This window comes from Delphinapterus leucas, chromosome 1 (assembly GCF_059928025.1).
Source record: "Delphinapterus leucas isolate spDelLeu-1000000601 "Yukka" chromosome 1, BTC_Dleu_Yukka2, whole genome shotgun sequence".
Lineage (NCBI taxonomy): Eukaryota > Metazoa > Chordata > Mammalia > Artiodactyla > Monodontidae > Delphinapterus > Delphinapterus leucas.
Window position 1 is genome coordinate 28,465,469 of NC_143129.1, and position 274,026 is coordinate 28,739,494.

The 274,026-nt window shown below is 41.6% G+C and overlaps 2 protein-coding genes across 7 annotated transcripts; one reads left to right on the forward strand and one right to left on the reverse strand.

Annotated features, from left to right (window-relative positions):
• Nucleotides 1-28,683: 28,683 nt before the first annotated feature.
• On the reverse strand, nt 28,684-191,066 carry ENAH (ENAH actin regulator). Of its 6 annotated transcripts, XM_089907197.1 has the most exons (17): nt 190,982-191,005; nt 120,646-120,789; nt 111,347-111,512; nt 101,701-101,878; nt 81,522-81,578; nt 76,590-76,674; nt 58,928-59,232; nt 56,953-57,735; nt 54,669-54,973; nt 53,582-53,727; nt 53,369-53,426; nt 52,049-52,097; nt 48,444-48,510; nt 45,661-45,723; nt 42,391-42,469; nt 38,937-38,994; nt 28,685-38,369 (listed from the first exon to the last, which is right to left on the reverse strand). In XM_089907197.1, exons 1-17 carry the CDS (start codon nt 190,984-190,986, stop codon nt 38,332-38,334), a joined length of 2,586 nt encoding a protein of 861 aa, XP_089763323.1. In that variant the 5' UTR covers nt 190,987-191,005; the 3' UTR covers nt 28,685-38,331. The 6 variants fall into 6 exon arrangements, with proteins under 6 accessions (XP_089763339.1, XP_089763323.1, XP_089763350.1 ...); XM_089907213.1 differs by lacking the exon at nt 45,661-45,723 and having other exon boundaries at nt 28,684-38,369; nt 190,982-191,014; XM_089907224.1 differs by lacking the exon at nt 120,646-120,789 and having other exon boundaries at nt 190,982-191,066.
• On the forward strand, nt 190,635-200,727 carry LOC149750426 (uncharacterized). The gene is made up of 2 exons (XM_089907233.1): nt 190,635-192,315; nt 192,936-200,727. The coding sequence occupies exon 1, from the start codon at nt 190,831-190,833 to the stop codon at nt 191,878-191,880; it is 1,050 nt and encodes a 349-aa protein (XP_089763359.1). The 5' UTR covers nt 190,635-190,830; the 3' UTR covers nt 191,881-192,315; nt 192,936-200,727.
• Nucleotides 200,728-274,026: the final 73,299 nt, after the last annotated feature.

Genomic DNA, 274,026 nt, shown 5'->3' on the forward strand with positions numbered 1-274,026 from the left:
AAAGGCATCCTGACGGCACAGGCAGTGTGAACCTCACTGGCTCCCAAGGTTTCGGGGACCCATCAAGGGGGAGAGAAAACAGCCTCCCTGCAGCTCTCTGCCACCTGCTACCCCTGGCTCAGCAGGTAAACAAGATTGGAAAAGCAAGACTGGGAGTGGTTCTACCATGCTTATTTGAGGAAATGTCTGAGTGTCAGCTGTCAACATAGTTGACACCTTTAACTAATTTCCAAGCACACCCCCAAGGCAGACTATGATGTTGGCGGTTCCCTGAGAGAAGCCCTTGCAGGCTGGTGCCCCTGGAGGACTGGCAGAGGCTGTGTCACCTGTCCAGACTGCGGTCCCCCAGAGTGAACAGCAGAGTCAGTTTGATCTTAATTAGCATTTGGGATATGAATATAAATACCCAGCTCCCAAGACAAGGAGTCAGCCCAGGAAATCCCCAGGATGTGGAGTTCTCAGGGGATGGGGGCAGGCTGGCCTCCAAAGGCCACACAGAGCTTTGCAGCAAGCCAGGGTCACGGCTCACCTCTGTCCAGCCACGCCGGATGTTTCCGGAAGCCCCCTCCCAGCTTTGGCCCTCCTGGCTCTGTTTGGTTCCTGAGAACAAAGAGAAGAGCTGTGTGTGTGACCGGGCCTGTGACACACATGGGAAAGCCATTGCTGGCTCGGCTGACAGATGTCAACACACACCGGCCCTAAAGCTCCAGGAAGACGGCGCCATTTTGCATGGAGCGGAGGGAATATTTTGATACAGGTGGAGGGGACTATGTCTGCAGAGGCCCTAGTTCCCAGCCTTTGGCGTATGGCCGAAGGGACTTCCTGGGGTGGGGGGATGCTAGGGAGCTGGTGAGCAGGCGGGCTTCTGCCTCAGGGGGCCTCTGCTCTTCCCCTAGGAGCCCCTCTTTGGGTTCCTGTTTGGACAGGACATTGGGTCTGTCACAGCCACAGGCACTGGTTGGGCTGTGCTTCCCTTGGAAGGGCATCCTGCCAAGTTGTTCCTGGAGCGTTTGGGAAAAGGCCCCTTCCCAGGGACAGTATTCATTCTGTAATTAAAAAGTTGCATCTCAAAGACACTTCTAATGATCCAAAATATTGTTGCCAGAAAGAAAACGATATAGTTGGCACCCCTGAGGCACTGCATGGAGGGCCTTCTGCACAGTACCTGGGACCATGAGCCCGCAGTAAAGGGCACACCCCCCTCAGGACGCTGGAGAAGGGGCTTCAGGCATCTTGCAGATTGATAGCGGACAGATGTTCACTCATTCAAGACATCACCTCTGGAGCACCTGCGGTTTGCAAGCATTGTGCTAGGGCCAGGCCACAGCCCAGTGGGAGAGACAATGGGGCCCAGAGGGGGGCGTCCAAGTCAGACCCAGCAAGCGGTGGGTGGGAGGGAGGGCATCCTTGCAAGCAGCCCCCTGAATGGAGGGGGCCGGGACCGAACTTGGAAGGATTCCTACTGCACTTAGTATTTAGAACAGGGAGAGGCCGCTTTCCTCTCTCTGCCTTCTCTCCTTTTCCTTCCTTCCTTGTCACCCCATTTCCACACTACCTCATTGAGTCTGCCTCCAGGGAGACACTAATCCCTGCCCTCCCAGGACCCAGGGTCTCCCCGGGGCTGTGAGGCATCTCCACTGCCCCTCCCTCGTCTGCTGCCCTCTGATCTGGCCTTGACCTCCCTCCCCAGATTAGGGGCTGGTCTGGAATTGAGCACGCACCACGGTGAAATGGTGGGCAGTCACAGCTGGTCAGTCTGTCTTTCTGTCCCTTCTCATCCAAAGATTCAGAACAGTACCCACTATAAAGGGCCTTCGTCCCAGTATTCAAAGCATCACCATGTGGTCTGATTTCGTTTTTCCTCCCAATGGAATTGGACTTGGTTCTGGAAACATGATGCATTTTATTCAGTATTTTATTGACCAAAAGCATCTCTTTGGGATCAAGAGATCTTTGGAAACCCACAATGTTCAAGGAAAACATTCAGTCGTCTTAGACACATCCCTGTCATTTGCCTCTGGACTTTTTATTCCTTTAGCCCAGAATAATATTTATTCTTTGCTTCATCTGACTGAATCACAGTGAATATTTATACCTTGAACCAAGCACACAGCAGAGAATGCGAGGCTTGGGGGATTTTTGCAAAGCTGTCCTGGTTAAGGGTCTTGCAATTCTCCCAGAAGTTTATTGTCCTGGTATAAATCTGACTCGGATTTCTCACAGCTCTCCGTTCTCAAAAGCCTCTCATCCTCTGGCACTTGGACCCAAGCATTCGGCTATTTGACAGCGGGATAAGCACGTGAAGGGCACTGCCCTCCTGCCCCCTAGGGTCTGGCCCCTGTGCCGCCGTGATCAGAGGTTTGCGGCCAGACCTTGGCTTCCCTTCCTTCCCAGCCCCCAGCTTCCATCCTGTCCCTGCCAGAGATTTAAGGAGAAGGAAGTTCAACCCACTTGGTTTTCAGCTTGTCTGTCCACTCTAGGGAGGAAAGGAAGAGTCAGCTTAGCGGGGGAGGCCAGGGTCAGCCCTCGCAGGGTCTGGCATCCGGCCGGCCTCTGGGGTCCAGCCCCTCCGTCTGTCTGGATGTTCCTCATGGTGTCTGAGGCCTTCTGCCTGGGGTGCCCGCTGTTCGTGCAGCCTGAGAACAGACCTGCCCCTCCTCACTCTGTACCCCAGGAGCCTCCCTCAGACTAGGAATTCTAGAAACACGCTTTCTGTAAAGCTGAATGAGTGAAGGAACCCGCAACATGGTGGAGAGCTGAGATTGCAGGGCTGTATCTGAGGAACAACAAACGTGACCTTTCTTGTTCTCAGCCTCTGCCTTTGCCTGGAGCTCTGCTTAATTCAACCTTTTTTTTTTTTTTAATGGGGAGGGGAAACACTCCACTTTCTCAATTCAGTTAAAGAGGCATCTGTATGCCACTGGGCTGGGCTCACCTGTCGAGCTCACAGGATGGGGAAGAATCCACCCTTGTCCCTGCAGAACCTGCCCTCTCGACTGAGGTCCGGAGAAAGGAGGAAATGTGGGGTTCAAGTGCCCGGCCACAGGGGGTGTGTAGCTCAGGGCACAGATACCCTTCTCGCCTAGGCCCACCTCCATGCTGTCCCCAGGCCCCCGTGGAGGACTTTGGGGGAGCGTGAGCCTGCGGGAATCATTCTGCAGCTGCGTCCCACGCTAGAGCACAGGGCTCTGTGAGCGGTGATTTGGACCCCTCTGCCTGCACCCTACCTCTCTCAGGAGTCTCATTGCCTCTCTGGGACCTTGCATCCAGGTCCTTCGAGGTCTGTACTCTCAAGGTAGAGTGTCGTTCCCATTTTACAGATGAGGGCAATCAGATTCAAAGAGGTCAAGCTGCGTGCCCAGGTTCACACAGTTGGAAGGCTGCAGAGCCAGGCCTCAGCCCTCCGGCCTCAAGGCAGCCTGGCCCTCCTGTTACGCAGCGCTGTCCCCACCACAGTGAGAGGGCTCCTGTGCTGGGGACGCGCCAGCAGGGGTGACAGGAGCAGGCGGCGTTCCAGATGGGCCTCGAGGGGTGGGCAGGATTTCAGCAGATGTAGAAAAGGTGGGGGCACAGAGAGAGTGAGTCAGAGAGACAGGAAGTGCAGGCCAGGCCTCAGGGGAGGCTGATGGTCCAGGAGGGGCCCAGGTCATCTGAAGAGGCAGCCCCTGTGTCTGACCCACCAGTCCCCTCTGAGGCAGGACAAGCTCCTGAGGCATAGCTCACCATTAGCCAGTGTAACTCCAGCTTTACCAACTGTCCCAGCCAAAGCCTTCGGCTTTATGTCAGAGGAAGGTCACAGTGGCCCATATAACCTCACTCTGCTACACCGCTGTGGGCAGCAGCCCTCTCTGAACTGCGGTCTATGCAGTAAGGATCTTTGCAGTAATTTGCAAGGAGAAAAAAAAGTGGCTTATGCAAAAAAAAAAAAAAAAAGGAAATTACTTTATTGGTGCCTTTTGGGGAAGGGCAGGGATAGATCTGGTACTTCCAGTAGAGCTTGATCCAGTGGCTTACGTGATGCCATCAGGAGAGAGGCAGCTCTTCGCTCCGCCTCTGCTGAAGGTTGGTTTAATTGTCAGGCCCCAGCAGCTCAAGACTCAGGCCATCCTTCCTGTTGTTAGGTCCAGTAGGGAACGTCTGACCCAAAGATCCTCTGGGAAGGCTCATTTCATGTCATTGCTCTGCCTGGGACATTTACCCCTCCCCAGTGAGAAGCTCGCAAGTCCCACGGCCGCCATGTTGCTAAGCTGGATTTAACCCCCCCACCCCTGGCCCAAAGTTCATGATCTAGGAGTGCTACTCCAGATGGTAATTAGGGTACTCCTTCCAGGGGAAGCGTGCAGAGGAAAGATGGAGAAAAACAGAGGCTCACCCTACACACAATACATCACCAAACCCATTCTACCAAAGTTGGTTCTTGCCTGGTTTGGGGAACCTGGAGGAGAGATAATGACCTTGAAAATGTGCAGCCCTCTCACCATGGCCTGAGGCCAGGCTGGGACACCAGGCCTGCCTGCTAGAGCAGCCAGCTGCTAACCAAGCCAGAGGCTGGGCACAGATCATGCCAAAGGGGAGCCACACTTGAATTTCAGGGTCAGAAGGTGAGAGGTCAAAGCAGGGGGTTAGGACAAGGTGGGATCCGGCCCTCGGCACCCTAAGCACCCGATCAGGTGGGACGCGGTGTAACACATCCACCTAAATCTCAAGTTTCCATCTTTTCTCTACAGTGGCGCCACTTTGAAAGGGGCCGGTGGCAGGATCCCTAATTTGCTTTTTTTTTCCTTTCCTTCTCTAGCATTCAAATGATTCCAGAGCCCCAATTTTGCCTTGTGAAACCCACGTCAATCCAAGTTAAAAAGACTTCCCGGGCTTCCCTGGTGGCGCAGTGGTTAAGAATCCACCTGCCACTGCAGGGGACACGGGTTCAAGCTCTGGGCCGGGAAGATCCCACATACCGCGGAGCTACTAAGCCCATGCGCCACAACTACTGCAGCCCGCGCGCCTAGAGCCCGTGCTCCACAACAAGAGAAGCCACTGCAAGGAGAAGCCCATGCACCGCAACGAAGGGTAGCCCCCGCTCGCCGCAACTAGAGAAAGCCCGCGCGCAGCAACAAAGACCCAACGCAGCCAAAAATAAATAAATTTATTTAAAAAAAAAAAAAAGATTTCCCCAGAGAATGTTTTCTCCTGTAAGACTGGCCACAGAAACTACTCTAACAGGGAAGATATGAGCTCACCACGTCATCCCCTACCTGCATCTTCCCTTCTCTGCCTCAGCTGCTGAATTAGGGGCAGCTGGGGCTGCCTGGTCCTCTGTCTGTCTTGTGCAAATAAGAGAAAAAAAATAAAACAAAACAAGGAACAGTCCTGGGGCAGATGCAGCCCCCCATCAGGGTACAAGGTCTGAAGCAGGGCACACACAGGCTGGATTTCAGCACCCACCGCATCTCACCCAGGAGCCCTTGGACAGGGCACAAACTGAAGAGCTGTCTGTGGCACTTTTGGTAGGTTATAGGAAGGGGAAGTTCCCCGACCCCAGCACACCAGCACCCAGAGAGGAGGCAGAGAGAGGGAGCTGATCCCTCTGGCACCCCCTCCCCAAGGTAAGAGACTCCACTGATGGAGAGAAATATAATTGTCATTAAAACAAATCATCAGGTTTTTTTTATTTGGCAGAAGCATGGCACTCTGTAGCTTTCAGTGAGTGGTCACCCTCAGTTTCTCTTTTGAGCCTCTCAACAAAACCTGTTGGGTAAAGGGGCAGGTATTTCTCACTTCCTTTTTACAAATAAGGGAGCTGGGATCTAAGGGGCTGATTTGCTTATCCTCGTCTCATGGCTAGCAGGAGGCAGAGCCAGAACTATAAGCCAGGCTTGTTGAAATCGAATCCAGGGCTCTTTTATTTGTTTCTATTCTGTGTTAAAATAGAAATATCTGACCTGTCAGGAAATCCTGTTAGCTTTACCTCCAAAATGCTGCGTACCCAGAAACTGACCACTTCTCATACCCTCACTGCCACCATCTCTTGCCTGAATTATTGTAACAGCCTTGTAACTGATCCCTTGTATCTGCCCTTGCCCTGAAGGCTGCTTTCCACACAGCCACCGATTGATGTTCTCTTCTTAAAACTTGAGGACATGTCATGTGTCTGCTTCAAACCTTCCGGTGGCTTCCCTTCTTTCACAGTGGTGCAGAAGGCCACGCCCACACCCTTCACTGGCCTCATCCCCTGACATTCCCCCTCTGCCCACTCAGCTCCAGCCACCCTGGCTTCCTAGCTGTTGGCTTCCACCGCAGGGCCTTTGCACATGCTGCCTTCTCTGCCTGAACATCCTCCAGCACTGCCGGGTGCTCTCTCTCTCTTCCTCAGGCCTTACCCCAATGTTACTTTCCCAGTGAGGTCTTTCTTGACCACTCCGTTGAAAATGACAGCTCCCCACCACCCCATACTTCCTTTCCTTTTCTCCAGAGCCCTTTCCGCCCGTGTCACTCCATTCATCAGTTTTTCCAAGCTAGAATCGTTCCTGCAGGGCAGGGAGTTTGTCTGTTTTCCCAGCCCTAGAACAAGGCATAGCAGGTGCTCCCCAAACGCTAAGGGAGTGAAAGACTGAACACACTGCCCTGGTGCGTGAGGCAGCTTGCTGTCCTTTCTTCACAAGGACAGATGTGGCGGTGGTATAATAAGATGCCCTCTGAATAGCAAGTGTGGAGAAAGAAAAGTCTCCCTTCCGGGAGTGGTGGCCCTTTGCAGCCAGTCCCCTGCCATTCAGTTACTTCCTCACCCAGTGCTGAGTAATGTAACCTGGTGACCTTTTGGAGACCCGCACCTGAGAGACTCTTTTGTTAGGGCAGAACCGTATCTCCTGGAACCTTTTTTGCTCTGCGCGGGGTTTCTCTAGTTGCAGCAAGCGGGGGCTACTCTTTGTTGTGGTGCGCGGGCTTCTCATCGCGGTGGCTTCTCTTGTTGAGGAGCACGGGCTCTAGGGGCGTGGGCTTCAGTAGTTGTGGCTCGTGGGCTTCAGTAGTTGTGGCTTGCGGGCTCTAGAGCGCAGGCTCAGTAGTTGTGGCACACAGGCTTAGTTGCTCCTTGGCATGTGGGATCTTCCCGGACCAGGGCTCAAACCCGAGTCCCCTGCATTGGCAGGTGGATTCTTAACCACTGCGCCCCCAGGGAAGTCCTCCTGGAACATTTATTTTAAAATTTTTTAAAAGTTTCTAGGAACTGTGGCTGTCAGAAATCTTCAAACTCCCATTGCTTTGTCCCAACTTGTCAGACATGCTCTGGGGAGAGGAGAATGGTTGTGGAGATGTTTGCACAGCTCTGTGAATATACTAAAACCCACTGAATATACATTTTAAATGAATGAATTATGTGGTATGTGAACTATATCTCAATAAAGCTGTTATATATTTTTTAAAAAAAAGGATTTTCCAGCTGGACTGGAGTAGAGGGAACATGGAGGGTGAGGGAGTCTATTGCAGCAGTTCAGGGCAGAAATAAGGAAGGTCTGAGTCAAGGCTGTGGTCATGAGGGTGGAGAACAGGGGCCTGAATGTGGAGACGAGGTAGAGCCCACAGGGTTGTGTGTGTGTGTGCATTGCTGTCGCTCTCGTTCTCGTTGGAAGGGAGCTAATAACAGCTCGTATTTATTGAGCGCCTTCTGTATGGCCGTGACCCACGGAACATCTCCTCTGTTCCTCACTGTAACTCTCTAAGAAGGGCTGTTTTTATTCTGGGAAACTGAGGCACAGAGGGATTCAGGAATTTGCCAGGCTAACATAGGATGTGGTGGAACTGGAATTTGCACCAAGTGGTTCGACTCTGAAGCCTCATTCCTCTAACCCCCGGGCTTCTGGGTGGGTTAGCTGGAGGAGGCGACGTCTCTCTCTGAGAGATGAACCGGTTTGCAAGGCAGAAACAGAGACACAAACGTAGAGAACAAACGTTTGGACACCAAGGGGAGAAAGGGGGTTTGGGATGAATTGGGAGATTGGGATTGACATATATACACGAATGTGTTTAAAATAGATAACTAACGAGAACCTGCTGTATAGCACAGGGAACTGTACCTCGCTGTACAGTAGAAACTCACACAACATTGTAAAACAACTGTACCCCAGTAAAGAAAGGGAGGGAGGGAGGGAGGGAGGAGGGAGGGAGGGAGGGAGGAGGGAGGGAGGAGGGAGGGAGGGAGGGAGGGAGGGAGGGAGGGAGGGAGGGAGGAGGGAGGGAGGGAGGGAGGAGGGAGGGAGGGAGAAATACTGTGGGAATCACCAGGCACATATCAGGTGGCAGAGAAAGTTTGAATTACCTATACATTAGGACCAAACTGGGACAAGCTAGAGCATTCCAAACTTGGAACAAGGGGTCCTATATAAAATTAATATTTAAACCAAATTATATATAAACTATATACAGTTTTTTTTTTTTTAAAAAAGAATACTGACGGAGGGGCAAGGATCTGGGGGGAAGGGGACAAGTTTAGCCTGGGACATGATGAATTTGAGATGCCCCTGGGATATCCAGTAGATATTCCACGTAACAACGGGTTAATGGAACAGGAGCTTGAGAGAGGAGGCCAGGAAATGACAGATTTCCACACCATCGAATATATTTGTTCTCCTCGGGAGTGAATGAGAGCACGCGTAAGAGTCTAGTCGGAAGAGGGGAAGAGGAGAGAAACAACGATGGAGACCTGAGGTTCCTGATACTTAGGGTGGGGGGCAGAGGAAGAGCAGCCAGAGAAGGATGTGGTGAACAGTCAGGAAGCAAAGGGAAAGGCTCACCGGGGACTGAGCCCTGGGCACCCAGAAGGGGAGGCTGGAGGTGTCAGCCCTTAGGCGGGGTGAGGACAGGCAGCCACTGGGAGTCAGAGGAGGGACGTTTCAGATCACAGTCCGGGGAGGAGTGAGTGAGGGTGAGGTTAAGAGACGGGGAGCGCAGACCTATGTGAGAACCACTGAAGACAGTCCTTCTACAGGCACCTGGTAGGGAGAACAGGAGAGAGAGTGTCTAATCCTCCAGTCCTGGATGCCTCCAGACACCAGCTGAGCCCCGGTGGGTGTCTGTGATCTGGAGGCTCCCGGGCGGCCCTTCCTGCTGCGAAGAATGCAAATGCTCACGGAAGGATACAGATGACCACGGCCTCTCAACCGAGAGCAAGCAACAGCGAGGGTTTCTGGTTTACTGCTTTGGGAGCATATTCAGGGTTTCAACAATATCGAATAGTTAGCTGAGGTTTGGGGTTTTATTTAACTACAGAGTATGTTTATTGTGATACAAAGTTGGTTGTAATGGGCTTTGACCAAAGTTTGAATTCTGCTCAGAAAGCCAGCCTGTGCCACTACTCTTTCTTGTTTGTCACGCTTGAGGAAAACCTGATCTCACGTAAAAGCAGCAACCACAGCCAAAATGGCTAGCCAGCTGCCACCCATCATCCCCCACCTGCCCTTAACCTCTGCAAGCTCCTCTCCTATGCCGCCACGTCCAAACACTCCACATAGGACGCTACCTATCCTTCAGGACCCTTTCATGTCACCGCCTCTAGATAAACACTTGCTGAATGACTGAATGACCCACCCACCTGGGAGCAGCTCTCCCCACCAGGGCTTTCAGGCGAAAATGGGGGTCACTTCTCACTACTACCCCAATGAGGGTTCCACCTTTGTTGCTTTTTTTAGCCCAAGAAGCAAAACCTGGGACTTACCTGCGGCTAAGACTCCATGCTTCCACTGCAGGGGGCACGGGTTCGATTCCTGGTCAGGGAACTGAGATCCCTGCAGTGAAGGCCGCGCAGTGCAGCCAAAAATAAATAAATAAATATCAATAAATAAAATATGATTAAATAAAAATGAAGAAGCAAAACTTTCCAGGGTTGAGTTGCTCATCAGCATCTACAGGGTAAAAGTGACAGAGCGTGCGGGTCGTCTCCCCAGCGGGGGTCTTTCACGGCCCTGCTGTGAACCATGGCCACTGCAATGGCCCAGCTAGGGAGGTAATTCCACTTTTCCTTTGAGGCACTTCTCTCCCCTCCAGCTGCCCTTGAGTGTTTTGGGGGTGAACAGCGTGTGGGGCTTCCTGCCCCTGCCAGAGCTAACCCAGAGGGATAGATTGCTTTTGAAGGACCTGGAGGACCCACGCCCTTCTCCTTCGCCTTGCATCCACTGTTTGTCCCTCATCCCTTCTCCGTCTGAGCATGTCCGCTAGGGTCTGGAGGGCAGGTGCGGGGCAGGGCAGCAGCTGGCCAAGGCCTAGAGGGGCTGCTTTCAAACACATTCAAACCCAAATGAACCAACGATAGATAAAACAAACCTTTAAAAAAGGAACTCCCTTAGGGCAGCCCTCCGTGGCTCCATAGCCCCTGCTGGCTGCCTCTTTCAAGACCATGTGCTCTGCTCTCTGGAAGCAGATGGCCTGTTGGAGTTTTCTGGCAAACATTCTGCTACTCTGCTGGGACTATGCGGCCCTCCCCAGTCCCTGCCGGCTGTGCCGGTCTGGGTTGCAGCGTCTTGGGCCTGCTGGGCTCCCAGGCCAGGCTAGGAGAGAACACAAAAGCCAGAGCCAGCGGGATGCGTACGCGCCCCTCCTCACCCCAGGACCCCTGCTGCCGGGAGGAAGAGCACAGCTTTGTTCTGTGAAAACCCAGATAAAGAATGACCTGGCCCTAAACCAGCCCGGACTCAGCAGGTTGGTCCCGCCCTCCCTGCTCTCAACCCCTTTGTCAGGAGTGCACTGGGGAAGAGGTAGGAACAGCAGAGGGGCACAGCTGCAGAGATGCAGGGGGGTCCAGCCACCCAAAGCATGACAGGCTTTCAGATGATTCAGGGGACCCTCCTGCTTGCAGAGAGCAAAAGCTCAGGGGCACGGGACGAACTTGAGGGAAGGAGGGTCAAGGCCGAAAAGCCTGGATTACTGACCTGGGGACCACATCGTTCTTCCCTTGGACTCTCCTTCAGCATCTGTACAATGGGCGCGTGACCCCTGCCCTGCCACCTCACGTTCCAGCCTCGGCCTCAGCCTCAGCCTTCTCACCTTTGATCTTGCCTGCACAGCTCTCCTCAGACCGACTACTGCTGCTTCTCCAGGCCCCTGCTTCTCCAGGCCCCAGGGTGGTGGAAAATGCCTCTCCCATAGCTCCCACCCACAGAGAATAGGCCAATTCACCTGAAGAAACACCAGCACCACCTGGTTCCAAATTCCCAGGGAAGAGACTGAATGGCCAGCTGGCTCGTGCTCACCTGGGCGGAGGTGTCCTGCTGAACCACGGGAAGTGACCCAGCACCAAGGGAGGGGAGGGGGTAACATGGCTGGAGGTGGACAGGTGGCTGTGATTAAGGGGGTTATTGTGAACTGGAAGGATGCTCCAAAGCCACGTGCACCTGAGATGCTATGTTACAGAGAGGGATGCGGGAAGAGGGACGATGAGCTGAGGCGTGGACACGCTCAGCTGATGTGACTTTTGGGTGTGGAGTCGGCCGGAGTCCAGAGCCTCGTGCTCCGCAGAGGTCCAGCTGGAGGCGCAGATCTGGGAGCGTCAGTATCCAGGAGGCCATGGGGAGGAGATCCCCCAGGGCGAGAGAGTGGGGAGGGCTGGAGAGGGGCAGCGAGGAACACCAGTGATGAGACGGGCAGAGCTGAAGGAGACAGAGGAGGGGCAGCTGGGGAAGCAGGAGGAAACCGAGAAAACAGGGCAAGATGTAATCCAAAGGAAGACGAGGGAAGGGCTGGTGTTGTCAGAGGTCAGGCTAAATGAAGCCAGAAAGGTGAGCAGCTGGGGGTGGGTGTGCACAGAAAGGCCCTGGGAGGGGTGATGCTGAATCTAGAGGGACAGGTGGGAGATTCTCGGGTGGAGCCCAGGCACCCAGGATGAGGAATCGTCACATGCAAAGACACACGGTGGGGGACTTCCCTGGTGGCGCAGTGGTTAAGAATCCGCCTGCCAAGACTTCAGCATCATTTCCCCTGAACCCTGTGGCCTCCTTTGAGACATCTGTTGACTCAAAGAAAGACACACAGCATGAGAGTTGTGAGTTTAAATTTTATTCAGGGTCCTGCTGAGGACTATAGCCCAGAGACGCCACTCAGCAGCTCAGAGGAAACTGCTGTGAAGAAAGAGGGGAAAAGCCAGTTTATATATGATTTTTGGCTAGGAAATACTTGCAATCAAGCATACATCTTGGTAAAAGATCACTGCTAGTCACAAAGAACAGATATCTCAAGTTAATGATTTTAGTGCTTTCTTATGTATGGGAAGATGCAAAAATATATAGGGTCATGGAAATTCTTCCTGAGATATACATCTAACTATCTAGGGGCCCATTTATCCAAAGCACAGGGTGTCTCATCCTGTTTTTTATCCTGAATTCCTCTCAGGGTGCACTGTTGGTGGGACTGCAGTGGGTTAAGACTTAACCCTTGCAGAACTGGGTGGTGAGCCACACTCTTTGTTCTTCGTTCACACATCTTTGGCTGCAAGTGTGCAGGATGGCTGTGAAATAAACTGTCTGCGCGTGAGGAATGAAACGGGAGGAATGTTCACTTCCTCAATCTGGAAAGACAGACAGGCCTCACGCTCCTCAGCCAGGCTCTCAGAGAAAAGGAGAGATGGGGACAGAAGGCCGACTGACTGTTGTTGCTTCAGGGGCTGCTGAGGCCCAAGAAAATCCACTTGGGTTGCCCAAGGCCTGGCAGGGACAGAGCCTAGGCCTTGGACTCCTCCAGTGGGAAGGTCAGACTGCCCAGGCGACATGGCAGGTGCCCTGCACAAGTCCACAGAGCTCCCTGTGCGTGCCCGTGGCCACCCAGGAAGACCCTGTGGGGGACATCTCGGAGCCTCTGGAGGTGGAGGCAGTGCTCAGGAACAGGAGAGGCAGCGATGGCCACCCAGGACTGTGGCCCAGGCCCCTTCTCGTGCTCCTATTCCCCTGAAATCCTCGGGACTCCTGATGAGCCCATGGAGTTGGGGGGAGGGGTTCTCCAGAAATAAAAAGTGGACGATCCCCCTCAAGGAGATACAAGCCTGAGGTGAGATTAATTTAGTTTAGGAAAATGATGTTTGTTGTTTCTTTTACATTCCAGTGTTAAGGTTCAGTCAGGAGTAACAGAGATCCTAACTTTTACCCAAAAAAGGTGATTCACTGGAAAGAGGATGACAAAGCAGCGGGAACCTAAAGATGGAGGTACAGAACAGTGTCCCGGCACTGGAACGCCAACAAGAATCAGCCATGCCCCTTTGCTGGCCTCTGCTTCTTTTCCCCCAGGGGTGGGGCATACCCAGAGCTGACTCCTGTTGATTGCTTACTATGTGCCAGGCACTTACAGAATGGAGTACTTTACATGCGTTGTTTAATCCTCATGACAACCCCATGAGGTAGGTATTAATAATATTACTCCCATTTAGCCAATGTCTGATTGAGGCACAGAGAAGTTGAGTCACTTGCTGAAGGTCACACAGCCAGGACATGGAGGGACATATTCTCCAGAGAATATGAACTGGATGAGCACCCTAGATGCGTCTCCTACCCCTGGCTAGCCCCCTCCCAATAACTTGAAAAGGCACCAGGGAGGACAGGCAGGAAGAAGGCGGACGGACGGGTTATTGTTATCCACCAGTTTACACGACACTTCACACGTGTTCTCATCTCAGCCTCACCACAACTCCCTGCGGAAAAGGAGACCCAGCAACGAAGTGACGGGCCTGGAGCCACTGCAGCTGCTGAGAGCTGGGCCCCGTCCAGGGTCTTGGGGGTGTTTTTTCCTCACCTCAGCCTTGGCAAGCGCAGGGGGTGCTGCTGGCCCCGTTGGTGCAGCAAGGACAGACTGTGTGCAAGGCTTTCCGACCAAGTGGTGTGTTCAAGCTCTCCAGGTCCTGACGCTACAGGAGAGGAGCGGTGTGGGGCCGCAGTGAGGTCTCCGCGATTAGGGAACTTGGATCCACCTGCAGCGCCTGCCTGCGTGAGCCGCCCTTTCTGTGGCTAGGGCTTTTGAGCTCATTTCCTGTCTCGGTTCTCTCTCTCCAGGTTGGGGGGAGGGAGGCGGGGCGGGGCGGGGCGGGGACGCGCTTCCTTCCACAGAGGATGGGTGTGGCCAGGACGGGGCGGGGCTGCGGAATAGCGGCTCGCCCCGCCCTCCGGCGGCAGGAGGTGATGGGGGGCACTGCGCGGGCAGTTCTGAGCCTTTGGGTTCCTTTCGCCAAGGCGGCTCCTGAATGGAGGTGCGGGCAGAGAGGCCCGTGAGGCTCTCAGGGGCCCTGGGGGCTGGAGGGCCAGGCCTCTCGGGAAGGGTCACAGGCCCGCGATTGACAGACATCCCGCTTGGAGAAGAGAAGGATAAGGAGCTTTCTGGTCACCAGGGAGCGTGTGCCCAGGCACGTAAGAGCCACGCGCTCCCCTTCAGCCCCGTGGATGAGGTCTTTAGAGACCCCTGGGACCGTTCCTTCGCCAGGAGCCGGAGGGGCTTGCACCATGTGATCCCTGAGGGGGCTTCCCACTTCTGACCCCCAGAGCTTCAGTTGAACCCCCTGGACTGTGTGCAGGAAATGCAAGGAGGGGGAGGGAGGGAGACAGACTCCAGGAGGGCTTGTTTGAAAGGGAGCCCTGGGGGCTTCCCTGGTGGCGCAGTGGTTGAGAGTCTGCCTGCCAATGCAGGGGACGCGGGTTCGTACCCCGGTCTGGGAAGATCCCACATGCCGCAGAGCGGCTGGGCCCGTGGGCCGGCGGCTGCTGAGCCTGCGCGCCCGGAGCCTGTGCTCCGCAGCAGGAGAGGCCGCGACGGTGAGAGAACCGCGCAAAAAAAAAAAAAAAAAAGTGAGCCCTGTTCCTGCCTACACCTACTAAATGAGAGGCGGGGCCCAGGATCTGCATTTTCACCATTTCGCACTAAAATCTGAGACATACCACACCGGCCCTTGTGCAGTTCCTCAACCACAGCTTCGCCTGCTCTGCCTCTGCCATTCCCCCAGATCTGCACAGTTCTCCCTCCATGTCATTCAGGTCTCTTCTCGAATGTCCCTCAGAGTTCTTTCCTGACCTCCAGTTTGCAATGTTTGGGAAATACTTGTACTAAAAAAAATTTGTTGTGAACCTAAAACTGAAATTAAACTGGGCATCCTGTATTTTTATTTGCTAAATGCGGCAATCTTGAGGCAGGAGGACTCTGCACCCGCAACCCCCTGAGAGTAGGGCCGTTTGGTAGTTGAAGTTTCCAGGAGCAGCAAACAGGGCTGCAGCTGCCACCCCTGCACAGCCCTGCCCTACAAAGAAGGCAAATCCTCTTCTGGGGCCATCCTGCATATCTGAAGAGGAGTGTGTAGGAACTTCCAGGCTAGGAATTAAACCTAAGTGCTTTCTTCTCCCATATTCTCCTCCTTGGCCCTGCTTCCTGCCCCAAATGCTCAGGTGTTCTGCCTCAGTCCCCAGGTGATCACACACTGCAATGGACTCTCTAGACAGGCCTGGGTATACTGTACTCATTTCCCCCCATCCCCCATGGGTTCTTTTGGTTGCTCTAATAATGAAATTGATACAAGACAGATTAACAGGAGGAAAAACAATTTAATTTGTATGCACAGAGGTCTTATAGAAATGGGACTCCCAAAGTGACCAAATCAGGATGTTTATATATCATTTTTAGACAAAGAAATAATTATTTGTGAAGCTTTAACAAAGGGCCCGCAGTGCTTGGGGCTGCAGACTAATGAAGAAGTAACAAAGTTTGTTTATACAGCTTTCTTAGCCTTGAATTCCCTGACTCTGGTGATAAGGATGCTTTCTATCCTTTCCTTATAGGGAGAATACCTTCACATGGGAGATTTATTTACCACTTTCAGGGGGAAAGAGGGGAGTCAGAGTGTTTTTCTATGTCATTTTTTCCCCCACTGGCTGTCTCTCAAATAACTTTAATTCAGATAATCAGTATGCCACTGCGATACATCTTGGGGCGGCCTGCTCTGAGCCCCGAAGGGACAGGGAGCCCCTGCCATAGGAAACAGACACCACAGGGCAGGCTCAGAAATAGACAATGAGCTCCCTGACCTTCATACCAGTAACCATGACAACTTGTGGTTGGGGTGAGTTAGGAGTTGAATTGTGCCCCACCCCCAGTTGGTATGTTGATGTCCTAACCCCCAATGCCCAAGAATGTGACCTTATTTGGAGATAGGGTCTTTACAGAGGTAATCAAGAGGTAACGAGATTATTATGGTGTCCTTATGAGGTGAAATTTGGACACAGACATGTACGGAAGCAAGACCGTAAGAAGACACAGGGAGAGGACAGCCATGTACAAGCCAAGGAGAGAGACCTGGGACAGATTCTCCCTCCCAGCCCTCAGAAGGAACCCACCCACCTGCTGACTCCTTGATCTTGGACTCCTAAGCCTCCAGAGCTGTGAAATGATACATTTCAGCTGGTTAAGCTCCCCAGTCTGTGGCACTTGGTTATGGCAGCCCTGGCAAACTAATGCAGGGTGCCGGTCTCAGAGTCCAGGGCTGACTCTACCCTCTCTGCCCTGGCACCTCCCATCCCTCTATCCACCCAGGTGGGGGTTTCCACAGGACAAGTTTGTGGTGAAGCCTCAGGTCACCCTGGGCTTCTTGGATCCCTTAACTTTTGTCCGAGCAACAGGCTTGGCTCAGGAAAGCCATTTGGTGTCCCCCAGGTTGGGGTCTCAGCTCTGGTGGCCAACCTCCACGTGGGGAACATGCCTGCTTGTATAAGAGTTTTGCTGGGGAAACTTGGGCAGTGGCTGCAAACAGTTCACTGCGAGCCAAGAATAAGATTGTCAGGTCTTATAGCCGAAGGAAAGAAATTCAGACCAGCCAGAGTTGGAAACGGCTTTTGGGCACATAAATAAAGCAACATGGAGATCGACTTTCCGGTGTCCAGAGCTGGTCTGTGCTCTCAGGACAAACCTCAATGAGGCAACACACTCACCAGTGGCAAGGACTGTGTTTTATTTCTCTTTGTGTTCCCAGCACCCAGCACAGCAGCAAGTACACAGTAGGTGCTCAGTAAGTGTCAACACTTCCTACAATTAAACATCTTACTCCAAGCAGTAGAGAAAGGAAATAATTCAGTAAGCTGGGAAGCAGTCCACTTGGTGGTGGGCAATTTGATCCGCTCCCAGTTCTGGAGCAGATACCCAATGCTGGGTAACCTCAGACAACTCTCACCCCCATGCTCTGGGACTCCGTGTCTCTGTAAAACTGGGAGCCTCAGTACCTGACAGGGCAGCCTCCAGCCCCAAGAATCCTTCCTGGTTTTGGGCTAGGCGGATGGTGCCTGGTACTAATAGGCCTCACCAGAGCTAATGGTGGGGAGGTGCTGGCATCAGGGAGCTGGCAGGGAGGAGGCCAGGCTGTTCTCACCTACCCAGCTGCTCCCCAGGACCTCTCCCATCTCTGCACCTTGCAGCCAGCTGGACACTTTCTAACTGTCTGGGTTGTTCTAAAGTTCTACCTTGAGAGGTCAGAGCTTTCAGAGGCTGGAGTGAAGAATCAGGGAAGACACGCCCACCCCCACCACTAGCAACCCCATCAGGGTTTCAAGGGTGAGGAATCACATGGAGCTGTTGTGGACTGAATGTGTCCCCTCAAAATCCCTGGGTTGAAACCTAACCCCCAATGTGATGATATGAGGAGATGGGGCCTTTGGGAGGGGATTAAGTCATGAGGGTGGAGCCCTCATGAATGGGATTAGTGCCCTTATAAAAGAGGCCCCAAAGAGTTCCATCCCTCCTTCTGCTGAGTGAGGACACAGTGAGAAGATGATCATCTATGAACCAGGAAGCAGTCCCTCACCAAACACTGAATCTGCCAAGCCTTGGTCTTGGACTTCCAGCCTCCAGAACTGTGAAAAATAAATTTCTTTTGAGCCCTCCAGACTGTGGTATTTTGCTACAGCAATCCTTATCGACTAACACAGGAGAATGCTTGGCTTATTCATTGTGTATTAGGGAGATGAATGCCAGTTTTGAGTGACTGTCACCTTGCACCTGCCTGGGGACCCCTGGGCCAGAGGAAAATGGGGATGAGAGCAGAAGGGTGAGAGGGTCTGGAGCTCTGCACCTGGTGGGAGGGGCTGGGCATCCTGAGGGGAGGTCCCAGGGCCCCAAGGCTGTGACTCACCATCATTGCTGGCATAAAAGGAAAGAGTAGACAGACACCAGTGGGGGCAGAGAGACCCTGGAGCCAGCAGGCGACCAGCACACTCGGCCAGGCTGGGGAGAGGACAGGGCTGGAAGTGAGCGAGAAGCTGAGGTCCAACACTGTCTCCCTGAAGAAGGTGGTGGCCTTCCTGTCCGGCCACTTCCACTCCCAACTTTGCCTGAACACACGCTGTGCTTAGGCCCCTATTCAAGCCACCTTTGCAGAGGTGAGTTGTGAGGGATGGGACTGCCTTAAGAAGTCAACCCCAGTCTTTATTGGGGGTCCAGGGAGTCCAGAGAGTTGGAGGACCACCCCTCTTCACTGGATAACTGGGAGGGCCATGCAGTGAACCTCCTGTTCTCCGGGTGGGGCTGACCCATGGAGGAGGCTGGGTCAGTAGCGGTGTGGCCCCTAGGGGGAAGCCCTGGGTTATGGGGCGCCAGACCTGGCTTCAGCCCCCCCCACCAACCCTCCTCACCCCCTCACTACCCTGCACCACTGGCGGGGGTCAGGCGACTCCCAGATGGGCCTCTCAGAAGGAGCGGCAAGGAGGGTGGTGAGCTGATGGCTACCCTGAGGACGGGGTCAGCCTCAGGTTTTGAGTCAAGGTCAAGGTCACCTTTCTCTCGGCCCCTTCAGCCAGTGACTGAGCGAGGTGAGGGCATGTGGGCCTGGCCATTTCCGTCCTCCGCTGGCTCCTCTGATGGGCTCCCAGCATCCACTGGGCTGCGGAGACGAGTGTAGCAGATCCGAGTGGCACTTTGCCAGCTCTTCCTACCCATTTTCTCCGCTGGTGCCGCTCCCCTGTAAATCTTCTGCGCCCCTAATCTGGCTCAGTGCTGGCCTCCTGAAGAACCTCACCCGCGGCACCTCTTCTACACCCTCTGCCTCAGTTTCCACTTCACGGGGCAGTATCTGTGCCTCGGGTTCACCCCTGGCGAGGGGCAGGATGACCTGCCCCCCCGGTCCCCACGCAGCGCCCACGCCCCAGGTGCAGGGAGCTCAGCCTGTCAGAGGCTGGCGAGTAAGACGTGTCCTGCGCCCCGAAGGAGCCAGGCCCTGCGATGCGTCCACCCCCGAAGCCCCCGGACCTCGTGAGCCACCCCCTCACCCCCATAGAGGAGAGCAGATGGCCTCCAGCCTTCCCCAGCGCTGGCCGGGCCTCCTGCCCTTTTGCTAACGCCCACTGCTCTGCATCCCCCAAGAAGCTGTAAGCGCCCTGACGGGCCCCTCACATCTGTCCACATCCCTCCACCCCGGCCGGCAAGGGTCAGTGAGCGGCCGTGTCCACCTCGCTGGGCAGTTCCTTCCTTTGGAGGCAGCCAGGCTGGCAGAAGGCTCTGGACGGCAGAAATCGGCCTGTCCACGGTCCCCACCGTGGAACCCCGGCGTGCGCCGACCCTCCTCCCCACGCAGCCCTTCGGGTGTGTGGAGTCCCCTCGTGTTCCCTAAGTCCCTTCTCCGGACCGAAACCCCCCATTCTTTCCATCTTTCCTCACATGACTGGACTTTGAGTCCTCTCACCATTCTGGCCATTCAACCTGGCCGTGTTGCGGTTTGCCGCTGATGGCTTTCCGCAAGTGGGATACCCAGGGCTCAACACAGCCCCCAGGAGTGGTCAGATTCGCTGGGCCCGGGGGAAGGCTCTGTGCACACATTTTTGTGGACATAACTTGGTCATATTAGCTATCTTGGTCTTAACGCAGATGCTGCATTCAAAATGCCCAGATTCACATCCCTTCTCAGTCAGTCTCACTTTGGATAAATTACTTAATTTCTGTTTCTCACTTTTCTTAACTGTAAAATGGGAATAGTAACAGCACTTCCCAATCCCAAGGCAAAATTCGAGGAAAATAAAATAACGGCTGTTGGCCGGAAGGGGGCGCTACACACCCGCTTTGGGCTGGGGGGGTTGGTGTCTCTGTCGATCGCGATCGCCAGGGGTCGCCCGAGCGCCGCCACCCAGCTCCACGGGCCAGGAAGACCCCGGCAGGCCTGGCGGCTCCATCCCTTGCCTTCCTGCAAGACTCTCAGTAGTTCGCTGCAACGCCTCTCACCCGGATGCGGACCCAAACCGCGGATGCTGTGGCAGGTGAGCAGGTGTGACGGGGCGCGAGGGTCTGATGGGAATTGCGCGGATGGTGTAACGGGGAGTGACGCAAAGCCTTTGAAAGAATGGAAATAACACTCCGCAGAGACGCACAATACCCCACCCCCACCCCCGTGAGCCCCACCACATCCAAGAATATTATAGGGCTGAGTCTAACTCTGCTCTCCAACAGCCTCCTGCCGTCACCTGCGCCTAAGGCCTGCAGTGGCCCCAGGTCGTCACACCCTCCCCCTGACCACCCCCCTTATATCCCTCCACACTGCAAGGGGTGCAATCACTGTGTTTAGGTGTTGTCCCCCTTTCACCAATGCCCCCTGTCCCCCCCAGGAGCCTACAGACTCCCAGGACAGGGTCTCCTTGGTGAAGCATCTCCAGGGGTCACCGGGACAGGCTGGCCCAGGTTGGTAAATTAGAAGGATCTGGGGAATCACAAATGGAATACAGAAGCAGATCTTTGCATTCAACTTCTTCCCATTGGCAATGAAATGGGGGCAAAACCTCTTTCTGGTCACAGGTGGGAAAGGGCATAAAGTTTCCCTCACTCTTAGCATAGGAGGAAGCAGTAGGATCTGGCCTAAGTGGAGAAAAGTCCTGTTTCCAGAGTGTCTGCTAGGTCTTTGGCAGCCAAGGGAAGATCAAGAGGACACATCTACAATGGTTAATTTTATATGTTGGAGTTGACTGGGTTATGGGGTGCCCAGACATGTGGTCAAATGTTATTCTGGGTGTGTCTGTGAGGGTGTTTTTGAATGAGATTAACATTTGAATCAGTAGACTGAGTAAAGCAGATTGCCCTCCCCAGTGTAGGTGGTCCTGACTCAATCAGTTGATGGCCTCAACGGAACGAAAAGGCTGAGGCCTGCAGGGTAAGAGGGGACTCCTGCCTGACTGCTCTCGAGCTGGGACATCAGCTTTTTCCTGTCTTCAGACTTGACCTGAATCATCAGCCCTTCCTGGGTGTGGAGCCTGCCTGCCTTCAGGCCAGAAGGACAGTATCCTGCCTGATCCACTGGAGATTTGTTCCAAGTTGTCCAGTGGATGCCTGAAACTGCAAGTCATACCAACGAACCATGTTTATAACTATGTTTGTTTTTTTTGTTTTTTAAAATTTATTTATTTATTTATTTTTGGCTGTGTTGGGTCTTTGTTTCTGTGCGAGGGCTCTCTCCAGTTGCGGCGAGCGGGGGCCACTCTTCATTGCGGTGCGCAGGCCTCTCACTGCCGTGGCCTCCCCTGTTGTGGAGCACAGGCTCCAGACACGCAGGCTCAGCAGTTGTGGCTCACCGGCCCAGTTGCTTCACAGCATGTGGGATCTTCCTGGACCAGGGCTTGAACCCATGTCCCCTGCATTGGCAGGCACATTCTCAACCACTGCACCACCAGGGAAGCCCCCTATAACTATGTTTTTTCCTTTACATACATACCTATGATAAAGTTTAGTTTATAAATTAGGCACAGTAAGAGATTAACAGCTATAACTAATAATAAAATAGAAAAATTATAGGGAATTCCCTGATGGTCCAGTGGTTAGGACTCCACACTTTCATTGCTGAGGGCGAAGGTTCAATCCCTGATTGGGGAACTAAGATCCCCACAAGCCACTTGGCACAGCCAAAAAAAAAAAAAAAAACAACAACAATTATAAAAATACATTGTAATAATAATTAAGTAAATGTGGACTCTCTCTCAAAATATCTTATTGTACTGTACTCACCCTTCCTGTGATGATGTGAGATGATGAAAAGCCTACCTGATGAGAAGGACTGAGGTGAATGACGTAGGCACTGTGAGGTAGCGTTAGGCGACCACTGACCTTCTGATACCATCTGCTTTGGGTGATCTTGGATCACTGAACCATGATGATGTCAAATGGTTGAGTAACAGGGGCAGACGATGTTGACAGTTGGGCCACCCAAGAGGGACAGAGCAGGAGTTCTCAAGATCTCACCACACTACTCAGAGCGGTGCACAACTTATGAATTGTTTATTACTGGAATTTTCCATTTAATATTTTTGGACCCCACTTGATCATAGGTAACTGAAGTCGTGGAAAGTGAAACCGCAGATAAGGGGGGACTACTGTACAACAGGCATGGGTCTCCAGCCTACTGAATGCAGATTTGGAGACTTGGCAGCTTCTGTAATCACATAAGCAATTCCACATGCATATATAGATATGCTATATGATATTCCTTATGATATGTATGTGAATATACACAGATCCTATTGGCGCTATTTCCCTGGAGAGCTCTAACTAATGCAATATTCTAATCAAAAGAGCAAGACGATATTCTCTCCTCCCACATTGGCAAAGACAAGTCCTTTGAGCATATGGAGGAATACTGTACATGAGCAAATCTGTTGAGTCAACATTTCCTCTCCGGAGTCTGTCCTCGGGAACCAGCTGCGTGTGGGGAGGGTGTCTCGTGCGCATAAGGAGATTCAGGAGGGCATCTCGGTTTCCCCTGCCCAGCACCCTGCTGGTCCCCGAGTGGCAGGTGTCACTTCCCTGCCAGTCACATCCTGCTGCGCGAAGCGTGGGACTCCTCGCGCTACTGGGATCACTAACCACTCCCGCACCCCCGCCGTCCAGCCCCTGCTCCGCTGTTCTCTCTGATCCTGACTGCGACCCCGTGCAGCGTGCGTGGTGTGCAGCGTGCGTGGTGGGCAGCGTCCTCCCCTGAGCAGCGAGTACAGGTGACCCATAACTGATGCCAAACTCCTCTGTCCAGGGGCGGGCGTGGTGTGTTCAGCCGTCCCCGCACCCCTGGGTGGGCATCCCTCCCTCACCAACGAAACTCCTGTTATTTGAGCTGCTTTTAAGGTGACTGTTCTGTTACTTATGGCTGGAAGCATCCTGCCAGGTTAGCCCAGGCATCCCGACAACACCCAGTGACCCCTGGCTCGAATGTCTCCCACTAACTCTCTCATAACACAGATCCAGGAAAGCGCTAGGCCAATGGACTTACTCTTTCCTGTATCACAGGTCACTTTCCCCAATGCCTTGGCAGCATATGCGGGAACCCAAGCAACACCCACATCACCACAGCAATACGTCATCCAGGAGATGAGAGGCATCTTGTTTCCTGAAGGGACCAATACTCTTTACTTTTCCTCTGAACACTTAAAACAATTTAGATAGAAGGCGTTTTCGTTTAGTTTAGTTTTTGATATTTTAAAAATTGAAGTATAGGGACTTCCCTGGCAATGCAGTGGTTAAGAATGCGCCTGCCAATGCAGGGGACATGGGTTCGAGCCCTGGTCCGGGAAGATCCCCCATGCCACGGAGCAGCTGAGCCCGTGCGCCACAACTACTGAGCCTGCACTCTAGAGCCCGTGAGCCACAACTACTGAGCCTGCATGCCACAACTACTGAAGCCTGCACGCCTCGAACCCGTGCTCTGCAGCAGGAGAAGCCACTGCAATAAGAAGCCCACGCGCTGCAACGAAGAGTAGCCCCTGCTCGCCACAACTAGAGAAAGCCTGCGCGCAGCAACGAAGACCCAATGCAGCCAAAAATGAAATATAAATAAATAAATTTATAAAAAAGAATTGAAGTATAGTTGATTTACAATGTTGTGTTAATTTCTGCTGTACAGCAAAGTGTTTCAGTTATACATATACATATATATATACATATATATATATATATATATATATATATATATATACACCCTTTTTTCATATTCTTTTCCATTATGGCTTATCATAGGGTACTGAATACAGTTCTCTGTGCTATACAGTAGTACCTTGTTGTTTATCCATTTTATATATAAAATCTTCCATCAGCTAACCCCAGCCTCCCACTCCATCCCTCCCAAAACCCCTGCCCCTTGGCAACCACCAGTCTGTTCACACAGAAGCCATTTTAAATGGTTATATTTTCCACAGAGGGTCTAAACATGCAGAAGAATGTTAACACAGGTACCACTGTGGGCTCCGCGAACAGGGACTGTGTCACACAGTTTTATATGTTCTGCAAACTTCACACAGTCCTAGAACCTTAAGGCCTTTTTCTTCTTTTTTCAAATCAGAATCAATTTCTCTCTTTCTCTCATGAGGACCTCTGAACCTCTCCAGAAACCACGGAGTCTGGTGTGGCACGTGCTGGGATTTCAAAGGGAAAGTGCCCAATATCTCCAGTTCTTTCCCACCCCTGAGACTCCGCCTCCCACCACGCCCATCTCTCACCTCCAATCCCGCCAGTCTGCAGAGCAGGGCTGCACTCACACCCCCAGCTGATCCGCTCTGCTGGAAACCCTTTCCCCACTGTCGCCTGGCAACACTTGCTCCTTGAAGCCCATCTGGATGTGGGGCAAATGGACTTTCCCATCAACCCCAGGCAGCATGTATTCTTTCTTCATTTGTGTCTGTGTCGTTATATACAACTCGTTACCCATGCATTGTGACTTTGGTTTTGTAAACTAACTTCAGCCCGAGTAGTTCGCAGATCTCCTCCCCCTCCCCCACGCAAGGGTAGGGGCCACTCTTTAGAGGCAAGTAATACACGCTTCTCCCTCTTCCCCACCTTACAGTTCTAGAGAAGAAAGGGTAAAAAGCATCCAGAGTGAGCCACCTCCCGAAATCTGGCCCTGTGACTTATATCATTCCATTCTTATTTGGGTGTCGAGGCTCTTGTGTATTTGTGATGGAGTTTATTGTGAAGAGAGAACTTAAAGCTGAGCCATCTTGGGAAAAATGATCTTTTCAAGCTTATTCCCGTTATTTACAAACTAATTGTACCTGACTCCTGGCTGAATTCCAATTACATCCCCCACCCCCAACCCCTTACAGCTCCCTCTGAGGCCTGAGATGCAGCTTGCTGGAAGGCACTGGCTCCACCAATGACAAGCTGCCTTGTGGAGCCGTCACCGTAGGGTTACCGCACAGTGGGTGGGATTACTTCCTCAAATCAAACAAATTCCCATGCCATAACGAAGCATGTGAACTCCCCCTAGAGGGAGCATTTTTTAGGAAAAAACAAAAACAGAACAAAAGGCAGCTACTTTCTAGGCTGCTGGGCCTCACTTCCTTTGCCCTGAGAGACATTTCTGTAATCTGCAGGTCACAAACAACTGCTCCGTCAGTCTGTGCTTTGTTAGGTGGAAATTTTAAATGAAATAAAATTTAAAAACAATTTCATTGAGTACAAACAACTGAACTGGAGGGGGGAAAAAAAAGCTTATCTTCTGAGCAAATTCCTCACAATAAGTGTAGACATGAATTGTGTTCTTGGTGAGTAAGAGGACGAGGAATTTGTGTGAGAAAGTCCTTAATTCCATGTTTCAGGGACACAGGATCAGACTCCACTTAGGGAATCTCACAGAGGCAGGCTTGGTTCTTCCATTTGACCTTCCCTGTGGACGGTGGGCCGTTCACAGAGGGGGGAGCATGATGGAACGGAGGTGCACTGGCCCTTCCAGTGGACATGCCCGCAAGTGTAACAGTGACTCCGTCACTGTCATGAGTGTCTTGAAAAGTGGATCAGTATCTGCTGAAGTTGGACACAGGCATGGGCTATGACCCAGGTACATGCCCACGAGAGGCATATGCCTATGGTCACCAAAGACAAGTACTGGGATGGACCTTCATGGCACTGCTAGCCCCGGTGGTCCCGAGCTGGGAGCTGTTCTATCACAGTAAGAATGGACAACCAACCACCACACACATTATAAATGAAACTCACGTACAGTATTGAGGCACAGAAAACGCACCAGTCCGTGGGACTCCCCTGATGGTGCAGTGGTTAAGAATCCACCTGCCAATGCAGGGGACATGGGTTCGAGCCTTGGTCTGGGAAGATCCCACATGCTGTGGAGCAACTAAGCCCGTGCACTGCAACTACTGAGCCTGCTCTCTAGAGCCCGCGAGCCACAACTACTGAAGCCCGCGCGCCTAGAGCCCGTGCTCTGCAACAAGAGAAGCCACTGCAATGAGAAGCCCATGCACCACAGTGAAGAGTAGCCCCTGCTCACTGCAACTAGAGAAAGCCCGCGCAGCAACGAAGATCTAACGCAGCCAAAAAAAGAAAAAAAGAAAATAAAAAGGCACTGGTCCTATTTATTTATTTGGTTGGTTGGTTGGTTGTGCTGGATCTTCCTTGTGGCATGCAGGATCTTTAGTTGTAGCGTGAGAACTCTTAGTTGCAGCATGTGGGATCTAGTTCCCTGACCAGGGATCGAACTGGGGCCTCCTGCATTGGGAGCACAGAGTCTTAGCCACTGGACCCCTAGGCAAGTCCCACCAGTATATTTAAATAAAGCACAAAAACAGCCAAAACTAATCTACGGGGTTAGAAGTCAGGAGGGTGTTTCTCCTGGGTGTGGACGGAAGGGAACGCGAGAGGGCTCTGGGGTCACGGCAATGTCATTTCCTGATCTGGGTGCTGGTCCAATGGGTGCATTTACCGCGTCAAGGCAGTGAGTTGTACACGTAAGTGCACTTTTTTGTGTTTTACTTCATTTAAGGAAAAGAAAAAGAGGCAAAATATGGGGGGGGGATGCTAGCTGCGAGGACTCCTGACGGTAGCCCTGGTGTGGGCTTGGGCGGCTCCTGAGAGGTGGCCTCTGCTCTCACCTCGGGGATCAGTCCCCACTGCAGGGACGGGGGTGCCCTTTCCTGGGCTGACACTACCTGTCTGCAGGGTCCCAGAACTCCACTCAGTCTCAGGAGCAGAGACAGGAAAGGCACAACTCCGTACTATGCATCACATTTCCAGCGTCCAGGCTTTCCATACAAATTTTTGTTCTGGGGGTCAGGAGTGATGATATATATAGCCATAATCATCCAAGAATAATAGAAATCACTGTCACATCCCAGGTGACTTTTTTTTTTTACATCTTTATTGGAGTATAATTGCTTTACAATGGTGTGTTAGTTTCTGCTTTACAACAAAATGAATCAGTTATACATATACATACCCAGGTGACTTTTAAATCAAAGAGGTTTGAAGACTAGAGCTGCAATGTCTCCTCCCCATGGGGTAGCTCTACAAATGTTAATTAACATCAGTTCAGCATTACAATACCTCTCAGCCTTTGCTAGGACAGGCCCTGTGAACAGAGAAATGGCAGGATAGTGGCTCTTTACACCTGGTCCATGGAGGAGCCGTGAACTTGACCTACACGACCTCCACCAGTCTGCCACTGCCGGCAAAATCAGGGGGGCAGTCTCCAGTTCTGTGATGCTGAATGTCTCTGTCAGACTGGCCCATCTGCGGTGGGGACCCTCAGCTGCCTGCAGCCGGGTATAAAACCCACAAAGCTTGAGCTGGAATGATGTCGGAAAACCCAGACACTTAACTTTCTGGCTGAGAGGACAGAAGCACCAAACCCCAATGCTTGGACCACCCTGCCAGGGGCTGCCTTCCCCTCTGCACTTCTTGCTGGCATGTAATTGCTAATGCAGCATCTTAGCATGTCACACCTCATGATAATAAGCTCCAAGAGAACATCTTACTTGGATCTGAGGAGCCTGGCAAATCTTTTTATCATCGAGTCTCTTATTAGAGGATAAACTCTTTGCTATAGATAATGGGATTGAGCCTGGGATGAAAACCATCACAGTCTCCAGAAGCGAGGGAAGCCGGACATCACAGTGTACCCTCCCCGACTCCTTTCCTGTGAACCTCGGGGGCTTCTCAGATATTTGAACAGGGAGGAGAGGAAAAGAAATTCAGCTAGAAATGAGGTTAGTGAAAAAGGAAAGCACTCAAGTTGCTTTAGTTCAGGCTACGAAGAGCCTTCTTTTCGCTTTCCTGACTTCAGAGTATGGGGGGCGGTGAATGCAGAAGTTAAAGTGAGGCCATTAAATGGTCACATAGTCTACATGAATGTACCAGCAAGCTCCTTACAAACCACAGGCTCGCAGATATTCTTGGCTGAAAGGTAACCGGCCTCTAGGAAATCCGGTGAGAACGGGATGGTCACAAGACAAGAACGTGCAGCCTCAGGTGCTCTCCATTCTCTAGGACCCCAAAGCACTGCCAGCATCCGCGTGCGGTGATTTTGTGGTAGCACTATTCCTGGGTTACAGACACAACACAGTTGATACTGAAAAGCACAGGGTATTTGTAGCTCAGAGGCAGCCATTCATTTGTCCATCAGGCTGCTCGTTGAGTCTGGGCAGCGGCCTTGGGTGGTGGCTCCAGTGAGGATGGCACTGTTTTCTGTGGACACCATTAGACAGAAGTGAAGAGCAGCGTTCAGGGATGAAGGGAGATTGCTTGATACCCTCCTTAGCGACGGGTTGAAATGCAGGAGGCGGCCCAGAAAAAGCTCTTCAAGTTTGTAGAACTGAGCATATTTTGAGGTCAGAATCACAACCAAGAAAGTGGAACACTCTTTTTCACATCATATATTTTTTGATAAATTAAGAGCACTGGTAAAATAAAAACAAGTCTTCTTTGACTTAAGTATTTCATCTTTTTATTTCAAAACAAGAAAGGATACCAAGAAGCAGAAGAGTGAAACAGTTAAAACCAGCAAAGCTGCAAAGTAGGAAAGAAAGTACAAAGGAAGAAATGGATCGGATTTCAATATGGTTGCTTAATGCAAACACAGGGCTCTGATGCTGCAGACCTAAGAAGTCGCGTTAAGTCCAAGGACTTCAGCAGGCTCGCTGACCCATCAGTGGCAGGGCTACGCCCCTTTTCTGCTGAACTTAACTTTACACATTCTAGACACATCATGCACATACAGGTTACACTTTATGGTTACACGAAATTGCATGCAATTCACACAGAGAATCATTTTGAAGGCACTGTTGTGCAGCCGGAGCTGCTACTTTCTGGCAAGTCCTTCCTAAGTTGTCTTGCAAGTGGTCCTCCTTTTTATTTATTCATATTTGAAACTTTGGTGCAAAACCCTGGTGCCGTCTAATCCCACCTACCCTGCCAACCATTTTGGTTTCGTGTCTCACCCTCTCCTCCACTTCCCTTTCTTAAAGGTAGGCTCCAAACTTGGAAGGTAATGTTTCCTGACAAGGTAATGTTTCCCCCTTTATTTGGATTTACAAACGATTTTTGAGTCAAGCAGCAACTTACAATTTGTTGCATGAAATCAAGTTGCTACCAGTTTCTTTTATTCCTGAAATTCAGCAAGGCCAGTAACTCAGAAATTCCATGAGATAAGATACACGAGGTTCTGTATACACATTAAATAATTTCTAATTCCAATTCAAATATGGCCTTGGATATGTTTAAGTCAACCTTAACTTTTAAAGTGTTATTTCGGTCCATACTGCCTTAAGAGGCTCACTCCCAGATTATAAAGCCCTAGATTCATGGGCTGCATGTACTCACATCCTTAGCAAAGAAAACCGCTCTGCATAATCTTTAAGGACATAAATGCACATTTCTAGTTTTAAAATTTTGTAGCAAAGCAGGATAACATGGAGGAGTAACCCATTTGGACCACGAGAAATTCACCTTTAAATTTTACCAACTGGGCTCTGCTACAGGATGCTGTTGTCCTATCAACTAGGTAGGTCTGAAAAGGAGAATGTATTTAACATTCTAAATCGCATAATGGAAACGGTGTATGTTGCTCTCCAACCAGAAAGGTTCATCCCTGACTCCCCCACTTCTCAAAAGTAAGATAAAAAGCACCAAAAAAGCCTTCCTGTCATTCACTCATATGGTCATCCCAACTCCCCAGAGGTCAGCAGAAAGCACAATGGAACTGATTTTCGTTCAGGCCAAGTAAAAGGTTTCGAAAACTCCTCCCACAGGCGAGGCAACAGAAAGCTCTGAACTGGAACTTACCTGGATCGACCTCTGCCTGAAGTCCCACTCTGCTCAAGCACAGATGGGACTAGCCCTAACTCACCCACTCTCTCTACCCCAGCTACAGACCAGACTTGCAATGCTGCTATAACTACAGACTGCAGGGATGCTTCCTCATTCAGTCTTATCAAGCAAACCAAAAAAAGAATGTCTATGAAAATGTGTAAATACTGTAATTGAGTTTTGAATATTTTGCACCAACTACAGATGTCTCAAGATAGAATCTTCTTTCTAGCTCATTCACTTTTGTTAGAAACACTTCATTTTCCCCCGAAAGAAAAAAATACACATTATGAAAAGCGTGTCTTATTGCTAAAAAAAGTGAATTCCAAAACACACACATGTCCACCAAGAACAGAAGTAAAAGAACATCTGCAAAACAGGACTCATCTTTTCTAATCCCAAACCTTCCCATTCAACCTCTGACTTTGTGCCAATTATCTTCTCCTTAAAATCAAGCAAGAACTAAGAACAACATTCACCCAAATGGTGCGGGAGAGTCACCTCGTTGGCCAAGAAACTGCCGTTAGTCTTTTGGATTAACAACAAGGACCTGGGAAGGAATGACAGCTTGTACACTCGTATATAAGAAGAAGGGCAGAGAGAGGAGGGCATTATTCCTCCCATGGATGACAGTGATAGAAGGAACCACGGTACAGCAGGCTCAGGGGATATGAGAGCTGCTGAAGTGCATTCCTCCCCAAGAAACAGAGAAGGGCTGCTTCACTCCATCCAGCTCTGCAGAGTGTTTACTTAAAAAAAAAGCTACTGGGCCAGAGAAAGAATCAAAAGGGCTTTGTCACTGATCTAATCGTAACCGGAGCACGGTTTCACATCTCACATGATCCCACACGGTATCACTTGGATCTGTGGGAATGGATGGATGCCTGTGCTTCCAGGCTGAGGCCGTGGCCGGGAGAACGCAGACACCTGTAACCCAATCTGTGAAATCTCACGAGTGAGCAGAGGGCCTTGGGGCAGCAGTTAACATAGCACTAACACTGCATGCGGCACGACTGCAAAATCATCACTTCATCGATTTTACCTTACTGTTCACACCTAGGATGCATGTTTTCCAGTGAATAGGGTCTAAGATTTTGAAACAATTAAAAGCGGCACTTAGGATCAGAGAGTAAAACTCGGGCCCTTTTCCCCTTCTCTTGGATCAAAAAGGAAGAAATAAAGCAAACCAGTGGCTGCAGAGCACACACTGGATGATGACACACAGAGCTAAGTGTTAAAAGGAGGGGCAACCTCAGAGACACGGCCTGGAGACCACCACATGGACTAGCCCTGCAGCCTGACAGCTGGTCAAGCCGGCTGGAGCCCAGGCCAATGACCAGTCCACCCCACACACACAAAGGGAGGCGTGAGGCGGCAAAGTGGGAGGAACACGAAGTGTCCAGCCTAAGAAAGGGGCAAAGAAGTGGGTTAAAATAAGAATCTTTTAACGATGTTTACTTTCAGAAACAAGGCTATTTTATGTGAGGACCAAATACTACCCCGTAAAATTCAACTTCAGCAACTGAAAGCTATAATGATGAGGTGTCTACGTTAAGGAAACCAAATTGTAAACTCCTTGGCTCAGGCCTGAAACTCCCATTCCCCTTGGTAATAAGTAGGCAGAAAAGAAAATGAGGCCAGATTTTAATACACCTCTCTTCTGAATATCTAAATCCTCCCAATACTTTTCTCAGGGGGAAATGATTCTCCCTGGACATTTTAGTGACAAAGTCAGTGCCTACCACCAACCCTTCAAGGCACAGAACTAACTTAGGTCTACATGTAAGTTCATCACGCCCAGCTTCCACTTGCCCAACCACCACCGCCGGGCAGCCTGGCAGCACCTGAGGTCACACGGGGCCTGGGTGACAGCGCTTAGTCCACCTCCAAGAACGGACAAACCTCAGACTTGAGGATACGAGCATCTAAGGAAACTCCGGAACATTTAAAACACCCAATGCCACGGCAGGCAGAACAAACCGAGTTTACACCTGAGTTCAACATGGTTAATGACAATAAAAATTCCAAATCGGTATTTCTCACCTAAAATTTAAATGAAGCAAATTGAAAAACGTCTCTAAAAATGCCTTTAAGAAAGGGACTCAGACTAAGGTTCCATGGACATGACTAAGGGCATGAATGAACCATAATCTTGAAAAGTCTTCTGTGGCAATTTCTTTTGTATGATTAAAATAGCTTGTATTTTAAGTGTAAACCAAGAACCTATTTTCTCATTTTCTATAGATTTGAATGGAAACTTTGGGACCTGACGGAGAATTAAATATCCTTCGATGTAAACACCTACCAATATCAATTTCTTCAATTTTCTAAATGCCATTTCCTGTGTAATCCAAAGGACCAACTAACTGCATGCTTTTTAATATATTCTAAGTCTTCTTGGAAGAACCACCATTAACCAAAAACCAAATGCACCCATATGACGTTATTCACTGCCTACATTAGCAATTTCTTTTTTATATATTTTAAAAATTGTTATCTACTGCTAAAGAAATCAGTCTTGGAGCCAAAGGGGAAAAAAGTTAAATCAAATTTAAACATGATAAACTATGAGGCTGTGATTTTTATACAGATTTTTACACTTATGGAGTAAATGCAAACTTAGTCCTCTAATGAAACATACCAGCTTTTCTAATAAGTTCTACTAAAATGAAAGCTGTCTTCTCTCAGAACCGTTGAGAAAAGGTCGTATTTGAGTTTTCAGTTAGTTATATGAAAAAGTGATGTAAAAGAACACTCTTGGGCTTCCCTGGTGGCGCAGTGGTTGAGAGTCCGCCTGCCGATGCAGGGGACGCGGATTCATGCCCCGGTCCGGGAAGATCCCACATGCCGCGGAGCGGCTGGGCCCGTGAGCCATGGCCGCTGAGCCTGCTGCTCCGCAACGGGAAGGGCCACAACAGTGAGAGGCCCGCGTACCGCAAAAAAAACCCAAAAAACCACTCTTTAGATGATGCATATGTCCTTCCTACCCTCAGCTGCCTCCGAGGCCCTGATTTCTTCCCTCTACCTAGGAATCCCACAGCCCTATACCAGAAGCTTCCAGGGGCTCTGCTCTCTGCTCAACTGCTCCAAGTATACAACATGCTTCAGAGAAGTGGGGCACATCTCAGTGACGGGGACATTCAGCTTTATTTATTCTTCATGTTAAATTAATCAGCAAGTATTTGAAGCCTACTACATGCGTTAACTGATACTAAATTTCAGCTTAGAGAGTTTATGTGCAACACATCAATCTATAATAACTGAAAAGTCCTTTTTTTCCTTTCTTGACGTTCAGATATATTGATTTCATCAGATTGAACAAAAATAACCAATAAATGTGGCAGTAATTCTTTCAACATCCTAAGTCATTATGACAATCATTTATTTATCCTCTCACAGGGACAGCTACTTTAAAAAAAAAACTCTTTAGAAAGAGATACATTTACATAGTTCATAACATTAGGAGCTTTCAGTTGTATCTCCTTACTGATTTAATTTGCTTCTCTGTGAATTCACCATTGGTATCAACAAGGGAGATATCCTAGACCTCCATTTAAGTTGACGCTGCATATCCCTAACCCTCCTAAATTTACTCTAGTAATTCTTTTCTAATCAATTTTTGACTTTTTGAAAATTTGAAGGTTTCACTTTTAAAGTATTATGAACAGATATAAAAACCTCCTGAGCCTCAAAAATTATCTAGAGGCAACATAAAGGAAACAAACATAATCCACAGCCTATTTGGAAGTTTGGAACAGAGAAAATCTGCATTCTAGACCCTCAACAGTACTTGGCTCAACAGTCGTTTCTTGAGGGCTTACCAACTTTAGCTTCTTAGGCAAATGTGCTTATTTTGAGAGAAAACTACTCTTAAAAATAAATGTTCTCCACTGTGTCTTTTTGTAGCCAAAGATACCTGGGACAATTCTATTCACCCAGATGGACAAAGATTCTTTATGCATACTTCAGAAACACCTAAGTCTAAATATAAAATGGCTTTTCAGTGAAAAGTCAGAGGTATTAGCATCACTAATTTCATTATACTCTCGGGATCCCTTTCTCATCCCTTAGAGCTTTGAGGAGATGTACAGATACGAATTCATCTATTAAAAACAAAAACGGTACTACCAGGAACACGTGTGGAGTTTTCATGTGAATGCTGGAGTAAATGTCTTCAGGAAAGCAGATTGCAATAGCTTCATAAAGGAATTAAGAGAGCTCCTAGAGAGTTCTTTCACACAGTATGCTTTATATGATGTCATTCTTACGCTTAATCGATAGAACTGAAAGGGTAATAGGGTTATATATAAAGTCAGGATGGCTACAGAAAGGAATCACAGAGATCCTGTAGCATACCTCTGTAAACTGTGCTTCAAAGGATAACACTACTTAGAACTTAAAGGCCAATTCTTCACAAGGGCACTGGAAGTATATACAAATTTAGGAGACAAAGTTGTATCCAGGCAAATTTTAAAGGTTACCACTCGTTACTTCATTCATTTTTGAATGGGAAGTGACTCTTAGTTTGTAGACAAACATTCTGATTTATACATGAAGGGAAGCAAGAACCCGAGACGGGACAGAGGAAAAAAAATCAGTTAATATGTTTACACCTGTGGACTGGGTAATGACTGCAAACGTCAGTGAGTGGCAGGAACATGGGGTCCACGAGAAGCGGGGAGGATGAGGGAGGGATAAGTTGGGGGTCCCGTAGGAGAAAGAAGACAAAGACTGTTGTATTTCTAATGAAGACATTAGAATTTTAAAGCGAACTCAAAATCAGTACTTCGTAAGAGTCAGATAAAACGTACTGCTGCTTATATGTGGGTTTCAAGAACTACATATAAACAAACACTACTGTATAAACAAACACTATAGATACAGATTTCACTATATTTAAAACTCAGTACTTGGTAAGGCCCTTACAATATCCTTTACACTGCAAACTATACAAAGGAAAATTTTAACTGCATAAATGAGTTTAACGTATCTACGCTGTAAAACAAAACTGAGTAATCTTAAAACATTTATCACTCTCTTGACTGTAAGACACTGTACCAAGCTGGGCCAAGAGAAAATAAGAACACACAGGGAACACCCAACAGCTATTTCAAGCAAAAAGTAGGTAGATACATTACCACATATTCCCTTTGTATACCTTACTTAGTATTTATGACTTATGAAATCTTTGTAGTGTTGGTATGTAAACCTTAAGAAGTGAAGTCATGGACTTTAAAGAGTGTTTTCTACATTCAATACAACTTATTTTAGAACCAACAGATTATGTCAGAAGATTATCTGAGTGTCACAAACAAGCAACACGTATATACTGCAATTTTATTTCAATCGCACAAACGAAGTTAGCACGTAGGAAATTTAAATGAAACAGTACGGTAAAAATAGCAGAGAACCAAAAACTCTAATAAGGAAGTACACCTAAAGCAGGAGAATTCAACATTCATTAGTGTTTCATCTTCAGTTTTGATTGACACTTGATGCTTGCAAATTTTGAAACTAACTTTGAGATCATGATGACTATTCTGAAGAGATTTCAGCACCAGCACTAAGATTTGTACATTCAGTTGGTTTGCAATTGACTTGTTAGCCATTTACATAGTGTATAGTACAGATTTGTCACAGGTCAGATCACAGTGTTGAAGGAAAGAAGTACCTTCCTGTAATTAGAAAGGATCCCCTAAACTGCGCTCAGCTTAAGACATCCAATGTACAAGAGCATGAAAACCATCATAATACTGTGGCTCCAAGGAACATAGTTTTGATAAGGAAAATAGCCTAAGCTTCTGTTTCCCGTCTTAATTACTGAAATCTCTAACAATGACAAAACTGTCACATAGGACAGCAAATGTATACAGTAATTCAATCAGACTTCTTGGAAAGAACACATTTAGCAATCTGGGATAATGCAGAACGACAGGAAATAAAACGTGATTCAACACTGGTTCTTTTTGTCATTTTACACAGACATCATGTTAATATTAGACCAAGGCACAAAACGTTTAGTGCATAAACCAGTTTCCTTTTTAAGATCTAGCATTTTTACCGTAGTCTTTTATCTTACTTTGGACCACTGGTACCCAGTACTCTATCCTACTATAGACTGTTTAACTTAATCAACAAAATCAAAAGTGATTTCTGACCAGATTTATGGGGGACATAAACATGTGTATCATCAAAGTGTTTGCATAACCAAAAGTACAATAATAAAGATGAAAATGCCTCCTATTTCTTTTACAAAGTAGTACTTCGTAAGCTTGCTGCATCTGTAATGTCTTCACTATTGGATGACAATGAAGAGTTGATAGAAAAAAAGAACTGTATACTTGAATTATGATAGCTCATCCATCACAGATCTAAAAATGAAGTTTCTACGGAAACAGGAACTATTTTAACAAGGGAAAAACATTCCCTCATTCAAACCTCTTTGAAGTGGTAATGGCTGCAAACTTGCAGCGCTTACAAGACTATGCTATCAACAAGTTCTGTCTTATGAACTTAGATTAAGAAAATCTAGAAAGCAGACGAAAGTGGATTATTTCTTCAAAATTTTAGTAAAACTACTGATAATCAAAGTTTCAAAGCAAATATGGCACATAATAACTCAAGCATAAATCAAGATGGAGAGCCTGGAGAACTGTGATTTCCTAAAATTTCAAAAAATTCTATCATTGCAACATACAGGATTTCTCCCCTATTTTAATCTTAGAAGTTTCAAAGAAAAGGGAGTGGATAACATACACACACGTGAGTGCCCACACAAACACGCACGCACGCACACACATGGTGGTGAGTATCTAGTTCCTTCTTCCCACCACCTAAGTCTCACTTTATTTATTAAAAGAAAATTATGCAGGAACCCCCTCGTTGTTTTCCCTTTATCCAATGATTTCTGTGACCTTAATTTGCTGCCGTCATTGTTACTTTTCTAGGATTTCAACATAACAAGGTTCAAAAGCAGCTTTGTAGTCAGGAATGTGTACCTGAATACCTGTATAACTGCAGGGCGCCTAGGTAATAACTGCCAAATTCAGGGATGGAACTTTTGAGTTCCACACTAAGATGTAATTCATGTGAAGCTCAGAATCATGTTTCAGACCACTGAACTTACTCAAGTGAAAATACAAATAGCTGAAGACACGATGTAAAAGATTAAGTACTTGGTGCTGTTAACATATTTACGAATTAAAGTCACAAAATATTCCTCATTATTATTCATGCAGATAACTGAGAACGAAGATAGCGCAGAAATTAACTTTAAATAAAAAATTATTCCTTCCCTTCCTCCCGCTCCCCTATACTCTACAAAATGTTTTCCCTGGGACTAGGCCTTGAAAAGGCCACTACGTATTAGTCTGACATGCATTACTGTCTGCAATTTAAAAAGCTAATTTTGTGGTGGTTGTAATTACATTATAAAAATGTCCACGTGCATAAATCTAAAAAAGGTTGAAAACCTACAGTGAATCTACAATATACTGTTTTACATTTGACCACTGGTTTGTGTTATGTAGGAGTCACAGATTTGGTAAAGCATTGTAACAATTTAGGAAGGCATCTAAATCTTTAAATTCTGGACAAATTTTATGTTTGAATCTACAAAATTGCATGAAGGCTAAACTCGAGAGACTTCCTATCATTCTAAAATTCCTCACTCCGAACAAATCATTTTTAGGACACTTTCTTATAAATATCACCCTTTGAAAGCACATACAATTCCATTTGTTCCACATTTTATGATCTTAACCTACATAGGGCTGAACTCAATTATTCATGGAATATCAAATATGATAGGAAGACAAACCTGAGAGAAACATTTACAATACAATAGCATAACTTGCTAAATTCCTCATCACCATTCTCTGAAAAAAAATTCTCAAGCCTTTCTCCTCTTTATTTTAGCAATGGATTGTGGAAAACGTGCGATTTTCTCTTGACATGAAAGTATTTCAATGCATGGTGATCTTGCCTGACGGATTCAGTATTTTCTGCATAACTGATACAGGAACTCCTATATGACTCTCCTCCATCCCATTGTAAAGGTCAGAGAAAAGCAGAAAACTGTGAGGGAAACAGCTTATCGCCAGAGTAGTAATGTCTGAAGGCTTTCAAAGTATGTTGGTTTTTCCCTCCTTCCGACTGTTTGTCTCCATTTTCTTCTTACAGCTCACAAGATGTAAGGGTTTTGTTGTTGTTAACACAGCTGTTCTTTGTAGGTTTTTTTTTCTTTTCCTTTCTCCAGATTAAAGTCCTGTCTCTCCTTAGTTTGATACTCTATGCAGTATTTGACTTGCTCAGTTCCTGCCTGATTGCTGGGTAGGAAAAGGAAAAATATTAAAAGTAAATATAATGATAAGGTAAAATAAATGGGTGATTCATTCTTAAGAAATCTTAACGATTGTATTCAAACTCACAGTAATAAAAGACACACTGATCTTGCATCTTTCATTGCAGAAATCTTTGTTTTCTTATTTGTACGAAGACCATACTAATTTCTATATATTTATATATTCTCTCCATTTTGTACACAAAACGAAAACACCGATTTTTGGGGCTTAAAACAAGAGGTCAGTGGGATGGGATGGATGAACAGAAGTAACCTAGAGAAAGACTTCTTCACCTAGTTTTCCATCTAATACTACTCAACACCGGAAACTTAGGAATCTTGCTTACCCCTATTCTCACAAATAATTTCCATTATATGAAGGAGACAGAGCTCCTCCCTGACTCCTAAACCAAGTAAAGGGCAGGATAATATGGAAGAGTAATTGTTTTATGCCCTCAAGTAATAAACTGGGTATTTCTTTATTTGCATTTTCTTTAAAATGGCTATTCTTGAACACTACTCTAAAGGGTAGCATATTTGTTTAGACACTCACCATCAATGAGCTCTTCTTTTAGCTTAGTTAATTCTTTTCTCATTTCATCTAAAATGTCCTAAAATATTAAGAGAAAAACATCAGAAATACAGAAAAAAAACTGTTAAAAAGATTCTTGCTCACATAAAATTTTAAGAATGTATGAAATATTAACATTATGTTTTTCGTTTCCAGAGTCACAATTTATGTCTTAGAAGATTAACCTTGGTAAATTTTGTTTTAATGGTCTTTGCTTCCCAATCTTTGCTTATTCTAGCTTAGCAAAATATGAAGCAGAATGTTTTCTAAAACTAAAATAATTACTTGGTCGTCCAGTGAAAGGTATGATTCAGATAATTTCTAGAAAACATAATGGCTCTGCTTTTAATCTAGTCTTCTGGGAGCTGTCTAAGAGGTAATAATACATAAAGAAGTTTCAAGTAAGAAGACATGTGAACTGGACAACCAGCGCTTGGCAAATCTGTCACCTGGTCTGAAGTACGGGGACTCCTTACTTCAGGAGTCACCAGAGCTGCCAAACTAAGTTTCAAGGAATCTAGGATTCCCCTGGAGGGCCCTCAGGGGCTGCCCTAATAGGTGGGGAAGGAAGAGGATCGGACCCCGCTGGACGTGCACAGTCCAAGAAGCAGGGACCAGCCACATATAGCTACTGAGCACTTGAAACGTGGCTAGTCTGAAGCGAGATGCATTGTAAATGTAAAACAGACACCAGATTTCAAAGATTTAGTATGAGGCAAGTAATGTACAATAACTCATTAGTAATTTAAAAATACTGATTATATATTGAAATATTATTTTGGCTATATTAGGTTAAATAAAATATATTAAAGTGAATACCACCTGTTTCTCTGTATGTAATGTGGCTACTACAAATTTAAAGTACTATGTGGCCCGTGTTATGTTTCTAGTTAATAGTGATGCTCTGGACCCTCCTTCCTATATGAAAACCGATCCATCTTTACATATTTTGCAAAATCTCTATTTATAAAGTTTAATTTGAAATAATGGATACCCCCTAGTTAAAAAATGAAGACTGTGTAATATGAAAGCTAAAAGGGCTAATAAGGTGACACAATTTTTTTTTTTGCGGTACGCGGGCCTCTCACTGCTGTGGCCTCTCCCGTTGCGGAGCACAGTCTCCGGACGCGCAGGCTCAGCGGCCATGGCTCACGGGCCCAGCCGCTCTGCGGCATGTGGGATCTTCCCGGACCGGGGCACGAACCCGTGTTCCCTGCACTGGCAGGCGGACTCCCAACCACTGCGCCACCAGGGAAGCCCAAGGTGACACAATTTTAATGGGTGAAAAATAGCTATCCTTTGGAAGGATTAATTTCAAGTTATTTGACTTTAATACTGCACACACCTCAGGTAACATTAAATTGCTCTGTGTTTAAGGTTCATTTTTAAAAAGAGCTTTTCACGCTTAAATAAGGTTGAAAACTATCAATTAGTTTAATTCCTTCATTTTCCAATGAGGAAACTGAGGCACAGAAGTTATTATATGGACTAACAGATATCCTTTTTCAAATTAACTTATTTAACTTAACTTTAACTGATTTAACTTAAAATCAGTCCTAAAATCAAATCTATCCTCTCTTCTAGTCCCCTACTTCAGACTGCCAAGAACTTACCATATTTTAAATATGTGCAAGTGCTCCATTTTAAAATGTTTTTCAAGAAAAGAAAGCCATGTTTAACACACAGGAAACAAGGGCTTGATTATCAATGACCACATGCTTTTCAAATTACATAACTCAACTGAACTGTTCAAACAGCTTTGCAGTATAAAAATTAGGTTGATCTGAAATTGTTAGTATTTGTCTCTTTAATTCCTATTTAACTTTTACTTTGAACTCATTATTGCAACATTATTGGTCTCTTTTTAAGCCCCACTCAAACTTTGTTGGCATTTAAAAAAATGAGTGATAGAATGGGGAAAGTGAACTCCGAATAAAGACTGGGTTCTTTTTCTTTTTTAAATAATTTAAGTGTGTTAGTTTCTGCTTTATAACAAAGTGAATCAGTTACAGCTATACATATATCCCCATATCTCTTCCCTCTTGCGTCTCCCTCCCTCCCACCCTCCCTATCCCACCCCTCTAGGTGGTCACAAACCACCAAGCTGATCTCCCTGTGCTATGCGGCTGCTTCCCACTAGCTATCTATTTTACATTTGGTAGTGTATATATGTCCATGCCACTCTCTCACTTTGTCCCAGCTTACCCTTCCCCCTGCCCATATCCTCAAGTCCATTTCTCTAGTAGGTCTGAGTCTTTAGACTGGGTTCTGATCCTGACTGTGGGACTGGGTAAATTTAACTTCTCTGAACCTCAGATGTGCACAACTTGAGTACAAACTCTATGTTATCTGACTACTATGAGAATTAGGAGACGATGTCGTGCGAATAACCTAGCAAATGCGTAGCACTGAAGTCCGCCAGACAGTCAATAAAAGCCTGCTACAGTGATCTGTACAACCGTTATTTTCAGAGGCTACCCTGAAGTGCAGGGTAAGGAGACAAAGACTAAATTTTTCACTACAGGCACATCTGTACTCAGGTCTGCAAAACTGATAGTTGTTTTACTAAGATGTCCTGCCTTCCATTTCAAATCTTTTAAACACCACCATTAAAAAAAAAAAAAATTATTTACCTCTTCTAGAAATAAGATAGTTCAAGGTTCCAAAATCACCTATTACTCCTTCCATTTTTTTTTTCTGTGTATATAGGTATTAAATATAATGCATATGTATCCAAAATACGAACAATATCTTTTTCCTTTTTATAAAATCGACATAACTGTTCATACTGTTTGGTTACCTGCCTGTTTCACCTAATGTGGGCAAGTGTTCACAATTCATTGTTCAATGTTCTCAGTTATGGTTCCTTAATAGCTGCAGAGCCCTCCTCCACACTGTATAGTTACATACTTCTATTTTCTTAGCATAAATTCTTCAAAGTGAAATTGCCGGGTTCAAAGGTAAATCATTTATTTTTAAGGCTTTTGGTTTGTCTTCCCAAACCGCTTCCTAGAAAGCAGAAGTATGTGAGGTGAGAGTGCCCATTTTCCTCACACTCTTGCCAAAACCAGACCTGGTGGGTCCATTTCGGCTAATGGTAAGTGAAAAGTGCAAGCCCATTTTTTTTTTAAGCAATTGTACGCCATTCACTTACATTTAAAGTTTATAACACAGCATTAAACCATTGCCCCTACCCTCCACCACTGTTGGCGCTTTATGCAAACTTATGAACCAAAACACGAGGATTTGAAAAAAATAACATAGTACTAATGCCAGTGTTTAACTTGCGTAAAAAAATATCTAACTCTACATTCTTTTTTTTTTTTAACTCTACATTCTTTTCAAACACGTTCGCAACCTGTCAAACATATGCACACGGGATATTTTTTTTAAAAGAACAAGTGCAAATAAAGGGAAGCTGCCACTGGTCGCCCACCTGCTTCAGCCTGTCATAATCCAGTCCCTCCGTCTGGACTCCGTTGGCACTGGGCTGTGACGAGGGTGCAGATTTTGGTCTGTACAGATGAAATTTTCAGGACAGGTAAATAACGCTTAGGATATTTAATGAGTTCATTTGTAATTGCAAACTTACCAACCCAACACCAGATTAAAGTACATTTCTTAAAACATGAGTTAAAAAGTTCATTGTTCTAATAGTTGCAGAACTGATAAGAACATATGAAAGTATTTCTCACTTTTCTCAGTATTATCAGTTATTTGTAAAGAAATCAGAAAAAGGTGATAAGATGAGAAGACTTCTCCAGTAGAGGACGACACTCTTTGGGCATGAGGAGGGTGACTGGGTAACATGTGGCATGGTGATCAGGACAGACGGGAGGCCAGCCGCAACGTCCCAGCCCAAGTAAAACAATCATGTTTTCTCCTTTTGAAACTGTACGTTATCTACTAAATATATGGCAAACCAACGAACAGGAAATTATAAAGACTTGAATATTTCACTCTATATAAATCAATTTACAAATTCTATGCAGGGGGAAAAATACTTAATGAGTATGATTTCTTTGTATGTGTTTTATTCCGTTTTAAGCATCAAAACAAATAAGGATATTGGAAAAATGATTATTAAATTAAAAGTATACTCATGTGGCTATTTCCCAATGAAGTTTTTATGAAGACATCATCTGAATTGTCATCTAACTACTTCCATAAACTTATTTTATTTTTTTAAAAGGAAAAGGGAGGGGAATGCCACATAGAAGCAGATGGTCAATTACTATTGCACTTTCAGAAGTTTAGCTTCTGTTCAAAATTTTACATGAAGAAATAAGTCTTAAGTATTAGGTATATTTTTATCAAGTCAATCAGTCATGGCTCCCTCTCCAGTTCTGGCAATGAGAGAAAATACTAAGTGGAAAATCTAGAATTTTAATTAGATGGTCCTTTATTTTCAGGTTTAGTATATACTAAGTGGCCACTCTTTAAGGGTCACAAATCAATGCAAATGAAAACCATTAGTCAGGTCATATATTTCCAACTTTGCAGAGTACCAATGTTAGAAATTTGAACCAAGATTCAATGGGTATAATAACTTTTTCAAACTTGTAATTGTTATAAGGCATATTTATACTTCAAACCCATAGGCACTGTTTGTGAAGATGAAATATTGAGTTAATCTGCTTTAACATCAAACATATGACAACTTAAAAGATTGTTGTGAAGGAAGACCACCAATTTTATTACATATCTGCTGCTATGTTTATATGAACAAGAAAAATAATAACTTTCAGAAAACCTCATTCAAGAGGCACTGAGCTAGGCCCTGGGTTGGATAAGAAGATTTATATGACATACTTCCTTCCCTCTTGAGACAATACACCTTTTTCACTTTGCTGAGACTACTTAATTCTACAGTCAATTAAGACGTATTGAGACCCACAGTGTGCAAGTCACAGTGCTCTGGAGAGTCTGGTCTATACAGTAAATATTCATAAAGGCTGACATACTGTGCATTTCATTTACCCATAGTGTCCATCCTGCTCTCCAGAAGTAAATTATTATTTATTCTGCTTTTCTTTTACATTTCACATTTAACTGGTACAAACTGGCTAACTGTTTTCTTCTAAACTTATACCGGGCTGGCCAAAGAGTCTGTTCGAGTTTTTCCGTCAGGTTTTTTTGTAAGATGTTACAGACTATCCCCGAAATTCATGTGAATAACTACGGTCTGCTACTTTACCAGGCAGTATGTTGTGAATATATCCATATTTAATAAACAATGCAAAATTACTGTTATATGACAGAAAACTGTGGAAACATGCAATTTTTAAAAACTTTAACTCATGCTAACATGCAATCCACCTCCACCTCCACCTCCACCTCCACCTCCACCTCCACCTCCACCACCACCACCACCACCGTGATAATTTACTAAAGGGGGGAACTTTTCATACTGAAGGAAAGACGTAATCACCACTTCTCAAAAAAGGCTTATCAACATTATCCCAGGGGGCACTACGTATGAAAGCAGCAAGGTAACTGAGAAGATTTACAACAGAAAATCTCGTTGTTAAATGCTACTTTTCTATGTGCTAGCAAATTTTCTAAATAAGTCTTCTGCTCAAAACAATTAAACCATCTCAAAAAAAGCAGGAGAAACTGTTTCACTATTGTATTATGAACGCTTTATGCAGATTTAACTGGCTGACAAAATGAACTTACCAAATATTTTAATCATCTATGGCATGAAAATAATTGTAGCTAATAACAGCCTGGCCACACAGAGTCTGATTACAGAACTCCTTACTCACTGCCATAGACACCCCCTCCATATACTATTTAATTCATGCTCCCAGTAGACCTGATGTGTATTTTAAAAAATAGATGTATATAATAACATGGGTATGTCTCAGTTATTTCTAACATAAGGGTTTTTACCATAATTGATAACAAAAAAGGGGGATTCTCAGAGGTTTTTATTACTTTATAATGAGAGTGTTGCCTCTAGATACCTGCCTATAAAATAACTGTACTACAACTGTTTAAGTCTCTATTCTGCCAAATTAATTCTAAATATGGCTTAAGCACTTGAGGATTTTAAGTAATTGTCAATTTTTTTAATCAAGAAAGAAATACATGGCTCATATCCTAAGTTTTCTTAATTAAAAAATGGTATAATAAGACTCATCCTAGGAAAGGAATAATCTCAAGGATGTTAGGTTGTTAAAGATACTCAGCATACTGCAGAGTATGTAGGAAATAGAGATTTTCCTCAAATAATAAATTATTACAATTGTGGCTATAGTACTGTCCTGTGTTCCAGTGACAAACAGTACAGGATCTTCTATTCAAATTTTTAAAGCCTTGTCTTATACTCATAAAGAGAACGGCCTTCAAAATAAAATGCAAAAGCTACAAACACTCTAGACATATGAGGCCTTAGATTCCCACGCTAGTATTTCTGATAGGTTTATCATTTATATTAGTATTTCTGATATGTTTATCATTTATATTTATCATAATCCAAATATAAACCGATGGCGGGGAAATGAATACTATTAATCTATTAATTTTTCTCATTAAAATCGCTCAGAATTTTTTTAAAAAGTGTTCTAAATACAGCTAAATATGAAAGGCTCGATCTGCCTACATCTCTCCCTGTGGTGATGACCAATCCATGTAGAAAAAGCTCAGCCCTATAACATATTATTTCAAAGTCTCAAATCACAAAGTCACATCAGGATGATACCTGTGTAATGAATCATAGGACCTGTTGTCAAAAACAATCTGATTTTTCCTTGAAGAATCCCGTCTATGAAGGGGAAAAACCATTTAAAGGGGTATACAATAGAACTTTAAAAATTCTCATTATGTTACTGTTTTATAGGTTTTTAGTTATATCAAACAGAAGAAGAACTAAAGGAGTCCATTAACTTTAAAATAATTGTTTTTCCCAATTAAAAAAAAATTATTTGGAGACTGAGTCTAGTTATGTGAGGACACTGTTTACTTGACAATTATAGAGAATTTTTAAAAATCATTATGCAATGGCTACTTTTACAGACTGCAGACATAGTAAAATCTACCTATACAAAGATTCAACAAGTATCAGAACACAACCAAAGACATTTCTATTAGAGTGAATACAAATAAAACTACAGGTTCAAATAAAAAACACAATAAAAATCACTATAGCTTGAAGTATACATAATTAACTCTTCTCAGGAGGCACATAAAGAACTCTTTTTCCATCTTGAATACAAGATCTGTAAGCTCTTAATAAAAACCACAGGAAGAATTCACAAACTTTCCAATGTTATGTTCCAGTCATGATTTAGAGCATTTTTAACTTCAACACTCTTGCTTTTATTCTGTCTGACATCTTCACTTAATAAATATAGCATAATGCAATATCTCATGTATATTATAGGATATTAATCCATCTTATCACTAACATAATTTTGACATGGATATTCAGAAGAGAAATGGGTACTTTCAGTACTGTGCAAGAATAAAGTGTGCTTAAATAAAAACAAAAAATGGCCAATATACTTGCTTTCAGAAGGAACGGGGTACATAATTTAAGGAAGAAAAGCAATACAGTTATTAGTCTTTTAAACATATTTTAAAAATCTTTTATGGTTTAAAACTGCTTGCAGTGAAATTTTAAGACATACATATCAGTGGTTGGATCAAATCTATCAAAAGGGATATGAGTGCTCAGGAAAGAATCGGAACGTCTATTTTGGGAAGAGAGAGGAAAACTATCTACCAGAGCTAGAACATCATTACAATACACTACTAGATATAAGAACTCATATTTGACAAAATATTTTTTAAATGGTGATGTTTAGAGCACTTACTTAAACTTCCTTTAGAAGTCTGAAAAATCTCTGAAATAAAATTCTTTCCTTCATTAAATGAACCCACCCACATCAAGGAACACATACATTCCACCTGGAGAAGCTTTTCCACGTCCCTTCTAAGATAGGACTTTTGCCATGAATTTAAGTTTAGCTTCAGCCAAGCTCACTACAGAATCCCTATCAATGAGGAAGGGATGAAAGTAGTGACAGAGGACAAATGGCACGTCACAGTTCTGTTCTGATATGCACTTGATAAACCAGGCTTCGTAATGTGCTACTGAAGAAAATCTGTAACAACTACTGGAGATGCATTAGAAGGCCACATCAATTAGGTACGCGAGAACATAAATGTGCAATTTTTCTACTCTACTGAAAAAAACATGTTCACCAAAAGCAATTCTGCCATTTTCTCCTAAAATCAAATATATTCATCTTTCAGTCACTTAGAAACTGAAAGCTTCTATACATTCAAAAAAGGCCCAGTTTCTTGAAACTGAAAGCTTCCATACATTCAAAAAAGGCCCAGTTTCTTTGCGGAGCTTAAATAACTATGTCATCACCAAATCTTCCCACCAACAGAAAGAACCACACAAAAAAACAAACCCAAACTTAGATTGAAGCTAACACACAACAGACTTGTGACAATATAAGATCTACTCTTGCATTTTTCTTTATTAGGTTTCTATAATTAGACTCAAGTTTGCTTTTTATGAGGCAAAAATAAGACAAATAGCTCAGAAAGAAAAGGCGAAAACACTTTTTAGTCTCTAGATACATACCTTTCTCTGGAAAAAATAGGAGTCCTTTAAACTGTCTCATAAACCAAGAAAAAGTTTCACCTATGTTTAAAGACCTATGATATAAAGTTAGTTATGATAGTAAAGTATGCCTGGCTAAGAAATACTGAATTTGCTTGACCATGCATACAAAGCCACTTGTAGAAACACGAATTAACCAGTCTTGTTTCTGAGCATTATCTTTTCTAACTCGATTATAATCAGAAGTTTCAACTGAAAAATAAATCTTTCTACTTTATAAATTCAAAATTTTAGGTTTTATTTTACTCTCTCTTAAACACTGTAGCTTTTTCTCTCCAGCTGCCTTTCAGTTTAAAACATAAGTTTCTTTCAAAAGTTCAATGTTGTTTATTGACAGGGATAATGGTATTGAGGTTATACAGGAGAATGTCCTGTTTCTTAATAAAAATGCTAAAGTATTCAGGCTGAAGCAGCACAGATTTGCAAACTGCCTTCCACCTATTCAGAGAGAAGAAAGTGTGGATGTGTAGATATGAGCTCAAGCCAATGCTGGCAAAATGTTAATAACTGGTGAATCTAAGTGATGGGTACACGGACGTTTGCTATACTTATTCTTTCAACTTTTCTGCAGTTCTGAATTTTTTCAAAATAAAAAAATTGGGAGGAATAAAGCTATCTTAAAATTTCAGACAACCTGGGTGACAATAATAAGCATAGGGCAGAGCTTAGACAATTACTAATAAAAATACAGTGGGGCTTAGTGGTCGTCCAACAGCAGTAGGATTATAGATGTTTTATTTGCTCCTTTGTACAATTTCAGATCTACCATTCGAATATTTTTTACAATAAAAATGCAGATTTCTTTTCAGGTACAATTCTAAAATAAAACTTAGGAAAAAAATTGATACCTGGAAATAACAGGTGACTTGCTGCCATTCATTGTACTTGCTCTTTCCCAAGGTTTTCTTGTCGGTTCTTTAAAAATAAAAGAATGTAAGTTATTAAATATCCTACATGCTCCCAGAGTTAGGATTCTAATTTGTGCCATTTCAGACCCCAAAATGAGAAGAAATTAATAAGCAAGTATGACAAGTTTCCCTAAGAAGAACTTAGATTGTTAAATCTAAAATACAATGATTTTAAACACCAGATGGTAAGAAGTTTCTCTAATAAAGATAGGATAATAAGATTAAGGGTAAGACAATTTTAATTAATTAGAATGGAATTGTGAAAATTATTTTAAATTAATAAGGATAGTTTAAATTTATAAGAATGGGACAGTATTAACTATACTTTTAAACTATTTTTAGTGTCAATGGTAAAACGAATAAAAAGAATCTTTAATGTGTTCATGTACTTCAATAGTTAATCTAAATTCAAACAGCCCTCTTGGGAAAAAATTCAAACTCAAAATATATTTCAGAATCATCCGACTGTATTGTACCTCCTTGATTGTCAAACAACCAATCCAATTCTTGGGACTTAGCAGACAACTCCAGTTAAATAAAGTTCCCTCTGAGCTTTTAGTTGATTGTGCCTTGAACTGTTTTTCTAATCTGGGCTGCCTCGCTGATGCCATCACTGGCCTCACTGGATGACTGGGTAAAATCTGGAGTGGAAGCTTGTCATGGAAGGATGAATCTGGGCCGCATGAGAATCAAGTCTACATACAAGTTGCACAGAGTTTTAGCTAAAAAAACTGGTCTGAGTTCCAAGGTAGCCCCTCAACTGGCCTATGCACATTCTTACTGACGTAGCTTGTCCTCTTTTCAAACTGCACATATGCAAAACGAAACTTAAACTCTCAACTCAAACTCTGAAACACTGCTTTTGTTCTGGATTTCTTTGTTGCATTCAGTCACCTAGGTGTGAAACAAAGTAACAAAGTCACCTTTCATCTTGCTTTACTCCCTGTCAATCAATCAATGGTTACTCCTTCATCTGTATTCTAACTGACCACCACAGAGTGAGCCAGGGGACATCAGATAATCAGATGAGGAGGTCCACAACAGACAGAACCAGAAACACATCCAAGAGACATCTGCCAGAGGAGGGGAAAAGAGGGAAATCCTGAAGGACAACTGGACAGGCAGAGAATAGCCATTAGGACACTGTCACTAAAGAAGAGGCAGGCAAAGAGATGAAGAAATAATTCCAACAAGATAAGACGTAGCAATTGCTACCATTTAACAGTTGGCTGACGTCCTTTCTCAATCAGCCAAACCAGAACTATCCTTTCATCTTCAGAGAGCGCATGTGGTTTTGCAGAAGAGCAGTTCAGTGTGGCTCTGCACACAGTGAGGCCGTGTTCTCTCCGAGGGGGCTCCAGGTCGGTTTCAGGAGGAAGGACAGAGGCTGGGTTGCCTTCTTTGGGTCTTTGGAAACACACCAAATCCTTACTGGCACCAGTTTCCCTATCTTGGTCCTCCCTGATTTCTACATCACTCTGCTCACAACTGCAATTTTAACGTTCCTAGAACAGTTTCAGTTGATTGTCAACTCAATTCTTTGCAGGATGAAGTCTAAACTCCTGATCTTTTCATAAAAGGCTTTCAACATTTTACTTCTAACTTGCTTTTCCAAACTTTCTCCCCCAATACGCCTCAAAAAGAACCTTCCATCCTAGTCAGGCAAGTCTACCTGATATTTCCTAGTCTCTTCCAGCTCCAACTCCCATCTTTGCCCGTGACGTACCCACTTCCTGAAACAGCACCCCTTCCTCTACTTTCAGCTAAGGTAAATAAATACTCTTTAAGGCAGGGTAAAATGTCATTTTTTTCCTACAAAGATGACCCAGGTGACTCCAAACTATACAATCTCCTCTCTCTTTGACACATTATCTAATAATTCAACATGTGGTTGCAAAAGATGAACTTTTCACTTGTGTGTATCTCATCATCCCAGCTGAACCATGGATTTCTTGCGCTTAGGGTGACTTTATCTTTCGCTTCTTTTTGGCCTGTCAAGTGTCTGACACGTGGCAATTAGGGGGAAAAAAAATTTTTTTTGACTGAAACAAGTGAAAAAAAAAGAAGCCTCCAGACCTTCTGAATGAACCTTAATTTTATAAACACGGCACACATATGCAAACATACACACAAAAACACATGCAAAATCCATGCTTCAGTTTTCATATTTTAAATAAGGGGATATATATTAGATAAGGAGTTCTTAACTGGAGTCCACAGATAACCCCCAGGGAATTCACGAATATTTTGCAATGGTGACAAATTTTGTATAAAAATATGATTTTTCCCTCCCTGGGAGAGGGTCCATAGCTCTTTTCAAATTCTAAAAGTTTCTGTGACCCCAAATTATAGTTGAATTCTAAAACATCTATGGTTTTAATAACAGCATGCATTTTGATTTTGGCTTTGAATTTTTAATGAAGATAACATAAACTGATTTGAGTCCTATTCAGAGGAAAACTTATTCACAGTCACAATATAAATTATAATACAGCAATCAGACCGCTGAAGAGTCACTATTCAATAATGAGAATGAGTGGTTACAGACAATTTCCTATAATGGATTCTTATGGCTCATTCTAAATATTAATTCATCAAACTCATCAAATTTACTTATGTCACTTCATTCCAAATAAGGTAAGGAGATGAATCGACAGTCTAATGCTTAGCCTTTAGTCAAATATGAAGAAATGACATGTACACTGTAACAAGCTCATATTCTAAATATGGATATAGTCATCATTAAGTACCTCCAGTGAAATGTATTTTGTTAATATTCTAAGTAATATATTCTATGCCCAAGACTTCTCAATGTCAGAAATTTTACTGAATTCAAGAACTTTCCCAAAAGTTTTAAGGAGATTTATTTCTATTATTTTTTTAATTGAAGTATATAGTTGACTTATAATATTGTGTTGGTTTCAGGTGTACAGCAAAGTGACTCGGCTATATACACACATATATTCTTTTCCATTATAGATTATTACAATATAGTTCCCTGTGCTATATAGTAAATCCTTGTTGTTTAAAATTTTTTCAACCTTACAAATTAGAAGCTTTATTTCCTTGATTATCAATATTATGCAAATAAATGGCTAAAATGACGATTCAATGGGAGAATGTTTTGAGATAGACTTCAATGCTAGCTACATGCTCACATAATCCTTACCTTTAAGAATCGATGACTAAAAATATTTCCCTTTCATATGGATAACATAGTTTTCCTTGTTTAAGTGAATAACTTCAAGTCATTAACAATAATATACACAGAATGTGCAAAAATCATGATTTTCAGAGAAAGAGTCATCAGAAAAAAACTTTGGATTTTAATAGATCTCCCAATATCGGAAAGAAATTAACAGCTGCTTCTGGGGTCACAAAAGGCAGAGGAAAAAGTCAGTGCTCTCAAGTGTGAACAAAGAACTTGAACGTTTTAGTGACTAAGCAGTCACTTTACCCAAACATGGGGAAATGTGGAATTTTTAATTGAGGAGTGTTGATACTTACAGAAAGTTCATAAAGATTAAAATATATCTCGAACTTACCAGGTGTACTTGTTGAAGAGGCCTTAGAACTTACAGGCTCTGAATCTTCCTAAATATACAGAAATACATATTAATAATACCACATCTTCTAGAAACCTGTTGTAGACATTTGGTGTTTCATACTTTCTGCCATTTCCCACTTTTCCCTTCATCAATCTTTTCTCCCTTCTACACTAGTTTAGACCTTTTTCTTATCCTAGCACCTCCACCCCTGTTCCCACCCCCTGCAGCTCCCCATGGCTCCTTTCCTCACGCATCCTCATTGAGAGCTGTGCTCACCAATGTGATTAAGCCAGATATGAGAGAGAGATTTGAATGGCATCAAAGAAGGCCAAATGCAGCAGGGAAAACAATTATACTGTTAAACACTAATATATAAAACAAATAAAGCAGAGTCTGCCCTCCTGAACTAGAGAGCGGGGCACAGCTAATAACCACAGGGCTCCTAGGGGAAACATTTGAAAACCGTGATTTAGTCTAATTCCTTCATTTTAAATGCAAGGAAACTGGACTTCCCTGGTGATGTAATGGTTAAGAATCCGCCTGCTAATGCAGGAGACAGAGATTCGAGCCCTGGCTGGGGAAGATCCCACATGCCGCGGAGCAACTAAGCCCGTGTGCCACAACTACTGAGCCTGCGATCTAGAGCCCGCGAGCCACAACTACTGAAGCCCATGCGCCTAGAGCCCATGCTCCGCAACAAGGGAAGCCACAATGAGAAGCCTGCACACCACAACGAAGAGTAGCCCCCGTTCGCCGCAACTAACTAGAGAAAGCCCACGCACAGCAACGAAGACCCAACGCAGCCAAAAATAAATAATAAAATAAATAAATAAATTTATAAATGTAAGGAAACTGAGGCTTTAAGAGATTTAAAACACCTAGTAAAAGGTCATTCACTCCTTCAATGGTAGGCTTGGGTACAGAATTAAACTCTAAAGGTGAGAATTTCAGTGCTTTTCCCCCAGCTCCACACATTCAACCCATTTTACTAAGTAAGAATGCCATTAAAAATTTATAAATAATACCATTTTTAGTATCTGAAGAGTTAAAAAGAAACAACTGTTAGTTGAAATTAATTAAGTTCAAACTAATCTTTGACACAATTTCCTGAATGAGCTATACTTGAATTTCACATTTCCAGGTGTACTAGACTATTTTTATTTTTACTTATTTATTTTTTGCCTGCACCACGCAGCATGTGGGATCTTAGTTCCTTAACCAGGGATCGAACCCACGGCCCTGCAGTAGAAGCGCAAAGTCTTAACCACTAGACCGCCAGAGAAGTCTCCATGTAGTAGACTATTTTTATTAACTTACATTTTTGTCCTCTTTTTGTTCTGTTTCTATTGTTGATCCCTTTTCAGCAATTCTTCTCCTAGAAAGAAGGTAAATCAATTTTTAAAAAAACATCAGGTAACTTAGTGTAAAATTATGCCAAAAGGGAAGAACTGCATCTAGTTAAATTATACTTAGAATAAAAGTAACAAAATCCTCTCAATTCTGGACACATCCATATAATTTCTCACTCACCTCCTGGCCAGCAGGGCACTCATTTCTTCCATTAAACCACTGCCCCCTAATGGAAGGGGTCCATTTCCACGACCCGTATCTGTTTTAGATGAGGCCGAATTCACACCAATGGTATTCCCTCCGCTTGGGAAAGAGGCATCCTCCATCTTAATGAGAATATATATACATAATAAACTCCTATGTGGGACAATCCTATGTTCATTAATATATTATATTCAAAACAGAAGGATGTATCAGCATTCATTTCAATAAAAACACCTAGATATTATTTTTTAAACTTTAAGGACCAATGGAGTAATTTTATGTATCAGTGAAGTTTTTATCAAAGCTAACATCACCAATAATGGGATAAAATGCTATCACATGTCCCCTTGTGTAATACATTGAAAAGGACATATTACGTTGGTAGTAAAAAATGTAAAACCTGCCCCCCAAAATGCATAACTCGAATCAAATCTTAGGAAAATATCAGATAAACCAAAGTGAACGATGATCTACAAAATAATTATACTGTTGTCCTCAAAATTGTCAATATCATGAAAGAGGAGATTGAGGAAATATTACAGATTAAAAGTAAAGAGACATTACAACAAAATATAACAGGTGATCTTGGAGTAGAAAAAGAAGTGCCATAAAAGACACTATTGGACAATAGATGAAACTTGCATAGATTTGTAGATTATAGTATCTTATCAATTGAATTTCCTGATTTTGATAATCATGCTGTGGTCATGTAGGTGAATATCCTTGTTCTTACAAAATACAGAGCTAAGTATTTAGGGAAATGGGGCAAGGTGTCTGATTTATTCTCAATTCAGACAAAAAGAGTGTGTGTGTCTGTTTATACAGAAGGAAACATACACAAAGAATAATAAAGCAAATGTGGTAAAATGTTAAGTGGTGAATGTTACAGAAACTATGATTCTTGCAACTTTAATTAAGTTTAAGTTATTTCACATGTTTTTTAGTCGATGAAGTTAATAACATAGGGTTCATAAAATCAGAATACAATAAATTCGATGTTTTAGATACTGAGACAGAATAAGACATAACATAAAAAATACAATTAATTAGGAGATGCATTTACCCGTGACACTTTTCGAAGTTTTGCTCCAGCAATTGCAGCTGCAAGTCCAGTTAAAGGGCGATTGTCTTCAGACATGGATCCCGAAAAAAATCCAGATGCAGGGAGGGGAGGAGCAGGAGGTGGGGGGGGAGGAGGGGGTACTTGATTAGGAAGAGGTGGCGGAGGAGGCGGAGGCGGGGGCCCTGAGGACGGAAGTGGAGGGGGTGGAGGGGGTCCTGGGGGAGGAGGAAGTCCGGCTGATGCCTGGGCAGGACCTGGCGGGAGTGGAGGAGGGGGTGGAGGTGCAGGTGGTCCCAAGACAATGCCTGAGAGAAAGAAATGTTAAGACCATCAACAACAGAGCTAAGTGACACTATCTTAGGAGGAAAAGCATGCAGAATGACATGCTAAATTAACTTGAACATTTAGTACAAATTAATGAGTTCAATTTATCATAATATTTAAAGTCCAAATCAGTATTAAAAACATACTAACAATTACGGCCAAAGTGTATAACTACTCCCTTTACTGTTAGAGCTTTATTAATAGAACTTTGCAACAGATCATCTAAATTAGTTTTTTTTTTTTTCTTTGCTCATGGGCATTTGGTAAATAAATAAAATAAATGCTTATAAAATGTGGGACAGAGGCAGCATCCCTGAAAAGACAAATGAATGTATAGGATGGCAGTCAGTGCTGCTGTTCAAAATAACAGACCAAAATAATCTGGGTAAACCTTAAGAGTTGAGGCAATAAATTCTACAACAGTGAAAGCATATAGTTACTTGCTTTCCAAAGTGACTGAATCGAGGACATGAAAGAAGGGTGGGTCCCAGGCTTCAATATCTCAAAAATATTCCACATTTAAAAGCAATGTATAAAGAGAATTGAGAATCGTTGAAGTAAAGGAATCTACTAGAACAAAGTAAAACCTCAAAACAACTAACAGAAAGAATTAGGAGACATAGAATTTGAAGTACAGAAGACAGGGGTTAAGAGAGAAATGTCCAGATCTTGTAAAATCACAAAGGAGTGGACAAGAACAGGAACCAGGAGACTGACCCTGTAGGTCCTCCCCCTTCCTTAAGGCTTAAAGGGGTATTTTAGGACAAATAAAATGGTATTTACAAACTGGGTGGTAAGTTTTTTGAAAGTGCTAACTTTGGACAGTTACACAAGCTGGAATCATAAATTGCTGGAAGAATATAGTGATGGGCTGCATGAGGGGTCATCAGAGCTCTGAGGATACAGGAGGTGGGCCTTTGGACTCTGTCAGGCTAACTGTGTCTCTCTTGTTCCAGAATCACTTTCACAATGATACTGAACTGCACCTACTAGAGCTGTGACTCAACCTTTAAGCAAATTCAGTAAGTCAACATGAAAAATACACACACAGCAATAACGAGCCCTTAAGAACTAAGATTTTTTTTAAAATAAATGTTTCAAATCCAGACTAGAACACCGTTCCTTCATAAGTACAAATTTGTTGCCATATTCCTTCCTGTAATCCTCCCTAAATCCTATTTTAAAAGGGAGCGGGTTAAATATCTTCTTACTTACTTATAGAACAAGGTCCTTCTCTGCTTACAAATAATCCATTCTTAGATTACATCCCCCCTCCCCTGTCACTGTGACAGCAAAGTTCAGGCATGGGGAGTGGGGGGATAGCTGTAGAGGATGCTATCCTCTCCCAACTATCCCTTCAGCCTGCTACTTCTTGGAATTTTGGACCATGGAACCCTTTGGGGCACATATCAAGCCTGCCATCCTCTCCACCCTTTGTGCAAAGTTGGGCTGCTCCCCAGGGCTTAGGGTGGCACCCATCCATGGAAGTCTGATATGAGAAGCCCAATACGTACAGGACAGGCCAAAATGAAATAGGGTCCAAGATCAGAACTGTCCCAGAGGAGACTCCTGGATGACAGATCTAACGACTACAGCTGGGCACTAAATATAATCTCTATGTTTCCCAGAAATTAAAGGAAGACAAGTTTGATTATATCAATATATTTATTGCGTGGATTAATGTATCAAGTAATGTTTTCCTAGTGAAAATGAAAAGAAACAGACAGAAGCCCTTAAATACTGAATAACACTTCTGACTATGACACTGCAGAAGGTATCCAAATCTAGTTCAATATGGAAATCCCTCATACTGATCCTCCAAATGCAATTAATCCAACAGAAAAGAACCCACCTTCGCCTTTTTCAAAAACCATCCTCCCCATTCTTCTAGGCAATTAAAGCTGTGGATGTGTAACATTTCCAAGTGATTAGCTGTTAGTCGCAATAACGGAAGCCTTACCCTGCTGGGCTGGAGTCTCGGCCGGCTGAGAGGCTGCCTGCAAGCCTGGCTCAGAAGCAGAGGAGTCTCCCAGCACAGAGGTTAGAGGAGTCTCCACAGAGGCAGGGGCAGCTGCAGAGGGAGAAGGGAGAACACTAGGCTTGGATGAGGGAGTTGAGGCAACAGGGGTGCTTGGAGGAGGAGAGGCTTGAGATCCACAGTGTGAGAGTGGTGCGAGGGAAGGCGGTGGCAGCGCAGCTGGCCCTGAGGTAGGCGGTGGAGACACTGGACACGTGACAGAGTCGAGCAGCCCGCTGGGGGCCGCTGGTGATGGAGGCCTCTGGGGCACAGGAGAAGAAACACAACCGGGGAGGACAGGCCTTGGACCAGTAGCTCTGCCTGGGGGGCTGCTAATCATTACTGGAGGAGACGGAGGGAGGGGCGAGAAACTGGAAGTAGACCAGGCACAGGGCTTTGTAGCTGGAGGTTGAGGAGAGGGTGTGTTCACAGGAGAAGAAGGTCGAGAGTTTTTGTTCAGAGGACGAGGAGCTGTAGCATAATGGGGAAGAACAGGGTGGAAGGCTGAACCTAGAGATGTTGCAAAACGTGTCGCGGAGTGTCGAAGTGGTGGTGTAGGGGGTGTGGAAGTGGGTGGCAAAGCGGTCACTACAGCGTAATCAGGAGTGGCCTCTGACACTGGAGCTGAGATGACTTTAGCATATGATGGAGGAGGTGCTGAAGGAGGCTGGCAACTGGCATACTCAGGAAGTGGAGCATGATACAGGGAGCTGTCGGAGGATGGAGCTGGACAGAGGTGGAAAGCAGCGGCGAAAGACAGGATAAAAAAGGAGAGAGAAAAAGGGAGCTAGTAAAGCCACAAAACCAGCATTCAGACAAAATGTACAAATGTAGACTACAGTTAGTACCAGAGAATAAGCACATGGGCAAATAACTAATTTCACTCCAAAATGTCTTAACTTATAAATACATTCTGAGATCCAAAAGAGGACAAGTTTTCTTTTACTCTAACAAGGTGACTGACAAACTGATTAGCTTATTCTTTACAAGAAAAATATTGTAGTCTTAATTTTCATTATTTCGTCCACTAAAAGGACATTAACATTACATGAATAAGACCACAAAGAAGAGTAAGCTTAGTTGTTTTTTTTTTAAATAATAAAGAGAGAAACTAGCAAAAAGTTTATCATAAAGGGCTAGAAACCCCCAAATTCAATGTTTATTTGTGGAAAAGTTTTGTTTTGTTGGCTATAACTCCAGAAAACAATTAGGCAATCAAAAGCAAATGAATGAACTCGAACAACAAACCAATCAACCAGTATTTAATCGACCCATGTTGAAACTTTAGATATAGGCCATATGGAATAAAATAATAATTCTTAAATCCTATAATAAATGTTAATTTTAATGAATGTCAAAATACCTCAAATTTTCAGTCATATCTTAACCCTTATGTCTTTCAATAAAATTCCATCAGATTTAGTAATTTTTACTAATTTTTCACAATACTCGCATATATTTAAATTACTAGTCAGCTCTAGAGAGGATACTTTTTAACCTACTGTTTTTAATTCCTCCTTCAAAAACTTCAGAATACAATCAAACAAATTTCTGGAATGCTACGGTATTCAAGACAATTGAAGCACTCTCAGAAGGGAAATATATTCCAAATTCATCTAAGATAAAAATTTCCCATAAAAACACACTTACACTTTATAGCCAATTTATAGGGAGTTCGAAGAATTAGAATGCCAGAATAAAAATTTCCTGGAGCTTTCTTTAAGTCTCCAAGCAATAGAAATAAAAAAAGAAAATGTTAAAGCAGCAATAGCCACATATTTGTTCTAATTTCAAATCGTATTGTTTAATCCCAAGCACCTCAAATGTGAAATATTCTTTCTAATACACGAATACACAAAATACCACTGCCATCCAAGCTCAGACATCAGGAACATGGAACAATCGGTCAACTTCTTACCGGCATTTGCCATTCTTCGCTCTCGCTCCCATTCCAGCTGCTCCCTTTCTAGCTGCTCTTGCCGCTCTCGTTCTTGCCTTTCCCGGTCCAGCCTCTCCAGCCTCTCCCGCTCTTGTCTCTCCCGCTCCAGGCGATCCTGACGTTCCCTTTCTTGTCTCTCTCTCTCCAGCTGCTCCTGTTCTAGTCGCTCCCTCTCCAGCCTTTCCCTTTCTAACCTCTCCCGCTCCAATCTCTCCCTTTCCATTCTTTCTCTCTCCAGCCTTTCCCGCTCCAGCTCCTTTTGTCGTTGCTGTTCTTGTAGTTGCCTGAAATTAAGAAATGAAAAATATGCAACTGTGGCTACTCACCATTAAAAACCCATTCTTTTCACAATGAACCTATGAGAACCTTAGTTCTGATTTAAATACAAAGCAGTGTAGACCATGCAATCAACATCTCTCTTTCCACGTGAAGAAAGACTACATTAGATAGAGATGGCTTATGTTTCATACGAATGAAAATAATTTCTCTTATTAGGATCATTTTGGGCTGCTTCAGCACATTACACGTCTCATTTTATTCTGTACTTTTCATGAATAAAGTGCTGCAAATAAATGAATAACTGAACATACCACTGTAATGACCAAGACATTATTTCAATCATTTAATGGAAATATCTCTAAATTGTAACTACCTCCCTAAAACAACATCAAATTTTTACTGCATAAATTATATTTTATCATTTTAGAAAATGCAATGGCTAGTCACAGTACTAGCTCAATAAATGTTTGGTGAATGGAAAAGAAAAACAGACTTAAGAAGAAATAAACTTTAAATCATATTAAGTCTCATATCCAGAGGTCAGTATAATCAACATTTTGGCATTCATACTTCCAGACTTTTCCACATGTAAAAATATGCATATAAACCTTAAAAACCAAATAAATTAGAATATGTCCCTACCACTCTGAAATCTGTTTTCTTCTCTCCCACTTAATATATTGTAAAAGGTATTCTAAGGCACTAAGTACAGTTCTGCACCTTTACTTTTCATGACTGAGTAGTATTCCATTGTTTAGGTGTCCATAGTTGAAGCAGTCTCCTATGGTACTATATAAGTTTGCCTAATACTATTACTGATACTACAATAAACATTTATCTTCATGTATCTTTGAACCGTTTTCTACCTGCTTCTTAAGGATCATCACCAGAGGCAGAGATTTGCTAAATGAAAAGATACAAATATCAAGATTTCTGACACACGGTTCCAAACTGTCTTCAGGAACAGAAGCCCAACAGTATATGAGAATGCCCACTTTCCTTTCCCCTCACTAATACTGAACACCATCATTGCTTTTAACCTTTGCTAATATGACTGATACAACAATTTTCATTTATTTGATTACTTCTGAGGTTAAGTACTTTGCAATCTGTTTACTGATTTTTGTATTAGTATTAAGTGCACATGTTCTTTGACCAGTTTTCTCTTGGGACAGTTAATATTCCATATTCATCTGAAAGAGTTCTTTTCTATATTAAAGATAATAACCCTTTGTCACACGTTAGTCATATGCATTAACTTTTATTACTTTTTTTAATGTCTTTGATTTTTAAAGTTTTGTTTTGTAATATGGCTTTCAATTTTACCTAGAAAATCTAGTAATATTATTCCTTTATGTGATCTGCTTTTGATATCCTTCTTAGGCAGTCCTGTTCCACAGCAAGATTATATAATTATTAACACTTTCTTTTCATACTTTTAGTTTTTACAATAAAATCCTTAGTTCATATGAAACTCATCTTGGGCTTGACATGTGAAGTAGTGACCTACATCACAGCACCTTTTATCGAATGGTTTATAGACCTAATTTAAGATGCCACCTTTACATGTGTTGACTGTTACTGAAGTTCCAGAATGTTTTGGAGCATAGATCTATTTGTCTGGCGTGGCACCAGTATCTTGATGCTTTGATATCTGATGTATACTTTAATATTTAGTAGGGTGCAGCCATCCTTATTACTCTTCTTTTTGAGTTTTTCTAGGTGATTCTCAGATATTTAACTCTTTCTAGGTAAATTTTAGTATCACTTTGTTAAATTTACCCTTTCTGCCAAGACCTATGCTCTCAATTCTATTAATGTTTCATTAAATTTGAAGATCAGCTAGAAAAACATTCATATCTTTTTATCTTCTTATCTAAGAAAGTATAGAATGTCTCAGTATTTACTCAGATTTAAAAATCTTCTTCAACTCTAGGACTTCAAATGATGACTACAAAGATCTCTTTGTGATTATATTACAAACCTGCAGAAGCCTCCTGGATGTGGCTTTTTACCTTTCATATATATACGTTTGCTTTTTACCTTTCATATATAACGTAACAGAGCATGAAAATGTCTCCAAGTATCCACCTGGACTTAAACAATTATCTTGCTATAAAAATTAACTTGTCCTGGGAACTTCCCTGGTGACGCAGTGGTTAAGAATCTGCCTGCCAATGCGGGGGACACAGGTTCGAGCCCTGGTCTGGGAAGATCCCACATGCCACGGAGCAACTAAGCCCGTGTGCCACAACTACTGAGCCTGTACTTTAGAGCCTGCGTGCCACAACTGCTGAGGCGTGCACACCTAGAGCCTGTGCTCCACAACCAGAGAAGCCACTGCAATGAGAGGCCAGCGCACCGCAAAGAAGAGTAGCCCCCGCTCAATGCAACTAGAGAAAGCCCGCACACAGCAACGAAGACCCAATGCAGCCAATAAATAAATTAATTAATTAAAAAAATTAACTCGCCCTAAGATTTAAAATAGTTACACTCATCTTACGCATAAAGTATTTCACAGCATTGTGGGGAAGATTAAATGAGATAATACCGCGACAGCTCTTTACTAAGTACCTGAAGCACAGGAACTCAATAAATGTGAGCTACAGTAATATTTATTTGGAGGTTTCAAACTGAGACTTTCCCTGGACTGGCTAATAAACTGGCTGGATTCTGATTGGAGGCTGAGCTTCATGACAGAATGCACGTGCTGCCCTTTGCTCCTCCCAACACTACCAAAAAGCCAGTAAGACCTTTCCAGAAATCCCTCCCCTTCATGGTTCCTGAACTGACTATAAAACAAAGGAGAAGCCCAATCCCACTCCTGGGACAACACCACAAAGCTTCTCTCTGGTCAGATCATCGTACTTCATCAGTGCAAGAGGAAAACAGAAGACACCTATGGTAGTGCTGATTATGGGCTGGCCACAAAGTTCGCTCGGGTTTTTCTGTAAGATGTTACTGAAAAACCCAAATGAACTTTTTGGCCAACCCAACAGTTGCTTAAAATACTGACAACTAAATAATAAAATCTGATTTTTACGGTACAGTACTGACTGCATTATACCATTTGATAAATTAGGGGTCAAAGTTTCTGAGGGATAACAATATCACTGTAGGGATGAGGGCAAGAAATCAGGTATATTCAGAAGAATGTTTTTAATAATAAACTAGATGAAGTTATTATTATTGAATAACCTGCATCTAATGTATAAACTCAGCTAGGGCTTATATTACATTTGAAATACACAACATGCATCAAAAAATAAGAGCACGTGAAATGTGATAATACTCTAAGCAATCTCTCGGGTCCAGAAGACAAAAGATATACCCATATTATTCTAATTAGAATATATTTGAAAACAGAAGCTAAGGGGAAGTATTTAACTTTTAATGTAGCTGCACCAAGATCTATGATTAAAAAGTCCAATTTATTAGGTCCTGTTACATTCCTGTGCCACCTCTTTCATTTTATTTTATCAAAATAATACAAGCACATAGTTTATAAGTTTGTAAGAAAAATTAGCAGCTCATTGTTCCAACCCTCCCACCCCAGTTTCCAACATATCAGAGATAATTACTATCAATTCTTTTGGCTGTTTCTTTAGATATGTCAATTCTTTTGATTATTTTAACTTTATACATTTCTACTGGCTTTTAAGATATCTCTTATAACTCCCTCACCACACACAGGCTTTTCCCAATATAGTCATGGGAGAATACTGATTTCTGGTTAAATCAATATTCAGAGTTTACATTATTAATATGATAATGTAAACACTGTTCACACCTGAACCACACAGTACTGTAAGTTCTTCGTTTTTTTACCCCCAAGTTAATGGCTGCTCCTCTAGACCATATATTGCTTTCAACACAAAAAGTAAGCTTAAAGCACAAGTAGAAGGCCAGGTACGAGTAAAGTGAATCTGAAAGAATTATTAAATAACAGCATTTACAACTAGGGTGTCCTGACTTAAAAAGATTGTTCCACACGTCATAATATTCTGGGTTTTCAGTCTATAAATAAAAGAGTATCTACTGATGTAGGGAAAGAGCACAGTGCCAGAGAGATCTCCCAAGTTCATTGATAGATGATTGAAGTAGGCAGTTCATACAGCTGTAGGAGAGTCTGATGACTGTGTATTTTCTTGATTTGAAAGTAAGAAAGATGCAAGAAAGGAAACTGTTCAAAGCCTCTATCTAATTTTTAGCCTGTTTACTAAAAAGAAGCACATCTAAACATATTTCCCAAAGTTGTGTGTCAAACAAAATCTCAGGCTTACAAATCTTTAGTGGAATGAATAATTCCACCTAAATTGGATGGTATATATAAATCTTCTGACTTTCCTGTTTTGACTTCTAAAGCAAGACATCTGTATATCTTTTTAGGGGGACAGTTTCGAAATGTATAAATTCTGCTTTTCTTAGAACACCACTGCCAACTCACATACTGGAAATGCACATGACTAGAGTTCTGTCTACAAATGACTGTTTTCATCTGAAGATTTTTTCAAAGTACAAGGGCCCTAATTCTGAATTATGGAAAAATTCTGGAAGACTAATTTTTCTTTTAAGTTAGGATATGCATTTTACAATAATTTGAGACCTTCTGAGAAAACATTTTTTCAGAAAACAATATAGTACAAATGACTAATATCATAGCAACCAAGAGCATTTAAAAAATATCAGGAAAAATTCTTCCCACCACCAAAATACCTATTGAATTTCTCACCCAAAAGAGCTATCCCCCAAATGCAAAGAGATGCACGAAGCACCAGCCAACAATGAGATTAATAGCTTTTTAATATATTTGAACACATATTTAGTTTATCTTAACTCAAAGGCTTACTTTTCTTAAAGCAAGCAAAACCTGTATAACAAAAATTTGAAACACGTTTCATTCAGCCTTATGTATAACAAAAAAATAGTGTTAGGTAAATGAAGAGCGATTTACATCTGACATAACGAAGTAGGAGGGCAGATTAGGAAAAATGTTCCGGGCTGATAACATTTAGTAACACTAATGCTACCGACATCTGTCAGAAAATAAAACTGCATACATAAAATGTGGGCATTTCACTTCTCTATCAGTAAACAAACGAAAAATGGATAAAACTAAACAAGATAATTAAGTTTTAATATTACAAAGCTCCTGAGACAAGAGACAATACTTACAAGAGAAGGCGGTCAACTCTTGGTCCATCCTGCCTCTGAAGGCTAATCGGAGGGCTGTACATTCTCATTGTTCCAACTCCCTGCTTCGGTGCTGGGGTTATTATTCCCCTTTTATAACTTTCAGGCAATAGTGGTGATTTGCAAACTATTTATAGATATTAACTACATTAAGTTCCATGTTGAGACTGACACAGGACTGACTCATGTTTCTTAGAATATGTTTTTCATCACAGTCAGCCAAGGCAGCCAAACTAATATGAGTAAGAACCAAAAACTGATATTAACAAATGCTACACAACATATGAATAGAAAACTAAACTACACTATCATTGTATTACTATAGTAAAAGTATTGGACTAATGAGATTTAACATTTAAAGTAAACATTTGTTTTATCAATTCAATTTTATTCTCATTCAAATTGAAACTTGTAAAATACATACATAGTTTAAAAGGTCAAAGTGTGTTACAAAGCTTATAACAAAACACTAATCCTCTTCTCAGCCCTTACCACTTCTGATTTCTTTCCCCAGAAGCAACTACTTTCAACACTTTGATACTTATCTCACGTTTCTAACTAAATACATCCATCTGTTTAGAACTAATACTTCTTAGTCTTTCAGATTCAGAAGTTATCTACTGACTTCATACTACACAAATCACTTAATTCCTACACCCTCTAACACCCTAAAATCTTTCCTTCTTCATTCTCCCAATAAAATCATGACAGTACTTTGGATACATCAGCATCTATCTAACTTACTCACGGCTGACAATATTTACTTTCCAGAACAATCCCTTTCTTAACCCTGGTGTTACAAATGGCTACCTTTTACATTTGATTCTTTTTCTCTATACCGACCCCTAACTCTCCATCAGAACTGTAAACCCTCTCAATAGGGTCAAGTATATCAGGTGATCTATTTTTTGTTTGCTTATTGTTTTTTCTTTCCCCCCAGAAACTTTTGGTCCATCCTGCCTCTGAAGGTTAACTGTAGGGCTATACACTTTCAACGCTCCAACTCCCCGCTTCAGTGCTGGGATTATTATTCCCCTTGTATAACTTTCAGACCTGCTGGGTCCCTAGGTTTTGCTTTCGCCTTAGTCAAGCCGGGAATTCCCTTATCTCTTTCCTACACTGGATTCCTTGTTTCCTGGCTCCTCCCATGGTATCATCATTCTTGGTTTACATTCTCATTTTAATAGAATACATCTTGCAGTAGCTTCCTAGGAAACTGTGCAGAGGAGGAAATTTTAGATTGGAAGTGACTTCTCAGGAATTTGAAGCTCCCCCCACTTTTAAAATCTTCTAATATTCTAAAATCCCAGTGATATGCCTTGGTGGTAGATCTTTTTATGTTTTCCTACTAACTGGGCTGGACACTTGGTGAATCTTTTCAATCTGGACCAGGGGACCTGGCAAACTACAGTCCATGGCCCAAATCTGGCCACACCCATCATTTCTGCATTGTCTATGGCAAAGCTACAAAGGAAGAGCTGAACAAATGTCACAGAGACCTCATGGCCCACAAAGTCTAAGACCTTTACCATCTGGCCCTTTTCAGAAAAAGTCGGCACCCCTGACCACAATCAAGTCACTGAGTTCCAGGAAATTTTCTTATTTATTTGCAGATTCCATTTCCTCACATTTTTGTTTTGTCACCCTAAAATTCCTCATATTTAGATGTTGGACCTCCTAATCTGATCTTCTTTTATTTTTTTTCTCAGGTACTATCTCTATCTTTTACAGCTATTTTCAGGGCAATTTCTTCAACCTTATTTCTCAAACCTCCTAGTGTTAAAATTAATGCTTTAAAAAAATTCTAAGTACATTTTCTTACACTCTGATTCTTTTTAAATAACTACAAACATTTGCTTTATGAATAAAATATATTCTTAGTTCTCTGAAGCTATTATATCATTTTTTAGGTTTTCTTCTGTTCCCTGTTACTACGTGTTTCCTCCAATTTCAATTTTTTCTGTTTGTTTTGATCTGTCTTCACGTTATAAAAGTTGTCCTTAAAGGTATGATGATCCTTGGCTGTCCATTCATGTTTATAAGTGGTACTAAAGCTGATCAGAAGCCCTTATATAAATGAGCTTCAATGGGAGGGACCTTGGGTGTCAATATCTTTGTCTTTTCTCTTGGCCGAGCCAAGTTTCCAGAGGAGGACTCTTCAAGTTCCTTACCTGAGTTCTACAGGTCTGGCTGCCAATGACTGGGAGCTGAGCAAAGGAAAGAGACCAAGTTGGCTGACTTTCACTCATCTCTCTTCAGTATGGCCTCTCACCCACACCTTCAGAGCTGTGCCTCCTATACCTCAGGCTTTACCAGGAGCCAGCCAACCTGCTGAAAAGGGCCAGAGAGTATCTCTGTCCGTATTCTTTTTTCTTCCTTTTTAAAAAAACAACTCGGCAAAAACGTACAAGCCCTCCTTAGCTCTCAGCTATGCAAAAACAGCCTACAGGGCTGGACTTGGCCAGCGAGCTATAGTTTGCCAACTCCTAGCCTACACTGCGATGCTGTCCAAAACGGTAGCTATTAGCTGTATGTTGCAAATTGAGCACTTCAAATGCTCCTAGTTTGAATTGGGATATGCTTTTAATATAAAAACACATACCAGATTTTGGAACACATACCAGATTTTTCATACCTAGTATGAAAAAAAAAGAGTGTAAAAACACCTCTAAAATTTTGTATCAATTACCTATTGAAATAATATTTTAGATGTATAGGGTTAAATATACTAATAAAATTAATCTCACTGGTTTCTTTAAAACTTTCAAAAATGTGGTCACTAGAAGACTTTAAAATGACATGTAGTTTGCATTACATTTCCATTGAACGGCACTGGTCTAGCGCATCTCTAGAAGATAATAAATCTCTAGTCTCCTGTTTGGGTGTTGTGGGGAAAATCTGGGTAGCTAAACCCTCCTTATAAAGACTTACCTAACCCTCCTACGTGTAGCATGATGAAACGCCTTGCCACTGAGAGGCACCACAGCAACGCAACCCTTCTCTTCTCTGTCCTGGCTTACTTTAGCTTCTGCCGGTCCACTAAGCTAGTCACCACCTGTATTAGTTTTTGTGGTCGCCACAATAAAGCACCATACACTAGGTGGCTTAAAACAACGGAAATTTATTCTCTCAGGATGGGAGGTGACAAATCTGAAATCAAGGTGTTGGCAGTGTTGGTTCCCTCTAAGGGCTCTAAGGAAGAATCTGTTCCATGCCTTGCTCTTCCTTCGCAGGCAGGCTGGTAATTCTTGGAATTCCTTGACTTGTAGAAGCATCACTATAACCTCTGCCTCCATCTTTACATGGTGTTCTCTCTGTGTCTCTGTGTCTTCACACGGCCATCTTGCTTCGGTAACTTTCTCCTCTTCTTATAAGGACATCAGTCGTGTTGGATAAAGGGGTCCATCTCACTCCAGTATGACCTCATCTTAACTAACAACTCTATTTCCAAAAGGTTACATTTTGAGGCAGTGGAGATTAGAATATATCTTTCTTTTCTTTTTTTTTCCTTTGGCTGTGCCATGCGGCATGCGGGACCTTAGTTCTCCGACAAGGGATCAAACCCATGCCCCCTGCATTGGGAGTGTGGAGTCTTAACCAGTGGACCACCAGGGAAGTCCCAGGACTTCTTCAAGTATCTTTCTTGGGAGACACTATTCAATCCGTAACACCACGCATCAATAAAATTTTAGAAACCAGAAAGTAGACGGCCATTTCTTGTCTTTACATTGTACAACTGATGTCCCCAAAGCGCAACTGCTGTTCCTCAAAGTGCAATGGACGGTCCCAAACAAAACCAGATTCTAAATACGTCGTTAAACTTTTCTTTAAGCAATTCATTTCCTTTCTGTAACAGTCAGAAGCCAAGAAAAATAACTTGAAGAATAAGAATTTTTAGCTATTCATTAAAATAATCCATTTATAGTTTATGGTTCTGAGCAAAAACCCTATCAAGTTTGTTATGCACACCACACATACACATGCACACATATACCCAAGGAGCACACTACTCACATCATTTTCCTCCTAACCCATCCATTATTACTAGCTCACCAAATACGAATCATTTACCGATCTTCAAAAATCAATTACTGATACCCACTAACAGCTTACCTAAGAGTAGTAACAGAAATGTAACGTTTATTATAATATGAACTTGATACTGAAAATACAACTACTAAAATTGCAGGTGAATGTTATGATGCAAATTAATATTCTCTTCTACATTTTCCAGTAACGGCGTATAAAGATCCAGTTAAATAGCCAAAGTAACAGGATAAAGTTACTTTTTTCAACTTATGAAATAAAAGTTGTCCCAAGGGTATTTTATCATGCCTCTGAAAATAAAATCAAGCACAAGAAAATTTATTTTTATATAAATAACTACCCAAAATAAATTTTGAAAATATAATTTCTGTTGGGAACCAAACGTCTCACTAGAGTGTGCTGTACATCCCTCTGCCACTGTGTTTTTTAATCTACAAAACAAGATCCAGCCATGCACAGCTGCTGGCTGAGATAAAGTGAAGACCAGCACTGTGTATATAAAATTTAGCAGGTATTTTTAGGTTTTGTAGTACCTTTTCCCAAGTATCTTTCAACCATAAGCAAAAACAGATTGTTTGGCATGTAGGTCAAAAGAAAATGGCATATACTTTTCTTATAACTTGAAAATACTAAAGTTTTACAAAGCAAGATGCCTTCTTATTATATGACAAACAGGGAAAGAATATTAAAAAGCAATGTCTTAGCATGGCATAAAGGCCCTTTACGTATTAATTTAATAGCACCATCAGTCCTGGAGCGGAGGAAGAGGGGTAGTACTCACGTCACACAGGTGGTGTGCACTCCCTTGGCTCTTACACATAGACTCTTTCCGCCTAGAATGCTTTTCCATTCTATGATTGGAAACTCCTAGTTCACTTCCCCTTCAAGGCACAGCTCAAAGAGCATCTCCTCAGGAACGGCTCCCACCGTCTCCCAAACAGCACAGACAGAAAAGCCCAGGCAGCATGAAAAGAGTGCGTATTATCTTATTTAATGGTCCCAACAACCTTATGAAATACTGTCTGCCTGTTATGCCCCAACTCCTACATATAAATGAATTCAGTACCACTGAACTTCTTGGCTTTTTATTCACAACCTTATTCAGGTCCCTACTCTCAAGTAGCCTACAATGTTCACTGTGGAGACAAGACTCATATGTAAAGCAAACAACAAACAATAAAAAAGCATGTGGTTAAGTTACAGGAGTTCAGAAACGAAAACCATTAATATACCTGGAAAACAGTCTACAGAAAAGGACAAGACAGAAAGGACGAGAAGGGCAGGACAGAGAGGTAAATGCTACAGAGAAGCACAGAGGGAGAACCCAAGTATGGTGTACAGACAGTCATAAGGGAGGAAAGAGATCATGGGGTGGGCTCTTAAGTGTCAGGCCAAAGAATTAAACTGGATGCGAGGAGAGCTGGCCACCCGTACTGCGAGCCGGGAAGTGACATGAGCTCCTGGACTCTTCTTACTCAAGTTGGTACATTTGAGCAGTCAAACTGTCTTCCCCCGCTCCAAGATTCTACTGGAATTCCAGAAAAATAAAAATGTGTATAAATAAACCCACTACAAAGTAGACAACTGAGCTGAGTGGTCTTTAGTAGACCAAATGTATCATCAAATTTCTGGAAGACAAAAAGGGTTAGGGAGGAGTTACATGTCTAGAATTCTCTCCCAGTTCCTATGTACTAGTACATCCAACTGCCTAGTAGTCAGCATCTCTACTTGAATATCCAATGAGCATTTCGGCTTAACATCTTCAAAATTCATCTGACCTCTCCCCACAAAACCTGCCACTCACAGTCGTCTCAGTTAATGGTAATTCCATCCTTCCCACAGCTCCCGTTAAAAACCACAACTCCTCTCCTTCTCTCACACCCCACATACAATCCACCAGGAAATGTAAGGATCTGCCTTCGCACCGCTTCCACTGCCTGGGGAAAGCCATCATTATTTCCTGCCTAGTTTACCGCAATAGCCTCTTAACTAGTTTTCTTGCTAGGCTGCCATCACAACCCTGTACCTGCTTTCATTTGTGTTTCTCTGTAGCCTGGTCTCAACAAAGCAGGCAAACTAATTCTGTTAAAATGTTAAGCCAGATTGTTCCTATCAAAATCATCCAATGGGCCCTCATTTCTCTCAGAAAAAAGCTAATTTTTAAAATTTTTTTTTGCGGTACGCGGGCCTCTCACTGTTGTGGCCTCTCCCGTTGTGGAGCACAGGCTCCGGACGCGCAGGCTCAGCGGCCATGGCTCACGGGCCCAGCTGCTCCGCGGCATGTGGGATCCTCCCGGACCGGGGCACGAACCCGTGTCCCCTGCATCGGCAGGCGGACTCTCAACCACTGCGCCACCAGGGAAGCCCAAAAGCTAAATTCTTTATAATTGCCTGCAATGTCCTGCATGACACGACTCCTCCACTACTCTCCTTTTCTGCTCCTGTTCTCTCTGCTCCAGCCTCCATGCCTCCTCGTTCCTCCCTGTACACGAGCACAATCCTGCCTTAAGGCTCTGCACAGACTGCTCCCCCTGCTGTAATGCACTCACCCAGACATCCATTTGGCTAACTCCTTCCTTTCATTTCCATAAGATCTACTCTGACCAACCTATTTAAAGTTGTAACCATTTCCCCTTGGCCCTCTGCAACATATACTCCCTTCACTTGGCTCTGTTTTCCTCCCGTAGCACTTACCATCTTCTGCTACACTGTGTCATGTTCACTCTATTCTCTGATTAGGTTGAGGCTTTCTGTCCGCCACCCACCACCCTGATATACTGTAAGCACTCAGAACAAAGCACTAAGCCTCGAACATAACTGGACTGAAGAGTGGAGGCATCCAAGGTCCCGAACACAGACTCAGAATGGCTGAAGCAGACGCGAGAAGAATCTGGGAAAGACCTAACTTGAGATCAGCAGGTAGAAAGAATGGGAATGGGCAGTACAACCGTAATCAAGCTGATTAATAAACACACACACCGTCTGAAGAAAATGCTCCAGTCAACCCTCTGTTCTCCAACCTCAGCTCAACGGATGGAATGGCATTTATCACAGAAGACTGTCCTCTAAACAAAGTGAAGAAGCTGCCTCAGATGAGCTAGCGTGTCTGGTAGAACTAGAGGTGTCTCAGCTTTGTGGGGCTGAGGCCTGTCGGCTCCCCCCTCTTGTACCCCAAAGGAGAGCCTGTCAGTCTGTCTGCTTGGCCACTTGCACAGACCCCCTTGGCAGCCCTCGGTCAGGGAAGAATGCTGTCCATAGACACCCAAACCTCATAATGGAACAGGAAACCCAAGCCAAGTACTGACGTCATTCAGACTGCTTCTTGTTTTAGAAATAAAGAGACCACTAAAGATTACCAGATATTTGGGTAAAACCAATAAGGCAAACAATACTACTCTATAGGAAGGAGATAATTCAAACAAAGGATGAGAAACAAGAGGGACTTAAGATACAATCATGAATTTAGGACAGGCTGTTTTGAAAAAGGAATAATTGCTCCCCCGCCTCCGCCCCGCAAAAGGCTCTTGGAGAATAAAATTAAATTATAGGAGATCAACTACTGTGCTGTCCAATGAGGTGGTCATGAGCCACATGTGGTTCTCGAGCACTCATACTTTGGGCAGCCTGAACAGAAACGTGCTGTAAGTGTAAGAAATACATACTGGACTTGGAAGACTCAGTACCACAAACAAAATGTAAAATATCTTAATTTCTATACTTATTTCTTTTTGAAATGATAATATTTCCGTTATAATGGGTTAAATATTTTATTTAACAACATATTTTATGTTATTAAAATTAATTTCACCTGTTTCTTTTTACTTTTGCTAGTATGGCTACTAGAAAAATTTTAATTAAATATGTAGCTTATATTTCTACTAGGTAACGCTGGTCTAGAACGTACGGTTAAAAATATCATCAAGAATACAGAACACTGGGGCTTCCCTGGTGGCGCAGTGGTTGAGAGTCCGCCTGCCGATGCAGGGGACACGGGTTCGTGCCCCGGTCCGGGAGAATCCCACATGCCGCGGAGTGGCTGGGCCTGTGAGCCATGGCCGCTGAGCCTGCGTGTCTGGAGCCTGTGCTCCGCAACGGGAGAGGCCACAACAGTGAGAGGCCCGCGTACCGCAAAAAAAAAAAAAAAAAAAAAAGAATACAGAAACAGAGGCAGAAAATGAGAAAAGATAAGCATCATAAGGAAATAACCCAGGAGGCCCAGCATTTGATCAGTAGGAGCTCCCCAAAAAGAGAACAAAACAGAGAAGGAAATGGCTAAAGAAATAAAATTTTAAAAAATCTAGGAGTTGTGGATAAGTCTTCAAATGGAAACAGTCCATTAAGTACTGAGCTTAATAAATCAGGGAGGGACCCCAAAACCAAAAACAAATCACATCTTTGTGAAAACTCAGACTACCATGGTTAGTAAGGAGGTTTAAAAGGATTCTAGGAAGGGGGAAAAAAGATCACCTACTAACATAAAGACAAAGATTTAATGGCAGTAATAGAAAGACTGAAAATGTATAAACCGTGAAAATAAAAAAAACAAAAAAATAAAATTAAAAAAATGACGTGTCTATCAAAACTAGGTGGTAGAATGGAAGAAAGGGGATAGGGAGATGTGCAGAACTACTGCATTCCTCTTACAGAGTGAAGAGTTAAGAGATACTAAGGTTAGAAGAACTAAAAATAATAACTACTCATGATTGGCAGGGGAAGTGAAGAATTCATTTTTTCATAGTGTAGAGTCAATAAGTACTATCCGTAATGTGACTAATCAAGAAACAGAAATATAAACACATTATATATTACTATAGAAGAACTCATCAAAAGTACTAAAAGTAGAAATGGTTAAAAGTGATTAAGTCTCATGATTAATATGAGGGGAGGGCACAAGTGTGCAGCAGATCACCCTCCCCCCCTTTTAGACCCTCCTGCACTGTGCAAAAAAGTTTAAGAAAAAATAATCTAGCAGTAATAAAGTAGGAATAAGTGAAAGGGATGTAGCCTAAAGACAGAAAAACTAGCAAGTCAGAAAATATAGCAGTATACAAGCAAATAAATACTGGAGAAAGCTATTAGTAATGACAATGTCAGGACAGTAAATCCAACAGGCTTTTAGAGAAAGAAATAACAAAATGTACTTGAATAGATATTGTGAATGAAGATAATTATAGACTTTCTAAGCTGAAATTTTGGGAGAAATATTAGAGAGAAGAAGGAATGTACATTAAAAATGAAATCATAAGGGTTTAAACTGAGGCATCAGTAGGATACCCAAATGGATGAGCTCTAAAATAGGAATTCTCATTGAGGATCCACTGTTGGAATTAAGGGGGTCTGTAATCCTCTGGACCATGTAAGGGCACACATGTGTGCACATGTGCAAAATCACATGCACATATCTGAAGGGTTAGGTTGGGTGGGGTGGGGGGACTGGAAGAGGACAGTAGTTCACTACTTCTACCAAATTCTCAAAAGGACCCATGACACTACTCCATTTATCTGGAAATATGGGTCTGGCTCTCCACTGGATAATCAGGAGCTGTAGATTTTGAAGCCATCAGCACAGAAGTTAAAAGAAAACTATAAGATCCAACCAAATCATCAACTTTTCAAAGGTTATACTGTGTGCAGAAATAAAAAAGAGATTGCTAAGTGTAAAGCCTTATATAAGAAAAGGAAGAGGTACAGAAAAGGAGAAGAGTTAGCAAAAAAGATACTCCAAAGCATCAAAAGGAAGAGAGAGAAGTGGAATACGTAGACCAAGAGAAGACATTTAAACTAGAATAAGTCAGTGATGGTAGCAGCACATCCAGTAGATTTGTGAACACAAAGCAGATTTCATGAGACTAAAATGGAAATGGGGTGGGACTTCCCTGGTGGCACAGTGGTTAAGAATCCCCCTGCCAATGCAGGGGACAAGGGTTTGAGCCCTGGCCTGGGAAGATCCCACATGCTGTGAAGCAACTAAGCCCATGTGCCACAACTACTGAGCCTGCGCTCTAGAGACCGCGAGCCACAACTGCTGAGCCTGCGCTCTAGAGACCGTGAGCCACAACTGCTGAGCCTGCATGCCACAACTACTGAAGCCCACGTGCCTAGAGCCCGTGCTCCGCAACAAGAGAAGCCACCACAATGAGAAGCCCGCACACCGCAACGAAGAGGAGCCCCCATTCGACACTACTAGAGAAAGCCCGCACGCAGCAACGAAGACCTAAGGCAGCCAAAAAACCCCCACAAAACAACAACAACAACAAAAGAACATAAAAAAAGGAAATGGGGTGAAAAGTAAAGAAAAGGAATGGAGATGAAATTAATAATGAGAGAGAAGGAAACTGGTTGGTGTCAAATGGAAGAAGAAAGAAGAGTCTGTGCATGACTATGGACAGAAAATAATTTAAAATTCATACCAATTTTTCAGAAATTCGGATTCCACTCTTCAAAATGACTGAGTTAAAGTCTTCAACTAAACAAATAAGTAATATAAACATCTTCAGTTTTCAAACCCTTAAGTATCTACTTACATACAAAGAGAAAAACCTCAAGTCCAGATGAACGCTTTGAAATGAGAAAGAACGTACATGAGGGCATGGCGTTCTCATGACAATTACTAAAAGTTCACTCAATACTCGTTTTCAACTAAAACTGCATGCTGCAAGTTCTTGACAACCCTCTGTGAAGCAGATGACGCACCTGTGACCCTTGACAAGGCAGCAGTACCAGCAGAAGACTTCTGTTTGTACCCTGGTCTCCAGCAACTGTGTCGGGGATTACTTGCTTGCCTACTCTGTATTACCAGAGACGATCTATTACGTTCAGGATTTTCTCCTGGTTCTTCCTCGTTTTCTACAAATGTGTTACTCTCAATAAAACTATGATCATTTTTTATGAATTACTTTTCCGTTTGGTGTGTGAGAGACAGCATACAATTTCTAACTCTTGGAATTATTCTAGTATGTTTAAAATTTTCAATATGGAACTGAAATAAATGAATATATTCCTTAAACTTCCCTTATTTCTATAGAGACTTAATTTTATTTGTATCTGTTACAGCATCACTCTAAAGAGCAGAAAAAGTTTCACCAAATTTGGAGGCTAGTTCCAGAGTGATCTAACTAAATATATAGACTGTGGCAAAAACGAAATTCACTTTAAGAGATCCTGGAGGGCACTCCTCAAGAGCTAAGTAGTTACACAGCAAAGCAACAACACAAAACCACAGCAAGAAATTCCTTTGACTGTCTGTCAGGGAAACATGACACATATATTAAGACAACATAAAGAATATGGAGAACATTTCAAATATGAGGTCCAAATCAAAAGTGACAAGAAAAATTGCTGGCTTGCCATGGAGCAAATGCCTCTCAACTGGAAAATTCCATCTGTAAGATGGTTATCAATTCCCCAGAACAAAACAGGGGTGCCCTACTAGTAACCAAAAGCAGTATCAACATCTCTAAAAAGTTTCAATTTGTTTAAAATGGGGCACCTGGTTTGACTAGCTCAATTTTAGTTACTGAATGTGACTGAATTTTACAAAGCTATTTTGTTATAAAGTAGTCTCTAATTTAGAGACTCTGGGTTAATTCAGAAAAAACTACCCCTAAATGAGGCCGTATTATAATTTCAAATGTATTTCTAAACTGCACTGAGATAATGAAGACGTTATTGATTTCATTCAGTCACAGTTTAATCATAAACAGAATGATTCTGTATTCCATTACTATTCCTGTTCAATATTCAATGCCTTGTACGAAGAGCCAACACTATTTCAACTTTCTAGTCATGTGACAGGCGTAATGATCAGATTAATTTATAACTGCTATAAAAATAAGACTGCTTGAAGTGTAAAGACATTTTATATGCTGTTAAGAGTATTTAAAATATTTTAAATTCATGAGTATGATTTTTACCAAAAAAGCATATATGAAATTTTATAACATCTTTTGTCCAGCCTATTAAGAATCTGCTTGATTATTAACAGTGATTCTAAAACTTAATATAACAATAAAAGTTCAGACTTCCAAATGGCTGATGAGACATAATCTACTTTCAATATCAGATGTTCACAGATTGGTCTTCTGTAGTAGAAAGAAAAGGTGCAAATAACTCGTGAATTTACCTTCTTTGAATTTCCAATTCTTCTTGTGATGGGCCATTCTGAACTTGGGCAGGTAGTTGTGAATTTTGTCTAGGCAATGTCGGCCCTAAAAAGGGAGGGAAACATTATAGATGAACATTATCTTTATACTGCACTGGATAGAGGAGATAAAATCATGAGAATAACATAAAACCATAACATATTTACAAATGTATCTTCTTTTTGTTTAGCAAAATAAAATATAAGCTTCATATAACACACAGCAAATGAAAGACTGCAACATAATACTGTCATTATCTCCAGAAGGCTTACTTGAAACAAATGGAAAACATCAACAATAAAAGAAAAATAAACATTTATATATGAAGAGCTTGAGTAAAACAAGTGTTCAATGAGCATCTGAATAGGCACCTAAGCTTGACGTTTCTAAGACAATGAGACATTCTCTTTGGGGTACTTATTCATGAAGTGGAGAGGGAGAACTTAAATGAAAAATCAGAATTCAAAAACTCACCTAAATAGAACACTGGAAATGAAAAAACAGGAGAGAGAGAGCATGAGAACCTTATTACTAGACTGATGTATGCTAATGCATTTATCAAATCTGCCCACTTTAAGTTGCCATTCTTATTTAATGGCCTGGCATTTCCAGCACTGGTGAAAACAAACATTTGCTAAACTTCCATATATAATTAACCTACTTCTCTGAATTTTTGATGTAACACAGGCAATCATAATAACTTTTCATTTGGGGTAAAAACAAAATAAAACAAAAAAAACCTGCGTTCAAACCAACATGGTTCTGTCATGAGAAACTAATGACCATTCATTCCCACATCATATAAAATGCAGACCCATTTTTAGCATCTCATAAAGAAGGCCACTAAATAATGGGACATTTTAATGTCGCTGGATATAAAAATTATGTGTCATAAGATGAGATAAATAAAATACTGGACCTAATATACAATGCCTATGGTTACAATAGAACAATCTTGAAATCTAATCCAGTAAACAAGAGAATAAAGAAACAGTAGTTATCTTCCACTCTTGGAGAGAAATATATGAGTAATGATATGCTGCACATATCTGTGAATTCTAGTGTGCCAGCAAAGGCCCCTAAAGATAGTTTGAAAGTGTTTTGTAGACCACTAGTATAAAAAACAGTTAATAAATAAATGCTTCTTTCTATGTGCTAAAGCAAACTCTTGTAATCTATGAGTTAAAAGCACAAAGTATCTATTTTATACTAGTGGAGAAGATTTCACAAAGAGAAGGATAAGGTTCACTAGAATATAATACAGTACTTTTATATCCCAAGTGCAGAAAAACAAATAATTTGATCTGAACTTACCTACTAATTTTTCTCCTCATCTCTTTACACGTTTTTACATTAATCATTTAATTTGTCCTCTAAAGACAAATTAGATGACAACTGCAGTGATATTTCATTAGATTTCCTAAAAGAGTCTGCTAGTTTAAGAGCCACATAGAGGAAATATAAAAATATATTAATCCCATGTAATCAGTAACAGCAAAAGAAATAAAATAAAGCTTTTAAAATTAAAAATGCACTTAAATGTTTGCATAAATGAAAATATGTAATGTGTCTAGGAGGCAGACTGGAATTCTCTCCTTCTTTCGGATATTAACATAATGATATAAAAATAGACTGTCCTATTAAGCCATACCCTAATGTTTAGTACTTTACTCGTCTCTTCCGGCAGAGGAGGGGGACATACAAGGTGGGAGGGTAAGTGTGAGAAAATATAAACTATTTGGGGTAGTATTTTCCAAAGTTATATTTATCCAAAAATATTAAATGTGAGCATTCAGCATGGGCAACTCACAAGACCACCACGGTTTAACTAGTTTTAAAAACAATGTTTGTGCATTTAAGTTAAAACTTCATGCTACTCAAATAATTAAGCAGTGAATGTCAGTAGGTAGATTTGTTTGGCATCAGTCTCAAAGAATTCGATCCTACTAATTCACATCTACATCAAGCACTGTAGCTCAACAATAATATTAATAGATTAAATTCACCAATTAAAATCTCGACGTAAGTTTTAACTCAAATACATAAATTCAAGAGAAAGATGTCAAAATTTCAACTCAATCCTTCTGATTTTATTTAAAGGTTTTTTTTTAAAAATTAAACTGTCCAAAGTTTGATACAACTTACAAAAAAATCTGAATGTGAGAAAGGTTTCTTTTAGCAATTTATAAAAACTTTTTTTAATTTAAAAGTTTACTCAGCAAGCTTGTTTTAAAAGGTTTTAAAAATGTGGGCAATATTTTCTGGCTGATATTATTAATTATGAAAATAGTTTACTACAAGGAAGATCCTTTTAAAATGGGAGGAATCCAAGAACAACTGAACAACTCTTAAAATTCTTTTCTACATGGTTCTTGGTGATAGTGGGTTATCTGTCTTCCCAAACACCTTCGTTATTAACTGGGGGGCAGAAGAGAGGACGCCTTCCCCCTGGCATTTTCTCACATCCATATCTAACCTGGTTATTTCGTTGTTTCTTCTGCATCAATATTGTCAACTAACAATAACAAGCACATTGAAATTCATGTGCATTTAAGAAATAATATAAATATACTGTGAGCATTAAATAAAAGAGTCTTAGGTAAATTATGAACTTCAGGTACTCAATTATATTCTTCATTCTTGTCAAACATTTTACTGGGTTATACAATTGTTAAATTATACCAAAGGCACCACACACAACATGAAGCAGCAATTAAGATTAGGCAAGGCTGTCAGCTGCCACTGTATTTTCTGGAATATAACTATTAGTTACTTCACATAGGTCATATGCCTACATGAGTATTTGTGTTCTCATAGAATGCAAAAAAGGTACTTTCCTAACCAGGGGGTAAATAACAATATTTTATGAGCATCACAGGGTGGTTAACGGCTCTTTTGGGGGAAAAAAGGAGAAGTGACAAGTGAACCTGCTTTGTTCCTACTATTGTATCATAAAGAACAGTAGCTACATGAGGGCTAGTTTTCTCTGTTCTATTACCACAGCCAAAGACAATGGTTGGTCTTAATTTGTCCTGGCTAGAATTCATATAGCAAAGTATGTAAATCACATGTTTCTAATAAAGAAAATGTGTCCATGTCACTGATATGGTATCTTATAAATGATGGAAATCAGAATAGAATGTCTCTCTAAACCAGGAATGAATGGCATTTCAGTCTTGACTTCAATACTGAGTTTTGGGTAAAGCATATTTCACTTATTGTCACATTTTAATTTTCACAGACCTAGTTTCACACTTAGCCACAGACTATTTAAAACACAGGACTAAAAGACAAATAGGTGTTATTATACACAATACAATCAAGTTTAAACTTAGCAATGTGGTAATTATATTGTTTGTACACAGTTAAATCAATTAAACGTACTACTGGGGGAAACTGCTTTTTAACACATTATTTTACAACTTAAAAAATTCACCTTTATGAAGGCCAAATCAATCTTTTCTCTGCAGTTGGGTAAACTCTATTATTCTGCATGTGAACTACACATATTAAGTAGCGAAGTATAGAACATCAAGTAGGTTTTCAAAAAGAGCTAAAAAGAGTCCTAATAACACAAACACAAACAATCACTCATGGCTAGTTCAAAAGACCGCCTGGAAGAACCCCCAGGAGGAGGCAGAAAAATCAGAACTAAAAGTTACTAATTAATCACTTAATCTGTAATGATTAATTAAGGAACCTGAGAAGGAGTGGAGAGTTTATAAGGAGCCGCACAACAGGCTCACTGCTGTAACTGTCACCTGGAGAGATCGTAAAATAAAACCTCAGGTGATTAAGAAATGCATTAGAATTTTCATTTTTGGAAATTTATAACACATGCTTATTTGCCTAAACCAGCAAGTATATCAATCTTAAAGCAATTCTCTTTATAGGTCAAGAAACAGTATTAGTAATACTGAAGGATCATATCAAAAACTCTGATTCACATGGATAAAGTACATATACACAGCTGAATTGTTTATATAAAATTTTAGTAGTATATATCATTTTATCTCTCATAAAATAATCTGGCCAGCCAAGGTATACAGTAGTCAAAAACGTATATACGAGTTAAAAAAAAAAAAAAAAAAAAAAAGGCTCTAAGATTTAGAAGTCACTTTTTGAACTTGGGTTTTCAAATCAGAAAGTTTTAGGATCAAATGAGAATAAAAAGAATTCAGACGTGTGTGTGTGTGTCGTGTATATGTGTACATATATAGATACATCCTAGTGTAAGGAGAAGGATATGCATATAATGCATACACCTGATGAACTGTAATGTGGAATGGTTAAGTGACATAACCGGTTTGTCCATGCAAACAACACATATATGTGCACACGTGTGTATATGAGCGTGAGAGTGAAAGAAAACACTCTGTAAGCCTAAATTCACTCCTAAGCCACAGATATCTAACCTACTGAATAAAGGAGGCTGTCGATCAGAAACCAACCTATTAATAAGAGCTCACATCTGCCTTACAACATGTACACCTGAAAATTAATTCAAGTTAAGCAAAAGCTCCCTTCCAATAAATCACATTTATATTCCCCAAATCATATTAAGATGAATATAACTTTTCCCCTTAAATTCTAATTTAAAAGACTGCTCTCAAAGAAAATAGTTAAAAACAAAAACGAACAAACAAAAACCCCTCTCATTCGTGTTGGAAGAAGTGAACAAGAAATTAGTTCTGAGATCCTAATTCTAACTAAATCCTTTCTAAGAAGCCAACTCAAAAGCTGACCAAACCACCTACATGAGCCACAACAAATATCACAACATAAAACAGTAGCTTGCTGTGTATCCCAAATACCACAAACCAGACCATGGCCTAAGGAAACAAAAGTTATGGAAATGCGCAAGGAGTATGTACCACAGCTTGAAAAAGTAATGTAAACATAATGTTGCTTACCACAGAAAATACATCGCAAATTAGTGCTGTCCTGGGTAGCAGTAACTTTGCTCTGGGCTGCAACAGACACCTTGGTGTTAGAAGCTTCAAAGGACAACGGGGCCATCTGAAGAACTTCACATAAACTAAAAGGTGCTTTGAAAGGTTCAAAAGTATTACACATACGTCCTAGCTAGATCCTCATTCTGGAAGCTCTGTAATTTAATAAAAACGTATCCTCTTTATAACATAAACTTGTTAAAATTTTTTATGTGTAATCTTATTTGTGGAAAAAACCCTATAATAAGCCACAGACCAAATGATGCACTTATAGCTTAATTATTTCCTGAGTTATACAATCAGAGAATGCAATCGATTTGCATTTTACAATTATCTTAAAAAGTAAGTGGACCTGAGATACAGGAAGTCAGATCTATGGCCATTAGTTAATTCCATGATAGCTACCCTCTTTTAGTATTGCTCATTTAAAAGAATTTGCAGCTGAAAAAAATTTAAGGGAAATGCTTAAGATTAGCTTAACATGAGATGAACTCATCTCTACTAGTTGAAGACCAAAGCCATTTTACACAGCCTCCAGCAATTAAAGTGATATATATTCATTGATGTCAAATAAGAATATCTTCATTTTTCATCTTTGAAAAACAGCAAAACTATTCATTGTTTTATCAAGCCACATTTTATTTTCCTTTTTTCTTCAATATGTATATATGCATACGAATTTGACAAAATCTTGTTAAAAAATGCGTGGCCACCTCAAAAAGCCACTTAATATTTAGGTTGCCTATACTAAAATTTACCTTAAGTGTTAATGAGGTAAATTCTCTTTAAGTGAAAAACTTCAATGAGAAGGAGATGATAATCTATGAAAAGGGGGAAAGGCTTTTACAAAAGCAAGGTGACACTCAAAACTGGGGTGGGAAAAACAAAAATTTCTTTTAGTTTTACATTAGTGACGTTCAAAACTTTACATCAATACTTTTCTATAAATAAAATACTACAGAAATTCTTTTCAGCATAGGAAAGATTTTCTCTTTCCATTAGTATTTATCAAGAAACAATAAACAAGTTAAAAATATATTGACTTAAGACTACATAAAGGCAAACAAGACAGTAATTTAGATTTCCCTTAAAACTGTATTATTTAAATAATACAATTTATGCTAACTAAAAGTTTGCATAGAATCAAAACCAAACCAATTTATATTTAAAGAATGCACACCTGAAAATGGTAATAAATCTTAAATAAGAGAATTTTTTATTGTTTTTTAGAAATTAGATTTAATATAATCCAATTACGTTTAAGTCTTTTTTTAAAGATATTAAATACAGCAGATATTTTCAAACACAAAATAAGATTGTTGAATGTCACCTTTCCTAAGTACTTCCACCCACTTAATCAATTATTATTAAAGTCGCATGCACAATATTTACAGTAATGACATAAAAAAGACCACAGGCATACATATAAAATGTCTACTAGCCTAATCAGATCATGCCAAAGACGATAAACCATTTAGAAGATGTTCAATAATTATATTTTGTTTAAACTTTTTAAAAAATCGGTCTTATCGATGTTTGTAAATGACTACTTCTATAAAGCCCCTATTAAATAAACATGCCTAGTCTTCAGCTTTTACCCTTCAGTTCCTTTCATTCATATTTAAAGGAGGAAAAAAAATAAGGAAAATATTAAAAACTTACAGGAAAAACCTGAGAAATTATCTCATCTCTGACAGCAAAGAAACTGCCACATTCCATTACCGATCACTTTGGTAAAAAGTCATCTGACCATCGTCAGAATTGAGGTAAAACATTACTACCACGTTAAGACCCCAAATCCCCAATTTTGCCAGTTTAAACTATTATGCAACATTCTTGCACTTGGTATCTTTAAACATATTCTTTCTACTGATTTTTACTTCATACCATCCCTAAAATACTTATCTAAATTCTGATAAGGTTGCTCGAGTTCTACTGCAGTTTGCATTTCCCGAAGATACTAAATTATTCATTCCAACATATGCATAAGGCTAACAGCACTTCCTGCTTAATACTGATGCTGTTAACTCTTTCTTCACTCAGTTGAGGGAGGAGGGTGGAATATGGGAAAAGAATGTTCAGTGTACAGATTGAGTAAATTCAGTTAAAAAAAAAAAGACACTTCTCTTTAAATCAGTGTATTACAATAGGCTTACGGCTGACAGAAATAAGGATGCACCCTAAAGGAAAACATGACCTAAAGAGGTTAACTAAAGCAGTTAAGATGCATCAAAAAAGCAAAACTTAACATCTATATTAGACTTCTAGAAAAGAAAAAAGACCATCTCTATGAGCTACTCTGACCTTGAAATAGTCTTGTCATAGTTGTTCATTTATTTCTAATATAGTCTGTGAAACAGCTGTCCCTCAGGCTTTTCCCTATCTTTTAACATCCTTTACCATTAGGTATTTTGTACAAGCAGGGAAATACACAAACCTTGGGTGAGATATTAGCAGGAGAAAATGACAGGCTGTCATTTGATCAGTATTACTGCATTTTATTGCAATATATAATTACTATAGTAGACCCTTAGCATTCACATTTTTAACATTAGAGGTCTCCACGATCAGGAGTTAATCCCAAAGAAATGTGTAATGAGGAAACTACCCAGCTCAGCATTTTTTCTGAGGATTAAATGAGATAATGTTTGCTTACAGCTGGTTTTAATTTGATTTGTACTCTCTGGAAAGCTGGTCTGTTGAGTAAGCACAGCATAGCATGCAAATTAGCAGTGATCATACTTCTGACCATCATTAAGGCCCCACATATTATCCTCATGATTGCAAAGTTCTACTATAACCATTTTTGAGAGGGCATGAAAGCAAATGTGTTTGTTCTAAGGTATACAGAATAGAATGGAAGAAGACACTGCAGTGGTATGGTTGCCTGTGTTCAAAAACAGGTACCATGGGGTATAAACTGGTACAGCCACTATGGAAAACAGTACAGAGACTCCTCAAAAAATTAAAAACAGAACTAACATATGATCTATCAATCCCACTTCTGGGTATATACCCAAAGAAATTGACAACAGGATATTGAAGAAATATCTGCATTCCCACGTTCAGGGCAGCATTATTCACAATAGTCAAGATATGAAACAACCTAAGTGTCCACTAACAGATAAAGAAGATGCAGTATATATACACACACACACACACACACACACACACACACACACACACACACACACACTGCAATATTATTCAGTCATAGGAAAAAGGAAATACTGTTAGCAGCAATATGGATGGACCTTGAGGGCATTATGCTAAATGAAATAAGCCAGACAGAGAAAAAACAAAGACTGCACGGAATCACCTGGATGTGGAACCTAAAAAAGCTAAAGTCACAGAAAAGTGGTTGCCAGGGGCTGGGGGGTGAGGGAAATAGAGAGAGGCTGGTAAAAGGGTACACATTTTCAGTTACAAAATGAATAAAGACTGAAGACCTAATGTAAAACACAGTGGATAACACAGTTGATAACACTGTACTATATAACTGAAATATGCTAAAAGAATAGAGCATAAATGTTCTCACCAAAACAAAACAACCAATCAACCAAACAAAAAAGATAAATATGTGATAGATGTGTTAATTAACCAGATGGAAGAAATCCTGTCACAATTTATATGTGTATCAAATCATCATCGTGTACACTTTAAACATCTTACCATTTTATTTGTCAATTATACCTCAATAAAACTGAGAGGGGAGCTTCCCTGGTGGCACAGTGGTTGAGAGTCTGCCTGCCGATGCAAGGGACACGGGTTCGTGCCCCGGTCCGGGAAGATCCCACATGCCGCGGAGCGGCTGGGCCCGTGAGCCATGGCCGCTGAGCCTGCGTGTCCGGAGCCTGTGCTCCGCAACGGGAGAGACCCGCGTAACACACACACACACACACACACACACAAAACTGGGAGGAAAACGGTACCATATTTGCAGGGCACTGTGCTAAAAGACATGAGAATTACAAATAGTAAATTTTATTCAAAGTGAGGATAATTTTAAAGTGGCATTTAAAAACATTTTCAAAAGAATTTCAAATTTTGTTTTAAAATATATGCAGTTTTTAATAAAGGAAAATCGTTATATATCTCAAAAAATGAGGTATCATGCATCTACAGCCACATGTGAAAAAAATACCACCATATAGAGCTGCTCTCTTTTTTTTTCATTACTGAATCTTAAGCAAAACTATTTATATGAGTGGTTTCCCCGCCCCTCTTCATTTCTTTAGTTCTCCCCCAACTCAGGGTCTCAAATGCACTTTATTCCCTTCTAAGCAAGAATGAAAATGGCTGCTAACAGTTGATAAATTGCTGATAATTGATTAGGCTTGACTGGCAAAAGCATCAGTCCAACATCTGTTTTGTAAGCCATTTATTTTTAGATGTGGAATGAGTGACTGTCTCCAGCTAGAGAAATTGAAGTTGAGGGGTTTATAATTTACCAATCCTGCCATATCCTAACACTTCTAAAGGTAAGAGTAATCCGTGTCCCACATTCATTTCTCTGCTTCTTCCTCATGGACATAGATCAAATTCCCTCACCATCCCCAACCCCCTTCTATTTCGTTACTAAGGCACTATTAAGTACATATATGCTCAGAGAAAACACCACATTCAGGTAGAATGCACTTTAACAAAGATGATTAGCTTATTGCTAGAGTATCTGTTAACTCTCTAACCAGCGCTGTTATCTATTCAGTTATGCAAACCAGATATCTAGGGCCCTTCCACTACTACTATTTAACCTACTTCCAAGTCCTGTTAATGCAATCTCCTCATTGTTCTCCAAACTACCTCCACTGTCACTCTTCATGTTCCACGATCTCTTGGTTTTCAAAGTGGGATTCATATATCCCAGAATGCTAAACATACCCTAGGGTAGGTAGGAAAGAACACAGCAGTGCTTCCATTTCTGTTAATTTTTTTCTCATCCTTTTTACAGTTCTATTTTTTCATGTTTTACAATGCATGCAATATGTCAACGCCAAACATATACATAAGCTATAAATACACGTGCATTAGGAGATAAGCTCAAAAATTAAGGGACCACCAGCCTAGACTATTAAATAAACTGTCCATTCTGATGCTATACCTCTCCCGTTCCCCACAGCAGCCAGTGATACTTTAATAACTAAACCAGATCAAATCATCTCCCTTAGTAAAATCTCTTCAATATCTTCCCACTGATCTTAAGATAAATACCAAACTCCAGTGCTTTCTCCCCATGATGTGGCTGTGGCCTAACTCATCCCATTCATACGTTGTTTCTCTCTACATTCCAGGTACATTGCTCTTCCAAATTTTCAAATGAGCTATATGCTCCTCCCGCTGCAGGGCTTTTTTTTTTACACATGCCACATGCCTTCTGCCTGTGATATTCTTTTCTTGGTCACCTAGTATGCTTCCTTTTTGTACTAATTAGAACTTTCTGGCAGTCAACACTGAACTGGAGCTACTATTAGCCCCCAGACAACTAATATAATTATTTCTCCCTCCTTCACTCAGAATTCTTATTTCCTATTTCTAGTTTCATAATTATATGTTTTTTCCCAGTTATCCACTTCAAAAAATTTGAAAGGAGATAATAAGTATAAAATTGGGTAATACCAAATTTTCTAAGAAATATGAAGAATCTGTCTAAAGACTTAGAAGAAAAGTTTTCATACATTAAAATTAGGCAAAGTGGTACAAACTTATATTCAGACAAGAAGGAAAGTGGAAGACAGATAAAATAGATGTGTGACATGCTACAAAATTAAAGTTTGGGGTGGGGGGGATGATAAAGGCACCCAATTCCATGGGCCAGGCTCATTTGGGGGTGGTGGGCAATCCAATGAGATGAGACCATCTCAGGTCATTTTTAAGGAAACACATGCAATTTTGCTTCCTCATCCACATGTAAAGAGCTGAAATTCTTTTAACCAAGAAAAAAGTGTTTTCATTCTAAAAGTATAATACAAAAATTTTCAAAGACCATGTCTGTTCTTTCCTCCTTTTGTAAGAGAAAAAGAATTAAGAGAACCAAAAAAGTACGCAGTTCTAAGGTAATGCTCTTGGATGTGGGAAAAAAGTGACGGAAGGACAATGCTGGGCAAGAAAACTGAGCCTGGGGACCAAGAGAATAAACTTCAGAGATTTCACAAATGGCCAAGCATTCATCTCTATTTACATTCAATTTGGCAAAGAAAACTACTACACAATTCTACTTTCACAATTTACCAAGTTTTTAAATGTTGAGTTTTTTAAACTAAAGAATATGAGGAAGCCTTTCTGATTTGGTTGTAACCTCCTTATTAAAAAAAAATATTAAGTATTAGTCATTACTTTCACTGTATACCATACTCCTACAACTTTAACACACAAACATCAATTGTGAAAATAAGAAGGTCAATTGTTAAAACTTAGAGAGTATGCCTAGATACATGAATACATGCTTTCTTATAATGACTTACTTTTCAAACTGCCATACATGATACCTGCTACAAAATACATGAAGCTCGAAAAAATTAGCTAAGAAGCCAGTCATCAAAGATCACATATTGTATGATTCCATTTATATGAAATGTACAGAACAGGCAAATACATCGAGACAGAAAGCAGATTAGTGGCTGCCAGGAGCTGGGAGGTATGAAGGAATGGGAGTAGGGTAAGAGTAGGGGTGGTGATAGTGACTTGGGGCACAGGGTTTCTTTCCCATGTGACGAAGATGTTCTTAAAACTGCTTATGGGGATAGCTACCCAATTCTATGAATATACTAAGAACCACTGAATTGTATACTTTAAATGGGTAAACTGTATGGTACAGTAAAGCTATTAAGGAAAAGAAAAAGTGCCATGTCATGCTTGTATTCTTCATCTTGGAATTGTTTATAACATAAAGTTGAAAAATATCCCAGTGCCTATTACTTTTCTATTATGGAAAATATTAAAGGTGATTACTTCTGGATGGTGGGATTTTCTTTAAAAAAATTTAAAAACATACATTTATTTATTTATTTATGGCCATGTTGGGTCTTTGTTGCTGCGCACGGGCTTTCTCTAGTTGTGGCGAGTGGGGGCTACTCTTCCTTGTGGTGTGCAGACTTCTCATTGCGGTGGTTTCTCTTGCTGCAGATCACGGGCTCTAGGCATGCGGGCTTCAGTAGTTGTGGCACGCAGGCTCAGTAGTTGTGGCACACAGGCTTAGTCGCTCCACAGCATGTGGGATCTTCCGGGACCAGGGCTTGAACCCATGTCCCCTGCAGCAGGTGGATTCCTAACCATTGCGTGGATGGTGGGACTTTAGGTATTTTTACTTTCTTCATTATGATTTTCTGTACTGCTTAAACTTTTATAATAAGCACACAACTTTTTAATCAGAAAAAATTTTTTCGCTAGAAAAACAAAATGCTGTGCTGGAAATCCGAGTTCTACTGCCCAGAGCCGTTCTTGTCGGGTGGAGCTCCAACTGGCTCTAGGTTCTGACGAGAGAACTGGATGTACACAGTGAAAGAAGTGACTCGATTAATAGTACCAACATGACCCCAAGTGTCTGGAAGGACTGCAGAGCCAGCACCTGGGTGTCCCTTCCAAACACTAGAGCTGGTCTGGGAAGGTTCCTCTGCCATGGTGTTATTTTTCAGGAGGAATCAAAAATCAAAGCCATTTCTTAGGTCATGACTCTGAATACATATCCATTCGGGATGGTTCATTGAAAACCAGGCCTGTCCTAGTTAAACCAGGACAGCTGTCTACTTCTCCCTGGGAACCCTACTGCCCTTGCCCTTCTCATTTTCTCTGGACAATAATTCGTGATACTTCATTGACGAAACCAAGAAGCAACTTCTATCTAAAACAACCCCAGACAACCCTAACACTTAAATGACAAAGATGTCCACATTTACTTTTGGAAACTCAAAAATAAGTAAAATTTTATTAAAAGAATAGTTTTGATGAATATATAATAAACTAGATAAACTGGGTTTGTTTACCTCACATGGGGTTTATGAAATAGAATTAAATATAAATAAAGTTATTGGTGTGGGCTGTCAGCAAGTACATAAAAATAAACTTGTTCTACAAACTAAACATCATTAACTTCAGTCTGAAATGTAATTATATCCATAGCAATATGTATCTTTATTTCACTACTCTTTAAAATATATGACTCATAATTAGTAGGTCTAAATTTGATATGACAATTCAAACGTGAGGGTGTGTTATTTAGAGGAAACATCAAATATTCAGACAAACAAAGAAAATGAAAAAAGTCATCAGCTATGTGGTCAAACTTATAAAAATTAAGGAAACTTTAAATTAGGAATGCCATATTCCCACTCTTAAGAATCCATGGACGTTACCCAATAAAGAACACTTCTTCTGGAAAACTGTGCACAAAATACTTATTATCGTATTTTAAATGATATTCTTAGTAATATTTTAGTTCAACCTGTATCCTATGTCACTTTACTTTCTTCATTAGACATTTTCCACATTAAATCTTAGTCTTTTACTACTCATTCTCTAAAAATGAACTACAAAAGCAGCAGTGATACATTGTTATTTAAAAACAAAACAGGGGGAGGGGAAAAAGAAAACTTCAATAGCAGCTAGAGCTCAGAAAGAAACACACTGTAAAATACCAAAACTGGTTGAGCCTAAGATCCTTCCAATTTATTGTGAGTTACTACTTTATATTGTGTTAGAATCAGCTGTCTGCCTCACTAGACTTCAAGATACTCAAAGGTACTTATCTGTGCCATACTCAGCTTCCCATTACCAGCAACCAGTATGGTACTTGGCACATTGCAGGTGACTGATTATTTAACTAAATAGGAGTTTTACAGAATCAATGTAACTTTTTTTAAAATAAATTTATTTATTTATCTACTTATTCTTATTCTTATTTATTTATTTTTGGCTGTGTTGGGTCTTCGTTGCTGTGCGCGGGCTCCCTCTAGTTGCGGCGAGCGGGGGCCGCTCTTCGCTGCGGCGCGGGCTTCTCACCGCAGTGGCCTCTCCTGCTGCGGAGCACGGGCTTCAGCAGGTGTGGCATGAGGTTCTCGGTAGTTGTGGCTCGCGGGCCCCAGAGCACAGGCTCAGCAGTTGCGGCACACGGGCTTAGTTGCTCCGCGGCATGCGGCATCCTCCCGGACCAGGGCTCGAACCCGTGTCCCCTGCATTGGCAGGCAGGCTCCCAACCACTGCGCCACCAGGGAAGCCCGAATCAATGTAACTTAATCAGAACTCGCTAAAGGTCTACTATGTGTTATAAGTACCTTTACATATAGCAATCCATCTAAATAACGCAAATAGGAGAGAATAAATATGAGAATGAATGAATCTGTATATAATTTTATAATAAAGAAGCAGGAGATATATACAAGACCAGAAATATTTAAACAAAAGTCAGGGAAATAAAACCGTCTTCAACTACAAAACCACCTTTATGTGGATGCGTAAGTGGGGGTTCCTATAAAGCCTTGTTCAGCATAATATAAAGAAATCCCAGAACACACAGGAAATCTATATCTGAAGTTTTTAATGGACTATAAGGTTGGGATCCCACAAGCTTCCAGGAAAAAAAAAAAAACAATCAACTCTTTAAAAAGCAAAGAAGGGACTTCTCTGGTGACACAGTCGTTAAGAATCCACCTGCCAATACAGAGGACACAGGTTCGAGCCCTGGTCCGGGAAGATCCCACATGCCGCGGAGCAACTAAGCCCCTGCGCCACAACTACTGAGCCTGCGAGCCACAACTACTGAGCCCACACGCTGCAACTACTGAAACCCGCGCTCCTAGAGCCCATGCTCCACAATGAAGAGCAGCCCCCCTCGCCACAACTAGAGAAAGATAGCGTGCAGCAACGAAGACCCAACGCAGCCAAAAAACAAATTTAAAAAAAAAGCAAGGAAAAAGCCTGGTCTGTAGCCAATTCCCAGTGTGAAGAAATTCAGGTGAAGGGAAGTTATTTCCCCAAGCCTCATGACCAAAAAGCATCAGAAGTCAGGGCACAAGAGAACTGTTAAAGGGAGGGGTGACTCTAGAAAACAGGGAGGTGTCTTTAGAAAGGCAGTCTGATTGTGTCTCTTCTGGCAACGACCTTATGCTGAATTTGTTTTTAAGCAAGTCAAGACTCCACAGGCCGGCTGCAGGGACCATAGCATCACTATTCACAGGAAGATAAAATGCACAAGAAATACGTATGGGAAGTTTTAAATGACACTTGTTCAAATTCATACTTTAATGAATAAAAGGGTAAATAAATATCGGCAGAGAAATAAATAACTGCTGGACTAATCGACAATGTGGAAATATCAGAGAGTCCTGAAAACCTAGCTCTTATCTGGGTTATGATACTTGAAAATAAAACCGTACTACCCAAGCTGAGGCCAAAGTACCTACTTAAGAGGGAAAAGATATAATTCAAGCTGATCTCCCCAAAGAACAGTTATCCCTTTGGAGCAGAAAAACAGTTACAGCTTCCTAAGAACAAAACTCTAGAGACTCAAACATCTATTCATGTAAATAATACTATAAATTACTACTGCTGTATTAACTGTACTTGAGAGCTGTTTATATATCTTAATCCAGATTAATAAGATTGTAGGGTACATTTTAAAATGTACGTATGCATATATCTTTTGGCCTTTGGCAGAAGGAGACACTTTGAATAATTTGATCTTTATGTGCAAATAAAATTGCTAGTAAATGTCACTGTATTAGGATTGTCACTAACTTTGGTTCTGCCAAATTTATTTATACAGTCCAGAAATTAACATTTTAAAGTGTTTTTGAAAACAGTAAGTCTCATTGTGGTGAAAGAAGGAACAGAAAGTGCAAGGACCTGAAGCAGGGGAGAGTGCGTTTAGTTAATGCAGAGTCAAGAGGGGCCAGCTCATGAAGGAACCCAGAGTCCTGTTAAGAAGCCTGTACTCTATTCTAAGAGCTATGGAAAGCCACTGAAAGATGATTTGGTACACACAACAGAGGTATGCAAAAATCCACCCTACCTCCCATGAACATAAGGTCATTCTCTAGTATTATCTGCGGAAGACACTAGAGACCTGTTTCCCGGGAATTAACATCACCCATTCAGTCAATATCTTCAAATTGGGGAGGTATGATTCTAAGACTTAAAGAAAATGTGAAATCCATGGAGACCAGTGACTTTAAATCTGAATTAAGAAAAAAGTAATTCTTTGTTTTTAGTATACTGAATAGTATTATCACAGTAAAGATCAGGACAATATTTGCATAGGAAACTCCTCAATAAAAATACATTTCTTCCTACATGAATGGCATTTTCATAGCCAAATATCACGGAAAATTTCCAAAAAACAGCAGTCATTTGTTTCCTCACCTGAATCATCTCAGAAATTGCAAAAGCCTACAGAAATAGCAGGTCTACCTTAAAGGAGTTATTCCTGGTATCCTTACGTGAGTAGCATGCTATGTTTGCCTATACCACTTCCTAATTACCGCTCTGTACCATGCATGGTACTGACGCTGCCTTGCAGATATTTCCGACCGTGGTGTATCTTCTCTACACAACCGCTCCTTAAGGTCAGCAATGTCGAATCACTCATTTTTGTTTCCCTAGTATCATGTAACACAGTACTTTTATTAGGAGTACAAGTAATTCAGTTTACTGTGGCTTTTCCTCTTTTAGACGAGATCATCTACCTCTTAGCAATTTTTAATGGGTTAATAAAACAATCTCACAATATTCTTTATATATAAAAGCTGATGTCAAAATACCACAATTTAATACCATCTTCAAAAGATTAATCAGAATTTTTCTATCTTGCCTAGATCATAAAAACAGGAATGCCCAATGTTAGTTCAGAGGCACTGAACCAATGTGCATCTGCTCTCTGCTGAATACAAACATGGACAACCCAACGGTACACACTATCACTTACAGACTGAGGAAAGCATGTCCAAAATTAGGCTGTGATCCTAAAACTAATAATAATATTGTAATATACTATACTTCAATTGGAAAAAAGTTAAGCTGTAAAAATTGGGCCACAGATTCGGCTGCCACTGTGTGTTGTGATTGGTCTCATGAGAGTAGAAGTGGTTCCTGCAATTCATGTCTTGTCATCAATGGAAAAGTCAGATTCTATTCTATCAAAGCTTCTCCCTGCACCCCCGTGTAAAGATGAAAAAGTCCGACAAAAAGGTATCAGAATTTTCGACTGTTTAACAGCCAGCAAATGCTTCTCCAATTTATGGGCAACAAATATGATTAAAATTCAGGAATACGAGTAAAGTAACTGTATACAAATTACTAATCTCACACAGGAAAACACGTAAATAATCACGGATGACATCCTCAGTTCACTGCAGCACCATTAATTAAATTTCAAGCTTACTGTAAAATAAGCCTGAAGAACTGAAGTCACCAGCTAGACCTGTAACAGACAATACATTAATAAGATCCCCAACTACCAGAGAAGCAGAGAAACAAGAATGAGAGACAGAATAGTGTCTGTCTGACAACAAACTTCAGGCTAAAATAACTTTCTATATGATTATGAAATACAGATTTATCAAAAAAATCTTGTCTCTTTTAGTTATTTAATCAATCCCACTTTGGAGCAGGACAATATCCTAAGTCCCACAACCTAAGTCTAAAGCTGTGCTTATGAAAAATGCAATATCAGACTTGAGTTATGGTCAAGCCAAAGCAGCTTTCCCAAACAGTTAGTGACTAGAAGCTTAAAAGTCATGAAGTAAATACTTTAAAACTCTTTTATTATAAATAAAAATTCACATATGAATATATATAATAATTCATATGTTAGAACAGTCACCCAAATCACTTTGCATGAGCACTTAGCTCTCTTACGTTATGCTGGCTGAGAAAAGCTGGGAGAGAGGTTATAAGATATGATGGGTAGGGCACAGGAACCAGAAGCCTAACTCAGTAGTTCCCAAGCTTTTCAACAACTAGAAACCCATTTATTATTTTAACTAACCCTCTTGGACTCCACGTTTAGGGTGAGCTTGTCCAAAGGAACTGTATTTATCATTAATCTTTGTTCTTCCATAAGTAAGCAAAGATACATAAATGGTTGTGTTCAATTCAGGCACTGGGACTACTGCAACTCTTGTTACCAGTATCCTGGCACAATCACAAGATCTTCAAAGTGTCAACAGTAGTTAATTAGAACTTACTGGTTTTAGATAAATAAGCACCTCCACAGAGCTGGCAAATTTAGTCTCAAACAAAGAAGCTTATATCTGAGGAGGTACAACCCTGTCACTGGAATGTATGATGTACATCGTTTATTTAGCTTTCCAAAACACTGAAAATTATCTCAGAACTCTATCAGTTGTTCTGTAGTAGCTTTGTGGGTAGTAAGTTGAAAATCATTGTTCTAACCCAAACAGAATTATTTCCCAAGGAAAAGGACATTCATATATAACGTGCATGCTAACTCTGTTAATAAATTACTCAACTGTGGGCTTAACATATTTGTTCTCTAAAAGCTATTTACAGACAAAAACTGTGCCCATGTACCATTCTTTCTAAAACCTGGACTCAGGTTCACAGGAAAAATTCAAACTTATGCTGAACTACATTTTCATTTTTCACCTCTTTCTCCCAAACTACTGATTTTCTTCACATAGCAGAAATAATTTTAGGTCCCACATTATCTGCAAACGGATATGATACTCTCCCAGAGATCTCTATTGTTGTCATGTGAAAATGGGCAGCGTGAATTCTTTTTTAAAGAAAAATTTACCTAAGGGGATGAAGCAGTCATACAATAGTGATTTCCTGTTTAAACGCACCTGCTTCTATCACTGTAATCCCTCTCCTATTTGAATTTTCTTCTCTATTTTTACTATTTCTGCCTCCACTCAGCAACTTAAGGCTTGTCTCACGGCCTCCAGCAGCTCCCTTTTCAAACCACTGCTGGCCTTCTGAAGTACAGCTTTGTTCACGTCATTCCACTTGCTCAAAAACATACACTAAATCTCTATCACCCACAGCTCTCAAAGGACCTTCTTGATCAGACCTACCTTTCTGACTTTAATCCCCACCAGGCCAATCAAACAACTCCAGGTCTACAAACAAGCTCATTCTTTCCACTTTTGTACTCATACACTATTTCCTAGGCTGGATATGCCTTTCCCCCCAACTCATGTCCCTATGCCTACATTTTATCCATCTTTCAAAATCAGCTCAAAAAGCCATCTCATCATTAACACTTTTCCCCAATTGTTCCAGTGAAAAGAAATCTCATTCCTCTTCTCATACTCACACAGGATTTTATCTGTACCTCAGATATGACTTCCTCTTTTGGATTATGACTGTGTCTTATCTCCTCTACAAGAGTAGAAGAATCCTTGAGGGCAAGATTTGAGTCTTATTTCCCCTTGCATGTATCCAAGGATGGATAAATTAATTAATTTTCTACAGGGGAGGAGGAACATAACATGGTATATCTGTACCAGGCAGTAAAGACAAAGAAGAGGTTGGAGAAAACTTCTCTCTACCATTTTTATTCCTCTAAGTAAATTAATCCACATGGTAGAATTTTCTGTGTATTTTTAAATGTTAGCACTAAAAAATAACATTCTATTGTATAGTTTAAAAGTACTAATGTCTTTATCTCATTTAATTCCCATGATATCCTAACACAGGTATTCTCATGACCCTTTTATATAGTATAAGGCAACAGCTTCAGAGAAGGCAACCTGCCACCAGAGGGAGAGTCAACTCTGGAGTCTTTTACCTCCAGTTTTAAGTTCTTTCCACCAAATCAAAATGAAAGACCACAAAATTTTACTAAAAACCATAAAACAAAAAGTAAATGAAAGTTCTTCTCTTTCCTGTTTTCTCACCTGAAACTGACTTCCCTCAAAAGCCTTTTAAAATATGCTTTGAAGATCTTGAATTGAAAAGCAGAGGAATGCAATAAAAAGAAATGGCCTGGAGGTCGGGAAAACCCAGTCCCAGTTGTGCCTCCCTTTCTAGGTATATGTGACCTCAGGGAAGTCCCACCTCTCCATATCAGTCTTCCTAATTGGAAACTGGGGGTGACAGATTAACCTCACATTATTGTGGAGACTGAATTTATAAATGGGGAAGGGTGTGAAGAGGTAAGTTAGAGAAGGAAGCAGTACACGGCAGCACCCACCAAAAAACTGTCCCACCCGCCCAACCCCCAAACCTGTTACTCATTTAATCCTGATGAGCAGGTAACGCTTTATCTGTTTCAGGGTTACTTCTCCAATAAGATTGATTAAGGAAAGCTAGAAGTGAAAACTATTATCCAAGACCACCTTTAGAATCCATCTTCACCAGCTGCTCAAACTGACACATCTGGTGTCTTAGAACACCATCCTCCCCTCCCTGACCAGTCCGCGTTACATCTCACGGATATAGTGGAAAGAGGCTGAATGCTAAAATTAAATCAGGGTACAAACGCCACTTACGCCACTGTCTAGCTGTGGGCCCTTGGGCCAGGCCAGTGACCTTCTGAAAGCTCCAGCATCACCTCTAAAGCAAGGATAATGCCACCAACTTTGCAGTGTTGTTATAAAGTTTATCAGTAATAAACGTGTCCAATTAGGACCTGCCACACAGCTGGTGCCTAATAGACAGATTATTATTCTTGCCTCAGAACTGCTTTAACGACTAAATGAGGACATAAGTAGAAGGCCCAGAACAATGTCTTCACAGGCACGGTAGGCACTGAATAAAGTCTGTCACCTCCTCTTCACTCTGCTCCTTTCCTCTTTATACTGTGTCATTTCAGGCCTCATCGTTCTCACTGATACTATCACAGCGGCGTCTGAAACCCATCTCCATGCCTGCAACCACACGCTCACCAATCTATCACTTTTGTCCTGAAGCACAAACCTGATCACATCAAACATTTATTCAGCACCCTTCGAAGACCGTACGGCAGACGACATCATGAGTTGCACACCCCTCAGCAAGAATACAAGGTCCTTCCCCGTCTTATCTCTTGTGACTTCCCTCCCCCAATAGAAACTCTCGCGCCCAAGCCACATCACCTGCTTGTTTCCCAACTGCTCCGGGTTCTCATGCCTCCAAGCCAATCCAGAATGTTCTTCTATCACCTACTCATTCTTTAAAACATAGCTCAAGCATCACCTTCTCTTCAAAACTTTCTTTTACCCTAGAATTTTCTTCTGCATACTTCATTCACAGCATTTTACAAACCGAATTCTAATTTTGCTGTGAAATCCTGGAAGGCAAGGGATAGGCCTTATCATGTTATCTTTATTCCCAGTGCCTAGCACAGGACCTACGCTCAAAACCTGTTTGATGGTTTCTGTGATATAACCTTAATATTGCTCCCATGAATACTGGCACTCTGGAGGAATGAAAAATAACTGTCACTATAAAACATATAAAGTATTTCTAGAAACTTTTTGAGATATTTTAAATCCATTTAATTCCAAAACATATCTCAAAAAGATTAAAAAATGCTAAGATAAAACTCATACAAATGCACAGTGAAAGGTTTATCAGACCAAATTAACAGTTAAAAAATGAATGGAATCTCAGTCTTTATAAATATTTAATTACCAAGTCTAAAGAAAATTTCCAACAGGGGGATATCTTGCTTTCAATAGATATAAAACAAAATCCAGCAAAAGCAGTCTTAGTTAATGGTAAAATATTTTAAGGCTTTCCTCTTATAAAGGTATGCTTAATCTTGGTTCAGTAGAACAATAGTAGAATAATCTTACTGAACTCTAATACGATTTTCCTTTTAAAAAAATGGAATTTAAAAATTATTTCCTTTTCAAATGACTTAAATCTTTTTCAAAATGAAACAGATTGTGCAAGTTCACATCCACTAATCATGAAAAGGACGGACTTTACATTTTACATAATCCATAACTATTATCTACAAAACTGCTATAAATGTACTTAATAATACAGAAATCAAAAATATCAGGTGGGATAACGCATTTTGAATGTACTTATTTGAGTCCATTTCCATTAGACAAAGGAAACGGATAAACTGCAGCTTTTGGTATAAAAGAAAGCACTAATTCAACTCTTCTTCAAAAATGTTAGAACATGTGACTTGCGTTTTTTAAATTCCAAATATAACTCACTGTATTTAGCACCTCCTGTACCTTCCAGTATATCAGATACTTGCACATCAAGTTAAAAACAAAATAAAGGAAAACATTCCTGCCACCCACCCTTTTCATGAAAGAAATGGAAATATTAAACATGTACACAAAGCACCTTTTAAAGGTCAGTATGACTAGCTACAGAAAAAGCTGTTTTTTCTTAATTTAAAAATTTTGCTTGAGGATTTAGAGAAGTGGGGGTCAAGGGAAAGAGGAAGGGAGAATTGTGCGATTTTTGATTTTGGCAGAGAAGATGGGTTAGTAATTTCCAAATCCTGCTCTAGGGTACATAGGTGCCCCAGTGGTTATGGTCTTCCAACTCCTACATTAATCAGAGAAGCTCTGGAGGTTTGTTTTTGTTTTGTGGGGAGGGGTCTGTATATGAACTGAGCATCTGAAAAAGATTTTGTTTGAACAAGGGTGTCCATAACTTAAAAATGCCTGAACACCACTAAGAAGGACTAACCAATATTCAACGAATAATACATTAACACCCAGTAAACAAAAAAGCCAGAAGCATTCAATATGGAAAACTGGTTTTAAAAAGTGATAAAACACTAAGTAAAAAAGACTAATAGCTGTAGTTACTTTACCTTTATGAATAAGTTTGTTTCTTTCACTTCTGATCAGAGATTTACGGGGTACACTGTTTGCTTAAGGAGGGACATGCAAGAGTTAAGCTTTCCCAACTTGGTTTTGGCAAGAAGAGAATAGATGGTTTTAGCAAGGAATTGGCTATGAACCCAAAGCAAACAGCTGTGGATGGGGAAAAGATGTTCAAGATGAGAGGTGACATTATTCGGTATGTTTGTTTAGGTGGATAGGAGGGGCCCACTGAATAACTCTGGGGTGGGGTACATACCTATCCTACTTCAGAGATCTACAGAAAAGTTTATATCCTTTCCCGAGGACACTTCTGATTCATATCATCTAAATCCTCCTATGCCTCCACTGCCAAGCCAATCAATGCTATCAAAAATCAGAGACAGTGTTTAACTACAGTAATTTACAAAAACAGTCATTTTCTAAATAAATCAGATTATAAAGAACATCAGCCATTTTATATGCTTTCTTTGTCTTCTCTGATGAAAAAGCTACAGAACCAAAAGTTCCTTTGCCAGTGACTGGGGCCATGATGCAAGGAGATGGCTAGGATGGACCAACTTCTTCCACCATTCTCTCTTTCCTCAGCCCATGATAAGTTGAGACTGTGACAGAGAAGAGAATAAAGCTTCAAAATTATCTGAGAAGAATCTATTCAATTTTTCTGCCTTACCAAAATGCTTGTGTAGCTAATGAGATGATGGGCGATCTTCCCATTTACTAAACTTTCTATAATGTGGAAATTTTACAATAGAGAATGTAATTGAGTCTCTCCATGTTAAGACTCATTAATTTCAAAAGATCAAGATCAGAAGGAAAAAACATTAGTTAGCATTTGCATTTTGAAAACAAATTATATGACTATACACCAATAAAAACAATCTTTTCCAATTGGTTAAAAAAATTGATGACAAGATGAACAATAATAATTTTAACCACTTTAAATTAGTAACATTTAATTCCCAATATCCATGGATACTCTTTTGAAGGTTCAGAAATAAAAGTAATGTTACATTGTTCCAAACACGGAGAAGCCAAACATTATTGTCATACATATGCTCTTAGATCTAAAGTTTGGTCCTTTAATTATTTATTATGTAGTTGATCTATTTAATTAAGATATTAAGAACCACAATTAGAGTTGCTTCCTTATGGTAAAACTATGGCAACAGAAAAGCAATTCTATACCTACAGGAGAATGTTGATAAAATACTGATGACTGAAAGAAAAGTACAATGACTTAGATGATCTACATACAAGACTGTACATACGAGCAGACTTTTCTATGCTATTTTCTGGACTTACTGACGAACCAAAAGAAGTTCCAGTGATTTATCTTCTCAAAATAGATAAGATATGAGTTATGTACAAATTATTTATAGAGATACTAATTTCCTCAAAAGAAAATCTAATATAAACTACCTATAGGCATAATGTAGTTTTAGCAAGATTCCAAAGGGTCTTCTTACTCTGAAATTCATATGTGAAATAGATTAACACATGGGCTAGATGTTTCAATCCTTTTTAGAATAGGGCAAGGTATCTATAACAGGTTAAAGTATCTATAACAGGTTTTGAAATTCTATACCTTCAACAAAATACCAAATTTTAATATAACTATATAAGTCCTTCCTCTTAAAATATATAAATTTTATTTATGGCATGCTTATATCAATAAGATTGCTACTAAATACACAAAGACAAGAGTAATCATATGTGTTGTTTTATTATAACCTTAATTTTCTGATTATAAAAATCTCCCCAAAGAGAGAACCACAAATTGGTATATTTTTTCCTATTTTTTTAAGCCAAAATAAAAACAGAGCTCCCCTCTGATACATACACAGTTTTAAATCCTGTGTTTTTTTAAAATAATGTGAATTATTTCTACACATCTTTCTGACCACGATGCAGTGTCAGAGGACATGCAATTCATGGCTTGTACCACCTGAGGGCACTCCAAAAAATCTTTAAACAACTTATAGAATTTTATCTACTAGGAAGTAGATAGTCCTACTTGAAGTTCAGTAGTGGCTTAAAAAAGATGTTTGAGATAACACGTGTTTTTTCATAAAAAATAAGATGATGACAAATATGCATATTCAATCCACTGCATATTCTCTGGGTCTCATGTCCTTGCAATGAAAGTTGAGGTTCTAGATCGGTATAAACAAACTAAATAACTTCAAATGAGAAGGTTAAAACATTACTAACAGTCTCATAAGATTATCCTTTTATAGTACACGTTTATCATCAACAACCAAAAGTTCACATTTTTGTAGAAAACAAGAGAAATTCAAGAATCACTTCAAATACATACATGATTTAAAAGTTGGTCAGAGAAGATTTGGTTTAATATATACATGACACTTCAGTTCAAGAAAACAAGTAACCAGAGGACACCCTACCTGTTTCCTGTGAATTCAACACTTCTAAGGCATGCATCATGGCACTTGCGAAGACATTGGCATCTTCTTTGCTGCCAAAGTTAAGACCATACACCTGTCTAGCATCCCGCCATTGGTGGAAGGTCTGTGTAGCTTGATTGTACTTCAACCCTTTAGGAATGGCACAATTTATCACGACCTAAAAGACAGTAATTCTTTTTATAGTCAAGCTAATAATTGGCAAAATCAACAACGTCAACAAAGCCTGATTGGACATATTCATTCAAACCTGCTCCTGACACACCTTGGCAAAAAAGGGTTAAAACAATTATCTAAAGTAAAATTAGTCTGCAGAAGTAACAGTCTGATGGACGTTAGGCTGTCTGATAGTTACAAAGGTCTGGCCTTAAAAGAGTAAATCAGCAAAACGAAAGAAAATCTATATCCCTCATTAAATATATTTGAACATGTTTACTGAGGTATTATAAATTCAGAAAGTGTATAAAACATAAGCATGTATCTCAGTGATTGCTCCCATGTAGCCAAAACCCTAACCAAGAAATAGGATATTAACATCAAAAACCTCCTCCTCAACTCCTCCCGCCTCCCAAAAGGTATTAGTCCTACCTCTAACATCAAAGGTCAGTTTTGTAGGTTTGGGGATTTTATATAAATGGACTTACACAATACATACTGTAATTTATCTGCCATCTTTCCCTCAAAATTATTTATGAGAGGTATCTATTTGTTGCATGTACTTGTGGTTTATTCTTTTTCACTGCTCTATGGTATCCCATTGTACAAATCATGTTTATTCACCCATTTTCCCATTAATGAACATCTGGATTATTTCCAGCTTGGTGTTACTAAAAATAACAATGTTATAAACATCCTACCAAATGTCCACCAAATGAGCACACATTTCTGTTGGGCGCATACCTAGGAGTGGAACTGTTACAAGCCATACATATATGTTCAACTTTAGTAGAAAACTCAAAGTAGCTTTCCAAATCGGTCCTATCAATTTTCACTCCCCCAGCAGTATACAAGAGCTTGCACACCTGCACATACAGTACAACATTGTAACTGGTATAGTCAGTCTTTACTTCAGCAATTCTGCTGGGTATGAATACTACATCGTTGTGGTTCTAGTTAGCATTTCCCCGATTAATATTGAGATTTAGCACCTTTTCATGTTTTAATGGCTATCTAGAGATCTTCTTTTATGAATACCTGCTTAAATTAAATCTCTTGCCCATTTTCCTACTGAGTTGTCCGCCTTTTTCTTTATTGATTTGTAAGAGTCCTTTACATATTCTAGATGATCTCACTGTTGGGATCATCAGTTATGTGTTACAAATACTTCTTCCATTTTGTGACTTGCCCTTTCACTCTCTGAATGGTGTCTTTTGATGAACAGGAGTTCTTAACTTTTATTCAGTCCAAATTCACAATCTTTTTCTTTATAGTTAATGCTTTTTTGTAACCTGTTTAAGAAATGTTTCTCAATCCCAAGTCATGAAAAGATTATCCCCATATTATTTTATAGAAGCTTTATTGTATTAACTTCCATATTCACATCTCCTATACAACTGGAATTGATTTATGCCTATAGTATGATATAAGGTTCAAGTTTCCTTTTTGTTTCAATATGGCTGTCCAGTTGATGCAGCACTATCTATTAATTTGCTGCAAGTTTACCTTTTTCATAAATGAAGTGACTAAATGGCTCTATTTTGTTCTACTAGCCAATATGCCTATCTTAGAGCCAACATCAGTGCCTTAATTATTGTAGTTTTATAGTAAGCCTTGATAGCCACTAGAGTATGTCCTCCTACTTTGTTGTTCTCCTCAATGTTGCTTTGGCTGTTCTCAGTCCCTTGTGTGCAGCTATAATTTTATACTATCAATTTTGTGTTACTTACCCAATCTGCCAGTCTCTGCTTTTAATTGTAGTGTTCAGTCCATTTACATTTAATGTAAATTATATATAAATTTGGGTCTAAATCTATCATACTTTCTTTTAGAGTTATTATTGTCCCCTCTATTAGCTTGCTAGTTATACATGTTTTCACTGCTGTTTTAGTGGTTGCCCTAGAGATTACAACAGGTACCTTAAACTTATCAAAGACAAATAAAAACTAGTATTTTTATCTTTAGCTCAACAATACAAGGACTTACAATACTTCATCTCCAATAACATTCCCTTTCTTCCAATGCCCATCCTAGGAGTCCTACACTAGTTTTATCAGGTGTTTTAATTCCATTGATATTTTAAACCCCATAAAACATTATTAGTAGTCTTATACAGTTGATGATCATTTAAGATTTACCCAATAGTTACATTTTCTATTGCTTTTTATTCCTTCTGCCCTCTCCAAGCTTCTGTTCGGACCATTTCTGATCTTGAAGAACACCCTTTAGAATTTCATTCAAAGCAGATTTCCTGGTGATGAATTATCTCCATTTTGGCTTGTAAGAAAATACCTTTGTTTCACCTTGGTTTTTTTTTTTTTTCCCTCGGTACGCAGGCCTCTCACTGTTGTGGCCTCTCCCGTTGCAGAGCACAGGCTCTGGACGCGCAGGCTCAGCGTCCATGGCTCACGGGCCCAGCCCCTCCGCAGCATGTGGGATCTTCCTGGACCGGGGCACGAACCCGTGTCCCCTGCATCGGCAGGCGGACTCTCAACCACTGCGCCACCAGGGAAGCCCTCACCTTGATTTTTGAAGACTATCTGTATCCGGTTTGGAACTTTAAGTTGCCACGTATTTTCTTTTAGTTCTTTGCAATCTGTCTCTTCTTAAGTTTTTGTTGTTTCTACCGAGAAGTGAGCTGACAGTTTATTGTTGCTTTAAAGTTGTCCTTTTTTCACTGACTGCTCTAAAGAGTTTCACCTTGAATTTAGTTTACAGTGATTTTAATATGATGGGTTTATATGTGGTTTTCTTTGTATTTATCCCATTTAAGATTTACAGCATTTCTAAGTTGATGTCCTTTCATCACTTCTGAAAATTCTTGTTCACTATTATGTCTTCAATTACTGCTCCTGCCCCATTCTCTCCTCTCCTCTGGGACTCCAATAACATATGTGTATACCTTATATTTTTTACTGTGTTTCCTACGTCTCTTAAGCTTTTTCACATGTCCATATTTTTCTCTCTCAGAACATCACAGCTTCAGACTGAATATTTCCTTCTGACTTATATTCCAGTTTACTAATTCTTTTTAGTGGCTTCTAATTTGTTGTAGAACCCATCACTGAGTTGTTAATAGCAGTTATTTTTCAATTCCAACATTTCCATTTGGCTCTTTTTTCAAAAAAGTTTCCGGTTCTCTACTGAAATTCTCAATCTTATCTTTTATTTCCTTGAATATATTAAGCACAGTTATTTTATTTTATATTTTTTTTGCGGTACGCGGGCCTCTCACTGTTGCGGCCTCTCCCGTTGCGGAGCACAGGCTCCAGAGGCGCAGGCCCAGCCGCTCTGCGGCATGTGGGATCCTCCCGGACCGGGGCATGAACCCATGTCCCCTGCATCGGCAGGCGGACTCTCAACCACTGCACCACCAGGGAAGCCCTAAGCACAGTTATTTTAAAGTCAATTTCTGGTAATCCCATTAACTGGATTCCCAGTGGGTCTGTTCTATTACTGTTCCTCTTGTCTCGTCGCATTCTGGTTATTTTGACTGAATGCCAGACATTGTCTATGGACAACTATATGGAAATTTTGAGGCCTACAATGATGTTCTATTTTTCCAGGGAAGATTTACATTTGTTTCTGACAAGCAGCTAGGGAAACTAACAATCTCAAATTACCTTAATCCAAAAGTGATTAAAATGTCATTAGAGGCTGAGTATCAGTTCCTGTAAATGCCAGTCTACTTATGAGTCAAACTTCTTCCCCAGGGTATGGGGCTTCTGGGTCCCAAATCATGGCCTGAGGGATTACCAAGACAACCCTCCCCTCATTAGCAGGCCCTAACTTATAATTTTTGTTCTACTAGTCCCAGGGATCTTCCAAAAGCTCTGTTCAGCTACTCAGTCCCCTCTTTCAAAACTGATATGTGCTTCCAGGTAAACATACGTCCCAAGCTGGGCTCACTTGTCTGGTTCTTTCTGCTTTTAGGTCATGGACCCATAATTCTTCATTGCCATGTAAGCTCTCCAAATAGACTTTTTTCTTTTAAATATTCTGTCCAACTGTTTTGGTTCACAGAGAGAGGCTCTATCTAAATTACCTCATCCACCAATACCCAAACTTGACAATAATTTTTAAAATATAATCATTTAAATATGTTATGCTAAGTGAAATAAGCCAGATATAAAAGGTCAAATAGTGTATGATTCCAATTATTTCAAATGCCTAGAATAGTAAAATTCATAAAAATAGAATGGAGAATGGAGGTTGCCAGGGGTTATGGGTAGAGGGAAATGGAAAATTATTGTTTAAAGGGTTCAGAGTTTCAGTTTGGGAGGATGAAAAAGTTCTGGAGATGAATAGCAGTGATGGGTACAGCACAACAATATGAATGTATTTAATGTCACTGAACTGTGCATTAAAAATGGTAAATTTTGTTATTTTTACTACAATTAAAAAGATAGGATCGCCTCTTACCATATGATTTCTATACATATTGGGCTGGGGGGGTGGGGAGGTCACAAATCCTTAGCTACTAGAAACCCAAAGCTAGAATTTAACATTACCAGAAAATTATAAACCAAATTTTAAGGCAAATCTATATATATCCCTGCTTGGCAAATAGATTAAAAGGGCAGGCAAAAAAAAGATAGTTATGTTCACTTTTTCAACTTGTTCAGTGACGAAATATTAGAAAAAGTTGAGGAAAATATTACTGGAATCAAAAGAGAATTATCTAAATCATTAGTTCACTTTTTCCAATATAGAAATTTTAAAATGTGAACAAATTATTTCACTCGATTCTAACTTTCAAGGATTGACAAAGCTGTATAATCTCGGGGCTTCCCTGGTGGTGCAGTGGTTGGGAGTCCGCCTGCCAATGCAGGGGACAGGGGTTCGTGCCCCGGTCCGGAAAGATCCCACATGCTGCGGAGTGGCTAGACCCGTGAGCCATGGCCGCTGAGCCTGCGCGTCCGGAGCCTGTGCTCCGCAACGGGAGAGGCCACAACGGTAAGAGGCCTGATACCGCAAAAAAAAAAAAAAAAAAAGCTGTATAATCTCAAAAAGCTTTCAAAGTCAAGGGGGATGCATATACCTTCATTTAATAATAACTGTTTATTGGATGTCCACTAAGGATGTTATCAGGTTTGGACTTCTTCATAATCCTAATACTTCAAACCCAATGAGCTTGCATCTAGATTAGTGATTTCCATCCTATGCACACCATCCATTTTTAGCCTGATCATAACAGATTAAACCGTGCATGTAAACATCTATACTTCCTTCTGACGTGGCTCAATAGCTTATCTTGTCTATGAAGTCATCCACAACCCTCTTCCCCATCTTCTCAACAAAGTGATCATTCTTTTATGCCCTCACTGTACAATGATTTGTCATAAATGAAACAACTAACTGTGCTGTTTTCCTTATATGCATAATATCCCATTTCTTTACTTCATTGTTCTTCAAGGTCAGGAATTATTATCTATACAAAACCTAACTACAATGCCTAGAACATAATAAGCACTCAAGTATTAAGGAGAAAAATGGTAGCTTTTCATATACATGTATATAATTTGTACATGCTCAATTTTACAAATAAATGGTGGGTCATTGTTTTTAATGGCTCTTAGTACAGAAAGTTTAGATGTTGTTTAATGAATTATACTAATATGTTTCTACTAAGAACAGACTGATAATCATTAAGAAATGAAAAAAGGTACTCTGGAATGAAAAGAAACCAATTATTTATTAGATTTATTCTTAGGTACTTTATCATTTTTGTTACTTTAAGCAGTATCTGTATAAAATTATATTTTCAATTTGCTTATTGTTAGTTCTAGAAAAATGCTACTGATTTTTTTTATTATTAACTTATTTATTTTTATTATTTATTTTTGGCTGTGTTGGGTCTTCGTTTCTGTGCGAGGGCTTTCTCTAGTTGCGGCAAGCGGGGGCCACTCTTCATCGCGGTGCGCGGGCCTCTCACTATCGTGGCCTCTCTTGTTGCAGAGCACAGGCTCCAGACGCGCAGGCTCAGTAGTTGTGGCTCACGGGCCCAGTCGCTCGGCGGCATGTGGGATCTTCCCATACCAGGGCTCGAACCCGTGTCCCCTGCATTGGCAGGCAGACTCTCAACCACTGCGCCACCAGGGAAGCTCAAATGCTACTGATTTTTATATACTGATGTTATATCCAGCAACCTTGCTGAACAATCTTATTAGTTCTAATATTTTATCTGCAGATACTCTTGGGAATTTTTTACGTAGACAATTATATCATCAGCGAATAAGGTCAGTTCTGTTTCTTCCTTTTCAATCCTTATTGCTTCTATTTCTTCATCTTCATATTACTAGATTACCTCTTCTGCAATACTAAATGAAGATGATTAAAGCTGAAATCCTCAAACTTATTCCTGAGTTTAATGGAAATCCTTCCAACACTGAACTATCTTGTAAGATGTTGGCTATATGATTATATAATTCATCCTTATCAGCTTAAGAAAACTCATTTTTATGCCAAACATGCTGAGAATTATTATGTATGGATTTTAATTTTATCAATGCTTTTTCTGAGACTCTTGTTTCTTACAGGTTTTCTCCTAGCAAATTAATAGGTTATCTAATGTTAAGCTATCCTTACATTACTGAGATAAAGAGATAAATCCTATTTGGTCAAGTTGGTGGTCTTTTTTTTCCCCCATAAACATTGTTGCATTTGGTCAGCTAATATCTTATTGAGGACTTTTATATCTATATCAATGTTCTTAAGTGAAACATGCTTATACGTTTCCTCTCTCAAATGGCTCTTCTATGTCTCAGATATCAAAATTATACTAGCCTCATAAAACACTCTTCTTTAGAACCCTTTGCATAAAACAGGTAATAGCTTGAAGGTTTTTAGATTTTGTTTATAAATGCTCTGGATGCCCTCCTTTTTTTTTTAATTTTGGGGGTAGATTATTAACTACTGATACATTTGATGATTGAGGTCTATTATGTTGCTATACTTTTCTGCCAGGTGTGGTAAATTATATTTTTCTACAAAATGGCCCATTTATTAGTATAAAGCTGTTCATAATATTATAATTTATTTCCTTACTGTAACTATAGTGACATCTCTTTCCAACCCTAATATTGTTTATTTATAACTTAATTTTTTTGTTTGATTCTGCCAATTTATTCAGGGAAGCAGTTTTTGTGTTAATAATTTCTATTTATTAGTTACTTTTTCTTTTATTTTTAGTATTTCCTTCTGCTTTTTTGGGTTTGCTTATTATATGCCATTAAGATTTGTCCATCTACCTAGAGGGTACCATGCTGAAAAAGTCAGACAAAGAAAGACAAATACGCTATGATTTCACTTACATGAGGCATCTAAAAAACAAAACAAACAAACATGACAAAACAGAAACAGATTCGCAGATATGAGAATAAACGGGGGGACAGGGGGTGGGTGGTCCATCTACGGACAACTTAGACATCCCACAGGTTTCTATATGTAATATCTTGTCACTCAGATCCAGGTTGGTTTTTCTTAATTTTTAAACATTTTCTAACCTTCATAATGATTCCATCTTAGTGTCACAAATTATTTAGAAGTGCGTTTTTAAACTGCCAGTATTTTAAGAAACTCTCCATTTGTCAAAACTGGAAGTCATAGGATAGTTTACTTCCCTTATGAATAAAAATTTCAGTATTTCATATGGAAATTTCCTGACTTACACAGATTTTTTTTTTCAGTTGAGGTATAACTGACATATAACATTATATTCATTTCAAGTTTACAAATAATGATTTGATCCAATTATTTTTAAATATTCATTTTATTTTTTTGCCAATATTTAGATACTTTTAGGTTTGGTCATCAGTGTTATCAAATGACCAATTCACTGAATTTACCAAAAATTTATTTTACAGCTACTAGTTTGGAATGTTATGTTTAAAATGTTCGATAATTTCTACAAAGTTCTAGTCGTCCAGTTTCCAGTTTTTCTCTATAGTAGCATCTTAGGAAGTATTCAATTTGTCTCTGGCCTAACTCACCGCTGGGACACTTTGCTGGAGGAAAGACAAAGGGGAGAGAAAGTACTCAGAACGACCTGGATACCCCCCAGGGAGAGAGGGTTCTTGGTACAGAGACTGGAGACCAGAGAAGGGCTGAGCAACAGGCACAGAGAGCAAAAGGAGGGAGGCTAGGGAGAAGAAAGAACAGGGTAGGGGGCGAGGGCACAGGAAAGAGAAGGGAGCCTGAGAGGACAGAGGGCAGGCTGGGACAGTTAGTACTAATAGTTACACTTGCTAAATTCAGTGACCTGCCTTTCGGCAAACTGATTCAGGTCTTTAGAAGTTCCTCTCCAGGGGAGCAATGCATTTGTTTTTGCCAGGTGCCCTAGGAGTTTCACTGGCATGCAACCAGTATTGGTTAATTTCTTGACTGGAGCTGTGTAAGTGAAGTTGGAGGTTCCCATTTTTCGGAGGAGCTCCTAAACCAGCTCAGACAGAAACAAACTCCTTTGCCTACCAGTGCTGATTCGGAGGATTTTTCTAAGTCCTCTTTTTATGGTGTGCAGCCCCTTGAAGAGGCTCAGCTTTATGCAGAGATACTGGTTTCAAAGCCCAGCCTCTCACAGGCCACAAAATCTAAGTCCCTGGATACTACCAGTTCATAATCTCCATCCCAAAACACAGGGCTGCTGCAGCATCTGGCCACCCCACACTACACCACCCTGTCTCCTAGTGGAAATGCAGGGACCTACCTTGTACGAACTCAGCTGGAAATGTGTTACATTTTCCCTGCATATGTTTAAGTTGGTTGATTTTACCATCTTACCAGAGCCAAAAAAAAGTATTCTGTAAATCTGTTCTTTATAAAAGTCCTCACTGCTATTAGCATGTACTTAATGCTAGCAAGACCCTATTTGTATTTTCCTCTATCTACTGCTCCTGATCTGTTAAGGCTCAAGAACTCGAGTAATCAGATAATCCAGTCACCTTTCTAAGAAATCCAGAGCAGGGAATCAGTAAAAGCTTAGTTGTCACGGTAGACATGAATTACAAAAGCCTAACTATTCCGGTAACCTTAATACCTACAATTTTTCTATAGTATATGAATTTAACAATATTTTATGAAACTACTTACATTTTGAACTCTTTCTTATAATCCCAAACCCCATACCTTTGGTGGGAAATGAATTCCTTAAACACACTCTGCTACTTAAGTGTATTTCACATTTTAGTTTGTCTTAAATTTACTTTGGATTCCAAAACCTAGCTACTTTGAAGGCCAAAGCATCTAAAGAATATTCATAACTGAAAAACTCAGATTTATATTCTTGAACAATTAGTTCTAAATCCTCATCTAAATTCAGGCTTTATAAAAGGTGGAGAGGGTGGGAAGGCAAACCTATATCCTTTGTCCCATAGAAACTCTTTTGTCTATAATTTTAAAGTACTTCTTTATTTTACTGAATGTATCAAGTCCTTGTGTAATACTAGATAACGTTAAGAATTTAACAGACCCTTACCTGATGGTCCTGAATCTTCCTGCCCACCACTCTGAATGTGTTGTTGCCTGTATGATGATATATATGAACTCTGCTGAACCCGGTTGAACCACCAGCTGGCACCCACTTTTTATTGGCATCATCGTAAACCATCACAGCAGCTCTTGCCTGACAGATACTCTGTTCACTGGGGTGGGGGGGAAGAAAAGCAAACTTTTAAGAGACTTAAAATATGCTAAGCTTCCCACATAGCCATATAAACCAGTTAGCTAACCGAGCAGTTGGTCAACAATTAGTGCTTTACTGGGTGCTAGAAACAGAAACAATGAACAAGACAGAGGCTTCCTGCTCTTATGGGTAGAGTCTGATGGGGAAGATAGACCAAAAAATGAACTGTAATGAGGGACCAGAAAGAGATCAGGATCCACAAAGAGCACTTAGATAGAAGAAACATTTTCTTCTAAATCTGAGGATCTAATACACTCATTAAACTGAATATAACTACAAATATAAATTAATCATTATTTAACTGTATACATATGTTTATAATATTGGTGAACTGTTTGTGATTACCTCTCTTTACTGGCAAAATTACTTTTATCATCAGGCTTGCTTCAAGGTCTATATAACAAATTCTGCTAGGCTCTTCTGCCCCTTGAGATATGGAGTGGTCACTAGCAATCAATGGACAGCCCGGTGGCTGAGACAGTCAGTCCCTGACTCTCCACTCAGGCAAGATAACATCTTATGTTTCAAATTTCTTCACTTAAAAATGAAGAAGTAAAATAAGATGATTTCTAAGGATTCTTCTAGATGTTAAATTCTAAGCTTCACAAATAAATATTGAAGAAAAGAAGACCAATTCCATGATAGAATCTTTAAATCTCAGCTTCATCTCAATTATTTGTTACCAAGTGAAACTGAGATACATGAATAAATAAAATGTAGAGATGATCTTAATTCTATATTAAGCAATAGTTTCATCTTTCAAATATATTCCAAAATAATACTGGGCAAAAAAGACTGATTGGAATTTTACTTTATTTTATACCATATGTTATTTTTTAAAAATGAAAATACCAAAAGTGAACTACAGAACAGGTATATTAACTCCATGCTGACTATTAACCGAATTAAAATGACTCAGTCTTCATATAGAAGACTTATCTTGATGCTTGCTTAAGCAGTTGTTAATGGAGATGCTAAGTAGCTCATCCAACCCCATCTTTTAACGAAAGCACTGCTCATTCCACCAATTTTAGCCTTCAAGATTTTAAACAGTAAATCATGTGGGTCCTTCCCCAACACCCTGGGAAACAGTCGCTTTCATGCCCTCCCTGCTTACCCACACTTCTGGCCCATCTCTCAACAGTATATGTATGTGCTTTACTAGACTTGTGTGACTTGATGACACCTAAAGAGGTCACAGCACCGGGCAATAAACCCACCCAGAACAGTGCGGTTATAAATGCTTGTAATTTTCCATTAGCTAAATCTTACAAAAACTTGTAACAATACCTGTGCAGCACAAACACTGAAATAAACCCAGTGGTACCGTCTAAATTTTTATGCTGCACCGAATTTTTTTTAGTAAATTAGTTCTGGGAGTAAAAACGAGGCAATGACTAAAGCTTGAATTATTTTTAAAAGCTTGATTAAAGAGCCTTTGTCAGCACAGCAGTTGAAATCTCTTCAACGCTCACAACAAAAATACTTGTTAAGGGACAAAATTTACATAACCCTATAGAAAGAAACAAGCTAAGGCAAAGTGCCTCTTACAGCATACAATCCAAGAAACAAATTTACTAACTAACTGTAAATAACAACTCAATAAACAAATCTGTAAATTAATACAGAACAGTATTTTCCAGTTCAAAATTAATGTTTTTGGACATACACGATGTTTCCCCAAGGTTCAAGAAATAATGTCTCTTCAAGAAGTTCCACTGGGATCATAGAAGCTAAAGCAATAGTTGAACCCCTATTTTGTAAATCAGGTTATTCCATGCCTCAAAAAAAAAAAAAAGATACACAGGAAATCTAAAACCAGGAGAGTTAAATAAAATGTCCCAACTTTCTCCTCCACCTTTTTCTTCCTCATTGCTCTACAGTGGGATGCCGGAGACATTCCAAATTACTGAAGCACCGAGTTAACTGAATAGCTCTGACTAATGCTTAATTATTCAAGATATATATAAGCCACTTAGTCAGCAGGCAAATGTCTAGTCACTTCAATTTCCCTATAACCACAGAAACAAAGACACCTCTAAATGAACGTATCAAAGTAGCCAAGAAAGGCCAAAAATACAAAAACTGGTTGATTAGTTTTCTAATGAAGATGAAAAGAAATCTTCAAACTGAGATGTTAAGGATACAAATCTAACTCTAAACAAAACCAAGAAGCACCAAGAGAAGTCAAGGTTAAAGGGAAGAAAAAAATAAGATGTGGGTAAGAGCTGAAGTGTTACTGGAGGTATAGTCAGAGCCACGCGGGTTATGCAGCAAGCTGTGAAGATACAAGCTAAGACCCAAACAACCCTGTAGTTCTACAAGGCATCCGGCACTCAGAGAAGCCAAATCAAGGCCCAGCCAGGAAGGAATGGCACTGTCCAGTGGGCTCTTAGCGACCAAGCCAAGTCTTTCCATTCCTTTCCACACACCTGAGGACCTCTCCTCAACTAGAGACACACATCCTATGGTATAACAAAATATATTTGGTCTTTGTCAGGTTCCTGGAACAGAGCTCCTAAAACCCGTGGCATCTCCTGAGCAGTAAGAGTGTCTTTGGTATGCTAATGAGATTACTCTAGGCTTCCATACAAAGCCAAGATCAGAGGGTAGAAATGTTCAGTCTCACCCCTTCCCCACCTCTGGGGAGGAGAGAAGGGCCGGAGACTGGTCTCACTGGCAATGGCCAATGATTTAATCAATCATTCCTACATGATGAAATCTCCGTAAAAACACCCAATCGAGCTCACATCCAGGTGCTGGTTGGGTGGCATGCCTAGAGAGGGCCCAGAAGCTCTCTATTCCTTGCCCTATACATCTCTTCCACCTGGCTGTTTCTGAGTTGTATCCTTTATGATAAACCAGTAATGGTAAGTAAAACACCTTCCTGAGCTCTGGGAATCATTTTAACAAATTATTGAGCCTGAAGGGGAGTCTTGGGAACCCCCGAATTTGTAGTCACCCGGGCCTAAGTGTGGGTAACCTAAGTACCCCACTGGCAGTGCCAACTAAAAACTGTCACTTCCCATCTGGTTCTCACTAAGCCACTGGAGTCGCTGACCTTCAACACCCGGTGAAAGGAGTTCGGGGCGGAGATCAGGAATGAGGCGCTCTGTGCTCTGGGGAAAACTGGCAGAACAGGCCTTCAGACAGTTAGAGATTTTCAGAAGACTTTATGAGCCCAATTTCTTGCATCTTCTCACATCTAGAAAAGCACTAAAATCATTAACAGAGACATCTGCTCCTCGTGACTAGCAGCAACCTTCTGCCAAAATGTGTGCTTGATTGATCCTCCTTCGCCAAAATCACACAGATACTGACCTCCCCCTTATCTTTTCGGAACAGTTCCCCAGAGCTTTCTGAGAAGCTGTCTCCCAGGCTATAGTTCCCATTTGGCCCCAGATAAAACTTACTCACTACTTAACTCACTACTGTCACGTTGTAATTTTTTTTTTTCAGTTGACAGCAGCAGCCAGGTCTAAGTGGGAGCAATCTTGTGGGACTGAGCCCTCAACCTATGGCATCTTGTACTAATTCCAGAAAGTCAGTGTTTGAATTCAGTTGAATTGTTGGACACCCAGTTTGTATCAAAAAAATAAGAGAACAGGGCTTCCCTGGTGGTGCAGTGGTTGAGAGTCCGCCTGCCGATGCAGGGGACACGGGTTCGTGCCCCGGTCCGGGAAGATCCCACATGCCGCGGAGCGGCTTGGGCCCGTGAGCCATGGCCGCTGAGCCTGCGCATCTGGAGCCTGTGCTCCACAACGGGAGAGGCCACAACAGTGAGAGGCCCACGTACCGCAAAAAAATAAAAAAAAAAAAGAGAACAGACTGTTGATTTGAGAAGAAAACTCCCACTCAATATACCAACTCCAAATTACAGGTATGCACAAAATAAGCTAGTGGTACCCAGTTTTGGATTTCACAAACCCATAAACTTCAAAAACCGACTGGATGAATCAGTACAGAACAGGGTTGACAGTATTTTGGCCTACTTGCCAGGTAGGAGATTTCGGGGTAAGGTAGGGGACCACCATAACTTACTAAAATGAAGATATTTTGGAACTTAAAAATCTCAAAATAAATACAATGTAATATACTATAATAATTAGCTTTCCATACAATTCCCTACATTGCCCACTTTTTTTTTTCTTCCATTTCTCCCTGGCCCAGTGAAATACTTATAAGCCTGCCTGCTTTATATGTATGACTATATGACTGGCCTGAGTCACAACAGAACTGCCTGTACGTTGGTGTCTATACAAGCACCAGAGCAGTGACAGGTCAGCTAGAGGTTCTTCTGGTAAGAATTTCCAACTTTATCTAGGAGGATTTTTAGATGAGAAAGTCAATGAGTGAATTTCTGAAATGACGAAATTTCAGAAATTCACATATGTGCGGTTTTTCAGGGAAAAGTAACATGGAAGGAAGGCAAGATTTAAGAACCACAGCTACTGAAGAGTCAAAAAGGGGAAAAAATTAAAGAAAATAAAGATCTAAACAAGCACAGCAAAAAAGACAAAAATTTTATAATCTTTATATTATCATTCTATCTGAATTATAACAAGGCTCAAAATGAATACCTAGTAAGCCTTCAACATTCTGAGTCAGTAAAGGAAGCACATAAAAGATTAAATTAGTAAATCACTGAGCTGTACTTTTGTGAAGATCAGGCAGTAAATTAGTTATAAACAAAAATTTCATTTTATGACCAAATGCAAATGGTATATGTAATTGATTATACCTCATTTTCCTGATGTTAATTTTGGTTTTTTAAAAAATGAAATATGGCATTAGAAGGCTAAAGACAGCTGATTTTTTAAAAAAGTATAAAAACCATGACACTACAATCCAATTTTGTGGCTTTGTAAAAATTCATTTCTGAATATAGTCAAATTTCCTGAACAGGTATATATGATGGTAGAAAATGCTGGCCCAATTTCATTTTTATAGGTTACCTGTGAATGAAATGGCTCCTGGTATTTAAGCAGAGTAAGGATCCCTTGGCTATTCTTGTCTATGCTGTTTACTGAGATTGCAATAAAGCCAAGTCTTTGAAAATAGCAACTTCCTTTCAAAGTAACCATTACTTGTCAAAGAAAGCATGAATATGCAGTGCCTAGGCACAGAGTAGGCATTGTTTACATTCTCGTTCAGTACATAATTTCATTTAACAAAATCCTACTCAAGAACTGGATCATCAAGATCTGGATCAAATACCATTCCTTCTGTTAAGTCTTTGTGGAGTCCCCAAAGCCAGAATTAATTGCTCCCTCCTCCCATAGCATTCATTAATTTTTCCACCAGGAGGACTCTCTGCGGAGGTAATATCTGAGCCACAGGGAGGAGTTAGGATTTTACTCCAAGTGCATTGGGAAGCCACTAGAGGGCTTTAAGCAGAACATGACTTACACTTTTAAAAGAGGACTCCGGCTACTATAAAGAGAAGGGATTCAGGAAGGTGGCATGGAAAACAAGAATGCAAGCATGAAGACCAGTGTGAGACGTGTGTATGGTGAAATTTGGACCAGACTAGAAATAAAGGAGAGGGAAGCATATGGGATATATATGTGAGAAGCACAGGAGACAGGATTTGCTAGTAAGTAAGACGAAGGAGAAGGGGAAGGAGGGGACAACCAAAGGCAAGAGAAAAATTATGTCACCTAGCATTTTACTGATACTCCCAAAGTAGTATGTGACATGCTATAAAGGATGTCACTACTGGAAGTCATGGTCCCAATTAATTTATTTTTACATACATATAAAAATGTATTCATCATCTTTGAAAAGGAGAATGTCATTTATCTTCAAATGACAGAGCCTAGTCTGCAGTAAGTTATCAAGGTCTATACAATAACCTCTGCTATACTACCAACGACTTAGAGGGTTTACTCTAAGAAAGAGAATTAGCATCTTGTCTGTTATGATACTGAGTCACTCTGTGAATCAAGATGTCAGTTATTCAGAAGATAAAATATTAAGAAAGAAATTACACAAAGAAGTTGGGAATTTTAGGGCTTCCCTGGTGGCGCGGTGGTTAAGAATCCGCCTGCCAATGCAAGGGGACACGGGTTCGAGCCCCGGTCCAGGAAGATCCCACATGTCGCGGAGCAACTAAGCCCATGCGCCACAACTACTGAGCCTGCGCTCTAGAGTCCGCGAGCCACAACTACTGAAGCCTGTGCGCCTAGAGCCCGTGCTCAGCAACAAGAGAAGCCACCACAACAAGAAGCCCGCGCACCGCTACGAAGAGTAGCCTCCACTGGCCGCAACTAGAGAAAGCCCGCACGCAGCAACGAAGACCCAAGGCAGCCAAAAATAAATAAATAAAATTAATTTTTTTAAAAAAGTTGGTAATTTTAAAGACAGTATTTCCACCTTATTCTCTGATGTCAAATTTTTTTGCTCAAGCTTGTAATTTTATAACATTTCAAGCATTAAAGAGGCTTAAACATAATTTGATTTCAATTCCACAATTATTTTTCACACCTGCATTCCATGGCCTCCTAGAGTTATAAAAGATTATGCACTCAAATCGGGACTAATAAACATGTATTTTCTTCAAATAGGAAAGTAAGCAATAAATAGCATGCCCTGTATTGTGTTAAGCACTAGAGGAGTCACAAATAGAAGGCTTTTTCTCTCAGTTCACCACTCTAGCCATCCTGCAAACCCAGGGGTCACACCAGCATCCTCCCTGCCCTTCACCCTGCCAGGCACTCTGTCACCGAGGCCTGTCAATTCTACTTCCTAAAAACTTCTAAATTCATTAGTTCCCTTTGCTCACAATGCTCAAAAGCTTTAATTTGGGCCGTCCCTAGTTTCTCATCTGGTTTATTTCAAGTCTCCTAACTGGTATCCCTGACTGAAATTTTACTCCTTCTTCCCACTGCTTCCAGAGGGAAATTTTTCTAAAGCAAATCTCATCACATCACTGTTCTGCTTAAGACACTCTGAAGACTCATTTCAGGATAAACTTTGGCTTCACAGCATGGCACAAGGGGTCTACTGTGATTTGGCCTCTGTCTTTTGCAACGTTCATACTTTCTTTCAAATACTTGTAGCATGAAATGTGTACAAGACACCATTCTACCATCCTGCTGCTGGTGGCACATCCCACCACTGGGGGCACATCAGTATTCACTACAGCAATAACAATTATGCCATATTTGTCCATATATCTACACCTTTGCACATGCCCTGTACCTAACCTACCTGCACCTTTCCTCCTCGCCTAATACTGACAGTTCTGCAGAATTTAGACACAAGTGCCACATCCTCTTGAAAGCTCTTCCTCTCTCCCTGAATATGTAATAGGAACTCACTCTCTGGGTTCTCACAATACACTATACATATCATGTCTCCAACAACATCATATTAAACCCCTGAAGGGTCGGCATTGTATCTTTTCATCTCTCCTCATTAAGATTTGTTCAAGTACTAACTTGGAAAGTAGTGAGCAATATTAACTGTCAAAAGTAAAAATCCATAAGCTTTGAGTAAGAGCCCCAAAACATGCCAGTGAAAGCTCCCTTTTCTGACTTCCAGTGCCCAAATGGACAATCTCAGACCTTCTCCTTTCCATCTATAAAACATACCATTAGCACTCAAAACACTCAGCTCTGAGCTAGTAAACTATTCTAATCACCCCGCACTCTTCTGCTCCCAGTTAGGCTGTATACTTATTAAGAAGTCAGCTGTGTTTGTGACCAAATATATTCATTCCAAGTGTACTTGTACTGTAATTATGCAATTTAAATATTATATAAAGGGATACAATGTGAATATATAGAAATTCCATGAAAATTAAGTTCCTATCAAGATGAGTCACTAAAAAATTGTAAGATATACATAAAAGACGGGGGAATCACACAAGTCTAGCAGGCTGCTATACTGAGAATGCTCTGCATATATCTTAAGTTCTCTCTCCACTTCAAAGAAACCAAAGCTGAAACTCTGAAGGTAAAACATGGGCATGCTTCAGGAAAGAAAAATAATGTAGACTTCTCATCACCAGACTAACACTAAAAGCTTTATCAAAAAAAGTCACAGAATGAACATAATGTAGACTAAAATGCTCTAAGGTACATGTCATTTTTAAGGATACCAAGCTTGAGATCAATTAACCAACCATCATCACCCGTACAGATCACATTACATACAAAAGCTTCTACTATATGCCACATTTGTGAAATACCAACTAGCTTTTCTCCTTTCATATTCCATCCATAAACCAAAAAACTTGCTAAGAATGGCGGGGGGGGGGGGCAGGTGCTGCTTGCTAGAACAGCTAGGTGCTGCTGTCCTGGCTCCCTGATTGAAGGATACGGGAAAACTCTGTGAATGCCACTGACAAACAGCAGATACAAATAAGGCAGCAAACAAACTTATTTTCTGCAAGGCAAGAAAACCATCTGTGAGGCAGTAGCTCCAATAACATAGAAAGGCAAAATTTCCACTAAAGACCACAGAGTTGTATACCATTCATCTCTCTAAGAAATACTAAAAGGTTGGGGTTTTTTTTAATAGCTCTTTATTGGAGTATAATTGCTTCACAATGCTGTGTTAGTTTCTGTCGTACAACAAAGTGAATCAGCCATATGCATACATATGTCCCCATATCCCCTCCCTCTTGCGTCTCCCTCCCACCCTCCCTATCCCACCCCTCTAGGTCGCCGCAAAGCACGGAGCTACCTCCCTGTGCTATGCAGCTGCTTCCCACCAGCCAACTATTTTACATTCGGTAGTGTGTGTATGTCGATGCTACTCTCACTTCGCCCCAGCTTCGCCCTCCCACCCCATGTCACCAAGTCCATTCTCTATGTCTACCTCTAAAAGGTTTTTTTAAAAGGTGAAAAGATCAATGTCACTACTTAACTCTTCATCCCATAACATCCATATTCATGTGCAAAGTACAACTGTAATCTAGCATATAACAGATCCACAGTCACCACAGAAAATGACCAATATATCTAAAGCAAGATAGCATGCTTTAGAAAACATTTCAGCACATCTGTTGGGTTATCCCATAGGATGAAAAAGTCTCTTAAAAAAAAGGAGAAATCATTAGGTAAAATACTATGTAGAAAAAGTACCTGGGGCTTCCCCGGTGGCGCAGTGGTTGAGAGTCCGCCTGCCGATGCAGGGGACACAGGTTCGTGCCCCGGTCTGGGAAGATCCCACATGCCGCGGAGAGGTTGGCCCGTGAGCCATGGCCGCTGAGCCTGCGCGTCCGGAGCCTGTGCTCCGCAACGGGAGAGGCCACAACAGTGAGAGGCCCGCATACCGGAAAAAAAAAAAAAAAAGAAAAAGTACCTGAAAGGAGGCACTTCCTACATGCAGTTATGCATGTTTAGGAATAAGAGTAAGCTTTTAAAAAAATCTTTATGGTACTATTTGACTTTAATTATGAATATCTCTTATTTGAATAAGTATAGAACATGAAAAATTCTATAAATGTGACTTGGCCAACAAAAAGAACCCCTCTGCCAACAATATACCTGGAGAGAGAGGAATAATACAGAAAATGAAAATGCGACTATTTTGATATTCTTAGAACCACAAGAGAGAGGAGAAAACGAGGATGGAATTTATAAGGGTTTGTAGAGAGAAAAGAAAATGAAATCATATTGGGCAGGAAGTAAAAAGAGAATTAAGAAACTACTAAGACAGAAAATCTTGGATGGAAACCTGTCTCTGCATGCAACTGGCTGGGCACGTACTGAAGGAGCCCTGGCCTGCTGCCGAGAAGAAGCCCAGGTAAATCAAGCCCTCCTGCCTTTCCTGTGATACAGAAGACTAGTTAACAAAAAAAAAGCAAAACACTATTTTAAAAAAATTAAAACCAACTGTTTCAGGAGACCGTACTCTACAACTATCCATAGATAAATATTTTCAGAGCCTATGTTTCAAAGTATTGCTTAACTGCAAGCACAAAAATCGTAACAAAATCAATGAGGGAAAATCTATTAATTTTTGACTATCTATAGTATTTAGTATAGACTGACATATCTCCAGTTGCAGTCGTAAAGAAATCTCCTTACATTAATAAAGACCTAAAACCCAGAGACGAATAAGTGACATATATAATTAATTACTGACTCAGGGTTGTGATGATAATAATGATACTAATAATAAAAACAAATACTAATATGAATATAATACTTAAGAAGATCCACACACTGTTCTATGTACTTTGCCTTTATTAATTCATTTATTTATTCAACAACTTTATTTGGTAGATACTTGTTAATATTCCCATTCTACAGATAGGAAATTGAGACAGAGAAGTGAATTAATTTGACCAAACAACATACTGTAGGAAGTGACAGAAATGGGATTCAAAGCAGCAGTCTGCTTCAGAGTCTGGATTTTCGATCACTCTACTTGAATAAGAGAGTTAGAGTCTGCCTAACTACCAATTATATTAGTTCAATAAAATTAACTCCTCAGAAGTTTTCTATCATTTCTGCATTACGCTTCATGTTATATTTGTTGAAGCTAAGGGAAGGGAATTTGTATATTTGCTGAAATTGATGTTCTTGTAGAAATAAACCAGGATTCTTTTGAAGACTTCACTAGAGAAAATTATACCTTATACTACTACGAAAACATATCTAGACTATCACAGACTTTTTTTAAAGATAGTACAAAACATATGCATAAAATTAATACTTCAGGGAAAGTTTCCTTCCAATTGAACCTCAACATTCTTCAAAGAATTACATGAAGGCAAAATCTGTGGGAAGCCTTTTAGACATCAAACTAGACACACACACAGACACACACACACGCATGCACACAAATGAAGAATATATAACATGATTTTTAAGACAAGTCATATGGTAGAACAGCACCCACCATTCCATTATCTTTAACTACCCTGATTTTGTTACTGTAATGTAACAATTTAGCCTTAGAGTACATGAACTCTAAAATATACTAGCTAATATGAGGAATACCACTCTCATTTTTCAAAAAGAATAGGTAAAATGAAATAATACAAGAAACTTCAGTTATTTTCATCCAAGTTAGTATAGTACTGACTAGAAAATTAAGATAAAATTTCAACCTAAAACTACAGAAAAAAGATCCTTTCAGATAAATGAAAACAAAGAAGAGGACTGAATATGAATAGACTGAACTAGGGGTAACACTATAACCATTTACTAATGTCTTCCCAACTAGATTGGGAGGGGAGGGACTGTGTTTTACTGATATATTTAACAGTAGCTGGTGTTTAGCCCCTACTCAGGAGCTCACTAAATTTCTGCTGAATCAAAGACTTGGTGCAGGATGAAGTGATAATTAAAAAAAAAAAGAAGTACAGTATAAGAAAGCTCCATTTTATGGCTGAGTTCTAGACGGTTAAAGTTGCCAGAAATCTCACCTTAGGTAAGTGGCTAATTTACTGTCGCTGACTTTCCTAAAATTGGGCACACCTGAATTATAATCTGAATCCAAAATTATTGTAGAAAATGTGAATGGTCAGCAGACCTAGCGACATCTGGTGTGGTAGTTTATTTTCTAAAATACCATAAACATCATCATCTTAAATTACAGTAAGTGCATAGAGTTATTCTTTAAACCAGTCATTAAAACAAAATGAAACTTTTTCTTTTTTAAAAAAATATATTTATTTATTTTTGGCTGTGCTGGGTCTTCGTTGCTGCACGCCGGCTTTCTCTAGTTGTGGCGAGCGGGGGCTATTCCTCGTTGCAGTGTGCAGCTTCTCATTGTTGTGGCTTCTCTTGCTGCGGAGCACGGGCTCTAGGCACGCGGGCTTCAGTAGTTGTGGCACTCGGGCCCAGCAGTTGTGGCTCGAGGGCTCTAGAGCTCAGGCTCAGTAGTTGTGGCTCACTGGCTTAGCCGCTCCTCGGCATGTGGGATCTTCCCAGACCAGGGCTCGAACCCGTGTCCCCTGCATTGGCAGGCAGATTCTTAACCACTGCACCACCAGGGAAGTCCCCAAAATGAAACTTTTATGAAACGGTTTTGTTTTTGTTTTTTTTGGTGAAACTTTTTATGAAAACTTTATGAAAAGCTCAGTCTTTCACAAAAAGACCTTATGTTAACACCATTTGTAACTTGGTAAAGTTTAATGAAACAACTTACTTAGGTATCTATCACTTGTATTTTTTAACTAGTAGAAACCTCTCTTGTCTGCTATAGATCTCTTTTTCATCAGAATTAAACTTAAAGCTAATTCCTTTCCATGCCCACCTGTGCTAAGCAGCATCTGAGACAGCCCCCAAAGCAGAGACCTGAACGGATATTTGTACACCAATATTCACAGCAGCACTATTCAGCCAAAAGGTAAACACCAATGTCCATCAACAGGCTAATGGATAAATAAAATGTGGTATATACATACAATAAAATATTATTCAGACTTAGAAAGGAAAAAATCCTGACAAGTGCTGTAACACAATGAAGACATAATGCTAAGTTAAAATAAGCCAGACACCAAAGGACAAATACTGTATGATTCCACTTATACAAAGGACATACAGTAGTCAAACTAATAGAGACAGAAGGTAGAATGGTTGTTTTCACGGGCTGTGGGGAGGGAAGGAGGGGGGGTACAGTTTCAGTTTGGGAAGATTAAAAAGTTCTGGAGATGGTTGGTGGTGATAGTTACACGACAATGTGAACGTACTTAAGGCCACTGAACTGTGATTACAAATGGTGAAAGTACATAAACTTTGTATTATATATTTTACCACAATTTAAAAAATATATAATAGCTTTAAATATTAAGAAAACATGAAAATGTAAAGATGTATTTTTGTCTGTCAAGCAATAAGACTGTATTTATTAATCCCATTTGCATTTGGTTAAAGGTTATGTCTTAATACAAGTCAAAATTTTTATGTTAATAAAGAAAACACAAACAGTAACATTGTCTAGAATTAATCCAACGTGTTACAACGAATATTTAAAGTTTTGTTATGTCTTGTTATTTGAGATGCTTTGCTACTCTTATTTCTTTTTATAAGACAACTCTTTGGGCTGCACTGACAACCATTAGCTTCCTAGTTATAAACTTTGGTTTATAATTCCTCCCTGCTGTTTCTGGCTCCTATTACAAGTATAATTATAAGAAATAATTTGCATCTTCTTCCTTCCTCCCAACCACAACAAAAAAGATGGTTCCCAATGATCTCCACCACCTGGTATTCATGCCCTTGTGTAATCTCTTTCCCCTGTGTGTGGGATACACCCATCAACTTGCTTCTATTCTATGGCAAAACTTATGGAATGTCAGTTCCAGGGCTCATTTACAAAAAGACTGTGGCTTCCATCCTGTGGGAAAGGCTGGCGTGACAGGCCAACTGTGGGGAGGAACTGAGGCCCTCGGTCCAACTGCCTGCAACTAAATTCAATCAATAACTATGTAAATGAGCTTAGAAGATCCTCCCCCCACCCCCCCACCCCCGTGATGACTTTGGTTAAGACTGCAGCCCTGGCCAACATCTTGACAGCAATTGTTGAGAAACCCTGAGCCAAAGGACCCCAGTTAAGCTGTACTCAAATTCCTGATCTACAGAAACTGTGTGATAATAAACGTGCGTTGTTTTAAGCCACTAAATACTGCTGTAATTTTATTGTGTTGCCATAAATAACCAATACAGCACCTCCACACATCCTCTTGCCTGTCCCCCAAGATCTTAAATTTCTTTCTTCCCACAGTATGTTAGTTCCAGGTATACAACATAATGATTTGATATTTGTGTGTGTGTGTAAGTGTGTGTGTGTGTGTGTGTGTGTGTGTGGGGATATAGCAAGATGAACACGACAGTAAGTCCATCACCACACACTTACAATTTTTTTTTCTTGTGATGAGAACTTTTAAGACCTCTCTCAGCGACCCTCAAATATACAATACAGTGTTTTATGTAAACTTAAAAGCCAAGACAATCTCTATTTCACATGCCACATAGCACTTAGCACACAATCAACAGCACACAATCAACAGGCTCATATCTTGTATCTACACACTTATCTTTTTTTGAAATTGATCTGAAGTTTTCAAAGATTAACTCCCAGTGCACCAGCAAACCTAAACCCTCGTTAACAGCGTGATAGCTCACAAAAGTAAGTATACTTAGAAATGGTCAGTGACAGAAGGAAAAATACGGGTAAACCCTTCACTTGGCAGCAGGTACCTTCCCTAACCTAGCAAATCCCCCCATTAACAAGAATGGAAGCAACTGATTAGAGATTTCACCTGTTTCCTGAAGTTTTCTGCCTCACATTATTTTCATCAGGTTGTAAAAACTATAAAAGGTTCGATTCACCAGAAAGATACAACAATCATAAATGTGCAGGTATCTAATTAGTTTCAAAACACATGAAGCAAAAACTGAATTATTATTTTGCAATATCTCACTGCATCAAATCAACACCTTACACTTCCACAATCTTTTTTTTTAATTTATTTATTATTATTATTTGGGGGAGGCTGTGTTGGGTCTTTGTTGTTGTGCGCAGGTTTTCTCTAGTTGCAGTGGGCGGGGGCTACTCTTCGTTGCAGTGCGCAGGCTTCTCATTGTCGCGGCTTTTGTTGTGGAGCATGGGCTCTAGGCGTGCAGGCTTCAGTAGTTGTGGCTCACGGGCTTAGTTGCTCCGCGGCATGTGGGATCTTCCCGGACCAGGGCTCGGACCCGTGTCCCCTGCATCGGCAGGTGGACTCTTAACCACTGTGCCACCAGGGAAGCCCCTTAGACAATCTTATATGTCAAGTTTATCTCAATAAAACTGGGGGAAAAAAACTGACAGAATTAAAGAGAGAACAACGCTTCCACAACATTAGTTGCAAATTTTAACACCACCTCTCAGTTAACTGATAAAACTAGACAGTAACTGATAAAACTAGACAATAATTTATAAAGTACATTAAAAAATACTGAACACTTGGGCTTCCCTGGTGGCACAGTGGCTAAGAATCCACCTGCCAATGCAGGGGAAACGGGTTCAAGCCGTGGTCCGGGAAGATCCCACATGCCCCGGAGCAACTAAGCCCGTGCGCCCCAACTACTGAGCCTGCACTCTAGAGCCCGCTCACCACAACTACTGAAGCCCGCGCACCTAGAGCCTGTGCTCCGCAACAAGAGACGCCACCACAATGAGAAGCCCGTGCACCGCAACGAAGAGTAGCCCCCACTCACCACAACTAGAGAAAGCTCGCGTGCAGCAACAAAGACCCAACGCAGACAAAAATAAATAAATTTATTTTAAAAATACTGAACGCACAGAAAATCTGAAAACTATTAACTACTATGACTTAACTGACATTTAAAAAGCATTACACCCAACAACTGCAGAATATACATTCTTTTCAAGTACACACAGTATGATCACCAACACAGATGATATACTAGACCATCAAAAAATTCTCAATAAATTTAAAATAACTGAAAGCATGCAAAGGATATCCTCTGACCACAGTGGAATTAAATTTGAAGTTAACCATACTAGGATACCTAAAAAAAATTTGGGGAGAGGGGTGGTAAAACACACTTCTAAGTGATTCATGGGTCAGAGAAGAAAACACAAGAAAATCAGAAAATATTTCAAATTAAATCATTATGAAAATATGACAAAAATCATGAGATGCAGCTAAAGCAGTGCTTAGTGGTTAATTTAGAGTTGTAAATGCTTATATTAGAAAAGAAAGGTCTAAAACCAAATATCTAAGCTTCCCTCTCTTAAGAAGTTAGAAAAGAACAAAGAAAACCCAAAGGAAGTAGGAGCAAGAAAATAATAAAGAAACCAGTGAAACAGTAAGAAAAATTAAAATTTCTAGCTAAACTGATCAAGAAAAGGAGAGAACACAAATTACCTATTATCAGGAATGAAAGAGGCCTTATCACTACAGATTCTACAAATGTTAAAAATAATACTAAGGGAATTTGATGAACAGCATTATGCCACCAAATCTGACAAATCAGATGAAACTGGAAAAATTCCTGAAAAGCAAACTGACATGAGAAAAAACCTAAATCACTTTGTCTATTAAAGAAATTATAGAGCTTCCCACAAATAAAACTCCACACACATGGTTGCTCTAGTGAAGTGTATCAAATATCTAAGGAAAACACAGCATCAATTTTATAGACTCTCAGAAAACAGAAATCATTTCCAGTTTGTTTGATGATGTCAGCATGACTCTAATACCAAAACCTGACAGACATTACAAACAAATAAAATGACACTGTCCTTCCATAATACAGATGTGAAAATTAACAAAATATTATCAAATCAAAATTAGCAATATATTTAAAGAATAATTAAATATTGTTTATCCCAGGAATGCAAGGTTGATTTAACATTTGAAAGCCAAAGTAATTCACTACATTAACAGAATAAAGGAGAAAAGCTGTGCATTGCAAAAGATGCAGAAAAAGCACTGGATAAAATGGATTATCTGTCATAACAAGAGCTCTCAGCAAACTAGGAACAGAAGGGAATTTCCTTAATGTGATAAAGAGCATCTACAGAAATAGCTATAACATTATACTTAATTGTAAAATACTGAACTCCTTCCCCGAGATCAGGAACAAGGCAAGAATGCCTTTCTCACCATTTCTATTCAACACTATAGTGGCACTCCCAGCCTTTGCACCAAGGCAAATAAATAAATAAAAGATCAGAAAAAGTAATGCCCTCTAATTGCAGATAACAAATATTTATATAAAAAATCCTAGCAGGCTTCCCTGGTGGCACAGTGGTTAAGAATGCGCCTGCCAATGCAGGAGACATGGGTTCGAGCCCTGCTCAGGGAAGATCCCACATGCCGCGGAGCAACTAAGCCCGCGAGCCACAACTACTGAGCCCGAGTGCCACAACTACTGAAGCCTGCATGCCTAGAGCATGTGCTCCGCAACAAGAGAAGCCACCCAATGAGAAGCCCGCGCACCGCAACGAAGAGTAGCCCCCGCTCGCTGCAACTAGAGAAAAGCCCACGCTCATCAACAAAAACCCAAGGTAGCTAAAAATTAATTAATTAATTAAAAAAGAAAAAAATCCTAGCAAATCCACAAAGCAGCTACTGTAACTAATAAGTGAATTTAGCAAGGTTGCAGGATTCAAGTATTTGACTTAGGAATAAATTTAATATCAGATGTGCAAAATCTCTACACTGAACATTATAAAACATTGGTAAGAGAAATTAAAACAACCTAAATAAAAAGATATACCACGTTCATATATTGGAAGACTCAATATTGTTATGATATAAAGGCTCCCTCAAATTAATCTATGAATTAAATGCAATTCCAATGAAAATCCCAGGAAGCATTTTTGTAGAAATTAACTGAGTCTAAAATTCATATGGAAATGCAAAGAACACAGAATATCCAAAACAATTTTGAAAAAGAAGAATAATGTTAGAAGGCTAACACAATCTGATTTCAAGACACAAAGCTATAGCAAACAAGAGAGTATGGTATTGGCTTCAAGACAGACAAATATATCAATGAAACAAAATAGAGTCCAGAAATATGGACTGATTTTTTTTTTTTTTTACAAAGATACAAAGGCATATTAGTGGAGAAAAGATAGTCTTTTCAGTAAGTAGTACTGGAACAACTGAATATATACATCTCAACCCAGACCTCACACCATACAAAAAAATTAATTCAAGATTATCACAGACTTAAACATAAAAGCTAGACTCAAAACTTTTAGAAGGATACATAGGAGAATATCTTCATGAGTTGAGGGTAGGCAAAGGTTTCACCAATAATCATAGAAGAAAAAAGTAGGAAGGTTAAAATTTTCTCTCATTAAAAATGACCTTTAAAAAATGCATATGTATGGTATATGAATTATATCTTAATAAAGCTGCTATAGAAAGGAAGGAAAGGAGGGAAGGAGGGAATTAAGGCCGAGAGGGAATTTCCATATAGGCAAGGCACAGATGAGAAAAAAATACTTGCAAAACATAAATCTGAAAGGTATCCAGGATGCATTTTTAAAACTCAACTAAACAATTAAAAGACAACCAATAAAATATTGGGCAAACAATGTGAACGAATGTCACAAAATGTGATATACAAACGGTCAGTAAATCCATGTAAAAGTGCTAAACATCATTAACCATCAGAGAAATACAAATTAAAATCACAATGAAATGTCACTACCCATCCACCAGAAGAGTTAGAATGTGGCGCAACTGTAACTCCCATACACTGCTAACGGAAATATAAAATTGTTAAACAACTTTCAAAGATGATTTGGTACTTTTTTAAAATAGAACTTACCCTCTGACCCTTCAACTGCAATGCTAGATATTGCCAAAAACTAGAAACAGCCCAGGTATCCACAAATAGAATGGATAAATTGTATATTTACACAATGGTATATGACAAAGCAAGAAAAACAAACAACAGATACATGCAATAACACAGATGAATAGCAAAAACATACTGTGAGGGAAACCTTATACAAGAATGTGTATTTTATGATTCCTAATAGATGAAGTTCAGGATCAGGAAATACTAATCTACAGTGGAAATAAATCAGAACAGCGGTTGTTTGGGCGGGGGGTGGGGTGGGAGGCAGTGAAAATGAGGATGACATGCGAAGGGGCTTTAGGGAACTCTGCCATCACCTCAGGATGTTCTGTACCTTGAAAAAGATTGGGTTACACAGGTGCATGCATCTGTCAAAACTCACCCAACGGTCTGTGCATTTCACTGTATATATTTTACCACAAAAGGAAAAAAGTTGTATTATGGAATCCTAGTTAATGATATACATACTGAAATACTTAGGAAATAGTGCACTGATGACTCTTTTTTGAAATTCATAAAAGTTTAATATATATATATATATATGGCTAGATGGATAAGTGATAAAGTATTGTAAAATGTTAATGGTAGACTCTAGATGGTGGGCATGTAGATTTTCACTGTTTCAATTGTTCTGTGTGTATAAAATTTTTCATAATAAACTATTAGGGGTTGGGGGGTAAATTAACCAAACGTTCATTCCTGTGTAATGTTCTCTGTAAAGGAGCTAATTATGCACAGACTCAATACCTATAATAAAAATTATGATTATGTAATACGGTACATTTTTTATTTTCAGTAATAAAAAGGAAAGACAAAAGACTGGCATGTTTTATTTCCCCATGTTCATTCAAGTAAGAGCTCTAAAATTTTTTAATTGAATGGGTTGAAAAACAATGTGTAGATGAAAATAATCAGTTTGGCAAGTAGTCTAGTGACTAACCCCCTCCCCCTCTCACTCAAAATACACACACACAACCACCACACCACCACGGCTTAGATCAGAGTCCACACCCACAGTTTCAACTAATACCTGTTAAAAAGTGCCAAAAAAGTTATTTCCAGCTGATACTTCTCTTCTAAGTTCTAAACCTATATAGACAACTGCCTAGTATGTATTTCTATCTACATACCACAAGCATACCTCAAAATGCAACCTACTTTCCTCCCTCACCCTATCTGCTCCTATTTCCAATCCCAGGTGAAGGATACCAAAAGCCCTACTGTCTGGCCCCAGCTAGAAACCCAAGTGCCACTCTAGACTGCTCCTCCGCTATCGACCCCACATCAGTCACCAGGCCCTGTCAACTCCACCATCTAAGTCTCTACTAATACCCCCTCCCTCTGTCCCACTGTCACTGCTTTAATGCATTATTTCCCGAATTACTACAGGGCCCTCCAAAATAGCATTCCTCCCTACACTCTCTCCGGGTAGAAGCCGGATAATCAGCACTTTCTGAACAGAGATAAGCATCTTAATAGTACCTAGGAAATATGATGTCCTACTATTTCTGCATAAGAGACTCCAGTTAAGAATATTTTAATTAGGACCTTTTACAAAATAGACTCACATTTCTGATGGCTCCACTAATCTCCTTTTCAGCGTAAACTGACAAAGACAGTTTATTCACATTACCACATCACTTTTATAGTTAAGACCAGGTGACAGTGACGATCTTAGATTTCACCACAGACAACTGTTGCTTAGCATATACAAATTATCAAAATCATTGATACATGGACTATACTTCCCTCCCTCCCCCCAAAACAGCCTGTACTTCAACAAGGTTTCAAATTTCTTTCTGAGATCTATGTCATCAGTACTAGATTCTACAGGGCACAGTGCGGGTATCTTTAAAAGTGCTGGAGCATGGGAGTTAAGAGCGGAGAATCTGGAGTTGAACCTGAATCAATTTCAATTTCAGCTCTGACATTTCCGTGCACACATATACGTGACCTTAAACAAGTTGCTATTTAGCCGAAGCCTCCTGATTTCTGAAGTGGCATGTAAGAGTTCCTACATCATAGAACTGCCGTGAGAATAAAACCATGTACATAAAGCACCTCCAGTACGTGGCACGTGATGGGCACTCAATAATGTCCACCATTATTTGTATCGGCAGCAACAGCACTTCGGTAAATGAGGACAGCAAATAAATGGGATTCCAGGATCACAAGTGATGGCAACACTACCAAAGAACTACAGTGCACCCTTAACATTTGGTGTGCTGACAAACAAACCTAAAGATCCATGGCACGCATGGAGTCATCCTTCAAGCAATACAAGAATCGGAACTTCCCACTCTGCCAGTCTGGTGCACAGACAGTGAGTCTGATGAACTTTCTATCACCTGCATGCCAATGAGGCTTTCTTCATTTCTACTCATCCTTGGGTACCTATTTAATTTGGTGGCTATTACAGGCTACAGTGGTTATTTATGGATCTGGGAGTTCATAATAGCCTTGAAATGTCACAAGCGTACTGCCGCAAATGGCTGCTGCCTAGCACATCTCTATGGGACTGCAATACAATTCTAGCTTCATGTTTCAAGTTAACTGCTACTGCATGTGACTTAATAAGGATTATGGACTCTTCAAGTCATAAGAAGTTGCTTTTTGTTAATTTTTAATATTTGATTTACAAGTCAACTTAAAATGAGACAAATATGAATATGATATTCAGGTATATAGGATACTTAGTCACTCTAGGTCAATTATAAACAATGCTTCTCAGGCTTAAAAATAACCACCTAAGGGGCGCACCTGCTTTTCCTATTACCCTAAGGAAACCCTTAATTTCCCAAGAGTATTTCTTGGACATTCATGGTTCCAGACCAGATATTTATAAAATTTGGCAAACACATTCAACACTCACCAGCTGCCAAATGTTGCTCAAAACTACTTTTTATAAGCGGTGAAATTCTGCCCTGAAAAACAGTCTGTCCACTACAGCTGGGAAAGCATACTTCTCTCCTCTTTCTCCATATATAGTTCTTCCACACAGACAAGGAATTCAGCCCCTAAATGACATATCACCCTTGGCACATATTAGCTAAATCAAACAAGGTCAGCATACTTTAGTTCTGAGGACTAGACTATGATGACTATCATAAAACAAATATTCCAGAAAAAGTATCTGAAGATTACAGGAGATGGCACACAGTAGGCTTTCAACACACATACCCTAAAGAAGTCTAGGAGCCCTGCAGAGCCTACAGCAAACAAATTTCTTGGAAGTTTCCAACTAAAATACAGTGAATATTTTGCAATTCACTCTACTACAGAGCCTGTTTCAATAGGATGTTCTCCACAGAAATCTTTCAGCAAAATTGACGCTCCAGGTAGAGAGGCCATGTTTGTCTTATGGTCTGCTCCATACACGAGCACAATGCAGCATGCCCTGGGGAGGGAGACAAGTAACCCAGCAGTGTGAGAAGATGGAAGTACCAAAGAGTGCTGTCAGCGCTACAAGAGGAAGCCTGAACTGCAAGATGAATACCAAAACTTCATGCAGGCGCTGGGAAGTGGAGGAAGATACATAGATGGAAAGTCAGTAGTCACGAGATTGACACGGACAACAGAGTAAACATGATAAAAGCTAACAGGGATTTAGGAATCACTAGCATATGATGTTTTGTCACACACTCTGTCAGTGTGTTCTGAAAGTAATTATAGCACAGCGTGATCAAAGAGAATGACTGGCCGTAATCTGAAAACCAGCAGCCCCACTTTTATCACTGGTCTTCAGCCAAACACAAACTGCATGACATTTAAGAAATTGTGAATTTCTTGTTCTGTACTTCTACAAAATGTTCAAACAAGGTGTAACGGTAACCGCTACGTTTTATTTTTAAGTTGCCTGACGAGAAGGCCCTAGCGCTGTGCTTTCCTAATAATACCAACAAGTAGAGTTAATGACGATCAACAGCTGCTTGCAGTGAAGACTGTCCGCTGGAACCTGCTGAAGAAGTAGCCAAACTAACGTGCCTTGAGAATACACCTGCTATTCTTACATAGTATCAGCTGTAAAAGTCTCTTTTCAGTCTACCATAAGAAGCAGCTGAAATGAGTGTGCATGCAGTAATAAATGTTGAGGCGAGGCTAGAAATGCAGAGATTATTTTATCGTGGGAACCAACTACAGGGCTTCACTGGAACATCACTAGATTCAGAGTTCAAGGGCATTTGTTCTTAAATGGTTGTGCAAAGTCATAAGCACATGCAATATCCTTTATTTTTTCCAATTTGAGTGAGGACATCTTCAAGCAGCGCAAAGTCTGTTTCTGGGATTGCTTCGGTGAAACGACATCATTACAATCTCCTAGATCTTGCTGCTCCACTGGGGCACGGTCTCTTCTCTCCCATTCCTTTAATCAGGCTATTCCTGAATGTTCAAAAGCCTTCTTTGCCCTCACCATCTTGTTAATTAATTGTTACTGCTCAATCCATACCTTACAGGTCACATCAAAGTATTCTTCTTGGACTGGCCCCTTTCCACACCACCCCTCAAGTAAGTCTGCAAGCACCACAGAACTCCAGGAGTCCTCCTATCACAGCATGATTCTTACTGTATTATAACAATTCATTAGGCAGTGCACATCCTGGTATAGAGAACAGCATCACCTCTATCTACAGTGTTAATACCTGAAGTATATTCAAGTATTTGCTGAATGTCAAGTGAGCAAACGGATTACATTGCCCAGCATGAAACACGGACAACGACGATTTTAAACTTCTTTTTATTAGCGATCATCTCCCAAAGAAATAATATGCAATTTTGTATTTGAAGTAAATGGTAAACTTCTCTTACTTTATAGACACCTTTGCTAAAGCATAGTCAGTGAAGGTTAGAACCTAACCTTCTAAATTCTGTATACGTATTTATTTATGCACTAAATAAACATATGGAACTGATACAGTTGAGGGAAAATGGGCATCTAGAAAACAACATACAGTGTCAGACCTATTTAATTGAACCTTGGGAGCAACTCAATCTTAAAACCACCAAATTAATCATGGCAAAAGATTCAAACTAAACATCTCTCCTAATCAATTAATTTTAATCAGATGAAGCCCAAAACTGAAGTTGACTTAATGAAATATATCTTGACATGAGTAGTTAGCTGGTCACACTTAACTCTAATTCTTAACAAAATGAGGGGGAAATACTCCCAGCTTTTGAAGAGAAAACCTAAAGCCAGTGTTCCAATCACGAAATGCATGACTTTGCCATGACTACTAGGTACCTAAAACAAGGTAGGCATATTCAGAACACTCTAAAGCATGATTTTATACCCATATTCTCATGTGTTAGCTTCATCTTTTAATTTTGTGGCAGCTATCAGCTGGCATAGGACCTAAATCATGATCCTATTTCTCACAGTAATTCACATACATCTCTCCAAGGAACAGCTGTGTCATTCTTAGAGTACACCTAAAAATATAAAGTTCAAAACATTAAATGAATTTCATCTAACATTTAGGAATGACTGAACAAAACAGTCAAACTCAATTCATGTTAAAGGAGTAATTTAGCAGAAGGCAACATTCAAAACGATGAGTAATTCAATTCACAAAAATTAAAAATGTTTATGGGCTACATTTTAATTTTAGAAGTGTCCTCTTTTTTCCTCAAGATATGTAATGCCTGCAACTGAACTTCAAGTATTCTTTTTATTATTATTTCCCTACTACTAAAGAGGATATTCTATTTGGCTAAAAATTTAGAAAACTATAGTTTTCTCAGTATCTTGACACAGTCCTTATTCCCTCCCACAACTTTAATTGAAAAAGACTTTTTGGAAGCTGGCTTATTTTGTCTTTCCTTGACTGACCTCATAAGCCACTTAGCTGCAAAAGGCTCATGCTATCTTTTAATACGCTTTGCCAGAAGTCCCACTGCTACTGAGACAGAACAGCTATGTCTAGCACAAAGTACTCCTCACTGGAAAACCCAATTTTCAGATACTTTTCTTCCCTTAGCAACAATCACAATAGGGACTTAACTTATGCTAAGCATGCCAGGGAAACCCACCTAACTGATCCCTCTGCCAATCAGACCTGGCACCTGGTCAGCAGAGTCTGGAGGACTCAAGCTGAGTTCAGCCCTCCTGGATCTTCAATTTCCTGATCTCTAAAGTAAAATGGTCCCTGAAATTACCCAAAAGCCGTATTACCAAACTAGGAAGACCACATATAGCCTTGGTGAAGCTTGGGTTGGGGTGCAGGGGAGGGCTGGCTTCAGAAAGTACTTTTCAAAAAGTTTAACTATTCATCAAATAACACTTAAAATATACAATAACAAAAAAAAAAAGACCACAATTATTCTCTAATTATTAAGCCTAAAAGGAGAGATTTAGCTTATGTATATTGCTCTGAATCAGTTTTAACAGCTTCTAGGAAATTTGACTTATTTGATCTAGGAAAACAGTTGAAAACTTGATCATACAGATAACCATTTCATTTCAAAAGTTAAAGAATAAAATGAGGTGATAAAAATCACCTCATAATCAGGTGATACAGATGTAAATTGGGAAGCAAAGGGTTAAAAATTACTGTTTATCTTGCAGTTCCATAGGCTATTCCTCACACACAGCTGCCACCTTAAGACGTCAGTTCTTCTCTAGATATTTAAATGAAAATTAAAATAAAACATTTGACCAGTGACATAAATATGGTACATAAGTTGAACAAGTGGCCACAGCTGCTAGCTGCACTGTTTCTCTCATTCTGATGAGACGTCTAGGTCAGGAGACTTAATTAAATCCCCCTCTCATCTCTCCCCTCCTTTCTGAGACTCTCTTGAAAAAGACAATAAAAGCTCTCCAGTCAAGTAGTGGACACCATTCCTATATGCGGGACATATACCCAAAGTAACCCATTATTTATGTTTCTGTTCTGCCAAGAAATGAATATTCTACCAGTGGTGAAGTATAACAATTTAAACATCAAAACCATGTTAAATCATTACCCATAGGGACTCCAGGTTTTGTAATGGTAGTGCTTTGGAACAACGTAGATACTGAAACAAAAAATAACCGAAATTAGAGGACATTTTGGAGGACATTATACAAATAACCTTTACTCATCAAAAAGGTCAAGCTTAAGAAAGACTGAAGAACATTCCATATTAAAAGAGACATGACAACAAAACCCAACATGCCATCTGAACTGAATCCCGAACCAGAAAAAAAATACACTTTTTTGTTTTCTTTTGCTATACTAAAACTGAACAAAATATGAAAAAATAATGCATGAGGCCTACTAGGTATATTCTAATATCACATTCTAATGAGGTCCAAATCTGAAATCAACCTGTTTAACGTTTTAATTTAAATGTTTGCTTCTTAATCAGTGGTATTAAGAGTTTACCTCTGCTTACTGTTTTTTTTTTAATTATTAATATTATTATTTAGTTATATGCTTCTATATGACCTCAATCTTCACAAAACCTCTGCAAGGTCAGTATTCTTAATTCCTTTTTAAAGATAAGGTAACAGGGCTTCCCTGGTGGCACAGTGGTTGAGAGTCCGCCTGCCAATGCAGGGGACACGGGTTCGTGCCCCGGTCCGCGAATATCCCACATGCCTTGGAGCGGCTGGGGCCCGTAAGCCATGGCCGCTGAGCCTGCGCATCCGGAGCCTGTGCTCCGCAACGGGAGAGGCCACAACAGTGAGAGGCCTGCGTACAGCAAAAAAATAAAATAAAGATAAGGTAACAGCTGCAAAGAACTGAAGGAACCTCCCTCAGAGCACCCAGTAGGACCAAAAGCCCCTTTACAAAGGTGTTTATTTAACACAGTAACGTCTCATGTGGTAAAGTTAAAAGAGAATGAAGTTGTTCCACGTACAAGAGTTATTCAATATACTTTTACATATGAGTTTCAAAACTTGAACAAGCAAGAGAGAAGAAAGAAGGAAGAAATGAAGGAAGAAAAGGAGGGAGAAAGAAAGAAAAAGGAAAAAAGAAAAAGAAAGGGAAAGACAAAGTATACTCATAATTATAAGAACTAAAAATCCTAAATAATATCCACTTAATTGGGTGAGGGTAAACCTCACCAAAGAACATGAAAGTGTATTAAAATACTTGTCTTATTAGAGAAGGTACAGACGTTGGTAATTTTTAAGAAACCAACAGAAGTAAATAAACAGGGACTTCCCTGGTAGCACGCAGTGGTTAATAATCCACCGGCCAATGAAGCGGACACGGGTTCGATCCCTGGTCCGGGAATATCCCACATGCCGCAGAGCAACTAAGCCAGTGCGTCACAACTACTGAGCCTGTGCTCTAGAGCCCACGAGCCACAACTACTGAGCACGTGTGCCACAGCTACGGAAGCCCATGTGCCCTAGAGCCTGAGCACCGCAACTACTGAAGCCCTCACGCTCTAGGGCCCACGTGCCACAATTACTGAGGCTGCGTGCTGCAACTACTGAAGCCAACACGCCTAGAGCCCGTGCTCTGCAACGAGAAGCCACCGCAATGAGAAGCCTGTGCACCGCAACAAGGAGTAGCCCCTGCCTGCCGCAACTAGAGAAAGCCCGCGAACAGCAATGAAGACCCAATGCAGCCAAAAAAAAAAAAAAAAGTATACAAACAGAACTACGTTTTCAGTTAAGAGCAAATGGTTAAGACACACACACAAAATGAAAATATACCTTTTAAACCAACGGAAGAAAATTCCAGGGCTTCCCTGGTGGCGCAGTGGTTGAGAATCCGCCTGCCAATGCAGGGGACACAGGTTCGATCCCTGGTCCAGGAAGATCCCACATGCCGCGGAGCAACTAAGCCCGTGTGCCACAACTACTGAGCCTGCGCTCTAGAGTCCATGAGCCACAACTACTGAGCCCACGTGCTGCAACTACTGAAGCCCACGCGCCTAGAGCCCGTGCTCCACAACGAGAGAAGCCACCACAGTGAGAAGCCCGCTCACTGCAACGAAGAGTAGCCCCCGCTCGCTGCAACTAGAGAAAGCCTGCACGCAGCAACGAAGACCCAACGCAGCCAAAAATAAATAAATAAAATAAAAGAAAAGAAAAAAAGAAAAGAAAATTCCATCTATCCAGTGGAAAGCAGGAAGAGGTAAGGAAGAACAAAAGGATGGTAAAAGATATAAAGACATAAGAAAGCTGGAAGAGCAATCTTTTTTGCTTTTTTGTTGTTGTTTTTGTTTGTTTTGTTTTTAAATTTTTATTGGAGTATAGTTGCTTTACAATGGAAGAGCAATATTAATACCCAATAAAAAGGCAAAATTATAGAGGAATGGCAGTTAACAGAATAAGAGAAACAGGAAAATCACCATTTTAAACTACTATAATAATATTTGATTCAAGCAAAAGTCAATATTACGGATGCTAAACACTGGAACAGAAGTTGTTGGATATTCTCTCAGTCTCAAAGTATCTATCACCCTGCAGATCATTTAATAATTATAAAGAGACAAGGATGCCTTTAAAATGGAGAGATCTGGTGGACACCATCTTAACAAAGCAATCAAACTTAACATCCCAGTATCCAGGAAAAATGCCATCATGGGCCTCCAGATGATGGACTGAAAAGAATACAACCTCGCTATGTAATATAATACTCCTGTACCAAAATGTTTAGCCTGAATATACTCACAAAGAAACAAACATAATCAAAATAATGGATATCTTACAAAGCAACTGACTTGGCCTCCTCAAAATGGCAATATCAAGAAAAAAAAAGGCTGAAGAAATGTTCTAGAATCTAGATCAAAGGAGACTAAAGAGACAGTTTTATTAAATGTAACTGATAAATGGAGAGAAGGGGAGAAGAACAATGAAGAACATTACTGGGGAATTTAAGAAAACCTGAGGGTAGACAGTGTATCAGATAATACTACTATCCATGCTAAACACCTAGAACAAGATAACTGTATTGTGATTTCATAGGAGAGTGCCCATGCTTATATTCAGGGGTAAAGTGCTGTGTGAGACTCTCATACAGTGCGCCAAATACATGAATATACAAAGAAAAATTAGTGAGAAAGCAAGTATGAAAAAATATTAACTGGTGAATCTTCATGAAAAATACATTAATTTTCTTTGTAATATTCTTGTAACTTTCCTAAAGGTATGAAATTTTTCCCAAAAAAGTAAATTGAAAGGAATTTTAAAATATAGAAAGAAGTTATACAGTAAGAAAACAAGAGAATAAAATCTATCCACCATAAGGAAACTCACTCATATATATGCCTCAAAATATACCTAACAACTAACAGAACTGTAGGAGAAAAATCAATTATTCTTTAATCTACTCTGTTCAGAACTGATAGATCAAGCAGACAAAATATAAGCAAAAATATTGAAGTCCTAAACAATCTAATTAGAAGGCTCAAATCAGAAATACACAGAACTCTGCCCCAATGTAAGAGAAAGCATGTATTTTTTCTAGCATATCTAAAACATTTATATAAATAACCATGTATTGGGAGTAAAGGAAGCCTCATTAAATTCCAAAGAATCTATCTTATGGTTATGTTCTGATAATAATTGCAATAAAATGAGAAAGCAGAAAGTAGAAAATAACTATAAGAAACTCCTAAAGTATAATTAAATACTTCATGTTAAAAAGGAAATCAATAAAAATTAAGTAACATTTAGAAAATATGTTTCTCTATATATAGAAAAGGCAAAGGCAGAACTTAATAGAAAAATACATAGCTTTAAACACATTTATCAGGAAACAGAAAAGGTTACAAATTTTAAAACCAACAGAGAAAAGCCAAAAGAATAAAAAGGAAGGAACTATCAAAGACAAGGGCAAAAATCAATGAAAATCTAGACTAAAAGAACAACTGAGAAGATTAACAAAACCAAAAGCTGTTTTGGTAAATATTAATAACCCAGATAAAAACTGTAGTAAAACTGATCAAAAAAAAGAAAAAGAAGACCTAAGAGAAGGGAAATAACTAGACAGACTTTTTCTAACAAGGGTAACTAAACCCTGATGAACGTGTAATCTAAATGAAATGCCAAAATTATCACAGGAAAATACAGAGAATCTGAATAGACTGGAAGAAAAACTGATTGAAAAACAGATCAAAAGATTAAGGAGGGCTTCCCTGGTGGCGCAGTGGTTAAGAATCCGCCTGCCAATGCGGGGGGACATGGGTTCAGGTTCGAGCCCTGTTCAGGGAAGATCTCACATGCCTCGGAGCAACTAAGTCCGTGCGCGCTACAACTACTGAGCCTGCGCTGTAAAGCCCCCGAGCCACAACTACTGAAGCCTGCACGCCTAGAGCCTGTGCTCCACAGCAAGAGAAGCCACCGCAGTGAGAAACCCGCGCACCACAGCGAAAAGTAGCCCCTGCTCGCCACAACTACAGAAAGCCTGCGCACAGCAATGAAGGCCCAACACAGCCAAAAGTAAAAATTAATTAATTAATTAAAAAAAAAAGACTAAGGAAAAATTAAGTGGTTAAGACCCCAGGCTCCCAATGCAGGGGGCATGGGTTTGAACCCCTGGTCAGGGAACTAGATCTGGCATGCCACAACTAAAAGATACCGCAAGCAGCAACGAAGATCTGGCACAGCCAAATAAACTTAAAAAATAAAATAAATACATATATATTTTTAAAAGATTGAGGTAATTAAAATGGCAATGCTCCTCTCCAAAAAAATTTCTGGTTGAGATTGTTTTACTAGGTAAATTTTAAGAAACAGTTTATCCTCATCTAAAGTAAGTTTTTTCAGAAAGTAAGAAAGAGCAAAAGCTGCCTCACTCATTTTATCAGGCCGGTAATCTTGATTCTAAAACCAGATAACACTATAAAGTTACAGGCCAATTCACTTACAAAAGTAGGTGTAAAAAAAATCCTAAATAAAATATTGACTAACCAAATCCAATAGTGCACTTTAAAAAAACAAGATTCTCCATATTAAAAGTTGAAAGAAAAAATATATGATTATCTCAACAGAAGCAGAAAAACTTCAAGAAATCAGCATCTGTTTAATAATTTTTATCTTAGCAAACCAGGTATAGAAGAAAGTTCCCTTAACTGGTAAAGGTTATATATACTAAATACTATAACAAATATAAAACAGACAAACTTCATATGCATTTCCCTTAAGTCAAAAGATACTACCATGCTGACTTGCAGAGTGCTGAAGGCCCTGACCAACACTGAGAGAAAGGAAAAAGAAAAGGAAACTTTTAGAAGGGAAGAGAGAAAACTGGCACTGTTGCCAGTGACATCACCTATCTAAAAGAACCAATACAATCCACAAATATCAGAACATCATTTCTCTACAAAATTAATCTATAAATTTAATGCAATCTCAAACTCTAGTTGGATTCCTTAAGGAACTCAAAACTTAACCTAAAAGGTCTATACAAAAATAAAAGGTTAACCAACAACTAAATCAACTTTTAAAAAAATAAGCTTGCAGGATCAGACATTAAGACATACTGTTTAAGTTATAGCCACAATATTAAGAACATTAAGGTATGAGCACAAGAATAAATGGCCAAACAGAACTGAATAAGAACTTACTCCATGACACCAAAAATTAAATGACAATTTAATAAAGGGTAAAAGGGCACCACAAATCAATGGCCCAAAAAATGGATTGTTTAATCAACGGCTCTTGACCATCCAAAATGAGGACTCTACCTTAAGAGTCATTTTCTCGAAGTAAAAATAAATTAAAAATTTGACAAAACAAACATTTAAAATTAGATATGAAACTCCTTAAAACTTCTAAAGGATTTTTTAAACTACATATACACCTCTTTATTAGAGTTCAAAGTACATGTTTAAGAGCTAGTGAAGAATAACCCCTGAAATGAGTTATTTAAGAGATGGCAATCTTCAGCTCTTACAAAATTATTTTTAATTATACATGAATATTCTATATTAAATTAGAGAATATTGAAAAAAGTATGTCTTCCAATATAAACCTTTGCTTTTCTCTTTCTCCAAAACTGAAATTCTGTTCACCTTTAAAGTTAACACTACTATCAAGTTCATTTTCAAAAAGAAAAGGGATTGCTTGCTATGTTTATTCTACCTCAGCCTCAAAATGTACATAGAGGCATTCATTATAGGCATGCCTGGCTACTTAAGTGCTATGAGTCATGTTTATTTTTCAAAGATAACACTCAGGGAATATCAATCAGAAGGACTGTGAAAAAGTACATTAAGAAAAACATTAGTATTTTGCAAACGTAAAGTTTTAAAACTTAGAGCATTAGCCAATATACAAAATGGTAAAAACAAATCACTTAACATAAAATTTCACAAATTTAAGTAGCATATGGCTATGGGTTTAAACAGTCAAAATTTAAAATGCTGATCACTTAGGATTGTAAAGAAAAAGACTGTAAAAATCAGAAATTTATTATGTAAAACATGAAAGTACTACCCAATAGCCTTTAAAAGATCAGGTTTTAAGGGGTCGACCTTATTCTAAATCTTGTTTATTCAACTGCATACAATACAATGTAAAACATTTTGTGGGTACTGTGTCTGTTAGAAACTTCTAATAAGCAAAAACTTGCATATATGTCAAAAAATCTTAAGTAACAGTACACAGTATGAGTAAAAATAATAACACTATCGTTACACTAAATAAACAGAAACAAGCTATTTTTAGTGGTAGACATGAAAACCAGAATTCCTTGTCTCTTCCATTTTGAAAACACCCAACTCTTAGGGGGCAATCCAGGCCTAATTAAAGTCCACACTCTTTCACCATTTTTGGCCAGTGAAGTCACTACTGTTACTTTTTCTTTGGATAATGTCAATAACTTGTGAGAGAATGGGCAAATAAGAGAATTGGGAAATAAGGCTTAATACAAGGGAGGGCGGGTGCACTGGATGGCTATTAAACAAAGGAAGGCTGCTTACCAAGCGACTTCTCCACAAGCAATAAATACCAATGTTTAAAAATTATATGTGTTAGAAAACAAACTTATGGTTACCAAAGGGGAAAAGAGGGGGGGATAAATTAGAGGAGTTTGGGATTAACAGATACACACTACTACATATAAAACAGATAAGCAACAAGATTTACTGTATAGCACAGGGAACTATATTCAATATCTTGTATAACCTATAATGGAAAAGAATCTGAAAAAGAATAGATAGACATGTATAACTAAATCATTTTGCTGTACACTTGAAACTATCACAACCTTGTAAATCAACTATATTTCAATAAAAAAGAAAAACAACAACCAAAATAAATTATAACATAGAACACTGGAATATAGTAATAACAGAATATAATAGACCAAACAGTATAAATCCTCCTTTCTTTTAATTCAGCTAATTAGCTCAAAAAAGCAACAAATACTTGGAAATGGAGAAAAACCAAGATCTGAAAATAAGCATAATTTGCATTATTTAGATAAGCCCTAAGAAAAAAGATTACAAAATGGCTGCAAGCATATACTTTAATCAACATTAACTAGACATCACAGTAGGGACTGTGAAGGGTTAAACAGTTTATACACAATAGGGATGATGTCAGTATATAGTGTTGATTGCTCACAGGGCTAATGAAAGAAAATCTGAACAACAGAAAAACAATTCCAAAAACATGAACCTGGAGCAGTCAAACTGCTTGTTAATCTCTGAAATGCAAATAGGAAATACTAAATTAAAAATCTAACACACACACAACTTGTTAACAGCGTAACTTATTACTTTGAAAAGACAACAAGAACATTACAAAATAAAGCTTGAAATGTAAAACGAAGTGTTACATCTGCCCTTCAAACAGTCCTGCTATACCACAAAAAGTACTACTAATGAACAAAGTGTTACATCTGCCCTTCAAACAGTCCTGCTATACCACAAAAAGTACTACTAATGATGGCTAAACAGTGAATTATAATCTAATTTTAAAACAGACTGGATACAAAGATCTAACTTTTAAATTTTACGGGGGAAAAAAAGAAAAGTCACCAGTTTTTCTTAGTATTTAACCAAGCAAGATCTACCAGCCTTCCGTCACAGTTCCTGTGCAAGCCTTAACTTTCCCAACAATCAAGATACATCCTGGGTGTGCCTACTGTGCCTGTGGGCCTGTGTTGAAACAAAACCAGGTTCAAAGCAAAACCATCATAAACATGGGTCAGTTACTGACTGCTACTAAAAACCACTGGTGAGTTACAACAGGAATCCCTCTTAAATATGGTGTATTTTGTTTTTATTTTTATCAAAGTATTGTTGAGTTACAATGTCGTGTTAGTTTTATTCTGTTTTTAAACTATGATCACAAAATTAGAAAAAGCAAAAGCAACTAAATAGATGTATTCAAGAAACTGTTTTAAGACTAATTACAATTAGCTGGTAACAAATACTCTGTCTTGAAATGAAAAATGATAAATACTACTTAAAATAAATACTACTCTGTATTAAACGCTGAGGGGGTTTCTAGTGAAAAGGTTAGGAATGCCAATAAACAAAGGGCACTGGAATCAAGGATTCTACTCCCACAACCATTAACTAATCTTATCGCTCACAGCTAACACTCCACACGGTAATTACTTACTATGTGACCTGCACTGGATAGGAGCTTTGCAACCACTGTCTCATTTAATTCTCACAATAATCATGAAATATATACTGTTTGTTGTTATTCCCATTTTGCAGGTGAAGAAATGAGGCTTAGAAGTTAAAGAGCTTGCCTAAGATTATAAAGGTACTAAACCATAAAATCAGGGTTCAAACTTGAGCAATCTGGATGTGGTCTTTTAGGTTTCAGCTTCTTCATCCAGGAAATAAAAGGTTCTATTCTCTTTAGTTTAATTAACAAATGGGAAAACAATAACAGAATTTTCAACTTTTACACAAGACAAATCTAGAAGCAATGGAAAAGATATCTTTAAAAAATTAAGAACCCAAATACCCCAATATAAAAATGGACAATTCACAAAACATTTAGAGAAGCCTGATAAAGATACGGAAAATACTGAGGCTCACTAGACAAAGAAACCCAAGTTAAAACAAGATATCCTTTCAAACTTCGATAATGTCAGAATGGGAAAAGGGCACAATCATATCTTGTTGATAAAGGTGAAAGAAGCATTTTGAAAAGTTGTTTGTCCTTAAACATCAAAAGTCTTTGAAATGTAGATATGCACTAATCAACCAGATTACATTTCCGTAGGTTTCACTTAAGTAAGTGTATTACGTATGTATAAGAATGCTAAACCAACAACTTGTGATGATGGGAAATTTCACCAAGGGACAGACTGTGTAAATACATTTTTAGGTTGAAACTTATGAAACTGCCAGTATTGAAAATCACTTGTGAATAGAAAAGCATATGGTAATTTTAAAAATAATATATGTCTATATTTGAAATTGACATTTCTTGATATTAAATAAGGAAAAAAAAGGATACACAAAACACAGTATTTTAGGAAAGAAGAAAGACCAATAGAGAATATTTGAGAGGCAACTATATGTCCAGGCACTTTAACAAACAGTCTTTAATTTCATACAATCACCCTGTGATATACTGTTATTCTCAGTTCACCGATTTGAGAGCAAGTCTTACAGAGGTTAAATAATTTAGGGAACTACTAAGAGGCAAGGCTAAGATTCGAACCAGGCCTATATATCTGACTACGAAGCCCATACTATTTCCACTGGGCTACACAAATACATTCCTTTCTCAAGTGTATTCGAAACAATACTGCTTTCAAAGCGTAAGAGAAAATAAAAATATTTTTAATGGCTGAATTTTATTAATCTCCCCACACCCCCAGCCCAAATTCATATGTTGAAGTCCTAATGGCTAGTACTTCAGAATGTAACTGTATGTGGAGTTAGGATCTTTAAAGAGACAATTAAGGTAAAATGAGGTCATATACGTGGGCCCTGATCCAATATGACTGGTATCTGTACACGAGGGGAGTGGGACACAGACTAAGGGAAGACCATGTGAGGACACAGCAAGGTGCCACCTACAAGCCAAGGAGAGAGGCCCTCAGAAGAAACCAAACCTGCCAACACCTCAATCTTAGATCTAGCCTCCAGAATTGTGAGAAAATACATTTCTGTTGTTTAAGCCACCCAGTCAGTGGTATTTTGTTATGGCAGCTCTAGCAAACTAATTAATACTCTTACCCTGAAAGTACTGAACATCTTAAAAACCTAAACCTCATATCCCCCTTGTATTAAAGAATACGCTCCTTTTAGATTATCCATAAAGTACCAAAAGAGAATGTTTTATAAATGCTTCTAATACAATATTAGATCATTTTTAAAAATACATTATATCTAAGTTTAACCTACTAGAATTACCATATTTTAATAAATTAGTTGAAAAGCATTCACAGTCCATTCAAAAGTAAACGTTAATAACCTTAACCAATCACAAAACTAGCCCAACATTTATCCAATAAAATAAGCACACATGAAGGTCCTGAGTAACGCAGCGGACAGCCCCGACACAAAGACCAGAGAACGTCTCACCCAAACACCTCATCCTCTCCTTGGCAGAATGGAACAGTGGCATTTCTTTCAAGTCCAACACTAAATAATAAATAATTTTTTTCAAGGCAGAGACCACACACAAACAAAAGAAGAAAGAGAACTACAGTAAACTACATATACACACATACATACTACTAATTGTAACAAACTACAATTTTGGAAGCTGGAAAGTAAATGGATGAAGAAAACGGAAATTGTCTAGTGAAGTGTTGAGGGTAAGTGCCCAGAAAAAAAGCCTAGAAAAGTTCAGGAATCAGGAGTGTTGTAGGCTGAAAAGAACTGGTCAACACAGTATACAAGGAGCAACTCCCAGACCCCATAACCCAAGAATCCCAATCAGACACTCAGTCCTTCACTCTGGAAAGTTTACACTAGGGAGACTACAAACAAAGGCCATTTCTGAAGGAAGGTATAATTGGGAACGAAGTGCAAGTCTAAATACTGAATGGTAACTACCAACCACCTACTACTCTCCTCTTCCCCAATGCAGCCACAGAATCTTGGCAGTCAAGTTTATTCTCTTAGGCAGGAAAATCTCTCTGTGGAAAACAAATGCCTAAAAGAAAAAAGACGTACCAACACTGGCAAATGAAGATCTCACAAAGAAAATCAGATCCACTAGTTCACCCTTCAAAGAGGAACATTATCCTATAAGCTGTGCCCATGAAAATACACCTTCCCTTTTACTTTTTCTTTTTTTTATTACTTCTTCATAGGTCCCTGGACCCTTTATACTCTTCACCTCTGCTGTACATTTTAGACCTATGTCTTTCCCTTCTTTCTACCTAACACAATCCCATTCATCTTTTTTTACTTTAATAACCTTGACAAAACCTTTTTTTTTTTTTTTTTTAATTTTTGGCTGTGTTGGGTCTTGGCTGCTGCACATGGGCTTTCTCTAGTTGCGGTGAGCAGGGGCTACTCTTCGTTGTGGTGTATGGGCTTCTCACTGCTGTGGCTTCTCTTCTGTGGAGCACGGGCTCTAGGCACGTGGGCTTCAGTAGTTGTGGCATGAGGGCTCAGTAGTTGTAGCTCACGGGCTCTAGAACGCAGGCTCAGTAGCTGTGGCGCACGGGCTTAGTTGCTCCATGGCATGTGGGATCTTCCAAGACCAGGGCTCGAACCCGTGTCCCCTGAATTGGCAGGTGGACTCTTAACCACTGCGCCACCAGGGAAATCCCTTTCACTTTAAAAGTTAAAAAAAAAAAAGTTTCATATATAAATCTGAAGAGACAGCAATGACCATCAAACATTTAAGAAAGCCTTTAACTTGAAAAGTAAGAAGCAAAACAGAAGGAGCGGAAAAGAAATTTTAATACAAAAACAAATACATTAAAGCAGGGAACAGGAAAAATTTCAAACTATGTGAGATTAATATCCTCAGACGGAGAAAAACATATTCATTGGTGAAACGAGAATGTTATTGGGACTTCCCTGGTGGCACAGTGGTTAAGAATCCGCCTGCCAATGCAGGGGACACAGGTTTGAGCCCTGGTCCAGGAAAATCCCACATACTGTGGAAGAACTAAGCCCAAGCGTCACAGCTACTGAGCCTGTGCTCTAGAGCCCGTGAGCCACAACTACTGAGGCCTCGTGCCACAATTTCTGAAGCCCGCGCGCCTAAAGCCCATGCTCCACAACTAGAGGAGCCGCCACAGTGAGAAGCCCATACACTGCAACGAAGAGTAGCCCCCGCTCGCTGCAACTAGAGAAACCCTGCATGCAGCAACAAAGACCCAACGCAGCAATAAATAAATAAATAAATAAATAAATAAATAAATAAATATTTTTTAAAAGAATGTTGTTAAAAGGAACATTCATAAAACAAACCAAAAAAAACGTTTGAAATTAAAAAAAGACACTAAAAATTTTAAATTCAATAAGAGTTGGAATATAAAGAAAAGAACAGCAACAACAAAGACAGTAAACGGAAAAAAAAAGAGAGAAGTTTAAAAAAAAATAAATTAAAAAAATAATAATTGGTTCAGAAGGCCCAAAAACCCCATAACAGGAGTTCTTCCTTTTCAGAGCCCATTACCAAAGAAATAATAAATTTCTTAGCATTGAAGCAAATATGCTTCTAGATTAAAAAAGGTCTAGCACAGGGCTTCCCTGGTGGCGCAGTGGTTTAGAGTCTGCCTGCCGATGCAGGGGACATGGGTTCGTGCCCCGGTCCGGGAAGATCCCACATGCCGCGGAGCAGCTGGGCCCGTGAGCCATGGCCGCTGAGCCTGCGCGTCCGGAGCCTGCGCTCAGCAACGGGAGAGGCCACAACAGTGAGAGGCCCGTATACCACAAAAAAAAAAAAAAGTCTAGCACAATGAGTTGGGGTTTTTTTGTTTTTACAGAATCACACTAAGACTCATCACTAAAAAGTTTCAGAGCATCAGGAATAAAGAGAAGATACTAAAGGCTCCCAGAAAGAAAAAGCAGGTTTCTTACAAAGGACTGGGAATCAGAATGACATCAGATTTTTCACAGCAACACTGGAAACTAGAAGACATTTCGAGCAATGCCTTCAAAATTCTGAGGAAAAATAATTTCCAACTCTGACTTCTAACTACAGCCAAATTATTGGTCAGAAGAGGCTCTAAAAAACATATTCTTAAATAGTCCAGGTCTCAAAGAATTTGCTTCCCATGCTTCAGTAATAAGGGAGCTACTAGTAGTAATAAGCACACAGAAAAAAGGCAAAGAGAATTCCCATGATGATGGTGAAGAAAAGTTCCACTACAAGAAGCCAGCCAAGGAAGCAGCCAGTCCAAACTGGAACAGAAGGTTAAAGGTATCCAAGAAAAAAACTAAAAAACAATGAAAGATTACCTGATGTGTTTGATTATACTGAAAGGAGAGTTAAACATCAGAAGGAGAGTTTGGAGATGAATAAGTGATGAATGCATGTAAAAGTAAGTAAATGAACACAAAGATTCATTAAATCTGGATAAAACAAAACGTTGCTTCAAAAGAAAATGTAACCAGAGCATACACAACATGGCGCAGATGTAAATGTTATGTAATCATAATAAAGCAAACTTAGTTAACCAAAATTTGTCATATAACCGTATCTAGAATAAGGGAAGTACACATCGTGGGGAGGGAGGCAATGTTTAAAAACTAAACTCCTATCTTCCACAGTGGGAAGACAAGAAATAAATTCTAAAACTGGAGCAAGTTAAGAAATGTTGGTTTAAGCATGTTACCTGGAAATACCAAAAAACTGTAGAGGAAACAAGTAAAAGACAGCAGTCATTCCTCTGGAGAGCTGGATTCTAGAGGGGAAAAAAAAAAAGCTAGGGACTACTCCCTCCCTACCAAGTCTGAGCCTTGTAGAACTATTTGACCGTATGTACTACTTTGATAAAAACTAAACTTTATATCATGCTTTTATTTTTAAAAATCATCATTTAGAATAATAGTTAAGCACAGAGATAAACCCATGCACCTATGGTCAACTAATTTATGACAAAGGAGACAAGGATATACAATGGAGAAAAGACAGCCTCTTCAATAAGTGGTGCTGGGAAAACTGGACAGCTACATGTAAAAGAATGAAATTAGAACACTCCCTAACACCATCCACAAAAATAAACTCAAAATGGATTAAAGACCTAAATGTAAGGCCTGACACTATAAAACTCTTAGAGGAAAACATAGGAAGAACATTCTTTGACATAAATCACAGCAAGATCTTTTTTGATCCACCTCCTAGAGTAATGGAAATAAAAACAAAAATAAAAAAATGGGACCTAATGAAACTTAAAAGGTTTTGCAAAGCAAAGGAAACTGTAAACAAGACAAAAAGACAACCCTCAGAATGGGAGAAAATATTTGCAAATGAATCAACAGACAAAGGATTAATCTCCGAAATATATAAACAGCTCATGCAGCTCAATATTAAATAAACAAACAACCCAATCCAAAAATGGGCAGAAGACCTAAACAGACATTTCTCCAAAGAAGACATACAGATGGCCAAGAAGCACATGAAAAGCTGCTCAACATCACTAATTATTAGAGAAATGCAAATCAAAACTGCAATGAGGTATCACCTCACACCAGTTAGAATGGGCATCATCAGAAAATCTACAAACAACAAATGCTGGAGAGGGTGTTGAGAAAAGGGAACCCTCTTGCATTGTTGGTAGGAATGTAAATTGATACAGCCACTATGAAGAACAGCATGATGGTTCCTTAAAAAACTAAAAATAGAATTACCATATGACCCAGCAATCCCACTCCTGGGCATATACCCAGAGAAAACCATCATTCAAAAAGACACACGCATCCCAATGTTTATTGCAGCACTATTTACAATAGCCAGGTCATGGAAGCAACCCAAATGCCCATTAACAGATGAATGGTTAAAGAAGATGTGGTACAAATATACAATGGAGTATTACTCAGCCATAAAAAGGAACAAAATTGGGTCATTTGTAGAGACGTGGATGGATCTAGAAACTGTCATACAGAGTGAAGTAAGTCAGAAAGAGAAAAACAAATATCGTATATTAATGCATATATGCGGAGCGTAGAAAAATGGTACAGATGAACCGGTTTGCAGGCAGAAATTGAGACACAGATGCAGAGAACAAACATATGGACACCAAGGGGGGAAAGTGGCCCAGGGGAGGGGGGGATGAATTGGGAGATTGGGATTGACATATATACACTGATATGTATAAAATGGGTAACTAATAAGAACCTGCTGTACAAAAATATAATATAAAATTCAAAAAAAATAAAAAATAAAGATACTCATGACCAAAATGTTAAAAAAAGAATAATATTTAATTACAGAGCAACGTATTCACAGCACATTATTAAGGGGGAAATCACATTATAGAACATTATGTTCAACAGAAAACTAATATTGCATTAAAATAACAGGAAGTATACACACCAATAGTGGTTTTTTTCTAGAGTAGCAGTATTACTTTCATTTTATGAAAGCTTTTCTGTATTTTTCAAGTTTTCTATATCACATATGCATTATTTTGTAATTTTAAAATAAAGTACTTTTAAGGAGTAGAAGGTTAATAGAGCTCAAAGAACAAAGAATTACAGTAATATTTATTCCTGCCTCAATAAGTCACTTAGATCCCACTGTGGGGTTAAAAATAAATGTGTTTTTTATAATTACTGTAAAAAATACTAGAGGACACTCAAAATCTAATCAGAAAACAAAACAATGCTAGGTCCCCAGGTCAGAAAATATTCATTTCTTTTTTCAAGTATGCTTACATCTGATCCGTCTTCAACTTCATACCAAGATTATCTGATTCAGAGCTGACTCTCCATATCAAAACTCTAGATGGAGTGGTCACTTTCTAAATTTAAAATTAACCAAAGAAATGAAAAAAGGAAACCACTAAAAACTTCCCTATGTCCAAAAAAGAACTAAAATTAGACGAACAAAAAGAAAGCCAACCAACAAAGTAGAGGAAATACTTATACCAATGGCAACGCTGCAAAAATAATACTAAACCTGAAGCTAGTGCAACCACTACAGAAGCCAAATATAGTCGGCACACACAGCCTCAAGAAAAATAACAAATACCAGAATGCTCAGAACGTTATAATATCACAAAACGAGAAACTACAAATGCAAATGTTCATCAACAGTAGAATGGATAAGCTAGTATTTCACACAATGGAATAAAATGAACAATATGGATGAATGGGTCAAACAAAGTTAAGCCAAAGAAGACAGACACAGAATACATACTGTATGATTCCATTTATGGAAGTACAAAAACAGGCAAAACTAATCTATGTTGTTACAAGTCAGAGTGGTTACCCTTTGGGAAGACATTTTAACTGTAAGAGGGCATGAGGGGAGCTGTTTCTTGATCTGGGTTTTGGTAACATGGACAACACTAATGATAGGTATACTTCTGTATGTGTTACACATGTTATACCATCAATAAAAATTTTCAACTGAAAAATTTCAATGGCCAACAAGCACATGAAAAGATAGTCAACATCATTAGTCATTAGGGAAACACAAATCAAAAACCACAGCAAGATACCACTTCACTCACACTCACTAGGACAGACATAATAAAAAGCAAAAATATCAACTGTTGGCAGAGGATGTGGAGAAAGTGGAACCTTCATACACTGCTGGTGGGAATGTAAAATGGTACAGCTGTGGAAACCAGTTTGGCTGATCCTCATTAGATTAAAAGTGGAATTACCATTTGACCCAGCAATTCCACTCCGAGGTATATGCCCAAAGAAACTGAAAATGGATACTCAAACAAATACTTGTACATGAATGTTCATAGCAACTCTACCTACTCACAATAGCTATAAGGTAGAAATAACCCAATTGTCTATTTACAGATGAATGGAGAATCAAAATGCAGTATATCCAAACACATACCCAAACACGTACCAAACAAGGGAATAAAAAGGAATAAAGCACTAACACTTGCTATGGCATAATAAACCTTGAAACCTCAGCTAAATAAAAGAAGCCAGACACAAAAGGCCACATATTCTACAACTTCATTTATATGAAATGCCCAGAATAAGCAAATCCATAGAGACAGAAAGCATATTAGGGGCTTCCCTGGTGGCACAGTGGTTAAGAATCTGCCTGCCAGGCTTCCCTGGTGGCGCAGTGGTTGAGAGTCCGCCTGCGGATGCAGGGGACGTGGGTTCGTGCCCCGGTCCGGGAGGATCCTGCGTGCCGCGGAGTGGCTGGGCCCGTGAGCCGTGGCCGCTGAGCCTGAGCATCTGGAGCCTGTGCTCCACAACGGGAGAGGCCACAACGGTGAGAGGCCCGCGTACCGCAAAAAAAAAAAAATCTGCCTGCCAATGCAGGGGACACGGGTTCAAGCCCTGGTCCGGGAAGACCCCACATGCCGCGGAGCAACTAAGCCCATGCGCCACAACTACTGAGCCTGTGCTCTAGAGCCCGCGAGCCACAACTACTGAGCCCGAGTGCCACAACTACTGAGCCTGAGCTCTAGAGCTCACGTGTCACAACTACTGAGCCCGTGTACCACAACTACTGAAGCCCGTGTGCCACAACTACTGAAGCCCGTGCACCTAGAGCCCGTGCTCTGCAACAAGAGAAGCCACTGCAATGAGAAGCCTGTGCAAGACCCAACGCAACCAAAAAATAAAAATAAATAAATAAATAATAAAAAAAAGAAAGCATATTAGTGGTTGTCAGGGACTGAGGGGATGGTGTTGCAAAGTGACTGCTCAATCTCAGTGGGTACAGGGCTTCCATTTGGGGTGATGAAAAAGTTCTGAAACTAAGTAGTAGTAATTGTTGTACAACATGGTGAATGTACTCAATGCCAATGAACTGTAACTTTAAAATGGTTACTGTGGTAAATTTTATGCTATAAATACGTAATCACAATTTTAAAAACCTTTTAAAAAAAGATAATAATGCAAGCCAGGATATAGTTAAGAACTCTCATACGATAGTAACTGCAAAGTATTTTGGCAATAAGTAATTCATATCTTTGCCCCAGTTCATATTTCCCCTTCTGAGTACCAATCCTAAGAAACAAAAAAAGCTTTCAATCCAAAAGCACTCATGTAACATTTATAATAGTGACAGACAGAAAGAAAGAAAGAAAAAAGGGAGGGAAGGAAGGGAGGAAGGGAGGGAGGGAGGGAGGGAAGAAATCTAAATGTCCAATTATCAGGAAACAGGTAAGAAAATCATGATGCATTTACAAAATTAATTATGCCAAAACTAAAAATGTTTACTAAAAGCATTCATTGTGAAATGGGGGAATGTTATATTATGAAGCAAATGTGATAAAAGCAGAATACAAATTCTATAAATACAAGCCAAACTATACATCAGAAAAGACTCAAAGGATGTTTACTATGGGTTTGCTACGGACAGTATTTTCTTTCTGCTTTCTGCCCCTGGGAACAAAGCAAGCTTATTCTCATCTCAAGGCCTTTGGACCTACTATATCTTCCTCCTGATCTCTGCATGACTGTCTCCCTCATCTTTCAAGTCAACTCAAACTTCACCCCCTAAGAAAGGCCTTCCCTAATCACTCCAATCAAGTCAAGCCTTGGTGCAGCCTCTTCCTCCCACCTTTTCCCACCACATTTTATCTTCCTCTTTGCACTTATTACGACATGAGAATAACTGGATTACTGATTTATTGGTATATTCATCTTTCTCCTCCATCCCCTACTAGAATGTAGGCCCCCTGAGTACAGGGACTCTTACCTTATTATTTTAAATGTATCATGCCACACTCCCCTCTGGTCTGCAGAGTTTCTGCTGAAAAATCAGCTGATAACCTTATGAGAGTTCCCTTATATGTTATTTGTTGCTTTTCTCTTGCTGCTTTTAATATTTTCTCTTTACCTTTAATTTTTGTCATTTTGATTACAATGTGTCGTGGTATATTCCTCTGTGGGTTTAACCTGTATGGAACTCTCCATGCTTCCTGGACTTGGATGATTGTTTCCTTTCCCAGGTTAAGGAAGTTTTCAGCTATTATCTCTTCAAATTTGTTCTCAGGCCCTTTCTCTCTCTCTTCTTCTGGGACCCCTATACTGTGAATGTTAGTGCGCTTAATGTTCTTCCAGAGGTCTCTTGCACTGTCCTCATTTCTTTTCATTCTTTTCTCTTTGTTCTGCTCCACAGTAGTGATTTCCCCTACTCTGTCTTCCAGCTCACTGATCCATTCTGCTTCATTTACTCTACTATTGATTCCTTCCAGTCTGTTTTTCACTTCAGTTATTGTATTGTTCAACTGTGTTTGGTTGTTCTTTATATTTTCTCTGTTTAAAAATCCTTCTAACTTATCCATTTTTCTCCCGAGTTCTCGGATCACCCTTACAATCGTTACTCTGAACTCTTTCTCGGGTAGATTGCCTATCTCAACATCACTTAGCTCTTCTGGAGTCTTACCTTGTTCCTTCATCTGAAACACATTCCTCTGCCACCTCATTTGGGGTTAATTACGTTTCTCAACTTTGGAGAAGTAGCCTAGCCTTCTGTAGGAGACGTCCTATGGGTCCCAGCAGTGCACTCACCCAAGGGCCAGGGACCAGCGGTCCCAGGGTAGTGTCTGGCCTAAATTTGCAGACTACAGGCTACTGGATCATAGTTTTCTTCCTTCTGATTTCTGGCACCCTGGTGGGTGAGGCTGGTCTAGAAGCTTGTGTAGGCTTCCTGGCAGGAAGGGCTGATGCCTGCCCACTGGTGGGTGGAGCTGGGTCCTGGCCCTCTGGTGGGCAGGGCTGTGTGATCAAGAAGTCTTTAGGCAACCTGTCTGCTAATGCATGGGGCTGTGGGGCTGTACTCCCACCCGGTTAAGTGTCTCGCCTGAGGCATCCGGCACTGAAGCCTACAGGCTGTTGGGTGGGGCCCAGTGGGTCTAATGGGTGCTAATGACCCAAGCGAGATGTCTGCCTCAAGGAGAGTTCATGCAGATGAATAATCCCCAGTATATCTGCCACCAGCTTTTATGGCCCCAACAGGAGCCACAGCCACCCCTCCACACCCCGCCTCCCCCGGAGACCATCCAAGACCAGCAAGTGGGTCTGGCCCAGGCTCCTATGAGGTTACTGCTTTTGCCCTTGGTCCCGGTGCACGTGAGATTTTGTGCAATCCCTTTAAGAGTTAAGTCTCTGTTTCCCCGAGTCCTGTGCAGCTCCTGCAATTAAGCCCCACTGGCCTTCAAATCCAAATGCTCTGGGGGGGCACCTCTTCCCGATGCCAGACCCCCTGGCTGGGAAGCCTGATGTGGGCCTCAGAACTCTCACACCTGTGGCACAGCCTCTGCAAGGTCACCCAAGGCAGGGGGTGGGAGTGGAGGGCTGGAGGATACGGATTCGATTATATTTCGAGTGCACCCCTCCTACCGTCTCGCTGTGCTTTCTTCTTTATGCCTTTAGATGTAGAAGATCTTCTTCTGTAGGTCCCAGTCTTTTTTATCGATGGTTGTTCAGACGTTAGTTGTGACTTTGGTGTGTTCGCGAGAGGAGGTAAACTCAAGGTCCTTCCACTCCGCCATCCTGAGAGACTCCTCGGGACTCTTATCTTATTTATCTGTATATATCCAGGCCAGAGAACTGAACCTGACAGTAATAATGAGTATTTGTGAAGCTAATCAATAATACTAGTTGACCGATTAACCTGCTCTTTTCCATACTCTGTTGATTTTCTATAATAGCACATACTGTTTTTATATTTTTAATCTTTTGTTTTGTTTCGCTGGCGGTTTTTGGCCAGGTGGCACGGCTTGTGGGATTTTATTTCCCCAACCAGGGATAAAACCTAGGCCCTCGGCAGTGAAAGCGCGGAGTCCTAACCACTGGACCGCCAGGGAATTCCCTTTAATCTTATTTTTAAATATAAAATACTTCAGTGGGCAAGTAACACTTACCAAGCCAAAGAAAACATAACTTTGTGGATATTCCCTAAGGACAAGGCAAGGGTCTAGTTTTCAGTCATAACAACAAAATCACTAATTATATATTCTTCCTAATAAAGGATAATGTTGTAGTACACTTCATAGCATATCTGACCAATTTTCAGAAATTTAGAGGCCTACGTCAAATCTGATTCCATAAGGTACTTATAATAACCTTTCCCCCAACACCAATCTTACGCCCACCATCCCAATGCCTGCCCCCCCCCGCGCGCACACACACACACACACACACACACACACACACACACACACCCTCTGAGTAATATTTTAATAGAGTCACATCTGAGGCATGAGAATTATTTCAGAACTCACTGGAGCCAATATGTCAATATTAAATAATGTTGAGAAAAAAATTAAATAAATTTAATTTTACTCACATAAGTGAATTTCAAATTAAAATATACTAGAAAAACAGCCTAACTACATTTATTCTTCTGTAGTAATGATCTGTAGTTGAAATGCAGTTTCACAAGAACCTAACTATATGTAGTATTTGCAACTATATTTATATTGTATCCATATATAAAAATTGAAGAGAAAAATATCCTTTTTTGAAGAGAAGAGCGAGTTGAGATGTTCAAGAATCAAAGTGAAACCACCCTTTAGAGGGAGTAATTCCAGACTCCAATAAAATACAAGCATTCAAAATTTACTGTCACTGAGTTTCTACTAGTGATTAGAAAACTGAGTCCACCCACTAAATCAAGGTTTGAAGACACCAGGCTTAAGTCCTGAAAATCCACTGAGCTCAGGCCAACAAATGCAACCTTGGACATCAGAATGAAAAGGACATTTCCACCTCTCATTCTGAAGTTAGATAAAATCTACCTGCCCACTGACAACTGTACCATCAATTCTTAAAAAGTGAATTAAGTTCTACTCACAAAGATACAACCAAACTAAATATGCAAATATACCTCCAAATCCTTGTATCTTATCTTTCCAGGCTCAGAGATACCACAAAAGACTTTCCAGCTTACTGACTGACAACTTGTAGGCCAGGCCTAAACAGAGACCGGGGTTATTAAGACACTGGCTCAGGATATTCAGACACATTGTTTGGTATACAGAAGTCAGCATACACCCCAATTAATGCACCTACAGCAGATTCTTATCTCTACGGTACTAAAAAAGCATTTACTCAGATAATCAAAAGGATCTTAACAGAACAGTGCTAAATGAGCAATGGGCAATAGGCTGGCAATTAATTTAGCCTCTTTTGTAAACTCTTGACATAATTAGTACCATGAGAACTGGTCAGAAATATGCCCCATGTATGCAACCCCAGCTTACTAGCAAGCTTCAGATTCAACCACCTAAGCAAATTCTATTACTAACGCTTCTAAAGGTTATTAGAATTTAAATTCCAACACGAAATATGGGTAAATCTTGTTTGATACTGACATCCACAGGATCAAAAGGCATCTTAAGTCTCTACCATTACCAAAATGGTCAAGTAATATACAGCTAATTTTTTAATTCAAACGTTCTGCTACCGCCAACTTGTGATTAAATTCTGAGTAAAAACTAAGGGAAGACAGAAGCAACATTTTTAATTCCTTCATAGTAAGTAGCTGTCAAATACTCCATCAAGGAAGCTCCCTTAAAGAGAAAGGTTATCAGTTAGAAACATTACCAGCCAGAACTAAATGAATCTAACTGGAGTAAGCAGAAAAACATTTATCCTTGAGGCAAAGGAACATAATTTCAGGAACCAGGAGGCAGATTTCAACTACATACCAACTTGCACCTAATCCCCAAACAGACTGTTTAGCAGCTGTTGCCGTTGCCAAAGCAGTCCCTCCATTCTCATTCAAACATTCCCCTGGAGGAAAATGGCAACTCCCTGAAAGCAATCGGCCTTCCTAACAATCAACTTTTCCAATAACTGGGGAGAAAAGAAAAAGTGAACTGTGGGCCAATATCCCTCAAAACTAAAACCACCAGCAGCTCTTTGTATGAATGGTTTATCCATCTCTCTTAAAAAAAGAATGGCCATCCAGATACAAAACTGGCCACAGGGACTGCTTTTAACCAACCAGTCGCCCATCTGGGATTTCTTTCTCCTTATCTCTCTCCTTCAGAGTACAGCATAAAAATAAGGGAAAGATAATCGCCTCTGTTCACTTGTGCTTCATCATTCACTAATAAGTAGTTCAATGATGCCAGACAAGTGCTCAGACCCTCTCCAATCACTCAACCAGTCTACAAATATTTTTTGAGTGCCTACTAAATGTCCTATTCTATCTTGTTTTCCTCTGAATCACAGATAAATCCTTAGTGATTTCTGTACAGAACTCAACTAGCAAGGTTTTTTGTTTTTGGCCACGCCACATGGGATCTTACCCCAACCAGGGATCTAACCCATGCCCCCTGCAGTGGAAGCACAGAGTCTTAACCACTAGACCACCAGCGAAGTCCCTCAACTAGGAAGTTTCACATTCTACTTACAACACTGAAATGAAAAAGGAGAAAGGCACCTCTGTGCCTTAGGCTTTCTGCTTTTAACTACCTTTATGCCAGCAACTACTAGGAAGCCCCTTAAAAAAAAAGACTCCCAAAGGATTCCACCCTGTATAAGACTATATTTCATTACATAGCAGGTAAAGAAAAGGACATGCATGAGCCGGAGTTTAGAGCAGCTTGGTGGTACCCAGTGAAAGGAAAGAAGGCCTAACATTTAAGCCCACAGTAGAAAGGAAGTTAAAGAAGTCCCAGGACCCTACAATGGCATACCTGAAACCCCGAGATGCCCAACCCATAGCGATTCATCTCCCAAAACAGCATCAAATTTTTGAAGCCGGTGATAAATACACAGTACATACTACGACCTAGTACATACATACAAAGAGAACTGAAACATTTTCATGGAATAATACTTGCCATTACCATATGCAATGTATTCTGACATGTTCTATTCTTTCAATTTTGATAAATACCGTTAAGACACCCAGTTTGAAGATCAGTATCCTAAAACACTCCCCTCTTACCCCTCCTCCCTTCCCACTCCCTCATCTTATTTTAGGGACAGAGAAAGAGAAGATGACTACTAGAGAGAAGACCCATGAGAACCTCAAGACCAAGGAGAATCCCTGCTCCCAGACTGAGAGGGAGCAACATCAAGGGGAGTGGGGAACCTTCGATCTTGGGCATCTCAATCTGAAACTCTGAATGGATGGTCCCAGAAAGATGTTTTAAGACATGTCTGTCAGGTCAATTTTGTAGTCCCAGGGTTTGTCAAATAAATATAGACATCAAAAATGTCTGGTGATAATGAAGTGTACTGGGTTGAACCATATTCAATTGCCAATATCTGACACTTTTTGGCCTAATAGTGTAATACATCAAAGACATGATGAATTAAACGGCCTGAGGATTAAGGACCTAATCACCCCTCATTACAACATAGTTTCCACAGAAAGACATGTGCTAAATTCCTACCAAACAACTGATTTCAAAAGCTGAGACTATCTGAAATTAAGCTGTGATGTGATTTAATAGCTCTGAATGCTTTTTTTTAAGTTTATATATATATATATATTTTTTTAATATTTATCTATTTATTATTTGGCTGCATCGGGTCTTAGTTGAGGCACCCAGGATCTTTCATTGCAGCGAGCGGGCTCTAGAGCACGCAGGCTTAGTTGCCCCGTGGCATGTGGGATCTTAGTTCCCCAACCAGGGATCGAACCTGCATCCCCTACATTGGAAGGCAGATTCTTAACCACTGGATCACCAGGGAAGTCCCTCTGAATGCTTTTCCAATATGACTATTACTGGTTTCTCCTCTATTAAAAACCTAGTACTTTCCCATGGTTCATTCTTGCTTTCACACAATTACCAAATCTGGAGCCTCAACCTCTGCCCGCCACTTCTATCAGCCCTATCTGATTTTCTGAAAGTATGTTCAGTTCAAACCAATAGATCATAATAAGTTCCTTAATGGTAGAGACAATCCTTTTTAATCTTTAAAAATCCACTTCTTTGCAGAGTCTTGTACTATCAAAACAATAAAATATGTCCTGAATTACAACAAATCTTCTCCAGAAAATCCTTGCCTGATTTCAACTTGCCTAAAAGCTTTTGAGGAGTGACAATGCTATCATCCTACCTATTGCCAAATTCCAGAGCACTGGCTATCCTTTCACACCTCACGATCTTTATCTCACTGGAGTCACTGGTATATCAATGCTATTTTATCCACAAAAAAAATCTTCCCAAACATTCCTTCATATTCCTACCAATAATCTAAAGTTGTCCCAGCAACCATTCTCATATTGATACTTACTGTAACTGAGCAGGACCTTATGGGGCCTACAGGGGACAGACCCCTCCCCCATATCCTCTGCTTTAGCTCCTTTCTGAAGTACCTAGATAACGGTATGTACTCACCATTAACAAATCAGAGAACTGCACCTGAGCTGACACCTACCCTTTGAACCCCTCCTCCCTCACCTGGCCCTTTTTTTTTTTTTTTTTTTTTTGACCGTACCTCGTGGCTTTGTGGCTTAGTTCCTGACCAGGGATAGAACCCAGGCCTACAGCAGTGAAAGCACAGAGTCGTAACCACTGAACTGCCAGGGAATTCTCCACCTGGCCTTTAAAAATGCTTTCCTGAAACCCATCGGGGAGGAGCGGGGGGAACCCATCGGGGAGCTTGGGCTTTTTGAGAGCTAGCTATCCCGGACTACTTGTATGACACCTTACAGTAAACGCTGCACTTTTCTTCACCACAACCCGGTGTCAGCAGATTGCCTTTACGGAGCGGCGAGCGGACTCAAGTTTGGTTTGGTAACATTATCACCCTCCTGACCCACTCAGTAGGGCCGTGAGAATTATCTCTTTAAACCTACCTCTTGGCATTGTGCTAAACGAGTAAGCCAGAGAGAGACAAATACTGTATATTCTTGCTTATATGTGGAATATAAAAAAAGCCGAACTCACAAAACAAAGAACAGATTGATGGGTGCCAAGGGCTGGGGGTGGGGGAAATGGGGAGATATCGGTCAAAGGGTACACACCTCCAGTTATAAAATGAATAAATTCTGGGGATCTAATGTACAGCAGAGTGACTGTATTAACAGTACTGTACATATACAGTTGACCCTTGAACAACGCGGCGGTTAATCCGAGTATAATCTAGAGGTGCCCCTTTGTATCCAAGGTTCCTCCGCATCCAGATTCAACCAACCAGGGACCATGTGGTACTGTAGTATTTACTACTGGAAAGTATCTGTATATAAGTGGACCCTCAAAGTTCAAACCCACATTGTTCAATGGTCAACTGTACTCGACAGTTGTTAAGAGAACAGATCTTATTCTCACCATATACAAAAAAATTAATTATGTGAGGGGATGGAGGTGTTAGCTAACCTTATTGGTATTCGTTTCATAACATATACATATATCACCTTAAATTTACATATGCTATATGTCAACAATGTTACATGTCATCTCAACATAGCTGGGGAAAAAAGGAAATGAACGTGTGTAAATAAAGAAACAAACCTACCTCTTAATCAACCATTAATATTATTTTACATTCACACCATGAGGATCCTGTCATTCCACCTACGAAATTCTTCGCGGGTTTTCCCTAAATTAAATATTTCAAATTCGAACCCTTGCCATGTGCTTCATGGGCCTTTAACAACTGAATACATCCCAACTAGGCACGCTCATTTACCACCTGCCTCAGCCCACAGCTTCAGTTTCATTTAGTTAAAACATACAAGCTCTCTGTAGCATAACTGTACCTCTCACAGCCCTTGGAGACAAGAGTACTCACTTTGGAAGGAAGAGAGGGGACCATCAGATCTGCTTTTGCTCTTTTACTCTCTTTGCCTCCTTCTTCGTATCTCTTACTCCAAAAGCAGCTGAAAATCTGTCTCTACCCCCAACATGAAACATTCTGTGTACTATCGTGTCAGATGTGTAAAGAGGGTGTTTTAACATGTCACTGGCCAACTCTTTAAAGTCTTGCCACTATTAAGACCAGGTAACAAAGGGGAAAAGCGTTATCGATACTGTGGTAAATGAAAAAAGACACCAAAGGTCATGCAAATTAAGTGTTAGGGTTTATGAGTGACTTCCCTTTTTTTCCCCTTTTCTCCAAATTTTTGTTGACATGCTTACATTACCTTTTAAACTGGGGGTGATGGACAGGTCCACTAAGTTGACTGTGGTGATGGTTTCATGGGTACAGACATATGAAAACTTACCCAGGTGTACCTTTTAAATGTGACATTTAGTTTATGTCAATTATACCTCAACAAAGCTGTTAAAATGTCTAAGTTGTATTAAACATTTATGAAACTATGGCAGAATGACAGAACTGCAAGCCTTATACACGTAAAGATAGCTTATAGGAAAAGGCTGAAGGGTGGGGGGCCCTATATGCTTCATAAAGTCACTCAAAGGGTGAATTGCAAAAGGAAGAAACTACAAACGGGGGGCAGGGTGGGGGAGGGATACGCTTCTAAACAGAAACCCCACACACGTGGCCGGCCGGTTTACAGAAGACTTCTCAACTTGAAGCAAAAAACTTTCAAGTTAAAGTTCCAGAAGTAGAAAAACTTTTGTATTGCAGAAAAGATTCTGGATTACACTAAGATCCCAAAGAAAGGCAGCCAGGAACTTTCAAGACACTAGAGTTCTTACCATGGACTCAAGATATCTCTGAAAAAAACAGGCTTAGAGAAAGAAAGGAACAAGATGAAACAAAGAGGGCTTTTTTTTTACTATTTGTTTTTAAGTATACATGCTTCTTGCGCTTAGCTTTTATATTCTGTTGTTCTGTTCTTTGCATTATATCTATTAATTAGCAAATTAGTCCCTTTGATTTGTTTTCTAAACTGTTTTCCCCCAATTCTTCTGTTTTGCTTAATATTAGTAAAATACTTCCCCAAGGGCTCTGAGATTAGAGGTTAATAACTCTTTTGTGTTGGTGCTTTTCTTAAAAAACACCTGGCGACTGAGAAAAAAAGAAAGGAAATAACTAACAAGTCTTTTTATCTGCAGTCAAAAACCCATAATGTCACTTATAAATCCAAAGTACCATGATACTTCCATTAACAAATCTCTTGGAAAACAGACAAGCTTTAAATGTTAAAAGCTTCATGATTTAGTGGAGGTTAGATAATCTGTTCTAGACAATGAAAGGATGATCTGTTTTCCTCAACATCTGGACTCTAGCTACAGTGGAAGAAGAAGACAAGATGAAGATCCCCTGGAGGGGAAATACCCCAGGATGCTGGATCCTTATAACTGCCACAGGGTGAGTTCTTTCTGGACCACAGTCTTACATGGTGGATACAAAGAAATGGGAAAGCTAAGGAGTAAGGACCCCCCTGCCCTGCTGGGATGTGAAGTGCCTCCTCCCTGGGTCTTCTTTCTTATGGTGGAGTACCAGGGTCAACAAAGTGGACATGGAATTCCAGTATCCCTACTCTCTCAGACATCACCCATTCCTGAAAGCAGGATGTCTAAGAGCTAAGCAATAGTCTTAATTTTAAAATGAGTTTTCATTCCAAGAGTCGAAAGATAGGAAATCCCTAGTTAGCAGATGGATGTTTAGTTTTAAAAACTAAGGTACAAGCAATCACTTAAATGAATAAAAAAATAGATAAAATTAATTGTCTAAATAATTCTCACCTCAAATTTCTGGTTTCTTGGCTTACCTAAAGCAGTATTTAGTAGACAGAAGTGATTTTTTTTTCAGTTGCTCAGGGACTTTATAAGAAATGAGATGTTGGGACTTCCCTGGTGGTCCCATGGTTAAGAATCTGCCCTCCAATGCAGGTGACGTGGGTTCGATGCCTGGTCATGGAACTAAGATCCCACATGCTGAGGAGCATCTAAGCCCGCATGCTGCAACTACAGAGCCCACGTGCCACAACTACAGAGACCGCACACCGCAACTACTGAGCCCGCACACTCTAGAGCCCGCACTATAACTAGAGACAAGCTAGAGACAAGCCCGCATATCGCAACGAAAGATCCCTCGTGCCACAACTAGACCCAACACAGTCAAAACAAATAAAATAAATGAGTAAATATTTTTTAAAAAAAGAAATGAAATGTTATCTAACCAATTTTCTTTAAACTTTGTCTTAGGAAACCCTTCCCTTTTTTTTTCTTTTTCTTTTTTTTTTTTTGGTAGGATCTTAGTTTCCCAACCAGGGATCAAACCTGTGTCCCCTGCATTGGAAGTGTGGAGTCTTAACCACTGGACCGGCAGGGAAGTCTCCCCCAACTTTCTTTTATTATAAAGGAAAAGGAGTGTTGCAAGCTACATTCTTCAAAAAGCTCTATAACCCTGTATATCTAACAGATCACTAACATTAATCTCCAATTTCTTCCATCATCTAAGACTTCACCTTTGAGACATGTTTCCGTTGTTTTTTATATATAACTGACTTTTGCCATTGTCTTTTTCTTAGTTGAATATCATAATGGATATCTGTTGCCAGGATTCCTTCTCTCACTTTAGAAAAGCTCAATTCCCCACTACCACTGGTGCTCATCACAGCATCCTAGCCCCTACTAGAGAAGACGAGACAGTGACCTAGACAGGGCTTGTCACCAGTCTTCATCCAGGATTTTTCTACCTAAAGATTACAAGAAACATTCTTTGACTCAACTTACAAAAGCTGGATGGAATATGGGAATCTGGAGAAACCATGTGAAGAAAGACTACAGGGGCAAAGAATAAAGCCTAGCAAAGAGAGCGAGTAACTGCTAATCAACCAAAATTGCTAGCTCTGTTCTCATCCCTGAGGTCTGAGAGAGGCCCTGGCTCCAGCCGCTCTCACTTTGATGCTGTAAACTATACTAGGGTCCTTCTTCAGCTAACTTGAGTTTCCATCAGTGTCAAAATTACCATATAGGATATACAGACGCAGACAACCAGCTTAAGTACAAATAGGGACCAGTCCCATTGAGGCTGAAGAATTACCACTTTCGGAATACCTAGTGACTTCCATATTTATCTCAGTGGTGTTACTAACATTTTGTTTTTTACTACTTCCCCCCCCCTCATTTTTTTTTTTAATGAATTTACTTATTTTATTTATTTATTTTTGGCTGTGTTGGGTCTTTGTGGCCGCGTGTGGTCTTTCTCTAGTTGCGGTGTGCAGGCTTCTCATTGCGGTGGCTTCTCTTGTTGTGGAGCATGGGCTCTAGGAATGAGGGCTTCAGTAGTTGTGGCACGCAGGCTCAGTAGTTGTGGATCGCGGGCTCCAGAGCTCAAGCTCAGTATTTGTGGCACACGGGCTTAGTTGCTGTGGGATCTTCCCAGACCAGGGCGTGAACCCATGTCCCCTACATCGGCAGGCGGATTCTCAACCACTGCACCACTAGGGAAGCCCCACCCCTCATTTTTATGAGGGCAAAAAATAATAGTACAATAAATAAATGCATATAAAAATACAATAAATAAATGCATAACAATAATCTACAAAGGCACTGATACCGACAAAATTGAACTGTTGAGTAAGCAAGTTGTGCCACCATACAACAGTTCAAATTATTGTTTGTCAGCTTGACATATGAAATACTAAACTGAGAAAAAGGAATGGTGTTTAATGGTACAGGTACATAGCATATGAAAGCTCACGTAAGAAAAATCCTTTGATAAATACCTTTCTTTGTTCACACATTAAGAAAATAGGTAAACTTTCTTCTGGCTTACCAGAAAAAATATCATGGGATCTAAAGCTTACAAAATCAGTGTGGAAGGCATTCATTTCAATATTACAAGTCTTATATTGATGTTATTTATAATTTAGCCCCTTATGTTATTGTTATGGTTGAAAGTCTGAGGGAAAACTGTCACTGAAATACCTATTTATCAGTAAGTGAAAATTTGTAGGTACATATCACACACTCTGATTTGGACACGTGATGTTTAAGGTGCCTATTAGTTATACAAAATGAACTATTTGTGAGCTTCTTATCTGGAACTCACAAGAGAGAGCCAGCCAGAAACTTGAATCTGGGAATCAGCAAACACGGGGTAAAGTCCAGGGGCTGAATAAGACTGCGGAGGAATGGAAGTCCAGGGTGAGAAGAGAAAGGGAGAAGAGGACCAAGAGATGCAGCCAATGAGATAAGGAGAGAACCAAGAGAACTTAAAGTCACCTGAGTCAAAGTGGTTCAAGGCCAGGAGGGTCAACTGTGCTGAATGCTGTTAGGAGGCCAGAGGCGGCTTCCACATTATCAACTTTCAGGAATGCTTTTCCCTCGACCTTTCTTCTACTCAGGGAAAACATTCTAACAGTACTTAATTTTTCTGAATTCTATAACAAATTTGTAGGGAAAAGCCACTTTAACTCCAGAGTTGTTAATTATTTTCTGGCTAAACAAGTAACAGTAACTCAGGCTATATCCAAGAAGCACCCCCTGGACAAGGTGGCCACTGAACCTGATCTCAGATGCTTCTGCTGCCACCAGAGCCCCCTGAAGGGCGAAGGAGAGAGCCAAACCTATTCCTGCCCTGGCTCCCAAGGGAAATGTCATCTGAAACACACACCACTTTGTCCCATACCATCCAACATATCAAAATAATTAAGGGATTGAAAAGCAGAAAAAAATTAGTCACTTCACACATCCAAAAGCATACGTTAAATGAAACCTTATCTGGGCAGTGACTGCATCAAAACAGAACTTAAAAAGCAGTCTAAGGAGCAGAAACTGGTAGCCAGGCCTTACTTCTCTCGAATCCAATCCCACCACAATTATAATTCTAGGTGTAATTTAGGATAAAGGCCCAGCTGAGCTGTTAAGTCAATTCTTCTTAGATTTAAAGGTCAGCATGAAAACATTCTCTGCTGCTGCTGGCTGTGCTGAAATGGACACTCCATATATTTGCAGGCTGGCATGAAAACTGGCACAACACTTTTGGAAAGCATTTGGCAATATGATTCAAGAGCTTTTAAAACTGTTTCTATTTATTCAGAGATCTAATACTATTTCTGGAAATCTATCTTAAGGAATTAGTCTGTAATTAGGAGGGGAAAAAACCCTCTGGGTCCATGAAAGCATTATTCATTATACAAAGTCACTTTAAACCATACAAACAGCCATTTAAAAGGAAACAGGTAGGGCTTCCCTGGTGGCGCAGTGGTTAAGAATCCGCCAGCCAACGCAGGGGACACGGGTTCCAGCCCTGGTCCAGGAAGATCCCACGTGCCGCCGAGCAACTAAGCCCGTGCGCCACAACTACTGAGCCCACCTGCCACTGAAGCCTGCACGCCTAGAGCTTGTGCTCCACAACGAGAAGGCACGGCAACGAGAAGCCCTTGCCCCGCAACAAAGAGCAGCCCCTGCTCGCCACAACTAGAGAAAGCCTGCGTGCAGCCAAAAATAAATAAAATAAATAAATTAAAAACAAAAAAGGAAATAGGTAAATTACAGTGAAATACGCAACTAATAAAATTCTGAGTTTTTAAAAAGCATAGAGAATGCAAAACATTACCAAGTGAACAAATTAAAAAATGCATAATCAAACATATATAGAAATGCACAAAAATAAAAGGAGGAAAACATTTTTTTAAGATGGTGCAACTGTGAAGAGAAATGAAAAGAAAACTGATTATACAGTAAATCTGTTAGAGCAGGATGAGACCATATAAATCAGGGAAGATCAAGGTCAAGGGTTCTCAAGGCAGAAGATCTACTGGAACGGGGGAGGGGGTAGTGCGGGGCCAGAGGGGAAAGGTAAGTTCTTCAGTTAAAGAATGAAAAGAGACATAGAGCACCAAGCAGAAAGCAGCGGAGTTCAAACAATTCCATCCCTTTGCATCAACCAGAAGTTCAAATGACACCTTGCACTGCTTTTCTCCCTTTTCACTCTTGCCCATTGCTCTTTACTCTGCCAATACATAATTAACTCCAGATTATCCATGAAGAAAAACCAGCATGAATTTAGAAAATACTAAGAAGTAGATGATCCAACACCAACTGGCCTTAGGTTTTAAATGGCATCACATTAGAATTTTTTAATAACAATGTACCTTCCTTTATGTTGGTATTAAACGATCAGAAAATAATCTGCATACTCCATACACTCTACTGGAAGGAACAGCATGGCAAGTGGTCCAGAAACAAGCTGAAAAAGGGAATTAAATCTTTTCTATATGATTAACCAAAACATATATAATTTTATATGCAATTAACCATAATACAATACAAACTACATCCTTTTTAAATATTTAGGAAAAAAGCCTAAAATATGGCCAAACTAAATTCATTAATAGTCCGTAACGCTGTTAAAGTATGTTAACTTTACTTGAATAAACTACAAAAAGTAATTTTTTAAAAAAAATCATTGCTCCCACCACTAAACAGAAATGAAAATAATTCCAAAAGAGGACAACACAGCGTAGTGGCTGAGAGCACAGAAGAGCTAGACTGCTGGGATCTGAATTCCAGCTCTACTCATGACTAGTGTGTGCTCTTCTCTGTGCCTCAGTCTTCTCATCTGGAACATAAAAAAAATACTTACTTTATAGGGTTGTTATAAAGATTAACTGAGTTAATTTATCTAAAGCATTTAGAAGAGGGCCTGGATTAAGTTACTAAACGGATGCAAAAGGCTATTATTCAGTTCCAGAGATGGAGACATGATGGTTTGTACAACTATGTGAATGTACCTAATGCCATGAAACTGTACACTTAAAAATGATTAATATAGTGAATTTTATGTTTTGTATACTTTACCCCTTTTTTTAGGAAAAGGCTATAATCATTTGCTGTTAAAACATTTTAATTTCCCCTGGAAGAAAATAAACTATCAGATTCTACAGGAGATGCTATACAAGTTTAGGATTCCTATAAAAATACTTTATCAATTAAGGGATGCTGATACCAACTTCTGGGTCCATACTTTTCAAAAATAAATTATAAAATAATATGTTGTGCTATGGTAAAGTTCTGATGTTCAAATTATTTAACTTGAATTTTCAAGCAAAAATTTACTCATTGGAAGTAGCAGTATCATCCCTCTTACAGTACCAGAACAAAAATACTGCTCTAACCTGAAACTACTCGGAAACAGATCTATAAAACCCTTTCTTTAAACACAAGCATTTTAGTGTATCTACTACACAAGAACAGAAAGACTTCACAGACCTTAAACGTACCCAATTACAAAAAGCAACAAAAATCTTTAAATGCCTGTTTTAAAATAAAACCTTGCAAAATAGCCCGAAACCAGTTCTCAGATTACAAAATGAGCATGTGGTGAAAAGGGACAGAGAATACCAATTTACTATACCTTATGCTGACTGACAACGTTTGTTGCATAGCAACAAGATTCTGCAGTCTGAAAACAGCACAGAACTCCTTTTCTTGGCTTGCCAAGCCACCGTTAACCCCATAGAGGCTGAGAAAACATGCAAAAACAAATTTGCAGAGACTACTACCAACATCAGAAGTCTAATGATATAAATTCTAAAACTATAGAATCAAATTCCAGCCTATTTACAACTTGAATGTATTGGTATGCCTTCACTCTCAATGTTTCTCTATGTGCTAGAATAAAACTGCTACTTAAATTTGGACTTCTCTTTTAAAACCATCATCTGTAAGAGTTGTTTTTTTTAAAAGCCTATGTAATAGCATACTACATACCTTTTGTTTCATAATTTAAAAGAAGTAATTTGATCCTTTCAGTTTATTTTCAAAAAATCCTAATTTATAAGAGCAAGGGCTATAATTTTGTAACAATTTAAATTTTCTCCTACTTAAAATTTATTTGAACTATTTTTATGGATTTGCCTATATATGTAACTAGTAACTTTTTTTTTTTTTTTTTTACAGAAGTCTTCATCTAAAGAACAAAAATTTAAAGTTTGCAGTTATCCTTGCCGTATCTTTAATACTTGCATTGTTTTGGGATATCCCCTTCTTTTGAGAAAGTTAAATGGCTGCCAAGCCCCACCTAAGAAACAGATCAAATACAGATAAAATCAATTTACAACAGTGGTTCTCAGCCTTTTTGAAGACAGGAAGGCCCTTTAAATTCATAAATTCTACTTTTAATACAGGTTGACTGAGAAAATGTGATTTAAAAGTACTTAGAATTTCCTATCTTTTAAATAAATCTGTATCTTATTATAAAAGCGCCTACATACTTGAAATATAACATGTATGAAGGCAGGCATCTTTGGGTTACAAAGCTTGGTGCACACAGTGGTTCAAGTTATCTCCCTAAAATAATCCCACAGCTGCCCCCAAAGCCCACAAATTAGAAGTCATTAATCCACCAGAAAAGTTCAAACCATTTTGAAGACGTGGGGTAAAATACATACAGGTTTGGTAGTGAGACAAAGCTGGGTTCACGGACAGGTTCCACCACTTATTAGCCATGTACTCTCAGCCAAGGGCATTAATGAGGGTGATACCTACCCTAGGGAGTAGCTGTAAGGACTAGAAGAAGAAGTGTATAGAAATACGAGGCATGTTAGTTTCATTCCTTTCCTGTTGCTCAAAGCCTTACTGGATTTTATAATCCAGTCCAATCTGCTGCATTTCCCATCACTTCCTTCCTATACAAACTCCAAGATGCAAGTTGAGACACTACTGGATGTGATCTTAAGGATGGAAAGTGAAATTTGAGAAGCAGCACTGAAAGGTAGAACAGTTAGAGGCCAAAGTATTAACAGCAAGGTCTTTGGATTATGCAGGACTTTGATTTGAATCTCAGGTGTCATTTAGACCATGTGACTTTAGCCAAGTCACTTAAGCATTGGTTTCCTCTAATGTAAAACTGCAATGCTGACACCAATCTCATTTATCCTCTCCATTAAATGAAATGATTCACACGAAGCATTTAGCAAGTTGCCTGGCTTGTCTTTAAACGCACAAATAATAGCTAACACTTATCAAATATCTCCTTATTTTGCATAAGTAGAGGATATTAAAAGTTGTCATATGTAATTGGCTAGCCCACGCAGTTTGTACACAGTGTGAGCAAAGGTTACCCGAAGGTTATCCTCAGAGATACTACAATCTACAGCGAGGGACTCGTGCTCTGTGCCAGGCACGTGATGGGTCTTCAGGTATTGGCAAGCCTACTGGCAAGTGAGGAAAATTTATCAGGTCTTTGAGACACAAAAGTTAATAATGAAAGTACCTTTAAAAACAATGAGTTAAGTTTATTTTAAACACATTGAACTAACAATGAGGTATAACAATTTCTTTGAAAGTATTCCTTTTTTCCCATTTCACCTATGTTAAAATTCAAAGGCTGATTTTTTTCATCTTCAGGTAGTTTCTAACTTACAAATGTACTTATATCAACTGATTTGCAGAACATATTTTCTTTTTTGAAACACTATAATTTGTGGTTAACAGACTAAAGTCTAGGTAGCCAAATAGATACAAATCTTCTGTAATAATAAATGTAAGAAACAGCATAAGTCACCTTTTTTCATTTAAATATAAAACAGGGACTTCCCTGGTGGCGCAGCAGTTAAGAATCCATCTGCCAATGCAGGGGACAGGGACACGGGTTCCATCCCTGGTCCAGGAAGATCCCACATGCCACGGAGCAACCAAGCCTGTGCGCCACAACTGCTGAGCCTGCGCTCTAGAGCCCACAAGCCACAACTACTGAACGCCGTGCAACTAGAGCCCATGCCCCACAACAAGAGAAGCCACCACAATGAGAAGCCCACACACTGCAACAAAGAGTAGCCCCCGCTCGCCGCAACTAGAGAAAGCCTGCGTGCAGCAACAAAGACCCAACGCAGCCAAAAATAAATAAATAAATAAATTTATTTTAAAAATAAACATAAAACATTTAAGGGAATTCCCTGGTGGTCCAGTGGTTAGGACTCCACACTTTCACTGCTGAGGGCATGGGTTCAATCCCCGGTCGGGAAACTAAGATCTCACAAGCTGCACGGCACAGCCAATAAATAAATAAATAAACTGGACATATTTTTTAAACGTTTAAAAGTTATACAATAATTCCTGACATTTTAGAATTTAGAGTAGTAATTCTCAACTGGGGTGATTTCTCCCCCATGCAAAATTTCACTAGGAAGAGAAGTTAGCGGTGAGCTACAGGCATCTGGTTGGTAGAGGCAGGGATACTACTAAACACCCTACAATGCACAAGATGGCGCCCACTACACAGAATTATCTGGCCTCAAATATCAATAATGCCAAGGTTGAGAAACCCTGATTTAGATGTAGGCATTCATATTATAGGAAAAAATACTAAACTCTTTCAAGAGAACTACGAATATCCAGATTTCTCAGCATCATTTGTTGAAAAGGTTATCCTTTCCCCACTGAATGGTCTTTGTAACCCTGTCAAAAAATCAACTGACCATAAATGTGAGTTCACCTCTGGGCTCTCTATTCTGTTCCACCCGTCTACAGGGCTAATTTATGCCGGTACCACACTGTTTTGACTACTACAGCTTTGTAATAAGTTTTGAAATCACGAAATGTGAGTCCTCCAACTCTGTTCTTTTTCAAGACTGTTTTGGCTATCCAGTTCCCTTGAAATTCCATATGAACTTTAGGATGGGTTTTTCTATTTCCACAAAAATACGCCATTGGGATTTTGACAGAGATTGTACAGAATCTGTAGATCACTTTGGGTACTACTATCACCTTAACAATATTAAGTCTTTCAATCCATGAACACAGAAGGTCTTTTCATTTACTGAAGTCTTCATTAATTTCTTTCAGCAATATTTTGTAATTTTCAGTATACAAGTCTTTCACCACATTGGTTAAAGTTACTCCTAGGTATTTTATTCTTTTCGATACTACAGTAAATGAAATTGCTTTCTTAATTTCCTTTTCAGATTGCTCATTGCTGGTGTATAGAAACAACTGATTTTTGCACGTTGATCTTGTACCCTGTAATTTTACGGAATACATTCATTAGTTCTAGTAGCTTTACTGTGGATATTTTGCATGTACTTATATTTAATGTATGCATGTCTCCCTCTGTATCTGTCATCTGGGGCAGTCAGCTCAACTGATTAAAGTGAGAGGTGAATGAGACCAAAGTCGTGGTCCATACCCAAATGGGAAACTCAAGCTAGAGTTGATGTGCTGAAGTACTAACCCCCAGTACCTCAGAACGTGATCTTACTTAGAAACAGGATCATGGCAGATGTAATTAGTTACGATGCGATCGCACTGGAGTAAGCTGGGCCCTTAATCCAGTATGACTAGTCTCCTTAAAAGAGGAAAAATGTCATCTGAAGACAGAGACACACAAGGAAAAGACAGACCTATGACCACAGAAGCAGAGATGAGAGTGCATCTGTAAGCGAAGAAATGCCGAGGATTGCCAGCACACACCAGAAGCTAGAAGAGGCAAGGAAGGAATTCTGCCTCAAGACTGTAACATAAAAATTCTGAGTTTCCAGGCTACTGGCCTGCCCTACAAATTTCAGATTCAAGGTACAACATCAACTCCTGTCTGAGTTTCCAGTGTGCCAGCCTGCATAACAAATTTCAGATTAATCAGCCCCCACAATCATGTAAGTCAGTTTCTTTAAATGAATGAATGAATGAATAAATATTGGTTCTTTTCTCTAGAGAATCTTGATTGATACAGAAATTATGGGAACATTTAGGAAAATGGGGGAAGGGAAAGAGTAGATCTGGAGGTCACAAAAAATAAGCTGCCTAGTTCATCACTGTATCCATCATCTGTGTAAAAACCTTTTACTGAATTAATTTCTAATTTTAGTACTTTTTACATACTCAGAAAGAACTACAACAGTTAATCTTCTGAAGGGAAACAGGCTTGCTGACTGGATGACAGGATTCTTATTTGTATAAGATTTCCAGGTAGGAAAAAATATATATATATATACACACACATATATATACATACACACACATATTTGATATGTTGGTCCTTATGCTTTCAAGTAAATATTAAATTTTTTAATCCAAATATCATTACCACCACTTATCCATACCTTTACATAGCTTTATTAAAGGAGTATAAAAACATACTGTTTAATATTAAGTTGTGCGAACTACTACCTAAGACCTTTGAAAATCAGATGATTTATCTAGAAAATTAAAATGAGAAGGCCTAAAATACTCAATAATCATGAGTTTAGATTTTATATTTCTTTTTTAAAAGTTACTGGAAGTCTCTGATTGTACCCAGCATGCTACAAAGTGCTTAGGGAAATGTGCCATGAGTAAAGGGAGCTCACGCTTGATTTTTTGAGGAAAAATTTCAGGTCTGAAGTACCAAATGAGCTGAACAGTCAACAGATGATCTGAGTTCAATAAGAGAGACTTAGCCTGGAGTAATCACTAAAGACATAAACTAGCAGAGGAAACTGAAGCAAGAGTGAGTCTGAGTGAGCACAGAGAAGGCAGCTTTCCAGAAGACAGAACAGAAGTAATGAGACCAAAATTCCACCAGAACCTTTGGGGAACAAGCAGCAGACCACTGTGAAATGAATTCATGTGGGGTGTATGGACAGGCATTCCTGGAATGTTTTGCAGAGGACCCTGAATGCCAGGTTGAGACATCTGTGTGCTACAGAGTGCAGGTGAAGGTTTTTTAGGAGGAAATCTGGGAAGGATAGCTGACAAAGTAGGAATCAAGCATATGAAAGGAAGGTAGAGTGAGAGACTTGAGGTGGCCACTGCAGGAGAAAAGGGGCTAGTTCCTAGTGATACAAATAACGGTTCCACAGTTCAGGGGGTCTGTTTTTTTTTGTTTTTTTTTTTTTGCGGTACGCGGGCCTCTCACTGTTGTGGCCTCTCCCATTGAGGAGCACAAGCTCTGGACGCACAGGCTCAGCGGCCATGGCTCACGGGCTTAGCCGCTCCGGGGCATGTGGGATCTTCCCGGACCGGGGCACGAAGCCGTGTCCCCTGCATCAGCAGGCAGACTCTCAACCACTGCGCCACCAGGGAAGCCCGGGGGTCTGCTTTTTAAAGATTCATTTTAACAAAGTTTAAAACATTTTAAAATATAGGTTCTTTAAGAATTTAACTAGCTCCTTGCTTTTAGAGTGCCTAAAATAAGTCTTTCACACTAAAAGTTAAAGAAAAAGGCAAAAGAACATTCAGGAGCTGGAACTTCATTTTTTTAAAAAAGTTATGGTGCAACACAAAGAAAACAATAGCTAGAATACACTAAATCCATAAATCCTCTAAATACATTATGGCAAACCACAAAACAAGGCAATGGGTTATTAATTCCGTTTGGCAGAAACAGAAATTGAGGTTGGGCACAGCCAAGGTCTCACAGTCAGTAAAGAGCAGAAAAGCTTTGAAGCCAATGACGATTCTATTAGACCTATCTCCTCCCAAAATGAAACCACCTTGAAAAACTTCCATATCCAGAGGAATATAAAAAGATGATGGAGGAATTTCCCTTAAAGTAGATGCTTTGAAAAAAATAATAAATGGGTATAACAAAATAGTAAAGCAATATAAAATAACACTGGCAACCTGCTGTAATTAAAAGGCATACATACTAGACAATATTTTAAAATATTATTTGCACATGACATTATTTAAAAGGGAATCAAACAAAAATATATGAAAGTCTCTACCCTCACAATACCATGTACCAAACTGATTAATGCCTCCTCCCTCACTAAACTGTAAGCATAAGGGAATGGATATGTCCATGCACATCTTGACTTTTTTATAACTGGGTTTTTTAACTCTTTTCCTTTTTTTTTTTTGGCCGCGCTGAGCTGCCTGCTGGATCCTAGTTTCCCGACCAGGGATCAAACCCAGGCCCACAGCAGTGAAAGTGCAGAGTCCCAACCACTGGACTGCCAGGGAATTCCCTGTAACTGGTTTTTGAGGATTCATCTTACTGGGCCATTTTACTAACTTTGGAATCACAGAGCAAGAGGAACCATGTGGGACGTAGGCCATGATAATGAAGAGTTTGGTATTAATTCTAAGAGCAATGGGAAGCCACTGAAGTGTTTGAGAGATAAGACTGAGCTGATAAAATCTGAATTTCAGAAAGACCTGACTGCTGCATAGATCACAGACTGGATGGGGTAATACACCAATGCAATAAACTAGAAAATCCAGCAACACATATGTAAAAATGTAACATAGGCCAGAACAGGTTCAGGGGTCTTAATATGATTCATTGCCAGACTCCCACAACTTGCCAGGTCGCCCAGGGAAGCAAAGTCATCCTAACACACACACACCAGAAAAACTAATGAACTAACAACTTATAAAATTCATCCCTGTCAAACATCCCTCCTACGGTAACAGGAGCCTCTGTCAGTCCACTTCACCTTTGCCCTGTCAGTCTCTCAAAGATGGCAGGTATTTCAGTGACAAAGCAACACGATGAGTATCATGTACAAAGCAGAAGTGCAAACCTTCCAAAAGATGCAGGGCTTTACAAAGTCACTAAAAATGATGGAAACTGTTTCCAACTATTGGCAAAGCCACTGGCAGAAATGAAAATTGGAGAGGAACACTGACTGGGAAGGAACGTAAGGGCACTTAACGGGATGAAAAGTACTCGATATGTTCTGTATCCTGACCTGGTTGGTAGCTACACAGATGTGTGTATGTAGTAAATATCCATCAACCTATAGATATACTTATGATTAATACATCTAGGTGTATGTAAATTATACCTTAAGAGGGGAAAAAAGCAACAAAAGAAGAGATGGCCTCCTTCCTGTAAGAATTGCTAGTTCTGAATGTGAAGCCTAGAAATCCCATGGCCTGCCTGCTACCTGTGTGAAGATGAAATGGATACTCAAGATGGCAAAATGTACCTGGATTCTCAGAGACATCCATGAGCCACTGAGTGTAGTGGGCCTGGAGCCCACTCTTTCTCGGGACTTCCAATTATATGAGACAGTAAATGTTCTTAACGTTTAAGTACTTTAAGTCTGCTACTTGCCCCTGAAAGCATTTGAACAGATACCATGAGCAGATAATTGGAGAAAGCTAATGAAGATGAGATAATAGGAGGGCAAAAGAAAATAATATGAAAAGATAAGTGGGCTTTGATAATGAAGGCTTTGAATATTTTGGCAAAAATGGATTTCTTTAGGATCATACGAGAAAAGTCCATCATTACACGAAGTATATAGTTTCATGAGATCTCGCAATTTTTAAAGAAAAATTATGCAAAACAAGCAACCAACACTTGATTCATTCTTCTTCCATTTTAAGAATTTAACACATCGTAGCAACTATAACATGAATGTTTCCATAATTTTGTTTCATTTTTCAAGATTAAGCCCAAGTAAAGTCTTTTCTCCCCACCCCTGCTATCTCTGAAATGTTACTCCTATTCTAGGTCAATTCATTCTACATGGCCTTGTTCTTGTACCAATTATTTTCAGAAAATAAAGAACCCTAATATGATGAAATCACAAAGAAAAAGTAAATTATTCACTCACACATCAACACTTAGAAAATTCAAACACAGACCTCAGTTCGTGTTTGAATGAGAGACCCGAGCATACTGGTTAAAAGCATGGGCTCTGGAATCAGACTGCCTGGGATGGAATCCCAGTTTGCTGTTTACCAGTGAGTGACCCTGGGCAAGTTACTCAACCCTCTGCGACTCAGTTTTCTCATCTATAAAAGGGGAATAACAACTGTTCCTACCTTATAAGTTATAAGAGGAATATTAAATGGTTAATATGGGAAGTATTGATATTTCAGGCAGTAAGTACTCAGTAACCATTAGCTATTACATTTCAAAATCTAAGAAAACTGAGGAATATAAATGCCAACATTGGAATTGAGTTACTGGAGAACGAAAAACTTTTTTTAAATCACAGGCTTTATGTTTAAATACAAGTATACATTTTAAATAAAATTAAGACAAAAATGAGAACAGATATACTTAGAGTAAAAATAAGCTGTAAGTTTAATTTCTAAATATGTAAGAACTTTTTAAAGGTACCATATCAAACCTACTAAACTAGAAACTAAAGTGTTGATGCACTTTACTAAAGATGAAATAAAAAATCTGAACATATGGAGGAGAAAAAAGAATGAAAAACTCAGTATTATAAAGGGGTCAATTCTCTCCCCTACCCCTATTAATCCATTAATTTTACACAATTCTAATCAAAACTCCAACAGGTTTCGGGGTGCAATTTTTCTTTTTTATTTCATTTTCGTTGTAGTTGATGAAATGATTCCAAAACTAATCTAAAAGAATGTATTAAGTAGAATAGCAAATAAAGTTTTGAAAAACAAGAAAATGAACAGTAACTTTCCTTCCTAGAAATTAAAATATACTACAGACTCAAAGTAATTAAGACAGTGAGGTAGTAACACAGAATTAGACAAATAACTAATGAGTCCAAAAACGGAACCAAGTATTTATGGGAATTCAGTATACAATGAGTGTGGCATTTCAAATCAATGGGAAAAGACAGATTATTCAACAAATGATGCTGACAAAGGACTAAATATTTGATATTTTGTCAAATACTAACCTCCCATCTTACACCAAAACAAATTTCAGATGGCTTAAATTTAAACATAAATGAAACCATAAACCAAAAAGTAATAGAAAAAAATGTAGGTAAATACTAATATAATTTTAAGTTGGGAAAGGCATGCCACCAAAGGCAGAAACTATAAAGGTAAAACTAACAGATCTAACAGACATGAAATTTTAATGCTTCTCTACCAAAACAAAATTAAAAGACAAGTGATAAATTTCTTTATAAGATACATCTGGTTGATTTTACATCACAGCATCCAACAGTCACACCTCTTGATTCACCCTTGTGTCGTCTCCTCCCACCCTGACTCTGAGCTTGTCCATGTAACTGGCTTTGGCCAAGAAGACTAAGGGAACAGGATGCAGGCAGAAGTTTGATAAAAGCTTGCACTCTGGGGCATGATCTAATGGAAGGCTGCTATTACTAAGTGAGAGACAAACAGACACACCACATGAACCCAGTCAGGAAATGAAAAGATGAGTGAATCCAGGTGAGACCAGCAGAACTGCCCAGCCGACTCACACGTTTTACTAGGTTTTGAGGCGGTTTGTAATACCACATTAGATAACTGGTATGATATCAATATATCTACACCATAAAGGGCTACTTATTAAAGATGGTATAAATCATCACAGGAACAACTGAACATCCCATTGGGAAAATAGGCAAAGGATAGAGACAATTCACACAAAAACAGAGATGTCCAGTAAACCCATGAAGAAATGCCCAACTCTAGTATCAAAGAAACACAAATTAAAACAATGAGATAACACCTTTTGCCTATCAGATTGGCAAAGATTAAAAAGGCTGATAATGGCTTGAGTTGGTCACAATGTGGTGAAACTGGCACCCTCATCCATGTTGTTAATTTGGTAATGTGTGTCAAAAACTGATAAAATTCCCTCTGGTCTGGTAATTTCATTTATTATTCACTCAAATACTTATTGCATACTCAGAGGCCTATGCTGGGAACTAGAATATAGTCAGACCAGACAGGACCTACTAATAATTTTGCTTTTATTATTAATTTGGGTTTTATCCTAAGAGCACTAAGATGGCATTGAAGGCTTTAGCAAGCGAAGAACAATATCGCATTTCCACTTTAAGATCATTTTAACTGATGTATAGAGAATGGGGGACAAGAACGCAAGTGAGGAGACACTAATTGTTCCAGTGAGCGCTAACAGTGGCCTGGACTTGAGCAGTGTCAGTGAGATGCAGAGAAGCAAAGGGAGGGTGACGTGATGGGACCTGCTGACAGAAAAAAGTAAAAGAAAGGGGAAAAATAAATACTACTCCTCAATTTTAATTCCAGGAATGTATGCTAAAATATAAGTATCTGTGCAGATATAAAATATGATACACAGTGTACAAAGATATATACCCAAAGATGTTCATGGCAGTGTTTTTTATAATAACAAAAATAACGAAAAAAAATCTAAGTCTATCCCTAAGAGATTAAGGTCACTCCAAGCATAGTGAGAACACTGTGCAGTCACTTAAAATTATTTAGATTTCTATTTAGTGACAAGATGTGGAAAGGGGCCAGTTACAAAATACATAACATAATTTCACTTCTAAATAGTATGATCTCACTTTTATTTAAAACATACTCATACACACAAGCACATTTATGGCTGCCTATGGGCATTACAGAAAGTCTAGAAAGCTATACATCAAAATATCAAAATTCTTGATGCTTTGGACTTAAGTTATTAAAATCTTTATACTTTCCATACCTTCTAAATCTATGCAAAACCTGTACTGCTTTATAGTGAAAGAAAAAAAGTAATTTTATAAAAAAAAAAAACACTGACCAGACATTTATTTGGATAATAGTAAATTGGTTCATTTTCTTAAAATACTGCAAATAAAAGATTAAAGAGACTTAAAAGATCAAAATAACTGAAATGAACACTTAATGATTCGTAAATCTTAAATTGTTAAAAAATGAACAATTTGCTTACCATACTAATCGAATGTGAGATAAGAATTTGGGAGAGGAGAGGAAGGGACATCTCAGAGCAAAGCAGACACTCAAATATAACCAATTTTATCATTACAAAACCTGCACAGAAAGATCCCTTCACTGTACTGTTAGACAAGCAATTTGGACTCCCTTGAGATTTGACCTAAAGAGCTATTCATTTTATTGCACTTTATGTTCTGAGGTTCTTTATGAATCTTCTTCCCTACCAAGTTGACACATATAATAACAGATACCAAAAAGGATAGGAGATTGAGGACCTCTGAAGCAGTTAGTCATTCTGACTTCATTATCATCAGATGTACTGGTTGCCAAAACCAGATGTTCTAGAAGGGCAAAAAAAATGTCATCAAGGTTGCTTCATTTCCCAAAGACAAAAACTTTCTTTGGTATTTGAGATTATTGTAAACAGAACCCCCCCCCCCGCAAAAAAAAAAAAAAAAACTGGTTTGAACAGTTTTCTGAAGATTCTGATGGATTTGCTTCACTGATATAATCAGTGACCTTAGTCATCCTTGCTTATTACAGGGCTACCAGAGAATGGCTGCTACCTGAGCACAAAGGTGACTCCAAAATTTGTTCAGGCCTCTCAAAGGCACCACTAATTAATGTTTCCACTTCAGCACTCCTACCTGCCTGGTTCCCTAAAGAGAAAAGCCCAATGGTTCTACCTTCAATATCTCTTCTTTAGAAAACATGAAGATGTCAATTTGAAATATTAGTCCAAAGTAACAAAAATGTCAGAAACAATGTAAAGCAAACAAGACGATCTTCCGGTATTATTTACTCTAGTGCATAAGTGAAAATAATAATCCAAGGATGGGGAGTGGAGGTTGAGACATAATTCACATACCATAAAATTCACCATTTTAAAGTATAAAATTCAGTGATTTTTAATATATTTACAAGGTTGTGCAACTATCATCATTGTTTAATTCTAGAACATTTCCCATCACCCCAGAAAGAAACCCCATACACACTGTGATTTGTAAGATATATGTTTGGTTATTCATATATATATATATTTGGTCTTCCTCCACAGTTCCAGGTTCACAGCTCCCAAAACCCTTGGAATTTCCTACGTGCAGAGAATGATAATGGTGTCTTTTGGTTATGTGAGCGAGGTAACTTTCAGAAGCACCTAAGGATGGGAAATAGTGCCAGGAGAACCAACCCAGTGATTAGAGAGTTGGAACTTTCAGTCCCAGCCCCTGCCCCACCCCGTCCCCAGGAATGAGGAGAGGGGCTGGAAGTTGAATCAATCACCACCGGCCCATGATTCAGTCAATCACGACTATGTAAAGAAGCCTCCACAAAAAACAAAAGAATAGCCTTTTAGGCTCCCTTTTTTGAAAGCTTCCACACTGGGGAACCAGAACATTTCCACATGCCACTGTGCCGGCCCCAAGCTCCACAAGGACAGAAGCTCCCTGTTCAGGAACTCACCCTGTGTAGCAGGCTCTTCACCTGGCTCCTACTCTTTAATATAATCTTTTCATAATAAATCAGTAATCTAGTGAGTAAACAAGTTTTCCTGAGTTCTGTGAGCTGTTCTAGCCAATTAACCACACCTGAGGAGGGAGCTGTGGGGACCCTCTGATTCACAGCCAGTCGGTCATAAGTACAGGTGACAACCTGTACTTGCAACTCACCTCTAAAGTGGAGGGTGGGTCTTGTGGGACTGAGCCCTTTACCCTTGGAATCTCATTCTATCTCCAGGCAGACAGCGTCAGAGCTGAGATGAATTCTCAGACACCCTAATGGCATCTGGGAATTGCCTGTTGGTTTTGGGAAGCCCCCAACCTCCCCCCGCCCCTGACACTCACACACACAGAGTAGAATGGGGTCAGGGAACCCTTTTGCACACACTCACTTCCCACTCCTCCTTCACTATCCCAAGACCGTAGCAACTATTAATCTACTTCCTGTCTCTATAGATATGCCCATTATGGACATATCGTATCAATGGAATCATAAAATAAGTGGCTTTTTATGTCTGACTTCGTTCACTTAGCACGTTTCCATCCATGTTCCTTTTGACTATTATGAGTAATGCTGCCATGAACATTTGTGTACAGTTTGCACGAATATATGTTTTTATTTCTCTTGGATGTATACCGACGAGTGGAATTGCTGGGTCATCTAGTAACTCTATGCTTAGCATTTTGAGGAACTACCACACTGATTCTAAAGCAGCTGCACCATTTAACATCGTTTTTCACATTCTTAACATAAACTTAAGAGATGTCAGACTTTCATAGAAGTAGGGGATTTACTCTTCTCAAGCCCATTTTACATGCCAAATGCTATGCCAGGGTTTTATATAATTTCTGACTTAATTTTCCTAACAACTCTGTAATGCAAAAAGCATCTCCATTCTACAGAAGGAATTCATATCTCAAAAACTGTTTATAACCTACTCAAAAATCACTTAGTTCATAAACGTCAAAATAGAATCTGAACTCAGGTTGACTTCAAAGCCTGTCCTCTTTACCCTCTTCCATGCAACCTCTGCACTGAAATATATGCACACTGACTGCTTTACACCAAAAGGATTCTTTGGAAAAGTACATGTTAACTAAATTTATTAGAATCATTATAAAACAGAAGCTTCCAGCGTACAGAAATTTCTGGAAAATATAAGAGGTCTCTTGTGTAAATCATTCCCTGTTAGTAAATGATTTCTTCATGTAGAGTTACTTAATAAAATCAATCTATAAATCATCTAAGCATTATACAGATTAGTTTCTTCCATCTAAGTTATATCCACTGACAAAAAAAATCTGGGTATCTGCTACTGTGGGCTGAATTATTTCCCCCAAAAAATCCATATTTTGAAGCCCTAATCCCCAGTGTGACAATATTCGGAGACAGGGCTTTTAGAAGGTAATTAAGGTTAAATGAGTTCATAAGGGTGGGGCCCAAATCCAATAGGATCAGTGACCTTATAAGAAGAGCTCTCGCTCTCGCTCTCGCTCTCGCTCTCGCTCTCTGCCATGTGAGGACATAGTAGAAGGTGCCCAAGGAGATGGCAGTCTGCAAGCCAGTAAAGAGAGCCTTACCAGAACCTGGTCATAATGGCACCCTGATCTCAAGATTTCCAGCCTCCAGAACTTTGAGAAAATAAATTTCTGTGGGATTTTGTTACGGCACCCTAAGCTAATACATCTTCCTTCATAAATATCACAAACTATCCAATTATTGGTATTTTAAGCACTAGGAAGAATCAAAACAAAGCAGTCATTAAGTAGAGTAGAAATAAGCTAAACCAATAGACATGCATAAGCTTGTTGCTCAAAAATATCTGCAAGTCCCATGATCAAAGAGACTAAAAAACAGAATGATGGCCATTCTGTTAATGGAGAATTTAATGAGAAAGTCAAGGAAACCCGGTATCCTCCAAAAGGGCTTTGGAGTTAGACAAACCTGAGTTTGACTCTTTTTGGCTACTTCTGAGCTTTGTGTTTGAGTGAGAAACATACTCTATTTGTTTCTGAACACTATTCCTGTGGTCAGGATGCTTGTTTTTGTTAGTTTGTTTCAATTAAATAACTTTATTAACATTTACTATATGCCAAATACTATTTTACATCCTATAATAACCAGTACACCTTCTAGAACACTACAGGTGCTCCAAAAATGGTGCTGGTTATTGTTAGTACATAGATTCTGGAAAAGGACACCCCAAAGTTAAGCATTTACATGAGCACCCACTATTTGCCTAATATTTTGCTGGTACCGTTAATATAAAAACGCTGTCCTACCCTCAAGGAGCTTACAATGAAGGGGACAGATAGATCCAGATCATTATAAAACAATGTAATAAATGCAATGGCCAAAAAATATGCAAAGTACATAGTAACACAAAGGGAGAGCTGGGAGGTAAATAAATTAAGGACTACTTCCCAGAAGGTCTGACAAGGAATCCCCTGTCAGAGGAATCCCTTGTCAAGGAATCCCTTCCTGATTTCTCTTCCAGAAAACTTCATAAGCCCTTATTAGGGGAATCATTCACTGAGGTACAGCCTCAGCTCAGATTCTCCCTTTTAACTTTTACTTCCACTCAGTTCCATCTGTCAGTTTCAAAGAAGGGGGAAAGGGGTACAGGAAGAGTTTAAGTATCCTTTTCCTCCCCAACAACTGCATAAAAATTGAAATCACATTTTTCCAAATCCTTCTTATGCTTATGATAAAGACTGGGTGTTTTACAAGTTATACAGTCACCCCAGATTTAAGCTGTGTGTAGGATAAGTAACCAAAACTGTCAGTCCAGTATGTAATTTCTTCTATACCAGCCAAATGGGCCTGCCAGTTATTCTGCTTATTCCAACTGGGCTAAAAAGGTATCCAAAACCTTGACTACTGTAAAAACCGGTAAATTTTCTTCATTAATCCACATTCTTATTCAAGATGTGTTCACTTAATACCTACAAGGCAAAACAATGCCTAAATACAATGCACTAACATTCCAAAAAATGCAAATCTGGCTCCTGCCCCTAAAATTAACGTCTGTGAGAAAGTCACACATCCAAAAGCTACAAGCATAAAGGAAGATCGTGGGCATAGAGACTACTATTTGTATCCTTTCATGGGTATCTCACTTGACATCTGACACAGCAATCCCTGAAATAATAGAATTATCTCCATTTTATCTGTTTTCTCCATTAACAAGTCAGCATATAAACCCTGGATCTTCTGAGCTTTGACTGTGCCACACTCTAAAATGTATATTACATTTAAATGAAGGTAACAAAATCACAATAACTACTTCAAAGACTAAATATACACACAGGAAGGAAACTTAAAGATCGGTTTCCTCACCTATAAAATAAGAAGGGTGGATTAGATCACAGATGGTTAAATAATGAGCATTCCAGGAAACACTCTATTGCCACTCTCTGGGACCCTCATCCCAATTAAACATTACTAATCATGGCACTTTCTCACCAAACCCAGAAATGCAGCTATGTCCTTATCAACATGGCAGCCACTACCAACTGGGAGTAGATAAGCAAAACATAACCTGCTTGTGGGACTTCCTTGGTGGCGCAGTGGTTAAGAATCCGCCTGCCAACGCAGGGGACACAGGTTCAAGCCCTGGTCCGGGAAGATCCCACATACCGCGAAGCAACTAAGCCTGTGCACCTCGACTACTGAGCCTGCATTCTAGAGCTGGCGGGCCACAACTACTGAGCTTGAGCGCCTAGAGCCCATGCTCCACAGCAAGAGAAGCCACTGCAATGAGAAGCACACGCACCGCACCGCAGCTAGAGAAAGCCCGCGTGGTAACAGACCCAACGCAGCCATAAATAAATAAATTAATTAATTAATTAAAAAAAAAAAAAACCTTCTTGCCACACTTGGACTGGATGAGGTGAAGCTAACTACCCAAAAGATTTATATAACTAGTCTAAAACAGAACTAAGCCCTAAAACAAAAGAAGTAATATAATTGTATAATGCTTACAAGTACACAATACACACTCTTTCCCATTATCATTTGATCCTTAATACCCAGTAAAGAATTATCCCTATTTTTACATATTTTAAAAAACAGAACAGTGAAATAATGTGATCAGCTCAAGGTCAGCCAGCTAATAAGCGGCTTGGGTGAATCCTCACAACTCCACAACACCTTTTTCCATGAGAAAGTCAAAGAACAGTGAGTGGAAGCCTGGACTATTTAATATGGACCTAAGAATGTCAATCCAAAATCTTCTGAGCTCTTCTTAGCCACTAGGCTACATGCAACTATTTTAGATCAGACAAGCTCCTCTTTCTATCAAAATAAGATCTTGAGTAACTAACCAACTAAGTAAAAATGTAATCATTTAAAAGGCATACACTATATTAATATTACATATATACACCTACCTCAATCATAAATCTTATACTTTTGAAACATTACATAAATGAACAATAAGAACAGAACCCAAGAGTTGGATGTTACACTAACAAAAGTACCAGTTTTTTGGGTCTCAACCCTTTCACTGTCTTATGTTAGAAATACACTTTCTCATTTCTTAAATTCTTATCTGTAAGCAAATCATTAACAAGTAATTCTATATACAGCTTTTTACAAGTACAGAATGCCGTCAAGATTGTTTCCCGAATGTAAAGTGTTATTCTGTTTCCTTCTGTATAGGAATTATTACATTATACCACAATGAGCGTGCTATTCCTGAAATTACAGTCACTTGAAAGATCTTATCACAAATGCCTAAACCGCCAACATATTTAGCATATCCTCTCTTCAGAATTCTGACCAACTTAAATGGAAATTCCTACTCATGCACTCCTATTTCCGGATGGCCTTTAAAACATCAGAACTACTCCTTAATATAAATAAGAGAGACTCGACTTAATAGCATAACATTTATGTCCTACCATACTTGAAAGCATCATTTGGACTAAGTCAAATATGAATATAACCTGAAGAGCCCTTTCTTAAGCACCAAAATATCCCAGAGCTTTTTGCAGCCAGCACAAGAACCTTTTACTTTCATACCACACCATCCTGCTTTTACAGGTATCTAAGGAAATGTGTATACATGAGTTGTACAAACCACCTACCAAATAATCCAATGCCTTCCAAAGTGAAAAGCTGATCCTCTTTTCTGCTCTTAAATTATTCACAATTAGTCTACAAAGAATTACTGTAGACTACCTGAACAAACTTTTCTGACCTATGTACCATGTTCTATATTTATGCTACTGGAAAGAATCAGTGTGATTCATCCCTCTCTACATTTAATAAGGAATAGAGCAGGAAAACAGCTTAAAAATTACAAGTTACTTTTTATAAGAAAAGGAACTTTTAAGTGAAGACAATTTACTGTTGACAGACTCACAACTATACATGATAGTGATCAAACTTCACTGAATACTTTTAACTTTTTTTTTTTTGGTTCACAACCTCTGAGTATGACAACTTTACGATCATTTTATTTTAAAATATCCCACTTTCATTGTTTTACATTTCTCAGTGTTGAGAAAATTTTACCCAAAGTTTGGAAAAATTTGATAAATTCTTGTCTGCAAGACCCCTATAAGCATTAAATCTTTAAAGCAGAGATCAACAATATGTTGTATTACAAGATGTTAACATTACGGATGTTTTATTATAGTTCCTGAGTCTTCAAGGACATCAGTAACTTGATAAAAAAAAAACCACGCTCAAATGCATGACTCGCATTTTTCAAGCCACATTTCATGAAGATTATGTTTTTTGGTTTGTATGCCATAATTACATTTTGAACTGATCCATTATATCTGAAAATAACTTGCATGTGAAATCACTAAGGAAAAGGGTCACTTAGAAACACAGCATTAAAAACAAATTTTAAAGCCTTCAAATAAAGGTCTATAAGTTGGAATTAAAGAAAAACATAATTCAAATTCACAGTAAGCTGAAGTGAAAACTCAACACAGCTTATACCACAAAAAATATATATATATAAACAAAGTGGTAGTGTTCAACCTTGACAGAAAAAAAAAAAGTTTAAAATGAAAACTACTTAAATTGAGAAAGAATTCCAATGACATGACATTTTCTTGCCAAAACGCAGGAATGTGTAGATTATATCATTCAAATCTCATTGTATTACATTATAAAGGTCTTGGCAACGGTTTGCCATTAATCTTTTAACACAAAGGAGATTCAAATCCAAATGAACTGTAAGACTATCTCTTCCAGAAGACAGAAATGGAGTAATTTACTTTATCCACAACTGTTTAACCTAAAAGGCAGGCCGAAAGGATGATAACGCAGAATGGATCAGCCTTCAGTCTACCAAGTCCCATTTCTCACGAAGTCTTGCACCAATCCGAAAAGAGAAGGTTAGGGACACAAAACAAGCTTAGGAAAGACTGAAAAAAAATCTCCAATGAATGACACACCACATCACGGTTTATTCTCTTACACAATTGGAGAAACAAAAACGAAAAATATCACACCATATGTTTCACCGTATCAATTAAAAAAAATATTTTACGGCCGTACCTTCAATTCTTTGGGGCTGAAAAAATAATTTAGCTTCTGTTTTATCGATTACAGAGGAAAAGGAAAAAGCAGCTGCTGCAATGCAACACAGGCTGCTACGGAGGAAGGAGAGAAAACGGTTTTCCAAACAAATCCCTCTCCCGCCCCCGTTTACACACCCCAAACAACTTACTTATCCCAGTCTTTCACTGTGTCCCCCCAAATATAAACCTAATAAATTCTTTCCCTTCCCCCACCATCGTGAAATTTCACCTTTCAGAGCTTTCACCTATCGCTACCAGAGCACTTTATTCCCCACAGAAATTTCACATCTTTCAAACTTTTCTCCCTTTTTTAATTAAACACGAGAGTCTTGTTACAAAAGTGCACGAAATTTTTACATCCAGACGGAAAAATACCTGTTTCCCAGCAACATGCACGCTTCGATTCTCGAACCCCTCCCCATCTCCCAGGTTTGGCTTGCAAGGCTGGTGGGGGGAGGGAGCCAGGAGCAAATTAAATTTAGGAAGGGAAATCCTGGGCGAAAGAGGAGCATTTGAGGAAAAACGGGACAACGTCGAAAAGAGGACCCCCCCCCCATAAGAGGGTTGGGGAGGATTACAAGAAAGAAAGAGAAATGAGAAGGGACAAAGGGGGAGGGGGGAGAAAGAGACCAGAGACCAGGGAGACGCGCCGGGCCGGGAGAGGGAAGGCGGGGTCCGGGGAGAGCGGGGTCGCGGCTCCCGTGGCACAATGGCCCGCCGGCCCCCGCCCCGCGCGCCCCTCACCTCATGGTGTCGGCCGCGCTGAGGCTTCCCCAGCAGCCGGGAGACGCGGGAGGCGCCGAGCCGAGGGGGGTCTCTCCTCCAGGGGCGGGAACGCAGCTCGGCGCCGGGAGACAAGTGTCCAGCTTCTCCTTCGGGCGGCCGCGGGGCTACACCATCTCCTCGCACAAAGCCGAGGCGCCGGCCCGGAGTGGGAGAGAAGAGGGCGAAAGAAAAGCTGGGGAGGGGGCGGAGAGGCCGAGGCGCCGAGCGGGTCCCGCGGCCGCCACAGCCCCCCACCTCCTCCTCCTCCTCCTCCTCCTCCTCCTCCCCCGGGAGCTTCCTCGGCCGCCCTCGGAGGGATGCCCGCCGGGGCCGCGCGCCCCGCCGCAGCTCCACAGGCCCGCGCTCGCCGCGCCCGCCGCCGAGGCCGTGTGCAACCGGCAGCTGCGGCAGCCGCGGGAGGAGAGTCGGGATCGCCTCGAGAAGCCCGGGAGGAGGCGGGGCGCGCGGCGGAGGAACACGCAGGCGCCGCCCTCCTCCCCCCCTTCCCCCGGGGCGAGGGGGCGGTGAGGGGGGAGGGGAGGCGGGGGGCCGGGCGTTCCCCTGCCGCCGGCCGGACCCCCCGCGGGACTGCGGAGAGCGGGGAGGGGCGGGAGCGGGCTCGGCGACTACGGGTTAGCAAAGGCTCTTTGTTGCTTTCCCACCCCGCCTCCCCAGCACCGTGGGATCGGGGCTGCTCACCCCCCGTCCGCAGCCGGCTAGGGTTCCTCCCCCGAGGTTGTCCTTGGCCGTCGTCCCCCCCCCGGTCGCCTACCGCTCCCCTGAGACTGGGGGAGCTCCCGGGCCTCCCCCGCGCCAGAGTGGGGAGACTGGGGCGCCGGGACCTCCCGGCGCGGGACCTGCGGCCACCGGCTTGCTAAGCCGGGGGCGGCAACCGGGATGCGTGACTGGGCGCCGGGCCGGGGGACTCCGGATCTGCCCGTCCGGGTGCCCTCGTGCGGGGCTTGCCTTCAGCACGTCCTGTTGCTATCTCAGGAACGGGACCTGCCAGTCGATGGGCATCCCGGCCGGCCCCACGGCCCGCCCCAGCCGCGCGCCGCTCCCCTTGATTCCTCCGGGGTGGGGGGAGGGGGTGGCGTGTAAATGTAAAATATGGTCATCATTGTTCGCTTCGCTCCTTTTCTTCCCGAGGAATCCCAGTGTGCTGTACCGATTTAACGAGCTGATATGCACACACCAAGTATAGGGATGACTTCATCCCCGAAAGAACGCAGCCAACTCGCGGGGAAACGCAGTCGCCGGGAGACGCGCGCTGCATCGTGTGCAGCAGCGGGAATGGAAGAGAAACGCAGCCGGTGAAACCGCTTTCTATCGTCATTAGCAAAAAGGGAATTCCGGCCGCGGGAGGGGAAGAGAGAGGGGCGGGGGGCCGGGGAGTGATGTCAAATAATGATAGTTTAAAATTTTTCGTCATTCGTTTGGTCTTGAAATCACCTTGTAAAGGTAAACGTAAAATGCTGGCGAAGAAAAACATTTAAAGTCAATGGCATGGGGGGCGGAGCCCATCCAGAAAGCCAGGATTTATAGTTGTGGGAGTTTTTAGGTGTCGAAAAGCAAATCCAAAAATCAAATGAAAACTTAAACTGGACAAATTACAGGCCTCTTGTAGTCCCGAGGAAGAATGTGTATTTTTTAAGATGACTAGGATGGATCTAATCCAAGATGGAAGACCTGCCATGACTCCAGGAATCTATTCAAAAGTTTTGGTGTTTTATTTTAAGATGGAGGCACAATTCAAATTATAGTTTTGATAGTTGAGGTCATTTACACTTCCAAAAGAAAAGTGAACAAGTTATAGTCATACTTGGTGAATGTCTGACTTGTCTATAATAGAACTGTGTGGCCCAGTTTTAACTATAAAAAGCTTCCCCATTTCAGACTCAATACCAAGTTATTTTCTTTTTGGAACCTGCAGCCTCAAACCAACAGCCTTATATACTCAATGACCTGGACCTATGGCACAGGACCAGAGTGGCCTCAAGTAGTCAAAAGGTACAGTGCCTCTGCTTAAACATGGTGTACTTGAACACTAATTTCCACCCACATGCCTAATTACAGCTTACCATCACAGAAGAGCATTTTATTCAAGGATCTCCAAGCACTGGAGAGAAAACAGCCTTGCCAGGCAAATGTCCTTGTTGCCATATTACAAGTAGAGACAGGGAAATAGAGAACACAAGAACTGGATGAGTTTGTGCAATAGGCACAATTAAAAACCATAGCTACTAACTATGAGGTTCATTGCCTTATCATAAACACTCACTGTCATTTATGTAATTAAAACGCATGCACCTCAAATATTCTCCAAATTAGCCAAAGAACATTTGCTGTGGAGGCTTTTTTCTTGGAAAAGTTATAATAAGACTTATTGAACCATCTTGGAAAAGTATTAAGACATATTTGACCACAAAGAATTCGCACCAATTTGCCTTAGTTCATTCATAGCAATACAGTAAATCCAGCAGAGCTTATGTTTCAGGGAAAACTCTTACAAAGGGCCAAAAGGGGTGGAGATGTTGCTGCAGTGACTCAAACTATCTCCTCTTGCCAGAGACAAGAGGCAAGGATAAAAATGCTTTACAGATGACTCCATAACCTAGTTCTCATTTGTGAAAGTTAATTCATCCTGCACTAAATAAGTGATATATCACATCATCTTTATCCTTACAGCAAATGTTCTGATGGTCTGGGCACCAAATTAAGCAATCCAAGTGGAAAATGCTGTTCTTATTGTCTATGTTTATTAAAAATGTACCAGCCAAGAATTTTGGCCGCCTACAACCATTTCCATCCTTTTGGATGGCAGCCCGCCAGCTCACAAGTTGGTCATACCATTGCCTTTGGATTTAGATATTGCAATGGGTGGCCTGACCTCCAAAGGTCATTCAGTGGAAGGGCAATTTGTTGGCTGTGACAAAATGTTATTGCTTCTTGTTCATATTTGGTTTAACAATAAAAGAGGGCAAAGGGAAACTTGAGCTAAGAAATCACCAACTAATTCTGGTCACAAAGGAAACTTTGTGGAATGTGTTACCATATAGAATAAAAGAATTTTAGAGATGGAAGGAATCTTAAGTCCAACCCACTCATTTTTCAAAAAAGGAAAGTGAGTCCCAGAGAGGTTAAGTAAATTGCCCACAGTCACACAGTCTCTTTTTGGTGGAACTGGAACTTAAACCCAGGATTTATAATTATGGGTCCATTGCTCCTTCCACCACACCATACTGCCTACCTACGGCATAAGTAAGTGGGTTAGACAGTAAGAATTAAAGCGGATTCTCTTCTCATAAACCCTGCTCTAAAATTAGCCAAGTTTGTGTTGGCTTGGCTGAATGGTGAAAATCACTTGAATTTTTCTCTCACAAGGGCTACCCAGCCTGAAGCCCAATACCAGGCCCTCAGGTAGGCACCCGGATGTTTGGAAGTAAATGAATGGATAAACGAATGAATGAATGAATGAATGCTCTAATCGAAGAGGAAACTCTTCATCAAAAGAAATACAGTCTAGGGACTTCACTGGTGGCACAGTGATTAAGAATCCACCTGCCAATTCAGGGGACACGGGTTCAAGCCCTGGTCCAGGAAGATCCCACATGCCACAGAGCAACTAAGCCCGTGCGCCACAACTACTGAGCCTGTGATCTAGAGCCTGCGAGCCACAACTACTGAAGCCCGCACACCCTAGAGCCAGTGCTCTGCAACAGGAGAAGCCAATGCGCTGAGAAGCCCGAGCACCGCAACCAAGAGTGGGCCCCCGCTCGCCACAACTAGAGAAAGCCCACGTGCAGCAACGAAGACCCAACACAGCCAAAAAATAATTAATTAATTAACTAAAAAAATAAAATAGTCACCTCTTAACACTGAGTATGTGGACCTCAACTTTGGCTCACAGAGCAACACCCCAGCTTAACACCACAATGGGAGGCCTGCTCCAAGCTCTAGGTGTGCACAGCGATCCCAAGTTGTTCTACGCCTCTATTAGCAGTGTGCGTACGATGAAACAAAACATGCTTCTGTTGAAGATGGGTTTGCTGCAGGAGTGTTGTCAGTCTGGCTCAGAGGGTTCTCTCAGAACAGGCCTTGTTGAAATTCATCTGAGAGCATCAGTGTAGGCTTGTCCTCCATTTATGGGCATGAGGAGGATGCGTGACTAATGCTGCTCAGCAGTCAGGAAATCATTGCTAAGGATTGTAGGCACAGTCTCCTCCATCACCCAAAAAAGGGTTCTACCCTGAAAATTCAGGAGTTACTTAGGGATGGGTGAGGACAAGAAGATAGTTTGGAGTGGATGTGATTGTATACTTTCTACTTATATGTAACAGTATTGAGTTTTCTTTTGTGGCAATTAGTGTAATGTTTGTTCGTTTTCCCAAGAATGGGAAAAAATAATGTAGAACATGATATTCCAGTAGAATTCAAGATATTTTTATTACTCATCTTTCAGCTTTAGTTGTCCATATATAATCTCGGTTCTAAAATATTATCAGGAGACAGACATTAGAGGAAACTATTTGCCTCTCTACCATTTGCATTTTTCTTCTATTTGTCATTTTTCTCCCTTCCAAATTAGGATTTATTAAGCTAATTTCATTTCCTCTTCCCCGGAGTCTCTTTCTTTTCTTAGTGCCCCAGTGTTTAAACTTGGCAGGAGATTCCTAAAGCCTGAACAGTATTGGAATAACAATTGGTAGAGGCCATATTCTATAAAATGCAAGGCATTATTTCCACAAAATTCAGCTATGGTTGCCATTTAATGAATATGGCAGGTGGGCTCCATTTCTAGATAACAATCAAATCATGGTGCTTTAAGAACTGGATTGAAAAGAAGCATCACCATAACCCAATTCTGAACTCTTATCTCTTAGTTTATAAAATCTAGCTGATAGCTTGGCAAGAAAAAAATGAGTGGTTGCCCTGTTTCTTGCATTGAATTGATTTACTTGTCCCATTGACTTAATCAAACTTGAGAACATCAGTCAATATCCTAGGGGCATTATGATTGGGTGACAACTGACCTTTGAGTATTTCCTCAAAGGAGATGAGGAGAAAAGCTAATAAAGAAAAGATTATTTTCTGGCTAATCACAGTAGAGAAGAAAGATATTACCACTAGGATGTATCCTGTAAGAGCTGTCTAAAGTCACACTGCCTAATACCACATCTTTTATAGCTTTTATCCCACCTTTCTGGTAAGTTTCAAAGCTCATTAAAAATCCCAATTATCTTTCTCTTTGAAACTGTTGCTCAGCATGGTAACATGGCCAAATTCTAGTTTGAGAAATTATCTTCAAAACTTAATTTTCTTGGGTTTAATGTCAAAATTCAATCTCTAGTCAAGTTTTCCTGAAGTCAAAAGAAAAGCAGCAATTATTAGAAAAATAATTTATGTCCCTAATCGTTAATACTCTCATTTGACCTAACATTCTAATGCTCTTAACTCATTTCTCATTGCTACCAACTTATGGTGAAATAAAATGGTGATATTGTACTCATTGTGTGTGTTAAGAAGTCGAGTCCTTTGACCAAAGTAGCCAGTGGCTAAATATTCTAGTGGTGAATGAATCGAATTGCAAATCAACAATGAAGGCACTTAATGGCCAAATTTACTCTCATTCCCCTCTTCTACCTGTATTAATGCCTGCTATAGATGGAAACCAACAGAGATAGGCTTTACGTTTGAAGGAACAAGTGTTCTTTGAGTCACAGGAATGTAAGAGATGAACATAGATAAGTGACTGGCTAGCCAATAATGATGTTTGCTAACCTGCTAGGCACTTACATACATTAATTCAGTCAATCCTCACAACATTCCTAGAAACTGGGTACCATTACAGTCATCCTTGCCATACATGTAGCTCATGAATGTCAGGTACAGAAAGGTTCAGAGAATAACCCAAACCACACAGCTAGGAAAGGGAAAGCCAGAAAGTCCTGTTCCACAAGCCACACTCAAGTTCTGCACCAGGTGGCTTCTATTTCACTTTACTTCTCTGATTAAAAAAAAAAAGAAGAATAAGACTCAGGTTCTACTTAGGAAATAGAACTAGCGTGGTTAAAAACAAAGCAAAACACAAGTCACTTAATTCCTGATTCTGCTACAGCAATAGCCCATCTAGTAAATCATGACATTTGGGTTACCCAAACTATAAATAAACCTCTCCCTTAGGCAGGGATTTGTATCCCAAGTGCCTAGGCTTGTACCTTGTGCAATGCAGGGGCTCAATAAATGAGTTAAATGAGTCTCCAAATTAGGGAACTCCAATTAATATTTCTTTCCAGAATGTTAATGCTACTGAGAAGCGACCAGTGGTAATTCACTCATTCACCACTCCTTCCCTTAGATATTCCAGCCATACAACTACCAGAGGTTAATAGAGTTTACAAAGGTCAAGTTTCCTTAAATCAATTTGGTGAACCAGAAACTCATATAGAAATGCTTAGAGTATATTCGCTAACATTTTTTGTTGAATACAGGGCAATAAACGAAATGAAGCCAAGCCTAAGTGTTTTTAAAGGTGTTTAGAGAAGTGTCTACATACTCTTTAGTAATATTCTAACTAATATCAGAGAGACTAGATAGGGAATACCATACCCCCTAGGTGACCCTGTGCTATCTTTAGCTATGGTTGTTTGCAAAGCAATTGGCCATAAAAGTCTTAGTCTAGGATGAGACTTAATAAAGTCTTTGAAAAGGAATCATCTATTTTTTCATTTATCTTCTTGTGAAAGACCTTTTTAGGACTTAAGTACTCATTGAAAATTTATCACCAATACCTATTGGCTATAATATTTTAGGGAAAGGCCTTGAATAGAACCCTGCTATCTTAGCTTCCTGTTCAGGCTTTCTTATCTACCTTAGGTGGCATTTTATATCTGTCAAGCATCTCATAATTAAATTTTCTTTAAATAGGTCCTGTTTTATGTGGGTTTTTTGTAATGTTGCCTTCACTGAGCATCTCATTGCTTTTCATTTTATTCAGTGTCTCTCGCTTGCAAATATTTCCCTTCAGAAGTTCACAGTCTGGTCTTTTCCTTCCTATTTTTCACTTTATTTTTCTGTCCTATCACTAATGAGACAGTGATTTTGATTTGCTATTTGAGTTATTTATATCTTCAGGCTTCTGTTTAATATCAGGTCTGGTTTGGCATTCCTTTCCTACTGAATGATGCCCAAATTAAGTTAAGAAACAATTCCTAAGAAAGCTGGCCTGGGATTCTTCATGTTCTTCTGGTATCCCAAGCACTGGACAGTCTGTTTGATCTTGAAAGTTGATGTAACTAGCTAAGTTCATAGTTTATATCAGGTTTGACTCAGTGAGTCCTTTCCAGAATAACTCTGTTCTAAAACTGGTTGGGGTGATACAAGTAGGGAAGGAAGAATTAAAGCAGTCTAGGTGGTGAGCAAAAGTGCATAAAAGTTATTGACATGCAGCAATTTGCTGTCTTGGTTAACTCCTACTCATTTGACATCAACCCATAGACTATAAGGCACTTAATCCTCTCCTAATGATGGGGTTTCTAGTAAGAGGACACTAAGTGGAGTATAGTAACAAGAGGCCCTGATGCTACATCTACCATATGTAACTACGCCCACCATTACCATCGACCTATCAAAGAACTATATTTAAAATAGATAATCAACAAGGACTTACTGTATAGCACATGGAACTCCGCTCAGTACTCTGTAATAACCTAAATGGGAAAAGAATTTGAAAAAGAATAGATGCATGTATATGTGAAACTGAATCACTTTGCTGTACACCTGAAACTAATACAACATTGTTAATCAACAATACTCCAATATAAAATAAAAAAATATGTTTTTAATCTATCAAATAAAAGGAACTTTCCCCCTTTGACCTTCTATTCAGGTCTTTTTGTTAGGTTTCTGATGGCAGCTGACAGAAATCCAATTCAAAGTAGCTTAAGAAAAAAAAAAGAAAAAGAAAAAGTATCTGTATATTTCAAGTATGATCTTCAGGCTAGCTAGATTCAGGGGTTCCAACAATGTCACCATCTTCATCTCATAGTTCTGCTTATCTTTGCCTTTTTGTTCTGACTATTGTGTTTTGACCTATTCTCTCCTACTGTGCTACCTACAATTTCACATCCTATCAGCACTGTGATCCCAAAGCTGGACAGTCCATCCAACCAGCAGGGACTCTGATTGTCCAGCTTGAGCCACAGCACCATCCTGAGCCACTGTGGGCAGGGTGAAGAGGTTCTTTAATTAGCCAGGACCAACTTGTGGGCCCTGTGGTCAGATTTTTTGCAAAATGGCCGTTATAAATATTCTCTCAGTATCCATGCCTTTGGGTTGGACTCTCCCATACCTACTCTGAGCTTGGTCATGTGGCTTGTTCTGGCCAGGGAGACAATAGCAAATGTGACACAAGCAGAGACTTGTAAAGGCTGCCTGCCCTTGCTGGCCGCTCTTTGGAAACCAAAAATGAGATGGCCATATGAAGAAGCCTGGGCTGGTTTATCCACATGGATGAGAGGGAGTTGTCCAAGTTGAGGTCCTAGATCAACAGCCTGTCAACCTGCAGATTGTGAATGAAAGTTCCAGGGACTTCCCTGGGGGTCCAGTGGGTAAGACTGTGTGCTCCCAATGCAGTGGGCCCAGGTTCGAGCCCTAGTAGGGGAACTAGATCCCACATGCATGCCACAGCTAACAGTTTGCATGCTGCAACTAAGAAATTCATATGCTGCAGCTTAAAAAAAAAAGATCCCACATACTGCAATGAAGATCCCACAAGCTGCAACTAAGACCTGGTACAGCCTAATAAGTAAATAAATAAATATTAAAAGAAAAAAAAAAAAGAGAAAGTTCCAGACCATCCAACCCCAGCTGAGCATATCCAGACCAAAATAACTGCCCAGTCAACCCACAAAATCATGAGAAATAATGGTTATTGTTTTAAGGCCGCTAAAGTTATGGGATAGCTTGTTACACAGCAAAATTAACTGATACAACCTTTTCTTCTTCAAGAAGTTCCCACATTCTTTGAGTAGAGCAATGTCTGCTGCACTGAAAGGGAAATGTGTGACTAAAGTTCTTGCTCTAGTTGAAGGATGTTCAACTAGATGTGCCCAGGTTCTCTTATCAAGGGATGCTCTGAAGACTTCTCAGAGTCTATGTGCCTTTAGACACCAAAACTCTTCATTGGTTGGGTGGTTATTATACTTTGAAGTTCTTCCTCCAGAAGAAGGCAGAACCTGCAAGATGGGGAAGAATGCACAGAATGATAAAAAGGCAGGACCCCTTAGGACACCAAATTACAAGCAGATAAGACAAGAGCTCTTGAGGTCATGAGCAAGAACTGTAATTTATATACCAGGCAATCTAGATTCTTGTTTCCCTCTCTCCTTATTTTCCTTTTGTTATCCACAAATCTTTAGCAAAAATCTTGTTTGAATGCTCCAAACTGCTCTCAGTTGGTCCACAAGTTATTAAAAGATTTTGTTCATGTTCAAGTTCCTATGGGGGAGAGCACCCCTCTCAGGCCATCAGTTTGGTGGAAGAGGTAAATATGAGGAAGAAACTCCCCCCTAATCCACCAAACTCTTAGGAATCAGCTCCTACTCAGTTCTTGGCAAAGTTCCCAGTGAGGGACCATTGTCTATACATCATGGCTAAGGAGCCAGGCATGAGTTGGGATGAAACCCATGTTTCTCTCCAACTTGAAAAAGACATTGAGGTCATTCTTCAGAAGAGTTCAAGAAGGCGGTTTCTCTCAATGGAGGGAAGAAGGGATGAAGCAGATATTCCTGGAGGTCTCAGAGCAATATTTTAGATCTTGGCCTCCAGGCTTATAGGCAGCAGTCCAGTGAAATGACTGCAGTGAAGCAAGAGTAGCTGATAGATCCAAGAAGGCTCTAAGAAGGGAACTTAGATCTCAAGACACTTAGGTCTGAATGGAAGTGGTAATCTCGGTCAGGAAGGGGGAGGAATGGATGGGAGTGGGAGGGGAGGCCCTTTAGAAGTATCTGGGGTGCAGTGATCTGGAAGGGGTCCTGGAAACCAACAAGCTGCCTATCAGTATACATATGCCCTTGTTGGAGGACCCCTGCATTTTTTTTTCATTAGAGCCCCCAACCACTCCCTGCTACCCTGGAAAGGTTGATTGCATTGTAGTCCATTGCCAGAGGACAAGAGACCTATGTTAATCACTCCTTTTAAAAAGGTTGTAATAGACAGAAAACCAGCTTGAACTGAGGGAATGATTTCTCATGTCATAAAATCTCAGGAAAGGCAGGGATGACCAGTGTGCCACATGGTCAAGACTCTTTCTCTGTCTTGTTTCTACTTCTCTCTGAGTATTAGCTTCTTCCTCTCAGATTGGCTTATTCACAAAGCTATAACACAGCTGCCAGAGCTCTTGGCTCACCCCTTACTTGGCTATCAGGGAGGGACATGCTCTGTCCCAATAAACTGTACGTGGGGGAAATGGAGATAGATTGTGATTGACTTGCTTGGGTCCTGTGCGCATACCTGACCCTAACAACCCTAACACTGGCCAGGGGATGAGTACTTTGGTCCAGCTTGGGTCCTTGCCTAGCTTGAGGGCCCTCCTAGAACCACACCTCTGGAGGGAGGAAGAGAGGTTCCTGAAAAGAAGGAAGGGAATTTCCCCTGAAGACAGAGATAAAGCAGTTCTCAATTCTTCTGGCTTCCTGACCAAGTTCTGCTCCTTCCCAGGGGATCACTCCTTTAAAGAGTAACATGGAAAACAATAGAGTCTAAATGATGGCAGAGTGGCTATAGAATGAGTTCTGGGCAATGTCTCCCTGCTTCACTTTATCCTCCATCATATTTTACTTTTCCACATTTCTTTTCCTCTAGATGTATACTAAAAATGTGAAATAAGATACAAATGAAAATACAAAGGAATAAAGAAATGTCTAAGACCAGCATTATTAAAGATAACTGTTTTATGAAACAACTACATAGAGCAGAGACACATTTAAAATATAGAAAAATATAAAAATAACTTTTCAAATGGGTGAAAGGTGATGCATGAATCCTTAACATAAATTATTTCCAATCTAGTAGAGTTTATTAACACCACACTAACATCTACTTGAGTTGCTTTCTGCTAACGTGTGGAACTGGGGCTCTGTATTATCCTGGCTACTGAATTTTACTGTATAAGTCTCTCCCTTTGCTTGGCTGAATGGAATGGAATGGGAGATCCTTTCTATATTTGTTTCTGTCTGTGTCTTTTTTTATTATTTTAAGACATCAATTCATAATTAAATAGAACCAATGGAAAAACCTGCAAATCAGATCAACCGCCATGTTTTTAGTTTATTTTTTTAGTTTATTTTACCATCTAAGTTCAGTTTATTATTTTAAATGAAATGTAGTATAATTTATATGTAATAAAATGCATCTGCATTTTATTGAGTTTTGCCAAATTTATATGCCCTTGCGACTGCCATCACAATCGAGGTATAGAATGACTCCATCACTCCAAAAACTTCCCTTGTGATTCTTCCTAGTCAATCCTTCCCTCACCCTCTGCCCCAGGCAACCACTGGTCTTCTTTGTGTCATTATAGATTAGATTTTTCTCTTCCAGAGTCTCACATAAGTGTAATCATGCAGTATGTACTCTTGTGTTGACTTCTTTTACTCAACAGAACACATTTGTGATTCCTCCATGTTGTTATGTGTATCAATAGATCATTCCTTTTTATTGCTGAGTATCCATTTTAATGCCATTTATCCATTGATATACATTAGGGTTGTTTCCAGTATTTAGGCTATGATGCATACAACTGATATGGACATTCATGGACAAGTCTCTGTGTGGACTTTGTGGACTTTAAATACTGAAATGATGATGTTTTCATTTTTCTTTGGTAAATAATTGGATTTGGAAGGGCTGGATCATGTGGTTAGTGTATATTCAACTTTATAGAAATCTGCCAAGCTGTTTTCCAAAATTGTACCCTTTTACATTCCTTCTAGCAGTATATGAGAATTCCAGTTGCTCCACATCCTTGTCAACACTTAGTATGGTCAGCCTTTGTAAGTTAAACCATTCTAGTGGATATGTAGTGTTATCTCATTGTGATTTTAATTTGTATTTCCCTGATGACTAATAAGCTGAGTATCTTTTCATTTGCTCATTGGCCATTCATATATCTTCTTTGTTCCTCATTGCCACTCTTCCACATTCAGGCTCTCAACATCTCCTGTTTAGAATGTAAATTTCTAACTCATCTCCAGTGCAAACCGAGGTCTGATCATATCCCAGCCCTATTTATAAGCCTTCCACGGACCCATATTTTCTTGGAATAAAATTCACACAGCATGACATTCAAAGTTTTTGCCAATTTAGCCACATGAGACTCTTTAAGACCGATTTCCTGCTATTCTTCTCCCCTACCTTTTCTCCCCGCACACTTGCACCTTACACTGTTGACCATTCCCTAATCCTGCCATAGATGCTCATGAGTTTGTAGCTTTGCTCATGTTGTATATTCTGCTTGGGTTGCCCTTTGCTCTTCTCTACATGAATACAAGAAATGCTCATTCCTCAAGGCCGAGCTCAAAAGTGTCCTCTTTTGGGAAGACTTCCTGACCTCCTCAGGTAGAATTAACAATTATCTTTGTGCTTTGGTAGCACTTAGCCCATGCTGCCATCAAGGTCCTCACCACAGTCTGCTGTAGTGACTAGCTGTGGGGCTGCCAACCTCTCCTCGCTGGAGTTTAATTCCTTAAGGACAATGTTGGTGTCTTATACTCTTTTTTGCGTTCGGAGGGCCTCACATTAACTCCTGCTTGCTAACCATGGTTGCTTGAATGTGTGGATAAATGACTGGGTGAATAAATGAAAAATAAAAACCTGCCTTTAGGCAAGTTGTTTACCCTCTCTGTTTACCTTTCCGTTTCCTTATCTGTAAATTGAGAAAGTAAGAATAACTGATTTATAATATCTTTCCAGTTCTAATGTTTTTAAAATTCTATATTTATTATTTGAAATCCAGCAAAACAGTATATTTCAACATATTCCGAACTGGATGATAGATGAAGTGGTGCTAATTAGATAATGGTGGATTGTCACTGACTTTGATGCTTAAGGAGCAGCATCTTATTCACTATGAAGTGACAGGAGGAAAATAGTGGGATTCTTCACAATTAAGTTTGCTAGCAGATGTGATCATGAAAAATTGCACAGTTTTAGTCTAAATCTACAATGCAGCAGCAACAGTACACTCTCACATTTTCCTGTAAATTTGTGCCTTGATGTTTCTGTATGTTGTGTTTTTTTTCTTCTTTTACAGTTTGAGGGAAGGCAAAAGGAAGAAGATGGATAATACTCAGGAAAATATAGTCTACTACTTAGCTGTATAGTGACAATTAAAACAATCTAGTAATTATTACTTAAATTGTAACTTGCAGTATTTATAATCTTTAAAAAAATGTTGTTTACTGAAGTATATCATGTTAAAAATACATGATGAAGAAATTTTTTCCATATGGAATATGACAATTATTGTTTCAAATAATACAAATTATCTACCTTTTTTTTTAAAGTGCACATACTGCTTTTTAAAGTTATTTATTTTATTTATTTATTTGGCTGCGTTGGGTCTTTGTTGCAGTGCATGAACTTTCTCCATTTGTGGCGAGTGGGGGCTACTCTTTGTTGCAGTGCGCGGGCTTCTCATTGCAGTGGCCTCTCTTGTTGCGGAGCACGGGCTCCAGGCGCGTGGGCTTCAGTAGTTGCGGCTCGTGGACGCTAGAGCTCAGGCTCAATAGTTGTGGCGCACGGGCTTAGTTGCTCCGCGGCATGTGGGATCTTCCCAGAGCAGGGCTCAAACCTGCTAAGAGAAGTTTCTCTTCCACATGATTACCCTGAAGCATTCTTTTTTTTTTTTTTTTTTTTTTTGGTATGCAGGCCTCTCACTGTTGTGGCCTCTACCGTTGCGGAGAACAGGCTCCGGACGCGCAGGCTCAGCGGCCATGGCTCACGGTCCCAACCGCTCCGCTGCATGTGGGATCTTCCCGGACTGGGGCACGAACCCGTGTCCCCTGTATCGGCAGGCGGACTCTCAACCACTGCGCCACCAGGGAAGCCCCTATGATAGCTTCTTAACTTCTTCCCAGTATTATAGCATTTGTTAGCTGGCAACAGTGACAGCCAAATCCACAATTTGGATTTTGAATTTAGTAAGTGGTAAATCATTTGTAAGACCCAAAATACTCAAATCTACAGCAGCAACAATATCCTTCCCAAGCATTTCAGAAGGATCACAAGCACACTGCCAACACTTATTAATTGTTCTATAAAAAGACACACATGAAGGCATGAGCCCCAAAGGTCTGATGATGCCAAAGCATCATTACGATTATTAACTGTCAATTAACTCTGAAGCAAAAGCTGCTCATGGAATTACATAATAATCTTCCAGGGCATCTTCACATTTTTTAGGAGTCTTTGTCCAAATTAGGGATTTTCTTCCTCCTCTGACAGTTTGAGTGCCACATTGAATTGGCCCATTCTGCATGTCTCTTTCCCATATGTAACAGATCAATATTCCTGCCATTTAGAAAAAAATACCAGACCAGAGATAACTCTCTGCGTGTCTGTCTTTCACCATCTATAAAATGGGAGTAACAGTCTTAGGAAAGAGTCTACCCAGTGGGGCGCCTGTAAAAACAGGTTTAATTATTTTCTTAAAACTCTACAGTATCCCTGAGAAAGTCCAGAACATGAATACTTCCCCGAAAGATAATAAGAGGTGATTATTTTTTAAGGTTCTTACTGTACAGCTATTAAAAAGTATGTATCTGAAGATTATTTAAAAATATGATGACATGGGAAAATGCTCTTAACATATTTTTAAAATAAATTTATTTTTTAAATTAATTTTTATTTTTGGCTGCGTTGGGTCTTTGTTGCTGTGCGCGGGCTTTCTCTGGTTGTGGCGTGTGGGGGCTACTCTTCATTGCAGTGCGCGGGCTTCTCATTGTGGTGGCTTCTCTTACTATGGAGCACGGGCTCTAGGTGCGTGGGCTTCAGTAGTTGTGGCATGTGGGCTCAGTAGTTGTGGCACGTGGGCTCTAGAGCACAGGCTCAGTAGTTTTGGCACATGGGCTTAGTTGCTGTGTGGTATGTGGGATCTACCTGGACCAGGGCTCGAACCCGTGTCCCCTGCATTGGCAGGCAGATTCTTAACCACTGTGCCACCAGGGAAGCCCTCTTAACATATTATGAAGTGAGAAAACCAGGCTACCAAACTGTAAGAATGGAATAAGGCCAATTTTTAAAAATAAGAGTGGATAAGCCACAAACCCATGAGCATGTAAGGCAGGATAAGAGAGTGGTCAACAGTCTAAGGTGTAAGTGTATGAGGGGTTTGGGGGTCAGGGGAGAAATGATAGGGAAGAAAAATGACAGGAAATATATATATTATATATTTATATATACAATATACATATACATAATGTATACATATATAAATATATATTTGTGGTGGGGGAGTGTATAGAATGGGGGGATATAAACACAAATGTTAAGTTATCTCTAGACAGTGGCATTATTTTCTTTTATTCACTTTTCTATAATTTCTAAATTTTCTACAGTGAATATATTATTTTATAATAAAAAGTTATTTTTGAAAAGATCTTTTAGGACTTCCCTGGTGGTGCAGTGGGTAAGAATCAGCCTGCCAATGCAGGGGACACAGGTTCGATCCCTGGTCCGGGAAGATCCCACATTCTGCTATTTTAGAGAAGCCTATAATCAGGACTTCCGTGGTGGTCCAGTGCTTAAGAATCCATCTTGCAATGCAAGGGATGCCCATTCGACCCCTGGTCAGGGAACTAAGATCCCACATGCAGTGGGGCAACTAAGCCCGTGAGCCACAACTACTGAGCCTGCACTCTAGAGCCCATGAGCCGCAACTGTTGAAGCCCACGTGACTAGAGCCGTTGCTCCGCAACAAGAGAAGCCACCGCAATGAGAAGCCCATGACCGCAACAAAGAGTAGCCCCCACTCGCTGCAACTAGAGAAAAGCCCACGCACAGCAATGAAGACCCAAAGCAGCAAAAAAAAAAAAACTTAAAGTAACTGATTATAGGGTTTTTTTTTTTTTTTTTTGGCGGTACACGGGCTTCTCACGGTTGCGGCCTCTCCCGTTGCAGAGCACAGGCTCCGGAGGCGCAGGCTCAGCGGCCATGGCGCACGGGCCCAGCCGCTCCGCGGCATGTGGGATCTTCCCGGACCGGGGCACGAACCCGCGTCCCCTGCATCGGCAGGCAGACTCTCAACCACTGCGCCACCAGGGAAGCCCTAGGCTTCTTTTTTAAAAATATTTATTTATTTATTGGCTGTGTCGGGTCTTAGGTGTGGCACACGGGATCTTTCGTTGCGGCATGCAGGCTCTTCGTTGCGGTGCGTGGGCTTCTCTTTAGTTGCAGCACGAGGGCTTAGTTGCCTCACGGCATGTGGGATCTTAGTTCCCTGACCAGGGATCGAACTGGCATCCCTTGCATTGCAAGATGGATTCTTAACCACTGGACCACCAGGGAAGTCCCGATTACAGGCTTCTTTTAAATAGCTAGCTCCTCTGTACTACATTTATAATATGATTTTTATTATCACAACTGCTATGCAAAGTGAGACACACCTGCTTAACTTGTTATTGCTTCATATAGGAAACACCCCACTGATCCAGAGGTCTGAAAACTGGTAGTTTTCACTATATAAAGACAACTAAGAACCAATAAGTAAGCAAAAAAGGCATTTGACAAAAAATAACAAGTGTTGGCGAGGATGTGAAGAGATTGGAACTTTTGTGCGTTGTTGGTGGGACTATAAAATGGTGCAGCTGCTAAGGAAAACAGTATGGCTGTTCCTCCAAAAATTAAGAATAGAATTCCTACATGACCCAGCAATTCCACTTCTGGTTATATACCCGAAAGAATTGAAAGCAAGGAGTCAAAGAGATATTCGTACGCCCATGTTCATAGCAGCATTATTCACAATAGCCAAAAGATGGAAGCACCCCAAGTGTCTATCAACAGATGAGTGGATGAACAAAATGTGGTATACCCATACAATGGAACATTATTCAGCCTTAAAAAGGAAGGAAATTCTGACATAAGTTTCAGTACACGTGAACCTTGAGGATATTATGGCAGGTGAAATAAACCAGTCACAAAGGTCAAATATTTTATGATTCCACTTATGTGAGCTACCTGGAGTAGTCAAAATTCGGAGAGACAGAAAATAGAACAGTGGTTGTCAGGGGCTGGGGAGGAGGGGGAATAAGGGAGTTATTATTTAATGGGCACAGAGTTTCAGTTTTGCAAGATGAAAGAGTTCTGTAGATGGCTGGTGGTGATAGTTGCATAGCAATGTGAATGAATGTATTTAATGCTCCTGAACTGTCACTTAAAAATGGTTGAGATGGTAAATTTTATGTATATTTCACCACAATAAAACAAAAAAACTAACATCTCCCAGCAGAAAGTTTAGGAAACCCTAGCAACACTTTTTTTTTTTTTTCTTTTCCAAAAGATCTAAATCACGAGCAGTTCAGATTTCCTGACCAGAGTGTTGGAAATCAAAGACAAGCGCTTATTACTTCTCAAGCATATCCTGTTTTGTTCCACTCATCATAGGACTGGCTTAGCCAGTAAATTATATCTTTATTTCTCACTCACAAGTCAACAGAAATTATAAGCGGATAAATAGGATTTGGGCATCTAGTGAAAGTATAATTGTACTGGTAACTTAACTCTAGAAGATGCTCTTAGCAATTCAGGAAATTGCTAGCTGCTTTTCCTACCCTCTGTAAAATGTCTAAGTTTTCAAACATCTCAGATGTCTTTGAACCCTTTTAAAAAGTAAGATAGTATCATTGTACTTTACTACATACTCATCTATAAATTCGTCTTAATAAGTAAATAACATTGATGGAACCCCAAAATTCAGTTATTTGAAATGCCTATATACATTGAGCTGCATAACAAGAAATGTAGACAAATACTTGACTTAATTATAACGTTTGGTCCAACACCCCTAACTTTGTTTGAAGGAGAGATTGCTTTATTCAGCTGAATGACTTCTTTAACAATGAACCATTCATTCGCTTGTGATTGCACCAGGAGAGAATTACCAGTTCTTCCCAAGAAGCTTTTGAAAGCAAGACACTAGCCTTTTGGGGGTCAGGAAGGCTGGGACCAGGTAGGGGGTATGAAAGTGGATCTAGATTAATTCAACGTGGACCACCCAGGACCAGGAAGCCAGTTCCAAATTGAGGTCTTTGGGGACTTCCCTGGTGGTCCAGTGGTTAAGACTCCACGCTTCCAACACAAGGGACACAGGTTTGATCCCTGGTCAGGGAACTAAGATCCCACATGCGGTGCGGCCAAAAAAACAAAAACTTGAGGTCTTTTATCTGAGTTCTAAACTGGTGGCCCTGTGCCTATTTTTAATGCAAAGAAATCGTCATCGCACTGAAGCAGCTGTTACTGGTTGGTTGAACAGCCACAACTCAAAGCAGAATCCTTGTTCCAGGTCTCCTGATTCCAAATGCTGACTATAAACCTACAGAGTCGGACTTATAATATTTAGTATTTAAATAGGAGATAAGGCATTTGCCTAAACCTTAATGATCCGAAGTATTAGTTTGCTATGACTACTGTAACAAAGCACTGCAAATTGGGTGGTTTAGAGTAACAGAAATCAGTGTCTTATAGTTCTGGAGACTAGAAATCCAGAACTGAGATATCAGTAGCATTGATTTCTTCTGAGGGCTGTGAGGGAGAATCTATTCCATGCCTCTTGCTTAGCCTCTGGTGGTTTTCTGGCAGCTGTATCACTCCGATCTCTGCCTTTATGTTCACATGGCATTCTCCCTGTGTGCATGTCTGTGTCCAAATTTCCCCTTTATAGAAGGAAACCAGTCATGTGGGATTAAGGGCCCACCGACTCCAGTATGACTTCGTCTTAACAAATTACATCTACAGTGACTCTATTTCCAAATAAGGTCATATTCTGAGGTAGTAGGGGTTAGCTCATACATTTTGAGGGGAAACAATTCAACCCATAACACAAAGATATGAAAGTTTGTTCCACCTTTGCAAGCCAAATTGTTCACAATTGATGCTTTTATTCCAGTAAGTCCTTGGGACTAGGAATGGTTTTTAAGACAGTAAAGTTTGCTGTACTGTAGAGACACTTAATACTTTATGGCAGATACATTTCCTGGGCTTCTATGTGGCTAATTGTACTTTATTCTCAGTAATAAGTAATCATGAGTACTTCATGAATTATTGAGTCAAACGCATCCCTGGAAGCCATTGCTTGTATTCAGTTTAAAGGATGCATCCATTTCAATTGCATTTTGAGAGTGAGGGCAGCTAATGAACTGTGTCCGCAGAAGAGCCTGGTCCAGGTGGCACGTGCTGTACTCCCACTGGTAAAAATGGGTTTGTGCAAAAATACAGTTTGAAGAAAATAATCTATTTTAGTCAAGAAATGTAGACAGGGAACATGGCCTGTTACTAACTTGGGTGAATTTATTGTGGAAACCTTTTCTGCTTTAACATTCAAAGGCTGATCCCAGGAGAAAACATTCTGCTCCTCAGCAGGTGTCTTGCCTCGTTCATTTATCAACCATGAAAATCACATCGCAACTCACACACACATGGGTGCACACAATTTACGAAACAAAACTTACCCTTACTACAGACAATGTCCTCTAAGTTTTTCTACTCTATTGTATTCTATTTTGTTTGTTAAAAATGTTGGTTGTGTACCACTCAATTAGGTTCATGACCTGCTAACGGGAGCCTGTTTGGAAAAAAAACCTGATGTAGGATATATACCCAGGGCGAAACTGCTAAGTCCTAGTTATATGCATGTTGAACTTTACAACAAGATGCCAAATGGGTTTCCAAAGTCATTATACCAATTTACATTCCCACTAGGAATGTGAAAGAATTCCTGTAGCTTTACCTCCTCGCCCACACCCGGTGTTGTCAGCGTTCTTAATTCTTGCTAACCTGGTAGGTGTAGGTGTCTCACTGAGGTCTGCATTTGCAGTTCTCTGAGGAATAATTAGCGTGGACTTCTTCTTTTTTTTTTTTTTTTTGCGGTACGCGGGCCTCTCACTGTTGTGGCCTCTCCCATTACGCAGCACAGGCTCCGGACGCTCAGGCCCAGAGGCCATGGCTCACGGGCCCAGCCGCTCCGTGGCATGTGAGATCTTCCCGGACCGGGGCACGAACCCGTGTCCCCTGCATCAGCAGGCGGACTCCCAACCACTGCGCCACCAGGGAAGCCGGAACTTCTTTTTGACTGTATATTCACAGTCTCAATGAATTGCCTGTTCACGTCTTTTGCCCGTCTTTCTGTTGGGTTTTTTACAAGGCGTCGTTAAACAGTTTGCAACACTCTATGATGTTTTGCTCATTTAACACAGGGCTTAAGTGGGAAGATTATTCCTTTGGGGATGGATTGGGAGTCAAGGAACTTGATCTGGTATGAAGGAGGTGTAAGGAAAACTGGGACCTCATTTCTGGTTTACTACCGAACCCTTCTATCTACTCTTGTCAGGAATACTCTGCTCTCTTAGCTAGGTTCAGGCCCCTTTCCCCCCCTTTCTTAACGAATGATAGCTGTTGGAGACAGTTGCAGTAGGAGGTGTCATTCTTCACTGACACCGCTTGAGGAAGCCAGCCCACCTCCCCCTTCCCTACCACGTTTATCTTCTACTCCAGCTGAACATCTTGTGCCTCTGCTGACTGGGCACTGGGATTATGGGCTCCTGTACATTCTCGAGGCTTCTTTTGATGCCATCCATAATTTAGTCCTAAGTCGAACTTCTGGATCTTCTCTTTCACACACCCCTCTCTTCCTTGATATTTCACCATAAGAGGTGAGAGAATCGCCGGGCACTGAGTGCTGGTAATAACGGTGCTCCGACCAGCGAGCTCGTGCCCTTTGCCCAGATCTGCGCCTGCCTCTGGGTCAGGGTGGACCTTGTCCCACGGGGGCTTTTGTCGCAGTGCAGTCCATGGAACCACTTCATAAAGTGGATGACATTTTCCCATGGTAACCATGTTATAGTTTGGGGGTTGCGTTGTTAACTAAATCAATCATAAATGTAGACACCCCAATATCACAAAAACAAACCCCCCCCCAAATATACAAGCCACTGTAATAATAAATGAAATGAGTCATTGCTACCACAGAATAGGGTTTACAGAAGACCTTACTCAGAAAATGAGTGAAGCTCAGATTCGCCACTTCTAGGATCTGGAGCATGACCTCATTGTTACAAGGTTCAGAGTGGTCCTAGTTTGGCTTTGATGAAATTATCCTTGCTAGTAGCTTTGGGCCCTGCTTCCCACAGCTCAGGGGTCCTCAAACTGGGTTTCTTGGAGCCTCACTGTTCTGGGGGAAAACCTTCAAGTGGACATCATACCCCTTGGGTGTTGGCCTCTAATGTGCCATGACAACCAGAGCAGGTAGCTGGAGCTCTGGGCCCTCTCCTCTGTTTCAGCCAGAGCAGCCCTTTTGTTTTCTTATTCATAACTAGAATCCCATGTAAGAAAGTATTTATAAATGCAGCTGCTTTTTTAAAAGTTTGGAAATCACTGCGGTTCATCTGGAGGCAAAGGTCCTTAGAATAGTGGGCTGTAGCCAAGGAAGAAGGGCAGGCTGGTATTTGCTGATGGTGTCTTTTCCTTCAAATGGACATGCAGTTCCTAAGGAACCTTTTTGCTTTCCCCTTCCCATCATATTTCTAATGGCTGGTCAAGGGTCTATAATTTCCCCTGTCCCGGCTGATATGGCCTTCTGGTTCCTTATTGTAGCAGACTGCCCTTGTCTTCCCAGATCTGTGTGCCCCCTTCTCCCCTGGTAATGGAGTTGCGACCCACACATCCCCACCCAGCCAGGAGCTTCATTTCCCAGCCCCCTCCACGGTTCAATGTGGCTCCATGGCCACGTTCTCGACTGTGAGCACCAGTGATGTGTGTAATTCCCACATCACTTGCTTAAAAAGAAACTGCTTATGCAGGGCTTTTCTTTCACTCTTCCCCTCTCCCACAAGCTGAGGGCAAATATGATGGCGACCCTGCACCCCATGTGCAGACAAGGACAACTCCGGGGGAAGATAGAACAGCAGATAGAAAGGATCCGGATAGAAGGGATCAAAATGTTTGATCACATTTTACAGCAGAAATGAAGAGTGATGGAGACTGCCCTGGCAGTCCAGAGGTTAAGACTCCGCGCTTCCACTGCATTACGTCTCTTGATCTTGGCTTCTTGTCCTGGTGCCACTGTTCAGATTCCTGCTTTCCTTCCCGAGTCTCTTCGCTTGAGCCCTGCCCTTATGTGAGAGTCTGTTTTCTTCATCTTTCAGCATCGCCACAATTTCCCGCTCTTTACTGAGCAGACCCAGCTTTCTGTCTGATCTTACCCCTTGGCTTCCTTTCCTTCTTTGCCCCGTGTCAGCAGAACATGGAAACACAAAGTGGACGGGAACCCTTTGGGTGACAGCCCATAAGATGCCAAGACAAACAGGACAGATTGCTTGGAAGTACGATCGTATAACATCCAGGGATAAATGAATGACAAACTCAAGGCTGGATTTCTGAAAAAGACCACCACCTCTGCTGTAGATACTTGGAACCAGGGTCTCAAAATGAATGACTGCAGGGAAGGCAACAAATTCTCCTAAGAGGGCACACCCTCCACTGTTCATCCATTTTTCTTGTCACCACCTTTCTGGTTGAAAAGAAATAGGAGGGGGCTTCCCTGGTGGCGCAGTGGTTAAGAATCTGCCTGCCAAAGCAGGGGACGCGGGTTCGTGCCCTGGTCCGCGAAGATCCCACGTGCCATGGAGCAACTAGGCCCGTGCACCACAGCTACTGAGCCTGTGCTTTAGAGCCCATGCGCCGCAACTACTGAAGCCCGTGAGCCACAACTATTGAGCCCATGAGCCACAACTACTGAAGCCTGCATGCCTGGAGCCCGTGCTCCGCAACAGAGAAGCCACCCCAATGAGAAGCCCGCACACTGCAACAAGGAGTAGCCCTCGCTTGCCTCGACTAGAGAAAGCCCGTGCGCAGCAACAAAGACCCAACGCAGCCAAAAATAAATAAATATTTAAAACAAAGAAAAGAAATAGGAAAGCTGTACTTGAGTTTCACGCTGGTGCTTTTTAAGATCCAGCAGGAGTTCCACATTCTTTCATTGCCTCCTAGATTTCATTCTCTTCATCCCTTTTCCTCCTTCTTTTTCTTTTAAATTGATTAATTAATTAATTTATTTTTGGTTGCACTGGGTCTTCGTTGCTGTGCGCGGGCTTTCTCTAGTTGCCACGAGCAGGGGCTACTCTTCATTGCGGTGCGCGGGCTTCTCACTGCGGTGGCTTCTCTTGTTGCAGAGCACGGGCTCTAGGTGCACGGGCTTCAGTAGTTGTGGCGCACGGGCTTAGTTGCTCCGCGGCATGTGGGATCTTCCGGACCAGGGCTCAAACCCGTGTCTCCTGCACTGGCCAGCGGATTCTTAACCACTGCGCCTCCAGGGAAACCCCTCCTTCTTTTTAAATCAAATCATTTAACAGACAAGGGTCAGAGCTAAAAATAAATGCCCAGTTTTCAGAGCTACCTATGATGACATTTACTGTATTCTTAGGTCTTTGGAGTCAACACTCCAGACACACAGGCATGTAGATACACATTTGCAAAATAAAACCTCAGCTCACAAGCAGCTTCCGGAAGCTTGTGGTAGTGCTTTGAGCTGAGGACTGGACTTTTCCAGGGGCTATTCATCCAGATTGCTGCTGTGCTTCCCTATCACCTTTCACCCAGGGGTCTTACCTGGATCTGTAGCCCAGCATTGGTGCTCATACCTCCCCAAGGAGGTATTAGTAACTGCTTTTAACAGAAGGAAACAGGTCCAGCGAAAAGAGACAACAGACCGAGTGAGTGGGCAAGTTTCCAGACAAGTTAGAAATAAAATTTATTTTGTGTAAAAACCAGGAACGCACGCTTTGATCTGTTTTTCTTTAGGCTGATACCAAAAGGTGGTCAACATGCAGGGGGTTAAACATGTGGGGGAAGTAAATTCAGTGGTGTCAGCTCAGGACAGAACATATTGGGAATGAATAAGAGCAAAACAGTACTCTCGCTAAGTTTCATAACTCCAGCAAATTTGTGGATACGGGTTAACCGAGGCTGGAATTCCAGAGCTCAAGTTGCCCAAGTGTGGCGAGCCAGGGGAATTTCTGCTGGGTGGATGGGAAACCTTCAGTGTCAGCATTCGTGTTCAGCTGTACTCAGCGTTTTCACCCGGTACGTGAGTAACTTTCTTTCCCTTTTCATGTTGATAAGGAGCCTACAGTCTGGATGGAGCAGAGGAGAAGGTCTGTATCCACTCCGACTAAATGTGGCCGCCGGTCATGAAGAATGCTGGCCGTGTCCATTCCCAATCGGCTCCTCATGCCTGGCACTAAAAGACACTGGACGCCTCAGGCTGCAAGGACTTCAAGGCAATGACCGCATCATGCATTGGTCACTTGACCTGTGAGCTGCCACGAGTCCCCAGCTGGCTGTGTTAAAGTGTTCCACCTCCCCATTGAGCTGCAAGTCCCTTGAGGGCAAAGTTTCATTATACAAGATGAGTAAGTCCTAGAGGCCTCCTGTACAGCAAAGTGCCTACTATTACCAATACTGTATTGTATGCTTAGAAACTGGCTAAGAAGGTAGACCTTAGTTTAAAGTTTTAATAACACCAAATATCACACAAAACAAGAACGGTAATGTCAATAATAATAAAATAAAGGGGGTATGAAGAAACTTTGGAGGTAACAGACATGTTTATGACATAGATTATAGTGATGGTTTCATGGGTGTATACTTATCTCTATATACTTATCTCTACACTCATCTCTACACTTATCTCTAAAGTAGTATACATTAAATATGTAAAGATTTTTGTATGTCAATCATACCTCAGTAAAGTGGTGGAAAAAAGAAGGAAAGAAAGGAAGACAGAAAGAGAGAGTTGCTGGGCATGGAATGGGAAAGAGCAAAGACACACTGGAACCCACCAGCACTTTTCCATCTGTCTGTCACCACATGAAACCACAATGACCTTCACAAAGTAGTGGCTGTTGCTTTACTTCCACCTTCCAAACCTCGCCCCCATTTCTGTTTGGGCCAACTCTAACCCAGAACCATACAGAGAAGGGGATTCTGGGAAACCATTCCAGATAAACCAAGTAGACACAACACAGTACAGAATCATCACAGGTATGCAATAGTCTCTCTGAACTCATCTGGTCAGTTTGTAGCATCGTTGGGAAAGTTCTTATCTAGAGTCAGGAGATGAGTCTGGTCATGGTTCTACCTCTAAAATTGTGTCCTTAGCTAAGTTGCTTAACCCCTCTGCTGGCAGGTCCTCAGAGGGGGAAAGGAAAAATGATTCATCACCTCCTAGGAGGTCCATGCAGAGGTGAGGGAGTTAGAATGTTAGCAGTGAGCTTTGATAACTTCCATCCAAAGGTTCTGAAGGATACTAGATTCTGCAACATTGTTTCTCACAGATTTTGCTAGTGTGCATTTAAAGCATGTCTATTTAGAGCTGAATCTCCTGGCTAAAGTATGGGTTTGACAGTCAGAAATTCCAGCTAGTTTTTCTCTAACTATAATCTTGGCGTGCTATAAAATTTGGAGCAAGTCATTAAACCACTTGCTGTCAACATTTACTTATGCACAGAATGGGGATAATAACATTCCAAGAACAGCAGTTGCCCACTAACTCGGTCCCTTAAGGAAATGAAGCCCCGGCAGAGCGACTGTAAGCTTTACCAGAGCAGTGTTCTACAAAATGTCCAGGGCTTGCTCTGTTATCTCCTTCTTGGGGCAGTAAATAAGATTGTTCCAGAGTTTATGAAGCCAGCAAACCTACCCCATTTCACCTCGAGCTGAAGCTACAGCTGAAGCTTCCTTTAATGATGTAATATCAAACTCGGAAAAACTGGTTCCAGTCTGATCATCTGTAAAGCAATAAAGAGTGTCCTTCCTTGCTCGGTCCACAGGATGTGGTGACAGGGAGCCGAAGAAAGGTGGAGGAGATGGATTCAGGCCAGGGTGGAGGAAGCAGGCTCTAACCCCAGCTGATTACCCTCTCCCGACACCAACTAGCTTCTACAGAGGAGCGGGGAGCCCTGCCAGGGACCTCCCTCCAGAGACCACAGCTCTGAAGAACATAGAACACAAACTGCACCCCTTGCATGTGGAGGGTTAACTTCACGGCAAACAGAGGGTTAGGAAAAGAATGCACAATATTTCCCCTCACATTTTTCATGAGCGACACGTCCCGTCCTAGGTCTGAGTACTTTAGTGCCTACTCTTAATAATCATTATCTGGGGCATTAAACGTCTCAGCTCTTTCTACCTGGCATCCATAAGTGTCAACCAGAACCCACTAACAGGGCTTCCCCGGTGGCGCAGTGGTTAAGAATCCGCCTGCCAATGCAGGGGACACGGGTTCGAGCCCTGGTCCGGGAAGATCCCACATGCCGCAGAGCAACAAAGCCCGTGTGCTACAACTACTGAGGCCGCGCTCTAGAGCCCACGAGCCACAACTACTGAGCCCGCATGCCTAGAGCCCGAGCTCTGACACAAGCGAAGCCACTGCAGTGAGAAGCCCGTGCACCACAATGAAGAGCAGCCCCCGCTCGCAACTAAAGAAAGCCCGCGTGCAGCAACGAAGACCCAATGCAGCCAAAAAAATAAATACATACATACATACATTAAAAAAAAAAAAGAACCCACTAACAAATGTAAACATATGACATTTGAACACAAAGTCATATCTCTTGCCCTCACAGGTGACAAAGCTCAGAGTAGCATTTTTCGCCCTCAGCTTCCCACCGTTAGCCAGTTCATTTATAAAGGTGAAGCCTTGGGAATTCCTTGGCAGTCCAGTGGTTAGGACTCTTCGCTTTCACTGTCGAGGGCGTGGGTTCAATCCCTGGTCTGGGAACTAACATCCCGCAAGCCGCACGGCCCCCCCAAAATAAATAAGTAATAAAATAAGGGTGAAGCCTTGTACTGCACCATGCACGTTCTCCCCCAGGTCTCTGTGATCCAGGGGCACGTTTCAGCAAGTTGGCTGATGGACAGTGAGTGAGGTCTGAATATTTATGTAGAGTCAAGGATGAACACATTTTGGTACGTTAAAAGCCCAGCATAAAAATAGCAGTAAGAATATTTCGTGATAAAACTAATCAATTCCAAAGTCCTTTATTAGTATCCCCCTTTCTTGATTGGAAGACTTTCATGTGACTTACAGCGTTTGGATCCAGTGTCATGTCTGTTAAGTTTATATAGTAACCAAAACGCCGGATAAATATTTATGTAGTTACAAAACTTTTAACAGGCCCCAAACTTGGAATAATCCAAAAGAGAGCAAAATGCTCCATTTGGGGCAGTGGTAAATCCCCTGTTGTCAACGTGACTTGGACATCGGAAGGAAAGGAGTAAGCCCGAATGGCTCCCATATGTTTTGCCAAGAACAGCCTTTGAGGGGTGGGGGCAGAAGGGAGAACAGAGGAAGGGCTGCAGTGGACGGTCTGCATTGTGTCCCAACAGTCTGGTAACGGGCAGAGCATCATTTTGCACTTGTCAGCTGTTGCCCGGTGGACGCCTGAGTGATAAATGAATAATGGGAGCCACGGGGCTCTTCTTACACTAAAAAATTCATTGCATATGGTTCTGGCCAGTTCTCTATCCCACGCTATCTTTTGGTCATTATGGAAGTACATTTGTTCCCCGGGCCATAAAAAAGAGTATTACAGCTTTTAGAAGAGAATTGAGGCCAACAACTTAGAGGTTCACTCTTCAGGGACATGATATAAAGGACTCACATCGGAACTCGGGATGCAGGGTCATCGAGAAAAGTACTCAGGCTCACTGGGGCAGGGTCGTAGAGAAAAAAAATAATCTAATGAGGATTGTTCTTTTGAATCCATAAAGACCCAAACGTGCACATTTTAAACTGGTAATCGTTTGAGAAATTTTACAAGACAGAGAAAGTAAGTCAAGGATGCTCCCAGGCATGTATGCATTACAAAGCAGCTGTGGGCTGACATAAATTTGGGGCCAGTGATCTATAAAATAGTAACAGTAACTGTACTGACCTCACAAGGTTGTTGTGAGAAATAAGTGCAGCAATATAGAAGCTGCTTACCACAACATAGGCACAAAGTAAGGGGTAATCCATGTGCACTATTAGTATTGTTATTACTTAGCTTTGGAGACACTGCCTCACTACCTGCACAGCAAGGAGAGAGTTCATACTAGATATATTTAGCTGAAACAACTGGAAAATTTAAGCAGAGAATCTTCGCAAAGGGCTCGGACTTGGAGGAAGCATGTGTAAGGTTCTGTTCCCCGAAAGCTCTGGCCTAGGGGCATAGACAGTCTCTCCCCACCCAGGAGAGAAACCCTACCCTCACTGTGGCTAAGTTAGCAGAATGCTGGCCTCCTAGGAATGGAGGCCATAAGGGCCTTTTCGTCCTTGAATAGTTCAAAGCATTTCTGGAAGCTTTGCTTAGTGGGGCAAGGAACACTTGGAGAAACCTGAAATAGCCTTGGCAGGGCTGACGGCCAACAGCTGCGGCCATGGCAGTTGCTATGCCCCACGTCACTGCACCTGACCCCAGGCACGGGGATCCCTGACAAATGTTTATGAGAGCCTCACAATTTTTATCTGTCTGGAAGCCAGTGGGAGGTGAAAGGGAGCCTGATTCTGGTCCCCAACACTGGCACCCTGTCGACACTGTCACATCCCCCTCCTATTACCTCTCTCCTTGCCATGGAATCCCAGGCTTTGGAGCTATACGAGGAATATTATTTTATTCTGTTTTCAGGACAGTTTTCTTTCACCTCGAAATTCAGGTAAATTTCCCATCGAAATAGAATTTTATACCTGGTGCTATCTGAATATGGTTTTGAACACTGAATGTGATTTGAGCAAGAATAATGATGTAAACTGTCAGTTATTAAGCATCTATCTGCTATATGCCTCTGAGTATTGTGGGTGCTTTATAAATACCACTTCACTTAAGCTGGTAAGTGTTACCTCTAGTACCAAGGTTACACAGCTAATGAGTGGCAAAAGTAGAATCAACTCATCTTTCTCCTCCGTAGAAGGTTACCTGCTTTTTCAGAAGTCTTTTCCTTCTTAAAAATGGTTTATAAACTTTTCTGGTTATAAAAATAATGTATGTTCATAGTAGAAAATTCAGGAAATATGAGATGCCTAACAAAGAGTAATTCTGCTACCCCATGTAACTGCTGTTAACTTAAAATTTTTTTCTAGTGTATTTTTCTGTACATGTATTTATAGTCTTTCCCCTTTTCCAAAATTGGGATCATGGAACTTTTTAGACTTTCCAAAGATTTTTAAATTTCCTTGAAATACCAGGAAGGCTGTTTTACCCAGGGAAACAACTGTGGACTTCTGGAGTTCAAATATAGTTCAGAAAACTGACCACACAGTTTCCAAGAGGTGACTAAATTTGGCAAAATGCCTTTTTCCACCCTGATAGAGGCTTTAAGTGCCTGGTCATTTGCTTTTCTGGCAGCAGGACCACTCTTCAGTGTAACCAATGGCTATTAATGTCATTAGAAGTTCTTCAACCTTTTTAGGCGTTAATCATGCTCCAGATGTTACAAACGTTTAGTGACTGAAAATGAACATACATTAAAGTCTTCAGCTGCTGCCTCATAGGGATTTCAGCTTGTCTCTTAATTTGGAGTTTCAGCGAGACCCCATCAGGGGGATTTTACCCTCATTATAAGCCAAGGAGATTTCATTACACACATATTTTAGTATTTTATATTTTCAGTTGGCCACCCCAGTGGTGTATGTATGCCTTTGAAACATCTCTCCTTTGATAGATAGCCCTTCATGGAGTCCTTTTGTGGGCATGACAGGATTATACTGTTTTGAGTCTATCTTTGCCCCTGAGATAGCAACCAGTAGCATTCTTCCTACTTTGATCAAATAGAATTATTTTTAGTAGAGGCTGTTTTGCTTGAAAGACAGCTTTTAATCTTAAAAAGCCCTTTACATTGTAGACATATGGGTTGCTTGACAGTGTGTGGCTAGAAATGCAATGTCTTCTCTGCCCGGAAGGCTACCTTTGAATGCACCCTTTCTGCTCCTGTATGTCTGTAAAGATAAATGAATCCCTTTGGTGCCGAATATAGTAACTGTAGCATCCATCATTTGTGACAACCACTTCCTGAACTTCATCCCTGAATGTTGTATAAACCATTCTTATTGGTCCTCACCAGAGCTCAATGGTGCCAAAGGAAGTGATCAGCACGCAGCAGTAGCAGGCCAGAGGCTGTACCTTCCCATGACTTTTACACGCTGCTTTACACAACACCGTCCCATAATTTTACATGTTCACTTAACAAGTGGAATGCACGATCTATTTCACTGCAGCCCTGTTGGATAAATATGGAAAAAACGTGGGAGTTATGTCATGAACCACAATGGGTCTGCGTTCTGTGAAATTTGAAGACAAGATTCCTTTGCTGTGTGTCACTTACCTCCTATATTACCACCGTCGCCCAATATTTCATAACCATCAATTCTTTGCCAGTGCCCACATGCAAAGATGGGTTTGTATTAAAAAATAAATGAGAACAGCACATTCTGATGTGGTGTAGTATATCAACATTTTCCACCCGAAGCCTCACTGCCTGCCCTTCCCCTTTTAGGAAACAAAGGATACAAGGTAGAGCTACTTATCCAGTTACAGCTCCCGGTGAGAAGGGTGACCGGATGTCAGAAAGAAAAGAAAAGCCTTTTTCCTTTGAAATATCTAAATGTCCAAAGATGGAAACAGTCACGGGGGGAGAATACTGTGCTATGCAGTTTGATCTGATTCTGTGGACCATCCATTTCCAGTTGGAAAGCTCAATTACTTTCAACTGCCAGAATCAAAAAACCAGACTTACAGCGGCTTCAACATAGAGAGCTTTATTTCCCTCACAGAACGAGGAGACCGGAAGTGGGCGGTCCAGGCCGAGTCATGCAAGACTCAGGTTTTCCTTTCTGCTCCACCAGGCTTACCATGTTGGATTTCTTCCTTGTGCTTCTTGTCTCATGGTGGCAAAGTAGCTGCAGCACCTCTGGGACTCATTTTTAAGGTAGGAAGAAGGGGACAGGGCCATACTAGCCAGACAGTGGTCTCCTCTTACCTGGAAAGCAAAAGGTTTCCCTGAACGCTAAGCAGATCTCTGCTGTCTTCTCATTGGCCAGAACAGGGTCACGTGGTCACCCTCAATAGGCTTAAAAAATGAGTTTTAGCCGGGCGCACGGCGAACTTGAACTACAGTGTGGTTGTGTTAGTGCAGAAGAGCGAGGAATGAATGGGTGCAGTTTAGTCACATACCTCCCACGGCTGCTCTCCTTAAGATGCTACTGAGAGGATGGCGCCGCTGAGGGAAGGGCGCGGAGGTAGAACGTACTGACCTCTTCGGAGATGTGACTGTCCCCGTGATGTGTTCTTCCAGGCACGGGAATTGCAGTAACCCTTGCTATATGAGAACAGTCCCAAACTTTTTGTTCATATGTGAAAATTTCTATAATAGATTGTTAATTCCCCATTGCAATTGTTATGAAAACTCAATGTGTTTAAATTAATGGGAAAGTGAGTGTTCTTTTTAAAAGGTTAATCTGACCATTTTACCCCCCCTCCCGTTTAAAACTCTTCCAGAGCTTTCCATAGCTCCTAAGATAAACGTAAAACCCTTGGCATGACCTTTAGAGACCTGCAGGACTTTATTTCAGCAGACTCCCCTCTGTCTCTCTGCCTCAGGGCCCTTGCACAGGCCCTTTCTTCTGCCCAGAAACCTTTTTCCCAACTATGAGCTTAGCAACCCTGCTTATCTTTCTGCTCTAAGATTGAAGATTCCCTAGAGAAACATTCCTTAACCTGTCAGGCTAGCTTGGGGCACCCTGATATGAACTCCGAGTACTCTAATCTTCCTCTTAGCATTTATCTAAAAAAAAATAATTAATTTGCAGCGAGTTTTTCCAAGTCTGCTTCCCCTGTTAGAATGTTAGCTTTGAGAAGGCCCTACTGTTCTTGTTTATTGCACCTGGTTTATTGCCTGCTGTGTAGTAAGCACTTAACAAATATCACTGAATGAAAGAAATGAAATTCTAAAAGCATGAAACTGATTTTGGTGATGATATGCACTTGTGCTACTCAAAATATAGTCCTTGAACTGGTGCTAATCTGCAAATTGCTCCTTGTTAATCTACCACAAATATAGAAATTGAAAGTGTTTAGAAACTTCTATAGCAATTTAAAAAGTGTTGTCACTCAACGGTTTGGAAATTTTAAAAAATAAAATAAAGCTGGTCCTTCAACACAGATGGTTTGAGAAGCTCTGTTATAGGTTACATACTACAAACTGTCATTACACTAGTGAAAGGCAAGCATTTCTAAAGCTTCTGTCACACTACTATATATAAATAGATAACCAACAAGGACCTACTGTATAACACAGAGAACTATACTCGATATTTTAAAATTATAAGGGAAAAGAATCTGAAAAAAAAAGATAAGTATGTATGTATAACTGAATCGCTTTGCTGTACACCTGAAACGAACGCATCGTAAATCAACTATACTTCACTTTTTAAAATTAAAAAATTAAATAAAGCTGCAGGAGCTCCACAGCCGCTGCCAGCAGCCATCAGAAGCTGGCAGAGCGGCATGGATTGCCAGCAAGAGGAAGCCATACAGCCCCACCTCCACCTCCTGAGTGGAACCCTGTCTCCCTAACGTCACAGCAAGTTATTTAACCTGGACACGTTCTTTCATCCTTTGTGCCTTAGTTTCCTCATGTGTCAATGGGGATAACGACAGAACCTACTTCACAGGGTTGTTGTGAACGATTAAGCAGAGCAACTGTAGGCCGAGCATTTGGAGACATGTGAGTATCTGATATTATTATTACTTGCAATGCATGAGAAAGCCACTTTGCCAAAATAAGAGAGGATTTTAAAACATGGTTTGGATTAAACTAACACTTGGGGTATAAAAGCACGCTGAACAGAGGTTGACATCAAACACTGAGAACAAACAGCCCGCCTGGGAGGCTGTGAGGCTGTGTATGCTGAGGCAGGCTGAGACCGGGTTCTGACCTCAGATCAAGGAAAATACCTGCACAACAGAGCTGGCATATTCGTGCATAGTTCCTATATAGGAAAACTGGCAAGCTGAAAGGTCGGAGAGCGAGGGATGAGTATGTGTTTTTTCACTCTAATATTCTGTTCCAACTCAGGGTAGATGAATTCTATCTATCACAAGGGCTGCATCCTCTTAGTTGAAGGCTTTAGTGTAAAATGCAAGCACAACTTATAGTTTACATTTTAAGCTCTTGTCAGTCATTTACACTTTAGCGTGAAGAAAAAAAGCTGAGCGGAGCTTGGATGGGAGCCCTTGGCTCATGTCTTACCCTAACCAGGCCCTTGCTCCCTAACCCTACTCCCACCCCCGCAAATCCTGCCCATTATATACAGTGTAGCCTTGCTCACAGTTTAAACTTGAATAGCATTTCCTTTTCATTTCTTTGTCTTAGAACAAAGTCATTTATGAGATTTTTTTTTATTGGAGTATAATTGCTTTACAATGTTATGTTAGTTTCTGCTGTACAACAAAGTGAATCAGCTCTATGTATACATATAGCCCCTCCCTTTTGGACCTCCCTCCCATTCCACGCCCCCCCATCCCACCCATTTAGGTCATCACAGAGCACTGAGCTGAGCTCCCCGCGCTATAAGGCAGGTTCCCACCAGCTAGCTATTTTACACATGGTAGTGTATTTATGTCAAGCCTAATCTTCCAGTTCATCCCATCCCCCCCTTCCCCCGCTGTGTCCACAACGTCCATTCTCTGTATCTCTAGAGATCTCTAGAGATTCTCTGCGTCTCTATCCCTGACCTGGAAATAGGTTCATCTGTACTATTTTTCTGGATTCCACATATATGCGTTAATATGCGATATTTGTCTTTCTCTTTCTGACTTACTTCACTCTGTGTGACAGACTCTAGGTCTACGTCCTTGGCTGTCGAGCCTCACTGTTCCCCTACGTCCCTGATAGGAAGTATAGGCTGTGCCACAAAATTTAGCACTTATTTATTTATATTCTGCCATCCACTGTTCCACGCTGTTTTGGGGTATTTATCTTAATTCCATCTGCAAGTTCGAGGACCCCATCTTACACTTTGGGTCACTCCTCATCCCTAGGCACAAGGCTGCCTACAGAATAGTCCTCAATAAACTCTTGTTGGATCATGAGGAAGGTGACGCAGAAAACCTGGGACATCTGTGTCAGTAGAGTGTAGGGGTAAGCCTGGATTTGGGGCTGGAGAAGGTCACTGTGACGTTAAAGAGAACATTTTCGGTGGGGAACTGAAGTGGGGGGCAAGGAGGAAGGAGCAAGAGGGTGGTGAAAACAACGGAGGCAAGAAGTGTAATAGAAAGTCTTTTTTGTTTTCTATGTCTTTTTTTTTTTTTTTTTTTTTTTGCGGTACGCGGGCCTCTCACTGTTGTGGCCTCTCCCGTTGCGGAGCACAGACTCCGGACGCGCAGGCTCAGCGGCCATGGCTCACGGGCCCAGCCGCTCCGCAGCATGTGGGATCTTCCCGGACCGGGGCACAAACCCGTGTCCCCTGCATCGGCAGGCGGACTCTCAACCACGGCGCCACCAGGGAAGCCCCCTATGTCTTTTTTGCTGCCTCCTTCCTCTTTATTTTTTTTCTTTCACTATTATTGAGATATAATTGACATATAGCACTGTACAAGTTCAAGTTGTTCAGCATAATAACTTGACTTAATATATTATGAAATGATTGCACAATAAGTTTAGTTATCCATTATCTCATATGGATACAAAAAAAGGTTTGTTTGTTTGTTTCCTAGTGATGAGAACTTTTAGGATCTACTCTCTTAGCAACTTTCAAATATACCATACAGTAGTGTTAACTGAAATCATCATGTTGTACGTTACATAGTACTTATTTATCTTATAACTGGAAGTTTCCTTTTGACCACTTTCCTCCAATTCTCCCTGCCCCTGGTAACCACAATGTGTTCTCTTTTTATATGAGGTTTTTTTTTTTTTTAATTCCATATGTAAGAGAGAGCATACAGTATGTGTCTTTCTCTAACTCGTTTCACCTAACATAATGCCCTCAAGGTCCATTCATGTTGTCGCTAATGTCAAGTTTTCATTCATTCTGTTTTACGGCTGAACAATATTCCATTGTGTATATACAGCACAGCTTCTTTATCCATTCATCCATGGATGGACACTTCAATTATTTCCATATTTTGGCTATTGTAAATAATGCTGCAATGAACATGGGGGTGCAAATATCTTTTCAAATTAGTGTTTTCATTTTCTTCAGATAAATGCTCAGAAGTGGGGTTGCTGGATCACATGATCAATTAAAATCAAAATTTTTAATTTTTTGAGGCACTTCCATACTCTTTTACATGGTGGCTACACCAATTTACATTCCCACCAACGGTGCACAAGGGTTCCAATTTTTCCACATCCTCGCCAACACTTGCTATTTCCTTTTGATGATAGAAAGTCCCTTTTAAAAAGAGTTCATCAGCAAAGGCTATTGGAGGAGGCCATAAGGAGGGAGGTTTTCAAGAGAAAAGAGACCTGAGCTTGTTTGTATGCTGGAAGGAATGAAACCACAGACAGGAAGCATTTGTAGGTGAAGAGAAAAGGGAGAATTGGTGAATTACCGTCCCCGAAAGGCATGGGATCAAGGGTCTCAATAGAGGGGTTAATCTTGGTTATAAGGAAGGACCCCTGCTCTTCTGCGACAGAAGGGAAGGAAAAGTGGGTGAGGACACAGAAACACTGAGAGGTGGAAAAGTAAGTGGATGAGGGAAGGAACTGGCAGACTTGAGCTTCTTAAAAAATTGAGAATCTAGGTTCCCTCCAAGGGAGGGCATCCCACCTCTTCTCACCTGTATCCCAGAGTTTGAGGCTTGATAATAGTGGAAAGAATGTTCACAGCAGGTGCTGAGATATCAGCAAAGAGGTGCTTAAAAAGGGTACTCAGCAACTCTGAGGACCCTGCTTTAACAGGCTGCCACAGATGTACATCAGACCCAAGCGGCAAGTCTGTGTCTGGCACCTATCTTCTGCTGGTCTTACTTAAAGCCTTAGAGATTCAGCTGTGAGCTAGGAGATTCCGTGCTCTTCTCAAGGAGCTTGTACACTGGAGGGGAGACAGACAGGCAAATAGGTAGTTCGTGGACACAGTGCAGCGAGTATTACAATAGGGGTAGATATGGGAGCTGTGCCGAGATGACTCCAATCTTGAGAGAACTAAAGGCTGTGAAGATTATTCCAGCCATGGTGAGCGGCAGGATCAGAGGCCCAGAGGCAAGAAAGGGCCCTGCATTTTTGGAAACTGCAAGTGGAGCAGTGTGCCTGGAGGGAAGAGGTGGTGACCAGTCAGGGAGGTGGGAGGGGCCAGATCACCGGAGGAGCCCAACCTGTCCCTCCAGGGCCCACACAACATGCTCCAGGGTTTTGTCCTGCAGGGAGGGAGGGAGTTCGGAAACAAACAGGCCTGTTAAGAGAGTAGTGACAGTGGAAATGAACAGAAGTGAATAGATTTGAGGGGTTTATAGGAGGAATAATTGACAAGGCTTGTTAGTTGATTGGATAAGGGAGAAGTGAAGGAAGATTCTCAAGTTTCTAGCTTGGGCAACTGGATAGAGAGTGGTGCTACTCACTGAAAGAGAGAAACAGGAAGAAAAGCTAGCTTATGGGGAAATACGATAAGCTTATTTTTGAACATATGGTCTTTGAGAGGCCTATGGGAAATGTAAGTGGAGAAGGCAATGTATAGTGTATGCATCTGGAGCCCAGATGAGAGGTCTGGGCTGGAGGCACTAAATTATTGGTCTTCAGCATGAGATGATAAAGGAGGCCACAGAGTCACTGGGCTGAACCAAGGGATAGGGGAGAGTAAGAAGAGAAGCAGACTGAGGCTAGAATAAGAGAGATCATAACCACTTAGGGACAGGCAGAGGCTGAAGAGCCCACAGAGGAAGAGGAACTCACACAGGAGACTGACGACGGAAAATAGTAGGAGGAAAAGTAGGAGGCAAAGATGAAAGGGTGTGATGTTATGGAAGTCAAGGGAAGAAAAGGCATTTCAAGGAAGGGACAATTAACAATGTCAGAAGCTGAGGAGAAGCCAAGGAAGAAAAGACTGAAGGTTGTCTGTGGGGTCTCAAAGCCACAGGAAGATTTTAGTGAACTTGGTAAGACTGGCTTGGAGGAGTGGTAGGTGGATTCAGAAAAAAAGGGAGGACGGAAAGACAGTGAGAGGGGACCACTGTTTAAAGAAGGTTAGGGACTTCCCTAGAGGTCCAGTGGTTAAGACTTCGCCTTCCAATGCAGGGGGTGCAGGTTTGATCCCTGGTTGGGGAGCTAAGATCCCACATGCCTCGTGGGCAAAAAAACCAAACATAAAACTCAGTATTGTAACAAATTCAATAAAGACTTTAAAAATGGTCCACATCAAAAAAAAAAAAATCTAAAAAAAAAAAAGTTAAAGAAGGTTAAGTAGAGGAGAAAACAGAATGACAGATGGAGGGGGCTATGGGGTCAAGGAAGGAACGTTTTTAATTTCATTGTCATTTTAAAAAATCGGAGTAAATTGAATTTTAAAAAATGCTGATGGGTAAAAACCTGTACAAGAAACGTTGAAGAAATAGGGAGAGTGAATTAACTGATAGAAATGGAGATCCTGGGGAGGCAAAATAGGATAGAACTCAGAACACCGAGGAAGGCCTTGGACTAATGCTCACAATTACGGGAAGTTTCTTGTGTGAGGCCTTCTGCTGAGCCTTTTATGTCCATTATCTCATTTAATGCCCACAACAATCCAATAAAATAGGTACTATTATTATCCTGATTTTTAAGTGGGGACCAGTTTTTAACTGAGGCCCACACAATTGCCTCAATTAGTGTCACAGAGCTCGTAAGTGGTGGAGCTGGGACTTTAATCTCATCAGGAGTGGAAGAGGAGAAGATGGACTCAGATGCAGGCAGGTTTGCTGATAGGAAACTTTGGGCATTGTCTTCTCTCTCTGTGAATTAGGATGTGGGGGGAAGGGCAGTGGAAGGGCCAGAGGGGAGGGAGAGTTTGCCTGCAGTTGTGAGACAGTTGTGAGAGATAAGCAGCTGACAGGGCCACATCTCTAGCAGCTCCTGGCAGCCAGGGAGCAGAAGCAGAGGCGACGGCCACACAGGACTGGGGATTGATTCTCACTTGTCCTTCCCTGTTTTTACCTGTCAGACCTGAGGGAGGACCTACCTTGGAGGCGTACTAGCTGGAATGCCAATGTAGAAAGAAAGGGGCAGGAAATTCTGGTTACCTGCCAATGCTAGTTCATGTCAGAACAATAGTACTGCCGGGTCCTGGAAAATTATGGTGCAACGCCCATGTCATTACCATCCCCATAATTTTTCACTGGCTTTTGGAGCAACTTTGTACTTTGTCTTGAATTTCATTTTTGAGTTAGCAAATCTCAGTAGCGTAACAGTTTTTAGTTCTCAAATGTTTCATTCATTTCATCATTCATTTATTCATTCCGTGAATATTGATTGGGAGGCAGTGGTGGCCAACACATCCATTTTCCCTGTCCTCCAAAGCCAGGGAAACAGATCTATTTTAACTAGAGTGTAAGTGCCACAGGTCAGAGACTTGGATTATTTTGTTCACTGCTGTATTCCTAGTGCCAACAACAGTACCTGGCATGTAATAGATTCTCAATAAACAGGTGTAGTATGCAGAAGCACCTTGAACTGTGAAGCCAAAGGAGTTTAAACTTAAGCCCCTCACTTGCACTGGCCCCTTCCAAGGCTCTGGGAGAGGCCCTACTATGTGCTTTCATGGTTATATGTTTTTATTAAAATTTCAAAAGTAAGGTATTTTAAAATTTCAAAAGTAAGATATTTAATAGATAAGACCTCTGTCTCTACTCCAGCTTCCCCTCCACCACCTTCCCCTCCTGTCAAGGGATATTGGAGTGGCCATGGGCATTTAGGGATCCAGCTAAGGGGGCAGTTGCGTTGGGAATACATTTAGTATGGGATGTGGGGGACACAGTTATATGGTACGCTGTTATTTAAGTGTAGAGTTATTGCTAGCTGTCCCAGTGTAGGAACAGCTTCCAGGAATACTCCCACCACCCACTTTGAAGACTCACAAAGGAGCAGGGTCAGATGTGGTGTCACAAAAATGAGCATGTCCTAGGCTCCTGGCACTAGAAGTTCGTGGGTGGCAGAGAAAGAAGATCTTCCTTAAAGAGGGCCTCCAAAATTGTTTCCGGCCCCTCCAAACATGCGTCTGCCCTTGGCTAGATAAATGGGTGAATCTCAATCCTCTCGGGATGAGAAATGTCAGCTGCTGCTTTCCTTTCCTCTAGCACTTACAGACAGTAGACTGTAGTTCAATGCTTGGTCCTAGGGAATACATCACACCCTTCTAGTAAATGGTTCGTCTTCCTAAATGATGCTCTCGTGAGACTTCTCTCCAAAGGGCAGCTAGCTTGCAGTCACATCTTCAGAGCTGAGGTAGCCATCAAATTCTAATTCCTTATATATAATAGCCAAGTAAATATTGGCACTGTCAAGTTCTTTGTACCCATTGCTTTAGCTAATGGTTATATTAGTAGATTTCTGGTGGTGTTCATTCATTCATTCAATAAATGTATTGAGTCTTTACTATGAGTCAGGCATTGGGGGTAAAACATTAAACAAGACACAGTCCCCTTCTTCAAAGAGCTTTCAGTCAAGTGGGGGAGTGAGACATTTGAATAGGCGATGGCAATTCATCGTCTGCACTAAGACAGGGGCAGTGGTGGGCACAGCGTTTTCCAAGCACCTGGGTGGAGCGCACCTGGCTCCAGAGGAGAGTCAGGGAAAACTCCTTGGAAAAGCTGAGTCAAGCACTTGGCAGGGATGTGGAAGCACTGGGTGGGAGGGTGAACTGGATCAAAGGTTCCCAAGTCAGGCTGATCAGCACAATCACCTGGGACAGCTTCACGACTTCCAGGCCCACCCCCGACCTACTGACTCAGAATTTCATCCGGGTGAACCTCAGGAATCTGTCCTTTAAAAACAAAATCATCATGGTGGTGGGGTTTTTTTTGTGATACTCGGGCCTCTCACTGTTGTGGCCTCTCCCGTTGCGGAGCACAGGCCCCGGACGCGCAGGCTCAGCGGCCATGGCTCACGGGCCCAGCCGCTCCGAGGCACGTGAGATCTTCCCAGACCGGGGCACGAACCCACGTCCCTGCATCGGCAGGCTGACTCTCAACCACTGCGCCACCAGGGAAACCCCGTGGTGGTGTTTTTGATCAACCAGATCTGGTGAAGTAGATGACCTTTGGGATTGTGGAGGAGATAAAGAGGCCTGCAGGAACCCCGGAAGGTCCTATGGTGGAGGCGGCGTGAGAAGGAGGGGCTGAGGATGGAGGCAGGTGGAAGGGATGTTCCGGGCAAGCAAACAAAAGCCTCCTAGATGGGCTGTCTGAACGGATCTCAGGCCTCTTTAGAAGAGTCACTCAGCGTGGCTGGCAGTTTGCACGGCTGCCAGCTAACTCAGGCTCTGAAAGCCGTTTAACAACCTGATAGAGGGCACACAGCCAGGTGTGTCCTGCAGGGAACAGGTATGTGAGTACCTGTGCTGTGAGCAAGAAGAAGGCTCAGGCTGCCCTGTGACTCTACAGGGACTTCCCATCCCCCGAAGGTTGGCCCTAGTCCAGCCTCCAATTCTCTAGTTCAAGGGATAGCTCCTTGTGTCATTTACCTTTAAAAAAAAAAGAACTTAGATGTAATTCGTATACCATAAAATTCACCCTTTTAACGTACAATTGAGTGGTTTTTAGTATATTCACAGAATTGTGCAACTATCACCACTACCTACTTTTTTTTTTTTTGCGGTACGCGGGGCTCTCACTGTTGTGGCCTGTCTCGTTGCGGAGCACAGGCTCCGGACGCGCAGGCTCAGCGGCCATGGCTCACGGGCCCAGCCGCTCCGCAGCATGTGGGATCTTCCCGGACCGGGGCACGAACCCGCGTCCTCTGCATCGGCAGGCGGACTCTCAACCACTGCGCCACCAGGGAAGCCCCACTACCTACTTTTTGAACATTTTCATCACCGCTGAAAGAAACTTGACCCTATTAGGAGTCCCTTCTCATCCCCCCTTCCCCTACCCTTATTTTTCTCCCCATCCCCTAGCCACCACCAATCGGCTTTCTCTCTATAAATGTGACGCTACTGTATATTTCATATAAATGGAGTCATACCATATGTGGCCTTTTCATAGCATGTTTTTAAGGCTCATCCATGTTTTAGTATGTATTCATTTAATATGTACTTCATTCCTTTTGATGGCTCAAGAATATTCCATTGTATGGATTTTGTTTATCCGTTGACAGTCATTTGGGTTGTTTCTACCTTTTGAATATTAGGAATACTGCTGCTATGAACATTTGTGCATCAGGTCTTGTGTAAACATAGGTTTTCAATTATCTTGGGTATATATGTAGGAGTAGAATTTATGGGTCATGTGGTAACTCTATGTTTAACTTTCTGAGGAACTGCCACATTGTTTTCCAAAGCAATTGCCCCATTTTACATTCCCGCCAGCAGTGTAGCAGGGTTCTGATTTTGCCACATCCTTCCCAACACTTGGTTTTATTCTTTGGTTTTGTTTTTTTTTTTTGCGGTACGCGGGCCTCTCACTACTGTAGCCTCTCCCGTTGCGGAGAACAGGCTCCGGACGCGCAGGCTCAGCGGCCATGGCTCACGGGCCCAGCCGCTCCGCGGCATGTGGGATCCTCCCAGACCGGAGCACGAACCTGCGTCCCCTGCATCGGCAGACGGACTCTCAACCACTGCGCCACCAGGGAAGCCCCTGTTCCTTGTTTTTATTAGAGCTTCATCCAGTGATGAGGCGATACCTCGCTGTGGTTTCTATTTGCATCTCCATTATGACTAATGACGTTGAGCATCTTTTCATGTGCTTATCAGCCATATATATTTTTTCTTTGGAGAAATGTCTATTCAAATCCTATGCCCATTTTTTTTTGAATTAATTAATTTTTTAATTTTTGGGTGCATTGGGTCTTCATTGCTGTGTGCGGGCTTTCTCTAGTTGCGGCGAGCGGGTGCTACTCTTCGTTGCGGTGCGCAGTCTTCTCAGTGCTGTGACTTCTCTTGTTGTGGAGCACGGGCTCTAGGTGCGTGGGCTTCAGTAATTGTGGCACGCGGGCTCAGTAGTTGTGGCTCGCAGGCTCTAGAGCAAAGGCTCGATAGTTGTGGCACAGGGGTTTAGTTGCTCCCTGGCATGTGGGATCTTCCTGGGCCAGGGCTTGAACCCGTGTCCCCTGCACTGGCAGGTGGATTCTTAACCACTGCACCACCAGGGAAGTCCTCTATGCCCATTTTTAAATTGAGTTGTCTTTATGTCAAGTTGTATGTGTTCCTTATATATTCCAGATATAAGTCCCGTATCAGTTATATAACTTGTTAATATTTTTGCCCATCCTGTGGTCTGTCTTTTCCCTTTCTTCATGGCATCCTTTGAAACACAAAAGGTTTTACTTTTGATGAGGTCCAATTTATTTTTGACTATTTTTTCCTTTGTCACTTGTGCTTGTATTGCCATATTTAAGAAACCATTGCCTAATCCAAGGTCATGAAGATTTATTTCTTTGTTTTCTTCAAAGAGTTTTATAATTTAGCTCTTACACTTAGATGTATGATTCACTTTGAATTAATTTTTATATGGTGTGATATAGGAGGTCAACTTCATTCTTTTGCATGAGGAGATCCAGTTGTCCCTATGCCATTTGTTGGAAATACTATTTTTTTCCCTCTTGAATTCTTGGCACTTTCTTAAAAATCAATTAACCGGGTTTCCCTGGTGGCACAGTGGTTGACAGTCCGCCTGCCGATGCAGGGGACGCGGGTTCGTGCCCCGTTCCGGGAGGATCCCATATGCCGCGGAGCGGCTGGGCCCGTGAGCCATGGCCGCTGAGCCTGCGCGTCCGGAGCCTGTGCTCTGCAGCGGGAGGGGCCACAACAGTGAGAGGCCCGTGTACCGCAAAAAAAAAAAAAAAATCAATTAACCATATGTGAGGGTGTATTTCTGGACTCTCGATTCTATTCCATTGGTCTATGTCTCTATCCTTATGCCAGTACCACACCTGTCTTGACCTTTGTAGAAAAGTTTGGAAATCAGGAAGTATGAGTCCTCCAACTTTGTTCTTTTTCAAGATTGTTTTGACTATTCTGGGTCCCTTGGATTTCCATATGAATCTTAGGATTAGTTTGTTAATTTCTGCAAAAGAGGCAGCTGGGATTTTGATAGGGATAGCATTGAAGTCATTTATTCTTGAAGCAGTTTCATGAGGTCACTAAAAGGTCAGAGAGGGACACAGGTATTTATTAGCACATTGACATATAGGAAAACTGAGACCAGAACAATGCATTTTAAAAACCTCTCAGTCTGACAATGCTTCTTTCAACAGTAGGACAGATACCTCCTAACCCCCATGATGCCAATCTCCTTCTCTGTTCTTCTCCATTAATTTTCAAACAAATATTTACTGAGTGCTTGTTCTGTGCCAGGCACAGTTCTAGGTACTCAGAAACTAAGAGGTCAACCTTAAGAAAGGACCATTTGAAATTTGCTGTCAAGCCAGTTGTTCTTTTTGATACAGAGAGATGATGTCCATTAAAAATTTTCATGCTCTTTACAGAAATTCCCAACTAAATTTTCTTTTAATTTAATAATTTACCATTTTTTCCTGATTGCAAAATTAAATGTGCTTATCATAGAAAGTTTGGGAAATACAAAAATTCCAAAGAACAAAATAAAAATTACCCATAATCCCACTAGTCAGAGACAATCACTATTACCATGTTGGTCTAAGTCTCTAAACTCTATAATAATAATAGGTAACATGGTGGTTACTGTGTGTCTGGCCTGTTTAATTACTTCATATTCGTCAACTCAATTCAATCCTCACAATAACCCAACAAGTTAGGTATTTATTTTCTTGTTCAATAAATATTTTTTCAGCCCCTATCATGTGATCATTTGGTCCTAATCTATGTGCTCAGGATGCAGGGATAGACTATGAAGAAGTGGCATGGGTTATCTCACTAAGTAAATAGGATACTTAGGTCTATTTATCTATTTATTAGGATTATAGTAGAAGTTCTGATGCTGTCCAAGTACCCCTTCAGGACTGAAGACTTTTCCCCCAGCTGCTGGGAGTGTTGACAGACTTCAGCTTTTTTGGAAATTGCCTTTGATGAAGAAAGTCACCTTACTCAAGATCACACTGGCTTCAGGGGCAGCCCACACCCAATGACTGGTTAATGTGAGGATTCAAAGACCTGCTCCCTTGCCCCAGCTTGACACTACTCCAAAGGGTCAGTCCAGCTTTAGACCTTCACATGGGCCTGGCTACGGCCTCACTGAGGCTGCACTGTGGTCCAACCAACTTCTCCCTGTATACAATCCTGCCCCCTTCACTTCCCATCCAGAGGTGTTGATATCAAGAGCGCTTCCTAACATAACTTCTTCTGTGTTGATACCTGCCTTGGGATCTGCTTCCCTAGGAATTCAACCTATGACTATTGGTATCAGCAGTGGTTGAAGAAAGAAGGTGCTAAGATAGGATTTTGGAGTTAGATCACCCATCATCCAGCTGACAGTAAGGACCCTGCCTTACCTAGTAAGGTAGCAGTGAACTTGTTAAACCTTTCACTGATGGTAAACTGGGATAGTATTCTGGTGGAAGGGAATGGCACTAGTGGGTGTGATATATCAGGCATTTGAGAAATATGGGGGAAATAGTAACTACTGGGACAGTGGAATTAGAATAATTAACACTTTGGAATATTGAGAAGGATTAATCAGCAATTAAAAACCTGGTGTAGGGGCTTCCCTGGTGGCGCAGTGGTTGAGAGTCCGCCTGCCGATGCAGGGGACGCGGGTTCGTGCCCAGGTCCGGGAAGATCCCACATGCCGCAGAGCGGTTGGGCCCGTGAGCCATGGCCGCTGAGCCTGCGCGTCCGGAGCCTGTGCTCCGCCACGGGAGAGGCCACAACAGTGAGAGCCCCGCGTACTGCAAAAAAAAAAAAAACAAAAACCTGGTGTGAAGGCCAGAGGACCTCCTTGGGAACATATAAGGAGATGCTCACCTGTGCCTGGAGGACAGGGGAAGCAGAAGAGCAGGTCCAAGACTTAATCACAAGAGTAGCGAGCGCCAAAGATGGTCAAACTCTCAACGTAGACAGGACAGAGCCCTTATTGGGAAAGAATGGAAACTCGACCCATGGAATGTGAATATCTGAGTTGACGTACCCCAAAACCTTGAATTTCCAGGTTACCTGAACCCTCTGAGCCTGCAGAAGTGGCCCACCTCTCCCTAAGAAGGGCTGGCACTGCCCCCTTGCTTAGAGAGGTTGCAGGGGACTCTCCCTGGCAGGACACACACCTCCTATAGAATCTGCCGCCATCTGCCCTCCTGACCACGAGACTAATACCTAAGGTAAAGCCACAGCATAATCTGGACAGAGACAAGCTAGGCCTGATAAGGTAGGATAGGGCTTCTACTCCAGAGGAGCTGCTAAACCTACCCACATACACCAGGAGCTGCTGTGAGAGTACGCAGGCGACTGCATTCTGAAGGTGCGGGATTAACAGGGACAATGTATAAAGCCGGAGAAGAGATTTGCAGTTTGGGAGCAGTCTTTCAGGACATAGGACTTAATGTCCTGGCAAGATCCCAGGGTGAGAGTGCGAACATGCTGCTAGGATGGTTCTTAGAAGCATGGAAAACTGATGGCCCACACTAAGTGAGGTAGAAATGCTAGAATAGCCGTGGTAGATGATGGAAGATGGGAATAAGAGGCTTAGAGGAGTGGGCACGTTAGAACTGATATACTATGTGCAACAGAAAAGCCTGCCAGGTGGCTGTGTCCCATAGGAAGGCCTGGAGGATACCTCAAAGCGTAAGAGGTATCCTGGTGAGTGTGAGAGGGGCACCAGTGTCGCTAAGAGTCTATAGGCCAGGGCTAACGGTAGGAGCTGCCGTTACAGAACCCGGCTCACTAATGATAATGGGGATGGTAGGACCCTGAAACAACAGGGACCAGATGTGGTAGCTCACCCTCAGCAGCCAGGTGGATGCAATTATCCTAATGAGTAGCAAGGCTGGAGTGGCAGCCAGGGGACTCTGGCCCCCAGAGAATTGTGGAGATGGTTAATAGAACATAACAAAAGTAATTGGGCAAAAGTGTCCTGCTCTGTCTGGCGATCACTAATCCAGGGACGGCAGCCCCAATAAAAAGCCACGATCCCTTGCTCAGTTTCCAGAAAGGAACTAGTTTTCAGACCTAGAACTCATGCATTGATAGAAAGGTCAGGTCCCCAGTAGGAAGTACCCTGTAACACCACGATGATGTACACGGAGGCATTTCCCAAACCTTTCCCAAAAGGGAACTGTGGCTACTTGTTTGGGTAGTCAGATACTGAGAAAAGGGAATACTCTTTCAAGGACTGTTGGGCATGGGGTCTGGGTTGAGACCCTGATACCCGAAGTATCATCATGAGAACCCTGTTAGCGTGGGTGCATATGGGGGCCAGTTAGTAAGTGGAGGCTGGCCCAGGTCTGGCCCCCAGTGTGCCCACTGGGTCCATGGGCCTACCAGGTGGTTACTTCCCTAGTCTCTGAATGGACATATCTTGGTTCATTGGCCTGTGGAATAAAAGCTATTTAGTGGAAAGGCCTTAGAAACTCCCTTTCTTTCACCACTCCTGCCCTCATGAGCCAAGATAGTAAATAAAAAACAATAGTGCATCCCAGGGAGGAAGATAGCAATTTATACAAAGTAATTACAAGAGCAATTCAGAGTCCTAAGGGTTACAGGGCTGGTGGTCCCCAGCATGTCTCCATTTAATCATTAGTCTGCACCCTGCAAAAGTCAGACAGATCCTGGAGGATGACAAGAGATTACTATAGTCCACCAAGCAGTAGACCTATCTGCAGCTGCTGTGCCAGATGTTATGTCTTTGCTAGAGCAAATTATCATATCTTCAGGTACATAATATGTGGCCAGTGAACCAATGAGTGCATTTATTTCTATCCCTACCATAAAGAGGATCAGAACAGTTGATTCACTTGGAACAGACAACATATACATTTACAGTATTTTTAAAAAAATATTTATTTATTTGGTTGCATCAGGTCTTAGTTGCAGCAGGTGAGCTCCTTAGTTGCAACTCTCTGGCTCTTTAGTTGTGGCATGCTAACTCTTGGTTGCAGCATGCATGTGAGACCTAGTTCCCTAACCAGGGATCAAACCCGGTCCCCCTGCATTGGGAGCGCGGAGTCTTAACCACTAGCCACCAGGGAAGTCCCTCCATTTACAGTCTTGTCTCAGGGCTATGTTAATGCTCCCACTCTTGGCATTATGTAGTCCCAAGAGACCTGGACTGGTTGGATATTGATGACATCATGCTGATTGGACCAGATGAGCAAGAAGTGACTAGCTCGTTAGAGACCTTTGTAACACATGCATTCCGGAGAGTGGGAGAAAAACCTTATGAAGATTCAGAGGTCTCACATGTCAGTAATGTTTTTAGGGGTCTAGTGGTCTGGGGCATGCTGAGACATCCCCCCTCCAAAGTAAAGGATATATTAGTGGCTCTTGCATTTCCCACCACAAAGAAGGAAATCCAACACCTGTTAAGCCTCTTCGAGTTTCACAGGCAGCATATTCCAAACCTGGGAATATCACTTCAACCCATATACCAGGTGACATGAAAGCCTGTCAACTTTAAGTGGGGCTAAGAGCAGGAAAGGACTCTGCAGAGGATGTCCAGGCTGCAGTGCAAGCAGTCCTGCTACTTGGGCCATGTGATCTGGCAGACCCTATGTTCCTAGAGGTATCAGTGGTAGAAAAAGATGTCATGTGGAATTGACGACGAGTCCCGATGGGAGAATCACAATGCAGATCCCCAGGGTTCTGGAGCAAGGCCATGCCATCTGCCGTAGGAGCTTTCTAGAAAGCTCCTGGCATGCTATTAGGCCCTAATAGAGAGAGACACATGACCGTGGGACAACAAGTGGCCAGGAAGCCAGAACTGCTCAGCATGAGCTGAGTTCTGTCAGAGCCGTTGGAATCATAAGGTCAGGCAGTCCCAGAAGTAGTTCATCGTAAGATGGAAATGCTGCATCCAGGGTCAACCATGAGCAAGACTGATGGGTATAAGTGATCTACACAAGTTGGTGACCCAGACACACAGGCCACCCATCACTGCTGCACCAGCTCCTCTCCCTCAGCTCACTCCCACAGTTCCATGTGGATCCCTGGCTACCAGGTGATGGCGAGCTAACGGAGGAGGGAAAATCCTTAGTGAGGTTCATGGATGAGTTGTCTTGATATGTGGGTACGAGCTGAAAATGCATGGGTAGCTGCACTACAGTATCATTCTGGGGGGATCTGAAAGACAATGGAAAGAGAAATCCTCTCAATGGCAAGACCTTCAGGCACTGAATCTGTCATCCAATTTGTGTGAAAGAAAGAAGTGGCCTGGGTTTTGGAATAAATAAAAACTCATGGGCAGTGGTGAATGGCTTGGTCAGTGACCTTGAAAGGGAAAGAGCTGAAGGTCAGTATAAGGAAATCTGTGGTGGAGACACTTGGATGGACATGTGGGAGCCGGCATGCAGTGTAGAGGTCGTTGGCTAGCATGCCTATGAGATAGTACTTACCAAAGAAGAAGAATTAAACAACGAGGTAGGCAAAACTGACTCAGCCCGTTAAAGTCAACCCACCTCTGTCATATCTGCTGGCACACTGGGTGCATGAGTAGAGTAGCCATATCGTGAGGGACAGAGGCTATGCATGAGCCCAACAGCATGGGCTCCCCCTCACCAAGGCTGATCTAGCTACTGTGCTATATGTCCAACCTACCAGCAACAGAGGCCAACTCTGAGTCTTTTCTTTGCTATCATCCCTGAGGAAACCAACCAGCTACCTTGCAAGGAGTAGCAATTAAATGTTTTAAATAGGAAAACTAGCAGAAAATATAACATTTATTAGGTCTGTGCAGGAATGACAGTTTTCATGGCTTTAAAGCAAGAGAAGCTATCAGTGAGGAAAAGATGAACAGATTTGAATACCTTAAAATGTAAAACTTCTGTGCAAACGAAGAGATAAAAGATGGAGAACATTTGCATTAAATTATGACACATAAATGATTAATGTGTTATGACTTTAATTTATAGCTTACTCGATGTATAAGAAAAGTGCTGGGACCCTAATAGATGAATGTAGAATATAAAACTACCATTTATTGAATATTTTTCTATGCTCACATAGATTTACAAAATCAAATTGTACTGATTGTTTTGTGTATAAAATGTTTTATGAACAGCTTTTCTCACATAACAGCACAGACTGTTACTAACTAGTCTTCTAGAGCATAGTTTTCAGTAGTTACAAAGTATAATATTTCATTGATGAGGAAGTACAGCTCTATTTTAAAGTTTTCTTCCTTCCTTCCTTCCTTCCTTCCTTTCTTTTTTTTTTTTTTGCAATTAATGTTGCAAGACTTAGATATTCCATTGACGACTTTGCCTTTTCTCCATGCAGGGCCTCAACCAGTACCGCTATCCAAGTGCTTCTACAGTGTTCCAATCTGCCAGCATCAGATCCCACATAACATTGTATTAAACCAAGGGACTCCCTTTACAACAAAAGAGGTACGAATGTAGGCCCATGACCACAGGCATACGTCATACTATCTAGTCAGAGAGAATGAAGGAATAGGCGAAGCATCAACTTGAAGGCATTGCTAAGATGGCAACATCCTTTTTCAATCTGGGAACCAAGAGGTAGAAGCAAGAATGACTCCCTTTACCATCACTCTCAATGATCCACTCAGGGAATTTGCGCTTCCTGTCTCTGCAGCCCTGAGCTCTGCAGGGTTAGAGATTCTGGTTATAAAAGAAGGAATGCTTCCACTAGGGGACACAGAAACATTCTCACTGAATTATAAGCTATGGCTGCCTCTTGGGAACTTCAGGCTCTTCGTGCCAAATGACAAGTAGTCAAGAGGAGGAGTCCCCATCTTGGCAGGAGTGACAGACCCTGACCGGTAGAGAAGGCAGGATGGCTATTCCACACTTGGGGTGAGAAGAACAATGTGGCATGCAGGGAATCCATTTGGGTGACTCGATACTTCCTCACCCAATTTTGACAGCTGATGGACAAGTCTAGAAGCTATGGCTGAGAAGGGCATGGTGACAGGGAACAGAACCATCAGAGACAAGGGTCTGGGTCACCCACCGGGTAAGCCACCTAGATCAGCAAAGGTGCTATTTGCAGGTGACGGGAATCTAGAATGGATAATACGGGGAAGGAGAGAAAATAAATTTCAGCTGTTGCCCCAAGACAATCTGCCATGCCAGGGGCTGTGGTTCATCCCCTTAACCTCTCTTGTTAAGTTTCCCCTCAGAAAGAAGCTGGAATTCTGGAGGAGCTGCTCCCCAAACTTCTATCAAGTAGTAGATCTAAGCACAGAAGGGGTGGATTATAATGGATGCTGTAATGCACTGCCCATGATCCGCATCAGGGCTGATGACCTTATTCACCCAATTTGTTGGGAGTGCAGCCAGCAGACATCCCTCGGCTGTCAGCCTTCCTCTGGAACTGCCTCTGCTGAAGACAGTCCCCTGATCCCTTCCCTACAGCTGCCTTCCGATGGTCAATTCAATCCAATGTCTGGTTGAATCAGGTAGAGAGTGTCTTAGCCCCTCACTCTAACTCTGCCAGCTTCAGAGCTCCGTGTGGGGTTGGCTTACAGCTTTGTTGAGACAGACCAACCCCGCTTCTTCCTCTCCCTCATGTGGGAGTTGACTCCAAGGGCACTCCTAAATAAAATTCCTGCATGCCAATCTCCAGCTCCGAGGCTGCCCTCTGGGGAACCCATCATGTGACAGTGCTATCTGAGCAGACTTGAAAGGAATAAGAAGGAAGATCATTCCAGGCAAAAGGGTGGCTATTCCAAAAGCCCTAGAGGCAGGAATGTCTGTGTGGTTAAGAAACAGCCAAAGAGGGCTTTCCTGGTGGCGCAGTGGTTGAGAGTCCGCCTGTCGATGCAGGGGACACGGGTTCGTGCCCCGGTCTGGGAAGATCCCACGTGCCGCGGAGCGGCTGGGCCCGTGAGCCATGGCCGCTGAGCCTGCGTGTCCGGAGCCTGTGCTCTGCAACGGGAGAGGCCACAACAATGAGTGGCCCGCGTACCGCAAAAAAAAAAAAAAAAAAAAAATGTAAAAGGATCATTCAGGCTGCTGTCTTGAGAAGAGAGTGGTGGAGGGCAAGGATGGTCACAGGGACACTAATTAGGAGTCCATTTCAGTAACCCAGGTGAGAGGGGATAGTGGCTCTGATCAGGCTAGTAGTGGTGAAGGTGGTAAAAGCTGATCTGATTCCAGATATATTCTGCAGGTAGAGCCAACAGATTTTCTGAGAGATTGGATGTAGGGTATGACAGGGAAAAAAACAAAAAGAATTAGGGATGACTGTAAGGTTTTTGTTCTGAACAACCTGACGCACGAACGGAATTGAGGTAGGAATGCCATGGGTGGAGCAAATTGGGGAGTGAAAATAAGGATGTTAATTTTGTTTTGTATATTAATTTTGAGATGCCTATTAGACATCTAAATAAAGCTGTTGCGTAGTCAGTTGGAAAAACCAGCCTGTATTTCAGGGAGAGGTTTGGAATGGAGATATACATTAGAATCGTCTGCATACAGATATTATTCAAAATCTTGAAACTGGATGAGACCATCAAGGGAGGGCGAGGGGTGTAGATGGAGAAGACCAAGGACTGAGTCCCAGGTACTCTGTCCTTCAGAGGGCAGGGAAAAGGGAAGATACAGCAAAGGAGATGGAGAAGTGACCAATGTGAGGTAGGAAGAAAATCTAGAGTGTACAGGGTCCTGGAAGCCAAGAGAAAAAAGTATGTCACAGAAGGAGGGGCCAACTGTGTTGAATTATGCCCAATTATGATGATAGCCAAGGATTGTTCGTTGAATTTAGTCAATGTTGGTGACCTGGATAACATCAGTTTCACTGGAGTGGCGAGGGCAGGAAACGGGTGGGAGCCGATTTCAAAGAGTGTGCAGATAGCCTACTCTTTTGAGGAGTTTTTTTGCCAAGAGAAGTAGGGAAATGATGAATCAAGGCTGGGAAAATGGTTAGGAGAAGGTACTATTATTGTGCCCATTTTACAGATGAGGAAACTGAGGCTTAAAAAAAGTTGAGGAATTTGCCCAGGTTCATTCAACTAGTAAGTTGTGATTTGAGCACAGATCTGTGTGATAGAAACTTACTCTTTCTTAAAATTTTCTGTTATAAAACTGAGGAATATTCTTATAGATAAGCATATAATTACATCTCTGATTATTCCCTTAAAATGAATTTCTAGAGGTAGAAATTCTGGGTCAGAAGGTATGCACCTGTGGATAGTTTTGAATCCACATTGCCAAAGCCCTGCAGAAAAGCTTGTAGCCGGTTACACTTCCATCAGCAGCCTATGAAGTCTGTTTCCCGCATTATTGCCAACACTGGATCCTATCTTTTCTCCCCCGTCAGTTGCAGAGGTGAGAATAATATCTTATTTTGCATACGTATGATTACCAGTTACAGCTGACCATGTTATACAAGCCTGTTTCCCAGCATCCCTTTGGCTTCTGCTGACGTTTATCACTCTCAGGTCTGATCACCCTCACCTGACCACTCTCTTCACGAATACTCATCTCCTGCAGCAACATGTCCAGTTTAGAAGGTAAACTGCACAGAGCAAAATAGAATTAAAAAGTAATAATAGCTTTAAGGTAAGAAATTAGATCTTGAGTGGTATTTTTTTTTTTTTTTTTTTTTTTGCGGTACGCGGGCCTCTCACTGTTGTGGCCCCTCCCGCTGCGGAGCACAGGCTCCGGACGCGCAGGCTCAGCGGCCATGGCTCACGGGCCCAGCCGCTCCGCGGCATGTGGGATCTTCCCGGACCGGGGCACGAACCCGTGTCCCCTGCATCGGCAGGCAGACTCTCAACCACTGCGCCACCAGGGAAGCCCTTGAGTGGTTTTTATATCTGAGAGACTGTGGAAGAGCTAAAATATTAGGAAAAGTTGGGAGGCAAAGTGGAACTGTGTCTAAAAGGACCCTGTATATGATCCTCAATGTGACTATGACCTGAGAGTATCCAGTTCCAAAGAATCCCCCAGGGGGTGAATGGGAGGGGAAAGGGAGATCCCTTTGTAAAATATACTTTGTAGCCCATAATTTCCAATTTAGTCACTTTTTTTCTTTTAATAGATCTTTTTTTTCCCAACAGCTTTTCTGTTCTTCATTTGCTCTTCAGTCTGGGAAGACAGCTGATAAACTGGCCCTTGCACATTTGAAAGAAATAAAGATATTTATTTATGCCACCAATACTAGTTGTAGAAAGATTAGGAAATAAAGAGAAGCAGGAAGAAAAATAATTAAACCAAAAGAAATTCCTCCCACTGTGCTCTAGATAATTATTATTTATATTTTGCTGATTTGGGTTTCCAGATATTTTTATTAAAAATTTTACATAATACATTTATATAATCTATTATTTTCAATGAATAAATCTTGAACATCTTTCTGGCTTTCTAGTTGTCAGCAAATATTGATCTAGATTGTCGTTTTTAATGAGTTAATTTTTTTAAAAATAAATTTATTTATTTATTTTTGGCTGCATTGGGTCTTCGTTGCTGCGCGCAGGCTTTCTCTAGTTGCGTTGAGCGGGGGCTGCTCTTCGTTGAGGTGCACAGGCTTCTCACTGCGATGGCCTCTCCCGTTGTGGAGCACAGGCTCTCGGTGTGTGGGCTTCAGTAGATGCAGCACGCAGGTTCAGTAGCTGTGGCGCATGTGCTCAGTTGCTCCACGGCATGCGGGATCCTCCCGGACCAGGGCTCGAACCCATGTCCCCTGCACTGGCAGGTGGATTCTTAACCACTGCGCCACCAGGGAAGCCTGGTGAGTTAAATTTTATAAAATTCCATTATATAGATAATTGTGATCAATTTACTTAATCTCTTATTTTTGGAATTTTAGGTTATATCTTAGTTTTTTACTATAATAAGCATGATAAACAATCTTATACATACATACATGTGCACTCATCCAATATTACTCTAGTATAAATTCAAACTGGGTTTACCAAGTCAAAGAGCATGCACATTTTTAGGTTTTTTTTTTTTTTTTGCGGAACGCGGGCCTCTCACTGTTGTGGCCTCTCCCGTTGCGGAGCAACAGGCTCCGGACGCGCAGGCTCAGCGGCCATGGCTCACGGGCCCAGCCGCTCCGCGGCATGTGGGATCTTCCCGGACTGGGACACGAACCCGTGTCCCCTGCATCAGCAGGTGGACTCTCAACCACTGCACCACCAGGGAAGCCCTGTTTTGTTTTTTATTTTTGGCTGTGTTGGGTCTTCGTTGCTGCACGCGGCCTTTTCTCTGGTTGTGGCGAGGGAGGGCTACTCTTCGTTGCCATGCACAGGCTTCTCATTGTGGTGGCTTCTCTTGCTGTGGAGCATGGGCTCTAGGCACATGGGCTTCAGTAGTTGTGGCACGTGGGCTCAGTAGTTGTGGCTCGCGGACTCTAGAGCGCAGGCTCAGTAGTTGTGGCGCACAGTCTTAGTTGCTCCACGGCATGTGGGATCTTCCCGGATCAGGGCTCGAACCCGTGTCCCCTGCATTGGCAGGGGGATTCTTAACCACTGCGCCATCAGGGAAGCCCTTTTTAGGAGTTTTGAGATGTGTTTCTAATTGCCCAAACGCTTCCCAAACCACTTTATCTCCACAACAGAGTTCTAGCTCATAAACGAACATTGGTTTTCACTAAGCAGTGTTCATGCTGAAATAAACAGAAGGAAGTCACAAGTTTTCTTTGGAAAGATAGTTCCCTAGGCAAGGATATTACTTAAGAAAGACAAAGTGAAAACAAGAGATAAGTGGAGGGAGGGTAGATTAGCATCTAGAAAGTGAAGAAGCAGATCTGTACTCAAGGAGGACCTGAGCTTCCAGAAGCTTCATTTGGCCTGGACTCTGGTTAATGGCAGCGGCAGTGCCAGGGCTCTTGTTTGTACCTGTCTACTTTTGCACCTGTCTCCTTCCAACACTCCTATTGACACTTATCCAATGCCAACTCCCTGTGCAGGTGGCTCCTGTAGGCTCCTTGTCGCTTTGGAAAGGACCTAATACCTTCCAAGTTCCCTTCCAGCACACGAAATTCCTGCTGGCTGACGGAAGACATGATGGCATCAGAAGAAGAGCCAGGTCAGAGGTGAGCGTGTGTGGACACGTAGGTGGCACAGACACCAGGAGAACGCGGTGTCCTCTTAGAAGACCCACATCACAAGCAACAGAAGAATGCTCTGCAGGAACCCCAACAGCCACCTTCACTCCACACCCTGGTCTCTTAACCCAGCAGGCCCCAAAGCAAGCTCGTTCTTATCTCCTGTGGGCTCCTACTCCTGTCTTCACCTACTGGCTTCCCCACCTCTTAGGAGCCTGTGCTGGAGGCCTCATCTATCACTTGTGACTGCTCGCTCTCCTTGACCTCCAACATCTAAGCTGCCAATCATATGCAGCCATTCTATCCTCAGGGCATCTCTTTCCCTCCTCTCCATCCTCACAGCCTTGGGTGAAACCGCCATACCTCTTGCCTGCGAGAAGGTGGCAGTGTCCTGAATGTGTCTTTCCATGAAAGTTCAAAATCCTCATGGCTCAACACAGTCTGCAGGGTACTGTTTCCATTCCTGGGTAAGGCACTGACAGCCCTTCCAAACTCTGGCCCCATGCCCGCTTTTCAGCATCACGCCTGCCCCTTCCCTTCTTGTGTCCCACCTCCCCCAGCAACCACCTCCCTGTGCTTTCGTTCCAGTGTTTTTCCCCCACTGTTCTCACCGGTGCTCAGTCTGCTGAAGTCCTTCTCATCCTCAAAGGCCCGACGCAAACATTAATTCTCCGTGGCTTTCTCCAGGCAGGATTAATTATCCTCTTTTCTGTGTTCCCATAGCGTTTTGTCTATACTGCTGCGGGAACATTCATCATGGTAATAGCTGCCTCCTAACAGACTAGGAGTTCACTAAGGACACGGACTCTGTCTCATTCATCTTTGGATTCCTAGAGCCTAGCCCAATGCCAGGCCGATAGTAGGTGCTTAGTAAATATTGGTTGAATAGGGTTGAGTCAGAAATAGACTCAGGTCACTTGACTCTTATTCAGTGCCTTTTATACTATCCCAAAGCAAAGACTTGCATGGCTAGGATGGGCATTACCACAAAGCAGGATGGGCTAATCTCTCAACTCTCCACTGGCCATGTCTGTTACCTGTTGAAATTCCACTGGAAATTAATTCTTTGGGGTATGATATTATCTCTAGTTAAATTACAAATATCTCTGGGAGGGATTCATTTTCAACACAATTAACCCTGCAAAAATTTTCATGCTGGAAGGGAACTTAGCAGCTATTAGCTTTTTTTCCCCCAACAACTAGCCTACAAGAGCCACCTGCGGGAGTTGGCGTTGGATAAGTGTTGATAGAAAGAGTAGAAGACAGGTCCAGGGAAGGGCCAGTCCTGCATGAAGTACCACGAAGGGAGGTACAGGGCAGCAAGAGGGCATGGATTCCAGGGCAGGGGGTGTTCACTGGGGAGCGGAGTCGTGTGGTGGGAGGAGAGAGGCAGCAGAGAAAAATTCCTCCAACGTCTCAACTTGGTCACATGTCTTCCTTGTGTACAGTACTGATCCTTAGTTCTGATTTCTAAACACCTCTGGTAAATCTTTTCTGCTAGAGTGCCAGAAAATTCTCAGGTAATTTTCCAATTTTAATTCACCTTAATCTTAAAAATAAATACATGCCTCGTGGCATTTTTAAGAGGGGTGGGTGTTTGATGAGATGAAATGAGTGACAATAGGGTGTCACAACTCCAGAAAGGTTTCATATCGCTGCTTTAGAGTTTGCCGGTGAGTAGGAGTTTGATGAAGTGAAAAAATGAAATGGCTTCCAAATCACTCTGCCCTACTATGCTGATTTGCAAACACATAACCTTCCTACACTGCTGAAAAGATCCAGCCCTGGGGTGAATGAACCCTGCGCTTGGCACTCACCCAGCAGTTTGAAAAAGGCAGTGAAAGGAAACGTTACCAGTCAACTGATAGCAGCAGGACCGTGAGGGAAGGAGGGCCCAGCCAAGGCAATTTGGACGGGCATCCAGGTCACAGCACAAAGCCTTCCTGGGAATTCTTAGGACAGCAGCAGGTTGGAGCCCTGGCCTCACATTTCACTCTAAAGGAGGCCACCACCGAAATGGGTTGAGATGCTCCTTTCTGGTTTTCTGTATTCAGAGGTTCACACGCCCAGGAGAAGAGAGAAAAGGACAAATCAGCCTTATTAGCATCTGTCTACTCTTGGGCTTGACTCTGAAGCAGCATTGGGTGGTGTCTTTCAGGACTAGAAGAGTCTAGAAGCTGCCAGGCATTCATGACTTAATTTCACATTTTTTAAAGCTCTGGATTATGTAGGACTCTTCTATATGTGATTGTCACCTCGGGTTGATACTTCAAACTGTGATCTTCCGATTTCCCAAAGAAGAGAGTTTGGGGAGTCCGTTAGGCTAGAATCTGCCTCTTTTAGAACCAGCAGGTGGTGTAGCGACCCCTCCACATGTGCCCTGCTGAGGCCCAGATGACTTTTTTAGCCTTACCTCTCACCCAGGGAGTGACTACCTCTCCCTCTCTAGTTTTTCCTTTTTCAAAACTCTTCACAGCTACCAACAGACAGGACTCTGTCAACATTTAAAAAAATTTTTTTAGGCTGCACCATATGGGATCTTAGTTCCCCAATCAGGGATCGAACCCGGGCCCCCTGCATTGGGAGCACAGAGCCTTAACCATTGGCCAGGGAAGTCCCTCCCTCAACATTTTTAAAGAAAAGGAACTCTTTCAGATCAAATCTGTGCCCAACCTCATTCTATAAAACAGAAGAGATGGGGTACTCTGGTTGACCTGGGATGGGGGCCTGGTGTCTTCACCTCGCCCTCTCCTCCCCTGGGAAGCAAATCTGTCACAAGTTCAAGAATTCTGCCATCATCCAAATTACAATTTCTCAATCTCCAAGGGAAATTTTGTCATCTGGCATTTCCATGACTGTTTTAAAATGTTACAGAAGATTTGGCGTGTCCCACTGGGAGGGGCGGGCACCTGTGTCTGGACTTGTAAGCCAGCGGGTGTGACAGGAGAGAGTGACCACTGCTCGCTCGGCTCAGCGGCTCCTGTCCCCCTGTCCTGCTCGCCATCTACACCACACGAGGCATCTGGCTGGGAAAAGGGCTTAGGAAGAAGCAGAGGATGGCAGAGAACAGAAAGAGTATGACACACGCCTGAGTTAGGTCAGAGGGCCCGGCAGCTTTCCTTTCCCAGCTGACTCAGGACGCCTCCCAACAAGCTGCTTGCTTGCCGAGGCCTGTCTTGACAACTGGCATTAGACAGTTGTGACTTGTCAGTTTTTACCCCAGGGGTTAATGAACACGCAGCAGAGGCAGACCTGCCACCCCTCAGAATCCTCCCGAAGGCTCCGGATCAGGTGTTCTCCTTGTCTGAAACCCCTAGAGACCGGGGCCACACGAGCAGCTTCCATGCGGGGTCAACTCCAGAATCCAAGGCAGCTGTTGCTCGGGATTTTTTCTGGAAAAGAGAGAGGAAAGGGCTCTGCCTCCATGAGCAGAGGGGGCTGCTTTGGTATTGGAATCAAAATTAAATGAAATGCGTTCTTTGGAATCCTTGAGCTCTGTTCCCGGGACCCGGAAGGCATCGGGTCAGGCCTGAGCTTTGGGACTGATTTCAGGCGCCCCCAGGCTTTGGCAACGGAGGAGAAGCCCTCGGCCCCGTTGTGCTCCAGATCCCCTCGCCGATCGGGCCCAGTGGGCTCTCCACGCTCTTTGCACGGCTCGAGACAAGCGCACTCAGCACCCTGTCCCCCGAAGGCTGACCCGACCCAGGGGGCGCGTGCCGAGGGCGTCTCTGCTTGTGATGGCAGAGAGGAATTGTAACGCTGCCTTGATCAAAGGCACGCGTCCCCCCGGGTGAGGGGGCAGGCCAGGCCTCCTTCCTGAGGGGCGCACGTCCCCAGAGCCTGAGCCCAACACTCAGCTCTGCGGATTCACACTCAGTGCTGTCCTGAGAGGCAGCTTAAGTGACAACTGTGGAGATTCCAGAATCAGGAGCTAGGTTATCTGAGCTCAAGGCCCAGCCTCTGTGAAAAGGAGATAACGATCATACCTGCTTCCTAGAGTCAGAGCCAAGAATGAGCTAATGTGGGTAATGAGACAGGGCCCAGCACACAGTAGGTGCGCCTTTAGCGTGACACGCGGATTTGCCTCCACCTCCCCCTCAGCCCCACTGGGGCCACACTCCAGCCGTGATTTCTTCCACGTGCTGAAAACAGGGGCTGCCTCTGGCTCTCTTACCCCTCCTCTGCCCCCATTGCATCTCCAGAGCTCTATAGTGTGACGTCTGTCCTGGAAGAGTTCCAACCTCCCCGCTCCAGGACTTGCTGGCAGTCAGACCCACTGGTGATTTGGTTGGAAGGGTTGCTTTTCACCTCTTGTCCTAAGCCGTGTACCCTAGAATTCCGTCTCCGCCTTTCTCCCGTGATTATGAGCGCCTGATGTGAGCGGTAAGTACACCGACTGCGGAGGCCCGGCTAGGCACTCACCGAGTGGATGGATGGAGCTTGCCGAGTTAAGTAAGCAACGTGCTAGAAATCTGGGGGTCATGAACTCTTAACTTTTGCTACTTGGCCTCATGCTGTTCAGCCAGCTACTTCTACCTTCTGCCCTTCCTAAATGGGAATAAGTTATCTCTGAGATAGTTTTAAGAGACACTAATGAAAATGATTACCAAGTGCCTCTCTGAGTGGAAAGCACAGTGGACCTATGCGCATTATGTAATGGCATTCAGTCTTTCTTCCTCTCTTTGCAACCTGAACCACAGAATCAATAATGTTTTTCCAAGTGCAGTGTCCCCAGAACAAGATGTGAATCCGTTCCCTGAGCCTTGCCCTCGGCTGGGGAGTGGCCCCTGCCCTTTGGAGCCTGGTGTCTGGGGCTGGAGCTGGCTTGCCGTGGTTAAGTGCCCATCCCTTCCTGGGATTCCAGCCAAGATACCAGGGTTGCACATTTCTCTAATTTCAGAGGAAGCTTTGTTCAGGGGTTGAGTCTCCACAATGGCTTTGGCCATCTATCTCCATTCTGTATTCTCAGATGTAAATTTAACTATCTTTTATTGGGTACCTTTTGTACTCCAGGCACTGTGCTAAATGCATTCACCAGCATTATCTTGTTTAATCCTCTGAGCAGCTCCATGAGGTAGGTGTGTTGCCACTCCTATTTCACCTGAGGAAATGGACTTGTGGTGGGGAGTTAAACAAGTCAGCAAAGCAACACAGAAAACAAGGGACAGGGCCAGGATTCTACCCCAGAGCTCGTTATTACTTCCCATGTTTCCTTTATCATAGTGGTCCTGCATACAGATGGTTCCAATTTAAGAGAAAATTAAGCTGTAGTCTGAGAAAGTGCTAATTAGAGAGCCCAAGGTAGTGGGGGCTTCTGCCCATGTCCTGGGGAGGATGCTCTAACTGTGGCTACTGGGGACCATCTGCCTTGAAGGGTGAGGGTGGAAGGAAAATTTCCCTCCTCCTTCTTGTCCTGGAGCCCAGTGCTCAGGCCTGCGTGCTGTCAGAGCACTTCCTGCAAGCTGCGGATCTGAAACACGGAGCATCCCTGCTGTCAACCCCACAGCAGGGCCCCCAGCGTACTGTGTTTCATTCAGCATTGTCGGCAATCCCCATTTCGGCTGAGTCATCCAGGCCTGTGAGAGTTGCCCACTTGCTACAGAGCTTTCCTGCAGCTTGTTTGTGGTGAACCCTTCATAGGGTCCCATCTGTGGCAAGTGCAAGCGATGGGTGCAAACTAGAACCAGAGCACAGGAGATGACCCTTTCCGTGCTTCTCTTAGTTCTCTATGCAGAGACAAAAGTATTGATTACTAGCCCATCTATCAAAGGGAACGGAGATACAGAGCAAAGTGGAGCTCCCTATAGAGCTACCGATATTTTAACTTACCTTAAAAGGGGGCTGGGGGCTTTCTGACAGTTTTGTTTGGGGACTGGGGCAGAGACTTCAGGTTCCTACATACTATCTGTTCTCCTCTTCCCCTTGAATTATAAAACTCCAAGTTTATTTGGGACAGCAATGTGCCCAGTTAATTGTCCACATTTCTAAGCTTTCCTGACCAATTAGATATAAGAGGATGTTATATGTGCAACTTTCAAGAAGTCTGCTTAGATTCAGATGGGCAAGATGCCCTTTTGTTGCCCATTCCCTCTGTCCTGTTGCCTGGAATGCAGATGTGATGGCTGACATGCCACAGCCCTCTTGGACCTTGGGGAAGCAAGTGCTAAGGATGGTGCTAGAGAAAGCCAGAGCAGCTTGGGGTTCCTGATAACTTCTGGAGCCACCATTCCTGCCCAGGACTGAATTCTTTTGGACTTCTTTCACATGAGAAAATGAACACTTGCTTTGATGACCACAGAGTGGTTGTCTTTAGATGTTTAGATATGGAGACTTTTGAGGTAGCTCTAAATTAATGCCTGAATTCAGTCCTTTGTTGAATAAATTTATATTAAATATCTACCACCTGCCAGGTATTGAGCTAAAATACATGGTCTCTACTCTCAGGAATTTAAACAGGCAATTTAAACAGAGTATACTTTAAGGAAGTACTATAACAGAGAGGAGGTCCCTAACCTAACCTTGGGGAAGGCTTCCCAGAGAAAACTGGGGCTTGTAGGGCAAGTGGAAACCAGTCAGGAGTAGAGTAAAGGTAGTCAAATAAGGAGCTTTCTGTAGCTGATATGCAGTCCTTTTCCTTTTTTTTTTTTTTTTTTGCTGTACATGGGCCTCTCACTGTTGTGGCCTCTCCCGTTGCGGAGCACAGGCTCTGGACGCGCAGGCTCAGCGGCCATGGCTCACGGGCCCAGCCGCTCCGCGGCATGTGGGATCTTCCCGGACCGGGGCACGAATCTGTGTCCCCTGCATCGGCAGGCGGACTCTCAACCACTGCGTCAACAGGGAAGCCCTATGCAGTCCTTTTTAATGGACTATATTTGTCTTTCCAAACAGGCTATGACCCAGTAGCTGATTCTTGCTAAGCTTGCAATGATCTTGCAAAGATCAATACTGACAGCCACTCCATTACTGGACTCACAGTTTAGAAGGTAGTTTATCTTTTTTTTTAAAAAAAAATATTTATTTATTTACATATTTTGGCTGCACTGAGGATCTTCGTTGCGGCACGCAGGATCTTTTAGTTGCGGCATGTGGACTTCTAAATTGCAGCATGCATGCGGGATGTAGTTCCTCGACCAGTGATCGAACCTGGGCCCCCTGCATTGGGAGAGTGGAGTCTTACCCACTGGACCACCAGGGAAGTCCCTTCTTCTTTTTCTTTTACCACAATCTTTTCTCCCTTCTAGGGCCTAGAGCAAAGGAAAAAATGCATGTGGATCAAAAATCTGATCCTTTACTGAGAGTCGATTTGGGTGAAGGTCAGCCTCTGGTTGTATCCGGATCAACTTGCGTGTTCCCCGTGTGCTCTTAGCCCTGGGCCTTGGAGGAGAGGTGGTGCCCGGCAGGAGAGTGTCCTAAGTGATCCGTGGTCTCTAGGGACCAGTTTGATTGTCACTTCCAGTACTGATCTTATCAGGCCAATTCTAAATCTGCTGCTTCTGCCCTGAACAGAAGTTCAAAGTTTTTGTTTACATTGAAGATGAGACTGAATTGGTCTTGAGTAGCAGAAACAACTTTAGCCAGCTTAAGCACAGAAGAATAAGTCATTGAATGGGTGAGGTTTCTTCTTATGCCCGCAGCAGGAGAGCTGCTGGGCCTCAGGAAAATACCAACATCGGAGCCTAGAGGGTATCAGGGTGTCTGTCCATGCTGCATCTCTAGGCCTGAGTTCATTTCTGTCCTCTTACTCTGTAATGGACTTTTTATGCTCTCCAGTCCATATGGTAAAAAATAAAATAAAATAAATATTGTTAATAAAAAATACCCAAAAGGCCATGCCTTAGCTCCTGGTGTTTTACATGTTCAAGACATCAGTCCAGATTGAATCTTTCAGTCTGAATTCCAGATCCTGTGGCAATGACACTAATTAGGTCAGCGTGGCTTAGAAGCCCATCCTGGGATGAGAACCAGGGAAGGGGTCCACAGACAGAGCTGCAAAGCCCATGCCTGGACCACAGCAATGGGAGCGGGCACAGTTGGTGAGGTAGGTCAGCAGACAACCCAGCAGGGCTCTGCTCCAGTCTCTGCACGGCAGCCTAGGAGTCCCAGAACTTACATTTCTCCCCCAGATCCTGCCTGATCCACGCAAGGACCTGATCCATGCAGTTAGAACCTGATCTCTCAGAGAAATGTCTGTACCCTGGCTAGAATATGAGCTCCATGAGGGCAGAGGTTTTAATCTGTCCTGTTCACTTTCTTAACCCCAGAAGCTAGAATACTGCTTGGCACCATGGGGGGCACTCAAATACTTGGGACGTCAAATAATGAAATTCAACTTCTGCATTCTATGCCTTCCTGGAAGGGGAAGGGGGACAGGATGGCAGCCGGGGAGTAAGGCGCACAGGAGAGAGAATCAGAATAGAATCTCCAAAAGCAGCCCTGAGGCATATTTGTAGGCATTGGTCTACCCAGTTTCTGGGCCGTGGACGTGGTTATGGAGCAGCGTACAAGCCCTGATCTTAGAGCCTGGTAGACACCGTTCACTAGATGCAAAGCCTGTCTACTCAGCATTGACAGGCCTAGGTTTACTATCTCTTTGGTCCTGTGATTCCTGGCTACCTTGTAGCCTCTCTCTGAGTCTTCATTTGTTTATTAGTAAATAGATCACAAGGTTATTGAGAAGATCAAATGATATAACATATTAAATACTTCCTTGTATGTACTACGTACAAGCTGTTCTATAAATATTTATTGACTCTTGCAAAACATGGGGTCGGATTTTGTGTTGTTTTCTGGTGGGTAAATTGGGAATAGGGTAGAATTGTAACTATGTAATTTACTACAGGTCTTGGGTTCTTAGAGGAGATGGAATTGACTGGTATAATTACCATTTCTCACACAAGAATAGCCCTGCCTTCACCTAGTTCCTTTTTTAAAAAAATTAAGTAATTGATTGATTTTTGGCTGCGTTGGGTCTTCCTTGCTGCGTGCGGGCTTTCTCTAGTTGCCGCGAGCCGGGGGTTACTCTTCATTGTGGTGCGCGGGCTTCTCACTGCGGTGGCTTCTTTTGTTGCAGAGCATGGGCTCTAGATGCGCGAGCTCAATAGTTGTGGCTCGTGGGCTCTAGAGCAGAGGCTCAGTAGTTGTGGCGCACAAGCTTAGTTGCTCTGAGGCATGTGGGATCTTCCCGGACCAAGGTTAGAACACGTGTCCCCTGCATTGGCAGGCAGATTCTTAACCACTGCGCCACCAGGGAAGTCCCTCACCTGGTCCCTTTTGTGGAAGTGCTGTTCTTTCTGTAGGAAGGCAAAGCTTTGGCCCATCAGTAGGAGCCCTAAATACAGTATGGGTCAGTTGGGGAGATGACTGCAGTTGTGTTGCCCCGTGGATATCTTCCTACACACATCGTGGGCAGAGGGCAGGTCAAAGCTAAGGGCTCCCATGGAGTGAGTCCTTGGCCTCATTCGCTCTGTCTCCTCCCCACCTCAAGTGCAGTTCAGCCTCTTTGAATCTCCCTTCTGTTACCTGTGCTCCAGCCACCCCCAACCCTCAGATTCTTTTTTTTTTAATAAATTTTTGTTTATTTATTTATTTATTTTTGGCTACCTTGCGTCTTCATTGCTGTGCGTGGGTTTTCTCTAGCTGTGGCGAGCGGGGGCTACTCTTCATTGCGGAGCAGGGGTTACTCTTCATTGCGGTGCACGGGCTTCTCATCACAGTGGCTTCTGTTGTTGTGGAGCATGGGCTCTAGGCACACAGGCTTCAGTAGTTGTGGCGTGTGGGCTCAGTAGTGGTGGCTCGAGGGCTCTAGAGTGCAGGCTCAGTAGTTGTGGCGCACGGGCTTAGTTGCTCCGCAGCATGTGGGATCTTCCTGGACCAGGGCTTGAACCCGTGTCCCCTGCATTGGCAGGCACATTCTCAACCACTGCACCACCAGGGAAGCCCCCCTCAGATTCTTTTCAGACCTGCATTCCCAGCTCTCCTGCTTCCACAGCCTCGCCTCCTCTTCTACTCTGGTTTTGATGCCCTGCCCCCAACTCTCCCAGGACTTCCCCCCCTCACCCAGCCCCCTCATCCTACACTGACCTGAGAAAGAATGGCTGCCAGGCCCTCTTCCCCCAGAGACCCTCCCTCCCTCCCTCCCACCCTCCCCCAGTTTGGCCTCATAGGGCAGACAGTTTGTGTTTGAGAATCAACCCTCTCCTCCCGATGTCCCATTATCCACCTTCAGCCGTCAGGGACACAGTGACAATCTGAACTGAATGGAGGATGCAAGAGAAATTTTTAAAAGAGAAAAAAAGAAGAGATAATTTCAAAAGGACATTAAGCTCCACTCAGGGACACAATCTCCAATTAACAAAATGAAAGGCAAGCGGTAGCCCCACAGGGACCGGCTGAAAGGCAGCTGGTGGTAAGAATGCTTCTCTCACAGGCCTCCCTCACTCGCCCAGCGTCAGCTCCCTTCCCGGCAACCAGCCCCGCCCTTGGGGATTAGGTGTGGACTCCACCCCAAGCGACAGGGCCTGGGGCCTCCCTGCCAGTGGGGCTTCCTCCCTGACGGGACTCACAAAGGCTCCCTCACCAGGGGTAACTGCAGGACCGTGCTTGGCTGACAGAATCCTTTGGCAGAAAAATGCCGTCTGAGTCAGCCCTCAGAAATAATTAACCCTCAGGGTGTTTCCTGGAGCACTGAAGTGGGTTGAAGGCCGAAGGTGCGGGGAGTGATGAAGCATCTGTCTTCTGAAGGTGAGGGAGGGAATACTTGGGCACTCAGGGCCCTTCCAGCTCTCTGGGCCTCAAGATTGTTCTCAGAGGCCGGCAGAAGGCCCTTATTTCCTTAGAGTCTCTTCCTAGAGGCCTGTTTTCGTTTAGGGGCTTTTCAGAAAGTGAGTCAGGCAGTAAACAAAGAAGAAGAGTCACTGTTTGCTGCTAAGTGTGGTACCAAGTGCTCAGAGGAGCTACAGGTGAAATCTGAGACCCAGACCAGGCCTCGGGGAATTCACCACCTGGGTAGAGAAGTGAGACAGGAAAAGACATTAAATTAGATAGTCTGTTGGTCATACATTCATACATCCAGTGTGAAAAGAGAAAAGACATTTTCTTGAGCCTAAGCAGATTATTTTACACGTTTAGGCCAGGAGCTCAAAGCCTTGCTAGGATAATAACGCTGCCCGTGATTTACATTGGTTCTTCCTTCTAAGAAGCCTTCAGGGCTCCCTGCCAATGTTTCAGTGAGACTTGGTCAGATTCGCCTCTTTCATTTCCCTCCTTTCCAAGGCCAAAATTTCTCATCCTTGTTTCACAACCAGGAAGGTTAAGAAACAGGCCACTGGCCGGCCTGCCGGGCAACTGGGCCCACATCTACACAGACTCAAAGGCGCAGCCACTGGCACCTCCATCGTCATGCACACAACAAATCCATTGAGTTTTTAATTGTTAAGCGCACTCTTAGAAGAGGCATATTCCAAAGAGAATCGGAGAATTAGAGAATGACAGACGTCACACTGGGGCTTACTGTCAACACATGTGACACTGGTGTACTGTATTAGGATGCTGTAGGCGCTAGCTCTACGGTCAACAAACTTTTTTATAAAGAGCCAAATAATAAATAGGAAATATTTTAGCCTTTGTGGGCCAAATATTATCTCTGCTGCATATTCTTCTTTTTTTAACACAAAAAATTGTGTTAAAATACACATAACATAAAATTCACCATCTTCTCAAGCGGGAAAGACACTCTCTTCAAAAAATGATGTTGAGGGCTTCCCTGGTGGCGCAGTGGTTGAGAGTCCGCCTGCCGTTGCAGGGGACACGGGTTCGTGCCCCGGTCCGGGAAGATCCCACATGCCGCGGAGCAACTAAGCCCGTGCGCCACAACTACTGAGCCTGCGCTCTACAGCCCGCGAGCCACAACTACTGAGCCCACGTGCCACAACTACTGAAGCCCGCGTACCTAGAGCCCATGCTCCACAACAAGAGAAGCCACTGCAATGAGAAGCCTGTGCACCGCAACAGAGAGTAGCCCCCACTTGCCGCAACTAGAGAAAGCCCACACCCAGCAACGAAGACCCAACACAGCCAAAAAAAAAAAAAAAAAAGTAAAAAGCCATTCCCAGTGTGCAGGCCTTACAAAAACAGGCTATGACTAGATTTGACCCATAGGGCATAGTTTGCTGACCCCCATGCTAGATCAATATACACAAGACCTAGATTTGGTAAAATGAAAAGGCTTTAATCCAGGACAAAGGAAAATCGTCATATACATGAGACAATAGTATGGTTGTTAAGACTGGTGCCTCAGTCAGACTTTTAGCCCTGTCACATACTGGGAATATAATCTTGGACAAGTTACTTACCCTCCCTATGCTCAGTGAGTTCATCAGTAAATTGGGGTGATAACTGAACTTTCCTTGTAGAGTTGTTGTGAGGATTAAATGAGATAATACATTGTAAGCACTTGGCATAGTGCTGGGCACATAGGAAGATCACAGTAAACTTTGGCCTCTGTACACGTTATGAATAAAGGAATTGTGAGAAAGATATACAGTTAACTGCACTATCAAGGTTGAAACCATTGGAATTCCAAGATGCAGCAGTGGTCCAATATTTTTGCTCAGCCTGGAGAGTCTCTGGATGCATGTGGGCTACAAGAACTGACTGCAAGTTGTATTGTTACAGACCAGGGTTCTTGGCCTTCCTTAATCAATAGAAATTGATAAGAGGCCAGACAAGAAATTCAGGCAAGGCTTTATTGGGACTCCTGCTGCAGCAGGAGGGAGTGAAAACAAGTAACAGGTTCCCTTGCTCAGTCCCTGAGTAGGGGGCCGAGCTAGTTCCTTACATGGGGTGAGGGTAGGGGTGTGTCCAGGGGTCGGGCTGGAGGCGTGGCTTAGGTGGTTTGTCCACCTCTCTGGTGGTGTTGAGTGCAGAGCGGGGACTGAGCAGTACCTGCTTTTTCTCCCTACACCCTGTTTTCGCTCACGGTTCTTCAGAAGTGGCAGTTGGGGGTTTGGTCTTTTTGTATCTTAACAGTAAACTTTAGGGGACTTCCCTGGTGGCGCAGTGGTGAAGAATCCACCTGCCAATGCAGGAGACACGGGTTCGAGCCCTGTTCCAGGAAGATCCCACATGCCGCGGAGCAACTAACACCGTGCGCCACAACTACTGAGCCCATGTGCCACACTACTGAAGCCCGCGTGCCTACAGCCCGTGCTCCACAACAAGAGAAGCCACTGCAGTGAGAAGCCTGCCCACCACAACGAAGAGCAACCCCCACTCGCTGCAACTAGAGAAAGCCCATGCTCAGCAGCAAAGACCCAACACAGCCAAAAGTAAATAAATTTCTAAAAAAAAAACCCAATAAACTTTATTTTTTTTAAGTACTTTTGTTAAATTAATTTATTTTTGGCTGCGTTGAGTCTTCATTGCTGCGTGGGGACTATCTCTAGTTGCAACGAGCGGGGGCTACTCTTCGTCGCGGTGCATGGGCTTCTTGTATCTTGTTGTCCATAATTTGCCCTAACTTTGCATGCACGCAGTTATTTTTAGTCCCTCATAGTTTCTTTGTAGTTCGTTGCTTGAGGAGACGTTTGTCCAGGTGCAAGCACTGCAGCAAAGGGCCCCATGTCCCAGCCTGTCTTAGTATGGTCCCATCACCCTGGGGCTCCTGGGTGGGGAAGCCAGGCCCCCTTGAGTTCACTGATGGTGCTGTTTGAACCCTGCCAATTCGGCCCCTTGCTTCTGCTGCCCTTTGGCCTCAAGCTTTAATGCAGATGACGGGCTGCCCACCCACCTCCACCACAGCGTTTCCCATCCAGGCAGGAGAAGTGGAGGCAACCAGTTGTCAGGAGGGACAGGTGATGAAGGGCGTCACAAGATAGAGAACCTGTGGCTCAACGGGTGGAGCCAAAGCCTCAGAGGCCAAGCCAACCACACACAACGCGCTGAGGGCAGCTCTTTTTTGCTCCAACGCATGTGACGGTTGGCCACGGGGCCAGGAACAGAGACTGATCGGTGCACACCCTGGCTCCTTAGAAGGCATCAGAGAAATTAAGGACAGGGATGAGGATTCTGACACACCCCTCAAAACAGCCTCCTAACCCCCAACTCTTCCGCCACGCTGTCAGCAGCCTACCCTGGAGGCCCTCTGTGTACACAGCCCCGTGGGAACCAGTGGGCAGTTAAATGGGAAGCTAAGACGGGGCTCAGCCCTGGCCGTAGAGGGTTCACGTTGATCCACATAACACAAGCTAGCACGGGAGGACAGTGCTGGCTCCAGACTGGTACATGAGTGCTTCCAAAGCAAAGAGGAGGAGAGGTGGGGATATGCTCATCCTGCCTCACCTCCAGCAGCTGCTCGTCAGGGGTCACTGTGGCCCTGCCTTAAAGGGCACCAACAGGCCAGGAGCCCGGTGGGTATCCTTTGTTTTTAGCAGAAAAACAACCACAATCAGATTTCAAGGCTTTGAGTCTCCACCCTCTCCTTCCAGTCTTTTCCAAATACCTGCATGAACAGGGGAGGTGGCCTCAGGCCCCCAGCACGTAGGGCAGGAACCTCTCCGAGCTTCCACCCATCTCCTGCTGCCCAGGCCTGGCAGCAGCCCTGGCTAGGAATCTGTAGGAGCCAGTGAGGACCAAGCCTGGGTGGTTCTGACACCAAGATCCACACCAGGAACTCATCCAAGGACAAAAAGAGCAAACAAGATCAATTTCCTCCCACAGGAGACAGAATCTTCATACCAGTGTTCAGAGACACCTCTATCCTGTGCTGGGACTCCACCCTCTTTAGGAGCCCTCTCCTTTCCCCTTCCTCCTGAAAAAAAGGAGAAGCCCCTGCCCATGTGCACTGAAACCCCTCTAGGTGTCAGCAACAAATGTTTTATGAATTACTTCTCCCAGGGTGAGCTAGTTTCAAAACTCAAGTTAGGATAACAACAAGGGCCTACGGTATAGCACAGGGAACTATATTCAATACCTTGTAACAACCTATAATGGAAAAGAATCTGAAAAAGAATATATGTATGTCTATGTATAACTGAATCACTTTGCTGTACACCTGAAACTAACACACCATTGTTAATCAACTATACTTCAATAAAAAATAAAGTAAAATAAATGGAATGTCATTCAGCAATAAAAAAAAAAACCTGGAGTTAGGGTGGGAGGAAACTTTAAGACTAATGAGTGATGTGTATTAATAACATTGTAATAACTAGGCTTATCTTGGTGATCATTTCATAATGTATCAAATCACTATGTTATATACCTGAAACTAATATAATATTGCATGTCAATTATAATTCAATAATAAAAACAATTTTAATTAAAAAATAAAGACATGGGCCTTTAGAGCCTAAAAGTCACACACCTCAGGAATGGTGCCCCCTTTAACCCCGGGCACTGGGGGCAGGGGTGTGGGCAGTAAGGTGTGTTCAGACAGGGACCACGCCTAAGATCAAAGTGTCACTTGCACTTTTAACTGAAGCCTCCCCCCCTTGGGTTAGTTGTTCCACAAGCTGTGGCATCACCAGCAGCCCTTCAGTTGGCGTCTGCAGTCATGCTGAGTACCCCGGGGGGGTACTCAGGCTTTATGAGATTCTAGGACCAGGCATCAAACCTCCAAGGGCTGGAGCCACGCAGGCACACCCAGTTCAGCAGAAAGCAGCCAAGGCTAATAAAGGAAGATATATTTCAGAAGTCATGTCCCAAATTTGGCTCCCTCCAACTGCAGATCCAGCTCTGACCCAGACCAAGATAAAAATTTGCATTATTTTGCATTTTAAACAATCTACTAGTCTTTCAAAGAGTGCTGATTGATGAGTGGCAATTAACTCAAGTAATCAGTTGTAAATTGCCAATAATTGCTATCATTTCAAGTATGGGTTTTTTTCCTTCTTCATTTTCTCCTCTCTGCTCTCTGTCTCTGTTTTTAAACCAACATATGTTTATTGACCTTCTTTAGACAAGGTGGGCTAGGAGCCACAGGGCATAAAAAGATACACCAGCCAAATGTTTGCATTTGGGAGATTCCTAGTCTGGCTTAGGGTAGCAACAAGGTACACACAGGGAAAAAAACCAAATGTCCAGAGTGCTGTGTGATGAATGCTAGCCCTGAAAAGGGCAGCGTTACACTGGATGTTCAGGGAGTTTGATTTTCAGTTGTTGGGGGTTGTCAACGACTTCTGTTTCCAAGGAGGGGCTTTCCTGTACATCAGTGGTTCCCAAACTTGAAAGTCTATGAATTAGTGACCAAAAATTCTATGAAAAAGGTGTTCTATTGGCCAAAAACATTTGGAAGACATGCAGCTTTCTTTTTACGTAATTGAGATGCAAGTGACATATAATGTTGTGTAAGTTTCCGTTACTGCTGAGCATCACAGAGGCTTCAAGAGCCAGAGTACGTTACGGATCAGTTCAACACGGTGTAGGCAGCAGGTCCCAGATTTGACTTTGAAATAGTCCCTCCTCCCTGCCCCTTTGCCCACAACCAGTACATGTTAGCATCTTTCTAGACATTATGATTCCAGAGAGGCTAAATGTTCTAACTCTGTTTGGAAAGCCAAAAAAAAAGGTTTAAGCCTCATTCTCTCTATGAACTTTCCCCTCAAAGTTCAGCGCATACTGATCCCTCTTTCCCCAGATCTCCAAAAGCACTTCAGTGTCACCAATTTAGCACCCAAACTTCATGTGTTTCCTGCCTGTTTATACAGTTCCATACCACATACCATCCAACTCGCACAGAATATATAGCAAATGCTCACTAATGAGGAATTACCTGGTAATTAAATACACTTCGACATCATGGATAAAAGCAGACCCTGGGGCTTCCCTGGTGGCGCAGTGGTTGAGAGTCCGCCTGCCGATGCAGGGGACACGGGTTCGTGCCCCGGTCCGGGAAGATCCCACATGCCGCGGAGCGGCTGGGCCCGTGAGCCATGGCCGCTGAGCCTGCGCGTCCGGAGCCTGTGCTCAGCAACGGGAGAGGCCACAACAGTGAGAGGCCCATGTACCGAAAAAAAAAAAAAAAAAAAGCACACCCTGGACTCAGGAGGCCAGAGTTCAGATACTGGTTCTGGCTTATTGACTGTGTGACCTTGGGAAAGTTACTTACCCTCTCTGGACTTTTTTTGGTACTTCATGAGGTTGCTGTGAGCATTAAACTAAAGTGCCCAGCACACAGTCAACATTTAATCAATGTTAGCTATTTTTGTTGCTAGTCCTAAATGTGTTGTGCCCTTGGTCACCAAGAGAAGGAGAGAGCCTGGCCAGTGCATGGAGAGCTAGATTTCAAGGGCAGCCCATAACGCTGGCCCCAAACACAGCGATATTGTTTGTTCATCTCTTCTAAGATCTTGAAGCATTTTAAAATCTCAACTTATTACTTTTCACAAGAGTTCCTTGACATAAGTTGGAATCCAATATAATCACCCTACGGAGGGGTTAATGACCTGCTCAAGGTTACTTGCCAGGGTCAACCACAGGCTAGAAATAGAAATTGGCTCCACGATCACCTCTTTGTCTCACTAGCTTCCTCCCATTGTGGTTTTGGCAAAGATAAAATACGCAGGAGTGATGTAGCGACTGGAGTGAAGGTCAAAGAACAGCATCTGTGTTTAGCGCAGCCTTGATGATGCTTTTGTTCCTTCGTCCTCCCACAAGCAGGCTGATATACCCAGCAGGCTCCTGTCCCTCTCCAAGCACTCAAAATAGTATTCCCTGACCTCCATTCACCAGGACGTGCCAGTGAGAGGGAGCGAGGGTGCGCTGGAAATGCCACGTGGAAGGGCTGCCATACAGAAAGAGGCTCCCTGACCTCAGACCTTTTTGCATCAACACATCCTTCTCATCACCTTGGCTGCCTCCCACCAACACTGCAGTCACACTGGCTCCTTGGAAGGAACCCACACTTCCCTTGCTGCTGCCATAAGCAAGAAAAATTCTCTGCAGCCCATCCTCTGCCTGAGCATCCTGGGACCAAGCTGGCAACAGCCCTACTTACGACTGCAAAAGCACTTAGGTTCAGCAAAAAGCAAAACAGAAAACTCAAAAAACCATACAACAAAGTCACTGAGAAAACTCTTCCTGGATGTTTGTGTTAACGTGTGTGTGTGTGTGTGTGGTGTGTGTGTTGTCAAACCCCTCTCTGCCCACCCTCTCTGGATACTCACAGCTCCTTGTTTTTACGATTCCAACAGTTAATAATTTATGGAGTACCATACTGCATTCAGAGTCTCCCATGACCACCTAGAATTGTTACCACCCCAGGGAGTTTACTGCCTAAGTCAATGGGACAGAATGGGCAAGTAAGTCACAGGTGACCAGTAAGGGACAGGTGACCTAAGTTGGGGCTCCTGGCTTCACCGAGGGTTGGGAGAAGTAGTATGAGGAGGTGACAGAGGACAATGGAAGAGTCTGGTCTGCCTAACTTACCAGCGGTAGTGATACGAAAGCAGGTGGGAGGGACGCCAGGAACGTAGAAAAGTATAAACAATGAATCCCTGATCAAGCTGTCAGGCAACCTCTGTTGTCACAAAACATGCCTGGAGTGGCTTCCTAAGAACCCAAACATGGGCTCTTGGAGAGCAGGATGGATAAACAGGTCAGAGTGCAGTCTGGCCTGAGACCGAGGCCATGAGCACTGCGGGTTCTATTCTTTATGGCCCGCTTATTATCTGCGGCCCCAGATACTACCTGGGGACCGATCAGCCACTTCCTTCATAGAAACCTTTTGTTCAGGAATTTTGCTTGCAGGGCTTTATGTCTGCTCTTTATTGCTCGTTACACAGAGAATTTCAAGGTATATCTTCATCTGGGTCTCTGCCCTCTAACAGCTTACGGCAGAGTAGATAAGACATGTATACAATGCTGCTTTTGTGGGGGAGTGAACGGGAATGCTGCTCTGGAGCCATTTTTGCAAAAGCATGCACCCCTAGAACAGTGTTCCAAAGTCTCTTTTTAACACTGATAGTTAATATTCATATCAAATAGTAAAAGCTGTTTGCATTTAGAGACATTTTAAATACCTTCCCATATACCTTATTTCATCTAATTATAGATGCCATCAATAGAAGATGCACTTTTATTTTTGTATACCAGCAAGAAAGAAAAAAAACTTCTACTGATTGAAAAATGCATCTTGATTTCAGAGATATTAACATGTGAAAAAATGCGCATCTTAGAATTGATACAATATTAGGCTTAAAGGAATCTCATTTTCATCAGCTTCTTGCCATATGTCAGAGAAAAGCACCTTACCTTCTCTGCAAATCCTATGTGAGGCCAGCCTGCGTTACAGTTAATATCACCGAAGAAAATCTAAGAGGAAGGAAAGAAAGGGTGAAAGATGGATTTAACGTTTATATGGATGAGATCCTGTATGGATAAGCATGTCTATTCATCCCACCTCTGCTTCCTGGGTCTGCTAAATAATTGAGCTCAGCATTAATGGAAAGGGATCTGGGGAGGGGGAAGGATGTGCCTTCTAGACCCGTTTTGTATAAAAAGATTTGCCTGTACCTAAGGCAGCACATGGGCTGTGCTACGGGAATGGTTCCGGCAGTAGAACTGGATGAAAGCTTTGTAGAAAAGGCTTTTGATCTGAGCTTGGAGCATCTCAAGACTGAAAATACAGGAAGACAGGAAGACATGCAGCATGGTTGGGTGCTTGTGCCACCTCCTTAGTGACAGCAGACAGTGGGCAACAAAGCTGGAGAAAGAGGAAGGCATGCAAACAAATGGTTAAGGATTTTGGACCTTCTTAGGCTGGCAGTGGGCCACCATAAGGTTTTAGAGCTTGGGAATAATTGATATAAAATAGCATTTTGACGGGGTGGGGGGAGGGGGACAGCACTTCAGAAAAAAAAGAAACAGAATTTCAAGATGACAAATTTGCAGTTCTGTGTATAGTAAACTCAACGGGAAAAGGTAAAAGTTGAAAGGACTAATGAAAATAAAAACTAATATTAAAAATTTTTTTATTGAAATATAGTTGATTTACAATGTTGTGTTAATTTCTGCTGCACGGCAAAGTGACTCAGTTATATGCATGTATACATTATTTTTTAAAATATTCTTTTCCACTACGGTTTATCCCAGGACATTGAATATAGTTCCCTGTGCTATAGAGTTGGACCTTGTTGTTTATCCATTCTATATGTAATAGTTTGCATCCACTAACCCCAGACTCCCAGTCCATCCCTCCCCCACTCAACCTCCCCCTTGGCAACCACAAGTCTGTTCTCTGTGTCTGTGAGTCTCTTTCTGAAAATTAACATTTATTGAGTGCACTATTGACAGAAACAGCAAACTAAAGGAAAGAGCTGTTCTGAGACAGCAGTGGTAGAGATAATTGATTTGGAGGATAAATTTGAGATAATAGAAAAACTAGCCATGAAGTGAATTGGAGACATAGAAATGATGCTGGGGAGAGAAAGGATGTCAGTCAGATTTGGGAGTCGTTTTCATAGAGGTGCAAGGTGAGTCAGGGGGTTCTGAAGTCATAGGAAAAGGTGATATTTAGAATGTAGACACTCCCCAACTTAGAAACGAGGTGCTCCAGAAAAACATGTTTGAATTCCAGGAGGTTTTGTCCCCTAGACGCAAACACATAAATGTTGGTTGGAGTTCCACACATGTCCACAAACACGTAAATTACTCATAATTTGGTTAAAATATTGGGGGAGGGGGGAGAAAAAGAAAAGGTGATATTTAGGAGGGAGGCACTTTAGGACCTCAATTAAGAAATTGTTTTTTCATGGGCTTCCCTGGCGGCGCAGTGGTTGAGAGTCCGCCTGCCGATGCAGGGGACACGGGTTCGTGCCCCAGTCTGGGAAGATCCCACGTGCCGCGGAGCGGCTGGGCCCATGAGCCATGGCCACTGAGCCTGCGCGTCCGGAGCCTGTGCTCCACAATGGGAAAGGCCAAAACAGTGAGAGGCCCGCGTAAAAAGAAATTGTTTTTTCAGAAATAGACTCACAGACATAGAAAACAAACTTACGGTTACCAGAGGGGAAAGGGGAAGGAGGGGTAAACTAGGAGTTTGGGTTAGCAAATACAAACTACTATATATAAAATAGATAAACAAAATAAACAACAAGGTCCTACTGTATAGCACAGGGAACTATATTCAATATCTTGTAGTAACCTATGATGGAAAAGAAACTGAGAAAGAGTGTATGTGTATACACACACACACACACACACACACACACACTCTTTGCTGTGAACCAGAAATATAACATTGGACATCAACTATACTTCAACTTAGAAAAAAAGAAATCGTTTTTGAAATTAGAAAATATTTGAAATACGCAGAATAGCGCAGAGAACAATGTAATGCACACCTTGTACCCACCTCCCAGATATTTCAAATGTCAGTCTTTTGATATATTTGCCTCAGATTCGTTTTTTACATTTTCTCCTAGAGAAAAACCAAACACAGATAAAACTGAGATCATCCGCACTCCCTCTCTCCTTCCCTGGAGGTAAGTACTATTCTCCTATTGCTCTGCGGCCCTTCTAATTATTTTTGTACTCTTATAACATAGGGAGACAGACAAAAATACGTTAGATGTTTTAAGCTATTTATATACATGATGTAATAACATACATGTTCTTTTGCAATTTTCATTTCATTCAATATTCATATTATGTTTTGGAAAATCATCCATAATTATATATAATTATGGGTATATATGTGACTCACATATATGAATTACGTATAATTATATATAATAATGGAACACATTCATTTAACTTCTATGTAGTCTGCCATTATAACGACTATGTTATGAATTATTTCTCCATTTTTTTCTAGTTTTAAGTATTATAAACAATGCTGTAATGAACATCGAAGTACGTGTGCGAAGTATACCTTGTGCACTTGCCCCAGACTTTCTGAGGGATATATATGAGAAGTAGAATCCTAGGTTGTAGGAGATAAACATTTCTAGCAGATGTTGCCAAATTGCTTTCTAATTACATGTATTAAACTCTATATCTCCACTGATACTTGGTATTGCCAGACTTTAAAATGTTTGCTCATCTAATGGCATAAATTGGTGTCTTGTTTTGTAATTTGCATGTTTCTGGTCACCAGTGAGTGTGGGCATTGGTCATTCAAGCTTCCCCTTCTAGGAATGGAATTGCTTGTTCGAATTCATGCCCTTTTTTTCTATGAGGTTGATGATTCTTTTTAAACTGGTTTCTAATTCTTTATATATTTTGGATAGGAATCATTTGTTGGATGCATGTGTTCTAAATATCTTCTCCAGTGTAGGTCTTGTCTTTTAACACTATTCACAGTGCCTTTATTTTATTATTTTTATTATGAAAACATCCAATCATCCACAAAAGCTGAAAGAACAGACTCAACCATTAACAATGCTTTGTGTAACTCACCTTATCTCTTTTTTCTTTCTTATATTTCTGCTAACATATTTTATAGCAAATCCCAGATGGTATGTCGTTTCACTGCTATGTCCTTCAGTAAGCATCTATACCACTATGGACATTTTCTTACGTTGTCGTCATGCCATGATGATACCTATCAAAATTAGCAATTATTCCTTCATATCACCTAATATATGACGATTTTGGATACATGGAAGTTTTTAATTGGGCCTCATTTTTTTTTAATCTGTTTATTTTTTAATTTTTGGCTGTGCTGGGTTTTCGTTGCTGCGCGTGGGCTTTCTCTAGTTGCGGTGAGCGGGGGCTACTCTTCGTTGTGGTGCACAGGCTTCTCATTGTGGTGGCTTCTCTTGTTGGGGAGCACGGGCTCTAGGCATGCGGGCTTCAGTAGTTGTGGCACATGGGCTCAGTAGTTGTGGCTCACGGGCTCTAGAGCACAGGCTCAGCAGCAGTGGCACACAGACTTAGTTGCTCCGCGGCATGTGGGATCTTCCCAGACCAGGGCTCGAACCTGTGTCCCCTGCATTGGCAGGTGGATTCTTAACCACTGGACCACCAGGGAAGTCCCTGGGCCTCAATTTTTCTGCTACAAGACACAGATGTAACATGCCTGGCCTCGGGTTATGATAGCTGTACTTCTTATGTGAGGATGACCCACAGGGTGTTCCATGATGACCGATGGCAGGTCCTTCTTCAAGAAGCAGGCAGGCCTTTGCACACCTTGAGGAGACATGAGACGCTGTCAGTCTGTACTCTGACAGCTGCTCACAAAGCCTATGATGACTTGAACCACTATCTCTGACACTTCTGTTAGAAGACAGCCATCAGCCTCAGAGGAGGTGGTCTTCCTGATGCTGGTATTTCCTGATGCTTCCTTGTGAGGCCAGTGCGAGTTCACACATAAATTCTTCATATCCCCGAGGGAAGAGGGGAGTCAGAGAAACCCAACTAGAGTCAGGATGGTTTGGGGGATTGAGCTGGGTTAATTCCTCTGCCATGTTCCCAGAATAAAGAAAACAGACGTTTACTGGGAAAAGAAAGGGCTTGAATACAAATACTAGAACAGTGTGTTCTGTGAATCCCTTTACTCAGAAAAAAAGAGTATGGATTTCTCTCTGTACTGCTCAACATGGCAAAAGACCCTGAGTTACTGGAATTAATGGGAAGACTGGAGCAGCTCTGGATAAGACACCAGTGAGGTAATGTCTGGTTTTTGTTAAATATCCCAAATAGATTACTCATTCTTGCTAGATCAAAGGTAAAGACACTGTCGTGTATAAACACAGACCCTGCTGAAAACAGGGCCCCTGTTGGTTCCTGGGCTGGGGATCCCCTAGGCTGCCCCGAAGACCAGTGACCTCGGCATCACAGGTAAACCTGTCTTCACAGGAAAACCAGTCAGCTCTGTGATCTTGGCACAGAAACTCTTATTTGCTAGGACCCCAGACCACCAGTGAGAGCAGGGATACCCATATCAGATGAAGCCAGAAAGAAGGGCCATGTGAAAGGTCCTTTCTCTTTGTCTTCGGGAGAAGACTTAGTCTGGCCCAAAAGGCTCCACTCAGCTCCTCTGACCCTCTGGGAGCCATTCCCAGAGAATTTTGGGCCTGGAGCAATTCCTTCCATTTAAAGTACGTTACAGTTGACAAAGAATTTCCTCATTGATCCTCACAAGATAAGCAGTTTACAATGAGGCCCCATAGGTTAAGTGATAGGTTAAGTGACTGGGCAGAACCTCCAACCCAGGATGTGGACACCTAGCTCAGGGGTGCTTTCCTCCATCCACCGAGAGGGTTGGATAACCGTCTCCTAGGCAGTCCCTGTTGACCTTACAGCGTGGGGTTGTCAGAGGCTTGGGAGAGGCTTAGAAGAGAGCAAGGGATGATTTTCCGGTGCCTGGGGTTCAGCCCAGGCATTCCTTCATGTCACCGCATCACCCCTCAGCATCCTGCCAGGGTACCATCTCTCTCGTCCCCACCCAAGGCCACAGGCTGCCATTGCAGAGAACAGACCAGCTGCCCAGTGCTGGGCTCCGAGGCAGATCTTCTGTTCTGGAAAGAGACTAATGGAGTGCCAGGGAAGTGGACCGATTTCCCCAAGGATTCTTGCTTCAGCCAAGTCATCCCACACACTCTCTGTGGTAGGGTCCTTGAGATTTCATTTCACAACTTCCTGGCGGATACCAGGGCAGCGGATGGTAATCCCATTAGAGTTGGCCAGTCTCCCAAACAGGCGGGAATCCTGCTCCATCTGCTGCAGACTTCCTCCTCCCTCACACGGCTGCCAGGCCAGCCGGGGCCATAATCTTGGTGGCAAGCTCTGAAACCTCGCCAAGAAGTCTCTCCAGGACACTTGAAGGCAGCTCACGGTAATGAGCAGTGAGGCTGCCGTGCTCCCTGCACTACCACCCCCCAATCCGGCCTTTCCCCTCAGTCAAAGGATGTGAATGCTCCCCACCCACCTCCGTTAACAAGCTCATGCTTTGTGCAGAGCCTGCCTTACAGAAGCCCTGCGGCACAGACAAGCTCCTAGGAGCTTGAAGCTCCTCCAGGACCCGGAGGGACTGGTCTGCACAGGGGAATGTGTGTCCTCAACCCATCTCATCATATCATCCAGAAAACTTCACCTCTGAGCAGCCCAGCCCTTCTCACGAGGCTTCTTACTGCTCCCAGATCCTCCTTCTGAAGAAATCACCAGCCTCCCATGGGGTCACAAGGCTTTAGTAACCAGGAACTAAACAGCATGGAAATGTGATGAATTGCATGGAGGCAAAACAGGACCACAGCAGTACCTGCTGTTATCAAAGCCAGACCAAAGTCCTGCCTGCTTGGTCATCTTTCAGTTACCTAGGCTATTGGTGGGTATGAGGTCGGGGAGGCTGTGGTAGAGAGAAAATCACAATTTTTAAAATAAACACATTTAGAATATGTTATTTATCTCAATCTTAGAATGAAACTGTCTGGGACATCGTAGATTCAAATGTTGGTTTTTCTGAGGTTGGGAGGGAAGATATGATTATCCCCACTCTACAAAGAAACAAACCAAGGCCATAATTACTCAAGATTAAAAAACATATATATATATATATATATATATATATTACACTAACAATGAAATATCAGGAAGAGAAAGTAAAAAAAAATCGTGTTTAAAATCACATTAAAAAATTCCTTGGTTAGGAATAAACCTAATCAAGGAGGTGAAAGACTTACATGCTGAGAACTATAAAACATTGATAAAGGAAATCGAAGATGATTCAAGGAAATGGAAAGATATCCCATGCTCTTGGATTGGATGAATTAATATAGTTAAAATGGCCATACTACCCAAAGCAATCTACAGATTTAATGTGATCCCTATCAAATTACATATGACATTTTCCACAGACTAGAGTAAATAATCCTAAAATCTCTATGGAAGCACAAAAGACCCAGAATTGCCACAGCAATCCTGAGGAAAAAGAACAAAGCTGGAGGCATAACCCTTCCAGACTTCAGACAATACTACAAAGCTACAGTAATCAAAACACTGTGGTGTTGGCACAGAAACAGACATATAGATCAATGGAACAGAATAGAGAGCCCAGAAATAAACCCACACACCTAGGGTCAATTAATCTTTGACAAAGGAGGCAAGAATATACAATGGAGAAAAGACAGTTTCTTCAGCAACGGGTGTTGGGAAAACTGGACAGCTGCATGTAAATCAATGAATTTAGAACACTCCTTCACACCATAGATAAAAATAAACTCAAAATGGCTTAAAGACTTAAATATGACATGACACCATAAAACTCCTAGATGAGAACATAGGCAAAACATTCTCTGACACAAATTGTAGCAGTCTTTTCTTAGGTCAGTCTCCCAAGGCAATAGAAATAAAAGCAAAAAGAAATAAATAGAACCTAATCAAACTTAAAACATTTTGCACAGCAAAGGAAACCATAAACAAAAACAGAAAGACAACCTACTACTAGGAGAAAATATTTGCAAATGATGTGACTGACAATTTGGGCTTAATTTCCAAAATACACAAGCAGCTCATACAATTCAATAACAGAAGAACAAAAAGCCCAACCAAAAAGTGGGCAGAAGACCTAAATAGACGTTTCTCCAAAGAAGACATACAGATGGCCAAGAGGCACATGAAAAGGTGCTTAACATCGCTAATTATTAGAGGAAAGTAAATCAAAACTACAATGAGGTATCACCTTGCACTGGTCAGAATGGCCATCATCAAAAAGTCTACAAATAATAAATGCTGGAGAGGGTGTGGAGAAAAGGGAACCCTCCTACACTGTTGGTGGGATGTAAATTGGTGCAGCCACTATGGAAAACAGCCTAGAGGTTACTTAAAAAACTAAAAATAGAGTTACCATATGATCCTGCAATCCCACTCCCGGGCATATATGCAGAAAAGATGAAAGCACTATTTCGAAAAGACACATGCATCCCAATGTTCATAGCAGCACTATTTACAATAGCCAAGACATGGAAGCAAACTAACTGTCCATTGACAGATGGATGGATAAAGAAGGTGTGGTATACACACACACACACACACACACACACACACACAGAGCAGAATATTACTCAGCCACAAAAAAGAATGAAATAATGCCACTTGCAGCAACGTGGATGGACCTAGAAAATACCACACTAAGTGAAGTAAGTCAGACAGAGAAAGACAAATAGTATATGATAGCACATATATGTGGAATCTAAAAAATAGGGTCTTCCCTGGTGGCGCAGTGGTTGAGAGTCCGCCTGCCAATGCAGGGGACACGGGTTCGAGCCCCGGTCCGGGAAGATCCCACATGCTGCGGAGCGGCTGGCCCATGAGCCATGGCCGCTGAGGCTGCGCATCCGGAGCCTGTGCTCCGCAACGGGAGAGGCCACAGCAGTGAGAGGCCCGCGTACAGCAAAAAAAAAAAAAAAAGTCAAATGAACTTATTTACAAAACAGAAACAGACTCACAATGAGAAAACGAACTTATGGTTATCAAGTGGGAAGCAAGGGTGGGATAAACTGGGAGTATGGGATTAACAGAT

Coding starts and splice junctions, on each gene's coding strand:
- LOC149750426 (XM_089907233.1), top strand. CDS start 190,831: ATGAGAAGGGACAAAGGGGGAGGGGGGAGAAAGAGACCAGAGACCAGG.
- ENAH (XM_089907197.1), bottom strand. Junction 53,427..53,581: donor AGTGCCCTGCTGGCCAGGAG/GTGAGTGAGAAA, acceptor CCTTCTTTCTAG/GAGAAGAATTGCTGAAAAGG. Junction 52,098..53,368: donor AACAAAAAGAGGACAAAAAT/GTAAGTTAATAA, acceptor CTGTATATTTAG/GAAGATTCAGAGCCTGTAAG.